A 288,358-nucleotide genomic window follows, 5' to 3' on the forward strand; every position below is an offset into this window, starting at 1 on the left:
TTTTTAACTCAAAGTCTAAAGGGTTTCTTTGCTGAGAATTTTGCTTTTCACTTTTTTCAGTTTTTCTGCTTTCTGTTTTGGAGCTTGGATTGGAAGAATTGGACTGGATTGATTCTCTCATATTTAAACTTTTTCCTCCATCATTGTAAGCTTTTTATACTTTATAGAAAATCTCGCTTTTTTTTTTTTTTCCTTCTAGGGCATATATTGACTTTAAATTTCAGCAGTAGAGCAGTCTTTATATATGGACTGTCTCGCTCATACTTGAATTCTGGAGATTTTTTTAAAAAGTTACCAGTTTCTTATAAGATGCATTGACTGTTAGTTCACTTTGGTTATTTGCTTGTTGTACTCCTGATTTTTCTCCAATATTTGGTAATTCTTTATTTGTATTTATGAAAGAAGGGTATTGGTGAAAGTAGTCTGGTGTTATTACTGGGCTTGTCCACTGAGATGGCTGACTCTAAGTTATGTGTGTGTAAGAACATAAGGACTAACAGGCTTTATTTTAGCTTCTTTGGGAGCAGCCGGGCAAGCAGGATACCCCTTCCAGTGCCAGAAAGAAGTGTCCAATTGCAGGAGTCCTGACTCCTCCCAGGCAGGTTATTCACTTGTGCAGGGGGGTAGACCCTGAAAGCAGCTTTACAACCCTCAGTCACTTAAATTTCTTCCACTCTTCCAAAGGTCTTGCCTTTTCCTTGCCACTCATCCCTCCCTTGAAAAATGGCTCCTGTTCCTTGTAGCCCTCAATTTTGTGAGTGCAAAATTGATATAAGCATCAGTTCTTCCATCTTTTGTGCCTGAATTAGTATAAAAAGTGCTAGATTTTAAATAAAACTGGCTTGTAAAATATCACAATATGGTGTACATTATCTTGGATTTATTAGAAGAAACCACCTTAAAATTCATGACACAGCTTATTTAAAACAAATTATCTAGGGAAAGTTTGAATAAATCTTACTTGAAAAGAGAACAGCACCTAGCATGCTAAAAGGGTACATAAGACATTTTGTGACTAAGGATGCAAAGTGGCATTCTTGACTGGGCAAAGCAGATTATTTTGAAATGCGTTTTTGGGAATAGTAAAATAGGCTTTGTTTTAGCATATAATTTCTAAACAATTAAGAAACCATTGAGCATTGTTTTGTTTCTTCCATTTATATTTGATACAGCTACCTTCATGTAAGCTGTTTTACTAGGTAATGAAACTACTACATTCCTTGTTTTGGTAGGGATCTCTCAAACCTACCTTTTCTAGATTTGATGTTCTGGGATTTGATGAGTCCATGTTAATCTACTGGTACAATATATTTTTACACTTTTGTCATATGCTATGTCTTGCTGATGAGAGAGTCTAAATCCTTTAAAATTTTACCACATAAAGGCAATTCAAACATCTTAGATCATTCTGGCTGTTCTTTTTTTTTTTTTAATTTTATTTATTTCTTTCTTTTCCCCCCAAAGCCCCAGTAGATAGTTGTATGTCATAGCTACACATCCTTCTAGTTGCTGTACGTGGGACACGGCCTCAGTGTGGCCGCAGAAGCGGTGCGTAGGTGCACGCCTGGGATCCGAACCCGGGCCGCCAGCAGCGGAGCACGTGCACTTAACCGCTAAGCCACGGGGCCGGCCCATTCTGGCTGTTCTTAAGGACTTTTTTTTAGGTATTAAAGCTTTGTGATATTAAATATTAATTAGCTGATATCAAGGGAGAAACTGACTTCCAAGGTTTTTGGTACCAAAAATCTTGGCTTATTTTTTATTTATTTATTTTTTTGTGAGGAAGATCAGCCCTGAGCTAACATTTGATGCCGATCCTCCTCTTCTTTGCCGAGAAAGATTGGCCCTGAGCTAACATCCGTGCCCATCTTCCTCTACTTTATATGGGATGCTGCCACAGTGTGGCTTGACAAGTGGTGCGTTGGTGCGCCCCCCAGATCCGAACCCGCGAACCCCGGGCCACCAAAGAAGAGCGTGCGCACTTAACCACTTGTGCCAGTGGGCCGGCCCCTTGGCTAATTTTTTAATGGTAATAGTATCTGAGGGCACACACACACACACACACACACCCGGAAACTAACGAGGAAAATAAAGCTTATTAAGTAGTATACCTAGACCCATTCAATTAAAATTGATGGACATAAGGCACAGCTAATCTCTTGTATTCATAGGGCTTTCCCACTTTAATAAGCCTGATGTAGCCTATATATATATATATGCACTTTTCATATAAATTTAAAATGCTCAAGTGAAATGTGTGCCTTAATACAGTCTCATAACTTTATTTCCCCAATAGTTCTAGGTGAAAAAAAAAAACTTATTCATTGAGGCACTTAATGAAAGGAACTTTGTGCAAACACAAATATAACCTCTGGTTCCAAGTTTCCTTGCCTGTAAAAAGAGATTATATTAAAATCTGATATTTTTCCAGCTCTCAACATTCTAAGAGATAAAGCTTGTGTTTTTGGTAAAATTCTGCCTAGAGGATTTTTTGCTTCATTTCATTCATACTTTTGTTGTGAAGGCTTAGTTTCACAAAATACAGGAAATGTTACATAGAAAGACTGTTCATTCACCCTGTGATACCTTACATGTTTGAACATTTCCTCGTACATTATTTTTGTGTTATTTGGAGAGCAGGACAAATATTTCTCTTACAGTTAAGGAAACATTGGAGCCTGTACATTCTGAGGAAGAAAACTGTATCAAGCCCTGTATAGGTCACAGAGCATTTTTCAAGTTATTCTTAAATTACTGTGTTAATACTGCGCTAGTTGGGAGTCAACCTGAATAATAGATGTCAACTAATATATGAGCAACATGGATCTACTTTTGTGGTAGTAACCATGTTTTTTAATCTTGAGAATGTGTTCATTTATCTCAAGTCTCTTTGTTCTTGAATTCTAGGCAAAACTCTCTTGGTATAATGCTAATATATTAATGAACCTGGTGAGGAAATAAAAGGCAGGCTAACTGCAAAACCAACTTCCTAAATTTGCTTTATTAATAATTCAAATATTTCTTAAAAATTATAGGGCCAGCATGTAATCCAAAATAACACCAAGCACCAGCAATCTTTCCCCGCTCCAGTAAACTGTCTTTAGGTTGTAACCCCACATATTTTGTTATCAAGATAAAGCATTTTATTGCACCTTTTCCTAGGCAGCTTGGTGGTTTAGGAATGATACCCCTTTTAAGTTGATTTTCCTCTTCCCCTCTCTTTTCAAGAGCAGTTCACAGGATACTAGTAACAGCCTGATAGGAAAATTATATATTTTTTAAAAATTTAACCTCTCTAAAGCATTTGTTACATTGAATCACTCTCCTTGAAAAGTTCCCTTGGCACTTTGCTGGTTCTGTAGTCTTCTCTGACCACCCCGTTCTCTGTCCTTACTTCCCTTTATTCCTCTGTACATTTCTCCTTGATCTTGTTTACATTCAGTTGCATATCACATCTATGTGCACTCCTCTAATGTCAGGGTTTGACTGATCTGTGTTATGTGCAGGTCTGCATTTCAGCTGTTTGCTGTAGGCTTTAGAGTGTTCTGCTCTGTCAGTGATTATGTCCTGTTAATTTCTCTTATCACATCCAGCTACATTTGATCATTTACTGTTACTGAATAGGCTTGAAATGTCCTCTATCCAAGTCCTACCCTACTCTTTAGGAAGTTCAGGTCTGGCTGAACTTCATATTTACAAATATCTTAAATGGTTCCTGAAGACCAAATTTATAAGTGGCTCATTTAATTATAAAGGCTCTCCATATATCTGTCTCTAAAGTCTACAACAGCATTGTCCAACAGAAATAAATTGTGAGCCACACGTGTGATTTAAAATTTTACAATTTGGCCCCAGCTTATGCTTCTAGCCTAGTCTTACCTTTCATTGATATTGTCTATAAAGAAACTGCTTGTCCTGTCTGTCTTTGGCTTACTTGACATTTCTGTTGTCTAAGAGTTCCCATCCCAAACCAACCTCTCAACCAAAAATCCTCTTCAGCCAAAATAGTAAAGTCTCTTTGCTGTAGGTGTATTAAAACCATCAACAGAGTATCCCTGAAGAACATGTACAATCAGGAGAACATCAAGATAAAAGTCCTAGCTGTGGCTTTCTAGGGTTTAAATACGGTTATTAGCTGATTTTTCTTCCTTTACTGCTTGTGCTATAGGTTTGTAACATAGCTATTTACATGAATCAAAACTCAAAATTTATCAACTGCTGCTTAAAGTTAACTTTAGGAGCAAAACCATGGTTTTTTTTTTGTGTGTGTGTGAGGAAGATCAGCCCTGAACTAACATCTGTGCTAATCCTCCTCTTGCTGAGGAAGACCGGCTCTGAGCTAACATCTATTGCCAATCCTCCTCCTTTTTTTCCCCCCAAAGCCCCAGTAGATAGTTGTATGTCATAGTTGCACATCCTTCTAGTTGCTGTATGTGGGACGCAGCCTCAGCATGGCCGGAGAAGCGGTGCGTGCCCGGGATCCGAACCCGGGCCGCCAGTAGTGGACTGCACACACTTAACTGCTAAGCCACGGGGCCGGGCCAAAACCATGGTTTTAAACCATCTGGCAACATTTGAAAATCTATTTCCATGCTTCTAACTGCAAGAATCTTAAGAATCATTTAAATTATCTTCATTATGGCTGCTACCCTTCAAATTCATTTTCTGTCAACAGTGTATGTGATAATTAGAATTTCCCATCTCCACCATGACCACTAATAGTTTCATATGCTGCTTTACACTGTGGGAAAAAAGTATGAAACTTGGCAGTTGCTGAATATGTAAATAGGCTTACACCAATTTAAGAATAATACATGACGTGTTATCAATGTTTGAAAAGCCAGTACATGAAAACGACTAGATAGGGATGTTTGTTGTTGGTCTCTTAACTCTGAAGCTCTACAAAAATTGCTCCAATCCTGCCATCAGTGTTTCTGTGAGCATTCTTGGAAAAGCTTTCTTCTTAGTCCAAGACATAACTGAAAGCTAATCTTTTAAATTACACGTTTTGTTTGTTTTTAACTGAAAATAGAATAGAACTGCTCTCAACATCTGGGATAAAATTAATTATATTGAATAAGGATATATCTTGAACTTTTCACAAAATTGAAGAGTATAGGCCATATGGCTTTCCGATAATGTGCAAAGTTCAGACTTAAAATCGTGTATTCATCTGATCTAAAGAAACCTAAATTTAAACACTGTCCTTCAATATATAGGGGAAATTTTCCAAAATTTATTCAATAAAAATTTCCAAAATTATTAAGATTTCTACTTGGATATACTGTATTCAGTTTATTTTCTTATAGCTGGAATCAGCTTACCAAAATAGAAAAAGTTTCTTTTTAGTGACGATAAAAATTGATTTTAGTTACTTGGTAGCAACCTTACTAGAATTGCAATTGAAGTACCAGTATTAGTGATTTTCACAATTCTGAACCAAGCCTAGTTGCCTGGTGCTTTGTAGGTACCATCTCAAAGTGCTTTGCTTTCATATTTTAGAAAATAGCTTCCCAAGAGGTAAGAGGAAGGATTGCAAAGCCTTTCCAAAATATTTTCAAAATTACTTAGGTTATTTGAAAGCTATATTGAAACATCTGAATATAGTTAGCATTTTTCTTTTTATGAAAGGAAGCCATTGTCTCTATAGTTAACATAAGAAATTGGGGCCGGCCCGCTACTGGCTGTCCGGGTTCGGATCCCGGGCGCGCACTGATGCACCGATTCTCTGGCCATGCTGAGGACCGATGCACTGCTTCTCTGGCCATGCTGAGGCTGCGTCCCACATACAGCAACTAGAAGGATGTGCAACTATGATGTACAACTATCTACTGGGGCTTTGGGGAGAAAAAGGGAAAAAAAGGAGGAGGATTGGCAATAGATTAGTTAGCTCAGGGCCGGTCCTTCTCAGCAAAAAGAGGATTGGCATGTTGTTAGCTCAGGGCTGATCTTCCTCACACAAAATAAATAAATAAATAAATATCTAATAAAAAAATGAGGCAGAATGTTTTACTTATTTAAAAGGTAGCTTTAAAAAGTAGACAAGAAAAACATGGGCCATCTTATACAGGATAATTGTGGTGGTAGATTATAAGTGGCTTTACCAATCTAATATTTATCAACAGTATATTCTCAGTTTCTCATTAGTTAGTAAATTACATTTTCTGAAGTTCTGACCAAACTACCTATTTCCACAAAAGTTAGGTTTGCGAGAATGGTTATTCCATCATATCTTAGAAATAAGATGACAAACATTAAATGCTTCATTTTTTGGTGCTAAGATAATGAGACCACCCAGAACATTGTCAAAACAGTTTTTACCCAGCGAGTATGTGTTTGAGCCACTAGTTCTATAAAGTTGTAGTTCTTCATATCTTCCTATTGAAGGTTTTACTTCATGGCCACAAAAAAAGGGGAGGTTAAACATGAAATAACTGCATTTTGAACATCTCAAATTCCCACCCATAAAACATCCCTTAATGCTCTTCTTTGAATTACATATTCTCCATTGTAATGAGTTCCTTTTTTGAAAACCAAGGAAAGGGAACATTTCTTGTAGTAAAGAAGGCAGTTTGATGGTTCTTTTATCCAGAGGTTGATACAAAGGGATAGGTTGTGAGAAGGAGAGGGTATTATGAAATGTAAAATTAAGACTAAAAATAACTACAGATGCCTCAAAAGGTAAAATAAGAATCTTGGAGCTTTGAGACATGGTGGGGGTGGGGGTGGGGGCCGGGGCAGGGAACTTGTGATAGGAGAGCATGCAGAGCATGCACCAAATTATAAGAGACATCTGTAAGAGGGAGGGACCGAAATGGCTCGTAGGGGTAGTCTGTATGTACACTTGTCCTTCGGTAGCCGCGGAGGATTGGTTCCAAGAATGCCCGCTGATACTGAAATCCGAGGAAGCTCAAGTTCCTTGTATAAAATGGCGTAGTACATTTGCAATGCATGCAGTGGGCCCTCTGTACCTGCGGATGCGGAACCCGAGGATTTGGAGGGCGGGCTGTATTCGTCTATCTTCCAGACATACTCGTGCCATACAAATAACAGCCCTCAACAGTTAAAATTTGGTGTATATTCTGGGTCATCAGAGTTAAGTAGGCCTAATTACTGGCATTCAGGTATTCAACACCATCTTTTCAAATTCCTGTACCAACATAAAAAGCAATTTGTGCAGTTTGCTGGTGGGGTAGGGGGAATCAGGTTTAATTCGGTAGAAGAAATACTTTACTTAACATTGCCTAGTGCTGCATGACTTCTGAAAATTAAGTGAAAGCAAAGAGATAAATCCTAGTCTTTGCTCAAATTGTCTTCCCTGGAGTCTTTCCAGATCCTCACCAGTTGAAAATTTCACTTTCCCATCACCTGTCACTTTTTAAAAACTCTCCCTGTATTATACATTATTTTTCATGTGTGACCTGTCTCCTTCACTAGATTGTAAGCCTTTGGAGGTCAGAAAAATGCATCTAAACCATTGTATCTGCCACCATATCTAGTACAGTGCCTTACACTTATTTGCTAATTCAATAAATATTCATTAAAATAATGGAGAGATTATCGGATTGTAGTTTGATGTTTATGAGCCCTTTAGATGAATGCACTATCAAGTATTTTTTACTTATTAAAGTTTGAAAATGTACCCCTAGCCCATGTGATAATTGTGGCATTTATCAAAAATTTACACATTTAATTGTACTGGCTCTCCACAGCTAACATTATCCTGGAGCAGGACTGTTTAGTAGAAATATAGTACAAGCCACATATGTAATTTTAAATTTTCTAGTAGCCACATTACAGAAGAAACATTAATAGTTTTAGCCCTTTATTTCTAAAATATCAATTAACATGTAATCACGTTTTAAAAATTGAGATTGTTTATATTCTCGTTTTCATGCTGTCTTCAAAATCTGATGTGTATTTTTACACTTACAAGTCTATTCAAACTAGCCACACTTCAAGTGCTCAGTAGCTAGATGATGGCTAGTGGCTACTGTATTGGACAGTGCAGGTCTAGAACTTTAGGGCAGGCAATAAACCTCTTTGGATCTCAGTTTCCTGTAAGGTATCATAGCTTTGATTTCATGTCATTATCATTTTAGGTTGTTATCCAAATAAAGCTAAGTGGTTTGGCTGGTTTTTGTCACGTTCATAAACTCATAAAATGAGAAAGCTTTTTGTATTAAGCATTGTACAAAGACATTCAATAGGCACTTTTCACCCAGTTTAATCTTCTCTAACTTACGAAGAAGGTTTAAAATCTCTGTTTTAGAGTTGAGGATGCAGGGGTGGAGATAGATCAAGTTAACCTTACTCAATGAAATATTGCTAGTAGAAGGTGGAGCTGGTTTCAGAACCAGGATTGATTGTGGATATCCTATATCCCTGCTAGGAAGTTCAAAACTGTTAATGAAAGTTTGGGAAAAAAATTTCAACCTCTCTGTGTCAGTGTTAAGGTGGATACTAGACCATAAGGTTAAAGAGAAAACATTTAATGAAATAAGTATTTCATTAGATGAGGTGTGTATCAACAGGAAAATTTCTTTTTCTTGCTTTAGGTGTGGGTTTTAAAGAATATTCTTGTGGCAGAAATTATTTTTACTTTTTTTCCTTTTTTGAGCCTAGGTGAAAATTTAAATTGCCTATTGTCTAATTAGCTTATTCTAATTGCCTCTGCTAAGAAGTCTTAGATGTTGTAAAGATGTCTAATTTGAACAGAACCAGAAACATTTTATCTTTAAAATGTACTGGCTCTCAGTGAAACTGTGAACAGTAATTTCAGAATAAGCCTTTAAAGAAGCAAAAGTTTTAAGCAGAAAAAAAGATTGGCAATATAACTTCTGGGAAAAGTTTAACTAAGTAACTTACCCAAATATAAAGTACTCAAGTCCACAGTGGGCACTTGATACATGTAGAGTAATTCAACATAGACCTTTTATTTATACTTCAGTATAGCCCTAGAGTGTTCACATAAACAAAGGTTATAGATAACTCAAAGACGCTAAAAAAACAAAAAGGCTGCAAAACTGAAATTTTTAAATGTGTACCTCAAGTCATTAAAAAAAACCACTAATCTTTCCCATGATGTTACACAGTAGTCTTTTAAATGGTTTCATCAGAAATGCTACCACATGAGTATATTTGTGATGTTAAACTAACATTGTTAATTGTTTAAACTAAACAATACCTAATGATGCGGATCAGTGAAACGGTACTTATATATACCACTGTAGAACTGGTAAACCATTCTAAGAGGAAATTTGACAGTATATATTATGTTCTTACCCTTTGATCCAGCAATTGCTTTAGATGTGGATCCTAAAGAAATGATTAGAAATGTATATAGATTTATTATCAAGGATGGTAATAATCATAATATCAATGAAATTAAATAGTATTAATAGAATAAAGGATGGCACATTCTGAAGGAAAATAATGCATCATCAAAGGTGATCCATGTATTCGGAATAATAACGTGGAAAAATATTCATGAAACTGTACATAAACCATGTTTTTTTTTAAAGTCATTTCTGAACATGTCTGTCTTCGCACTTTGGAGGCTAAGATCCTAGGGAAGAGAAATAACAGGCAGCACGACAGCGCTGGCTCTGGGGTCAGAAAGGCTTCAAATCCCGGTTTCGCTAGCTGTACATTCTGAGCAAGTTCCTCTCCGCCTCAGTAATCTAGCTGTAAAATCCGAGAAACCAGAGTACCGTACCCACATCAAGAAGTGAATGTGTGAAGGTTAAATGAAAGTGCTTAGCGCGCCGCCTAAAGAAATTTTACTTATTACAAGTAATGTCTTCCTGCATCTCTCAGAGTAGCGGAGAATACGGAAATTAAAATTCAGAAATGTGATTTAGTAAAGCGAAAGCCCCACGAAACTTGACAAGAGGCATAATCTAACCTGCCAACCCACCTTGTCCAACTACTTGGATCTGATTCGGCCCGCGGGGCTGTTGTGAACCGAGCTCTACCTTGCCTGTGAGCGCGTAACAGATGCTCTCTCTCTCGCAGGGGTGGCGGCGCGGTGGGTTTGACTCTTCAGTATTCCGGAGTTGGTATACTCACCGGTACCCCCCCGCCCCCGCGCGCAAAGTAAGGCGTCCCTCCCTCCTCCTCATTGGGCGTCGGGCAAAGCTCGGACCTGTTCCCACCCAGAGCTGAGCCTAGGCTGAGGAGGCGTGGAGTGCGGCTGGGGGCGCGACCACGCGCTCCACCCCCTCCCGGGCGCGCGTCACAAAGACTACAGTCCCCAGTGGGCCCCGCGAGTGGGGGTGTCCCGCCAGGCAGGGTGCGGCGGCTGCGGGCGGCTGTAGTTTCTCCTGTGCTCAGGCACCACCTTCTCTCTCCTCTCCGCAATACTGGCGGTTACTGGGTGCTGCAGCTTCCGTCCGATTTACTAAAAAACGCCTGTCGCGGGTGTAGTCTGGCTCCCGCTGGGAGGCTGGTGCACGGCTCTGGCCGCGACGGCGACGCGGCGGGACCCGAACGGCGTCGCGCGGGATGATGACCTAGTGTACGTCGTGCGGCCGTTCTCTTGGCCCGCGGTGGGTGGTGGCCGCGCACGCGCGCCGGGGACCTTGGGCGGGGCCTGATAACACTGCAGTCGGCTGACTGTCCGCCGGTCGGCTGCTGTGCGGGTCTGCCGCCGGGCCGGCGGGGCGGAGACGCTGGAGGTCCATGGGGGTCGCCTCGATCTCGGCCTCAGTCTGTAGCCTAGCTTCAGCCACGCCGGCGGAGATGGTGCCGTGGGTGCGGACGACGTGGGAGAAGCTGAAGCAGTGGCTGCGGCTGGACGTGGGACGCGAGATCTGCCGCCAGTACCCGCTGTTCTGCTTCCTGCTGCTCTGCCTCAGCGCCGCCTCCCTGCTCCTCAACAGGTAACGCCGTGGCGCCGGGCTGGCCGGCCGGCTGGCCGCTTCCCTCCGGAGCCGCGGACGCAGGCAGGCTTGCTTCACTGTGGGGCCGCCGGGGCTGCGCGGCTGCGGGACTTGGGGCCAGATGCCAGGCCTGTGGGAAGGGCGGCCTCGGGGGGCGGTGCCGAGCGCCGGGCCCGGAAGTGCGGGCGGAGGGCTGAGTTTAAGCGTCCCCTTTCCTAAGGCTTCGTCTCCTGAACCTCTGGCCCCCATTCTTACCTTCTTTTCACCCATTTCTTAAAGCCTGGTCCTCCATCATCGATGTTTTTCACAAGAGTGAAATCTGTACGTCTGGCTCAATTTGAGACCGTACAGGGGCGGTCCAGTCAGCTGACGCAGGATCGGTCAAGGTCCTGTCGCAGCCGCAATTTTAGGTCGACTGTCCTCCCTCTCACCACACCCACACCCCCACACCCCGTATAGCCGAAGCTTTCCTCCCTCTCGACACACACACACACAATCTTACAGCCGAAGCTTTCCTTGCAGTGTCGTTGGTTAAAACGGACGGTGACAAAGATTTGTTGAAACCAAGTCAGAAAGCAAAATAGTACGTTGTCTCAACATCGCTAGAATATTCCTAAAGGAAAGACTGAAAGTTAAAATTGGTAAATTCAGTTGACATTCTGAAATCGGAAGGTTCTGCCCCTGAAATAAACTTGTAGATTTCCTTCATTTTGCTCTTTCTAGAAATGGTAATTCTAGAAATAGGAAGTAGAGGAGAACTCCTTGAAGATTGTTTCCAGGTTTGCTTTTGGTCGAAAGACTTCTGAGACGCTTGTCCGCAACAGCATCTGCGTGGTGTTTTCTCTTGATGTTTTGAACACGCAGCCATCCTCACTCTTTATCTTGAGATAGTTGATCCCGAGGATAGGAATGGGGAAGCATTCGCAACGGATTTGGTACCTTAATTTTGCTCTAAGGTAACCGTTTCCTGTGACTGTGTTGAAGTTGGGTTGAGTTTCTTCCCTAGCCACTTTGCTTTCTTTTTTTTTTTTTTATAATTTTATTTGTTTATTTTTTCCCCCCAAAGCCCCAGCAGATAGTTGTATGTCACAGCTGAACGTCCCTCCAGCTGCTGTATGTGGTACGCGGCCTCAGCATGGCCGGAGAAGCAGTGTGTCCGTGCACGCCCGGGATCCGAACCGGGGCCGCCAGCAGCGGAGCGCGCGCACTTAACCGCTAAGCCATGGGGCCGGCCCAATCGCTTTGCTTTCTTGTTATTTGATTCTGGATTTATATATTAGGTTTAAGTAGTGATTGATATTTTACTGGAAAATGTGCTTTGATTGTGATAATAAGATGTTTGTAGGAGTATGGAAGAAGTGGAATCCTCAACAGAGTGGAAGCTAATTATTAAGTACTTGCTTTCTGTCATCTGGAAGGTATTGAAGCTAGACTAACAGCTTTAGTATGAAAGACATGTAAACTTTACACGATTATTAAGTTTTGTCCAGAGATTCTTAGCTATCTCCTTTGGAAGCTGGGTCAGTTTAGGTTTCCAAGGTAGGACAACCATGTAGGAGCAGGTTGAAATAGATTTCTGAAGTCTACTTAATTATAGCATCTAGTGCTCTATGTTGTTAAGAAGTTGTAGGATACCTTCTGATCTGTACCTGTATCTTTATTTGTATTGTGCAAAGAAGGAAGGAAATAACATAAATGTTATCTCTGATTGGTTGGCTTTATGAGTGAAGTTGTTTTTGCATACATTTTATGGCATTTTCTGTTTGTTACTGTTGTAATCAGCAGACGTGATTCTAAACATAACAGGACTGTCTTGACTAAAAGAATGGTTAGGTACCCTTTCTCCAGGAAAAGGCTTTTGGAAGGTGGAGAACAGTGTATATAGGGTACCTTTCAGTGTATTGTGTGATTTTCTTTAAAATATGCCTGTATATTCACATGTACATACGAACACGTATGCATGCTTATGTATGCTTAGATTGTCTCTGGAAGATTTTTATACAAGAAAATGTGGGGCCACCCTGTGGCTTAGCGGTTGAGTGCGCGTGCTCCGCTACTAGCGGCCTGGGTTCGGATCCCGGGTGTGCACCCATGCACCGGTTCTCTAGCCATGCTGAGGCTGCGTCCCACATACAGCAACTAGAAGGGTGTGCAACTATGACATACCACTATCTACTGGGGCTTTGGGGGAAAAAAAAAGGAGGAGGATTGGCAATAGATGTTGGCTCAGGGCCGGTCTTCCTCAACAAAAAAAGAGGAGGATTAGCACAGATGTTAGCTCAGGGCTGATCTTCCTCAAAAAAAAGAAAATGTGGTACCTTCTGGGAGAGGGGAGTACTAGGTACATATGTTCAGAAATTTAAAAAAAATTATATGTGTATAAAATATAGAAAACATTGGGGGCATAACAATGGAATTAGAAGAAGTGGGAAGATATGCTCAGTACATGCTTTCAATAAATGATTTCTACACAGGCATTTCACCACTTAATTTTTAGAAATAACTTTAAAAGAAATTTTCAGTTTGAAGTCTCCTCTGGTTAGTATGGAGATTTGAAGCTTTCTCTCTGTATGGTTAAACTTAGAATAATACTCTTTTTTGGAATTAATTTTTGTCTTATAATCTTGAAACTTGAACTCCTGAAGATCTTTCAAGGTGTTATTTAGCATATAAATTTTTCTTTTCAATATGAATTAAGATTATGAATCTTATCTATGGAAAAATAAATGAATATAACCTTTGGACCATTGTAAGTGATTTGTGGGAAGATAGAGTAACATACTTTATATATTTCAAATTGTTTATGATATCACCTTTACAGTATTCTTAGCATAAACTAGGAGCATAGATACAATTATATAGATTTATTTGCCAGTCATAGTATTGAGTATTTGAGTGTTACAATAAGGAATATTTTAAGTTAATCCTAATAACAACAATGGTAATAGTAATAATAGCTAACACTTTGTGAGTGCTTTATTTGGCCTAGGTATTGTGTTCAACAGTAAATGAAAGAGTTATCATTTATTGTTGAGGTAATTTATTGCTGTGGTTGAAAGTTTTGAATCTGAAGCTTGACTGTAAGAATCTGATTCTGACTCCTCCAAACCAGTTATGTGACTTTGGATACACTTATCCAAAGTCGTTTTTTTTTTTTTTTTTTTTTTTCTCGTGAGGAAGATTGTCCCTGAGCTAACATCTGTGCCAATCTTCCTCTATTTTGTATGTGGGATGCTGCCACAGTATGGCTTGACAAGCCGTGTGTAGGTCCACGCCTGGGATCTGAACCCTCGAACCCCAGGCCACGGAAGTGGAGTGTGCAAACTTAACCGCTTTGCCACTGGGCCGGCCCCAGCAATCTAACTTTTTTTTTTTTGGTGAGGGAGATTGGCCATAAGCTAACATCTGCTGTGAATCTTTCTTTTTTTTGTTTTTGGCTTGAGGAGGATTAGCCCTGAGCCGCCATCTGTGCCAGTCTTCCTCTGTTTTGTATGTGGGTTGCCACCACAGCATGGCTTGACAAGTGGTGTAGGTCCATGCCCGGGATCCGAACCCGTGAACCCGGACCGCCAAAGCAGAGTGCACTGGACTTAACCACTACACCACGGGGCTGGCCCCCCAGCAATCTAACTTTTATGTGTCGTAGTACCCTCATCTGTAAAATGGAGACAATACTAATACCTACACTGTATGATTATTTTGATGATTAAGTGGGTTAATACATGGAAAGTATTTAGAATGGTGCTCAGCACATAGAACGTGCTCTCATTAAATGTTAGCAGTTATTTTTGTCTCATTTATCCTCACAAGACTGTTTTTTTTTTGAGATATAACTTACAGAAAAGTGCGTAACACATAATTGTATATTTCTGAATTTTTAAATACAGCTCCCCATGTGACCACCACCTAGATCAAGATATAAAACATTTCTAGCACCCCAGTAAGCCCCTTGTCAATAACCTTCTCAGTCACCATGTATCAGTTTTGCTTGTTTTTGAATTTCATATATGGAAATGGAATCATATGGTCCTCTTGTATCTGGTTTCTTTCTCTCAGCTCTGCTTTTGAGATTTATCCATATTGTTGTATGTATCAGTAGTTCATTCTCTTTTGTTAATGTGTAGTAGTCCATTGGGAATATGCCATACTTTGTTCATCCACTATACTGTTGAAGAGTATTTGAGCTGTTTACAGTTTTTGGCTATTGTGAATAATGCTGCTCTGAATGTTCTTATTTATATTTCTTTTGATAGACATATGTGCTTATTTCTTTTGGGTATATGTCCATGAATGGAAATGCTTAGTCATAATGTATGTATTTGTTTAACTTAAGAAGATACTGCCAGACAATTTTCCGAAGTGGTTATACCAATTTATACTCCTGCCAGAAATCTTTGACAGTTCTGTCTGATATTGTCTGTAGGTTTAATTTAGCCATTTTAGTGAGTGTATAGTGGTAGCTCATTGTAGTTTTTTTTTTTTTTTCACAGAGAAAGATTTACCCTAAGCTAACATCTGTTGCAAGTCTTCCTCCTTTTTTCTTCCTTTTCCCCCGCCAAAGCCCCAGTAAATAGTTGTGTATAGTTGTAAGTTCTGGTTCTTCTGTGTGAGCCACCGCCACAGCATGGCTATTGACAGACAAGTGGTGTGGTTCTACGCTGGGGGAACTGAACCTGGGCTGCCGAGGAGTGCTCCTAACTGCTAGGCCATCAGGGCTGACTCAGCTCACTGTGGTTTTAATTTGCAATTCCTTGATGGTTATTAACTCCATTTTTTTTTTAATAATTTTATTTATTCATTTATTTTTTCCCCCAAAGCCCCAGTAGATAGTTGTATGTCATAGTTGCACATCCTTCTAGTTGCTGTATGTGGGACGCGGCCTCAGCATGGCTGGAGAAGTGGTGCGTCGGTGCGCACCCGGGATCTGAACCCGGGCCACCAGCAGTGGAGCGTGTGCACTTAACCGCTAAGCCACGGGGCCGGGCCGGCCCAACTCCATTTTACATATAGCAAACTGAAGCTAAGTGGTGGTAAATAACTTGCCCAGGCTTGTAGATAGTAAGTAGCAGAATGGGATTCTAAGGCAGGTCATTCTGATTCAGAAGCCCAAGCTTTTAAAAAATTACATTAAAAAGACATTATTAAGAATAATACTGATTATTAATAACTTTCTAAATAGCATTGATTTACATAAATTATAAAGAAGTCAGAAAATACAGACAAATATAAAGATGTTAAAAATCACTCATAAATTTATCTGTGATGACTACTGTTGTTAGCGTTCTAGTCACTTTTACCTGCGATTTATCATTTTTATTATATAAATGAAGATTGTTCTGTATTTATAGCCTTTTATATATGGAGCCTGCTTTTTTTTTTTAATAAATATTTTTCACATTTATTAGTCATCTGTGAATTGTCCTTGCTCACTTTTTTTTTTTTTTTTTTGTGAGGAAGATCAGCCTTGAGCTAACATCCATGCCTCTCCTCCTCTTTTTGCTGAGGAAAACTGGCCCTGGGCTAACATCCGTGCCCATTGAGTCCTCCACTTTATATGGGATGCTGCCACCGCATGGCCTGACAAGGTGCGCGCCCGGGATCGGAACCTGTGCTGCCAGCAGCGGAGCGTGTGCACTTAACTGCTACACCATGGGGCCGGCCCCCTGGAGCCTGCTTTTTAACGTGTTTCATTATTATTTTCTTTATTACTTTTTAAATTACCACAACTGGCTTACATACACTTAACTTAGTATGTGACAGGCTATTCTAAGCACTTTTATGAACTTATTTAATCATCATAACAACCCTGTGAGTTGGGTGTTACTGTTACCCCATTTTGTACAGGACCAAACAAGAGTCAGAGAGGTTAAGCAATTTGCATTGTATCGTAGCCAGAATTTGAACTCAGACAGTCAGACTCTAGAATGTCATATATTTTGTTCCCAAACTGCATGGGTGTTTTGCTGTATGTTCTCTTTCCTTTGTCTATTTTTCTCATCCTACAACAGTACTAGATTTTTTTTTTTAATGGTAATGTTACTGTTTTGTAGTATGTTTTTATATCTGCTAGGATGAATTCTCCCTCTTGGCCCTTCTTTTCCAAAGTTGGCACAGCTCTTTCTGAACGTTTATTTTCTTTATACATTTTAGAATGAATATGTTAAATTTCTCAAAAGATTGAGCAGGAATTTTGATTGTGGTTTCTATTTTGGTTATATATTGTCACATAAAAAACCATCCCCAAATTTAGTGGTTTAAGGCAACAACAACATTTAATTTGCTCACAGAACTGCAGTTTGGGCAGCAGTTGGTGGGTACGGCTAGTCTCTGTTCACTGTGCATCATCTGGGCACCATAAAGGTGGGGGGCTAGAATAATCTGTTAGCTGTTCATTCACAAGTGTGACAGTTGATGCTGGTTGTTGGCTGTGAGCTTAGCTAGGTTATAGGCTGGAACATGTACATATGGCCTTTACATGTGGCTTTTTCCCAACATGGTGCTGGGTTACAAAGGTGAGCATCCTGAGAAAGAGAGCCTGGTGGAAGCTATATCCTTTTTATGGCTTAGCCTTGGAAGTTAGGCAACTTCATTTCTGCCGCATTCTGTTGATTAGAAGTGAGTTATTAAAGCTAACACCTGTTCAAGGGGAAGGAAATTAGATTCCTGCTTTTGACATGAAGAACGTGAAAGAACTTGTAGTCATATTTAATACTACCACAGTTTTATTTAATTTGTAAATTAATCTGGGTAGAATTGATATCTTTACTATACTTAATGGTTTCATCCATGAACATAAATATCTCTCCATTCATTCAGATCTACTCTTATGTCCTTTTAATAGTTTTTTTTCCCGTTTAAAAATTTTATTATGGAAAATTCCAAACATATACAAAATAAAAATAGAATAATATAATGAAACCTGTAAGTACCTCTCACCCAGCTCAAAAATTATCAGCTCAAAGTCAAATATCCTCCACAATTATTTTGAAGCAAATCTGACATGACATATTTTATCTATAAACATTAAACACTTTAGTATATATTTCTAGTAGGTACAAGTTCTTTTTTTCCTTACGTAACCACAATACTGTTTCACATTAAAAAAAAAAAAAGCTCATTTCTTAACATCGTCAAATATCTATTCAGTGTTCAGATTTCTCTGAATTTGTTAGAACTTTCCCCCCAACGTTTTATGATGAAAAATTTTAAACATACAGCAATGTTGAAATTTACAGTAAATGACCAATTATGTACTGCCTAGATTTTACCATTAACATTTTACTGTATTTACACATACTTTATCATGTGGTATTACTCTGTTCATAATGAGTCTTCTTTATTAACAGTTTTTTATAGTTAATCAAATTAAGATCCAAATATGAGCTTTTAATCTGAAAGTTGACCCTCCTCCCCTTTTTTTCACCTTGCAGTTTATTTATTGAAGAAACTTGGCCGTTTGTTCTGTAGTTTTCCACAGTCTGGCTTTTGCTGATTGCATCCCTGTAGTGTTTTTGAACATATTCCTTTCCCTCTGTGTTCCCTGTAAACTAGTAATTATACAGTCAAGAGCTTCATTGTTTTGATTTTCTTTCTCTAGTCCATGATGGTGTAGATTTAAAGATATTGAACTACATAAAATATATACTGTACTTATGATGTAATATTCTTTATTTTATGATATACTTCTAGTTTTAATTAATATTTTACTTAGTACTTAATATCAATATTTATAAGTAAAATAGACCTAATGATTTTCTTATATTGTGTTTATCTGATTTGGGAATTAAAAGTAGATCAGTCAGGGACTGGCCTGGTTACATAGTGATTAAGTTCGCGAGCTCTGCTTTGGTGGCCTGGGGTTCGCTGGTTCGGATCCTGGGCGCGGACCTACACTGCTTATCAAGCCATGCTGTGGCAGTGTCCTACATATAAAGTAGAGGAAGATGGGAACGATGTTAGCCCAGGGCCAATCTTGCTCAGCAAAAAGAGGAGGATTGGCAACGGATGTTAGCTCAGGGGGCTAATCTTCCTCACACACACACACAAAATTATATCGGTCCTTTTAAATTGTCAGCTTTTTCTCATTTTTTCTTTCTTGAAGCAGTATGTATAAGGTAGGGATTGTCTGTTTCATGAAAGTTTGGGAAAACCATTTGGGTCAGGGGCCTTTTTTTGCAGCCAGGTCTCTGATTACTATTTTAATTCCTTTAATGATAATTGGTCTATTCAGGTTATCTAGTTCTTCACTTAACTAATTTCTAGCATTTTTGTCTTTTTCTAAAAATTTATATCATATAGGTTATCTAATTTATGAACATGTAGTTGTTCATAGTCTTACTCTTCATGTCATTTATAGCTATGATTATTTTTTTCATTCTATATTTTGTATATTTGTAGTCTCTCTTTTTTTTATTCTTTGATTTGTCTTGCTAAAACTTTGTCTTTTGTATTAACTTTTGATTTTGAAAATTTCCAAGCATACATGGAAAAAATAGAGTACAAGGAACCTCCAAGCACCCATCACTCAACTTCGACAACCATCAGTATTTTGCATATTTAAAAAAATCTAATCTTCTTCCTTTTTAAAAATCACTTCACAAAACCATAACCTTCTAAAATTAACAATAATTAATAAATATCATCTAATAACCAGTCTATAATCAAATTTGCCTAATTGTGTAAAAATTTGTAGTGCATTTGTTCTAATCAGGATCTAAAGTAGGCCCACTCATTGTATATGGTTGCTACATCACTTAAGCTTTTGTAAATCTGCAAACGTTTTCTGTAAAGTGTTGGGCGGTAAATATTTTAGGCTTTGTGGGCTACATCAGGTCTGTGTCCCGTATTCTTTTTTTTTTAAAGAACTCTTTTAATATGTAAAAATTTTACTTAGCTTGAGGGCTGTACCAAAGCAGCAAACATTTGGCCCACAAGCCATAGTTTGTCAATGCTGATCTAGAAGGTTCTTCCTCACCTGCTTGTTTTTTTTCCCTCCTTGTTGTTGACTTGTTGAAGAAACTAGGTCATTTGTTCACACTCTGGATTTTGCCTATGGTTTCCTCATGGTGTTTTGTTTTTTATCCTCACCTTCATATTTTTTGTAGACAGGGAGTTAGATTTATAGGCTCAATTAGATTTAGATTTTTTTCTTTTGGTGCAAAAATACTTCAGTGATACTGTGTACCTTCTATTACATAACATCAGAGGATAACTCCACATAAGTGGAGTTGCCTCACTATTCGTGGATGCAGGTGTTGATAGCTGATACCTTTCCCAACAAACTTTCTCTTTGAGTTTACCATTTATTTACTCCTTGAATCAGTTACTTCATTATAGGTTACAACATGATGATTTTCTCATTCTTTCATTTCTTCTATATTTTTTAATTTGAATTTTTTCTTTCTTTTTTTTTTTTTGTAGAATTGCTTTACTCCCTTCATTAGGTCTATTTAGTTACAATGAAGTACAGCTCAGAATGGAAAAGTAGGATAAATGCTTACTCTTTTCTCTTTTTTGTTGTTGAGGAAGATTTGCCCTGAGCTAACATCTGTTGCCAATCTTCCTCTTTTTTCTTTTTTTGCTTGAGGAAGATTAGCCGTGAGCTAACATCTGTGCCAGTCTTCCTTTATTTTGTATGTGGGTCGCCACCACAGCATGGCTGACAAGTGGTGTAGGTGTGTGCCTGGGATCTGAACCCATGAACCCAGGCTGCCGAAGTGGAGCGCGCTGAACTTATTCACTACACCGTGGGCCTGGCCCCCTCTTCTCTCTCTCTCTCTCTTTTTTTTTTTTTTTTGTGAGGAAGATCAGCCCTGAGCTAACTTCCATGCTAATCTTCCTCTTTTTGCTGAGGAAGACCGGCTCTGAGCTAACATCTATTGCCAATCCTCCTCTTTTTTTTTTTGCCCCCCAAAGCCCCAGTAGATAGTTGTATGTCACAGTTGCACATCCTTCTAGTTGCTGTATGTGTGGGACGCGGCCTCAGCATGGCGGGAGAAGCGGTGCGTCAGTGCGCGCCTGGGATCCGAACCCGGGCCGCCAGTAGCGGAGCGCGCGCACTTAACCGCTAAGCCACGGGGCCGGCCCCTCTTTTCTCTTAATTATTAGTTTTTACAGTAATAATTGGTGCCCTAGTAACCTCCATTAGTATTCAGTTAGAGGTTGCTTATTAATTTTTCCAAAGAACCAGCTTATATTTTATTTTCGTTTGTCTACTCTATTGGTTTCTGTTCTTCTCTTTTCTGTTTCTTTCCTTTTTATGCGTTTGGATTTGCTGTTTTTCCCCCAACTTTCTGAATGCTTAGCTTGTTGGTTTTCAGCATTTCTTTGTCTCTGATTAGTGCACGGTTTCTTCGCCTCAGCACCATTGATAACTTGGATCAGATAATTCCTTGTTGTTGGGGGCTGTCTTGTGCATTGTAGGGTATTTAGCAGCAGCCTTGGCCTCTAGCCACTTGATGTCAGTAGTGTACTCCCCTGTTCCCCTTCCCCACAGTTGTGACAATCAAAAATGCCTCCATATACTGCCAGATGTCCCCTGAGGGGCAAAATCACCCTTGGTTGAGAACCACAGGGTTAATGCATTTAAAGCTATAGATTTCCTTCTTAATGCCTTAGTTATTGCTTGCCTTAGTTACACCCCACACATATTGCATGTAGTGTTTATTGTCCTTCAGTCTAAGTACAGGTCTGCAATTCCTAATCTGTAATTCTGAAATCGAAAAGCTCTGAAGAAGTAACTTTTTCCCTAAGTTTAGCACCACTTACGTTTGATGATGAAATCTGACCTGAACAGACGTGAGACTATTACAGTATTTATTTCTGACTTACTTATTTCTTATTGTTCATATGTTTTGCTGCAGAAATATTAATATCTGATTATGGAGTACTGCATCAGACCTCGTTGGGGGAGTTAAGCTATATATGAAATATGTACTATATAACTATTCTAGAATCCTAAAAATTCTGAGTTCTGTGTCATATCTGTCTGGCTGAAAATGATTTTTGGTAAGCAGCTGTGGACATAAATTTCATAATTTCCTCTGTGAATACCTCTATAACCCGAGTTAGTTTCTAGACATAAGGGTTTTTTTAAAGCTTGGTGTCAAGTGTGCTATTTTGGTTAGAATGAAGCTTTGTATAAAGGAAGGGGAAGAGATAAGGGTAGAAAGGTGAATTGGGGCCGGATTGAAAGGGACCATAACAGTTTAAGGGGTTTGCATTTCATTCTGCAGGCAACATTAAGCCATAGTTTTTTCAGTGGGTGGTAACCATGTTTATGTTTTAAGTGCTGAGTGAGAGCATTTAATAATAGGTATGCAGTGGATGTCTCTCAAGTATAGATTTGCCCTGAGAGCCTGGAGACGAGGCAGTTTCATCTGGCTGGGTGGCTCAGCCTTTGTCTCACAGCTTTTGTACTTACTTGGTCGCTGTCTGTAATAGGTACATACCTCTAATCCATCTTCACCTCTTGTTACTACTTGGGTGCAGTATTCCCCAGTTCTGAACTCCCAGGTCTTCACAGTACCTTCTGTAGCCTTTTCTATTGCGTGCTGCACTTGGGAAATTGTCCCCAGTCAGAGAATTGGGATGGGAACTCACTTGTGTTCTCCCTTCTCTTAAAGATTAGAGTTCTGTACTGCCTGTTGTCCACTGCCTGGGAACAGCTGCTGGTTTTGTCCAGTTTTATAGTTGTTTATGGTGGGAAGGCAAGTCTGGTACCAGTTATTCTGTCAAGGAAGCAGAATTCTCTTACTCCTTTGAAACATGTGCCATTGGTCCGTTTTCTCACTGATAACGGTCTCCGGGTCATTTGTACTCATTTATAGAAGACTTTGGCTTCTGGCTTATAGACTTGATCTCCCCTTGAAATCCTGCCATCATTCCAGGTGACTTCAGTGCTTGTGTGAGTAACCTATCAAACATTGTAGTCTTTGTCGAGGTGACTCCTCCTCAATCTCCTAGTTGGATCACCATATGGTGGCCCTTGTTGTCACCAGACAGAGGTCTACCGCTGAAATCTTAAAAATCAGGTATCCCACTTGCTGACCAGTGTCTGCTTCTCTCATTCAATCAGTCACACTGTACCTGCTTCTTGACTTCTCAGCCTCCTGACTCCTCTGCTTTCTTTCTATCCGTGGTCCCTCTTCTGTTGTCACTTACTTTCCTGTGCAGTTTAGAGTCAGTCTAGCTTAGATTCCATGGTCCATCACTTCAACTACTCTGTTGTCATCAGTATCCTTAACTCGCTTCCCTTCTATTCCACTCTCCTGACAAAATCCAAATCTTGGATCAGTGATGCTGCTTGCTTCTTTAATATTTATGTCCTGGTTACTGAATGCTGGAGAGAAACTCCCACACTTGTAAGTTTAGCTCTTCAGCCTCAGTACTGCCCAGCATTTCCCTATGATACCCTTCTCCTTACTTTTCCGCCGCAGCTGCTTCAGAACTTCCCCAATCTTCTAGAACTTCACATCATGCCACCTTTGCCCTTTACTTTCAGTATCTCCTGTTACACTTAAAAGCCATTATATTGCTTTTAATTTTTGTTAATGAATCTACAGGTTTAGCTGCATTCTCATCCATCTACTCTTTCTCTCTGGTATTAGGGAAGAGATATCTCTTCTTTTTATAACTATTTCTTCCGTTTACGCTCTGAATCCCAACTACTCCTATCTTCTCTAGGACATTATTTACTCATTTATCTCCTCTCCTATCAACATTTAAATGTGATCAGGTTTTACTAAACTCTTTCCCTCATTGTTCTCTCCAGGCTTCTTTCTTTTCTTTTATTTATTTATTTATTTATTTTTTTAGGAAGATCAGCCCTGAGCTAACATCCATGCCAATCCTCCTTTTTTTTTTTGCTGAGGAAGACTGGCCTTGGGCTAACATCTGTGCCCATCTTCCTCCACTTTATATGAGACGCCACCACAGCATGGCCTGACAAGCGGTGTGTCGGTGTGCGCCCAGGATCTGAACCCGGGCCGCCAGCAGCGGAGCGTGCGCGCTTAACCACTACGCCACTGGGCCGGCCCCAAGGCTCCTTTCCTTTAAAGAGGGAATTATCCGCATTTACCAATTTCACTTCCTAACTTCCATCTCATTCTTCAATCCACTGTAGTCCTTTGTCATTCTACTAAAATTGCTTTTGCCTGGTTTATCAGTGCCTCTTTTGTTGCTAAAACTAATGGATGCTTCTCAATCTGCCTCTTTCTTTATTTTACAAATATTTGATCATGTTAACTACTTCAAACCTGTTGAAATGTTTTCTTCTTTTTACCTTGACAGCCTTTATGACTTGACTGTTGTTTTTTTCCCCACCTTTTCTAGTTATTGGATTGCTTTATAGGTTGTTCTTGCTGTGCTTATTTCTTAAACGTCTTATGCCTTCTTTTTTCACTCTGCAGCTTCTCCCTGGGTCATGTCATTTATTCCCATGACTTCAGTATCTTTATGCTGATAATTCTGAAACCTTTGTCCTTAGCCCGTATTCTCTGCAGAGATTGAACTACCCAATATTTAGCTGCTTATAGAACATTTCTGGTTGACATGTCTTAAGATACCTGAAATTTAGCATGTCCAAAGAGAACTGATTTTTTTTTAACACTTTTTTAATTGATGTCATAATAGTTTATAACATTGTGGGCTTCCAGTTGTACATTATTATTTGTCAGTCACCATATAAATGCACCCCTTCACCCCTTGTGCCCACCTCCCAACTCCCTTTCCTCTGGTAACCAAAGAGAACTGATTTTTAACCTCTCCCTTCTGCTCACATTTAATCAATCACTTAGTCCTCTTAATTCTTCCTCCTAGATGTCTCAAAACAATCAGGTTTTTCTCTCTAAGTGTCTTCCCCAGTACAGGCCATCCCTTGACTCTTCTAGAGTACTTCAGCAGCTTTCTGATTAGCCTGTGTGTTTCCGGTTTCAGCCGTTCTCCATGTTGCAGCCAGAGTGATCTTCTGATTATACAATCTAATGATACTACCATCTTTCTTAAACTCCATTGTCTCCTGGGTGTTAGTCAAGACTCTTGATGGTGGATAACAGAAACTCACCTTACACTAGGTTTGGCAAAGAGGGGAATCATTGAAAGGTTATGTAAATGCAGAAAGAATTGGAGTGTAGCTGGGCCTCAGAGGCATGTAGAACCAGGATTTAAAACACTGCCAATACTTTCTTCACCTCCGTTTTTCTCCTTCTCTCTGTGGACTGGCTTCTTTCTCTTCTCACTGCATAGTGATTTGTGGACTGAAGAGACAGCACCAAAGTTTGTACTTTATGCATTTACTCACAGTTTATAAACATCGTGTGGTAATTGGAATTTGAACTGTGCTGTTAGAGGGCCGGTGTTTCACAAAATTATGGCAACTGAAATTTGTGCATATCAGAACTGTGCAATATGACGACTGCCTGTGAGACACCTTAACATGACTTTGTATGACACTACATCATATGGCTTCTGCTTGTTTTTTTAGATTCCTCTCAAGGCCACTTCTTCCTTGGAACTATGCTCAGATCTTGGCCCAGGTAGTTCTCTCAAGTTTGAATTCCCCTGCCTCTTCCAGAGTCCCTCATTCCTCTACTGTATCCTCTTCTGTTGGTTTTCTCCTACCCACGTTTTGTTTTTGCACAGACATTGCTTTCTGTGAAAAAAGCTTTTCTGTCCTTTCGAGTTTGGGTTGTGTATTCTGCTTAAGGTGTTCTCATATCATGCGTACTTTCTCTGTCATAATATAGAACACATGATAACACTGTATTGGCCTCATTTACTTACCTGTTACACCTGCCAGACTGTATTTTCCATGTAAATAGAGACCATGGCAGTGCTGCTCCCTACTGTATCCCCCTCATCTCGTACTGTGTAGCACAAAATAGGCCCTCAGTAAAATTTTTTTTTGGTTTAATGAAAAATAATCAGAATTTTGGTGGGGTATGAATACTACAATATCATTAGAAGGTATTCTGGAAGAATGTAGTATAGGGTAGTTAAACATAGCAACTTAGGTTCCAAATTATGAAATATTGAAAATTTATACTCCCTTTTACTTGAAATGAAATGTGCATTTGATAGCATACATTCTGTGATTTCTTTAGTTAATAAATACATTACAGAAAATCATGATTGGAGAAATTGCTTCAGTCTGATATGGTAATAAATACTTGTTAAATCAATGAAGGGACAACTTAGTGTTATACGTTTTTTGGTTCTAATAATTATTTTTATTTATTTCTAAGGTATCTTCATGTTTTAATGATCTTCTGGTCATTTGTTGCTGGAGCTGTCACATTCTACTGCTCATTAGGACCCGATTCTCTCTTACCAAATATATTCTTCACAATAAAATATAAACCCAAGGTAAAATTTGTGTTCTTATTTTTAAAAGAGTCAATATGTATGACTCTATGCTGTTTTATTATTATGTTTTAATAATCAATATTATGTTTATTTATTATAGACACATATAATAAATTATTAGAATTCATTATGTTTTTATTATTATTGAAAGCATGTTAAAACAGTGATTTTTTAAAAATCCATCTGCTATTATTTAATAATGGAAGACAGAACATTTTTGAAGTGAAATTTACGTGTGTGTGTGTATATATATATATATATATATATATTTTTTTTTTTGTGAGGAAGATCAGCCCTGTGCTAACTTCTGCCAATCCTCCTCTTTTTTTGCTGAGGAAGACTGGCCCTGGGCTAACCTCCGTGCCCGTCTTCCTCCGCTTTATATGGGATGCCACCACAGCATGGCTTGACAAGCGGTGCGTCGGTTCGTGCCCAGGATCTGAACTGGCGAACCCCGGGCCGCCAGCGGGTTGCGCGCACTTAACCACTTGCGCCACCGGGCCAGCCCCACGTGTGTATATTTTTAAGGTATACACTTCTCCTAGGAGGAGCTATAAAAAGAAAATACAAAATTCTTAGAAAGTTGGGATCCACAATTTTAGAGTGTCCTCTATGTATTAACTATGAGGACAATAAATTAAAATGGAGGTTCCCAAAGTTGTCTGTACGGTAGAATCACCTGGGAAATCTTTAAAACTACAAATTTCCTGGGCCCTGTCACCAGATTTTGATTGAATAGTTCTGGGTTAGGGCCTTGTAATCAGTACTTGTTAAAAGCTTTCCAGGTGATTCTGAGGGACAGACACAATTAGGGAAATCTGGGTTAAATTATCTAACCCTGTTAATTTCCTAAATGTTTATTTGTTCTATAGAAACAAACAGAGAAATAATTCGGCAGTTGGCTTAACCAAATAATTTATATTTGTGAAATTTGATAAAGGTGGTAGTGTATGGAATCTGTCTCTGGCAGGCCAAGTCCCTAGTGTGTAGATCAGGATTTAGTGGGATATCTGGAATTCATACTTGATAATTCTTCAAGTTGGTACTGTCCCTCGTTTGTTGGTTTGTTATTATTTCTACTCAGAGGGAAAATAGCTGAAAGTGGTGCCCCTTATTTGGTCAGGAACCTTACTAGTTATCACATATTCTCTGTCATTGAATTCAAGGTTTTGGAGAAATAGAAAATAGTTTTTTTCTTATACTTTTGCAGTAGAGTATCATTTTCAAATATAGATTGGAATTTTTTTATAAGTGAACATAACAATTGACTTTAATTTTAATTTTGGAAATTTGACTTAGGTTTTGTAAAACATTTCATCAGGTATTTTTCCTCCATTAGTCGACAGTTTAGTAAACAGTATTTATTACAAAGAATGGTATCTGTTAAAGCAGACAATAATAATAAAAAAAAGTCCTCTGAATTAATACATTGATTAACAAGCTTTTGAAAAGTTGATTCTCTTTAGTATAGATACCTAAAGACAAATCTCCCCCCCATTTCCCTTTTTTTAGCAATTAGGACTTCAAGAATTATTTCCTCAAGGTCGTAGCTGTGCTGTTTGTGGTAAAGTGAAATGTAAACGACATAGGTAAGTTAAACATTTTTTATTTTTTCATCCCTCTAATTACCTTTTAGATTTCAAGCAATTTAATTGTATGATTTCCTTTAGGCCTGCCTTGGTACTTGAAAACTACCAGCCATGGCTAGACCTTAAAATTTCTTCCAAGGTTGATGCATCTCTGTCAGAGGTAACTGATTTAATTAGTATTGTCAAATATATCCGAGCAGAAAATATTAAATACCTATGGAAAATTTAATCATGGAGCACCTTAATATATGCCAGCTAATCAGTTCTTGGCTAGGTAGTTGATTATTATGAAATATGCAACTTAAATGGTAGGCTAGAAATGTTTTTAGACCTCCACGTCTAATTTAAATGGATATTTTAGCCAAAGAAAGCACTGTTTTACCGAATTATTGCTTAACTCTTATAAAAATAGTCATTTTTATGATAAGGCTGTTGGAAATAATCATTTTGTGATTTCAAAAGGAGACCTGAGCTACAAGGAGCAAATGTATATCTCACTCCAGTTTTGACACTAAGTGAAAGGTAGAGCAGAGAATGGGATACTTTTTACTCTTTCTGCATAATGTAGGAACTGTAAGCATGTTCTCTTATCTTTGCTCCAGTCATATTTTATATGTACCTTTTTGGTAACATATCATATGTTTTAGTTATTTCTTTTAGAGACTTGTCTTCTCCAGTGATCTGAGAAAGCAGTCAGTGCTTGAATGGGGTCTCATTTGTTCCCAGCAAGTGTAGGGCCAGACACATTGTTGGTAGTTGATAGACAAGTCCTGAATTAGTTGAGGAATAGCATTAGACATCTGAACCCTGCCTAATTGTCTTTTTTCTTAGTTTGTATCCTTCTTTGGTTAAAAGTATGCTGCATAAATGCCAAACTCTTGGCATTTTTCTTTTTCATTTTTTTCTGTAAGGCCTTTTTCATCCTCAGGATTCCCTGATTTAAGACTGTGCTGTCCAATATGGTAGCCACTAGCCACATGTGGCCATTAATAAACACTTGAAATGTGCTAGTCCAAATTGACATGGGCTGTATATGTAAAATATGTACTGGATTTTGAAGACTTAGCAAGTAAAAAGAAATGTAAAATATCCTATTATATATTTTATATTGATTACATGTTGAAATGATAATATTTTAGATACATTGGATTGGGCTGGCCCCGTGGCTTAGTGGTTAAGTGTGCGCGCTCTGCTTCTGGCGGCCCAGGTTTGAAACCCAGGCGCACACCGACGCACCGCTTCTCTGGCCATGCTGAGGCTGCATCCCACATACAGCAACTAGAAGGATGTGCAACTATGACATACAACTATCTACTGGGGCTTTGGGGAAAAAAAGGAGGAGGATTGGCAATAGATGTTAGCTCAGAGCCAGTCTTGCTCAGCAAAAAGAGGAGGATTGTCATGGATGTTAGCTCAGGGCTGATCTTCCTCACACACACACACACACACACAAAAAGATATATTGGATTAAATAAATATATCATAAAATTAATTTCACTCGTTTCTTTTTACTTTTAAAAAAATGTAGCTATGAAAATTTAAAATTACATTTGTGGCTCACATTATATTTCTATTGGAGGATGCTCATTTGAGGTCTGTTGAAGACAAGACCTCTAGCAAGATTTTTTTTGTCTTTGATTTTTTTTTAAATAATTTTATTTATTTATTTATTTTCCCCCCAAAGCCCCAGTAGATAGTTGTACGTCATAGCTGCACATCCTTCTAGTTGCTGTATGTGGGACGCGGCCTCAGCATGGCCGGAGAAGTGGTGCGTCGGTGCGCGCCCTGGATCCGAACCCGGGCCGCCAGCAGCGGAGCTCGCGCACTTAACCGCTAAGCCACGGGGCTGGCCTGTCTTTGATTCTTCATTCATTTTTTTAAAAAAATGAAAGAACTCAATGTAAAGCTCTTGTTCTAGTGCCTGGCACATGTTGGTGTTCAATAAATATTAGCTCCAACATTTAAAAACATTTTTTGAGATCTTGCTATAGGCAGGAACTGGATAAAAAAGAGAAATAGATATGATTCCTTTCTTCTAGGAACGTCAGTCTAGGAGGGGAGGTAGACATATAAACAGGTAATTACAATATAATGTAATGCAGGCAATAATGGAAGAAGCGTACAAGGTGTATTATTCATGCAGAGGAAGAGGTGCTCAGCTGTTGAGAGTGGCATTCAGGAAGTATGACTACAAGTTTGCCATACTGATAGTGTGGGAAAGGTATTTCAGGGTTTGAAAAGACCTTCTGGAAGGAAAAAGAAGCTTTGAAACAAGGTGGAGCTTGTTTACCCTTTACCCTTCTCTAAGCTGAAGGGTAAAATGTGAGGGATGATGTGGGCAATGAAGAGACAACGGTATTCTAGTAGCTAATAGTTATGGATCACTTACTTATATTGGGTACTGTGCTAATCACTGTACTTGCATTATTTCATGTAATCATACAACCTGTGAAGTAGGTGCTATTATTGATGATTTTACCAAAACTGGGGTTTAGAGAGTTTTAATAATTTTCTCAAGTTTCATAGGTGGTTGGTAGCAGAACTCAGTCTAAAACCCAGGTCTGGCTTAGTTCTTAACCAGTTTTTATATGGCTCTGTAGAAATCAGATCGTCAAAAGATTTAAAGAATTATGCTGAAGGAGTTTAATTGATCATGGAAGTCAGTGATTTTCAAATTGGGTCTGTAATTAGAGTTTTCAGATGTGACTCACAGGATGCAGTGGGAGATGAAAAGGAATAAACGGTTGCAGCTGCTGGCATGCAACTTTCTCCCGCCCCTTCAAAATCAGTGCAGCTCCCCTTTCTTACTTTGATATATTGTGGTTTGATATATTGAAGGTTTCATGCAAGGGAATGATGTGGTCAAATAGATGTTTTAGATCACTTTGGCAACTCTGTGGTTCTTGGTAATATTGTATATTACTTAGTAGTACAGTTTATTTTCCCAGAATTAGTTAATTAATTTGATTTTTCTTTAAAAAATAATTTTTATGCAGGTTCTTGAATTAGTGTTGGAAAACTTTGTTTATCCGTGGTACAGGTATGTTCTTTCTATAAGACCTTTTTTCTTTAGTATAGAGAATACCATAAAGTTAAGCATGCTAATGACGTTTTTTTCAGTGTAGGCCAGGATTTCTAAACTTTATCGCTCTTGACATTTTCTTTTAGGCCAAGTAATTCTTTGTTGTGGGGGGGCTGTACTGTACGTTTTAGAATATTTAGCAGCACCCCTGGTCTTTTCCCACTAGATGCTGGTAGCACACTCTCCTCCCCCTAGTTGTGACTACCAAAAATGTCCTCAGAGGTTGCCAAATGTTACCTGGGAGGCATAATTGGCCCCAGTTAAGAAACATTGATGTAGGTAATCAATTAACAGTTTAGTGATAGCAAAGAGGAAAAAAACCTAGGCTGCTTTTTGAAAGAAAAGTAACTTACAGAATTTCTCATTACTCCTAAATGTAGTGATTTAATATTTTGTATGCCCTTTTTGCATTTGAAATAATTGTACATTTAGAGGAAAAATTTATACCCAGATGTTTCACTGATTGAAAGGTAATTTCAGTAGAATTTTTCTTGAATATTAATATGTTTTTTTCCCAAGTAACTTTGTTTTTGGTATCTGCGGTGGATGCGTTAAGTGACCTATGCTTTGCAGGATGTAGAAAATACTCTAGATCTGAAAAAAAAATCTAGTTTGAGAATCAGAAATCCAAGTTATATCATTTAATAAATACATGTTTTCTTACATAGCATCATGTATTTAGTTATATTTTTGAACACTTAACACCTATCTGACTTACAGATGTAGTATTTAATGACATTTACCCTAATTTTATATTGATTCAATATATTTTGAATTTTCTAATTAAAAAATACTGGTAGTTAAGCTGATCTGTAGTGTATTAAAACAAATGTAATATCCAGTTTATAGTATGTCATTTTCCTGAAAATCCAAATAAATTAACTTTTTATGTTGGATTCTGTCTTAAATATGGGGCATTTGCCATTTAAGTAAAGCTGATATATAAAGTGAGGCCTTTCATAAAATGAATACTGTTGTAAAGACTCCCCCACCCCCACCCCACATTACGACTCTTCAGATGTAAAATCTGGCTGTATTTCTGAATGTTAAAGTACGTATTTTCTCTGAAGTATAGCTGTTGATCCTGTAATATCTCCTTCCCTGGGTTAATAGTGGGAAGCATGGATGATACAATTATCTTCCTTATTCTACCAAAGGACTTAACAGCACCATCTTCAAGTTCAGGATATCACCATTATACATACCTTTCTCTCTTGCTTTGATTGGGGAAGTGTCCTAATTCTTCTAGGGACTGCAAGACTTCAGGAAAATGAAAAGTAGCTCTTGAGAAGAATGTTGTCAAAATTTCTGTTTAAAAATGTTTGAGTTTAAGTTTATTTTCTTTTACAAATAGAATACACGTTTCTTTTTTACTTTTAGAATTAATTTAGGGACCGGCCTGGTGGCGCAAGTGGTTAAGTGCACGTGCTCCGCTTTGGCAGCCTGGGGTTCACAGGTTCGGATCCTGGGTGGGTGCCGACGCACTGCTTGTCAAGCCGTGCTGTGGTGGTGTCCCGTATAAAGTAGAGGAAGATGGTCACGGATGTTAGCTCAGGGCCAATCTACCTCAGCAAAAAAAAAAAAAAAAAAAAGAAGAGGATTGGCATCGGATTTTAGCTCAGGGCTGATCTTCCTCACACACACACACACACACACAAAAAGAATTGATTTAATTATTCATCTATAAATATTTTAAACTGATTTAAAATTTTGTATTAATTTAATTATGTTGCTTTTCCCAGATTATTCTTTGTTTTGTTTCTTAGAAATTTCTTTGATGATGCTTAGAAAATGATCTTAGTATTGTAAAAATATGACTGCATACATGGGGAAGTCTATAGGGAAATATATACTACAATTTAGTTAATAGTGATTATATCTTGGTACTAAAATTGTGGGAGAGATTTATTTTCTTATTTATACATGTCTGTGTATGATTCTATAATGTAATGCATGATTTGTTAAAAATGAAAAGAAAAATAGCATAAATAAATGGAAAAAAGGGGAAATTCTGGATTTCCCTTGGTTTCTGGAAGATGAAGCTGTGTATTTCTCTGAACTTCTAAATGCTTGCTTTTCTCCTCACTTGAAGGGATGTAACAGATGATGAGTCCTTTGTTGATGAACTGAGAATTACCTTACGGTTTTTTGCATCTGTCTTAATTCGAAGGATTCACAAGGTATATATTTATAAGAGAAATTTGGAAATTTGAGGCTTTATCGTTACTCAAGAGATTCTTTAAAATCTTATTTTCACCTTATTATATACTGTGTGTATTTGTTTTTTCCTTCACTTTTCATTTTTTAGATTAAAAGACGAACGGGTCACTTTTGATTCATTGTTCAGTTTTACTTTCTTTAATTTAATGCTTGGATATCTTGGTTTGTGACAATTAGGAATAAAAAGGCAACTATAGGAAAAAATGTCCTATTCTAGATAGATGAATTTACTGAGTAAATGGTAATGATTATGATCTACTTAAAAAAAATTTTTTTTAAGCCATGTTTTGTGTACATTTGAATCTTTGCCTATCTATACTTGCAGTGTGTTGGCTATAGACACATACTTGTCTATTGCCTTGTCAATGCAGTAAAATTGAACATATTGACAATAAATTGGTATATAATATCTCTGCCATTAGTAAATAAAATAAAAATAAATCTTAGTAAATGTTTCTTTACCTATTCAAGAAATGAACAATACAATCAACCACTGTAGAAAAGATATGCAAAAAATATGAATAAGTAGTTCACACAAGGAAAATATAAAATGACCAATGAATACTTGAAAATTATGTTCTTTCACATCAAATATATACAGTTTTTTGATGAGATGCAATTCTTTTGCTTATCAGATTGGGAAAGATGAAAAAAAGAATGATAATATCTATTAATGGTTATTGTGGGGAAATAGGCAAAGCAAGTACAAATCCAAATTGGTATAACTTTTACACTGGAAGGCAGTTTGGTAATATTTATTAACAGACTTAAAAACGTCTCTACTCCCAAATTTAATTCCATTTTCTTGTAATATATTTTAAAGAAATAATCAGAAATGTATGTTCAAAGATTCATTGCAGTATAATTTATAATAAGGAAAACTGAAAAGAAAAGCTGAGGGGTCGGCCTGGTGGTGTAGTGGTTAAGATGGTGCGCTCCACTTCGGTGGCCTGGGGTTCCCAGGTTCAGATCTCAGGCGCGAACCGACGCACTGCTTGTCAAGCCATGCTGTGGCAGCATCCCATATAAAGTAGAGGAAGATGGGCACGGGTGTTAGCCCGGGGCCAGTCTTTCTCAGCAAAAAGAGGAGGATTGGCATTGGATGTTAGCTCAGGGCTAATCTTCCTCAAAAAAAAAAAAAAAAAGAAAAGCTGATGTCTAGTGATAGGATTGTTGGTTGATTAAATGTAATACATGCTAACTACAGAATCCTATGTAGCCAAGAAAAGTCATTTTGTAGAATAGTAGTTATTTACATGGGAAATTATTTATCTTACATAGTTAAGTGGAAGAGGCTGGAAAATAATATATGTGGTATTTTTCCACTTTGAAAACAAAGCTCACATATTAAAGCTTGTTAATATGTATATTAAGGACATATATTTTTATCACTGTTAACTCTTATTACAGTGGGAGGTTGATGCTGGTTTTTGGTTCTTTGCATGCATTTCTTTCTGTTCACCATGTGTTGTTTGCATTGAGCATTTTCATTTTTGTAAATAGAAAAAAGTTGATAAATGTTAACCATATTGTTTAAAAAAAAGTTCTGAGGCATTATCTCATAGTAGACTTTTAAGTGGAATAAAAGATTTAGTAAGAAATATCAATTGTTTGATGATAAACTATTAAATTACAACTTAGCATAAGAAAATTAAAATAATTGACCAAATAGCTGACTCATTACAGTGAATTCATCTATAGGTATTAGTTAATACCTATGCTATCTATGTTAGGCTTTGAAATAGGCTAGTGGATTTTAAAATTATAGTACCTTATACTTGGAGTGTGCTATATATATATTTTTTGTTGTTAGCAGCTTTATTGAGATATACTTTACATACCATACAATTCACCTATTTAAAGTATACTATTCAGTGGTTTTTAGCATATTCTCAGAGTTGTGCAGCCATCACCACAATCAATTTTAGAACATTTTTATTATCCAAAATGAGACCTCATATTCTTCAGCCATAAACCCCTGTTCTCCCATCCCTTTAGACCTAGCCAACCACCAGTCTACTTTCTGTCTCCATAGATTTGTCTATTCTGGACATTTCATATAAATGGAATCATATAATATGTAGCATTTTGTGACTGGTTACTTAGCATAATGTTTACAAGTTTCATCCATGTTGTCATATTTTAGCATGTATCAGTACATTCTTTTTTATGTCTGAATAATATTCCATTATATGGATATGCCACATTTTGTTTATCCATCCATCAGTTGACAGACATTTGAATTGGTTTTCACTTTATGGCTATTATGAATAATACTGCTATAGCATTTGTGTACAAGTTTTTTTGGGGGGATATATGTTTTCATTTCTCTTGGGTATATACCTCGGAGTGTAATTACTGGGTCAAATGGTAACTCTGTGTTTACCCTTTTGGGGAACTACCAGACTGTTTTCCAAAGTGACTGCACCATTTTGCATTCCTACCAGCAGTGTATGAGGGTTCTGATTTCTCTACATCCTTGCCAGAACTAGTTGTTATCTCACTTTTTGATTCTAACCATGCAATAGGTGTGAAATGGTATCTCATTGTGGCTTTGATTTGCATTTCTCTGATGACTAATGATTTTGAATATCTTTTCATGTGCTTATTGGCCATTTGTATATCTTTCTTTTTTTTTTTGGAGAAATGTCTGTTTAAATCCTTTACCCATTTTTTAACTGGGTTATTTGTCTTTTTGTTGTTGAGTTACAAGAGTTCGTTATATATTCTGGATACAAGTCCATTATCAGATATATAATTTACAAATATTTTCTTCCATTTTCTGGATTGTTGTGCTGTATATTCTTTCCTTACATTTTATCTGCATCATTATCGTAGGAGATAAATGAGTCATTGTCATAACCATTTTATAAAAAATTAGTAACTTTGGCAAAGTGTCAGAGGTAGTTAATGGGCAAAGGATTAGGCCTGGGTCATCTTATTTCTAGTACAGTGTTCTATCCTTGTTACCATTGCCTGGATAATGTAAATTGGCAGTTTGGGGATAGTGAAAACAAAGAGTCATTTAAGGTCCACAGTGTTTTTTTTTTTTAAATCAGAGTTTAGTGACAAACCCATTATTTTAACATTTTGATTCTGACCTGAAGTCTGTAAAATGGAACTTACAAATGAAAATTTTCATGAGTATTCAGAGAAGATTTTTTAATGTTTGAAAACTAAAACATATTGTTTATTTGATAAATATGAGAGTAATTTATAATCATCAAGTACCAAGAGGCCAGAGATAAATGGAGAGTAATGTTATTTTGTAACACATACTACTAGCAAAAATATCCCCTCTTATTGAACATGTTTGATCTTATACAGTCAAAAGATATCTGTAAACTGCTCTGGTTTTACTAGTAAATCACTAAAAATTGGGGGCTTATGATCCATCACACTTAGATTTATCAGCCTGTGATTTTTTTTCTCTTAATATGGAATTTAAAAAGAATAGAAAAGTTAACACAGAACTTAACCCTATTATGATGCAATTTTCTTATGCTTTTGATAAGGGAAAACATAATGTGTTGATTTTAGTGGTGGAAGATAAGCCTGTTGAAGTCCAATAAACATGCTTTTTGGTGATTTATTTTATTTGCCATTTATTTTCAGTTTTATTTTTTCTCTCTTTTATGTGTGTACATATAAGCCCTCAACCCTCTCTCATTAACCTACGATTGTCACTACAGTTTCCAGCCTTTAAGTTGAAAAATATCTGTGGGGAATGATGAACTTAATATTATTCCAAAATAGAATGCTTCCATATATCTTAAAACAGGATTTGTCTTGTAAGTTGAATGAAAACGTTCATTTTCAAGTAACCTTAGTAAACACAGATTTACAGCCTCAAAGGGATGTGTTACTTGAGAATTTTTTTGAATGCATTTAAAACGAACATATTAAAGAAATAAGTCAAGAATAAAGGTATTATATGTGAGAAAAATTTAGTATTTAGGGTATGCATATTGAGATATATTTTCATTACTGTGGTAGAAAAACTGTTCAAGTTACAGTTAGTATGATCCAAGAATATAAAGTGCTTTTAAGTTATGTTTTTTGAAAGATTGCAAATAATACCTCTGATTTTTAAGATCATATGTTCCAGTATCTTAAATATAGTGTTCCTGCCATTGTAACTTAGTGGTAATTATTTTAAAAGTTTTATTTTAATGTTGAATTTTTCTAGGTGGATATTCCATCTATTATAACCAAGAAACTATTAAAAGCAGCAATGAAGCATATAGAAGTGATAGTTAAAGCCAGTCAGAAAGGTAATACAATTTTCTACTACAAAGTTTGAGTGATTTTGTTTTTATATACCAACTTTCACCTTAAATATCTAAGTATGAGTATTGGTACATTAGCTAATATATTCACAAATGCTATGAAAGTGTTCTCTTTCAACTGAAATTCTTTTCAGTAATTTGTTAACCATATAAGTGATTGTGAAAACTCAAGAATCTATGAAAACTAAAATATCGTTAGTTAATTAAGTATAATTAGATATTGATGACTCATCTTTTTTTTGAATGATAGTCTGTTGCTTTCATTGCTTCCTCTGAGGTATCTCTCACATCTCTTCCCTTTTTCCTTAACAATTTCAAGAGTTGTGACCTATTCTAGCCCATCTTATATACCGCTACCGTGTTAATTTCACAATACCACAATTCTCCTGTTACCTCCCCACTAAAAAAAAATGTAGTGACTCTGCTATAGTGTCTAAACTGTACATTTAAACACTTTCCTATCTAGTCAAATATTTTTATCTACACTGTCTTTTACTATGTATTATGCTTTAGCTAGGATGACCTATTTGCAGTTCCTTTTGTGTGTCCTGGTCTTTATACTGTCATGATTTGCACATACGTTCAGCAAATATTTTCTGATTGAATGAATGAAATTTTCATTTGGCACTTCTCTTGCTCTTAGATCAAGGTGAAATGTTCCTTTTTTTTTTTTTTGTGAGGAAGATTAGCCCTGAGCTAACATCCAATGCCAATCCTCCTCCTTTTTTCGCTGAGGAAGATTGGCCCTGGGCTAACATCTGTGCCCATCTTCCTCTATTTTGTATGGGATGCCGCCACAGCATGGCTTGACAAGCAGTGCATTGGTGCGCGCCTGGGATCCAAACCCGTGAACCCCTGGCCGCTGAAGCAGAGTATGAGCACTTAACCGCTACACCACTGGGCCGGCCCCCTGAAATGTTCCTTTTTAACAAAATTACTTCTATGCTCTGTACTTGGTTCTTTGCGAAACTGAGATTTTTCCTTGTGTTTACGTTTGATATTCTTCTTTGTCAAAGCTTTTGCAATTATGTTCTGCAGAATACTACTCTATGTAGATAAGCATGTACATAGAAGAAGTTTCATGGTCGTATTGTCTGGTAATTACTAGATATTGTATTCTCCTTCTGGAAATTCTAAGTAAGTGCCAGCATACCAAAATCTCTGAGTAGTCCTGCCGCAAACAAATAGCTTTAACTTTGTTTAAACCAGTACATCCCAAACTCATTTGAGCATGGAACCAATTTTCCCTCCCTCATAATATCAATTAATAGAATCAGAGTACATTTGGGGAAATTATGTTCTAGGTAGAGTTGAAGTTAAATCAAATTATCAGTTTATTTGTCCTTTGGTATGAATAATTCCTCAGGTGTGAGAAGCATTTCAAATTATATATTTAAAAAATTTTCTGTGTTCATCTTATTTATAATATTATAACAAGTAAAAATAGTTTTACCTTCAACATAGTTAAAAGTAGAAGAGTTTGAATATGTGTAATTTAATTGTTAAATAAAAAATTAACTTTTAAAATTATTATTCTGTCACTGGCAAAAACACGTTAGAACATAGTAACTGTTGTAGCCATTTTGTTAAGTCTACTTTACTGTCAGAAAAAAATACTGGAAAGGAGTTTTTTTCATTAGTAAATTTTACTTTTTAGAGCAGTTTTAAGTTTACAGAAAAAATTGAGCAGAGTATAGAGAGTTCCCCTATATCCCCCCTCCCCTATTATTAACATCTTGCATTAGTTGGTACCTTTGTTACAATTGATATACCAACGTTGATACATTATTATTAACTAAAGTCCACAGTTTTCATTAGGATTTATTCTTTGTGTTGTATAGTCAGTCTGTGGATTTTGACAAATGCACAATGCCATGTATCCACCATTACAATATCATACTGAATCGTTTCACCACCCTAAAAATCTGCTGTGTTTCACCTGTTTATTCCTCTTTCTTTCCTTTGTGAACCCCTGGCAACCACTGATCTTTTTACTGTCTCTACAGTTTTGCCTTTTCCAGAATGTCATATAGTTGGAATTATACTATAGCTTTTTCAGACTGGCTTCTTTCATTTAGAAATATGCATTTAAGGCTCTTTCATGTCTTTTCGTGGCTTGATAGTTCATTTCTTTTTATTTATTTTTTTTATTTAGTCATTTTTTTTGATGAGGAAGATTGGCCCTGAGCTAACATCTGTTGCCAGTCTTCCTCTTTTTTGCTGAGGAAGATTGGCCCTGAGCTAACATGTCTGCCCATCTTCCTCCATTTTATAAGTGGGTCGCTGCCACAGCATGGCATGATGAGCGGTGCATAGGTCTTCACCTGGGATTCCAACCTACAAACCCTGGGCTGCGGAAGCGGAGCGCATGAACTTAACCACATGCCACCGGGCTGGCCCCTCATTTCTTCTTATTGCTCAATTATATACCATTGTATAGACATACCACAGTTTATTTACCCATTCACCTCTTGAAGGACATCTTGGTCACTTCCAAGTTTTGGCAATCATGAATAAAACTGCCATAAACATTTGTGTGCAAGTTTTTATGTGGGAAAAGTATTTTTTAATATAGTCTTTATTTTGTTCTAAAAACAAACATTTTGAACTCAGACTGTGAGTAAGTGGAGTCATCTTTTATTTTAGTAGAATTGATTAGTTTAATAAAATCCCCAAATTATTTTCTCTCTATGAGAGTTATATATATAGACAGACCAGTTTGACTGAAATTTATTTTGAGTCTTTGCAAGAAAGGAGTTGCTAATTTGCTAGTAGTCATATAAAAAATGGTCTCAATGGCACCAACCCCTGGCCAAATGGTTAAAGTTCTGCGTGCTCTGCTTTGGCGGCCCGGGTTCATGGGTTTGGATCTCAGGCGTGGACCTACTCCACTCATCAGCCATCCTGTGGAGGCATCCCACATACAAAACAGAGGAAAGTTGTCATGGATGTTAGCTCAGGGTGAATCTTCCTTACCACAAACAAACAAAAAAATGATCCTCAATTGTAAATTATCATAAACTGCTAGATTGGATTCATTAATAACATTGTAATTAATGAAATCCATAGAATGAAAAGGCCAGAGAATTAGGAGGACTCTTATTTTATCTAAAAGTCCTGGTGTTCAAAATATTATGACAGTGAATTAGATAGACTTACTTAAAACGTTTTCAGATTTTTGATTTTTCATTTCTTTAATGCATGAATTTGTTTTCTAAATTTTTGGCCCCGCAATTGTGCATAACTCAGGAAATACTTAATCTTTTCATCTTTTCATCCATATTCATCCTTACACTCTCAGTGTTCTCTCCTTAATCTGCCTCTTGAGAAAAGAGATTATATAGATGTTTTCTGGCTTTGTAAGTACTTCCATAGCCCTTAGAAATGTTGAATATATATACCTTAGAAGCACTGGTTTAGTTTAAATTTGATAATAATTATGCAGAAAGACCTTACTCCAGTCTTTCATCCTAAAGATGTCTCTTTGTCATGGATTCTGGGGACCTTTCCTTTTGTGGTTTGAAAACTGCTGACTGATTAGACAGTAGATATACTGGTGATTAGTGGGGATTAATCCATGCCTTGTTTTCCAGCATCTATATTTTGCTTCTATTCCCAATTAAGGTTTCTTTCCCCCTATATTCTTTTTGTCTTTTGCCTGACCCTTTTATTTTCTCATTATCTAGGACTACAAAAATCTCTCACATCTGACAGATGTTAGGTAGATTCCAATCTAGTGATTTAATTTATATATTGTGTGAATGCTTAATCACAACAAATATTATAATTGTGCATTTTGCATGATGACTTTTCAGTGTTAATAACTATTTAATAATTGTTTACTGAAGTGGAAACTGAGGCTCAAAGGGATTATGTCATTTGTTCAAGATCATATTAGTAAAGAAGTAAAGCTGGGATTTAGCGTAGCTTAGGCTTCTTATTTTAAATCCTTGCTCATGATATGAATTTTTTTTTTTTTTTTAAAGATTTTATTTATTCATTTTTTTCCCCCCAAAGCTACCCCAGTAGATAGTTGTATGTCATAGGTTCACATCCTTCCAGTTGCCGTACGTGGGACTCGGCCTCGGGTTGGTCGGAGAAGCGGTGCCCTGGGGCGCGCCCGGGATCCGAACCCGGGCCACCAGCATCAAAGCGCGTGCACTTAACCGCTAAGCCACGGAGCCGGCCCTGATATGAATTTTTAAAAGACTTGTGCCCCAAATTCTTGGGGAAAAAATGCTTGGCAAATAATTGCATAATTATAAAATAAAATGCATTTCTTGTAAAAACTATCTCCTTCTTTGCCAATGCTGCTTTTTTTTTAAATTTCTTTAAAATTTATTTTATTTTACTTTTTGTGAGGAGGACCAGCCCTGAGCTAACATCCAGTGCCAATCCTCCTCTTTTTTGCTGAGGAAGACTGGCCCTGGGCTAACATCCGTGCCCATCTTCCTCTACTTTATATGGGACGCCGCCACAGCATGGCTTAACAAGCGGTGCGTCGGTGCCCGCCTGGGATCTGAACCGGCAAACCCCGGGCCGCCGCAGCGGAGCGCGCGCACTTAACCGCTTGCGCCACTGGTCCAGCCCCTGCCAATCCTGCTTTTGTACCTTAGGGGCAGATAGCCTTCATTTACCTTCTTAGTACTCACACCCTTAGAATGCATATGTTGGCTTGTTTTTTGGTAAACGTGCTTGCATTCTCTTTCAGTAAAAATAGAAATAAATAGTCAAAAATAAATGCCCTTAAATCAGGGTTAAGATTCCCTTCACAGACTACATGATTTTAAAACTTGATGCAGAATGCAGTTAGGGCAAAGCATGACTTACTTTTCTCCTAGTCTTTGGAGGTCTATAAAAAGGAGTGGCAATACTGTTACTTTTAAGTTCTAAAATATTAGTTTAGTGCTTGGTGTTTTAAGAAAACTTTCTGTTAATATAACTTTTATCATCAGTTGATATTTATTAAGTAATGTATCTATTCATGGACTTCCACCTTACATAGTTCTGTACCTCTTGTGTCCTATACTCTGGGCAGAAGATACAGAACTTCAAGGAAGCCAATACTATAATTGCTTTACAAGGTTACCTGAATGATTTTGATGTGAAAGCAGAGACAATAAAGAATTTTAAGAATGTTTTTTTTTGTATTTACAGAGGATGAACAAGATGTAACATCTGATAACAAAAGCTTTGTGTGTGCTTAGGTGTTTTCTATAGTTTTTTCTACTCTTTTTTTTTAAACATTTGGTTTTGTTTAATATAATTTGTAAAGTAGTGACATGAGTTTAAATTGTTGTTTGCCAAGGGGGAAAGGATTTTTTTTATCAATTTATTGCAAAATTTAAAAACTTCCAGCAAAGAGGAAAATTGTTCTTCTTATATTCTGTTTTTGAAAAATTTCCCAGTAGAATACATATTGGAAAGAAAGGAAGGCCAGAAAAGGAATGACTACTACTAACAAATGATTTTCTATTTGTTAGTGGAAATGGCTGAAGTGATTTAGTGTTGCTTAACTTCTTTAAATATTTATTTTTTGTCTATTTATAGTAGAAAATACAGAGTTTTTACAGCAAGCTGCTTTAGAAGAATATGGTCCAGAGCTTCATGTGGCTTTGAGGAGTCGAAGAGATGAATTACACTATTTAAGGAAACTTACCGAACTACTTTTTCCTTATATTTTGCCTCCTAAAGCAACAGACTGCAGGTATAAATAGACTGGAAAATGTCATAGCAGTATTTGCATACCATGCCATATGTATATTGCTATTCTTGATCGTAATAGGGGTACACTAAAACTTGAGGTTAGCCTATGATGTGAATAATTTTTCATTTAAGAAATATTATTTGTCAGGTCTTAAAGTGTCATTTTAGGTGCTAAGTATTCATGATGGGTTGTGTTGCTTAGGATCTTGGGAAATCAAAGATAAATATGAATAAAATTAATTTTCTTATTTGATATCATTATACTTTGTTACTTCCATGGTGTACCTTTTTAAAGACATGCATATTATGACTCACTGGCAGAAACGCTTTGAATAAACTATATAGACAAGTTTGAGTTTTAAGGTATCTACCTGGGAAGAATAATTAGAGGTCATCTAGTCCATCCTCCCTTGTTCTGGCAGGACAGTGTTTGGATTATTTCCTAAAGTTAACTCATTATTCTTACCCTCATAATCCTTAGAGGAGAAACCGTGGCTTATTTTTAGTGATGTACTTTAAATATTACTTTATTTTATTTAAAAATTTTAATATTTTAATTAAAATACTTTTATTTTAAACAAATTCATTTATAATATTAGTGTAAATATTATAATTACAAAATAAGTTATTATACTATTAAGCATATTAGCATTAGTATAATAAACAATAATTTATTATACTATTAAACATATAACATTTAAATGTTAATTTAAAAATACATTAAACATTTTAAATATTCTGAGATGGGAAGTGTTTTCTAATGCTCACTGGAGTCCCTCCTGCTAAGGAAATGGTTTTTTTCTCTTAAATAGTATTCTCTTTTAGCCAAAGGACTCTAGGCGTGGTCTGTGTACCAGTACCATGAGCATTGCTTGGGAGTTTGTTAGAAATGCAGAATCTTGGGGCACATCCCAGACCTACTGAATCATAGTCTGCATTTTAGCAAGATTCCCAGGGAAGAATTGATGTAAATTACTAAATATATAGAATGTTATTTCTTTTTCCAGATCCCTGACCCTGCTTTTAAGAGAGATCCTCTCTGGTTCGGTGTTCCTTCCTTCTTTGGATTTCCTAGCTGATCCAGTAAGACTTAAAAAATTTTTTTCTTTAATTGTGGTAAAATACATATAACATAAGATTTACCATTTTAAATGTTGTTATATGTACAGTTCAGTACTATTAAGTACATTCAGATTGTTGATCAACTATCACCACTACCCAATCTCCAGAACTCTTTTCATCTTACAAAACTGAAACTCTATACCCATTAAACAATAATTCTCGATTCCTCCTTCCTCCCTACTAGCCCCTGGCAGCCACCACTCAACTTCCTGTCTCTATGAATTTGACTACTCTAGGTACCTCTTATAAGTGGAATCATGTATTTGTCTTTTTGTGACTGGCTTGTTTCACTTAGAATAATGTCCTCAAGGTTCATCCTTGAGGATGTAGTATATATCAGAATTTCCTTCCTTTTCAAGGCCTGAGTAATACTCTATTGTAGGTATATACCACATTTCGCTTATTCATTCATCTATTGATGGACACTTGAGTTGCTTTTACTTTTAATCCAGTAAGATTTTGAAGAAACAGGAATAATTTATAAACATTTTAAATGCCCAAGTCAGAATAACTTTTCTTTGCCCGTTTTCACAAAAGGTGAGACCCTGCATTGTAGATTTTTAAAAATACCTCTGTATTACAAAAGTGCAGATGCTTTGCCACTGCTGCATTTGTTTCTTCATTTTTCCAGAAATTTTCATAATATGATAAAGGCTTTGAGAATTCTGTACAGAATACAGTAATTTAATTATTTTGACCTATGTTTATTATTTTCCATTAGGATACTGTGAATCATTTGCTTATCATCTTCATAGATGACAGTCCAGTGAGTATTGAACATATTAGAAAACACTTCAGATTGCATTGAATTTGGATTCATATCTGTCAAACCAAATGACAATTTTATTGAATTAATTAATTCTCTTTCTTCAAAGCCTGAAAAAGCAACGGAACCACCTTCCCCTTTGGTTCCATTCTTGCAGAAATTTGCAGAACCTAGAAATAAAAAGCCATCTGTAAGTATTTTAAGCAATAACTTACATTACTTTTGATATAGACAATTTTATCATGTATTTATATAGTCTTAACTTACTCTTCCTCTCCTATTGTGTCAAGGTGCTGAAGTTAGAATTGAAGCAAATAAGAGAGCAACAAGATCTCTTATTTCGTTTTATGAACTTCCTGAAACAAGAAGGAGCCGTGCACGTGTTGCAAATTTGTCTGACTGTGGGTGAGGTTTACCTATCTACTTCACCAAAATCATTTTAAACTTTTTAATATATTTGACTATTGAGATCACATCCAATGTTGTAGTTGTTATCTATCATTGGACTTGCATTTAGTAGATATTCTAAGAGCACCTATGGGTTGTCTCTCGAGTGTCCACTCCTTTCCACATTGGGACATAATCTATAACTGACTTCAACCAAATCCTATTAGCAGGAAAAAACTACTAAAACTTCAGTATAATGAAAATATATTAAAGATCCAATCATTAGCCCATATTAATAGCACTATGTCACAGTTTTTAAGGATTATTTTGATTAAATAATCAGATATAAAAATGTTTTATTTTGATTATAAGCTCTATAACATCTTGCATTATTGGATTTATGAGACACTTGATGGGCTTTCTGTGAAAAGATTAATTTTTTAATGCACCTAATTTCTTTATAAATTTTTAAAAATTCAGGAATAATTTATACAGTGAAACTCATAGAACTGAAATGTGCAGTTTGATCAGTTTTGACACATCTGTACATCTGTGTAACCTGCACCTTTATCAAGATACAGAACATTTCTGTCACCCCATAAAATTCTCTTAGGGCCCCTCCCAAATGATCCATCCCTGCTCCCTCTCCTGCCAAAGCAATCACTGGTCTCATTTCTCTCACCACAGGTTAGTTTTGCCTGTACAATTTCCTTATATAAATGGAATCACATAGTATGTACTCTTTTGTGCATGGCTTCGTTGATTCAGGATAGTGTATTTTAAGATTGATCCATGTTGTTGTATAGATGAGTAGTTTGCTCTTTTTTATTGCTAAGTAGTATTCTTTTGTATGAGTATACCATGGGTTCTTTATCCATTCTCCTTGTAGATCGATATCTGGACTATTTCCACTTTTGGGCTATTATGAATAAAGCTGCTATGAACATTCTTGTAGAAGACTTTCTATTGGGCATAATTTAATAACTGGAAGTAGACTTGCAGGGTCACAGGGTAGATATATGTTTAATTTTGTAAGAAACTGCCAAATTGTTTTCTAAACTGCTTGTAATATTTTACCCCCCTAGCAATGTGTGCGAGTTCTGGTTGCTCCACATCTTTACCAAAGTTTGATGGTGTTTATCTTTCTAATTTTAGTGGGTGTATGTTGGTATCTTGTTATGCTTTTAATTTGCATTTCTCTAATGACTAATGGTGTTGAACACTTCATCATATGCTTATTGGCCATTTGAATATCTTTCTATGAAAGTCTTTGTCTTTTAACACTTCTTTATTTTTTGTTGAATTGTTTTCCTTTTTGTCATTAAATTATAGGAGTTCTTTATATATTCTAGATACTAGTCTTTTGTCAGATATAACTATTAGGAATATTTTCTTCCAGACTATGGCTTGTCTTTTCATTTTTCTGAATAGTGTCTTTTGATGAGTAGAACTTTTTAGTTTTAATGAAATTCAGTATATCTATTTTTAATTTTATGGTTAGTCCTCTCTAAGACTTGCATAACAAATCTTTGCCTACCCTAAGTCAAGGTGATATTTGCCTGTTTTTCTCTAGATGCATTATACTTTCATATTTTACCTGTAGGTTTGTGATCTATCTTGAAATAATTTTTGTTTGGTTTAGGTAGGGGTAGAGGTTCATATTTTCCCATATATGTCCAGTTTTTCCAATACCCATTTTTTGAAGAGACATTTCTTTCCCATCTTTAATTACTTTGGCATCTTTGTCAAATCTTGGACCATGTATGTGTGGGTCTATTTCTGGATTCTCTTCTTTTCCATTGATAAGTACTGGCCATTTTTTTTGGCCAGTACTACAGTCTTATTACTTTGGTTATATAGTAACTTGAAATCAGGTGGTCTGAGGCCTCCTACTTCGTTCTTTTTCAAGATTGTTTTGGCTGTTCTAGGTTCTTTGCATTTCTGTATAATTCTTAGAATCAGATTGCCAATTTTCTCTCTCACACATATGCGCAAAGCCAGCTTGGATTTTTGATTGAGATCACATTGAATCTATAGATCAACTTGGGGAGTAATGACATTTCAATAGTATTTAGGTTTCCAATGCATGAACATGGTATATTTTTCCATTCATTTCAGTCTTATTTAATTTCTTTCCATAATATTTTGTAGTTTTCATGGTAGGTTTCTATGTCTTTGGATGTAATTGTATGTGGTATTTAAAATAATTTTTTAAATTATTTGTTGCTAATATTCAGAAATAGAATTGATTTCTTGACTTTGTACCTGTGACATTGCTAAATTCACTTATTAGTTCTAGTAGCTTTTTTGTAGATTTCCTTAGGATTTTCTATATACACAATCATGTCATCTGTGAATACACAGTTTTACTTTTTCCTTTATAATATTTATGCCTTTTATTTCTTTTTCTTCCCTATCGCAATAGGTAGGACCTTCACTACAAGAATTGAAGTGAGAGCTGAGATCCTTGCTTTGTTTCTGATCTTAGGGGGAAATCATTTAGTGTTGTACTATTAAGTGTATTAGTCTGGGATTTTTATAGATATCTCTTCCTAGTTTTCTGAGAGTTTTTATCGTGAAGGGATATTGAATTTTTTTGAATGCTTTTAGCGCATCTCAGTAACCTACTTTATTATACCAAGTTATTCCTCACCTTCTTTTATTATGGAGCTGTAGTGATGTCCTCTCTTTGTTCATAATTTGTACTTTCTTTTTTCTTAGTGTATAATACTTGGGGTTTATCAAATCTATTAATATTTTTGATTTGCTGATTTTCTGCTTTTATTTTTATTATTTCCTTTCTTCTACTTACCTTGACTTTAGTTTGCACTTCTTTTTCTGGTTTCTTAAGGTGAAAGCACGGATGATCAATTTGTATATTTGTCCTTTTTCTTAACATAGGCATTTAAAACTATAAATTTCTCTCTTATGAATTGCTATAGCTGAATTCCAAAATTTTTGATGGTATGTTTTTTATTGTCACTCAGTTTGAAATATTTTAAAATTTCTCTGTGGTTTATTCTCTGACCCTTGGGTTATTTCGAAGTGTATTATTAAATTTACAAATGTTTGGGGATTTTTGAGATATCTTATTGTGATTGATTTCTAATTTAATACTGTTCTGATCAGAGAACGTAATCTGTGTGATTTCAGTCCTTTGAAATTTATTGAAACTTGTTTTATGGCCCATCCATATAGTCTGTCTTAATAAATGTTCCATGTGCATGTTAGAAGAACGTCTGTTTTGCTGTGTTGGGTAGTGTTCTATAAATGTCAATTAGGTTAAATTGATGGATTGTGTTCAAATATTCTATACTCTTTCTCATTTTTTTAATGGATTTGCTTTTTCTCCCTTTAATTTTCTTAATTTTTTTCCATGTATTTTGAATTTTATTATTAGGTGCAGACACATTTAAAATTGCTGTCTTCTTAATGAATTTATCTTTTTATCATTCTAAAATGCTCTTCTTTATCTCTGATAATTCTCTGTCTTGAAGTCTGCTTTGTTTGATATTAATACAGCTACAGCATCTTTCTTTACACTTGGGTTTGCATTGTATATCTTTTTCCATTTGATTAAAGTGTTTAATGTATTTCTTATAAATAGCATATAGTTGAATCTTGCTTTTTAAGAAAATCTAGTTTGTTAATCTTTGCTTTCTCATTGGGGGGTGTAGTACCTTTATGCTTAATGTAATTATTGTAAGTTTATTGTTAGGTCTTGGTGTTTGTTTTGTATTTGTTCCATATATTCTTTGTTCTTCTTTTTCTCCTTTCTTGCCTTTCTTTGCACTGCTTGAATATTTTTTAGTATTGCATTTTTTGTCTCCTCTATTGACTTTTTATTTATGTGTCTTCTGTTTTCTTCTTTGTTTTTTTAGTGGTTGCTCAGAGATTACACCAAACGTCTTTTCATTTATCACAGTCTTCCTTTAAAAATACTTTACAGCTTCAAGAACAATGTTTACCTCAGATTTCTCCCTGCCTGCCTGTTATACTTGTTATCATATATTTTAATTCTTTGTAGGCTATAAACCCCACAGTACACTGTTATTTCTTCTTTAAATAGTCAACAGTCTCACACACACACACACACACACACATATAAATTTTGGCCCTTATAGTTATTGGCATATTTACCTTTCTGGTGCTCTTTATTCCTTTCTGCTGTCGTCATGACCAAGTTTCTGTTGTCATTTCCCTTCTGCTGATAGAAGTCATCTTCACATTTCTCATAGTACCAATCTGCTGGAGGTAAATTGTCTTAGCTTTTATCTCTCTGAAAAGATGTTTATTTTGTCTTCTTTTTTTTTGGTGAGGAAGATTGGCCCTGAGCTAACATCTGCGCCCATCTTCCTCTATTTTGTACGTGGGATGCCACCACAGCATAGCTTGATGAGTGGTGCGCATCTCTGCGCCTGGGATCTGAACCCATGAACCCTGGGCCGCCAAAGTGGAGCGTGGGGACCTAACCACTACACCACCTGGCCGGCCCCTTGTCTTAATTTTTGAAGGATATTTTCACTGTATATAGAATTTTAGGGTGATAGTTTTTTTCTTTCAGCACTTTAAAGTCATTCTTCCATTGTCTTTTGGACAATGCTGTTGTTTCTAATGAGATATTAACTTCCATTCTTATATTTGGTCCCCTGTATATAATATATTCCTTTTCTTCCTGACTGGTTTTACAATTTTCTCTTTATTTTTAGTTTCCAGTAATTTGACTATAATGTGTAGTTTTCTTTTTGTTTATTCTGCTTGGATTTTACTAAGAGTCTTGGATATGTGGGTTGTTGTCTTTCATCATTTTTGAGAATTCTTGGCTGTTATCTCTTCACATATTCTGCCTCATTTTCTTTCTCCTTTCCTTTTGAGACTCCAGTATATGAATTTGCTATCGTCCCAAAGATCTTATATGTTCTGTTCAAGTTTTTTTCTTTTTTAAACTCCTTCCTTTCCTCTTGGAAACATTTGGATAATTAAGAATTAAGAGGTAAACTCCATATTAACACCTCTTGTAATAAAAAAAAAGCAGTCAATATTTTGGCTCTCCTAAGTGCTATCATCTGTCATTTTAGAAAAATGGTTCATTTATTCAGACTCTCAGCTCCTTCACTGCTCTGTAGCAGTAGCCTCCATGATGGAAGGAAATATTGTTTAAAAACATTCACTGGAACTCAAAAAAGCCTTAATTTTCACTATTATTTAGTGAATCAGGTTTCAAAATATTAAAGATCCTTGGTATAAGAAATTAATCCAATATGTTCTTTAAAGAAAATTTTAGAAGTGTGTTTACTATTCTAAATGTCAGAAAATTTGTATTTACATATTTAATATTAGTATATAAAATATTTGGTTTACTGAATTTCTCCTTCACTGAGTAGTTATTTTACTCCCAATTAAATCTTTTTAAAAAGCTTGCAATGATGAATAGATTGTTTATACTTGCTCCTTTTAATATTGATTACAATTAAACTGGGAACATGAAGTTTTCATGAATGGTTTTGTATTAAAATAATTCATTTTTTTCTTACTCTTTACTAATTTTCCAGAGGAATTCAATGATAGAATTTTGCGACCAGAGCTGTCAAATGATGAAATGCTATCTCTTCATGAGGAGTTGCAGAAGATTTATAAAACATATTGTTTGGATGAAAGTATTGACAAAATTCGATTTGATCCCTTCATTGTAGAGGAGATTCAAAAAAGTAAGTCAGAGATGATGAGGAGAATGACTTCTGTAGCCCCTTTACAGTTTTCAGAATTTTCTCATGTATTTTCTGTTTATTATTGCAACAGCTATGTGAGATACACAGGCAGCCATTATCCTGTTTTACTAACATGATGAAAGGTTTGATGAAGAAACTTATTCACAATTCACATCACTAATACTTGCCACAACTGGACTTGGTGTTTGTAATTCCTATTTCTAGTGTGATTTCTATACCTTATAGTGTATTTTCTGCTAAACATAGTTTTAGGACTGTTCGTATGCTCTTTCACTGTCATGAATTTTAAACTAATATATAATGTGTTTATGATATTCACAACAATTTCTGCAATAATTTTTTTAATAGTTGCTGAAGGCCCATATATGGATGTTGTGAAACTTCAGACTATGAGATGTCTCTTCGAAGCATATGAACATGTACTTTCTCTCTTGGAGAATGTGTTTACTCCTATGTTCTGCCACAGTGATGAGGTAAGTCAAAGTATTAATCTTGTTTGAGGATTTTTCTTCAAAATTTAATAGTGGCTTTGATATAGTTAGATGAGTGATTCAAATAACAAAAGAAACAGAAAAATAAAACATAATTAATTAAGCAAGTGAATACTCCTTTCTACTACGTAACTTGATGAAGATTAGAAGTTGATTATAAAAACAACTCTCAATACCAAAACTATGTTTGTATATATGTGACTAGGTAGATTGTGACCAAATTGGTCTACCTGATTTGCCATATGCCTGAGTGGCTTTGTAGTACTGTGGTGATGCAGAAACCCCATTCTTCTTGTATATACTTTATTTACAGACCTGTGGAAATCAATTGGCCTGAATATCTCCATTTGCCATATCTCCAATATTTTAATCCTTACTCTCTTTGACTGTGGTTGTAGTCACTTGATTTAATAACATTTTCTTTAAACTGGGAAATAGTAAGGTAAAGTAGCCTGTTTCAATATCAAATATTAGTTTAATAAATCATAATTATTTTTGAAGTATTTCAGACAGCTTTTAAGAGGTGCAGAGTCACCAACACGCAATTCAAAATTCAACAGGTAAGTATATTCAATCATCTGTATGTTTTTTTTGTACTTGTTGATGCTAATCATTTTGTGATAGCATAACAATGCTATCTTTATTAGCTATTTTTCTGTGAATATATGGTTCCATTGCTACATAAGTAGATAAGACATTTTACTCAGGAATTGTAGAACTGTACTACCTATAGCAACCTGAAAATCCCTGAAATTCTTTTAGAAAAATTTACCAAGATATACAGCATTGCCTTTTTAATCTCAAAGTGAGTACATACCAGTGCTTGATCACCTGCTTTATTGGAGACTGTGGGCTGCGTGCGTAAATGATATCCACAGATGACTCAATTGTAGACAGTAATTTTTTTTTTCTGGAGAGTATTTTTTATTAGGGTACTTTTACTCTATTATTACTTTTTATTATTACTGATTACAAAAGTGGAGGGGTTTTTCTCCCTTTCCCTTCTGGCTCTCTAAATGACCTAAAGAACGGTAACAGAAAAGAGAAGCTTTATTCATTTATAAACTGGATAGTTAATGTCTTAATTTGTCCTTACATTGTTATATGTACAAAATTGACACAGGTATCAAATTTTTCAATCTATGGAATAGATATTCACGTTGCTCTCAATACCTTCCAGTTGGTCTGAGCAAGGATCTAATAAATATATAAATAAATTGGAGATGTGGTACAGAGAGAGAAGTAGATAGGTCAGAAAATGGAGTAGTTGTTTGGGTAGCTAGTACAAGGAAAAAGGTGAAAGCCTTAGTCATGGGGAGAATATATTGTGTTTTCTGACATAACCAAAAGTTGTAGAAATAGATTTGAATTTTTTTGAATGTTAAATATTAATTCTTACACAGTGCCTCAGTATAAGTTGTATGCAGGTAATAACTACTCTGAAAGGTGGAAAATATCTTTACGATTCGTTGTAAAAATATCACTCCTTTTTCCTAAGAATTTATATATTACAGCCATGAAACATTGACTTTATTTAACAAAAATCCCATCCATGCTATTTAAAATAGCATTCTTCACCCAATCTATGCACCTCTTCTCTCATTTGGATATTTTTTCAAGACTTTTATCAAATTTCCCAGCATCAGTTGAGAAACAGGTGGAATTTATCCCTGCTTATAGACTTAGGATGTTTGGAGTCTCATGCTAGGATATTGAGCTTAATGCAACTCCGATATAGGACCGTGTAAAGGTAAGCGGTTCTTTGATTTTATAAGCCTGCTGAGTAGCTAAATCTAAGTCAGGGTCATAACTTCAGAGATAGAAAGCTTTCTTTGCCACTTTGAAAACACCTAGTTGTCTTCAACATATTAAGGCGCTAATTTTGCTGGCTTTAAAATATAAAATAAACAGGAAGAAAATATGGGTTTTCATTCTGGGTATTGATTATGGTCTTTTAAAGTATATTTTTTTTTATATTGACCTGACTTTAATGTTAACTATCAATCTTGTCAGGACTCTGCTTCTATGATACTTAATGATTCATTTACCTATGTAAAATAAGTAAAAGACTTTCTTAACGTTCTTTCATTAAAAATTTAGAGTAGCATTGCTAATTTGCTGTTAAGTGACTTAAAATATGTAAAATATTTATTCATACATTTTATGTCTACATTCTATTTAATTGTATTTTAAAAATAAAATTTTATTGCTTATTAATTTTAATTTATTATTCTATTTTATTCCGTACTCAAAGCATAACTTAAAAAAATATTTAGGGATCGTTTGTTAACTTGCTTCTTAGTTTAAAACATGCTTTTTAAAATACTCAAACTAAAAATGTGTGAAGCACACATAATTATATCTTAATATGGACATGAATTCCATGCTGGAAAATACGAGTTTGTTTTCTGTGCCAAGTTTTTGGTGGCTTAGTCTCTGCATACTTTCCACTGTATCAAAAAAATGGTATGCTTAAAGGAGGGCAAAAAATACAGAATTATTTCCTGCCATACTGAGTTTTTAAGAATTTTTTATAATGATCTAGAATTCGTACTCCCAAACCCCCCAAAACAGTTATCCGTTGTGCTTTGTTTCCCTTTCCTCTATCATGTTATTCATAAGAATTCCTTCCCTTTGCAAAGATGAATGCTATCCACCTGTGTAACTTTTAAAACTTTTAAATTTTGTTTTGTGTTCTAAAGTGTAACTTGTTTAATATCTGGGCTTTTCTCTCTCTCCTTTTCTTACATAATTTCACATATCTGTTATTGCAGAGGTAGCCTAAGTTTGGATGATTTTCGGTAAGTCTTGAGACAGCATGTGGTTCTTTTCTGTATAAATTATCTGTTTAAGTCCAGAAAGTATACCCAAAACAACCTAAGTACAACTAAAAAGAAAAAAAATGAAACAATATGCTATTACTGCCTTTATATCACCTATTTGGGATATCCCTTTAAAATTAACCTCTACTTTGATTCTAGATATCTTCTTTTTGAAATAGCATGATACATGTCATCATAAAATAAAAATGTCAGTATAAAAATAAAAAGCTAGTATCTAGCTTTTCAAGGCTATTGAGTCATTGTTTTGTTGTTATTGATTTTGCTAAATTACTTTTAGAATTATTTATGTTTAAAGAACTTTTTTAAGGAAAAAGTACAATATTTCTGTATTTCTGAGTATAATCACAAGTGAGATATTTTTTAAAAATGTCAGATTTCAAAAAGCTCAATTGGGGTTGGCCCCGTTAAGTGCCAACTTAACTTAACAGTTAAGTGCGCGCGCTCCGCTACTGGAGGCCCGGGTTCAGATCCCGGGTGCGCACCGACGCACCGCTTCTCCGGCCATGCTGAGGCTGCGTCCCGCATACAGCAACTAGAAGGATGTGCAACTATGACATACAACTATCTACTGGGGCTTTGGGGGAAAAAAAAAGGGAGGAAGATTGGCAATAGATGTTAGCTCAGAGCCGGTCTTCCTCAGCAAAAAGAGGAGGATTAGCATGGATGTTAGCTCAGGGCTGATCTTCCTCACAAAAAAAAAGAAAAAGAAAAACAAAAAACAAACAAAAAAACAAAAAGCTCAATTGTTTTATAATCTATCTAGGTTGTAGAGACTAGAATAATCTATCTAGATTCTAGAGATTTTAATAATATTTTGTCAACACTTTCGTATTTGTTTTTGGAAACATTTCTTCTATCAGAAAGAATTGTGTTTGCAATTCTGGATTTTTAAAAAACACTCATTACATGCTTGTTTAAATAAAATAATCTAGTTTAAGTAGCCTTTTTAGTACTTATACTTATTATTAGAATTTTTCCAGTTTTAAAATAAATTTCATTTGCTCCTTGGACATGCATATAAAATGCACATGTCACTAATATACCTGGTGTATCTGAGACTTGATCAATTTACTTTGATTTCTGTAGTTGTTGCATTATTTCAGTAAATGAATTTGCCTGTAGGATTAATAGCTATCCATTAAGTTAAGCATTCAAAACAAACTTTCTTGGATTTTAAAATAGTCATTTTTATTTGAGTATCTGTTACAAGGGGAATATTACAGAATGAGCATGAGTTTTAAATTGGGTAAAAGTTATGTTTTTTTTTTGAAACATGGGGCGGTAGCTGTAATGGAAGAAATTTTTGCTGCTTTTTGGCTTTTTTGTTGTTTTCCAGCTTTTTCTGCGTTTAGGAATTAATTTTTGAAAAAAATTACAAAACCAGCATTTTGTGTATATGGCAGAGTAGGCTGCTTCCTCAGGCTACATTTGCTTTTGTCCCTATGCTCATTGCTAACCCTTCCCTTTGGCATTTTATATTTTCTTCTTATTACTTTGATGTTAAGTAAGATGTATTTTATACTTCGTTCTTCTTTTGAATATTCTTATGATTATAAAGTTGAATTTGGCTTAAAAATGTCATAGAGGACAGAAATTTTGTTAAGTTCTATCTAAAAATGAAGTACTGAGAAGGTCGTAGTTTTATATTTTTTTCTGTTACACTGTATTATTTTAGTGGTACAGTTCTAAATGGATATTCTGTTTTACCACGTTATCGATTTCAAAATACGTGTGGCAGTAAGAACTATGTACCACTAGGGGTCTCTCATCTTTCAGTTAATTCAGTTAATGTTTTAAAGTTAAATAGTAGGTAGATGTCAAATGTTAATAAATATTATCCTATTTATTCATCCCTCTAAACTTAAACTTTAAATGTTCTGTCGCATTTGGCTTCTGAGATGTTGAGACTTAATCTGTGACTGAGGAGTCCAAAAAGTTGTTAGCTATACCTTCAGTTTACCCTTTTCACAACTATTTTTATTACTGTTTACAGTAAAGTAGACTATCATGATAATTTGCTATGTTATTGATACATTTTTGTTTAATATTTAGGAGCACACAGAAAAGAGGAGAATCATTTGGAATCAGCAGAATAGGTAGCAAAATTAAAGGAGTATTCAAGAGCACCACAATGGAGGGAGCTATGTTGCCTAATTATGGTGTAGCTGAAGGTGAAGATGACTTTGTAAGTAAAAATTCTTCAATTTGATGTATGTATAACTTCAGACTTACAATGGCATAAAAAATTGGATGTGCTCACTTGTTATTTTCCCTCTCCTTTATCTTATTTCTTACTTCAGACTTCCTTTATATTCCCCATTCTTTCATTGCTTTTTATAGTTTCATGGTGCTAATCTAATTTTTAAAATTCCTGAGCACTAAAGTTACTGCTTACTAAGGCCAGAATGGTTTCTCTTAAGCTGAGATAACACTAATGGTCAAACAATCTATCATCTTTTGGTTAGGCTTTTACTTCGTAGCCTGATCTTATCTCTTTCCCACCATATGGTCCAGGCATAGGAAATTGTTAATAGGTGTTCTAACCCCTTGCTGCTCACTGTGATCTGTGGATCAACAGCATCAGCATTACCTGAGAGCTTATTATAAATACAGACTCTCATGCTTCATCCTAGACCGACTGAATCATAATATGCATTGTAATCAGATCCCCGGTTGATTTATATGCACGTTACACCCACCATGCTTTTTTATTTTTCTGTATCTTTGTATGTGCTGTCCTGCTTGAAATGCCTTTCCTTTGTTTACCAAGAAAATTCATACTTATCTTTCAAAATCCAGCTGCTCCCCATAAGCCCTTACCTGAGTCCCCAAGTAGAATTGAACATTTCCTCCTTTGTGCCCCTGTTAGATCATATGTTAAAGCATGTACCATATTGTATTTGAAACTGTATGTTTATGATTGTCTTCTCTACCAATTAGTGAGTTCCATAAAGGCAGATATTGTCTCATTTGTACTTTTCATTTGTTTAACAGATCTTTTTGGAACAGAGACCCTGGATTCTTATTTTGCTTTTTAATGACTCTGAGCACTGGGGTAAAAAGATGATTAAGATATAGACTTTGCCCTTAAGAAATACGCTAACCTGGATAAAAAGGGATGAATAGTAGTGATTGGCTTGGCATTGACCAAGAAGGAGGAGAGTGGAGAGAGAAGAGTAAATAAACCCATTTTTCCTCTTTACCTCTTCCTTTGACCTTTGTCCCATTGCACTGATGAATTAAGAAGATTTACTGCTTCTTCTTAACAATTTAAATGAAAGAAGATCTTATTTAATTATTTTTTTCCTTTTTAGATAATCCAAATATAGCATTTTTTTCTCTTTATGCCCCTGTTTTTCCTAAAAAGTGTGAGTAGAAGACAGTAGACCAGAGGAGGGAGTCTTTTTTTCAAAATAATGTTTACTTATGTTTTTTAACTTTAAGCGTATCATAGTCTCAGTTTTTTAATAATATAGGAAAGTGGAAAAAAATTAAAATACCACTCATATTCCTACCACCTAATAACCACTTCTACTAACATTTTAGTGATTTTCTTTTTTAAGAAAATCCTTTCCCTTCCCACCCTCATAGATTAAGCTATATTAAATATATAGTTTCCTATCCCACTCTCTCCTGACTTAATGTTATAATAAAAGCATTTACTCATGTTGTTTTGAAGTTTTCAAAACATAACTTTTGTGGGAGAAGATGTACTTTTTATTTTTTGTTCTCCCCAATTACTTGAAATGTGAGCTATATTCTTGCTTCAGGAATAGGAGGATATATATATATATATTTTTTTTTTGGTGAGGAAGATTCACGCTGAGTTAACATCTGTTGCCAGTCTTCTTCTCTTTTTTGCTTGAGGAAAATTAGCCCTGAGCTAACATCTGTGCCAGTCTTCCTCTGTTTTGTATGTGATGTGCCTCCGCAGCATGGCAGATGAGTGGAGTAGGCCCGCGCCTGGGATCTGAACCCGAGAACCCGGGCCACCAAGGTGGAATGCGCAGAACTTGAACCACTTGGCCACAGGGCTGGCCCCAGGAGGATATTTTTTAAAAGCTGAGAGAGTTTGTTCTGTTTTGTAGTGGCCCAAGGAAGAAGGAAATTTTTTTTTTTTAATTTTATTTATTTATTTTTTTTCCCCCCAAAGCCCCAGTAGATAGTTGTAAGTCATAGCTGCACAGCCTTCTAGTTGCTGTATGTGGGACACGGCCTCAGCATGGCTGGAGAAGCGGTGCATCGGTGCGCGCCCGGGATCCGAACCCCAGGCCACCAGCAGCGGAGCATGTGCACTTAACCACTAAGCCACGGGGCCAGCCCAGGAAATTCTTGACTGGAAGCAAAGATAGTAATAATGGAAAGTAGGAGAAGAAGGCAAACTAATCTCTAATACTCTGAAAAGAAAAGGCGGGGCAAACAGGGTTTTGACCCCGACCAAGATGGTGCCACTTAGGACTTAGAGAGCACTGTGCTAGTTCTAAGCTGTGGACCTTGGGAATCTTCTTTGTCTTGTTTAGGAAGTTTAGGGGAAAGAGAAGTAGAGGAAAGGGAAAGTGCCAATCTTACTGCCAGGGCTAAAGTGGCTTGTGATCCAAAAGTGGGACCTGGAAGACATTTTCTTTTAGAAACTTTGATGTGATCATTTGGTGGCAGTCCCTCCTTGCTATGTGACCTTGGGTAAATTGCTTAATTTTTCTGTGATTTCGTTTTCTCACATGTGCAACGGGGATAATAGTATCTAGCTTTTAGAGGGAGGGGTGTTGTGAGGATTAAACAAGATAATGTATGTGAAGCACTTAGAACAGTGCCTAGCACATAGTGAGCACAGTAAGCATTATACAGTATCATAATACCATCAATTCTCATGACTATATGAATGTAAATTATGGATAAATTGGCATATGTGTGCTGGCCTGGGAACCAAAGTCCACTATATAAGATTGGGTCTGTCTGAAAATACATTTCTGTCCAAGTTCAGAACTGATTTACAAATAAACTTCTGAAACGTAATATGCCCATTAGTATGTTGGCAGTTATCTCCATACGGGAAAAGATAATAATGAGGAGCATTAGTGTTTCTCAAGGAAATAGGGGGAACATCTCCTTGCCTTTTATCCTCTGCTTCCCTTACTCCCCATCCTCTTTGTAGAGGGAGCATCTGTTTGAAAATAAAAAAGTACTTGGTTTTCCTTTTTATAAAATTTTGGTTTATAATATTTACTTACTTTCAAAATTCTTAGAGAAATATTGCCCTAAAGATTTTTCATTAGACTTTTTTGATATAAATACCATTTAAATGGTAACAATAATAAATTATAATACTTTGTCCTTTGTCTTTCATTGATATTTTTGCGTTGCTAAGAATTTTGTTCTCCTGTTTTGTTTCTTAGATTGATTTTGTGGAACTTCTTTTTATTTCAGGATGTCCAATTTTTTGGCTTTTAGTCAGCTTGTTAAACAGATTGCCTTATCATTTTGTGATCCATTTTGCCCTCTTGTTTCAGAAACCAAATCCATTAACAAAAATACAGTTGTGATAACCATGGAAAATGCTACCCTGTACCTCAGATTCCAAGCAGTGGAGTGGGCGTTTCCCTCACACATGACTCTCTGCTTTTCTTCCCGGAGTGTAAGGAGAGAGCCTTGTCCCCAAAAAGCAAAAACTACCGCCTATCATTTTGTAGTTTTTAAGTTTAATTTTTTTAGGCCTTGAAGACTTTTTTATTTTCAACAGAGCGTTAAGAAGTCCTCCTAAGATCACTAACAGTCTTATTACGGAGTAAGGAAAGCCATTTTAGGACAAGAACAGGAAAAGGGGTAATTGCAAAGGGACTTGGTGGAGAAGGAAAAGAATTCACTTAAAAGAGGTAGCTACCAGGTGTGGGAAGAAGGGTACCAGAATTCTGGAAGGAAATTCCTCTCCACTACTGGTTTGCTCTGACTAGGCTATTCAGAAATCTAAGTGCTACAACCTTTGACTCATTGCCTTAAAAATGTGTGTTCAACTTAATATAGTGACTGATAAACATCAATGTACAACAACAATTTCACAATAAAAAAAAAAATGTGTGTTCAAGATGGGTGTGTTTTATGTGTAATATTTTGCCCCCTTTAACATGAATCAGAGATGTCTAGGTGACCAGGTGTTATAATGTGCCAATTCAGAGGTTCTCTTCCAATTTAATGAAGTAGAGACAGTTTTTTCTTTCTTTCTGTGTGTATATTTCTAGAACGTTTAAATTTTTTTTAAAATAGTTGTTCTTCAAGTAATATTTTTAAAAATATTTTTTATTTTAAACATTTATATTATTAAAATTTTAGAAGCCAGGAGATGAAAAAATGATCTTAATACTGTAGAGGTGGGTCCCTTTTTTCCACTTTTATATTATTTAATGCTGTGGTGAATATATTTGTACTTGTGCCTTTTTCACAGTTAAAGAAAAATATTTTGAATAAATACTTGCATTAGAATAAATTCCCAGAAATGGTATTACTTGGTCAAAACTGTTTTATGGCTCTTTATAAATACATATTGCCAAAACACTTTCCAGAAGGGTTGTGATGGTATATTTTGTAACCAGCAGTATAGCACAGATCCAGTTTATCTGTGCAATCTCCATTAATGGCTGTAAGATTTAAAAAATTTCATGTTCTTAAATGAAAAATTGTGCATTGTTTTACTTGTTACCAAAGTTAAATATTTTTCTTTATTTGTATATTTTTAATATCTTTTTCAGTAATCTCTGAAGTGTCTGTTTTCTGGTTTCTATTGAATTTTCATATATAGGCAATGTAACGAAACCTGGAATTGATGCTAGTAGCTTGTTAGTTTTAATTTTCCATGTTTACATTTTCAGAAGAAAATTTGATATCACCTAATTTGAAAAGTATTAACCAATTATAGAATTTATATGGACATATTACTTTATAGTTGTATCTCATATGCTATAATTCTAAAGGTCCTGGAAATATTAAGTTTTTCCTGATGATTTTTTTCCAGATTGAAGAAGGTATTGTTGTAATGGAAGATGATTCGCCAGTGGAAGCTGTGAGCACACCTAATACTCCTCGAAACCTTGCTGCATGGAAAATTAGCATTCCGTATGTAGACTTTTTTGAAGATCCCTCCTCTGAAAGGAAGGAGAAAAAGGAGAGAATACCTGTGTTTTGTATTGATGTTGAAAGAAATGATAGAAGAGCAGGTAGGAAGCTTTATGCATACCTTTATGAAAAGATGCCCATTAGTCTGTATTTATTAGGAATGATAAACATTTTGTTATTTCTAACTATTGAATAAGACTGCGTATCCAAAAGATCTGTCCAGAATAGAAAATTGAATGAAAGCTTAGGATTTTCTAGGTTATCTCTATTATTAGTTAACTGATTAATTTGTTCAACCAACACTTATTGAGTAGATGCCTGCCAGACACCTGACAGTCCAGCAAGGCATTTTATGTAATGTTCTTTTAATGGTTTTGCTGCCACCATCATTAGCCATTATACTTAACTGACTATTATTAATGCATATAGCACTATATCAGGTATTATACCAATTTAATTAAGACAGCATTTCTCCTCCTCCATTGTTGTGGACTAATTAGAATTGATAAAAATATGATCAAACACACCTTTACAAGTTTTCTTCATGTTTTGCTATCTTTTTTCTCTTGGTTGTTTCAGGTGTGGACTGTTATAAAGACAGGGGGTATATAGCATCCATAGCGAGATAAACAGTCACCACCCTGGGCTTTGTCCAAGGGATGGGCAGTTGGTGGAAGCAAAAGCACATCAGAGTTGTGCACATTTTGAAAATGATGAGCAGAAAAATAAAGTTGAGCTCATGAAGAGGGAGCTGTCTGTGAGGAAGGAAGGAAAAAAAGTGGCAGTGTTAGAAACTGGTTTCCAGAGAGGAGTGGCTAAGTGAGAGTGGGAAGGTCAGTGCTAATAATTCCCCTTATTTGTTTTTCAGAAAGTACTAGGTTTTTTTATTTTTCTCAGAAGCTGATACATACAGCATAGGAATGGGGAAGGGAGAATGCTCAGAGTAGCTAGCTGTGATTTTCCTATTGTAGCCGGGTACCAGACAGCGTCTTGTTCTGGCCAGTTCTGAGTCAGTGCTGTGTGATTTTGCTGTACTTGCTCATCAGTCCTACTAGTTGCTCTTCTATCTCAGCACTTTTAATAGGTGTACAAACTATTGTCGTCGATATCATAGTCTGATTTCAGTTTCAAACAGTTTGCATCTTTTGTCTGCTGTTTCTACGGATTGGCATTTTAAGTGTTGGAAAGAATTGAAAAGAAAGATCTTAGTTAGCTGCTGGTTTCAATTCCTTCCTGTGCCTAGTACTTAAAATCTGGCTCTTCTCACACTGTTTTTGTCTCTCAGGAAATTATTTAAAACTTCTGACTATTTGGATATAAATCCTTACCAAGATAAATAAATTTATGTGAGCATGTAGTAACTTTTGTCTTCTTTTGAAAGATTTATGTATGATATACTTTTAAATCTTTTGAGAATATACTTTTGTTTTTGCCTTTTGGACAACCATCTTTAATTTTTGTGCTTTATTTTAAAAAGTCTGACAATAATTTAACCATAAAATTAAAACCAAAAAATCTTAAAACTTGTGTTCTAAGGATAATTTTTGTCAGCAGCGCTGCAGACTTTTACTGTCAATGTAACATGCAATGTAATATGCTCTTAGGAAGCCATAGCCTATGAGGGAAAAAGAGTGTATCATTTAAATACTACATTGATTTTATATATGTAGCAAAATAGTGATTTCAGAATTTAAAAACCCAAACCAAATATAATGTAGAACTTTTAAGACCAATGTTGAAGAAGAAAAATAGAATTTGCTTTGTAGGTTGTGACTATATCAGGTTGGTTTTGTGTGAATACAGGTGTTGTTTTGGACTTGTTTTGGTTTTAGTTGACTTAATCCATTGCTTTCCAAATCTATGCTAGAATGAGATGCTAATAATAGCAGTTAACGTTTTTATGGTGCTTACTCTGTGCTATGCACTATACAAAAGTGCTTTAGGTGGATTATTTTATATAATAGGTAAAATTATTTTTATTCTAAGCAAACTAAAGCCCTGTGAGGTTAAGTTATTTTTTCAAGTCCACATAGTTAGTAGTGGGGGAACTGGGACTGGAGCAGGCAGTCTGACCCAACTCATTCTTTAGACCATGACTTTGTGCTGTCCATTTTGGTAGCCACTAGCCACATGTGGCGATTAAAATTAAATTATATTCAAATTTCAGTTCCTTATTTACACTAGTCACATTTCAAGTGATCAGTAGCAATATGTGGCTAATAGCTACCATATTAGTGCAGGTAATATAGAATGTTTTCAGAATTGCAGAAAGTTCTATTGGATAGCGAGCGCTATTCTATACTGTATTAGATCAGGATGATTGGTAAGTATTTGAGAGACCCAAAATTAATTACAGATTTTTATGATATACATCATTTTTGTGACATTTAAAAAATAACCATAATTGCATAGTTTTTTGGAGTTTCTGTCAGCTCCATAATTCTGTGGAATAATGTATAAATTATTGAGATAACTTCATAAATAGGTGAAGTTTATCAATCTAAGTAATTTAAAATTAAAATATGGAATAAAATATGTTAATAATGTGATGCCAAGAAGTAATCATTAAGACTGGAATAATTTCCAGCTTTGTATACTTAATATTTTAAATACTGCATCCTTTTAGAAGTTTGTAAAATTATTTATTACTCAGTATGTATTCATTTAATTTACAGTTGGGCATGAGCCTGAACATTGGTCTGTCTATAGAAGATATCTTGAATTCTATGTACTTGAATCAAAACTAACAGAATTTCATGGTATGTTGTCCTTTTTGTATAAAACATTACATTTCAGCATTAGCCTTCTTAAAAGCTATTGAACTAGATTACTTTTTTGATTTAGAGTATTGTACCAAGGAAATGTAACAGTGACACTTGTGTACCCTGCTATTGATAATAGAAACATACTCTTTTTATGTTATTTCTGCCTATTTATATTTTTTAAGTTTTTACAGTGCACATTTATTGCTTTTTAAATAATAATATTAAAATTTAAAAGATAGCTTTTCTTTAACTATATTTTAGAAAAGGTTCTCTTTCCAATTTAATTTTTGTTTTATCTTGACGAGGCAGAGAATTTAAACCAGGCATTTCAGAGTTGCTCTGTTGCTTTACTATCATCTTCCTTGGTAAATGCGTTTGCTATGCATCATGGTGAATGTTTTGATTTAGCTCTTAGATTTAAATATGGAAACAAAACTTGTGGTTGAATGTTTCTTTTGAGGGTAGGTCAATCAGAAAAGGGGAGCACTTTTCCTTTAAAGGTCTTCCTCTCACCTTTCAGTCTCTCTTATCTGTCCGTTTATTTTAGTTAATATCAAGGATATAGTTATAAAGTATTTCCAGTCATTTTATACATAGATTGGTGATTTTGATTTGTGTATTCTGAATCTTTTTATTTTTGAAAAGCTTTGTGGCATGTCCCCTGATCCAAATTCAGGTTGTTTCTGAATTGAGAAGGACAAGGAGGCTTCTTTACTCTGCCTATAAGAGCAAAGCCCATGATAAAAAGATTATAGGAAGATAAAAAATACAGGGTCCCACTCCATACTTTTTGCCTAGATTTTGAGTTTGTACTTGTCTTTAAATGATTTTCCCTTTGTCTCTGCCAGTGTGGTACAATGCCATCCTTGTCTTGTTCTTTCTCTGAGAACTTTTCCTTTCTGTTTAGAGTTGAAAGAAGATCATTATCTCCATACTTTAAAATCTTGTATCAACCAAAGTTGGCTGGATTCCCAACAACATTTTTTCTTTTTGGTGCTAAAATTTCTGAAGTCAACCCTATCTGAAAAAGCGTGTCCATGGTTTTTAAATTTTGCTTTTAAGCTTGTCTAGCATTGGCAAAATGCTGTCTTTTTTCCCACAAGAGAGTAGGTATTTCTTTAGTAAGATTTTGTCTAATAGAATCTCACCAATTTCAAAATAATCTCATGATAAATTTTTGAAGCTTTTTTTACCAGTATAGAAGTTTAAATAAATCTGTGTCAGTGAAGAGTGGTGATATTTAGATATCATTAGACTCAACTTCTTCGGTCTGGACTTCTGACTTGAAGCTCTTTGATTTTGTCAAGATTATTTAAAGGATAATGCTACATGTCTACAAGGCAGCATTGTGAATCTGAATTTGCCGTAGTAAATTATATATTAGATTTTTAAAATAGTAGCGGAATATAGTAATAACTCTCATATATATTAATTTCAGGCACATTTCCTGATGCCCAGCTTCCTTCTAAAAGGATCATTGGCCCCAAAAATTATGAATTCTTAAAGTCGAAGAGAGAAGAGTTTCAGGAATATCTACAGGTATAGCACCAACTTAATTTTAAAACATTGCTAATCATAGCATTCTCTAATTTGTCTTTTTCTCTTGTATGTATGTGATTTGCCTTACAAATACTCGTCAATGTGGATTTCTAAAATTCTTTTGTTTAACAATTTTTTTCCATGTGGAAATTGTTGTCAAGAATATACTTTTTTAAAATTGATAACCAATGAAATACCAGATATTTTCTTAGAGGAAAAAAAGTCTTGTGTTGGGCTAACCTAAGCCTAACTTTTGGTGTGGGAAGTTAAAGAAAGAAAAACTTTAGGTGTAAAAGATTAAATGCATTCTAAGAATACTAGATAGTTTTTGTTATTTTTGTCTTATTTTTTGTTTGATTTTATGTTTAACACTTTCTGACTTTTGGAATGTTCCTTCCTGTTTGCTCCTCAGTTCTTTTTTTTTTTCTTTCTTTCTTTCTTTCTTTTTTTTTTTTGGTGAGGGAGATTGGCCCTGAGCTAACATCTGTTGCCAATCTTCCTCTTTTTGCTTGAGGAAGATTGCCACCGAGCTAACATCTGTGCCAGTTGTCTTCCATTTTGTATGTGGGACGCCACCACAGCATGGCTTGATGAGCGGTATATTGGTCCCTGCCCGGGATCCAAACCAGCAAACCCTGGGCTGCCGAAGCAGAGCGTGTGAAGATGCCCCCAGGCCGGCCCCTCAGTCCTTTTTCTTTTGCAATTTTTAGATGTTTTTCCAATTTCTTGGGATCTCCTGACTCTCTGCCACTCGCCACATGGAATTGAATTCCATTTTTCTCAGCATGTGTGTGTTGTGTTGTGTAAACAATGTAATTAGTATATTATTTCCATTGTTGGTACAATCAGCTTAAAAGTTACTTATTTGAGACTTCTCTAAAATTAATGATCATCTTTCTTTAATCAAGTACTTAAGACCAAAGAGTGGATGCTTTTATTTAAAAAAAAAAATCTCTTTTATTTGGGCATGGAATTTTGTAGTTTTTATTAAGTGTTAATTCATTTAAATTTGGATGCCTTCTAGCCAAAAATAAGTACTTTTTAAATTAAATGTATTGAGCAGTGTAAAAAGGGTATTTACATTTTATTTCCTGTATTTTGAACTGTCTGTCGGATAATTCAACTCAAAGTATTTTTTATATAATTTTTTGGTGGTGTGAAAATTGAAACATGAAATAACTATTACCTACTGCAAGGATATTTGAACACAGAATATACTGGTGTTAACCTGTGTCTTTGTTGATGCATTAACCCATTATTAGAACCGACTAATTCTTTCTAAGAAGAGTACCTCATTCTAAAAGAAATATTTTCTGGTCACGTGGAGTTAGAGGTTGCAGTACTGGTATTTTGTTTATACAGATTTCTACTCATAAAGTTTTGTAACTGTTTCATAGTTACAAAACTGAATATTAGGTAAGACTAAGTTACTTTTGGCTTTAAAAAGTCAGTTTATCTTGTAAGAAAATAGTGTTGTAAGAAGAACAGACAGCAGATTGTCCATGTTATTTCACGTTTCCACATTTAGTTTTCTGCAGAACCCTTTATGCCAACTTTTTGTAATTATCAAGAAAGTTGTATGATATTATAATACTTGTTTTATAGTTGAGAAACTGAGAAATAATATTAGCTAATGTTTAATCTTCCTTCCTGTGTATCAGGTACTGTGCTAAATGCTTATTTGTATAACAACAGTATAAAGTAGGTAGTGTTATCTTCATTTTACACGTGAGGACACTGACTCTTAGGCAATTTGGAAACTTTCCTAGGGACACCTAGCTAGCAAGTGGAAGAGGCAGAATTCACGCCCATTCATGCCTGACTGCAGAGGCTGGTGTCTTACCTGTTATGCGATACTGTTCTTTCTGTGAATGTAGTTTTGTTATTCTGAATATAAAATAGCTTTTCAGGATTTAAAGTTGTTTTCTTGATTTAATACAGTTTTAATCACCCTTCTAGAGTTTTAAACTGTTTTTTCCTTTTTTCTTTTTTTGTGCATTCAAGAAACTTCTGCAGCATCCAGAACTGAGTAATAGTCAACTTCTGGCAGATTTTCTCTCCCCCAATGGTGGGGAAACACAATTTCTTGATAAGATACTACCAGATGTAAATCTTGGTAAGTCAATTTAAAGAATCATGTATAAAAGGGTAAACTGAAAAGAAAAGAATCAGCATTTTCAGATTAATTTAGAAAAATAGTTTATATAGTGAAGCCATGTGTCAAACTCTAAAGGACTTCTTGTACACGGTTAGTAGGAATATAAATTGGAAAACACTGGAGAAACAGTTTGGTATAAAACTGAATGACCCAGCAGTTCTTCTCTGAGATATATACTCTAGAGAATCTTGTATTCATATTTAAGAATGTTCATAGCAGCATTGTTTATAATAGCCAAAGCTGGAAATAATATAGATATTCATCAGCAATAGAATTGATAGATAAATTGGGGTAAATTCATAAGATGCATACCTATGGCAGTGAATACCTATAGCATATAGCTACTTGCAGCAATGTCGATAATCCTAAAAACACGATGTTAAATGAAAGAAGCAAGACGAAAGACTATGTATAGCATGATTCCTTTACATTTAATACAGACCAAGCTAAGCTGGAAAAATTTGAATAAAATTGTTAAAGATAATAATAGAAGAAAAGCAATATTTCTAAATATATTTTATATAAGGTAATTTTAAGTATATGTAGAACTGAATGAATGAAGTAAGTATTACAAGTGGACATTTGGTTTTCATCTGAATCTCTCCAAATTAATAGATTTAGTTGAGCCAAAATATTTGGTGTGTGTGGGGAGGTCTTCTTATCAGGGGAAAATGTGAGGGCACTTTATATTCAGTTATATATGGTGTTTAGGAGATAGAATTGGGTAGACTTGGTTACTGACTAGGACTGACTGACAGAGAAAAAATGATCAGAGATGACCCAGGTTTCTATCTAAACAACTGGATGAATGCTGTTACTTGCTGAGACAAGGGAATAAATTAAGAGTAGTTCTGAACTGAGTTTGTAGAATCTGGTTGAAGAAGTTTTACAAGGCAGCAGAGGCCAGGAGACAGGCAAGGAGTGGAGATTTGAGTGTTATTTGAAATCAGATTGAGCAAATAATTTGGCTCAGGAAGAGCATGTAGAAGAGAGAAAAGCACAGGATGAAACTCTGTAATCTAAGGAACCTGGGAAATTCTAAGGAGGGAGGAATAGTTTATGCGGGTACCAAAAGAGAAATAGCGTGGTGGAAGGGTTGGGTGGTTTGCATGTCATAAAACAATCTCTATTTTTATCTTTTATTCTTAATTCTCCTGCTACTTCTATGTCTACTTTTTTCTAAGTTGAACTGAAAGAAAGTTAAGTTATATTTATCGATTTTGACTAATTTTGCAGTCTTTTCTAAATACTTGAGAAAATCTCAGGATGTTTGATGTGTTATAATAAGGGAACCTAGAGATAAGATGAAGAAGAAATTTTGGCAAATATATTCTTAATCTAAAATTCAGAATGTAAACTAAAAAGTAGCCAACTTAAATGTTGTAGCAATTCTTAAAACTTTTTTTCTTTTGAGTAAATTTTGCATACTTTTAGATATCTTTGTATTTTCACCATTGTTTAAAAACATTTCTTATGGATAATTTCAAATATACACAAAAGTAGAGAAATTTGTGTAATGAACTTCTCACTCTCTTTTAACAGTTATCAACACTTGGCTTCTTTCATCACTTCCCCCACCTCCTACCCCACTAGATTATTTTAAAGTATATCCCCAATGTTGAATCTATAAATAGTTAAGAATACCATATATATTGTAAATTTCTGTTGTGTGAGATGGTCAATTATAAATATTGTTTACTATTTTACTTTTTACTTGGCTGTTTAGTATTTAAAATTACCTAATGGTGTATTAATATGAGCAATTATGAGGTATGTTATGCCTTCATAAAATTAATATTTTACTTTTAATTGCAGGGAAAATTATAAAGTCTGTTCCTGGAAAACTAATAAAAGAGGTGAATAACTGATTTATGTGTATTCTATAACATGATAGTTATAAGCATATTTAAATATCAATGAATTTTAATGGATTATATGATACTAAAAATCATAATCTTGATTTTCAATTTTCATACCATGGTCTGTCACAACAGAAAGGTCAACATTTGGAACCTTTCATCATGAATTTCATTAATTCTTGTGAATCTCCAAAGCCTAAGCCAAGTAAACCGGAACTGACCATTCTCAGCCCTACTTCAGAAAACAACAAGAAGGTACTGTGCATCCCTTTAAAGAGCCTTTAAGTTTGAAGTTGTCCTACTTGAGATGACTTTTCCATTATAGGGAGAATCCTATATTAATGAAATGGATGAGACTCTGTATTTCCTTTATATGGAAAGTGGTAGTACAGTGTAAAGAGGGTACTGTATCTAGTTGCTGGGTTTTTTACTTTAATGGGGTAAATGTTTCTTTAGATGTTGATTTGCAAACATCTACCATTTCTGCATTTGTGGATTTTTTTATGTGGTTTTAGGCTGTAAATCACCAACTTCCAATAATCAAGGAGTTAATTGCTATAATATATTTATGTTTATTTGATGGTATTACCTAATTTTAATGGCTAATAAAATGTTTCATCCATTCATTAAACAAGTATCTCATTGTATGCCTACCATTGAGTGCTAGGCACCGGGAATATAAAGATATGTTCCCTGTCTGCAAGAAGCTCAGTTTAGTGCCAGAGTAGTACCTAGCATGGGGAGCTGTGTGAGCTCAAAGGACAGCCCTCCCCCCACACCAAAAAAACCCTTCATTTTTGTAATTACTTTAAAAGGTGTTTTTAATATTTTTTTCACTTTATAACTTTATTATTGGTAAACAGAAATAATCTTGCTAGATTTGTATTAATTTGAGTAATGTATCTATTAATTCTTTTAGATTTATACACTTATCTGCAAATGATGGCAGGTTAGTTTTATTCATGGCTAGGACCTGCTATACAAAGGGAATGATTTCAGTGTTTCATCATTAAATAGTATAGTATTGCTTTTCTCATAGATATCCTTTATGAGGTTAAGGAAGTTTATATCCATGTTTATGGGTGGACCTGGCCTATAATTTTTTTCTCATTCTGTCCTTTTCAGGTTTTGGTATCAAGGTTATATTAACCTTTTTCTATTTGCTGGTAGAATTATAATAGGAATTATTCTTTAAATAATTGATAGAACTTGTTGGTAAAGTAATCTAGTCCTCGAGTTTTGTTTGTAGGAAGTTTTTTTTTTACAACCAATTTAATTTCTTTAATGATTATGATATTCTTCAGGTTTATTATTTCATGAGTCAGTTTTTGCTAGGTTATATTTTTCAAAAAATTTGCCACTATCTAAATTTGAAAAGTTTTTGGTCTGAAGTTTTCAGTAATACCCTCTTCTCTTTTCATTTTCTCTGACATCTGTAGTTATGTCCCCTTTTATTCCTGAATTGTAGCTTCTTTTTCTTTCTTTTTTTTTTCCTTTTCTTTTTTAATCTATCTTGCCAAAGGTTTTGTCCATTTTATCTTTTGGCGTTGTTGATCTTTTCTATCAGACTTTTTTTAGTTCCTTAATTTCTGCTATTTGATTATTATTATTGATAATTGACTCTTTTTGCATATTTTGGGGGTAAGTAGGTAACTAAAGAGATTTAGTTGCATTTCATCATTTTTACTATAAGTAGTACTTCGTATCTTGTTTTTTTTCACATTGATTAGGTCTTTCTTTGGATATTGTCTAAATAAACTTGGCTTAAAGCTAATGTTCACCTCTACAGACCCTTTAAATCATGTTAGTTTTAAAATTAGCTATCATTAATATATTTATATATCTTTATATGTTAATTTGCTCCTTTTGGTATAAAAAACAAAGGGGTTCTTTATGGATAATGAATTATGTATTATGTCTAAAATGAATGTGGACTTTTATGTAATTTTGAGAGAACATGTATTTTTTTAATTCAATTTTGGGTATAGATGTGGAATTTTGGAGGCAGATCTTAACCTATCTGATATTCTGTTTTGATTGGAAAAAGTTTAAGTGCCTTTACTCTGTGTCACTTTAGCCATAGTGATTATTATCAGCAGGTATAATAAACTATATATCTCTTTATTATTTCAACTTTTACCTTAGCTTTTCAATGATCTGTTTAAGAATAATGCAAACCGTGCTGAGAATACAGAAAGAAAGCAAAATCAGAATTATTTTATGGAGATGATGACTGTAGAAGGAGTCTATGATTACCTGATGTACGTAGGTAAGATCTACGTGGTTACTGTTAAAACCTATTTTCACTCATGTATCATATTTCTTCTGTGATGCCAATTAATGCTCTTGAATATTGCCCCATTGTAACTTTTTTTTAATTGAAGATACTTCTTTTATAAGAATTGAATACAATTGGTCTTGAATATGGTAAAGTTACTAGTGTTTACAAATAAAATATTGACCTTTTGTGTTTTTTATATTGAAAAATGTTCAAAATATCTATTTATCTGAATAATGAAATATCCATGTGATCCTTCTCAGGACGGGTGGTTTTCCAAGTTCCTGACTGGCTTCATCATCTCTTAATGGGAGCTCGAATCCTCTTTAAAAACACCCTGGAAATGTATACTGACTACTATCTTCATTGTAAGCTAGAACAGCTATTTCAGGAGCACCGTCTGGTGTCACTCATAACACTTCTCAGAGGTTTGTATTTTCTCATGTTTTATGTACTCTTAATGATTTTAATCAGATCTAAAAGAGTGAGAAGTCTTGTTTTTCTTTGGTTTATTAGTATTTCTACTATGAGGAAATATTTTGTGTATAATAGGTGAAAATTCCAGCAAATATTTCATTTTATCTCTTTTAGATGCTGTATTCTGTGAAAACTCTGAACCTCGTTCTGTCCAAGATAAGCAAAAACGAGCAAAACAGACCTTTGAAGAAATGATGAATTACATTCCAGGTGTAGTATTTAAGAGGTCGTTTAATATATATTAGCACTCCTTTGAGGTCACAATGTATAATAGTTACTGAGGTTAATTTTTACTGTGAATTTTCATTTTAGAAATAGTTATAAGGACCAATTAAAGTTAACTCATTAGTTAAATAAAATTTGGTTTTTATGATGTTAGCACTAAAAACTTTGACAAGGCTGTTTCTGCTCACACATTAGCCAAATTCTTTCAATGATAACTTACAATCAGACTGTGTTTATGGGACAACTGTAGGCCTGCTGCCCACTGTACCATGCGAAGAGCTTCACTAGTTTGTGTGAATAAAAGATCAGAATTCACTTATTCATTACAAATTGATTGAGCACCTTGCGTGTGCCGGGCAGTATGCAAAGTGCAAGGGATATAAAAAGTGTACTTGGGTAGCTCAGTGTAGCAGGAAGACAGACATACAGATAAAACATACATGTGATAATAGAGGCATGTTCAAGTTATAGAGTATCTCAAAGGAGGAGGATGACCCCCTCTCCTGTAAAGGATGGAGCGTTGGGTCCACTAAGTAAATGAATGGTAGTAACCTCTTACTGAGATGGGAAATACAAGGAAAAAGTGTCAAGAGGTCAAAGCAGAGAATACTTAGTTTGGGACACTTTGAGTGTGAAGGGCCTTTACATTATTCGGGAAGAAATGTCTAGTAAGCAATTAGACATCCAGGTTTGGAAATCGAAGGAACAGTGGTACAGAATAGAGATATGGGAGTCATGTGTGAGTGGATGATAATCCCCAGGGAGAAAATACAGTGTAAGAGTTGAAGAGGGCTTAGGACTGTACCTTAGGGAATTCTCATCGTTGAAAAATTAGTCTTAGAATAGTCTTACTGCTCCCTGTGAAGACAATTAAGTTAAATCCCTGGTCTGAATATAAAAGTGAACCAAAGCTATTTTTGAATAAGTCTTCTGTATGAAAATGATGAAATGATTTCTTACCTGTTTTGTAATATAGGATCCTAAGCATTCATAGTTTTAGCAGTCTTAGTTTTGTTCAGGAACAACGTGGAAAGCCAGTGAATGTAATAATTTGTTATTTTGCTGAGGCATGAATTTGAATCCCATCTACTTCAAGACTTGATTTGGGAAGGAGTAATTCAGCTAGTGAGTAAGCTTGGCAGCCTTTCTGTTGTCCTCTACTCCTCGTTTCTTCCTTAGTGTCTCCTGAAGGATCTGAAAGGATCACTTATTTTTGTCCATTATGCTTCACACATATTAATTGGGAAATTCTGAGTAGTATTGGTACATTAGAGGATTCACAAAGATCAATATTGAGCCACATATAGTGAAAATACCAAGGATCGATGAGACTTATTGTAAATTGAATTTGGCCTTTGCCTCTTAGGATTAGATTTACCTCATAGAAGCAAACATAAAGTGAGAATTTTCCATGAACAGCATTAAGAATTTCATTACGATTGGAGGGAAAGGACAAATATTTGAGTACCTTAAGAGTAATTTTTTTTCCTTCTTGGGGGAAAACATTCAGCAGAGATTTTAATAAGGACTGACTCTTTTTGGTAACAAGAGTGATACATGACAGCTATGCAGTCAAATATGAATCGGAACTTTTTGGACTCTAAATTAACGTTTAAACATTTCCCAAAAGGATTGTTCTGTGAGACGGTTAATAGTAATTATGCAAAAAGTACGGAAGTAAATTCAAGTGGTCATATTCATTGAGGAAAGTCTATGTTAAAAAATTAAGGAAACTTTTTTTTTCTGATATTAAGATATTCAAACATTATGAAAATATATAGAGTAAAAAGTAGAAGCCATCCTCTCCCCACTGTGCAGAAGTAGCCACATGGTCCAGGTTGGTGTTAATCCTCACAGACTTTTTTTTATGCATTTCTATACATGTATGTACAAATGTACATATGTAATTTTAGGGTTTTATTTTGTTTTACCCAAATGGGATAATACAATATCTATTATTTCCCAACTGTCTTTGATCACTTCATAGTGTAAGCAGATTCCTTTACTGCAGCATTCCTCAGATCTTGCAGAATGCTTTGTACATCATGAATCTCCAAAAGGAGGATACGATACTGCATTTCTCAACGTGACCACAGAACTCTTTTTTCCAGGAGCCTCTTACAGACGCACTGGTTTAGGAAATGCTGATTTATGGTTTTTGCATAATATCTGGAAAACAGGATGGAGATTTTGCTTTATGATCCAGTTAATGATGAGTTATTTTATAATATAAAAATGTTTCACATGTGGCTTTCTTTTTTAGATCTGATAGTCAAGTGTATTGGTGAAGAAGCCAAGTATGAAAGCATCAGACTTCTGTTTGATGGCTTGCAGCAACCAGTTCTCAACAAGCAGGTAAAATTCATTAAAGCAGGTTGACTGGTGTTCGCTAGATTTGGTGAATGACACCAAACCTATACATAGGTCATACATATACTATACACCAAGTCTATACATATTCTGTTGTGATCTTAATACAGTTACAATTTTGTATCCTGCTAAAGTTTTTTGTTACATATAAAATATTTAATATAAAGTGAATTATGAGGCATAATAATAAAATGTCTATGTGTGATGCTATTGAAGCTACTTTTGTGTTTGTTTCATATTGTCAGTTCTATTCCCTGCCTTCCTGTTTAGAGGTAACCACAGTCCTGAATTGTGTTTATCATTTTTATGTTTTTTTTGTATAATATCTTAAAACAAATTTTTTTTTTTTTTTTGGTGCTTTAGCTGACTTATGTTTTATTGGACATTGTGATACAAGAACTGTTTCCAGAGCTCAATAAGGTAACTGAAAAGCAGCAATTTTATTCTTTATGTTTTTAACGGTATGCTGACGCTTATTTTAATTAGGGACACAAAAATTAAGGAAACCCTTGTGACTGTGATCCTTTTAAAAATGAATAACCTTAACAAATGGCTCTTTATATTTTCTTTATTCAACGTGCTCAAACATAGAGTGGATTTTGAGGGGCAGGAACTGAGTAGCCTCTGCCTTGATTTCAGCCCTTCCCAATTATAAGCAGGCAGGGACGTTATACCCTGTAGTCTTTCCAGAGAAAGATATGGTTTAAGTCCTAGCACTAGAACGGGCCAGGCTCTTCAGGCTGTCATCTGGAGCACTGAGGGCTCTGTAAGTCAGGCTGGAGTAGTTTTGAAGCAGTTAAACTTATGTGAACCCAAGTGTACAAAATGAATTGGAATTGGAGGATGGTAATACTATTATATTGAGTCTTGAGGATTTTGAGTTTTGAGCAAAGATTTAAGTCATTTTTAACTCTTTATATTTTGGTCAGATGAAATAACTACTCTATAAGGTTGTGGTATAGCAATGAAATGTTAGTTTCATAGAGTAGAGAAAACCAGATTTGGACTATTTACCTATTAATTATAACCTTTCAAGTGATAGTAACATTAAAATGTATAATAAAACAAAGGGGCAGTTATGGACATTTTATGTTCAAGTTTCTTGGGAATCAGTACTAGGAAACCTTCAGCTCTCTATTGGAGACTTTATAACATCTGTATACCTTGCCATTTTTCTCATCTCTAAAATGTAAATATTATCTATGGCATATGCCAGCTAATTTCTTTTGGTTATATATTATATATCTTAGGTCAGAATTTTAATACACTGGAACTGTTAGGCAATTCACAAATGAACCTTATTTTATTGTCTTCTATTAAATAGATTAATTTATATATTTTTTTTGGTGAGGAAGATTGGCCCTGAGCTAACATCTGTTGCAAATCTTCCTCTTTTTGCTTGACGAAGATTGTCCCTGAGCTCACATCTGTGCCAGTCTTCCTCTGTTTTGTATGTGGGACACTGCCAGAGCATGGTGTGATGAGTGGTGCGTAGGTCTGCGCCCGGGATCCAAACCTGTGAACCCCAGGCCGCTGAAGTGGAGTGCGTAAACTTAACCACTACGCCACGGGGCTGGCGCCTAAATAGTTTTATTTTTACTTTAGGTACAAAAGGAAGTTACCTCTGTGACGTCTTGGATGTAAACATTTGGATTTGGGATAGAATAACCAGTTGAAATTTCTGCTGTGCTAGTGTAGTAGATAAGTACTTTTTTTTCTTTTACTTTTGTATATTCTTGTATATATCATGTAATTCAGTGTCTGAAATTATGATTTTTTTTGTTTTAATAAAGACTAACATACTTAATAATGACTAAAATTGATTGAGTTTCATAGCCTTTCATTTTATACCTGTTATCCAGATTTTATTAGAACATACATAACTTGTTATTGCTGTTTTTTATAGGGATAATTCATAATCCCCTTAGGTCAAACAGATAAGATCAATAACCTTTGTATTGTAATCACTTTGAAAGTAATTATGTTTGGTGTGGAAAAACAGGCGTAAGATCTGATTCGCTTTCTTATTTAGAGTTAGTACATGTTGTTAGATTTTTTTTCCCTGTTTAAAAATTGTCTACGTAGTTAACTGTCTATAAAGAAGACTTTTTTTTATGAGTTTTTAATAACAAACAAAGGCCTTCTCCTTACTCTTACTGGATGATTGATAGGTTATAGCCGTTTTGGGTGTGAAAACTGAGTACATACAGATGTTTGTGATTGTGTGATTGCAACGACATTTCACTGAATCTATGTAACTATATTCTAAAAGCTTATATAAACGATTTAGTCAAGTAGATTTTTGGTTTATGTTGTTTGTTGTCTCTCCAAAAGAAAAATATGGGATTAACTGTATTCCTTGAGGAAAGTTATTTAAATGATTATTTTTAAAGATTCAGTGTTTAGCATTCTACTTATAATTCCTTCCCATGCTATACGTTTCTCCTTGAAACAAATTTGTCTTTCAAAATTGAGCATTTTGTGTTTGGTTATTGGTTGTAGCATTCATTCAGAATATATTTATTGAGTTTCAACTATGCATTAGGCACTAACCTGGGTAATGTGGGAAGTCTAAAATATAATTTGGAAAACTAACCCATTTAATGATACCATTTCACTTATTTTTTCCAAGGTCTTTAAAAATGGTCATTAGGTGTAAATTTTTTAAAAGATTTTGTCAGTAGTTCCATTATGTTTTTAATAGCTTGAAAATTCTAGAATATCTATGAGTTTCTGTGAACCAATGCTTTAATACTAAGCCTTAAACATTTACTAATTTCTCAAGGACAGGTAGAAAATTAATCAGTCTAACTCTTCCCATTTAAATCCATAGCATTTTGAACACTATTATTTAAAATGTCATGGTGAACTTGGAAAATAAAATATTTTATAGCCCTTTTTATGCCATCCTCACCTATTCCTGTATGAATTGTGATATTCTGTTTATTCAGATGAGAAAAAAGTTGTTATGAGTGTATCAGTCTGCTTGGGATGCCATAACAAAATACCATAGACTGGGTGGTTTAAACAACAGAAATTTATTTCTCACAATTCTGGAGGCTGGGAAGTCCAAGATCAAGGTGCTGACAAGGTAGGTTTCATTCTGAGGCCTCTTCCTTTGGCTTGCAGACAGACAGCTTGCCTTCTCACTGTGTGCTCACATGACCTCTTTGCGTGAGTGTGTGGGAGGAGAGAGAGAAAAAACAATCTCTCTCTCTCTCTCTTCTTCTTCTTTTAAGGCCACCAGTCTTTTTTCATTAGGGGCCACTCTGATGACTTCATTTAACTTTAATTACCTCCTAAAGGCCCTTCTCCAAATACAGTCACATTGGGGTTTAAGGTGTCAACATGTGAAGGAGGACACAGTTCAATCCATAGCAGTGGGTAAGCTCTGTTTAAGGGAAATGTGATGTGTAAAAATCTACACGTACAAAATTAATCATTTACATTATAAAAGGGAAAGGAACTAGATGCAATCTCTATTGACCAGGCATTTTATATACATTATCACATTTCATCATCCATCACAGTAACTGTGAGATGGTATTATTCCTATTTTATAGGTGAGGATATGGAAGCCAGAGAGCGTCGTGAAGTTAGAATTCAAACTTAGATCTGTCTCTAGTCTTCGTGTTCTTGTCACTGTTTCCTCATGGAAGGAGCTTTTATTTCTAAAAGTAGTCACTCTCTGGATCCCTTTCAAAAGTATGTTCCCCTGGTGTATTTCAAATATTTCACTTTGTACACTCCTTTCTCTCCATCTTTATGTGTGTCCTCTAATGCGTAACCTTCACATTTTGAAATGTGTTTATAGAAAAAACTATCAATGTTTCTGGTTGTGGGCATAAAATGAAAGTAGATAGTTAGGAAGGCACTTTGAAATTTATCAAGGACATTATAAGATTGTGTTATAATCATTTAGTTAAAGGTATCAGAAGATTCTGAGAAATGGTTGATAGCAAGCACTTAAATTATCATTTATTGACTTACTAAAACATTATATTTTACAATAGAAATATAAACGGAAGTCTAATTTGCCAATGTTCTTTGTAACAGACTTTTGTGATATTCTGTTTATTTAGATGAGAAAAAAGTTGTTATGAATGTATCAGTCTGCTTGGGCTGCCATAACAAAATACCATAGACTGAGTGGTATGTTTTTTTTTTTTTTTTGTGAGGAAGACCAGCACTGAGCTAACATCCGATGCCAATCCTCTTTTTTGCTGAGGAAGATTGGCCCTGGGCAAACATCAATGCCCATCTTTCTCTACTTTATCTGGGATGCCGCACAGCATGGCTTAACAAGCGGTGCGTCAGTGCATGCCCCGGATCCGAACCGACGGACCCGGGGCCACTGCAGCAGAGCGCGTGCACTTAACCGCCTGCGCCACTGGGCAGGTCCCTAGACTGGGTGGTTTAAACAACAGCAATTTATTTCTCACATAACTTTGTAATGATATATACACAAGTTCTAGTTTCAGATATAGTCAGTATTAGAATAAAAATGACTGACTGAATGAATGAGCAAATGAATAGATCTTGCTAGTCCACTATATTTCAATTTCAAAGAATATGCTCTCTGTTATTATCCAGTAATCTCTTCAACTGTGCTAGAAACACAGAGGAGAAGTCTTTAACCTGAGGCCTATGGGCCCCTAGAAGATTGTTAAATCCAGTGAAAAATAGTTTTTTATTTCACGATTTTTTGTTAATTTGACATTTATGATTGTTTTCTATCAAATTATATTAAAGAATTAGTTCATTCCAGGTAATGGATGTGGCTGTATTCCAATAAAACCTTGTTTACAAAAAGCAGTGGCAGGCAGGATTTGGCTCTCAGGCTGTAGTTTGCTAATCCCTGATGCAGAAGAACAAAAGCGGGGAGGGAAAAGGGATACCATTCGATAAATGGTGATCACCTTCCCATTAGGGAGCAGGGAGAGGAGACCACAAATTTAATCTTTGGAGAAAGGCGGCTATCCTTCTTGGGGAAGACTTACTTGGCCTTTTGGTTGCAGAGGGGTTAGAATAACGAAGAGTCAAACTGTTCTGCATAATGAAAAGGATATTTTCTTTAGGTAGAGAAATGGTTTTCTTACTTGATTTATTTTCTCTGGAGGGATGATGCTGGAGAAAAGGGCTTTGTGGCTTTGGACTGAGTGAGGAGGGTGGCAGAGAGGTACAAGAGAAGGAATTATGCCTGATTTATTCAGTTTATTCGACAAGTGTGTATTGAACACTCACTATGTGCCAGGCAGTTTTAGATGGTAGGGATATATTTGTGCATTTATAAGCCTACATTCAAGCTCAGAGACATAGACAATAAAGAAAATAAATAAGGAAATAGTATAGTATGTTAGAAACTAATAAGTGCTCAGAAGAAAAATAAACTCGAGGGAAATAGAGTGGTATGAATGGAGGGTTGCAGTTTTAAATAATGTGGTCTGGGACGTTGAAGAAAAGACCCGCAGGAGGGGAGAAATCAGGCCGTGCATGTATTTGGGGGCCCACGTCCCAGTAGAGAAATAGCAAGTACAAAGGTTTGAGTGGGAATGTGCCCATCTCATGGGGAGAACAGCAAGGAGGTCAGTGTGGCTACAGCATGGGGAGTGAGGGAGATAATGTCAGAGCAGTCATGGGAAACCAGATCACAAAGAGCCCTGTCGGCCATGGTGATAACTGTCACTTTTACTTGGAGTATGATGGAAAGATTTTGAGCAGGTGATCAACATGCTCTTGCTTATAGTATCAAACTGGTATTACTATCACAATGGTTGCTATATTGAGAATGTTGAGAACGGACTAAAGTGGAGCAAAAGTAGAGACGAGCTCATTTAGGAAGCTGTTGAAGGAATTCAGGTGAAATGACAGTGATTTGAATCAGAGTAATACTTGTGGAGTTGTCAGGAAGTTGAAGACTTTTTCTTTTTAAGTTAGGCAAACAAGATTTACCAATGGACAGGTTGTAAGTCTGAGAAAAAGGGAGCAGCCAAGGATGACCTCAAGGTTCAGCCTGAGTGATAGAAAGGTTGAAGGGTCCATTAAATGAGATTTTGACCAGCACATGTTTTGAGGGAAAGATCAGGAATTCATTTTTGGACATGTAAAGTTTGTGATGCCTATTAACCATCCCAACTAGAGATGCTAAGTAGGCAGTTGTAGTTAATGAGTCTGGAGTTCAGGGGAGAGATCCAGGCTGGAGATAGAAATTTGTGAGTCACCAGCATCCAGATGCAAAGTAATGAAACTGGGGATGAGACCGTCAAGAGATTAAATGTAAATAGAAAAGAGAGGCAGTCCAAGGACTGTGCCCTGGGCTCTCCAGCGCTTAACAGGAAGGGAGCTGAGGAGGGACCCCAAAGGGGACTTCATGTGATGGGTTTGGCCAGTGCTTTTCAGGAGCATTGATATCACACATTGGGTTATAAGTTTTCTTTTTCATTGTAAGTCCCTCCAATTGATGCCCACTTAGTAAAGCTTTGTTTTTACACTACAACTTCATGCTAGCTGCTCTTGGGAGTGAAGGGAGTACTGTATCCATATTTTGGGACAATGGAAAGTGCAGAAAACTAGTACAGCATGGAGAGTGATAATGAGGTTACTTAAAGAAATTTCGGAAAAGCCTTGAGCAGCGTAGAGCAATATGCAGCAACTGGGACATGTAAGCAACTCCCAAGAACTCTTATAAATAGGGAGGGTGCTGCCTAGTTATTTTATTTGGAGACTTAATTTTTAAAAAGTGGCTCAAAAGTCTGAAAAAATGGGTGACATTGAAATTTCTTTGTAAGGAAATGTGTTTTAGGTAATTTTCTAAAGTTTTTAAGATCCATTTTAGTGGTACAAGAATGAAAACTGCATAATTTTGCCTGAGGGATTTTACCCCTGTTTACTTACTGTCTACAGTGTTCTTCCTATTTAACTCCTCTCCCTCCTCACCTCCACACACACACGTGCTCAGGGAAACTTGAAATTTTCTCCTAGTTTGGGCTGGTTTAAGCTTTTGATTGTGACAGAACTCAACTTTGCTTTAAAAAAAGAAGAGAGAAATAACGTATTTGTTCATGTAAACCAACTCTGGAAGGGCAGTAATGGAACTGTCCTCAGTGTGACGTACCCAGCACTTCAATAGTCTCAGGACTCTGTGGACACATGTCCACTTCTTGCCTCAGCTTCCACCTTGTTTGCTGTCACTCTTGCAGATGCCTGCACGTGGGGAGGACAGTTACAAGCCACAGTGGAATCACAGGAGGATACAGAGGGGCAAAAAAGGGAGCTTGTCTCTCTCCATCCACACACATGTAAAAGGTCTGGAACGATTCTTACTGTCTTGGCTTCCGTCACATGCCTGTCCCTGTGCCAGTAACTCAGACCAAGATGATCAGACGCTATAATTGTGAGGCCTAGGTCGTATGCTTCCAGGTAGGCTAGGCGATTGGTTCTGTAATTAGCTGTCCCACTAGAACTACCTGGAATAGGAGAGGTGCAGTGTCTCCCAAAGAGTGGGGGCTCTTTCCAGAAGTAGGAAGAGAGGCTGGATAGACAAATACAAGCATGCATTTCTGTTTTTAGATGTTAATTTTATCTGTCTCTTCCACTCAGCTGTGAAGAGTCTAAGTGCAGGGATGTGTCTTACTCATCCCTCTGTCACCCGTGCATAGCCCAGCAACAATTGGCACTAAGAAGGTGATTGATACAAAATGATTAGTTTGTGGGGGATGCTGAGGTGGAATGTCCATGGAGGGTGTTAAGAGGCAGGGATATGGCTGTGATCTAGGTCCCTCACCTTTTTATATGACTGTTGCCAGAGTGAAAAGTGTTGAAGAGACCAGGGCACATGCCTCTGTGCACGATCCTGAACCAGTGCTGCAGGCTGGGTGATCATGTCAGCTAACCTTAGGATACTGGTGATGCAGACTCAGACTCCCAGATTTCTGAATCAGGTAAGAACAGAGGTGTTTCCAGAGAAGGAGGAAGCAGAGAGGGATGTTGGAGAGGAAGGGAAGGGGATGTAGGAGGGGTGTAACCATTGAGAAGTTAGGATGGAGCACAAAGACTGAGGGTGTTTTTTTTTCAAATAACCACAAAAACAAGAAAAGTTATACTGAATGTGGCCAAAATATTGAATAATTAAAGGAAGTTAAGTGTATAGGAGATGCAGCTGTGTGGACACTGACAGATACCAGTAAGTTGGGGGTGGCAGTGAGCTGAGCTCCAGAGGACAGAGAACAGCCCTACGAAAGCACTGCAGCCTGCTGAATTGCACCACATGCTGAGAGTTACTCTGTTTTAATTTTCTATATTGATGAAAAGTTGTAAGATATTCATGTGGTCTTATAATAAATAGATTAATGATCTTTTGTAAATGATGTGGATTTGTGTTAATTTTTATAATTTATTAATATTTCTAATAGTTACACATTCTTCTCCCTCTGTGAGGTACCTCTGGCATTAAGATTATGGCTGCTGTTTAGTAGAGATTAGCAGTTGTCTCAGCTCTGGTGTTGAGCCCACTGGTGTCCCTTGATTAGTCTTTTTGAAGCAGATGACTAGTAATTACAGTGAATAAAATTTAAGTAGTGAAGTTTGTGTGTGATTTATTTTCTATTTATATTTTAAATGTGAATTATATTGGCTTCCATGTTAGCCCTGTAATGCTGCTCTCATTCACTTGCATTGTTGTGGCCTTTCCTGGATGGGAGAGGGAAGGGTAGAGTTAAGCAGTTGTCAGATATTCAAGGGGCCAGCAGCCTACCTGTTTGTGGTGTAGTTCCAGAGAGCAATAATTACTGAGGTTCCATTACTGGTTTGTTCATTATGACTTATTCTACAGTAGTGTCTGGGGTCTCTGATTTTATAGTTCCATCTTTTCTTTTCACTTTTACCCAAAGATAGTTATTCAATAAAGAATAAGGCAAGGCTACATGAAGAAAACTTGAGCAGAGTAATAATATATCTGTGTTGTGGAGGAGCAGGCATAATGCTATAATTATTTCTTAGGTAGGACACAAAAGTTATGATCACAAAATAGTTTCACGACGTGATAAGTTAGTGAAATTTTCAGGAACACTATTTGTGATAATGCTGATATATAAAGTCAATACATTGTGATTTTACCAGTAAAATAAAACTTATGTTTATTCTTAAAATGTATAGATTTCTTTACTTCATCTATAGAGTATAGGTCTGAAAAAAAACCCCATCAAATTAAAAACTTCAAGTTCAATTAGAAATTTGATTAGTCACATTTATTTTTCTTTATAAAATAATATCAACATATCTTAGAGGCTGATTTCATTACTAATATGCTTACAAATTATTTAGTGATTGTCTTACCAAAAAAAAGGTTGCAGTGTTGTTTACTTTTATGGCATTTTTGGCTTTCTTAAAAATCTGAATATCACACACGTGAATGTACATTGTTGATGAGCAAGTTAAGAACTCAGTATAATTTTCAAGACAAACTCAGAAGGTAATGTTTTTGTTTTTAACGTATCATTTCATACATATTGGTTGTACTTAAAAATTCTCAGTATTCATAGGAGCCATTTCTCATTTTTGATTGTGCAGAATTGAACATATTTATTTGGGGGAATTCCAAGGTAATTGGGAGAGGAGGCATCGATTTTCAGTATGGAAGCCAAAAGGCTGGAGTAAAATCCTCACTCAGCCGTCTATCTTGATGAAAGTTTGGGCCTGAACCAGGCTCAGCTCATTAGATGATCCATGTGAAGGGAGGCACAGGAAGTCAAAGGCCTTGTGGGTGGAGGTGAACCCAGCAGCACCAGTGCGGTGTCTGAGGAAGACTGCTCCTGTGGCAGTGCCTCACTTTCCTTGCTTGCTCTCCATTTTCTGGGCTTCACTCTCCATGCTTCTTGATGCTTCTGGGAGCTAGCTAATATCCTTCTGATATGTCTCTGCTTACAGACATTTTCTTGTTTTTTGCAACCAAGAATCCTCATGAATAATGAGTCTATAAATTTCCATTGTTGTTTATAATACGCCAGGCATCCTTGTCATGGATCAGAGTTAAACTGTTTTCATATCCTGACTAGCTTATTTGTTAACTGAATGTTTTCATAAAGTATTTCATTCAGGTTCATAGAGGCCTCAGTACTACTCACTAGTAATCTCCCAATTTGTTACAAAAGTTTAAAGCTCCTCCTTTTGACTGCATTAGGTAGGAAAACTGGTTCCTTTTGATTTGCTATAGTTGAACCAAATCAACTTCAAAAATGTATATGATTTTACCAGTACAAAAATAATATTAATTATAACCTTTCATTTGCAGAATATATCGGACACAGAAGCTGCTGGTTGCCTCTGGGCTGCCCAGCTGATCATGCCAGGGGACTGTTATGGGTTGAATTGTTTCCCCCAAAAAGATGCTGAGGTCCTGTGGCAGGACTTCAGTCCTAACCGCCAGTACCTGTGCATGTGACCTTACTTGGAAATAGGGTTTTTGTATATGATTAAAATAAAGTCATTAGTGGGCCTAATCCAGTATAACTGTTTCCTTACAAGCAGGGGAAATTTATACACAGAGACAGACGTGCACAGAGGGAAAAGGATGTAAAAACATGAGGAGAATACCATTTATAAGGCAAGGAATGCCTGAGGCTACCAGAAAGTAGGAGAGAGGCCTGGAACAGATTGTCCCTCACAGCCCTCAGAAGGAACCAACCCTGCCAACTTGATCTCAGACTTCTAGCCTCCAGAACTGTGAGATGGTAGATTTCTGATGTATAAAGCCACCCAATTTGTGCACTTTGTTGCAGCAGCCCCAGGAAACTAATCAGGGGCCTTCCCTAATTTTGGCAAGCCTAGACATGCATCCATGGGATCACACAGTCCCTGAGGGAGCAACTTCTTCTAATAGACAACTATTAGCAGCCTAAACTTTCTTCTGAGAAACCCAGCTTACTCTTTGTTGCAAACTGCTGAAGGCAGCTCTGCCACCAATGGACTTAAGGTGTGAGATTGACCAAGATGTAACAACTGGTCTGTTGTGTCAACAGTATGCTTGAGGAAGATTCTTAGATGCACAGCCAGTTCAGATAAATTAGTTAAAATCGCCAACACTATCTAGCGTGGACATTTTTTTTAGGAAACCACTACAGGCCTCAAAATGGTTTCTATATTAGATTCTGTACATGAAAGCCAGAAAATTTAGTTGTCTTGCTTAAAACACCCTTTATTTACTGTTCTACCTAAAAATTGCATGTATCGTTCTTCTCATTTTTTGGATGAGAAGGGGGATAGGGAGGGTTATAAGATGGCAAGGGGCTCATGGTCAAGGGAAACGATACCAGTGATAAACTGTCAAAGAGTTTTCCTTCACTCATAGTGTGTTGGGTTATAGGTGTTTTCTTGAGAGAAGAAATAACCACCAAAAACATGGAGCATATCTTTAATTTTACTGTTTGGAATCAACAGTTGCAAAGTGTTTTGAGGTCATTTCTTAAACCAGTGCACAATACATGCACACATATTTAGAAAACTTACAAAAATGTTTTTTAAAAATTTGTGCTCCAATAGAATTTATCCTATTTTACTGACCAAGCATAAAAAATATACCCCAAATACACCTTTCTCTAATTTTCCTCTTACAATCTTACTGACATTTGTTTATTTATAACTAATCGTATATGCATAGAACTGAGGGCATTATTTTACTGCAGCAACCTTTATAAAGAGGTTATGAAATTTAAAAGTATATTTTGTATCAAGAGAACTTAATATTTGTAACCATTAAGAAACAAACATATTCCTTCTCCAAACCTCTAGCTGCTGTTTGCTCACTGTTTTTTAAGGTGAAGGTTCCCATTTCTTGCTGAATTATTTATGCAGTGCTGAGCAGGCTCACATGGTATCACTACTACCTTAAGCAAGGATTTGATCTTTGGGCATAAATCATTTCATCAGTCTAGGTGTTCCCTGAGCACCCATTCTGAGGGGCCCACTCCCGGGCAGGAGATCTCATATCTGTACTTGAGATGGACTTAGAGTGATTGTTCGGACATGGCGGCAGAGCTGACGTCAAACTTCTTACGTATGCCACTTTCAAAAATCAACCCTTGTCTCCCCTCTGGGTTTTCCATAACCAGGATAGGAAGGGGAGAGAGTGTGTGTGTGTGACTAGGATAAGTACAGTGCTGGCATCTTGCTGGGGAGGAACAGGTGCAGGTTTAGAATTATACCTTGTCTTAGAAGGTTCTCTTCTCATGACATCTTCACGTTAGGAAGAAGGAAGGCAGGACTGATGGAATCTCATAAAATTATTAACAGCTAATACCATGTGTCAGGCTCTATGCTGCTCCTCAGCAAAAATCTATTTAACAAATCTAAATGCCCTTCAGCTCTTTCTCTTCTGTAATGTAAATCGGTCCTGAGTGGCCTGTTCTTCCCTTGTCTTCCTCCCTGCCCCTTGACTGCCTTTTGCAGTCTCTGGCCTTTCTCATTATCTGCGGCACCATTTGTTCCCTGATTCATCAAAGGCACATGGGTGCAAGACAGAATGCTGCCCTATGTTTAGTCCATTAAACTCGTTATAACAACAGGAGCTAAAAAGGAAAAAAATAGAGACCAGAAATAAAGCAGACTTGTCATCCATGAGCTTGTGGCTATCGATAGTTATGAATAGAGGAGACCATTGAGTATCATTCTGAACAGTGATTGATTGGATATAGTTGAAAGAGTGCTGGGCTTGAGGTTAGAAGACCTAGGTGCAGGTCTCGGATCTGTCACTTTTAGCTGTATGACTTGAACAAGTCAACTCTTTCTGAGCTCTAGTTTCCTCTTCTGTCAAATGGGAAAAACAGTACATGTCTTGCCTACCAAAGAAAGATATGGGCATTAAGTAAGATAATGTGCTGAAAACTCCCTTGTAAATGATGAAATTCTATGTAAACATAAGTTGTTTGGTGGATTAGAATGGATATAAAGGAGGAAAATGATTTCTATGGTTTAAAATTTTTAAAAAAGTTATTAAAATTTGTACATGTAAACTAAAGATGGTTGGCCTTCCCCTCTTAGGGCCCATTTTCATTTCTTTTCCTGTGTGCTTGCTAAGTTGCTGATCCTGAGTGATAATGTCAATGTCTTCATTTATGACCCTATAAGCTCAGCTTGTAGGAGCCTGCGAGGATGGTCTACACCATCACAAAGCCAGTTCCTAAAAGGCAGACTTGAATCTCACATGAGAAAAAATGCAGTTCCACACATTAATGGCAAGGAGAATTTTTGGCTATTGGTATAACACAATGATCACTGGCCAAAATGAAAGAAATATTAGAGAAAAGCTTCCATGACAATGACTTCCTGCAGAAAATTTGATCCGACCTTCAACTGCTGGATAAATTACTTTCATTTTTAAGATGTATCCAGAAACCACGTTGATATCTTGGTCACCTATAAAAATACATACATTATTTTAACTACAGAAAAAGTAATTATCAATTAACAAGAAGAGAGAAAACCAATGTATTTCTCTAAAGTCCTATGTATTTATAAGAGGGAAGATACTCCTTTCACAAGCAGGGATAAAGTGTCACAGAACACAAGAATAGTGGTGATCATAAGTGCAAAGAATTTGCTTTTTCATGTTCCAGATGTGAAATGTGCCCATTGTTCAATATTGAATAATTGGGGGAAATAGAGTTGTCTCAGCTCTGAGATGACTCAAGAAAAAGACCGTTGACATCCTTGCCTTTGAACCACTCCAGAACAGGGGCATTAGGGAACTGGGTCACGAGCAATTAGTTGAGACATAAAAGTGGCTTCCTTTTGCTTGCCTGCTCAAGAATCATTTTCACATAATTGATAGTGAGACAATGGAGGCTTCGTTTCCAAAAGAGAGGAGAGCTGATCAAGAAATACTAATTGCCTATAACTACATCAAACTCACTGGGACCCAAGAGAATTTTGTTTTAAAAATACCACTCAACAAATCATATATCTGATAAAGGGTTAATATCCAAAATACATAAAGAACCCATACAACTCAATAGCAAAACTTCCCCAACAATCCAATTAAAAAATGGGCAGGGGCTGGCCCGGTGGCGTAGCAGTTAAGTTGTCGCGTTCAGCTTCGGCGGCCCAGAGTTTGTAGGTTTGAATCCTGGGCATGGACCTACACACCGTTCATCAAGCCATGCTGAGGTGGTATCCCACATAAAAGAACTAGAAGGACCTACAACTAGGATATACAGCTATGTACTGGAGCTTTGGGGAGAAAAAAAGAAACAGAGGAAGAATGGCAACAGATGTTAACTCAGGGCCAATCTTCCTCAAAAAAAAAAAAATGGGCAGAGGATCTGAATAGATGTGTTTCCAAAGAAGATATACAGATGGCCAACAGCCAAATGCAAAGATGCTCACATCACTAACCATCAGGGAAATGCAAATCAAAACCACAATGAGGTATCACCTCACACCTGTTAGAAGGGCTATCATTGAAAAGACAGGGAATAGCAAGTATTGGCAGGATATGGAGAAAAGGGGACCCTTGTGCATTGTTGGTGGGAATGTAAATTGGTGCAGCCAATATGGAAAACAGTATGGAGGTTCCTCAAAAAATTAAAAGTAGAACTACCATATGATCCGGCTATTCCACATCTGGCTATTTATCCGAAGAAGACGAAAACACTAATTCAGAAAGATATATGCACCCCCATGTTCATTGCAGCATTATTTAAGCCAAGATATGGAAAGAACCTAAGTGTCCATCGATGGATGAATAGATAAAGAAGATCTGGCGTATATATACAGCGGAATACTCTTCAGCCATAAAAAAGATGCTGTCATGCCACTTGTGACAACACGGATGGACCTTGAGGGTGTTATGCTAAATGAAATAAGTCAGACAAAGACAAATACTGTATGATTTCACTCATATGTGGGATATAAACAAACACATCTATAAGGAGAGATAGATTGGTGGTTACCAGAGGGGAAGGGGAACGGGGTATGGAGAAGGCTAAAGGAGTAATGGAGCACATATGTATGGTGATGGATGGAGACTAGACTTTTGGTGGTGAACATGATGCAATTTGTACAGAAGCTGAAATATAATGATGTACACCTGAAATTTACACAATGTTATAAACCAATGTGACCTCAATAAAATAATTTTTAAAAATATGGTGTATATATGTGTGTGTGTGTGTGTATATATATATATATATATATATATATATATATATGCAATGGAATACTATTCAGCCTTAAAAAAGAATGAAATCTTGCTATTTGCATTTGCGACAATATGGATGGACCTCGAGAGCATTATGCTAAGTGAAGTAAGTCAGAGAAGATGAATACCGTATGATCTCACTTATATGTGGAATTAAAAAACAACAACAAAAACCAAGCTCATAGATAGAACAGATTGGTGTTTGCCGGAGGTAGGGGGTGGGAGGTGGGCAAAATGGGTGAAGGAGGTCAAAAGGTACAAACTTCCAGTTATAAAATAAATAAGTCCTGGGGATGTAATGTACAGCATGGTGACTACAGTTAATAATACTGGATTGCATATTTGAAAGTGTCTACGAGAGAGTAGATCTTAAAAGTTCTCATTACAAGAAAAAATTTTTTTATAACTATATTTTTATAACTTTTTTTATAACTGTGGTAACAGATGTTAACTAGACTTATTGTGATTATTTCACAGTATATACATATAGCAAATCATTCTGCTGTATACCTGAAACTAACATAATGTTGTATGTCAATTATACCTCAATTAAAAAATATATATATCACTCTAATACTTAAAAAAGAACTCTTTTCTCTGCAGTGGTTCTCACCCACGGGTATACGTTAGAATCACTGGAAGAGACTTTGCCCCAACCCAATTAAATTAGAATCTCTTAAAAGTTGGGGCCAAGGTATTGGTATTTAATTAAAAATGCTCCCCAAGTGATTGTACTGTATAGCCAGGGTTGAGAACCCTAAGGCTGAGGCTTCCTCAGCCTTCTGTGTGAGTTCTTTCTCTCCAACACCCATCAGTCTGGGCTCGGCTGATACACAGCCATCAGCCTCTTTGTCTCATGTGGGGCTCAAGAGGATACATTTTTTTTTTGTTTGTTTTGGTGAGGAAGATTAGCCCTGAGCTAACATCTGTTGCCAATCTTTTTGCTGAGGAAGATTGGCCCTGGGCTAACATCTGTGCCCATCTTCCTCTACTGTATATGTGGGACGCCTACCACAGCATGGCTTGATAAGCAGTGCATAGGTCCGCACCTGGGATCTGAGCATGTGAACCCTGCTCCGCTGAAGCAGAGCACGCGAACTTAACCACTACGCCACCAGGCTGGCCCCAAGAGGGCACGTTTTTAAGCCTGCTCTTCCATCTTCTATCGTGGAACGGACAGAAGTAGCCAGCATCTTTCTTCCCTGGAAGGGCTACCTCCTTTGCCCTGGCTCTGCCCTCTGCCCGCCTTGGAATAAGCAGCTAAGATGGCAGGTCCATTATGGTAAGGCTGAGGAGGAACCTGGCTGAGCTCCTTCCTGGAGATGCAGAGCAGCTATGCCTGTGTCTTGTAAGTAGCCTGGTTTCTGCTCTGCAGAAGAGGAAGGGGTAGTGTATTCTGTTAGTGGACTTTACGCCCATGAGGTGTTTCTCACTTGCACTTTTTTTGAGGCTGGGGTATAATGACCCTCAATCCTGCTGAAAATGTCAGCTGGGGTCAAGTGTGGTTCTTCCCATGATTTGCTCCTCCAACCCACTGTGCTGAAAGGGGGGGTGCATATCCCATCCACTCCTGCCTGACCTATTCACGCTAAAAGCTTCCTCAAGAAAGTTTAGATGATTTAATGTGATGGTTTTCCATGTCCAACCTAAAGTTCTAGAGGTGTGGTTCTTCTGTGAGTGCAAAACTCATTTATATTTCACAATTTAAATAGCTATTTATATGTACCTAGAGTTTTAAAACATTTTTATTTAAAACGGTTTTTGCCCTGGGCTTGGATGGAGGGCTATGTGTGCTAGGGAAGGGCAGGGCACATAGTTCCCAGTGCTGTGCTGCTGTTTTCCAGCAAACAAAGCAGGAGGGAGTTGGCAACCTAGCAGCAGGATCTGGTTTCTAGCTTTGCCCTGCTGGCATTGTGAGTAGCTCCCCTCCTCAGACCAGTTCTGTTGCTCTTGAGTTCCTTTCGGGCAGGGAGAGGAAGGGACACGTGTGCTTACCAGAGTCATGTTTTAACATTTCGTCCTTTATCATCTGGAATCCGTCTCCACCATTGACGAGGAAGTTCGGGAGGATCACCTTATAGACCTTATCCATTCTGAGAGGCTCGTAACTGGGCACTCTACACTGGGTGCAAAGAACATCTAACTTGACCACTCTGTCCCCGGGTTTTCGGGAAAGATCATACACCACATGAATTCCTAGAAAAGAAACGAGTCTATGTTTTCACTGGAATCCAAAGGGAAATTTCTGTTTTCTACGAAAGGGATGTTGTCCCGAATCTGGAATTGGGGCACTAGGCTTGGTTTTCTTTTAGTTTGAGCTTGAGTGAAATTTCAGCAAGAGAGTTGAGGTGACACTGCAACTACCCTTTCTTGGTTAGGTTTATCCTTGTGTCCTTCTGGGAGGTCTGAGAACCACTGGGGGGAGAACTGGCTCTGGCCCAGGATGGGCAAGGTGTGACTCTGCAGGGAGAAGCCACATCTTCTTAAAATCCTGAATGAGCTGGTCCAGCAACACTGCTCTGTGGGCTTTGGAAAATGAGAAATAGAGAAGAGGTGCAGCACATTTGTTAAAGCTTTGAAGACTACTAAATGGTAATAATTTGGGTTTGGGTGACTTTGACAAAACAGACAGCTACCCAGCATTGTGCTGGAGCATCAACACACTGCTGTTCCCTCCACTCTTCCCTGGAAAAATGCAGAATGCTTGGGTTACCCACAGGCAGCAGGCTGGGGCCCCACCACCTTCTGCAGTCCCTCATCCCCACAGTGGGGTGTTCTACAGAGGGAAGACTAGACAGCAATCACGCCCATCAAGTGGGGCCCATCATCCACAGTCAAAAAATGAGGCCAAAATATGGTGTCAGAGTCAAATAAGCTTATTAATATTAATTTAGAGATTAATTCATTGGACTGTGGAATTAATTATTGACAAAAGCATTTCCAAAGTCCTTGGCAATTTGTGAAGCATTTATTTTCATTCAATTTTCACTGGAATCTGTGAGATGAGCACAGCAGGTTTTCTCACAGCACTCAGAGAGGTTGAAAACTTGCCCCAGGTCACAGTGGAACCAGAACCAGGTGTTCCAATGCATCTATGCAGCAGGCTGCCCTTCCCAGAAATCATCCTTGTTAATACTGATTGGACACTGCACTCCTTTGAACCTCTGTACGGTTCCAGGCAATTATGACTAGAACAGAGGAGGGATTTTTTTTTTTTTTTTTTTTTTTACAAACAATACTGAATGTTTAAACTACTAAGATTTTAACAGAAACTAGACCTGAAGGCAGCTGACCTGCTTAGGGTTTGTAGGGCCAGTTTCTGCAGAGGGTCCATCTAATGTCCAAGTCAGACTTGGCAAATACTGCTCATTGCCAGGGCCTTGGGGCTTTGACCCTGACCTAATCTCAGTGGTCTGGGAGTCCCTGACCACTGGAAGACTATACACTGTTGTTGGGTGGGGGAAAACCCAACCAAGCCTGGCCAGGGAGGTCCTGGTGAGTGGGAAGCTGAGCCAACCAGCAGGACATCCCACCTCATCTTGGAGGGTGACTTACCGCCCACCTGCAGGAACTCTCCAGTGGACTGGCCGTAGCGGTGCACACTGTGCTCAAAGGCCTTCTTTAGGGTGGAGCCTTTTAGTTGGACCAGGTCAAAGGTGCCTCCAAAGGGCATCACAGCAGCCAGGTTCTCCCAGGTAATCGTGCCTGAGGGTAGTCACAGATGAGGCAAGAAAGAAAACAGCTTGAGAACAAGCTTACCCCAAGACCAGTTTCCCTTAGGACTGGCGGAGGAAGTCAGGAGACGAGGCCTTTGGGGGCTATAAGGACAGCATCAGCTGTGTCTAAGTGGTTCCTGACACTTAGGGAGGGAATGGATTCGCGAGCCCTTCAGCTGTGCCCTCCAGCACTGGGCAAGATGGTGGGACCTTCTAAATGGCTGTGGCTTCAAAGTTACCTGTGCTTTGCCCTGGATTTCCTGGCTTGAGGCTGAATTAAGCATTGCTCAGTTCCACCAGAGAGGCAGTGTGTCCCTGCCGCCTGTCCCGTTTGACGATGAGACGAGCTTGGGCGTACACTGAGACTGACTGGTATTGGCAATGTGTCAGCGGAGACCGTAAAAATGTCTTGATTATCTGTCTAGTTGGGTTGTTTTTCCATATGATATAATCCTGGATATCTATAAATGCACCAAAAGAATTCAATCCAGTGGAATGTTTTTTTCAGCACAGAAGATTGGCAATTTTGCCTTTCTCTTTCTAGATATCAAGGTGGCGGCTGTCAATATTTTGCATAAATCAGCAACGGTTTAGCTTTGTGAGTCAGATGTTTAGGTAAGCTTGGGTTCCACTAACCCTGGTGCTGCGCCTGTGTGTGCATACATACGAGAACACACCAGCGTGTGTGTGCCCTTCGGGGAGGCACTGATGTGAATGGCAGTTAACACATTGAAGGGACTGACATTGTGATATGTGGCTGGCAGTAGAGATCAGCTGAGGCTGCCCATGGTCAGAGAGAGAACACGCTGAGCCAAGGACGCTGAGCCCAGGAAACATACCATTGTTCCGCTCGTCAATGGGCGACCGAATGCCACCTCCGTTTAAAATGCACATGGACACATGGTTCCAGGACACTTCATCCGAGTGTCTAAGGTTGTTGTTAATCTGCAACAACAGATTAACCCAGATTAAATTGTAAACAGATTGAATTCAGTAGCATGAATTTACATTAGTTATGCTGAGTCTTCTTCCTTAGGATCACTTCCAGGAATCTGGTTAGCTCTACCGAGGAAATAAAGCTGCTCCCCCCTGCTCCTGTGTTCCCAGAGATTTCTCAAGTATAATTAGTCAGAATGAGTTTTATGCTCTGAGAAGCAAAAGTAAGATATTGTGACCAGTCCTATGTCAGACCCTTAGAAGCAAGGAGCTCTGAGGCCCCTCTCCTAAGACCACTGTACTCTCAGGCCAGTGGGCCTTAGCACAGCCAGCTCTTGTGGTGTCAGGACCGGGCCTCCGTGCAGACTGGCCTCCTCCAGGGCAAGCCCACACTTGCACCTCAGGGCAGGACCCAAAAGCCTGTCAACTCCAGACCTCAGGTCAACAAGAACCCTGGCCTCCACATCTGGATCCCAGGCCAGTTCCCAAGTTGGCAATTTTGGAGGTACAGAGACAACCTCCTAAAACTGGAGAGAATCAGTTTCATTCTTACTTTTCTTTTACAAAATATATATTTAGTTACAAGAAATAAAATGAATACATTCTCATTTGAAAAAAAAATAGTGCAAAAGCAAAAATTTTCTTACACTGGTCCCAGCCTCTAAACAGAGAGGTAAGCACTGCTAACAGCCTGGACTGTTTCCTTCCAGACGTTTCTCTAAACATTCACATACTAGCTTCTCTTTAGCTACTTCTCTTGCACTGACTGCGTGATGCTGAGGAGCCAGCATTGGTCTCACCTTGGAAAGCGTGGACGTTGTCATCTACCTGACAGACATTTGTTGAGTGTGCCTATATCCCAGGCACTGGGCACTGAGCACAAAGAAATGGCCCCTCTGGTGTGGGCTTTGAGCCCATGGGAGTGGTGGGTCTGACCTGGGAGACCTTGGCTCAGCATGGCTCCTGGGGGGCTGCCAGGGCCAGTCTGCCTGCAGACAGGTGGACAGAGGGGTGCTTTCCATGGGTGATCTTGCTGAGCCACAGGACTTATTATTGTCATTATAACTGCATGTTGTCACTCTCCGCTTGTGAAGGAGGTTCCAGTCACACAAGGCCTAGTTCTCTGGATCCAAGAGGACACATCAGTGAAACAATCAGGCCAAGTTAGGCCCAAGCAGACGTGTTTCATCTACTATGTCTATATCTTCAGAGTAGGAGAGTTTGTGTATTCAGATCATCTTACAAAAGGAAAGCAACACCCGAAATTCAGACATCCAAGATGAACACCTTAAAATAAAGGCTTAGTTCTTGTTAAGCAAAAAAGTGAAGGTCAGCTGGTCTGGTTCAGGCTCCTTCCCAAGGTAGTCAGTATGAATCCACGCCAAGCTTTTCTCTGGGCACTAATTTTCTAAAATCCTCAATTTTATATCAAGTTGTCCGTCCTTGCATCCTTCCTCCCTCTCCCCTTCTCCCTTTCCTCCCTCCCTAGGCATAGGCCGTGCATTGCTGAGGACCACTCACCACAGCATCACAAATCAGGTTGCCCATGTTGCACTCCTTAAAGCGGCATGATTGAGTGGTGCCGTCCAGATAGACAATTGTTCTCCCCAATTCCTGGGTAGAATAATTTTCTAATTTTATCCGCCATTGGTTAATGTCTGCTTTTATGCTTGGATCTAAAAGAAAGCCAAAAAAAAAAAAAAAAGAAAGGAAAAAAAGCCTGCAGTTAAGGCAGACCTCACATTGGCCTAAATTTTGGAGAAGAAATCAAACATCATTCAGCCTACCTGTTGTGAATATACATTTCTTCACCATATTTGTGTACATTTTGGTTTTGACTGTGAAATTTCCTTAGCAACCTCTATTCTGTTTCTTGGTGATAAGACCTGGAATGGATCTTAACTTAAAGGCATGCTGAGTATCCTAACATCATGACATCTGTACGAGTACCTCTGGCCCACCTGGGATAGCATTGGTGGTGGTGGTAGTGGGGAGATGAAAGGCCCAAGGACAGGCATAAAGGGCCTGCTGAGGTTCTCTGCCTGTGTGGTCCCTCCCTCTGGCTATTCAGAGGTCTGTGTTGTGACCACAGGCTCTCCAGGGCACTGTGGACCTCGCTGCCCATACTTCCCTGATCTGACCATGGTAAGCAGTAAAGGGCAGGTGAGAGAGAAGCGTAGACGTCTGTTCATGTTCATACTATATAAAAATCGATGACAAAAATGTATTTTTACTCTGAGTCCCAGAGAAAAAGGTAGGAAAGACACTCCCTCTGATAAATGAAGAAACTGAAGCCCACTGAGACTGGGCAACTTGCCCCAGGCGCACTGCTCCTGGTGGCGGGGCCAGGATGGAGCCCTGCTCCACCCAGTTTGAACCCCTTTGCTTCAGTCATGAACCCTCTGGACATGAGCTGAGGTGGCTTTCCCATGGCAGGGAAAAGCCTGAAAAGGCACAGGAGCAGTGACACAGTGTCTGATGCTGACAGGACTTGGAGAAGCAAATGGGGATTTGGGGCATTTGGATGTGTTTTAAATGTTATGCATGAAGAGGGTCAACTCAAGGAAGAAGCTCCGTTCTTCAGAAGTATTATAGGCTTGTCCTGAAACATTAACCGAAAAAAAAAAAAAAGATGGGGGGGGGGAATCCAGCCATCTAATTTTTGGATTGGTAGACCATTGCCCTGAATCTCACGTACCTTCAGGAATGCTGCTGTTGAGAAGAATGGGATTTCCATGTGAAGTGATGACATTTCCTTTTCCATCAAACTCAACCTTCAGATAGCCTAGGTATTTGCCAAAAGCATAGGCCTGGACCACAGGAACCTCTCGTCCATCATCGGAGATGACTATGAATGGGTATTTCCCAGCGGGCACCTCTTTGGAAGGTGGATTGCCTAAAATAAAAGAGCCGAAGCTGATCAAGTCAGCCCTTGTACATGGCTGGGTGCAGGCCACTGGCCACTGGCCAGATGACAGTGAGTTTGAATTGATGACTTGCCAGCTGCTGCTCTACATAGCTGGTCTTTCAGAGCCCCGCTTGGGCATCTGCCCATTTCCAAATGCCCTTTTGGCACATGAATCCTTCCATTCTCAAGTCAGCAGGCATTTGCTAAGCTCTTCCTAAATCCAGGGCCCTGTGCCTGGTGCCGTGGGGGACACGCAGATGCACTACTGCTAAGATTATCCTGCCTCCGTCCTGACCCTGGGTCCACTCTCACTAGCCAGGTGGAAGGGCCAAGCCACTTCACTTCACTGTACTTCAGTTTCCTCACCTGTAAAATGGGCGAAGTCACAATTCCTATTGCACAGGGCTGTTGAGAGGATCAGATGTCTAAACTCCCTAGTGTAGTGCCTGGCGCACAGTAGATACTCAGTAAATGTATATTTCTTTCCCTTATGAGGTGATGGTAACCTCTAGAAACTCGACACACACACTCCAGAGCTCAGAATCTTTAATGGAAGATGAGCAGAAATGACAAAGTGCTGTGCTCAGGTTTTGCTGCTCAATTCTCAGGTGCCTTTTGGAAGAGCCACATTCACCCTGGCGACCGACCAGCACGCACACTACCCGCCCCAGCCAGACCTCACACTGGCCAAGTCCTGTTGGCTTCTGTCTCACAGGGGACCCCTGGGGAGAGTGTGGGAGCCACTCACCCAGAGGCTGATAGGCCCACCCACCACCACCTCCTGGACACCCGCCTGCATGAGGGTGGCCAGCCCGGCCACACGCAGCATGGGCCCTGGCCTCCCACCACTCGGCACGCTTCAGATCTGTACCTGCTCCCCTCCTTCGGGTGCACTGCAGTTCATATCTTACCTCCAGAGATGATGACTTAGTGCGGGCTGTTTTGAATCAGAGACTGTAGAGCAGATACTCTTGACCCACTACTGTTTCTATCATCTCCCTCCCCACACTCATGACCAGTCCTTCCTATCAGACGTTTACAAAGGGCCTAGGGACTTCGGCACGTGCTGGCTACTCCCATGAACCGTCATGAGAGTCAGCCAAGAACCAGGCCCTGGGCTACATCTCGTTTAACCCTCCAAGCATCCTATGAGGCAGGTCCTATTATTATCCCCACTTTACAGACGAGAAGACTGATTGTCACAGGCAGTGTGCCTCAGGTCACACAGCTAGTATGTGCCAGAGAGTGGGTTGAAAAGCAGGGCTGTGAGACACTGGAGCTTATGTCCTCTCCACTACCCCACAGACCACAATGTGCTAGTCTCCTGAAGCTGCAAGAGCTGGTTGCCAAAGGCCACTTCCCAAATCAAATGGAAGCCCAGGGGCTGCTCCTTTGTGCCCCATGCTGTTTCTAATACAAGCTGGGGTGAATGTTCTGAAAAGCCCACTTCTGCTCTGCTCCTATGCCAAGAGCAGCCCCCTTCCAGCTCCATGACCACACAGCAGAAGTGTGCAAACACCAACACTTCACAAGCAGGAAAGAGCTGTTGCCAACCTTAACTTCCCATTTTCTTGCTCCCTCTGGGAAAAAAAGTCTTGGAACTTTATTTTTACAAAAGCACTGACTAGAGATCCAGTGCAGGCGTTGTCCTATCTTCATTTGCCGCGTACAGCCTCATAGGCGACGGGCGGATGTTGGCTATGACAGTCGCAGATGATCTGATGCATTGCAGAACAGCAGGGAAGGTTAATATTCTCATCATCCCCATTCCGTTCTGTGCTGGTCCTCGTTTGGGCAAGCCTGGAGACTGGTCTTTACTTCAGGGGACCAGGGAGTGTGGTAGCCCCCTCCCTCCTTCTCAGCTGGCGAAACGTAGGGAAGGTGGTTCCTCCTAGGAGCCAGGAGAAGCTGGGGAGGTGCAGTTCCCAATATGTCCATAAGGTGGCGCAGAGCAGCCCGTTCAGGAGGGAAAGGTATTAAATCTTTCAGAAAAGGCGGAGTCTGGCAGTTTTCCTGGAAACCCAAGAGACAGGAAAGCCTGACTTTTTTTAGCCTTTATTTTTCCACCTTCCATAGACATATCCAAACTTTGTAAACAGAATGTAAAAGTCAGGAATCCACCCATTCGGTCAAATGCCACATCAGATCAGCTTGCACTCTACAAACAGGAGCCACCCCCCAGCTCCCGTGACAGGGACACGCTCCAGTTCTGAAAGGCCTTGCTGTTCCTTCTGTTAGAACAAAAGACGTGTCATCTGCATCTTAAACGGACTTAGGAACAAGGAAGATGCTTCCCATGTGGCTGAGGCAATAGCTGGTCTAGTTTGAGTAATGTCCACCTCTCCACAGCTGAGTCCTCTCTGCTCCCCTCAACTCGGCAACCCCAGAAACCACTGGCAGAGAAAGCAATCCAGGCTTCACATTTTCCACACCAAATTCCATCTATTCAGCCAAAGATGCTCATGCCCAAAATATTCTCTCCACGCGGAGCCACACATTTGTCTTTAGAAACCCAACTTGTCATCTTGGCGAGAGAGCAATTATTCACCAGAACTCTATTCTAGCCTTCTAGCAAATAATCTGGGAACCAAACCTGGAGAAGCCGTGGAGCTGTGGGCTCACATTTAGAGTTGGTGAACGGGGCATTTCCTAACGCAGTGCCGGTGCCTCCGGAAACCTAACGGGTCCTGCCCTGGGAGCCCTGGCTGTGCAGGCCCTCGGGAATGTGATGGTTCCAGTGCGGCCTAGGCACTTGCCCTCCAGTGGCCAGAAGGGGCCGAGAGGGGGGATCACGTGGTGACAGAGGTGCCAGGGAGCAGGCCTTTGACCTGGTTTTCAGTTGGCTGAATGAGTTATAGAATGTTTTAAGGCAGTCCATGCTATGATTTTAATGTATATGGGAACCAGTATAAGAATTTCCCAACTTCCTACAAAAGGACTGGATAAAAATAATTGGTAATTAGCATATTGCACATCATTACTTCTAAGGGACTTGAGTCTCTCTTTTAAATTACTTGGAAGTGTTCGCTTCCACCAGACACTGCTTTTATCCGTCTACGTCAGGACAGGTCCTCAGGCAGGCAGTCTTGGTCACCGTGATCCAATCTCGTGCCTGGGCTACTGCGACTGCCTCCTAACTGGTCTCTGTACGTCTCTTCTTTGCCTCTTTCTAATCCAGTCTCCACACAGCAGCCTGAGTGATCTTTCTAGAACATAAATATGATCATGGACTCCCTGGTTTAAAATATTTCCTACTGGCCTTAGGAAAAACACTACGAGTTCTGACGTGACTCTCCTAACCCATCAGACCCACATGATGTGGCCCTTTCTTCTCTTGCCAGCTTCATCCATACCATCTGCCCTGCACCTCAGCAATCGTAGCCTCTCTCATCCCGAGACAACAGCCACCCCCAGAGCCTTCAAATGTGGGGTAAGACCTGGAGCCAGAGGCCTACATGCGAATCAGTTACATCTTTTAGCTTCAGTTTATTCATCTGTGAAAGGGAGACAATAACAATACCTGCCTCACAGGGTTGTTGAGAGGATTAAAGAAGTTAGTGCAGCAAGTGGAGCCAGTTCAGGAAAACGCTCAAGAAAGATCAGCCGTAAACAGTTACCAGGTGAACGCCTGGACGTCGGTCTGATCTCAGCCCGAGGTCGGTTCCGCAGGAGACCATCTCTGATGACGATGCCCCAGTCTTGGTTAGGTCCTCCTATATGTGCTCTCACAGCATCTTGTACTTCTCCGTTCATAACACACTTTGTAATTATATATAATATGATTGACTTATTTGCATACTTAAAAAAAATCAAGATCCCTTTCTAGACTGTAAGTTCTGTGCGAGCAAGGCTGCTGTCTCTCCAGGTCTGCCCAGCACATAGAAGGTACTCGATAAATGACTGTTGAATGACTAAGCTCAAGTAGTTTAGCCAGCACGTTTGCTTGGATCAGACAGGATTTTTGTGCTTTCCCTGTGGTGCAGTCCATATGCAGAGGGGAGCAATGCCTGGGTGCCCACCCCTTCCCCCAACTCCCCTCAATTCAATTTCCTCAACCGATGAGCTGGGTGGTGCTCGTAAAGCTAACCAGAGCTGGGAGTCAAGAGAATGGGGTTTGGGTGCTAGCTCAGTTTCAGTCTGGTTTCCTGACCTCAGGAGAGACATTTACCTCCTGGGGCCTAAATTTATTTCCTAAATTTGTAAAACAAGAGATTTGATTAGTGGTTTAAACCAGAAGAGGTTTAACTTTTCTTTTTAAAGCAATGAGCATCTTTTGCACACAGGAAATCAGGGCAGTGCGAGCCATAAAGCAGGCTGCTCAGGCAGTGCAGGTTGAGGTGGGCTGGGGCTGGAGTCCAGTTTTAGAGCCCCTGCCTCATCAGGGCACAGTGTGGAGACCACCGGCAGAGATGCCCTCCATGCCCAGGCAGTCACGCCAGTTGCCATGTCCCCTGCCTCTGGTACAGGAGCAGCCTGGACAGAGAGCTCTCTCCTGGCTTCACAGCACAGTCAAGAGGCAGTTCACGACCAAAGAGGCAAGTCACGGTCCCTCAGCCATCTCCGTACCCAACCGTGATGCACCAGCTGTCATGTCTCCTTTAGGGAACTCAAGGGGCCACGCAGTATTCTCCATATCCAGACTGTGTCCCTTTGTTTTGCACATGCTTTGATTTACTGCTCAAATTCTTGTTCTTGAACATTCAGTGATGACTGGGAGGTCCAAAAGAGATTATACATCTTCAAGTAGTTCCCAGAGTGGGTACAAAACCCTCATGAAATCCAATCCGGGCTGTCTGCCTGTATCCAGTCCTGACAGATTGGGCAAATAAGGGAGCCTTGTGGGGTGGGAGCAGGCTCACCACACATTCATTCACTCACTCAATAAACATTTTCAGAGCTCCAACAAGTGCCCAGTGTTCTGGATCTCCACTGGCCCACGGGGCTGGGCCTCAGTTCCTTGCTTCATCTTTATGAGGCCAGGAGAGGCTGCTCAATGGAGACAGAGCAGGGGAAGGAGTGATACCCCCAGCCGTCCGTCACCCTCTTCTCTCCACACAGGATCTGGCCATCCCCATGGCTAAGGATCCTTCCAGATACCAGACTTCCCATTCACTTTTTACATTATAGAACAGGGTTTTATATAACAACTGAGAAAAATGTCATAATCACACAGCCATCCTCGGGTTCTATCCCTACAGCCTATTAAAATGCAGAGTCCAGAGGAAAGGGATGGAGAGAGAGGTTGATTGTCACCTTAACATGCCCTGTAGTCCGATTTACTAACAGCGCTCCTTTCAGAAAGAATAACTTTATTTCTTGAGATTAAAAAGAGGTACACATGACCATAAATTGATGTAAACCTAATATATTTTTAGGGAAAATCAGCATTTAGGTGGAGAAGGCATTACCAGAGTGGTTACGTACACTGGAAATGCTGTGTGTTGTATTCAGTGGGGGCTCTTCATGGCTGATTCCCACAAATCATTCATTTCAATCTCGCTGGTGAGCAATGGACATGGAGCACACAATTTAAATAAACTTACTATCTAAGAGACCCTGGAGATCATCTGGCATGGAAGAACAAAGCTCCACTTCCAAACTGCAATGGAGCTGTCATGAATTCACAACCGTATGTGTTTCTAGGCCTGGGGGAAATTCATCAACTGAGGACAAGAGAACTGAGTGAGACACAGCCAGGCTGCTTGGGAGAAAGCACTGCATTCCTGGTTTCTTATCTTTAAACGTAAGAAGATACATTTGGTTATTTGTGTATTTAACTCAGATTCTCAAATTGAGTATTTATCTTTTTTTAATTAAGAAAAAAATATTTATAGGGGCCTGTGGCTTAGTGGTTAAGTTCGGTGCACGCCACTTCAGCGGCCTGGGTTCATGGGTTGGGATCCTGGGTGTGGACCTGCACTATTCGTCAGCCACCCTGTGGCAGTGACCCACATACAAAATAGAGAAAGATTGGCACAGATGTTAGCTCAGGGCTAATCTTCCTCAAGCAAAAAAAAAAAACGAGGAAGATTGCCAATGGATGTTAGCTCAGGGCAAATCTTCCTCAAACGAACAAAAAAAAAAAGAGGAAGATTGGCAACAGATGTTGGCTTGGGATGGATCTTCCTCAGCAAAAAAAAAAAAAAAAAAATATTTATAATAGTTCAAGTTGTTAAAGTAACCAGATTAGGCCCCAGATGGAGTCGCTCATGCTAAGCCCCATGTCAGCCAACCAAAACTTAACTATGTTTCTATGCTCGGCTCTCTCAGAAAAGGCAGGCCTCGGTCCGCCAGTGAGCACCTGCCTGCTCAGCTCGTTACCTGACCCGCCTCCAAGACTTCCCATTGCTCCAGAAGGAAAGTAAGCCTGCTTTAACCAACCAGCAATGCCCAGTGTAAACTCCTTATTCCTTCTCGCTTTGCTCTAGAAAACTTTCTGGCCTGTACAGCTCTTCAGAGGTCCTTTCTCTCTGAGAGATGGGATGCTGCCCGATGCATGAGGCACTGAATAAAAGCCTGCTAGACCAGTAAATTGTCTGTGGAGAAGTTGCTTTTAACAAAGTTTAGGATTAATGGTTAAGTTTATAAGGTTTAGAGAGTTTTAAAAAAAATTTTTAATAAAAGTACAACTAGCATGACAGAATATTTGGTGAATGACGAAGAAAAAGATTACTTGTAGTCCCACCACCCTATGGCAATGACCAATGTAATTTCTGTGAATTTAACAAATATATATGTATGGCTAGCAATGAGGGGGAAATGGGTGGCAGAATACATTTTAGGGAGAAACCACTTTCTGTTTCGTAAAACACCTTGGAGAGGACAAAGGTCCAAGAGGGCGAGGAGGAGAGCAGGCTCACCCTAATGTCAGTGAAGTGTCCCCGCTCCTTTCCTCTTCTCTGAGGTGAGGCGAGGCAGACCTGTCTGGGAGGATGGGCTCCCTGACACAGACTGGGGGTTGGGGGTGCAGGCCGACAGCGCTTAATTATTTAAATATAAAAATAGGAGAAATTCTGAGTTTCAGGGGTACTTGGGTGAAGCGGGTGGAGACAGGCGTAAAGAAAAGAACCTCAAAGTGGAAGATGGGCGGAGACTGGGAGGATGGGTGGGCTGAGAAGGAAAAGTCAACCAGTGAAACGTGCCCTGTGCCCCGGGGGTGGCCGTGGTGGAGGCCTTTGACGACAGGGGTTCACTCCAGGGTCCAGGCTGTACTGGGCAGTGGCGAGCTCCCCTGGGGTGACTCTGTGGCAAACTTGGAGGGAAACTGCCTTGTATGGATGGAGTTTGGGGAGATGAAGAAGGAAGGTCAGTTTTCCATATCTGGGTCTTTGTTGCATGGATAGAAAAGAATGGTTTGAAAGAGGCAAGACCAGAGGTGCCTGAGAATTCAACAGAAGTAAAAATTAGGATCAAGGGGACCAGGACAAATATAGATTCTCCAAGGAATTATCCGATTTTGGGAGGAGGGCTTGAGAAGAGCCTCAGTGTTCCCTGAATTTTGTGGGATAAAGAACCTTTTTATTTTTTAAAGGGAGGAGGGACCCATAAATTAGCTTGAGGATTTGTGACTCTCAGGTGATTACAGTGTGGATAATAAATTTTTATACAGTTGTAAAAAATTTTTTTTGTATCCTTCCCTTTTTCATTTAATATTATATGTGTTTTCCCATGTTGCAGAATATTAGAGAATTGACATATTTGTTTTGGACCTACTTTCTCTAAGGCCTAGTTCTCTGTTCATATATTACCTCATTTTTTAAATCCCTATGACACTCTCTGAGGTAGTCATATTACTGTAACCATTTTTAAAAATAAAAAGCTAAAGCCCAGAGAGATTAAGTAACTTGTCTCAGGTCAGACAGCCAGTAGTGACCAACCCCAGGAGGCAACTGGGTCTGTCAGAGTCCAAAGCCCTTTCCACAACCCCACGCTGCTTCCCAGTGAGGATGGGAGAGATGAGATCCTTCTCGGAAGACCATCAAGAAGCATAATTAAGGCAACATGAACTGTAGCCCCAGGAAGAGATGTCACCTTGTGGTGGGAGTGGGTTCAAGACTTCACAATGGTTGGCCATCAGCAACTCAACCTGCCAAGTGACCCTAACCGTATTTTACGGTTGTTCTTTTTAGATTTGGAGTTTGGATACTCCCACTTCATCTTGGAAAGCAGTTTCATGAGATGTAGCTAAAACTGATCAGTGTTATGTGGCTGCAAAGATTGCTAACCAGAAGGCTCTGGCTTTGCTCCGTGAAGGGAGCTGGTGCTGAGGCTGGGGTATGGCTAAAAGTTGACTGAAAGGTCCCCAGTGAGTGACCACTGGAACAAGTCTGTCCCTGTGCCAAGGATAGCATCTTTCAAGCTACTGGCCACACCTCTGCCCTTTGGCTGATTCTCTCAGCTCACGTAATAAACCATAGGCATCAGCTTCCTTACTGATGCCCAGGAGAATGGTTCTTTGTTGGAGTGTTTCCGTGTCCTGTGGATTTGGAAAATAATAAGACTGTTTTCTTGTTCTAAAAGGCAAGATTATCTAAACTACAAGAGTGAAAATTAATGCAGAGATGAACAATGATCACAAACAACAACAGTCTTTTGCCCTCCCTCCCACATTCTAGTCAAGCAGGGACGGTCCATCCCTTCACACTGCGCACCTGGCACTGGCTACAGCGTGAAGAATAACCTTTTCCAGTCTGTCTTATCTACAATGACATCGTGAACTCCATTTGTTTTGAGAATGAAATTCTGTAGCCATTAAAATCATTTATGTTCTCTAATATATGAAAGAATTTGAATTTCGAAGTCGTTTCTGCCTAAATCCAGAAGCAATGAAAATTAGGTATTTAAAAAAACTGACCAAATAAAGGAATCTTAATTTTAAAGGAGCTGCACCTGTTAATATTCATTCAACAATTCTGGGCACCTGCCTTCCATGTGTCAGCCACAGACTCCGTCAAGAGTCCCTAATGGACACTTCCAGGCTAACAAGGAGAGAGAAGTGAAGCCTGCTGGACTGGCAGGGAAAGAGGAGTTCACGAGACTGAGAGTTCAATAAGGTTGAAGGCCAGCTCTCAAAGGAATAAGGGATGAGAAGGCTTTAAGGCTAGGAGGCTGTGACGAGGGAGGTAGATATTGGGGTTTCAGAGATGGAGTAATTCTGGATGATGACACAGTCTCAGCCTGTGGCCCCAGAAGTGAAGTTGCTGAAATGGAGTGGAGGTGACAGTCATGAATTGAGAAGATCAAAGGACTCTGAACTTTGGGTATTGGATGAGCCATCCATGTGGACGCTCAGGAGCTGGATGAAAGCAGGAGCTGGAGTGGAGAGGAGGACAGGAAGTGGCACGCTCAGTTCTGGGTGATGTTGGGGAGTGGCTTGGAGGCCATTAGCCGACAGTGATAAGGAGGGGACAGGGTGGGATTGCCAGCAGGTATGAGCCTCAAAGAAGTTAGAGTATATTTAAACTCACTGCAGTAACCTAAGGAAGTTATAAGGTGTTCTATGCATGGATGACTTGCTAGGGAACAGGATATTAGAATGGAAGGGGTCAGAGACTTAACACTTTTAACCCCGTTACTCTGCAGATATAGAAACTGATGTTTACACTCACCCAAGGCCACAGCTAGCCAGACTGACTTGCACAATCCAAAATTCAGTTAAAATAGGGGGAGGCCAACAGAGAGACAGCATTCTAGGAGTCTGTCTGCCTACACGGGTCGCACAGAGGACGGAGCCCCCTGGCCTACCTGCTGCCACTTTCAACCTGCCCGCACTTGACTACTGTTTCTCCAAAGGTAACAGCGTGGACCAGTTCAAGACTCTAGGATTTAATTTCTTTAGAGAAGTCATTTGAAAACTAGCCCTCGTCTCTGCAGCTTTATCATTCTGTAAGCCTGGTCAGGGGGAAGTCCTCTCAGACTCTTCAGTCCGACGTGAGAACGGTCAGGCCTTACGAGGTTATCTGCGTGTGTGCATGGTAGTCAAAAGAACCTGGAATGATGTTTAACATCTGGAGAGGAGCAGTTCCTGTACTGTTTTTGTCACACCTCATTTAAAGCCAAGTTTTTAAAAATATGGGCCAGCTACAATACAATGAAATTAATAGGTGGTAACCAGCATTTAAAAAAATTAAATAATAGAACAGAAAATATCAGGTGCAATCCAGATGCTCTGTGACATTTTCTTTCAGGTGTGTGTGTGTGTGTGTGTGTGCGCTGAAATGATTCTCAGCAAGACTTAAAATTCCAAGGGATGCATTATTTTTAACTATATTTTTATTAACTAATAATATTTAACTTTAACTTAACTTTATGCTAATTCACTTCAAACAATTCAGTGGAGGTTTTTTTGTTTTTTTTTTTAAGGCTGGGAAAATTTATTTAAACAAGCAAATAAGCCTCATCCCCTATTATGTCCTGGAACTACCTTTGTTAAGCTCATTCCTCAAAATGATGAGTATCAGGATTAAATATTTTCATGAGAACAAGTTTAATCTTGGCAAGCAATCATGAAATGTGAAATAAAAGACTAAGACTTTACAGGCAGTTGTTTCAGACTGTAATTATCTACTTCAAGATTTATGGATAAGCAAATTATAATTTTTATCTCTACATCTTTCTTTCATCTAGTCATTCATCATTAACTAAATTCATGTGCTTAGCAAAAGGCACATACTGTTTTGCAGGAACAAAGCCACAGGAATGAAAGGACAGTTTGGCTGCAGAATTAATGGAAAGGTTGCAGAACAAGTGGGAAGCCAGGCATAGTCGCCGAAGCTTTTCAGGCCCCTCAGGGCACACTGATTGATGGCCACGCACCAAGGCTGTGGATGACCGACTGGTGCCTTAAGACGGCATCCATTAGAACGGTGTCAAGGCGAGCCATGAGGAGCACGGGACGGCGGCAGCACCCGAATGGAGGGGTGGGATGCTGGGATTGTTCATGCACTGTTCTGGTCATGCCTCCGCTAAAGCTGAGTTCTTCAAAATATGGGCGAACTACAATATGAGAAAATTATGTAACAGGTGGTAACTGGCACTTAAAAAAAATCAAACAGTAGAACGGAAAATATCAGGGTGCATTCCAAGTGTTTTGTGAAAGTTTTCTTTCAGTTTGTGTGTGTGTTTTTGAGTGTGTGTGGGTCCTCCTGTACAATGCCTTTCTTATTATGGAGCACAGTCAAAAAAGTGTGAAACCATTACTCTTAAGGATGAGGGGGTGGAGGTAGATATGTGCAGTTATAAAATGTTTCCACATACCCATCTGACCTAATCTTCACAACAATGTGACACTTGGAGCAGTATCATCCCCCCCTGAAGCGAAGCTAACAGGTTCAGAGAGGGTGAGTGACCTGCTCAAGGTCTTCCAAGTGAATCAGGAATGAGGACTTCTGACCCAATATTGCTTTTCTTTCTTTTCTTTTTATAATTTGTGTCGCTTTTTCTGATTGCAAAGGCAACATGCGTTCATTATTTGAAAATACTTGAAAGTGCTAAGAAGAAAGTAAAAGTTACCTGTGTGCTCTTCTTAGTGACAACCCCTTTTAACATTTTTGGGTATTTCTTACTGTTTGGGGTATGGTATTTTTTATTTTTGCTTTTATAAAGACAGGATCACCTTAGATAGCCCATACAGAGACGGGGGAAGCAGCAACCTCTTCAACGGGAGGGCTGTTCCCCACCAAAGCCTTCCTCCCCGCTGCTCACCAAGTCAGTTACTAGCCAGGCCCCCTCCTCTTCTTCCTTTTCCTGAAAATACTTCAAAGCTCCACACGGTAGTGGTGGGGGGCATGGTGGGACAGACTCACCGAGCCAGTCTCAAAAATTTGGGGACATTATAGGTTCAAAATACAAAAAAAAGGTTTTCTAACTAAAAATACTTAACACCAAGGAAAGAGAGAGAGAGAGAGGGAGGAAGGGAGGGAGGAATGGAGAGAAGGGGGAGGAGGTAGAGGGAAGGGGGAAGGAGGGAGGAGGGAGGGAGGGTGGGAGGGAGAGAGTGTTATCTAGACATCCTGGCTGGTCTAATCCTTTTGAACAGTCACCTGTATAGAGAAACGTGTTCGAGTGTCCTCCCACCACGACGTCCACGCCCCTCACTTTCTGAGCGATGAGTTTATCCATTTCAAAGCCAGAGTGTCCCAGTGCAATAATTTTGTTCACGTTTAGAGTTTTCAGCTTGTCTACTTCAGGCTGTAGTGCAGTGATTTCATCTTCAAATATTAAATTCCTTCCTGAGAAACAAAAATAAAATAGACATTTATTAACAATAACTTTTATTATATTGATTATTATACATACTAACATGCCAAGTAAAAACACCTTAATCTACTAAAGCTCTTAAAGTACTAAGACCAAAATATATTTATAAATTAAATATAAAATCCCTACAAAGCCCATAAAAACTCACATCAGTCTCCTCCGTCACATTCACTTAAGGTTGCATTAGTTTAAGGTTGTGGATGATATTATGTTGCTCAAATTCAATCTCAAACTGCGAGGAGGCTTCAGATCTGAAAGCCTATCTGTTTTCATATTTACCTCCATTATGCCAATGCAGAAAATGCCTGAGCACATAAGCGTGATGCGCTGTATGTACGTCATTATGCTGTACACCTCAAACTTACGCAGTGCTGTATGTCACTTATAGCTCAATACAAAAAAAATTAGTAACTCTAAGGCTTTGTTTGCAAGTTCAGGATAATCAGTGTTCAGACTTAAAACTCTGTCAGCAACTAGTCCTTGAACGCCCATCTTAACATGCCAGTTGACAACTCTGTCTTGTTCACTGGATAAGGCCAGCATTAGAGCATCCCTGAGCTCTGCAGTAGAGAGGGGTCTTACCCAGATATTGCTGGCACTGGCGTGTGCACATTCTGCACTGGCTGCTTATCCCCTACAGTGGTATCAGACGATGGCCCGTTGGTACAGGCTGGCTGCACAGCCTGGTGCTCTGTGTGCCGCAAGCACGTGCTACTCAGTGTGGCAAGAACACCAGACTCTCCCTGTCTCTGTGGCCAAACCTCAGCAAGCCTTGAGGTCCTATGGCTTTTACTGGCAGAGAGGTGACAGCAAACACAGGTGCTGCCCTGAAGTCATGTCCAGTATCTGTGACAAGGGCATCCTCCCGATGATCTAGACTCCTTTATGCTAAATTTCTAAGAACCATCGCTAAAATGAAAATCTCAAAACATGAATAACATCTCATAAAGAACTTTCAGCACCCAGGGGTCTGCCATCTCCAGTCTGAAAAGTATTCACCTCTCCAAAGAGCAAGAAGACGAACACATCCCTTGTGACACTGATGTTTAGGAGTCTCTCTGTGCTCCAGTGGGGAACTCTGGAGTCCTTAACACTAGTCAACTCAACGCGTGCAAATGAGCACAGAAGATAAACAGCATAGCTGCAGGCAGCGCCAGAGAGACCGCGGACTGACGGCCTGAGAATCAGCAGCTCACAGATGTGTGGGACTGGATGGCAGTGTTGTGAGTAAGTCACAGGCAGCATTTCAAAATCAGGAGTTGTAAACGGCTTTGCCACCGTTGTCTGCCATGAGAAGGTCAAGGATAGTCTGCTTCTTGCCAGTCACCCTGGTTACTGGCGCAGGGCTCCCGGTTACCCCTCACTGCATTGTCACCTTCTTTGTGGGCCTCTCCCTGAGCCTCCCTTTAGATTGACAAGGTGCGCCCTCTCCTATGCCACACTTGCCCCTCCCCCATCCTGCTTAATTTTTCTCCCCAGCACTTACCACCTTCTGACACAGCAAACATTTTACTCATTTATTTATTCTCCCACTAAACACGTAGGCTCAAGTGGGCAGGGATTGTTGTGGTCAGTATCCCTGGTGCCTAGAACAGTGCCTGACACATAGCAAGGTACTCAGGGGAATGAATGAATGAAGGAATGTGGAGACCTTGAAAGAATGCTACCATCTCCTGCTTTAGTTTGGCTGGCAAGAAGAACAAAAAGTTCAGAGAAACGCCTCTGAGGACAAAGGAATGTATTCTCCTAAGACATCAGGAAGCTCTCGGGATCAGTCGTCACACCTATAGAAAGCCTGGGGTGTATTTCATGGTATCTTGTGGGGAGTTATAGGAATTTCATTATCTAGCTAAAATAAATTAAATGTGCTAGAAATACAAATTATTCCTCTGGGCGCCCAGGCCACCAGGACTGGAGGAATGGGGCTGGATTAGGGGCCAGAGATCTGTAGGAAGAGCCCATGCCAGCTGCTGTCCTGTGGTCTTGGAAGAAGCAAGTGTCCCCAGAAACACCGCTCCATGCCCCCAGCTCCTGCACCAGTCCCTACACAATCCAGCCTTTCTCTCCTGGAGCCGCTGGGAAGAGCATCATCCCTTCAGATGCCTTTTCTGTTACAACCTGGTAAAGGACTAATACGGGGTGCTGTCAGAGGCCCAGCAAGGGCGGTCTGACTTCTGGAGCCCTGTGGCTCTCCACCAACACCAACACCCCCTTTCTTACTGATGACTATTAAAGAAGGGACAACACTTTTCTCCAAATCACGCCTGAACTCCTCAGGCAGGCATTCAAGAGGCCCTACAGTCCAGTCCTCACCCTACTTTCTAGCTTCCCCTACTTAGAACTCGTGTTCTAGGAAACTGAATTATCTGCTGTTTTGTGACTGTGACCCCCACACTTCCCTGCTCTCACGTATTCATTCCAGCAACATGTACTGAGAACTTCCCGTTTGCCAGGCACTGTGCGGAACACAGAGCAGTGGCTGAGACAGACAAGGTCCCTGCACTCAGGGAGCTTGTGTCCGACCTCTCTTCTGGAACGCCCTTTGCCCCAGGATGCTTTACACGGCCCTTGAGGGGGCCAGGGAGGACCTTCCTCAGGTCCATCTGACCCCCAAGCTGGCCATCACTCCTTTCACTCACCTCACCCAGCCCTTCCCCCATCCCTGACTTTGTGACTCTATTATGGCATTTAATTACATTCTATGTTAAATGAACTCAAAAACCAGTGGATGGAATATAAATTATGGAGACACATAATTATTCAATTATTCAACAAGTCTGCATCTTTATCCAAAGATCCCAAGCTGGCCTCTATCTGAGGAGGTCACTGAGAGGAGCCCAGGCTCTGTCCTCAGGCTGCTAAGGCCAGTGCAGGAAGCTGACAGGAAGGGACAAAGGCAATAAGGGGGACGTGCTCAGGGGGAGGGGACCCAGAGCAGGCACGTCCAACCCGATGGGGACCGGCGCCAAGGGGGCAGGCAGCGACTGGGCCAGTCACCCCAGCCCTACCCACGCTAGCAACTGGTGTGTCGGAAGTCAGGCAGCCTGGTTCACCCTGTGATCTCCGCCCTCTCCTCTTTGCAGACAAGCCCCAGGAGCCCCAGAAAACAGCAGTGTCCCCTTAGCACACTCTAATGGCATGCAGTCTGCAGAGGGAGGGAGAGAGGACCATGGGCAGGCTGGCTGGGGGGCAGAGCAGCCTGAGGCTGTCACTAGGGTCCCTCTGGTGTGAACACATCCCTCTTACTCAGAAGAGCACCTCCAAAATAATTCAAAAGCCCACTGGTCCATAACCCGCCCTGTTGTTCCAAAATGACCTCAACAGCAGCTACTGCCCAAGTGTCACACAGTGTGCAAAGGCTTGGTCACCCGTTGGACAGATGTCTACCTACGCCTGGAGTGCCTGACAACCGCCACCTCCCCTACCAGTGGAGACAGCGAAGCCCCACACCCCTGCCTCCACGTGGCTGCAGGACCCTCCCTGCTCAGGAGCCAAGCCCAGCTGCTCAGGGTCAAGTATAGGTGACCTTTCTGTTGTTTCCAATGGCCTGGACCTATTTTAATAAAAACAACAACAAATATATTATTTTTCTAATTGTTAAATAATTATATGTCTTTTATCAGTTAATTATTCAAGAAAACTCTTGTTTCTGGATAATGCTAGCTCCTCCTTTCCCTTTTATCTTCAAATATGGAAAGAAAATTAATTAATTGGATAATTTAGAGAAAATGTCATTTTTGTTCTCACTGCCAAAGTGTTTCAGTGAAAGCGTTCCTGTAAAAGTGGTTCAAAAATGTTTCTTGAATAGTCTTAAGATGATATATGGATGTATGTGTATATATATATCTATATATAGATATAGCAGACACATATCAAGATATATATCATAAGACCATTCAAGAATGTACATATTTCCCAGAAAGCCAGATACAACAAAGTCATTAAAACCACAAGAGATAAGTAACAAAAAGGGAGAAGGGAAAGTTAACTAGACATGTAAAAATCATAATAGAAACGGAAAGATAAGGTAAGTTGAAGAAAAACCCTCGCTCTGGGCCCCCTGGCTCCACAGGAAGAAGGGCAGTGAGTTATATGGCTCTCATTCTTGAGTAAATGACTCTGTACTGTTTAGCACTGGATATCAATCGCCTTCTTGTCCAATTTTGAATGCACTGATTTAAACAAAGATACTGTTTATGTCAACAAAGAAGTTCATTGAGCAAAAGGGCGAATGTCTTTAAGAAGTAGCTTAGAACAACATGGAAGCCACCAGACGGGCTTATCAATGTCATCCTAAGTTCACCATTTGCCCAATACCACATGTTGTTCCTCCTTTTACCCATAGTCCATAAAAGTAACGCCAAGCTCTGATTTAGTGCATCTATTTTCAAACAACGAATGCTGTAAAAGTAGAAAATACCTGGATTTGAGAGAAAAGGGGTTTCTCTTGAAGTGTATCCAACAATTCCCACAACTTCGGTGCCAACAGGAAGAATTTTATATGGCAAATAAAGTCCTGATATTTGGGATGCTAGCGGCCCCTCTGCTTTAACATTTGCACTCAGAATTGGAAATTTGGCCTCTTTGAGGAGTGGATCAATCAGTCCTTCTACACCATTATCAAATTCATGATTTCCCAGTGCCTAGTGGAAAGGGAAGAGAGAAAAAGAATTAGGTACCCTGGAATTTCTAATAAAAGCATACTTGAAGGAACGTTACGTTAGACCAGCATCTCCGAGACCTGGCACGGCTCTAGGGGGCCGCCTGCATGTGCTCTGTCCTCCTCACCCCCACATATTTTACTCAGTGGCCCTGGGGTTAGGCCCACGGACACCCAGATCATCAGGCTGGTTTAAGAATTGCTCTCAGGTCCCACCCCACCTACCGAAGGCAGCATCAATGTGCATGAGTCACCTGGACAGCTGGCTAGATGTCCGCCCTCCTGCCATCCCCAGACCTGGGGCAGGATCGAGAGTCTGCATTTACTAGGCTCTGCCCAGCCCTTTCAGCTTCCGTTTTCTTTCATAAGCCCATATTTCAATCCACCAACCCAACGGTTCCAACCACCATCTGCTGGGGGAACTGTTAAAATAAACAGGACTTGAGCAAGAGGCGACAGGAAAGGCATTGTTGATAGAGACACTAGAGGCCTCTCTTCCTCCTCACATGTCCGCATCTCCTCAGTCATTATTCCCTCATGTTCCCACAACTGTTTCTTCCCAAGAGGACTCTGTGGTCCTCTGACTCTTCTCCCCAAAGGCAGGCAGGAGATAGCATTCTCTGCATTTACAGGGTGGCACTGGTTTCTTGTCAGCTCTGGGCACCCTGTGTTCCATTCCCAGCAGTTTCCTGTCTGAGGAAGAACAGGATGGCGAAATGATCACACGATCTTCTGGGCGCTCTGGACCTGCTCTGGGCACAGGGCTCTGTGAGGGGCTGGCCTGGCTTCACACAACCCTTGCCTCCCTCCTCCTCTGTGCTCACCCATTCCTCACTGCTCTGGGTGCACAACCGCCACTTTGACATCTGGCAGCTTCCCCTGGAGTAACACTGACAAAACATGACACGCCAGCCACCTCCCCTGAAAAACCTTCCACTCCTTTCTCCCTTGGCTCCTGGAATGAGTGGATTTCCTCTAGGCACCTCCCACCCGCTCTGGCTCCCAAGGCTGTTTTGCCAACTTCATACTTAAACCAATGAGTCTCAAACTTTCTAAATACCACACCAGATTTTGCTTCACTTTGTGGGTCATCTTGGAACAGACCTGGATGTGCTGGCTGGCGACCCCTCAATCTATTTAGGGCCTATTCTCTCATAGCTCCCACTCTCTTTCTTCCTGGAATGTTCTACACTCTAATGGCATGTTCGTGGGGGCCTTGCCAGACTGGGTACTCCCTGGGCCCCTGTGTCCTGCAGCCCTGCTTGGCACTGTAGGCCCTCACCTGCCACGCAGGCACCCCCTGAGTATCTGCGGCTCAAAGGACTGTGTAGACTATGTCCTCACGTGTATATGTTTACACAGAGAAAGCAACACAATGTCTTCACATTCCCATGTATCTGTCTCCCCAATTAAACTCAGAATTTCTGAATTTGCCTTTTCCCCCAATCTCTGAGTATCTACTCATTTTTACTTCTTCCTCTTATCTAATTCTGTTGTTGTTAGTGCTGTGGAGTTGATTCCAACTCCTAGTGCCCCTGTGCACAGCAGAGCTGAACCCTGCCCAGTCTTTTTGCGGCACCCTCTCTCCTTCTGTTGTTGTATCAGACAATGCCCCACTACTATTCACAGAGTTTTCATGGCCAATTTTTTAGGAAGTGTGTGGCCAGGTCTTTCTTCCTAGTCTGTTTAGTCTGGAAGCTCCCCTGAAACCTGTCCACCGTGGGTGGCCCTGCTGGTATTTGAAATACGCGTGGCATAGCTTTCAGCATCACAGCAACAGGCAGCCACCACAGTATGACAACTGACAGATGGGTGGTGTGGTTTCTTGACTGGGAAATGAACCTGGGCTGAGGCAGTGAGAGCACCGAATCTTAACCGCTAGACCACCAGGCTGGCTTCTCACCTAATTACTTCCCTTTTGGAGGCTGACCTAGTCTTAAAGATTTCCTCAGTCTTGGGTAATTGTCTTTTTTCTCTTCTATTCTTAAAAAGCCATGGTTTCTTCCTATGGTGAAATAAGTCTCCCTTATGAGGTTACAACTACCTTGCTTAACTGTAAAGTTTTTTAAAATGAGTGTTTCTATAGTTCTTCATGAAAGATTATCCAGCCTTTACCTAACATTATATTGCTAGCATTTGGCAATAGTTGGAGTTGTCTTTTTCATTTATTTGTTACTTATTTAACGTCTCCTCCCCAGACTTGAGTGTAATGCCCTGAAAGTGGTGACATGGGCTGTCTTTTCACCTCCCTGCCCCTGTGGGGAGAGGAGCCTGATCTGGGTGCTCACTGCTGTGTGTGGACTGACTGAATGATCTCATTCGCACCCCTATCCTCAACTCCAAACTGAACACCTGCAGCCCTGACTTTTCTCCTGACCTCTAGAGCTGTATATCCAACAGCCACGTGGACATTTCCCCCAATGTCTCACAAGCACCCCAAGCTCACTGTGCTCAGAGCCTCTTCCTCTGGGATCCCCCATCTTGGGCCCAGGGGCCACCATTCACCCACTTGATAAAACCAGAAACCCTGGAGCAGCAGCATCCCTCCCGCTTGCTCCCTCTCCCTCTCCTCCTACCAGCATCCCTCCCCTTTGCCTCAATGCTCCGTTTGTCCATCCCATTGCTCCTACCTGCCCACAGTCCTGCCGTTCTCTCCCAGACTACTGCAGCAGCTTCCTAACTGGGCTTCCAGCCGCCGTCATTCCCTTCTCCAAACCATCCTATACTGCTGCCAAAGTAATCTTCCAAAGTGCAAATCGGATCTTGTAGTCTCCACCTTGAGGTCCTACAGAGGCTCTCCAGTGCCTTTGTGATAAAATTCAACCTCTTGAGCTCTTTGAGCCACAAGGCTCTTTGAGATCTGGTCTCACCTTCCCCTCCAGCCTCATGTCTGACACCCACCCCCTCATGTGCGAGGTGACCAGGCAGGGCTGGCTCCACCCTCGTGAGCAGTGACCTGGGCACGTTTCTAAACCGCAGCTTCCTCTGGAAGGGCAGTAAATGAATAAAAAGTTGTAATGAAAATGAGCCGCCATTTACTTGCCACACGCCAGCATCACGCCAAGTGATTTTATATAGAACACCTGGTTTTGCGCTGTGAGGTTGGTGTTATTACTATCCTCATTCGACAGATGAGAAAAACTCAGATCTAGAGACATTAAATGAACTCTTCAAAGTCACTCAATTAGTAAGTGGTGGAGCTGAGAGTAGAACCACTTCTGTTTGATTCCAACCTTCTTAACCTCTGTGCTTGGATGTAAAGGGCTTTGCAAAAGACCTAGTATATAGTGAGCACTCAAATAAAATCCTAACTACTTGTAGTTTTCTATGCTTTCGCTTATCTTTGTCCCTTTGCATATAGTAGATAAATGATGATTGATAGATCCATACATAGATAGGTAGATAGAATAGACTATTCCTTTTTCATGCCATGCCTTTATTCTCTTATTCAACTAATGGCTTTAGCTCCTGAAGTCTGATGATCCTTGAAGAGAGACTTCCCAAGAACACTTCATTGCACTCCCTGAGTTAGATGTCCTTGCTCTGCTCCGATGGTCACCTCTGTGCACCTAGCAGACCCAGCACCTGCCCACTGAGCCCCCTTAATGCCCAGTACAGTCCCTGGAGCAGAGCAGGGAAGCCCCATGGAATGACTACACGAACGAGCACAAGAATCTCTAACACATTTCTTTCTTCTACACACAGCTAACTTTTCCTACAAAAATTAATGCAGAAAAATTCCTTTGTAAATACTTATTTTCTTTAGAAACTCACATTTTCATTGTCCCACCTTGCCTTTCTCATACCCATGTCTCTTCCATTGCATATATTAGAACGTCATTATTCATAAGCTCTTCAGGAGGAGGAGCGCACCACTCTTCTGGGCACATGGCACTCCTACCACACTGCCGGCATGCAGCAGGCACTCAGGAAATGTGTTAAGTAGATTATTTATTCATTTCTATTAGTTTTATAAGTAACATGACAATACCTCAGGAAGAGTCTGCCCAACAGAAGTACTTAGAGCAATAAAAGACAACGTAACAGAGAGGATTATGTTCCCACCCCCTTTACATCTTATAGAGCATTTGTAGCACAAACCTAAGAGAATGAAAAACTCATGTTGTGGTATTATTCTGCCTTTTTTGGTCCTCTCCGAAAATTCCCATCCACCTTTCCTTCTGTGTGCTGGTCAATTTTTTGCTGCTCTGCCCACAGCCTCCCTCATGCCTTGAACACCTATCCCAAGCTGAGCCGAACTGTTCCTTGCACTTATTGCTATAACCCTCACGTCAGGAAAGTGATCTCTCTGACCCGGAATCATATTCTTATGCTCTCGCCCTCTCTCTCTTTTGTTTTTTGGCTTTCCAAACATTTCATTTCTAATATTGGGCTCATTCATTCGCTAATCCTATTCATTCACTAATTCTAGCCCTATGACAACCCTGTATATTTTTACTGCAAACACCAAATTTCACCGAATGCACTTTTCTGTAATTTAAGAGAGCTAAGCCTAGCAAATGACCTTCTGCAGTGTCTCCAACCCCAGAATCATAGAAATATAATGTGAGCATCTGGTCCACTCCAGCTCCTCACCCACACTGCTTTCTTCATGCAGGAGAAACATAAAACACTATTAAAACAAACAAAAAACCTGATGAAACTTTCCACACTCTCCATCTAGCCCAGCCCAGTATTTTCGGCCACCCAAACAGCTGAAATGTTGCCTGCCATTTAAAGCTAAAAACAAACGAAAATGTAAGCACAATAGGAGACTTGATTCTTCTGTGACTCAAAATCCTCTTGCTGTTAAATGAACTCTGAGGAATACAGTCTGATATTTTTTAACACCTTCGGCAGGTATTTGTTAATATTTACATAGATGTGGATAGCTAATGAAAGTCCGGTGGCTTTGGAGAAACTTTCTGTTGACTAAGTTTAAGGCCCAGAGGTGTTTCAGGTCATATGAATCAGCAATGGAAGAACGGTGATATTCTAAGACTTCTGACTCCAAGTTTCTTGTTTTGATTATTAAAAAAACACTGCAGTTAGAAGTGAGGGAAAGCTTGTGTCTAAACTTTGGGTTTATAATTCTCATGAATTCTGAGTACAGGCCAAAGTCTACCTTCCCTTTGGGGATCAGCAATTTCCTTACTTAGACACATTTTCAGGTAATTACGAGGTGATCACATCTTTATTCATTTATTTCCAATGCACTCTATGCTAAAAAGAATTTAAAATTCAAGTATCATGTCTGGGATACCAAATGAAATGGAATGTATGTAGTATCCACCCAAGCTGAAGTGCAAACAAATGCATGATGTCATAATGCCACTCTCCCCTACCTATTCCTCTGTCCATGGCAGATGACAATTAATTGATTGTCAGGCTTTCCCACTGAGTTTGGACTGAGCCTCAGAATCCTTCTTATCCTGGCTCTGCAGGGAGTTAGTCAATCAGCTAGAGATGGGATACTTGAGATGAAACTGCTTCTCATGCTTGCACTATGATAATAATTGTAAGTGTGGAATCTATTTATCAACTTCTAACAACAGTCAAGTATGTCTTCAGTGAGTAACAGATGGTAGAGACAATACTTTCAAGTAAAGAATCCTTTCTGACTTTTCTCTTTACCATATTTGTTCCACAGTGTGGATGGGATCTGCAACTGAACTCAGCAGGCACGCCGACAGTCGCACTGCCCTCTGAGGCTATGAGCCAACTTCCATATTTTGTTTTCCCAAAGCGATTCCTAGGAGGAGCTGCCATTTATTCATTTCCTCTTTTCATGCATAAACAAATGCTCTCATTGGTATCGAGTAAATGGATGGATAGAAGAAATAACGAGAACAGTTGTCAGGGTCAGAGTAAGAAAAATAGAGCACTTGGTGTGAGAGTGGGTCAGCGGTGGTGGCTGGAAGGGGGCCCAGGCCTGAGCCTTGACGCTGGTATTTACTCCTAGTCTGGGACATGGAAGTCAGAGGCCATCTGACGGCCTTCCAGGAAGGCCTCTCATTATTCTGGAATATTTTGTTTCTATGGAGAAATTTTCCACTTTCTGATTTCTCCAGTTACAGGTGATTAACAAAGCAATCTCACTCCCTATTATTAAACAATATGCATTAATTGGCCAATTCATTAAAAGTTACCTAACACAGAGGAAATACCTGGGAAATATTTACTGAGTGAACAAATAAATAATTGGTGCAGGGGAGGAAAAAAAGAGACAGCGAATTAGTTCCCAAGGCTAGAGTTACTGGTCCTGAGCCCCGGGCCCAGCTATCACCTAGAATTCTGTACCAGGGTCATCACGTCTACTTGTGCTATAACGGGAGAAGGGTGACAAGACAGTCTCTCAGGCCTCTGGTACCAAACTGGTCAAGAGCTCTGTTTCGGAGGCCTCTGACGACTGGACACGGCAGCCACAGAGTGGTAACCTCAGCAGGAAACTGGGCCACAAAACGCGGGCAAGCCGCAAAGCCCTGAAAACTGAAAGGCTGCACAGGCCGAGAACCCGCCCTCACCCAGGACAGAGGCCGGGTTCTGACCCAGGACACGTGCCCCAGATAAAGAAAGCCGTGAGGAGGTCACGGTGGCCCGGCTCTCGCGAGCTCCTGATGCAGCATCCTTGGTTCGCTGGCCTCGGCCTGCAGCAGAATTTTTATTCCAAGTGCTACCAGAAAATTTAGATTTTTCCCAAGTTTTGAAATGACCCCTCCCCGTCTCCATGTCAGGCCTGCCGGGCTGGAACCCAGAAGAAGTGGGTTACAGACACCGTGAAAACCCCCGGGCCTGGGAGGGGGCGATGCGGCAGAGGCCTAGATCACTCCCATTTCTCTCTCAGAGACACCATATGGAGCTGTCTGGGAGTGACCTGCTGGTCACTGCCCTTCTCCCCTTCCTCCCCACGGCTCCCCACTTCCCCATCTGCTGGCCACCAAGCGCTCTGCCCACCAGCAGAGAAGGACGCTGACCCCCAGTAACCCGTGAATGACACACTTGTGAGGATGCGTGTGGGCCCAGGTGTTGGGAAAGAGCCTCCAAACCACGGAGAAACACCTGGAGAAGCAGCGCGACACCAGGGCAGCACCCCCCCCCCCCACTCCCCGCATGGCCAACCAGCCATGGAGTCCTGTTGCTGCTTCTCCTGCACCCTCCCCTCAAGTGGTCTCCTCCTCCGCCACACTCCCACTGCCCCACTCTGCCTCATCACTTCCCACCCAGACCTTTCCAGAGTTTTCTAGCCGGTCTCCTGGCCGCCAAGCTCACACACCTCCCACCTGTTCACTACAGACGCCAGACTGCACTCATCCGAACACCCGCCTGACTGCTTCTAGCTTCCGCTGTAAGCCTCTCCGGGGCTTCCCGCCTCCCACCCAATCACAGCCCTGACTCCCGGATCCCAGGTGGACCCCCCATGATCTCCCCTCAGGGGCCTCATGTTTTCTGCCAAACGTCAGTCAAGTGCCCTCAGTTCCAGGAACACTAAACCACCCACACGCAATGAGCTGCCGGGCATGTGGCTCAAGTGTGACCTCCTTGAGAAGCCGTCGTGACGGCTTCACTGTGGACGCCCAGCCCCTCTGCTCGTGCGTCTGTCACGCCTTGCACGCACGTCTCGACAGCACTTGTCCTAGCTGCGGCTGTCTGTTCACACATCTTCCTCCCAGAGGCAGGAGTGGTGTTGACTGTCCCTGTATCCTCAGTGACACCAGGTGAGCACCTGGCACCAGTGCCCAGGAGACGTTTACTGAATGAATAATAAAACCACCCACTCCACCTGCTCCTTTTAAACGGGCCCCATTTTTCTCTACTATTTGGTATGTGGCGACGTTCAAACTTTTCAGAAGAAAGCAGGATATAAAAACAAACGGTAATTAATATCTTAGTTGTAAGGTGAGAGAAACCCAGTGGCTTGGAAGCAGGAGAAAAGCTTAGCCAACGCATCACAATTCACGGCTGACCCTCGGCAGCCCCTCTCACAGCGATCCGCCTGCCTCTCTCATTTTCCTTCTCTGCGTTTTTATTCATATTTCTACTAGTAGCTTATTGGCGCTGGTTTATGAATGGGACAGATTTTTAAAAATAGTCTGTTGACCTATTTGTTCTGTGTGTCTTCTGCATGAACATTACTGAGATTTCATGATGACAGGGAGAAAATTGAACTTTTTTTTTTGCAACTTTCTTTTACTCATTATATTGGTAAATATAACTATAACTCATTTATTTTAACTGCTGTGTAGCAGTCCATTGTAAGACTAACCCGTACCTTTTTAATCTACTCCTTTACCTTAAGGACAGGATGTTTCCACATTTTTTTTTTAAATTATTTTATTGAGATCATATTGGTTTATAACATTGTGTAATTTCAGGTGTACATTATTATATATCAGTTTCTGTAGAGACTGCATCGTGCTCACCACCAATAGTCTAGTTTTTATCCGTCACCATACATATATGCCCCTTTACCCCTTTTGCCCATCTCCCACTCCCTTCCCCTCTGGTAACCACTAATCTGTTCTCCTTATCTCTGTGTTTATTTTCCACATATGAGTGAAATCATACAGTATTTATCTTTCTCTGTCCCGCTTATTTCGCTTAACATAATACCCTCAATGTCCATCCATGTTGTTGCAAATGGGATGATTTTGTTGTTTTTTATAGCTGAGTAGTATTCTATTGTATACATCTACCACATCTTCATCCAATCATCAGTTGATGGACACCTGGCTTGCTTCCACATCTTGGCTATTGTGAATAATGCTGCGATGAACACAGGGGTGCATAAATCTCTTTGTATTGTTGATTTCATGTTCTTTGGATAAATACCCAGAAGTGGAATTGCTGGATCATATGGTATTTCTATTTTTAATTTTTTGAGAAATTTCCATACTGTTTTCCTTAGTGGCTGCACCAGTTTGGATTCCCACAAGCAGTATATGAGGGTTCCCTTTTCTCCACATCCTCTCCAACATTTTTTATTTTTTGTTTTGTAAATTATAGCCATTCTGACGGGTGTAAGGTGTTATCTCATTGTAGTATTGATTTTCATTTCCCCGATGATTAGTGATGTTGAACATCTTTTCATGTGCCTGTTGGCCACCTGTATACCTTCTTTGGAAAAATGTCTGGTCACATCCTCTGCCCATTGTTTTTTTTTTTTGGTGAGGAAGATTGGCCCTGAGCTAACATCTGTGCCCATCTTCCTCTATTTTGTATGTAGGACACCGCCACACTCTGGCTTGATGAGTGGTGGCCCAGGATCCAAACCTGCAAACCCCAGGCTGCTGAAGCGGAGCAAGCTAACTTAATCACTATGCCACTGGGCTGGCCCCACTTCTGCCCATTTTTTAATTGAGTTGTTTGGTTTTTTTTTGTTGTTGAGTTGTATGAGTTTCTTATATATTTTGGAAATTGACCCCTTGTCAGATATATGATTTGCAAATATTTTCTCCCAGTTGGTGCGTTGTCTTTTCATTTTGTTCATGGTTTCCTTTGCCTTGGAGAAGCTTTTTAGTCTGATCTAGTCCCATTTATTTATTTTTTCTTTTGTTTCCCTTGCCTGAGTAGACATGGTATTTGAAAAGATGCTGCTAAGATTGATGTCAAAGAGTGTACTGCCTATATTTTCCTCTAGGAGTTTTATAGTTTCAGGTCTTACATTCAAGTCTTTAATCTATTTTGAGTTAATTTTTGTGTATGGTGTAAGTAATGGCCTACTTTCATTCTTTTGCATGTGGCTGTCCAGTTTTCCCAACACCTTTTATGACTTTCCTTTCTCCATTGTATGTTCTTGGCTCTTTGTCAAAGGTCAGCTGTCCACAGATGTGTGGTTTTATTTCTGGGCTTTCAATCCTGTTCCATTGATCTGTGTGTCTGTTTTTCTGCCAGTACCATGCTGTTTTGATTACTATAGCTTTGTAGTCTATTTTGAAGTCAGGAATTGTGATGCCTCCAGCTTTGTTCTTTTTTCTCAGGATTGCTTTGGCTATTTGAGGTCTTTTGTTGTTCCACATAAATTTTAGGATTCTTTGTTCTATTTCCATGAAGAATGTCATTGGGATTCTGATAGGGATTGCACTGAATCTGTAGATTGCTTTAGGTAATATGGACATTTTAACTATGTTTATTCTTCCAATATATGAGCACGGAATATCTTTCCATTTCTTTATGCCTTCTTCGATATCTTTCAATAATGTCTTATAGTTTTCTGTGTATAGATCTTGTACCTACTTGGTTAAATTTATTCCTGGATATTTTATTCTTTGTGTTGCATTGTAAATGGGATTGTATTCTTGACTTCTCTTTCTTCTAATTCATTATTAGTGTATGGAAATGCAACTGATTTTGGTAGGTTTATTTTGTACTCTGCAACTTTGCTGTGGATGTCGATTATTTCCAGTAGTTTTCTGGTGGATTCTTTAGGGTTTTCTATATATAGAATCACAGCGTCTGCAAACAGGAAGAGTTTAACTTTTTCCTTTCCAATTTGGATCCTTTTTATTTCTTTTTCTTGCCTAATTGCTCTGGCCAAAACCTCCAGTACTATGTTGAAAAGGAGTGGCAAGAGTGGGCACTGTTGTCTTGCTCCTGTTCTCAGATGAACGGCTTTCAGTTTTTCTCCATTAAGTGTGATGTTGGCTGTGAATTTGTTATAAATGGCCTTTATTATGTTGAGGTACTTTCCTTCTATGCCTTTTTTTTTTTTTTTTTGGGGGGGGTGAGGAAGATTGTCATTGAGCTAATATCTGTGCCAATCTTCCTCTATTTTGTATGTGGGACGCTGCCACAGCATGGCTTGATGAATGGTGTGTGGTTCCACACCTGGGATCCGAACCCGTGAACCCCGGGCCACCGAAGTGGAGCACATGAACTTAACCACTATGTCACCAGGCTGGCCTCATTCTGTGCCCACTTTTATTGAGGGTTTTTATCATAAATGGATGTTGGATCTTGTCAAATGCTTTCTCTGAAGCTATTGAGATGATCATGTGATTTTCATTTCTCATTTTGTTAATGTAGTGGATCACACCGATTGATTTGTGAATGCTGAACCATCCCTGCGTTCTTGGTATAAATCCCACTTGGTCATGGTGTATGATCCTTTTAATGTATTGCTGTATTTGATTTGCCATTATTTTGTTGAGGATTTTGGGATCTGTTTTCATCAGCAATATTGGCCTGTAATTTTCCTTCTTTGTGCTGTCCTTATCTGGTTTTGGTATCAGGGTAATGCTGGCCTCATAGAATGAATCAGGAAGTGTTCCATCTTCCTCAATTTTTCAGAACAGTTTGAGAAGGATAGGTATTAACTCTTCTTTGAATGTTTGGTATAATTCTCCATAGAAGCCTTCTGGTCCTGGACTTTTGTTTTTTGGGAGGTTCTGATTGCTGTTTCTATCTCTTTACTTGTTATTGGTGTATTCAGATTTCTTCTTGATTCAGTTTTGGAAGGTTGTATAAGTCTAAGAATTTATCCATTTAGTCTAGGTTATCCAATTTGTTGTCTTATAGTTTTTCATAGTGTTCTCTTATAATTCTTTGTATTTCTGTGGTATCTCTTGTAATTTCTCCTCTTTCATTTTTAATTTTATTTATTTGTGCCTTCTCTCTTCTTTTCTTAGTGGGCCCGGCTAAGAGTTTGTCAATTTTGTTTACCTTCTCAAAGAACCAGCTCTTAGTTTCATTGATCCTTTCCATTGCTTTTTTAGTCTCTATTTCATTTATTTCTGCTCTAATATTTATTATTTCCCTCCTTCTGCTGATTTTGTGCTTTGTTTGTCCTTCTTTTTCTAGTTCTTTTAGGTGTAGTTTATGATTACTTATTTGAGATTTTTCTTGTTTGTTGAGGTAGGCCTGTGTTGCTATAAATTTCCCTCTTAGCACCACTTTTGCTGCATCCTGTAAGAGTTGGTATGTTGTGTTTTCATTTTCATTTGCCTCCAGGTATTATTTACTTTCTCCTTTGATTTCTTCATTGACCCAATGGTTATTCAGTAGCATGTTGTTTAATATCCACATATTTGTGACTTTCCCAGCTTTTTCTTGTAGTTGATTTCTAGTTTCATAGCATTGTGGTCAGAAAAGATGCTTGATATGATTTCAATTTTCTTAAATTTATTGAGGCTTGCCTTGTTTCCCAACATATGGTCTATCTTTGAGAATGGTCCATGTGCACTTGAGAAGAATGTGTATTCTGGTGCTTTTCAATGGAATGTTCTACATATATATATATATCTATTAAGTCCATCTGGTCTAGTGTTTCATTTAAGGCCACTGTTTCCTTGTTGACTTTTTGTCTGGATGATCTATCCATTGATGTAAGTAGGGTGTTGAGGTCTCCTGCTATTATTGTGTTGTTGTCAATTTCTCCCTTTAGGTCTGTTGGTAGTTGCTTTATATACTTTGGTGCTCCTGTGTTAGGTTCATATATATTCTTAAGTGTTATGTCCTCTTGGTGAAATGTCCTTTTTATCACTATATACTGCCCCTCTTTGTCTCTCATTGTCTTTTTTATCTTGAAGTCTGCTTTGTTTGATTTAAGTATGGCAACAACTGCTTTATTTTGTTTGCCATTTGCTTGGAGTATCGTCTTCCATCCCTTCACTCTGAGCTATGTTTGTCTTTAGAGCTGAGTTGTGTTTCCTGGAGGCAGCATATTGTTGGATCTTGTTTTTTAATCCATCCAGCCACTCTGTGTCTTTTGATTGGAGAATTCAATCCATTTACATTTAGAGTGATTATTGACATATGAGGGCTTAACACTGCCCTTTTATCTCGTTTCCTGGGTGTTCTATATTTCCATTGTTTCTTTTCCCTTGTATTTCTTTTTTTTTTTTTTTAATTTTTATTTATTTATTTTTCCCCCAAAGCCCCAGTAGATAGTTGTATGTCATAGTTGCACATCCCTCTAGTTGCTGTATGTGGGACGCGGCCTCAGCATGGCCGGAGAAGCGGTGCGTCGGTGCGAGCCTGGGATCCGAACCCGGGCTGCTAGCATCGGAGTGCACGCACTTAACCGCTAAGCCACGGGGCCGGCCCATCCCTTGTGTTTCTGACTGCCATTTCAGTTTGGTGGTTTTCTCTGATGGTCTTCTCAGTTTTCTCTCTATTTATGATTTGTGGCTCTGCTGTGATTTTTTGTTTAGTGGTTACTGTGAGGTTTGTATAAAAGATCTCATAGATGAAATAGTCCATTTTCTGATAGCCTCTTGTCTCTATTTACCAAAGCAGGTTACATCCCTTTCTTCTTCCCCTTCTGAGTTATCGTTGTCACAAATTGTTATTTTTTGTGTTGTGTTTGTGACTAAATTGAAGTGCTTATAGTTATTTTTGACACTTTCTTCCTTTTATCTTTTATGTTATAATTAACTGTTTGCTAACCTGTTCTTACAGAGAGCTGCAATTTTCTGATTTTGTCTGTCTATTTATGTCTTTGCTCAAAGCTTTGTAAACCTTGCCTTTTTGTTTCAGGTAGGAGGGCTTCCTTCATCATTTTTTGCAAGGGAGGTCTAGTGGCAATGAACTCCTTCAGCTTTTGTTTATCTGGGAAAGGTTTTATTTCTCCAATATATCTCAAGGATAGTTTTGCCAGATAGAGTATTCTTGGTTGAAAGTTTTTGTTGTCCAGTATTTTGAATATATCATTCCATTCTCTCCTAGCCTATAAGGTTTATGCTGAGAAGTCAGCTGAAAGCCTTATAGGGCTTCTTTTGTAGGTCATTTTCTTCTGCCTTGCTGCCCTGAATATTTTTTCTTTGTCATCGACTTTTGCCAGTTTTAATATTATGCGCCTTGGAGAAGGTCTTTTTGCATTGATGTAATTAGGAGTTCTACTGGCTTCATGCACATGTAAGTTCAGTTCCTTCCCCAGTTTTGGTGAGTTCCCAGCTATTATTTCTTTGAACAAGCTCTCTGCTCTTTTTTCTCTCTCTTCTCTCCCTGGAATACCCATAATCCTTTTATTGCTTTTCCTAATTGACTCAGATATTTCTCAAATAATTTCTTCATTTTTAAAAAAATCTTAGTTCTCTCTCTTCCTCTACCTGAAGCATTTCTATATTTCTGTCCTCTAATTCACTAATTCTGTCCTTTATTACATCAGCTCTATTTGTTACGGTTTGTAGATTACTTTTTATCTCATTAATTGTGTTCTTCATGTCCACCATTTCTGTTTGGTTTTTTTTTTTTAGAGTTTTCATCTCTTTGGTGAAGTATTCCTTCTGCTCATTAATTTTATTCCTGAGCTCAGTGAACTCTCTTTCTGAGTTTTCTTGTAACTCATTGAGTTTCTTTATGACTGCTATTTTGAATTCTCTTTCATTTAGATTGTAAATTTCTGTGACTTCAGGATTTGTTTCTGGAGACTTGTCATTTTCCTTCTGCTCTGAAGTGTTACTGTAGTTCTTCATGGTGTTTGATGAATTGATCCTTTGCTGGCACATTTGTGGTAGTATCAGTTTGCAGATTCCACCTGCCACTGCTGGGGGGAACAGGAGCTGTGTTTTTTGACCCCACCCCATCTGCTGGAAGTTGTGAGGGTAGGGCTGGTCTGCATTTGTGTTGGCTGATCGCAGCCACTCTGCAGGTTGTGCTCACATGGGCTGGGCCTCTGCCCTGGATGAGTGGGTTGCATACCATAGGCAGGGCATTTGTGCTTGGGACAGGTCATTCTTGCCCAGGTGGGGCTGCTGTGCTTGGCAGGGGACCAGCTGAGCTGGTGTGCTGGGCAGGAGGGACGCATATGTGGGGGCTGAGCTGCCACTTGGTGAGTCCTGTGGGCTGCTGTCCTCTGTAGGCAGGGTGCCTTCTCAGTGGGCGGGGTGCCTTCTTGACTGTGCTATGATCAGTGGGTGGGCACCTTTATGGGTGCTGAGCTGCTGCCCCTCGGTGTAGAGCCTTCCCACTGGCAGGGCCGCTGCAGAACAGTGGGTGCTCTTGCGGGCCAGGCTACAACTCCCACAGCGTTTGAGTGGGTCTGGCTGCCCCCACCTCCTCTTACAGTCACACCAGCCACTGTGTGAGAATCTGCAACCTGGCTCGCTGCCGCCAGGGAGGGTGTGGAAGTGCGCTCACCTAGTTTACTGCCTACCAAGCATCCAGCACCCACCTTCAGATGCATGGCTGTGTGGATCTCTCAGATGTCCTGTTGTGCTGTGCAGGGAATCTTCTGTTGGTTAATGGATGCCCATTTAGTTGTAACTTAGAGGGGCGAGACAAAGGAAACAACTCACTCTGCCATGATACTGATGTCACTGGTTGAAAATGGAACTTTTTGAATTTGCTTTCTATTGGAAATCTACTAAGGAGATCAACTATTTGATCTGTCAAAGGATACCTCTATCTGAATTAGAAAGGGGGTATTTCATAGCCTCAGCTTTGTTCATAGAGGACTGGAAAATTACCAGTGAACTTGACATAAGGGAATTTCAAGAAAGAGCAGATTTTTTTTTTAAAGACAAAAAACACAACAAAAAGAAATATTAATAGTTATGACTTTCATGCTACATGGCCAGGCCCTGTTAACATATTAACTCATTTAATTCTTACAATGCTATGAAGTAGGTGCTATTATTTGTCCTTTTCATAGATGAGGAAACTGAGGCACTAGCAAGTAGCAGAGCTGGGCTTGAACAAAGGTAGTGAGGCATCAGCATCCATGGCCTTAACCACTCTTCCAAACTGCCACTGATGTAAACACAGGAAGGGTATCATTCAACAACCCACTAGTTTCTTACAGGGCTCTAGAGTGCCAAGTAACAAGGCCCTGGTCATTCTCTTCAGAAAGCTGATAGGGCAGACAGGAAGCAAGCAAGACCTAAGCACATCCATCCATCCATGCATGCATGCATACATAAAACATGTGGGAAACACAGAGAGGGACATGTGTGAGATAGCCCAGCACAGACGCAGGCACACCCTGCTTATTAAGGACCAAGGGGGCTCAGAGAGTGAGGTTCACCTCCATGGTGTCGGTCAGGAGACGCTTACAGGCAAATGACATCAACTGTATAAACAGGTGAGGGAATGAAAACTTGAGGGCTGAGGTAGTCAAAATGTTCCAAGTGAAGACAAAAGGCTTAACCATGATGTTAAAAGAAAAACAAAGGAAAGAAGAATTGATTTAAGAGCACTGCAGTATGCATGATACAGAAGAAGAGAATTTTTGTTTTAATCCACAGAAATCAATTATAATAATGTCAAAAAGCCATGTGTCAGAAATTTGCAACACATGTATCTAGCTAGTCATTTACACACTAGCTCAACCCGTTAAGGTCAGGAAGTCACAGTACACCCTACAATCTACGGATGAGGGGAGAGCCTGGTCTATTATACAATGGGGCTCAGTGGCCTCACTCAGAGAGACTCAACAACAACCTTAAGAGGGAGGATTACAAATTATGTTTGGTTTGGCTGAGACATTTCTGGAGTTGTGGACCATTTCTGGTGTTGGGCTGTGCTCCACCCACCCAATCCTGGGACAAGGCATGTTGGCCCTGGCAGATAAATGTGGTGTCTGACTGAATGAGAGAAAAGATCCCCGGGGTCCAACGCAGCTCACCTGCACTTCAGTGTCTGTTGAATGAATGAGTACTGAACAGACAGCATTTCATATTTTCCCTATCAGATGGAAACATTTACAAACACTCCATACATGCAAAATACGCATATCAGTATTACATTTAGAATTACCTGCTCAACTAATTAGGGTCCAGGAGGGTTTAACTACATCTCTGAGGGGCTAGTGGGCTCCAGCTAATGTCTGGATTCTATAGAGAACCAATTATTCAAGTGAGGAAAGGAAGTGTCAAGAGAATTTTCAAATTCTAGTTATGTGGTTGAAGAAAATAGACATGGAGGGAGTTTACACAGCCTTCAGACGTATCTGTGAGTGAAGTCGGGAAAGCTATGAATTTGATGCGTGATTTGTTTGGTTCTTTCTAATTTTCATTAGAAAGATCATCTAACACAGATGCTAGGACAAGGACAAGACAAGAAGCTGCCTTGGCTTCCTCCCCTCTGTGCCTGAGGCCAGTTTCACCCAGCCCAGCTCTGGTGTGGACCTCGGCCTGGGAAAGAGGAAGCAGAAGGGCTGCGGCCACAGCCACAGGATGGGGTGGGAACTGTTCACATCCCTGAAGCTTGGGAACCACAACTCCCCAGACACTCGCAACTTCTGAGGCCTGAACTCTGGGAATAGCTACCAACATCCTTGGTCTTTTACAAAATATCATTGCCGTCAGGCTATCTTTTTCAAGCTTGCCAAAGTAGCATTGCTATCTGTCTTCCTTGAACACGGCTTTGTTATTGAAGATAAAGTAATTCTGAGAGTTTCTTTGATATGAGACTTTGTAAGCACCTGAATATAAGGTGACTTGTCTTTGTTAAGGGATTTTTTCTGGGGAGGAAAAGAAACCTGTGCACTGTAGATTTGGGCGTGTACGGTACATATGGGAACCTGACGTTGTGTCTTCTGCAGACCAGATCTTTAGCTCTAGAATCCCCATGCACAAGTGTTAGAATTTCGGTCATTTTTGCTTTGCTTATCCCCCCTCCTTTATGGGTCTTACCCAGTCTCTCCACACGGTTAAGAAGTGCTCAAATGGGCATCTCCCCCTCTATCTACTGAACAGTAAGTTTCCCCCTGCCAGGTCAGGTTCACCATCTGCAGCACTTAGCACAGAGCCTAGCACATGTGGGGCTTGGTGAATGTCTGTGGACTGAATGAATAAGTCAGCCACAGGTGGAAACTGGGCTCATCCCCCTCCCATTCCTTAGGCCATCATTTCTATTACTAAGAGAGGAACGCTCCATCCAAAATCCCGGGAACCTCTTGGTCTGGAAACAGTGGCCAATTGATGGTACCTGGGAGAAGACCCAAGCCACCTCTCCACAAGGAAATGGCTGCCATGAGAGGAACTGTGAGGGAGAAATAAGAGAGCTGTCAAGCAAACAGACTTCTGTGTAAAATTAAGTCCCGGGGCGAACCGAGTTATGTAGGCAGATTAGAGGTAAGACAGAGGGCTGGGCAGGGGCTGAGTGCTGAGAAGTGACATGCACAGACCACACTCTCCATTGCCCCCATCGTCTAGATGAGGAATCCGCCGCCTAAACTCACGTGGCTAATGAGTTGGAAGAGGCAAGCAGTAAAACCCGGGTGTCTTAACGCCCCACTTTCCACTGCCCCTGTCTGCCACAGCCCCACAGGGTCCAACCATGTCCTTTAACCCCAGGAAAAGCCTTTAGATTGCACTTCTGTGCTGCCAATAGCAGGCTTCAGCTGCCAGGGGGTAAGCTTAAGTAGGAGAACCCGCGCTCCTGTGTAGTGCTGGCAAACTCTGCTGACTGTCCTGGTGGCCCCGGGCTTGAACCCTTTTATGTCATCTTTGATCATACCCCCTCCTGAGCCACCCCTGCTGGCAGAAGGTGAGCACGGCCAGCACTTAATAACCCCTCACCGTGGGCCGGGACTGTGCTAAGCACTTTACAGGTGTTATGATCTCCTTTAAACCCCACAACAAGCCATGGGGGGAAGACTACCATCACACCCACCTTACACATGTGGAAACGGAGGCTTCACGAGATTAAACCATCTGCTCACAGTCCATAGATTCCAAGTGGCAGAGAGGGGACTTGATCCCAGACAGAGTCACACCCGAGTTCACCCTTTTAGCCCTACGCCAGACTGCCTGCCTACGGAAACTGGTTCCCATGGAGTCAGCCTTTCTATCCCCGTCACCACAGTTCAGTCCTTGGCATCTCACGCCTACTGCCCAGCCTCTTCTCCCAGCCTCTTCTCTGGCGTCTTCCCCCTCCCATTCATTTCTGCTCATCTTCCAAAACTGCGATTTCCCTATGTCGCTGAGAGGTTTTTTCTCACGTCAACCAACTCTCCAGCTCTCTGGGATTGCCAACCGCATGTCCAACAATTCAACTCAATTCTGACACTGTCTACCTGGAGTGAGATCCCACAAGTTAAGGGCTCAGTGCCACAAGGCTGCCCCCCACTTCAGACACCAGTTGCAAGTCCTGGGCCACCTGCACTTCTGACCGACCAGCTATAAATTGGGGGTTCCCACCGTGCCCTCCACAGGTTTGATAATTCGCTAGAACTACTCACAGAACTCGGGAAAGTGCTTTACTTAGAATCAATCATCTCATTAGCATACAAAAGACACTCATCATTCAGGAGATTCCAAGGGTTTTGGGAGCTGTGTGCTAGGAACTGGGGACAAAGACGAAATATTTACTTTTTTTTATACCACAGTTGCCCTCTACTCAGAAACCTCCAGTGACTCCCCACAAAAACAGAGAAGAGCCCAAACTTTTCAGGGTGGCCTTTAAGCCGTACACAACCTCATCTCCCATGATTCCTGCCACCTCACTCTGGTCCAGGCTGGCCCATCTTAAAGATTCCTGCCTCTGCACCTTTGCCCCATCCTCCTGCCCCTTCACTGAATTGAAACATTTCACTGAATCGAAATTGAATCAAAACATTTCTTAGGACAGCATTTGTTTAGGGACGTGAGGAACCTCAGAGATGAGCTGGTTCAAACTTCCTGTTTTACAGATGAGGAACTGGTGACCCAGAGAGGTGAATGGCACAGATTATAGATTTATTATCTCTCAGAAGGCAGAGAGAACAACGTCAATCTCTGAATTTCCGTGAGGAGTGCTGGGGAGGATAAGCTTCAAATTAATAAACTCTTATGTCTACTTTCAAAAGCACAAACCACAAGGCAAAAAAAAAAAGATTAATTTGATTATACAAAAATGAAGGATTTCTGTTCAATGAAAGACACTATGGACAAAGTTAATAAACATAACATAATCAGAAGATATTTGCATTATCTAAAATTGATTACAGATCGATACCTAGAACTCCTGAAAATCAAGAAAAATAGAGCAAACCCAATTTTAAAAAAAGAGCAAAGAATGGGAACATGCAGTTCGGGAAGAGGAAACCCAAAAAGTTAACAAAAGTATCAAACTCACTAGTTACTAGAAAAATCCAAGATCAAACAACCAGATGTCATTGTGCACCTACTGGCAAGCTAGACAATGCTGCAAGGCATGGGGAAGGACACAGGGGTTCACACTGCGTGGGGGAGTGCAGGAGCGAAGAGGCTCCAGTCACTCAGGAAAGCAACCGGGCAGTCCTTGTCACAGTAAGTGCCCGCATCCCTGTGACCAGCAGTTCTGCCCCTGGGGACGGATCGCAAAGACACCCTCACAGGTGGGACCTGCAGGGGCCTGTTCGGGGGCAGAACAGCCATGGAATTGCGGCATAATCTGTGCAACCCCCAAACCCACCCCAGGGGGAGCAGATGGTCAAGTCTGCGGAGACCTCCGTGGAGCACGATGCACAGTAGACATTCATGGCTGACACAGAGCGCCATGGACAAATTGTAAAAACACCAGTTTAGGATGAAAGTAAGACTCAGAATGAGCTGAGTGACAGGCGGTGTTACATAATTTAAAAATACAGGCCCTAAAACAATAATAAAGTTTCTGCAGTACACACAGAAACAAAACATCAACATCACACACATTAGCATTGTTGCCTGTGTGGGAGGTGGGGAATGTCCACAAAAGAGGACCTGACTAATGGGCACGGGGGGTTCAAGGCAGGGACCACGGTCCCTACCCCGGCCCCCAGCTCAGGCATCTGGGAGCTGTTTGCTAAGGCTAAGGCTGCGGACTTTTGGACAGAAAGTGGGCTCAGGGGCCAGGGCCTCACAAGCAGGCCTGGGGGACAGAGGGCCCCTTCTCTACCAAAGCTGTCTTCCTCACAGCCCACATCGATGGCGAGAATCCCACCTCTGGAGATGAATCCCCTTTGATTCTGTGCTTTGGGGGGATTTCCTAAGTCCACTCAATGAGTTAACATTAAGAATAGTTTCGGCAATGAGGCTGAGCAGTCAGAATCAGATAAACCGACAGCCGCAAAACCCTTCCTCACAACCTTTTCTTTTTCTTTGGCAGGGCACTCGGAACTAACCTTTACTGAGCACTTGCTACGAGCCAGCAGGGTGCTAGGGAATTTTACATTTACCTCATGTATTGCTCACAAAAATCCTACACGGTGCAGTCGGGGTGATCCCTCCTGTTTCACAATTAGGGAACAGGAGGCTCAGAGAAAGGAACCTGGCCAGGCTCACACGTGACGGCATCCATGCTGTCTTCCTCGTGCATCGGGGGACACTCACTAGACAGCTACACCAGCTGTATTTTGACATCCTCCCTCCAGAGTTTTCTGCCCTACAGCTGGGTCCAAGGGGTCTCCAGGCTTGCCCTGGGTCTCCAGAGCTCTCAGAACTCCTCTAGCAGCTCCCTGGGACATGCAGAGCTAGAAAGTCTACATCTCCTCAGAGGCTCTTGCTGTAGGGACTCCTGGAGTTAAGCTAGATTTTAGTAGCTTCCTCTTTGCCCTCCACACCCTCAAGCCCTTAGAGGTGTCTCCTCTAACCAGGTCCAGTTTCTAGAAAACTGGAGATGCCCCTCCACATCTGTTGTCCACCGTGATGTGACTCTCCAGTTTCCTGGGATTCAGGATGTGGTGGGTGGATGGGAGTGGTGGGGGAAGCTTTATAGCAGAACAGCAATCAATTTCCAGACAGGAGTCTAATATAAGCAAAATGACAGTGAACAATCTCTGTAAAACCGGAAGAGGGCAGAGCTCTAGCACATGCTAAAGCATTACAAGCACAATGATTTCATGCAGGTCAAATCATGTTTGTGAAACCCCAGAACTGCAGAGAGTAAGTCCTGGAGAGATGCTATCAGGAGCATGGCCATCAGCCTTACCATTGGCTCTCCGCCCTCTCTTTACTCCCTGCCCGCATTATATAAGTAGCCGATTTTTCCTCAGGCCTCAGTCCAATTATCTTAAGGAAAATTTAAAAGAATGCAATTCCATCCAACAAAAAGTCTCCTAAACATTCCTGGTGGTGATGGGCTCTAACTTGCAGCAGATTGCTCCAGCCTCCCCCGGAGTCCTGTCATAAACACTCGAGACGATGATTAAACGCCATGAGCTCAATATGAATTAAAGAAGAAAACATCATTATTAGGGAAAACTAGGAATTCTCCATATTTTTTTCACCAAAAGGAGTTTACACAACTGTGGATAAAAGGACGTCACAAAAAGAAAAGTTTACAAAGTTGTGGGGTACATGTAAAATCAAAACAAACTCATGTAATGTTTATTCTACCGTTCTGGGAAGAAACAGAGAAGTAGGCTAGTAACAATTCAATAAATATTTATTCTGTCGTTTCCACGTGCAAAACATCAGGCAGGTGGAGCTGTGGAGACGCCAATGCTAAGAGCCCACACAGAGTTCTTGAGACCCACGGTCCTTCTGTGGAGTCCAGGTGCCAGCGAGCCCTGCGGATGAACTCTGGGGTTTAGGGATCTGTCTGAATTGCTGCAGCTTCCAGCAGTCCTGATAACCTTAACACCAACAATCTGAAGGCAGAGGAGCTCTCTGCCCCTCTCCAATCTCTCTAAAATGAGCTTTCTTGTTGGGGAAAAAAACCAAACAATTCTGCTCTCTCATCATCTTTTCCTGTCCTCCTTTCTTCAAATTTCCTGGGGAAAAAAATACAGCATTGTGCTTTGCTGATGTACTCTCTTCCCATAACCAGTGCATTGTTGGCCCTCTGCATCCTGGCCTGGACCACATCTTTCCTTCCTTTCCACCCACGTGGACTACCCTGATTTCCCTGGACGGCTGCTCTGTTCTTCCTCCTCTAAAGCTCTTAGAATTTCTTGTCCCTAGTTTCTCTACAAAATCCCTTTACACTAGGATTTTACACAGGGTTAAACTTGGGTGGTGGTTTGCTTAAAAAAGCAAACAAACCATATATACGTTGTGGTCATACTTACTTATTACTGTGTAATGCCTCTTTGCTCCTTTATTAGCATTTAGTGCAACAAATAGGGCATCACCTTTAACAGAGCATTTGGAAGCTTGCAGTTAAACTCTTGCACATGTTTTAAGAGCCTCTCAACTCTTAAATTGGACTCTCCTCCTAAATCTCTGCTGCCAAATTGATTTTATTGAAATCCTTTGAAACTCCAGTGTTTCAGCATTTTGGTCCTCTCTGGAAGTTTCTTTTTTTAAACCTATACAGTAGTGTCTGGTAATAACAAGAACTCACATTTATAGAGGCCATACTATGTGCCAGGCAACGCTCTGAGTTAGATACAATTATTATCCCCACTTTACAGAGGCTGGAACTGAGGCAGAGAGAGAGGAAATAACTTGCACACAGAAGGTAGCTGAGCCTCCAGTCTAGCCCAAGGCTCTGAGCTCAATAAGCATGCTCCAGCTCCGGGGTCAAACGGATCTGGAGTCCATTCTTATCTTTGGGAGCTGGTGACCTGGATAATGTACTCAACCTCTTTGACCCTTGGGAGCTGGTGACCTGGATGATGTACTCAACCTCTTTGACCCGGAGTTTCCCTTCCCATAAACTCGAGATAAAGCATTCTTCTAAAAATGGAGCAGTAAATGAGAGAGACGTAACAGGTCTACTTCGGTCCTTGGCACTGGATAACTGCCAGTGCTCCCACGCACCCCAGCTGAAGCTGGGTCCCACTTCTCTAAATACCCCATCTCATAGTGGGGGCCCCACAACATCAGTCCGTTTAAGACAAACCATCCAAGGGACTTCTATGTCTGCACGCCCTGGCACACTGGCTGGAGTTTTGCTTCCCCCCTACATGGCTGTGCGCCCGGGTCCCAGGCTTGCCACCCCACGCCATGCCATCGACCGCTCCTCCACCCGGCTTCTCTCTCGGTTCGGGACTCTTACCCCGGGGGCTCCCGAGCCTCCCGACAGGCGCCGTCTTACCATGGCATCGTAGTGCAGGGCGTTCATGAAGTGCGCCACCTCTGCGCCCTTGTACACGGTGAACCAGATGGTGCCCTGGTACTGGTCGCCAGCGTCGAGCAGCAGCACGTTGGGCTCGGCTCGGCGGATCTGCTGCACCTTGGTGAAGAGCCGCGCCACGCCGCCCACGCAGCGGCTGGCGTTGACGCACTTGCCCGAGTCCTCGCTGGTCTGCTCCAGCCGGCTGTGCACGTCGTTGGTGTGCAGGATGGTGAGCTCCCAGGCGCCGGCCGCCGGGCACAGCAGCGCGCCCAGCGCGAGGAGCCGCAGCGCCGGCGCTCGGGCGGCTTGGGGACACATGGCGGCGCCGCGTGGAGTGGGCGCGAGTGCAGGCGAGCCGGGCGAGTGGCGGTCAGAGGCGATGAGTGCGGGCCAGCGTGGCGGGCGAGCGCGGCGGGCGCCCGGGATATGCGCCGTGGCGGGCGGGGCGGGGCCCGGGCCGGGGCCGGGGCCGGGGCGGGCCCTCCTTCTGGCCCGAGGCCTGCCCCACGGCCGGGCGCACGCCCGCGCGGTCACCCGATCTGACCCTGGCACCCGGGGCGGCGGGGGCGCGGTTGGCGGCTCGCACCCGCTCCCTGCAGGAACAGTGCGGAGGTTGTTCCCGGCGAGGAGCCGGCACCGGCCGCGATTTCGGCCCGACCACGGAGCCTGGGCGCCCGCCATCCCACTGCCGGGGGCTGCTCTTTCCGGGGTGCGAGAGGGGAGTCGGAGGGTCCACCCGCGTATAGGTCCTCGCTGCTTCTCGCCTCTTTTGAGGTTTGTGTTGGGCTTGTGGTTGCGCGAGCTCATCACGTGCAAGAGCGCAAGAGGGAAAAGAGAGGAGGTGGAAAGAAAGATGGGCAAGATGGTGGGGGAGAGAGAGACAGGAGAGAGGCACGCTTTGCTGTTTGGGCTGTGGGAGCCAAAAACGCGTGGTGAGATGTGACCGGCTGCTCTCTCCAGTTTGAGAACGCACCAAGTCTACGTTGTTTAGACGTAGAATCTCAGAAGCTAAGACATCATTCGAATGCCGTCCCGCGTTTACTCACGATTAAAACCTTAGCGACAAAACAGCAGCGGTGCGTGGACGGCTCTTGGAAGCTAAAACGTTTAGCTAAACCTAAACGCGGGGTAAAATCAGCAGCTGTGAGGACGTGATGATGCCTTCTGTTGCTTTTCTAGGCATTTTTTCTTTATGTCCTGTTTTTGAGGTTTTAATGTTTGAAGGATGGTGTGTGTGTGTGTGTATGTTTTAAGGCAAAGCTTTTGGCAAGGAAAGCAATAATTGGAATGTATAGTACGATAAACAAATCATCGTTATAATAGAATTTAAAATTGCTGCAGAATTTCCCTCTGTCTAACGGTTCATTCCTGACTAGGCGATCAGTCAGCAGCTTTGGGAAGGGAAGGAGAAGGGAATTAGTTTGGAGTCCCTACTAGGTGTCCCATGATTTAGTCTTCATGCTTCTCCAAAATGCATCAAGCCAGTCCTGTTTTTTTAAAAGCTTTTTTGGGATGAAATATACATAACAAAATTTACCATTTAACCATTTTTAAGTGTACAGTTTAGTGCATTAAGTACATTCCCATCACCACCATCCATCTCCAGAACTTTTTCATCTTCTCAAACTGAAACTCTGCAGCCATAAAGCAGTAACTTCCCATTCACCCTTCCCTCAGTCCTTGGCAACCACCATTCTACTCTCTGTCTCTATGAATTTGACTACTCTAGGTATTTCGTATGAGAGGAATCATACAATATTTGTCCTTTTGTGACTGACTTATTTCACTTAGTATAATGTCCTCAGGTTCATCTATGTTGTAGCATATGTCAGAATTTTCTTTCTTTTTAAAGGCTGAATAATATTTCATTGTATGTATAGGTCACATCTTGTTTATGCATTCATCCATTGATGGTCACTTGGGTTGTTTCCACCTTTGGGCTATTGTGAATAATGCTGCTATGAACATGGTGTACAAAACCTGTTCAATTCTCTGCTTTCAGTTCTTTTAGGTATATACTCAGAAGTGGAATTGCAGGATCATACAGTAGTTCTATGTTTAATTTTTTGAGGAACTGCCATACTTTTTTCTCTAACAGCTGCACCATTTTCCATTCCCACCAGCAATGCACAAGGGTTCCAATTTCTCCACATCCTTACCAATACTTATTTTCTGTTTTTTGACAATACCCATCCTAAGAGGTTTGGAGTGGTTTCTTGTTGTGGTTTAATTTGCATTTCCCTAATGATTAGTGATGTTGAGCATCTTTTCGTGTGCTCATTGGCTATTTGTATATCCTACTTAGAGAAATGTCTATTCAAGTCCTTTGCCTATGTTTTAATAGGATTATTTTGTTGTTGTTGTTGAGTTGTTGGAGTCTTTATATATTCTATATATTAATCCCTTATCAGATATATGATTTGCAAATATTTTTTCCCATTCTGTGGGTTTCATTTTCACTCTGTTGATAGTGCCCTTTGATGCAGAAACTTTTACGTTTTGATGAAATTTGATTTATCTATTTTTTCTTTTGTTGCTTGTGCTTTTAGTGTCATATCTGAGAAATCATTGCCAAATCTGATGTCATGTAGCTTTTTCTCTATGTTTTTTCTAAGAGTTTTATAAAGTCTTAGCTCTTAGGCTTTGGTCTTGGGTCCATTTCGAGTTAATTTTTGTATATGGTGTAAGGTAAGAGTGAAAATTCATTCTTTTGCATGTGGATATCCAGTTTTCCCAGCACCAGATGTAGAAAAGGCGGTCCTTGCCAGCCTTGTTTTTAAGATGTGGCATTTGAGGCTTAGATTGTGCATTAATCAGGATTCTCCAGAGAAACAGAACCAATAGGAGATCTATATCTATATCTATATCTATATCTATATCTATATCTATATCTATATCTATATCTATATCTATATCTATATGAGATTTATCATAAGGTGTTGGCTTATGTGACTATAGAGGCTAAGAAGTCCCACGATCTGCCATCTGCAAGCTGGAGATCCAGGAAAGCTGCTAGTGTAGTTTGAAGGCCTGAGAGCCAGAGCCAATGGTGTAGATTCCACTCTGGGTCTGATGGCCTGAGAACCAGGAGCACCAGGGACAGGAAAAGATCGATGTTACAGCCCAGCAGTCAGGCAGAGAGCGAATTCAACCTTCCTCTGCCTTTTTGTTCTGGTCAGGCAGTGAATAGTGGATTGGATGGTGCCTACCCACATTGGGAAGGGCCATCTGCTTTACTCAGTCCATCCTTTCAAATGCTAATCTCTTCCAGAAATACCCTCACAGACACACCTCAAAATACCATTTAACCACATCCTGTGGCCCAGTCAAGTTGACACATAAAATTAACCATCATAAAGGGGCCATCCTGGTGGCATAGTGATTAAGTTCACGCACTCCGCTTTGGTGGCCTGGGGTTTTCGGGTTCGGATCCCGGACTTGGACCTACACACTGCTCATCAAGCCATGCTGTGGCAGCATCTCATGTACAAAACAGAGGAAGATCAGCACAGATGTTAGCTCAGGGACAATCTTCCTCAAGCAAAAAGAGGAAAGTTGGCAAGGATGTTAGCTCAGGGACAATCTTCCTCACCAGAAAAAAAAAAAAATTAACCATCTTAGAGAGTGTGAATCACTTGCCCAGGAAAGGCCATACAGATTGGGAGCAGCAGAGCCTGGGCTCGTACAACACCCTTTCCCCTGAAACACCCTCTAATTCATACTTTGCCAGATTTTGTCCCACCCACCTTTCAGTACCCTGCTAGAAGCAGGTAGAGAAACTGGTAGGTTTCTTTCTTTCTTTCTTTCTTTCTTTCTTTTTTTTTTGGTGAGGAAGATCAGCCCTGAGCTAATATCTGTTGCCAATCCTCCTCTTTTTGCTGAGGAAGATTGGCCCTGGGCTAACATCTGTGCCCATATTCCTCTACTTTTTATATGTGGGACGCCTGCCACAGCATGGCTTGATAAGCAGTGTGTAGGTCTGCGCCCAGAATCTGAACTGTTCAAGTGTGTGAACTTAACCACTATGCCACTGGGCTGACTCAGTAGTTTTTTTTTTTTTTTAACTTAAGAAAATAATTTCAGACTTACAGAAGTGTTGAAAGGTAGTACAGAGAGTTCCCGCATACCCTTCACCCATCTTCCCCTAATGTTGACAGCTTATATAACCATCGAAGCTAAAAAATTAACACTGAATTGAAACTATTAACTATACTACTGATTTTGCTTGGATTCCACCAGTTATTCCACAAATACGCTTTTTCTGTTCCAGAATCCAGTACAGGTACCACACTGCATCTAGTTGTCGTGTGTCCTTAGTCTCCTCTAATCTGTGCCAGTTTCTCCATCTTTCTTTTGTCTTTCATGACCTTGACACTTTTGAAGAGAACTGATTTTTGTATACTGTCCCTCAATTTGGGTTTAATGTTTTCTCATGATTAGACCAAGGTTATGGATTTTTAGGGAGAATGTCACAGAGGTGAGATGCCTTCTCATCGTGCTGTATCTCGGGGTACATGGTGTCAACATGACTTATCACTGATCACTGAGGAACTGATATTTCTTGCTTTTTAAACAGGGACCACTGCAATAGCCTTCAAAATTCCTGTCCTGAGGATGCTACCAGACTTCTCCTTCGACATCATTCCTCTGTCATTCATTTGCATACAGATCTAAAATGGCTTTGTGTGTTTATTGTATCAAATTCAATCTTCCCAATATGGTCTTTTTAAACATTCACTTTATCTGGCCAACTTTACTTTCCACTGTACCTCCCACGTTGATGCTTCCTCTCTCCTTCCCTGCAAACCACCGTTCTTAGCCTGCCCTCAAGCCAAGGCCCAGGCTGCCTTTATGTTCCAGTTCATGTCTGACTACACCAGACAGCAGTGAGCTTTCTCTTCTCTAATCTGTTCCTACAGTCTCACTTTCATGTAGTTTTACTTTTTCCCCCAGGTATTTAATGTGTGTATCTTGTCTTCTCTCCAAGTGCTGGAAACAGAGTAGCTGCTTCAGTAGTGGGATTCAAGTAGCACTAACTTAAAAATCTACTTTAGGGACAGTGAGTGATAATGTAAAAGAAGAACCAAGAAGGATTTCAGCAGTCTTGGAGCTGATAATACTGTAGACAAGGCTGGGCTACAGGTCCAAAGAGCTGCGAAGCCACCAGGGTTGTGGATTTCCCATATCAATGAGAAAAGAAAGATAGACAATGAATTTCTCCTACAGAGCAGGTAGCTCCACATACAAATCAGGGCCTGATTTATTGTTTCATTAGTTAATTAGACTTAAGAAAGTAATAGAAAAAATGTTAATAATGCAGAATAAACTTAAAAGTGTCTGGTATCAGTAGCCGTTATACTGGGAATAGCACAAAAAATTGAGGAAATATTCCTCCAGTATTTGAAACTATCTAATTCAGCAAAGAGCTCTCTCACTGTTACCCAACCAGGTTTGTTTTGCCCGCTGCATGATTACGTCAATCACTGGGATGACGAGTTTGCAGCAGAGAAAGGGTTTACTCACAAGGCAGCCAAGAGAGGAGACAGGAGAACAAATCTCAAGTCGGCCTCCCCTGAAAAATAGGGATTAGGGATATTTATGAGATAAAGGGGTGGGATGGTCTGAAGTGTGGGAATAGATGATTGGAGGTAAGGAGAAGTGAGGTAATTGATGATCTGTGCAAGTGCAGTCAAGCTTCTTGGCTTTTCACAGGGTGCATGTTCACAAAATGGTGGTGTTACTATGATCTGAGGATGCAGTTTTCAGCTCCTTGATGTCAAAACATAGCCTATTTGTCATCCACACAGGCCTAGTTGATGAGTCGGTGGTCTTAACCAGCCTGAACTGGACAACAAGTCAACTCAGTTCCTGAAAAAACTCAAGCAGTCGTTACCATGTGACCCAAGTGTCAGAGATGTTATCTGTTGTGTGGGTTTTAGTTATCTAACTATTTTTGAAAACAGAAACTAACTGAGTATAGTTAAAGCAAGTTGGCCCCTGGTCACATCATTGACAAACAACTCATGTAGTGCTGAAGCTAAAAAAAATTTTAATTTAATGAGTATAGTTTGCAATAAGGTGAGAAATACTTTAACAGTAGATCACATGTCAGATTTAATAACAATAAATTTATTGAAAAATAAATTGAGAAGAGAGAGTGACATCAGCAGCATGGTGGAGTTGTTCCTTTTGTCTCTCCCCTCTAAGTTACAACTCAATGGACATTCATTAACCAACAGAGGATTCCCTGCATGGCACAACAGGATTCCTGAGAGATCCATGCAGCTGTGCATCTCAAGGTGGGTGTACTAGATCCCCAGGAGGCAGTGAAACTAGGTGAGCGCACCCTTCCCCCTCCCCTGTGGCAGCAGCAAGCCAGGTTGTGGATGCCCACACAGTGGCCGGCACAACAGTAAGAGGAGGCAAGGGCAACCCAGCCGATGTGAATGAATCCATTCAGAGATGTAACCTGGCCTGCAGGAGTGCCCACAGTGCTGCAGTGGCCCCCACAGTGGAAACACTCTACACCAAGTGGTGGTGGCTCAGCCCCCTCAAAGGCGAGAAGGCACCCTGCCCACTCAGAAGACTCCCCATTTGCAGAGCACAACAGCCTGTGGGACCCACCTAGTGGTGGATCAGCCCCCAAGTAGGTGCCCCTCCCAGCTAGCACAGCAGCTCAGCCAGCCCCTGCCAAGTGCAGAGGCCCTGCCAGTGTGAGAGTGACCAGTCTGCTGAGCACAGAGGCCCAGCCTACAGTGCATAACTCACCAGCCCAGGGCAGAGGCCCTGCCCATGTGAACGCAACCTGCAGAGTGGCTGCAGCCAACCTGCGCAAATGCAGAGCAGCCCTACCTTCACAACCTCCAGCAGAAGGGGTGGGATCAGAAAACACAGCTCCTGCTCCCCACCACTGGTGCCAGGTGGAATCTGCGATCAGATGCTACCACAAGTGCACTGGCAAAGGATCAATTCATCAAACACCATGAGGAACTACAGTAACACTTCAGAGCAGAAGGAAAATGACAAGTCTGCAGAAACCAATCCTAAGTCACAGAAATTTACAATCTAAATGACAGAAATTCAGCCAGCCCCTGTGGCCTAGTGGTTAGATACAGCATGCTTCACTTTGGCGGCCTGGGTTTGGTTCCTGGGTGTGGACCTAAACCACTCATCTGTCAGTGGGTGTACTGTGACATTGGCTCACATACAATAAGAGGAAGATTGGCAGTGGATGTTAGCTCAGGGTGAGTCTTCCTCAGCAAAAAAAAAAAAAAAAAAAAAAGTCAAAATAGTTGTCATAAAGAAACTCAATGAGTTACAAGAAAACTCAGAAAGACAGTTCAATGAGCTCAGGAATAAAATTAATGAGCAGAAGGAATATTTCACCAAAGAGATTGAAACGCTAAAAAACACACAAATTCTGGATATGAAGAACACAATGAGATAAAAAGTAATCTAGAAACCATAAAAAATAGAGCTGATGTTATGGAGGACAGAATTAGTGAATTAGAGGACAGAAATATAGAGATGCTTTAGGTAGAGAAGGAGACAGAACAAAGATTTTAAAAAAATGAAGAAATTCTTTAAAAAACATCCAACTCAATTAGGAAAAGCAGTATAAGGATTATAGGTATTGCAGAGGGAGAAGAGAGGGAGAAAGGAACAGAGAGATGGTTCAAAGAAATAATAGTTCAGAACTTCCCAAAACTGGGGAAGGAAATAGACTTACAAGTACATGAAGCCAATAGAACTCCTTATTGCATCAATGCAAAAAGATGTTCTCCAAGGCATATAATATTAAAAATGGCAAAAGTCAATGACAAAGAAAAAATACTAGGGACAGCAAGGCAGAAGAAAATAACATACAAAGGAACCTCTATCAGGCTTTCAGTGGATTTCTCAGCATAAACCTTACAGGTTAGGAGAGAATGGAATGATATATTCAAAATATTGAAAGAGAAAAACTGACAGCCAAGAATACTCCATCCAGTGAAACTATCCTTCAGATATAAGGGAGAAATAAAAGCTTTCCCAGATAAACAAAAGCTGAGGGAGTTCATCACCACTACACCTCCTGTATGAGAAATGATAAAGGAAGCCCTCCTGCGAGTAACAAAAAAGAAAAGGTTTACAAAGCTTTGAGCAAAGAGATAAATAGACAAAATCAGAAAATTAGGCTCTCTATCAGAACAGGTTAGCAAACACTTAATTATAGCATAAAAGTCAAAGGGAAGGAAAGCATCAAAAATAACTATAAATACTTCAATTTAGTCACAAACTCACAACAAAAAATAACAATTTGTGACAATAATAACTCAGAAAGGGAAGAGCAAAGGGATGGAACCTGCTAGGGCTAAAGATGATAAGAGGCTATCCAAAAATGAGATCTTCTATACAAACCTCATGGTAACCACTAAACAAAAAATCAGAGCAGAGCCACAAATCATAAATAAAGAGAAAACAATCACAGAAAACCACCAAACTGAAATGGCAGTCAGAAATATAAGGGAAAAGAAATGGTGGAAATATAGAACACCTGGAAAAGAAGAGATAAAGTGGCAATATTAAGCCCTCATGTATCAGTAATCACTCTAAATGTAAATGGATTGAATTCTCCAATCAAAAGACACGAAGTGGCTGTGTGGATTAAAAAACAAGACCCAAAATGCTGCCTCCAGGAAAAACATCTCAGCTCTAAAGACAAACTTAGGCTCAGAGTGAAGGGATGTAAAATGATACTCCAAGCAAATGACAAGCACAAAAAAGCAGGTGTTGCCATACTAATATCAGACAAAGCAGACTTCGAGATAAAAAAGACAATGAGACAAAGAGGGGCAGTACATAGTGATAAAAGAGACACTCCACCAAGAGAACATAACACTTAAGAATACATATGAACCTAACACAGGAGCACCAAAGTATATAAAGCAACTACTAACAGACCTAAAGGGAGAAATTGACAGCAACACAATAATAGTAGGGGACCTCAGTACCCTACTTACGTCAATGGGTAGATCATCCAGACTGAATGTCAACAAGGAAATAGTGGCCTTAAACGAAACACTGGACCAGATGGACTTAATAGATATATAAAGAATATTCCATCTAAAAGCACCAGAATACACATTCTTCTGAAGTGCACATGGACCATTCTCAAAGATAGACCATATGTTGGGAAACAAGGCAAGCCTCAATAAATTTAAGAAGATTGAAATCATATCAAGCATTTTTTCTGAAGACGATGCTATGAAACTAGAAATCAGCTACAAGAAAACAGCTGGGAAATTCACAAATATGTGGATATTAAACAACATGCTACTGAACAACTATTGGATCAATGAAGAAATCAAAGGAGAAACCAAAAAATACCTAGAGACAAATGAAAATTAAAACACAACATGCCAACTCTTATGGGATGCAGCAAAAGTGGTGCTAAGAGGGAAGTTTATAGCAATACAGGCCCACCCCAACAAACAAGAAAAAATTCAAATAAGTAATCTTAAACTACACCTAACAGAACTAGAAAAAGAAGAAAAAACAAAGCCTAAAGTCAACAGAAGGAGGAAATAATAAAATTTAGAGCAGACATAAATGAAATAGAGACTAAAAAGACAATGGAAAGGATCAATAAAACTAAGAGATGGTTCTTGGAGAAGATAAACAAAGTGACAAGTCCTTAGCCAGAATCACTAAGAAAAGAAGAGAGAAGGTGCAAATAAATAAAAATTAAAAATGAAAGAGGAGAAATTACAAGAGATACCACAGAAATACAAAGGGTTATAAGAGAATACTATGAAAAACTATAAGCCAACAAATTGGATAACCTAGACTAAATGGGTAAATTCTTAGACTTATACTACCTCCAAAGACTGAATCAAGAAGAAATAGAGAATGTATGTAGACCAAGCACAAGTAAAGAGATAGGAACAGCAATCAAAAACCTCCCAAAAAACAAAAGTCCAGGACCAGTAGGCTTCTGTGGAGAAGAGTTAATACCTATCCTTCTCAAACTATTCCAAAAAATTGAAGAAGACAGAGTGCTCCCTGACTCATTGTATGAGGCCAAACATTACCCTGATATCAAAACCAGACAAGGACAACACAAAGAAGGAAAATTATAGGCCAGTATCACTGATGAACATAGATGCAAAAATCCTCAATAAGATATTGGCAAATCAAATACAGCAATACATTAAAAGGATCATACACCATGACCAATTTGGATTTAGCCCAGGGACACAGGGATGGTTCAACATCCACAAATCAATCAATGTGAGACACCACATTAACAAAATGAGGAATAAAAATCACATGCAGAGAAAGCATTTGACAAGATCCAACATCTATTTATGATAAAAACCTTCAATAAAATGGACATAGAAGGAAAGTACCTCAACATAATAAAGGCCATATATGACAAACCCACCACCAATATCATACTTAATGGTGAAAAACTGAAAGCCTCTGAGAACAGGAACAAACCAAGGGTGCGCACTCTCGCCTCTTGCTCAACATAGTACTGGAGGTTTTAGCCGGAGCAATTAGGCAAGAAAAAGCAATAAAAGGTATCCAACGTGGAAAAGAAGAAGTAAAAGTCTCGCTGATTGTGGATACATGATTCTATATGTAGAAAACCCTAAAGAATCCACCAGAAAATTATTAGAAATAACCAACAACTAGAGCAAAGTTGCAGGGTACAAAATCAACTTAGAAAAATCAGTTGTATTTCCATAACTAATAATGAACTAACAGAAAGAGAACTCAAGAATACAATCCCATTTACAATCTCGACAAAATGAATAAAATATCTAGGAATAAATTTAATGAAGGAGGTGCAAGACCTATACACTGAAAACCATAAGACATTAGTGAAAGAAATCAAAGAAGGCATAGAGAAATGGAAAGATTTTCCATGCTTATGGATTGGAAGAAAAGACATAGTTAAAATGTCCATTTTACTTAAAGCAATCTACAGATTCAATGCAATCCCAATCAGAATCTCAATGACATTCTTCATAGAAATAGAACAAAGAATCCTAAAATTTATATAGAACAACAAAATACCCCAAATAGCCAAAGCAATCCTGACAAAAAGAACAAACCTGGAGGTATCACAATTCCTGACTTCAAAATAGACTACAAAGCTATAGTAATCAAAACAGCATGGTACTGGCACACAAACAGACCCATGGATCAATGGAACAGAATTGAAAGCTGAGAAATAAAACCACACATCTATGGATAACTGATCTTTGACAAAGGAGCCAAGAACATACAATGGAGAAAGGAAAGTCTCTTGAATAAATGGTGTTCGGGGGCCAACCCTGTGGCGTAGTGGTTAAGTTTGGTGTGTTCTGCTTTGGTGGCCTGGGTTGGCAGGTTCAGATCCTGGGCATGGACCTACACCACTTCTCAGCCACACTGTGGCAGCAACCCACATATAAAAAATAGTGGAAGACTGGCACAGATGTTAGCTCAGGGCTAATCTTCCTCAAAAAATAAAATAAAATAAAAATAAATGGTTTTGAGAAAACTGGACAGCCACATGCAAAAGGATGAAAGTAGACCATTATCTTACATCATACACAAAAATTAACTCAAAATGGATTAAAGACTTGAATGTAAGACCTGAAACCATAAAACTCTTAGAAGAAAATATAGTTATTACACTCTTTGACATGGGTCTTAGCAGCATCTTTTCAAATACCATGTCTACTCAGGCAAGGGAAACAAAAGAAAAAATAAACAAATGGGTCTACGTCAGACTAAAAAGCTTCTGCATGGCAAAGGAAACAATGAACAAAATGAAAAGACAACACACCAACTGGGAGAAATTATTTGAAAATCATATATCTGACAAGGGGTTAATTTCCAAAATATGTAAAGAACTAGTACAACTCAACAAGAAGAAAATAAACAACCTGATCAAAAAATGGGCATAGGATGTGAGCAGTTTCCCAAAGACAATACACAAATGGCCAACAGACACATGAAAAGATAATCAACATCACCAAACATCAGGGAAATGAAAATCAAAACTACACTGAGATATCACCTTACACCTGTCAGAATGGCTATAATTACCAAGACAAAAAATAACAAATGTTGGAGAGGACGTGGAGAAAAGGGAACCTTCATACTCTGCTGGTGGGAATGCCCTCTGGTGCAGCCACTATGGAAAACACTATGGAGATTTCTCAAAAACTAAAAAATAGAAATACCATATGACCCAGATATGCTACTACTGGGTATTTATCCAAAGAACATAAAATCAACAATACAAAGAGACCTATGCACCCCTATGTTCATCACATTGTTTACAACCGCCAAGATGTGGAAGCAACCCAGGTGCCCACTGACTGATGACTGGATAAAGAAGATGTGGTATATATATACAATGGAATACTACTAAGCCATAAAAAAGACAAAATCATCCCATTTGCAGCAATATGGATGGACCTTGATGGTATTATGTTAAGTGAAATAAGCCAGACAGAGAAAGACAAATACCTCAGATTTCACTCATATGTGGAAGATAAACAAACATGTTTATTTGATGATAAAGAGAACAGATTAGTGGTTACCAGAGTGGAACAGGGTTGGGGGATGGGCTAAAGGGTAAAGGGGCACATATGTATGGTGACGGACAAAAACTAGACTATTGGTGGGGAGCACAATGTAGTCTGTACACAAACTGATATATAATAATGTACACCTGAAATTGCACAATGTTATAAACCAGTATGATCCAATAAAATAATTAAAAAAATAAATAAATTGAGATACAACTCCATTTGTCAAACCACCATTGAATTGGAACCATAGGTTAGCTATGGATGCAAAAGTTTTGCAAGAATCAATGAAAGCATTCTGTGAGAACCAATTAGTTGTATGACACGTGCAATAAAGAGTATTACATATTTTATTACTATTTGCAAATTGTGTGCTACAATCCTTCATATCAGTAAAATTTATAATAAATATGTATGTGTGTATATATGCATGCTGGTTTTTTGGAGCGTCAGCTGTTGTACATTTACTACACAACACTGGAGTATCTAATGGGTAATTTGTTTAAGTTTCTTTTGTGATGTGAACCTGTTTTATATCTTATCACAAAGTCTTCAATAAAAATATCCATTTCCTTTAAATGTGCTGAGACATTACATTTATTTAGGTGAACTGAATGAAACATCTGAGACTTGCTTTGAGAGGAAAGCAGGGGGGTCTTTTTGCCCGTGGGCCTCCTGTCACACTTGGGTTACACTGTTAAAGGGCTGATATTAATACTTTGGTTTTACTGGTGAGAAAATTTAATGGGGTTTTTAACCTGGCTAAATAATTTGTCCAAGATCATTCCACTAGTAGGTGGCAGACAGATGTTGAATACAATTGAATTCCAACACTCAGGTTACATTGTTAAGTCCTCACAAAAGTGTTAAAGGGTAGACATGTAAAATTGGGGTTCTACATATTAAATTAATTGCCCAAGTTTCCACAGGTGGACATGTATTTTATCTTTTTATTTATCTAACTGTATTTCACACAAGTTCTGTGTCCACTCACAATGTTCTTATCCTGCTATCCCCCATCTTGGCGTTTCTGACACCCGGGGAGTGGTTCTTGGTCTTGGGATTTCTGAGGAGGCTCAAGAAGCTCGAGATCATCTCTTGCAGCTTTTGCCGTGGTCTCTTTGTGGCCCCGGCAGGACGGTCAGTGTGTACCTGCCCTTTTCATAAATTACAAGGAGTAGAGTGGGTTGGGTCTGAGTCAACCCGGGACACATAGAATGTACATGTTCATGGGCCATGACATGTACAGGGCATAAGGAGACACCCACTCTGGTACCTCAGCTAAGAGCTGCCTCCTTCTCCAGCACCGTGGAGGCAGACAGAAGTTCGATCTGCAGCCTCTTTGCCGCAGTTCACTCAACCCCCTACAGCAGGAGTAGCAGCAATATCTTCCCCCTTCCCATTGGACCCTGCCGCTTCACACACTGGAGTTCCTTCCTGCCCTCAGCCTCCATCAGAAGCGACATGGAGTTTGGGTCTCTCTCCCTCCAGGTGGGATCGTAATGTTTCTCCCACAGGCAGAATGATCTGTGGCACTCCTGGGATAGAATACTCTCTGCCCCTGAGTGGACAGTTCTGAATATTACGGTTCCTTCTAAGCCCCCTTCTGCTATTACATTATTTAGTGCCACGTTGCTCAATTCTAAGTCTAACGAATCAAATACATCATTCTATTAGATCTCACCAAATCAACAGGAAGAAAAAGAATAGTGCACAGAAAAATGTAAGTCTACTCCATTTTATACTGGAGAATCAATTTGAGAGCTACTATAATTCTTCAAGGGAAAGCTCTGGAAGCCTTGTTCTCTGGTTAGCAGGGTACAACTTAAGAACTGCTTTTGCTCAGCAGTTTCTGTTTACCTTGAGCCCTAGATATTTATTTCCTAGCTCTTCAGAAAAACTTCTAAGGTGTTTACTCTACTTTCATCTGAAATCATATGTGCTGGGGTAAAAACTAACTTTTGTTCCAAATTCTTGTAACGTACATTGGTGTCTGTTTCCCAGTATGCAGACACTCACTTTAGGATTAGGTAGAATTCCCAACAGAATTGTTAAGATCATTGAGTAACAAATAAAATTGTATTCAGTACTTTCCCTGTAATATATACATAGTTCATCTTTTCTTTGATTTGAGAAAAGGCCAAAGGAATTGGAATTCTCACTTGTTCATTTATTCAGCAAATATTTACTGAAGACTTGCAATGTGACAGGCATTCAGTAAGTCTCGGGGGCTAAAATGGGTAATAGGACAGACCTGTCCTTAAAGCTCTTACTGTTCAGAGGAGGCCAAAGTATTATGGGTTGAATTGTGCCCCACCAACAACATATGCTGAAGTCCTACCTGCCAGTAACTCAGAATGTGACCTCATTTGGTAATAGGGTCTTTATAGAGGTAATCAAGAAAAAATGAAGGCTTTTCTTGAGAAAAGAATGAAAAAAATTAAACCAGGCTCTAATCCATGTGACTAGTGTACTTCTAAAGGGAAATTTGGACACAGACAGACACAAGTGGAAGGAACACAATGTGAAGACTATTAAAAACAAGACCGCTAAGCTCCTTGTAACCAGACTGAGACTTAACTTCATTACAGTTTCGGCTCCCAGAAATGGAATCTTACAGCAGTCAATCAGGAATCACCTGATCAGCATTAGTTAGATAATCTGCCTTGATAGACCCCTGCCATCCTCTATAAAGAAAGTAACCTTGCAATAAACAATTTGCTTTTGTGCCTGGTACAACTTTTTTATTTTCTTAAAAATTATTTTATTGAGATCATATTGGTTTATAACAGTGTGCAAATTTCAGGTTTACATTATTATATTTCAGTTTCTGTATAGGCTGCATCGTATTCACCACCAATAGTCTGGTTTTTATCCATCACTGTACAAATGTGCCTCTTTCCCCCTTTTCCCTCCCCCAACTCCCTTCCCCTCTGGTAACCACTAATCGGATAACCTCCTTATCCATGTGTTTGTGTATCTTTCACATATAAGTGAAATCATACAGTGTTTTTGTTTCTCTGTCTGGCTTATTTCACTTAACATAATACCCTTATGGTCCATCCATGTTGTCAAAAATGGCACAATTTTGTCTGTTTCTTATGGCTGAGTAGTATTCCATTGTATATATATATATACCATATTTCCTTTATCCATTCATCTGTTCATGGGCGCTTGTGTTGCTTCCATGTCTTGGTTATTGTGAATAATGCTGTGATAAACATAGGGATACATAAATATCTTTGAATTGTTGATTTCATGTTCTTTGGATAAATACCCAGTAGTGGGATAGCTGGATCATAAAACTTAGTTGAATTTTGTTTTTCAACAAGACACACACATGTAAACTTGAAGCCAGATATCAGGGTGATGCCAAGGAACCCCAAAAGTTGCCAGCCAACCACCAGATGGTAGGAGAGAGGCATGGAGCAGATTCTTCCATTCCAGCCCTCAGAAGAAACCAACTCTGCTGACACCTTGATCCCAGTCTTCTGGCCTCCAGAACTGTGAGCCAATAAATTTCAGTTGTTTAAGCCACCCCGTTTGTGGCATTTTATTATGGCAGGCCTAAGAAGGCAAAATGAAGCACTCACAAAACTGCGTGACACGCTATGTGGGGCATGTATGTGATGCTTCAGGGGTGAGCAGAGCGACGTCATACAGGGCCTTATGAGCCAATGTAAGGAGTTTAGCTTTGCCCCTGGGTCAAAGGAGGGAAGATACTAGACACACAAGACAGGAGTGTTGTCAGAAGGCACAGAGGGCTTCTTACTTTTATTTTTTTAAACATAGAAGAGGATATATTCCTCCCTTCCCCAACTCTTGCTTCTGACAGGATACAGATTTTTCTCAACAGGAAGCAGCTTAGAGCTGGAGCAAAGGCCCAGGATTCTTGGCAGCAGAGGGAATGTGAAGAGGATGTGAAAGCTGTCTTGAGGGGTCTTTGCCTGAGCACGCGGCCTCCTCCAGCCGCCTACCCGTCGTGTTGCCCCAGATGCTGCCCAGGCCACGCCCCACCGCGCGGGAAGTAGGCCACAGACGGGGCCGTTTCCGTTTCCTTTACTTGCTGATGTTTAACCAGAAAGTCTATGAATGAAATTGTAAAAATTATTTGAATTAAACTGTTTTTAAGCCAATAACCTCCCCCCACCCCCAGCAGAGTTTAAAGCTCAAGAGGAGAATTTATGTTTGGGCTGATAAGAAGCAGAAAAGGAATTGATAAGAAGCTTGGGTTGGAGGCCATGGCTTAAAATCTTCCAAAGCAAAAAAGTCTAGATTTTGAAAGGGAGCAAAGAGTGTGAACCAGCCCTTTCTTTAGTAATATATTCATTTTTAAGTGATATTTCTTTTTGTGCCAAAAATATTTTTTCCAAATATGGGGATTTTGTATTAAATCACTTTTCAATTTCAAAAGATGATTTTTAAAAGTTTCAAAAGATGAATTTGGATTTCTGCATTAAAATCAAAATAGCTAAAGCCTATGCAAATGTGATAAAACATGAGATTTCAGTTGCAATTAAAATATATTATAATGGGAAAAAATGATATCTTTTAAGAAGTAGTTCTAGCAGGACTCAGTTAATCTGGAATTATGTGAATCTATAAAAGATTTCCTCTTGAACATTCTGGGTAAGATTCATTTTCCAGTCTTTTTTTTTTTTTTGTCCCTTTTCATATACTCTGGTTATATGTTATAATATTTTAAATTGGTCTGTGGAAATTTGAATTCTTATAATATTAAAGTAATAGATATTTGTATTTATTTATCCAATAATTTCTGAGAATTTGCAGTTCTATACTATCTGTAATTAAAATAAGGATCCTAATAATCTGAAATTTACCAAGGAGTCAAGAATCTTTCAAACAAAACCTCAAAAGCCTGTATTGCCTCTATTGATTTTGCTAATTGGTGGAATTATGAAGTACTAGGTCCTTCCTTGATCTTACTGCAGGGAAATTAAGAACTTTGACCAGCATTGGTCAAAATAATACTAATTAGGAGAGTCATTTGGATGTATATGCTGCAAACTTTAGAATAACAATCTCTTATATTTTGAGTTTATAAGAGAATGTTGCACAATTAAAATGACAAGAGCTCACAGATATGAAAAGGGTGCAAAAATTTAAAATGAGGCCAAGATTTAACAAAGTTTAAAATATATATACTTGAATATAAGGATTCTGATGTCATTATAAATTAAACAGTAGGAGCCAGAGTTGGCTTAATTAGCTAGAAATCATTTAAGAGTCTTGTATTTATAACTATCCATTAAGTCACTATAGATGGACCAGAGGGTGATGACAAATAAACTATTGTATGGAAACAGATCTGCTAGGGTTTTCCCATTATCTCAAAAGAGAGGAGATCTTTTTTATTAGTTGCTAAAAACAACTACTGTCTAAAACCAAAAGGAATTACTAGAAAGTTTTGAACTATATTCGGAATTGATATTTGTATTGATATTGTGTTATTTTTAACTGAAATTCTGGGATAAAGTAAATAAATAATTATATTAATTTTATGGGGAAAGGGATCAATATCAGGTACTATTTCGAGGGGAAATCCAGAATTTTAGTAGAAGAACTGACTTGTTACAACTGAGTTAGAAATATCAATATGAAATCATTCCTTTACAAGAAAAACCTGTTAAGCTCTCCCACTGAAAGAGCCAAGGAGCAATCTGACCCCATGACACACTCTATTGTCCAGTACTATGGTGTCTAATACTATTTTCCACTAAAAGGAACTAACGATCCTTGGAGAAATAGCTGACTCCATGTCTGGGATCAAAAGGTAGAAGTAAACATAAGAATTAGGCAATGCACATAACATGAATCCAAGGAAGTGGCCAAGATGATCACTCTCCTCTTGAAAGTATGGAATCATTGATACAATAACTGTAAATAGGGTTCCGGGCATCCTATCAGAGTCAAATAGACGAATCCAGGTAGCTTCCTGGCCTAAATCACTGCTAATAGATTAGGTCATTGGCATTAAAACAAGAAAGAAGTGGTCTTCCAATTGCTATAATGAGAAATTCAGATCATAAGCAATCTCCTGAGGAGGAGAAGGAGATTGGAGGGCATATCGCTGTCATCAAAGACAGTTCTATTCCAACTTCCTTTTCAGAAAAACTACGAGCTTCCAGGCTACTCTTTTTTCCACACCTTTTCCAGTTTAGATGTTCTTAAGGTTTTCTGTGCAATGGACCTCTTGCCAGTCTGGGGAAGACTATGGACTCTTCTCAGAACAATGTTTTTAAATGCATAAAATAAAATAAATTGGGTTACAAAGGAAACTAGAAAGTGAAATACAGTTATCAAAATATATCCTTTATTAACACATTAAATAACAAAAATCATTTAAAATATTAGCAAAGTAAGTTAAATTTTATTTTTTAAAGACATTAACGTGAAGGCAGTAGTTGCTTAGCTTAAGAGACTTAAACTATGGGGTGGCCTTTGACAAGGCAACAAGCATAAAATGTTGGATATCCAATCGACTTTTATCTTTTGTTTGGGTGGTCACAGGTGTTGAAAATCCCGGTTCTCGGGGCTGGCCCCGTGGCTTAGTGGTTAAGTGCGCGTGCTCCGCTACTGGTGGCCCAGGTTCGGATCCTGGGCGCACACTGACCCACCGCTCGTCTGGCCATGCTGAGGCCGCGTCCCATATACAGCAACTAGAAGGATGTGCAATTATGACATACAACTATCTACTGGGGCTTTGGGGAGAAAAAGGGAAAAAAAAAGGAGGAGGGTTGGCAATAGATGTTAGCTCAGGCCCAGTCTTCCTCAGCAAAAAGAGGAGGATTGTCATGGATATTAGCTCAGGGCTGATCTTCCTAAAAAAAAAAAAAGAAAATCCCAGCTCTCAAAATATATTGCTTTGAATGGAATTAAAACTTCCATTGCTCTCTTTACAAGGCCAAGAAAGCAGGCTTCTTCCAAACAACACCACAATTTTTTAGATAAATGCCAGTTGTAGTCAAATTTTTGTCCAAATATCAATGAGTTCATCTTTGGCTAGGTCGTTATTTTCGATGTAGTTTCACAATATTTCTTTTATATTTAGCACTTTTTGTGTCCTGTAGATGACCTGGAATAGCTACTGGGATAGGAAATATTTTTTCAACAGAAGATCTCCAGTACAATATTGAATAGAAATGATGATAATAGGCATGTTTATGTTGTTCCCAAACTTAGATGGAAAGCATTCACTATTTTCACCATAAAGTATGATGTTATTGAGGGTTTTTTAATGTACTTTTATCAGATTAAGGAAGCTCCTTTCTATTTTCAGTTTGCTGAGAGGTTTTGATCATGTTAATTTCTTTGAAAAGAGAAATCTGAGAAGCCCCAGAAAATTTCAAAGATCTATCAAAGGTTATATCTGTCTAGATGACATTAAAGTTGAACCATGGATTCACGATCCTTTCTTTTCTGATATAACCTGTAACCTTCAGCATTTAAAAGTTAAAAGGATCAAAAAAATATTAGCAAATCAAATCTAACAATACATAAAAAGAATTATACACTATGACCAAGTGGGATTTATCCCAGGTACACATGGCTGGTTCAACATTAAAAATCGATTAATGGGGGCCAGCCCCGTGGCTTAGTGGTTAAGTGCACGGGCTCCGCTGCTGGCGGCCCAGGTTTGGATCCCGGGCGTGCACTGATGCACTGCTTGTCCAACCATGCTGAGGCTGCATCCCACATACAGCAACTAGAAGGATGTGCAACTATGACATACAACTATCTACTGGGGCCTTTGGGAGAAAAAGGGAAAAAAAGGAGGAGGATTGGCAATAGATGTTAGCTCAGGGCCAGTCTTCCTCAGCAAAAAGAGGAGGATTGGCATGGATGTTAGCTCTGGGCTGATCTTCCTCACACACACACACACAAAATCAATTAATGTAATTCATCGCAGCAACAGGCTAAAGAAGAAAAATCACATGATCCTATCAATAGGTGCAGGAAAAGCATGTGACCAAATCCAACACTCATTTATGATAGAAACTCTCAGTAAACTAGGAGGAGAGGAGAACTTCCTCAACTTGATATAGAACATCTACAAAAACCCTAATGCTAACATCATACTTAATGATGAAAAACTTGAAGCTTTCCTACTAAGATCAAGAATAAGGCAAGGATGTCCCCTCTCACAATTGCTTTTCAGCATTAAACTCAAAGTCATAGCTACTGCGATAAGGCAAGAAAAGGAAATAAAGAGTATACAGCTTAGGAAGGAAGAAATAAAACCATCTTTGTCCACAGATAACATGATTGTCTATGTAGAAAATCTGAAAGAACTGACAAAAACACAAATATCCAATTATAGCAAGGTTGCAGGATACAAGGTTAATATCCAAGAGTCAATTGCTTTCTTATATACCAGCAATGAACTAGTGGAATTTGAAATTCAAAACACAATGCTATTTACATTAGCACCTCCATAAATGAAATACTCAGGTATAAATCTAATAAAATATGTACAAGATCTATATAAGGAAGATGACACAACTCTGATGAAAGAAATCAAAGAAGAACTAAATAAACGGAGAGATATGCATGTTCATGGAAAGGAAAACTCAATATTGTTCAGATGTCAGTTCTTCACAGCTTGATCTATGGATGCAATGCAATCTCAATCAAAATCCCAGCAAGTTATTTTGTGGATATTGACAAACTGATTCTAGAGAATATGTGGAGAGGCAAAGACCTAGAACAGCCAACACGATATTGAAGGAGAAGAAGAAAGTCAGAGGACTGACAGTACCCAACTTCAAGACTTACTGTAAAGCTACAGTAATTAAGACAGTGTGGTCTTAATGAAAGAATGGACACATAGATCAATGAAAGAGAAAATAGAGCCCAGAAAGAGACCCACATATAAATAGTCAACTGATCATTGACAAAAGAGCAAAGACACTACAATGGAGGAAAAAAAAAGGTAGTGTTTTCAACAAATTGTGGTGGAACAACTGGACAGCCACATAAAAAAAAAATCTAGACACAGACCTTGCTCCCTTCACAAAAATTACCTCACAATGAGTCATAGACACAACTGTAAAACACAAAACTACAAAACTCCCAGAAGATGACACAGGAGAAAAATCTAGATGACTTTGGGTATGGTGATGCCTTTTTTAGATACAATGCCAAAGACATGATTTATGAGAAAAATAATTTATAAGCTCGACTTCATTAAAATTAAAAATTTCTACTCTGTGAAACACTCTCAAGAGAATAAGTAGACACACTATAGACTTGGAGAAAATATTTGCAAAAGACATATCTGATAAAGGACTGTTATCCAAAATATATAAAGAACTCTTAAAATTCAACAGTAAGAAAACAACTTGATTAAAAAATGGGCAAAAGAGGGCTGGCCCCGTGGCTTAGCGGTTAAGTGTGCACGCTCCGCTGCTGGCGGCCCAGGTTCGGATCCCCGGCGCACACCGACGCACCGCTTCTCTGGCCATGCTGAGGCCGTGTCCCAGATACAGCAACTAGAAGGATGTGCAACTATGACATGCAACTATCTACTGGGGCTTTGGGGAAAAAAATGAGGAAGATTGGCAATAGATGTTAGCTCAGAGCCGGTCTTCCTCAGCAAAAAGAGGAGGATTAGCACGGATGTTAGCCCAGGGCTGATCTTCCTCAAAAAAAAAAAAAACCAGCCTTGGTATAAAAAAAAAAAGGGCAAAAGATCTGAAGAGATACCTCACTAAAAAAGACACACAGATAGCAAATAAGCTTATGAAATGATGCTCCACATAATATGTCACTAGGGAAATGCAAATTAAAACGACAATGAGATGCCATACACAGCTATTAGAATGGCCAAAATCCAGAACTCTGACAACAGCAAATGCTGATGAGGATGTGTAGCAACAGGAACTCTCATTCACTGCTAGTGAGGATGTAAAATGGTAAAGTCACTTTGGAAGACAGGGAGTTTCCTACAAAAGTAAACATACTTTTACCATACAATCCAACAATTTTGTTACTTGGTATTTACCCAAACAAGCTGAAAACCTATGTCCACACAAAACCCTGCACATGAATGTTTATAGCAGTTTTATTCATGATTGCCAAAACTTGGAAGCAACTAAGATGTCCTTTGGTACATGAATTGTTAAATAAATTGTGGTACATTCAGACAATGGAATATTATTCAGTGCTAAAAAGAAATGAGCTATGAAACCATGAAAAGACATGGAGGGAAATTTAATGCATCTTACAAAGTGAAAGAAGCTAATCTGAAAAGGCGACACACTGTATGATTCCAACTATATGACTTTCTGGAAAAGGCGAAACTATGGAGACAGTAAAAGGATCAGTGGTTGCGACGGTTGAGTGGGGAGGGAGGAATGAATAGGTGGAGACAGAGGATTATTTTTTTTTGGGAGGATGATCAGCCCTGAGCTAACATCTACCAATTCTCCTCTTTTTTTTTTTTGTGCTGAGGAAGACTGGCCCTGGGCAACATCTATGCCCATCTTCCTCTACTTTATATGGGATGCAGCCACAGCATGGCTCGACAAGCAGTGCGTCAGTGTGTGCCCGGGATCCAAACCTGCGAACCCTGGGCCCCTGCAGTGGAGCGCACGGCACTTAACCACTTGTGCCACGGGGCCTGCCCGAAGACAGAGGATTTTTAGGGCAGTGAAACTACTCTGTATGATACTATAACAGTGGACATATGTTATTATACATTTGTCAAAATCCATAGAATGTACAACCCCAAGAGTGAACCCTAATAGAGAGTATGGACTTTGGGTGATAACGATGTGTCAATGTAGGTTTTTTTTTTTTTTCAATTTCTTTTTTTTTTTCAATTTAATCATATATTTTATTTAACACAATATATCTAACATATTATCATTTAATAACATGTAATTGATATTTTAAAACAGTTAATGAGATATTTTACAACTTTTTTCGTTTTTTTCTTCTTTTTTTTTTTTAATTTTTTGTTTATTGCAGTAACATTGGTTTATAACATTGTAAAAATTTCAGGTGTACATCATTGTACTTCTACTTCTGCATGGACTACATCATGTTCACCACCAAAATACTAATTACAACCCATCACCACACACATGTGCCAGATTATCCCTTTCACCCTCCTGCCTCCCCCCTTCCCCTATGGTAACCACCAATCCAATCTCTGTCCCTATGTGTTTGTTTATTGTTGTTATTATCTACTACTTAATGAAGGAAATCATACGGTATTTGACCTTCTCCCTCTGACTTATTTCACTTTGCATTATACCCTCAATGTCCATCCATGTTGTCACAAATGCCTGCATTTCATCGTTTCTTATGGCTGAGTAGTATTCCATTGTGTATATATACCACATCTTCTTCATCCATTCGTCCCTTGATGGGCACTTAGGTTGCTTCCAAGTCTTGGCTATTGTGAATAACGCTGCAATGAACATAGGGGTGCATGTACCTTTGCAAATTGGTGTTTTCAAGTTCTTTGGATAAATACCCAGCAGTGGAATAGCTGGATCATATGGTAGTTCTATCCTTGATTTTTTGAGGAATCTCCATACTGTTTTCCATAGTGGCTGCACCAGTTTGCCCTCCCACCAGCAGTGTATGAGAGTTCCCTTTTCTCCACATCCTCTCCAACACATATTGTTTCCTGTCTTGTTAATTATAGCCATTCTGACGGGCGTGAGGTGATATCTCATTGTAGTTTTGATTTGCATTTCCCTGATAGTTAGTGATTTTGAACATCTTTTCGTGTGTCTGTTGGCCATCTGTATATCTTCTTTGGAGAAATGTCTGTTCAGGTCTTTTGCCCATTTTTTAATTGGGTTGGTAGTTTTTTTGTTGTTGAGATGCATGAGTTCTTTATATATTTTGGAGAATAAGCCCTTATCAGATGTATGGTTTGCAAATATCTTCTCCCAATTGTTAGGTTGTCTTTTCGTTTTGTTGATGGTTTCCTTTGCTGTGCAGAAGCTTTTTAGTTTGATGTAGTCCCATTTGTTTATTTTTTCTATTGTTTCTCTTGCCCGGTCAGATGTGGTGTTTGAAAAGATGTTGCTAAGACCGATGTGGAAGAGCGTACTGCCTATGTTTTCTTCGAGAAGTTTCATAGTTTCAGGTCTTACATTCAAGTCTTTAATCCATTTGGAGTTAATTTTTGTGCATGGTGTAAGGTAAGGGTCTACTTTCATTTTTTTGCCTGTGGCAATCCAGTTTTCCCAACACCATTTGTTGAAGAGACTTTCTTTTCTCCATTGTATGTTCTTGGCTCCTTTGTCAAAGATTAGCTGTCCATAGATGTGTGGGTTTATTTCTGGGCTTTCGATTCTATTCCATTGATCTGTATGTCTGTTTTTGTGCCAGTACCATGCTGTTTTGGTTACTATAGCTTTGTAGTATATTTTGAAATCAGGGAGTGTGATACCTCCAGCTTTGTTCTTTTTTCTCAGGATTCCTTTAGCTATTTGGGGTCTTTTGTTGTTCCATATAAATTTTATGATTCTTTGTTCTATTTCTGTGAAAAATGTTGTTGGAACTTTGATAGGGATTGCATTGAATCTATAGATTGCTTTAGGAAGTATGGACATCTTAACTATGTTAATTCTTCCAATCCAAGAGCACAGAATATCTTTCCATTTCTGTGTGTCTTCTTCAATTTCTTTCAGCAATGTTTTATAGTTTTCGGTGTACAGATCTTTCACCTCTTTGGTTAAGTTTATTCCTAGGTATTTTATTCTTTTTGTTGCAATCGTAAATGGGATGGTATTCTTAATTTCTCTTTCTGCTACTTCGTTGTTAGTGTACAGAAATGCAACTGATTTTTGTATGTTGATTTTGTATCCTGCAACTTTACCGTATTCGTTTATTACTTCTAAAAGTTTTCTGGTGGATTCTTTAGGGTTTTCTATATATAAAATCATCTCATCTGCAAATAGTGACAGTTTCACTTCTTCCTTTCCAATTTGGATCCCTTTTATTTCTTTCTCTTGCCTGATTGCTCTGGCTAGGACTTCCAATACTATGTTAAATAGGAGTGGTGACAGTGGGCACCCTTGTCTGGTTCCTGTTCTTAGAGGGATAGCTTTCAGTTTTTCACCATTGAGGATGATATTAGCTGTGGGTTTCTCATATATGGTCTTTATTATGTTGAGGTACTTTCCTTCTATACCCATTTTATTCAGAGTTTTTATCATAAATGGATGCTGTATCTTGTCAAATGCTTTCTCTGCATCTATTGAGATGATCATGTGATTTTTGTTCTTCATTTTATTAATGTGGTGTATTACGTTGATTGATTTGTGAATGTTGAACCATCCCTGCATACCTGGAATAAATCCCACTTGATCATGGTGTATAATCTTTTTAATGTATTGTTGTATGCGATTTGCTAGTATTTTGTTGAGGATTTTCGCATCGATGTTCATCAGTGATATTGGCCTGTAATTTTCTTTTTTTGTGTTGTCCTTGTCTGGTTTTGGTATCAGGGTAATGTCAGCTTCGTAGAATGAGTTAGGGAGCTTCCCCCCCTCCTCAATTTTTTGGAAGAGTTTGAGGAGGATAGGTATTAAGTCTTCTTTGAACATTTGGTTATAGCTAGTGTACCACTCTCATATGTGATGTTAATAGTGGGGGAGACTGTGCACGTGTGGAGGCAAGGGCGTATGGAAAATCTCTGTATCTTCTGCTCAATTTTGCTGTGAACCTAAAACTGCTTGAAAAAATGAAGCCTGTTTTTTTAAAAAAAAGTTAGGAGGATGCCAGTCCTGTTCTCTATTCTCATCTTGGCAGCTTAGCCAAGAAGAAAGCATGTTACTTTTCAGTAGTATCCACAGTGGCACCTGTAGGGTTTTTAATAGACAGATTTATTTTATCCATGTAAGTATGCATAACTGGCAGGTAATACAATAAAAGGATATATATATTTTTTCCAAAGTAAACCAAGAATGAGTTTTTTTTTCTCTTAGAAGAAGTGAAACTTCTGCTCATAGTTCCAAGTGCTTTTAAAGGTTTCCCTCTTCTGAGTGGTAGAGAAGTGCTCTCCATGATGTTCCCATATCTTGACTAAATCATGTAAAAATGCCATGATTCAGAGATCTGCTTCTGAAAGGGGCGTTGCCTCTATGGCTGTAGAAAAACTCCTTCAGGGAAACAGGAGGAGTGTCTGTTATTAATGCCTGTCTGTGTGGTGAGCAATGAGTGCTGATGACCCAAGAGGTTCCTTTTTCAGGAAAGTAGCAGGACAAGATGTACAACTAAGCATGGCAGGAGTTCCTCTGTGCAAAGAACATGAAGTGTTTCTTTTCTGACAGAGTTTTACTTGGCAATTTTTCTTCTTTTTCTTTTCTTTCCTTTAAAAAAAAAATCATTTCCAAACATTCATGATCTTTGTAATTTCTAAAAAGAACTAAAAAAAAAAAAAAAAGGAATTTTTCTTTGATGGCACCAGCAAGCACATAGTGAACAGAACAAGGAGATGGCTCTCTTAAGGAGATGGCCTGGAGTTTCCACTGGTCACATGCTGAAGGGGAACCTCAAGGTTACTAATTCTTCAATGATATGCTTCAAGATGTCAAAAAGAAATGTCATTTCTCAAACATCACATATTTGACAGAACTGTTTCTAGCCTTTTCCTCAGTAGAAATAGAAAGATTTCAGAAACCTTATATCACTGTGTTGGGACGTCGTATGAGAGCTTTAGAGGCCACTCACAGTGTGCTCTCCTATCCCAAGGATAGGTATGTGGGCCACGCTGCCCAGCAAATGTAAAACTCTTTGTAACAGACTCAAACAATTATTTGAAAATAAATTTACAAGTTAAGCTGCCCCAAAGCCATGGTGGAAAAACTATGATTCCATTTGTTCTGGAGATAGTCATCAGGGATCCAGTGCTCCAAGGATAGGCCAGGCCACCTCCTGGCTCAGCACCCGCTCCTACACCTTGGGATTCCCACACCAATGTGGACCAAATGCTGTTGCATTTTTGCTATTACCTTTGGGTCACTCCCTTGCTTTCCACCAGGGTGAGTTTCCTGGGGATTTTGTCAGACTGAAGGTTGTCTTCACGACACCTCTGCAGTTTTTATCATGTTATTATGTTAATAATTATGAATATTCCAACTCACATGTCTAAGTGAAGTTGGCTTTTACTCTGTAATGCCCTTTTTTCATCAGAAAACCTGAAATTTTGAAAAGTATAACCGTTTGTTTGAAAAACATAGCTATATATTTGTAGCTATGTTTTAAAGAAAAAAAGACAAATAATACATAGTTGTTAAACCATAGGAAAAATGAGGGGAGGTAAGCATTTAGGGAAGGCCTCTACGTGGCAAGCCCTGTGGTTGACTGACACTTTATCTTTGCTATTTTATTGAATTCTCACAGCAGCCGTTTCAAAGCTGAGGATAATAATGCATAGAGAGATGGAACAATTTGTTTAGTTCAGCATAGCCGGGTCTATCTGGCTATCTAGCCTTGTTGACTCAAAAGTGAACACATTTTTATCTCTTTTGAATGGGAGGCAGCATGGTTTGAAAAGAGCACATTATCTGAGAACTTGGGCAAGACTCTTGGTTCCCCTGTGGTATAATTTCTCATTTTATGTAAGAAGAAAATGATGTAATAATCCACTCTTCAAAGCTTGCAAAGCAGATTCCAGAGAGATTGCCATATTGTGATACTGTGGTGGGTGATGCAGGCCTGGGAGCAGGACTTCCTTGCAGGACAGTGGGAGAGCTGGGCAGCCAACACTCTACCCCTAGAATGATTGACAGTGAGGTGGTAGAGGAAGTGGTAGGCAGTAACTGAAACTCAAGGGACATTTCTGTGGGGAGCTGAGGCCTGAGCACTCCCATTAAAGGGCACCAGGCTGCTATGTAGGGAAGACTGACATTAGCATGCCTGAGCTCCCCCTTCCCTTTGCAGAATAATTAATAAGATATTTGAGGGCAGCCAGCAGCAGCCGATGCCCAAAAAATCCTTTCTATGTGCCGGGCATTGTATACCTACCTCTTAAATCTCGTTTAATTATCACAATAATCCTACAAAGTAAATACTTCGTTGTCTCTGTTTTACAGAATGGGCAACTGAGGATTTGAGAGTGTCAGTGTCTTGCTTAAGATCCCAGAGCTAGTAGGTAAAGACATAAACCTGCCTTTAATTACTAACTCCTTTATACAACTTCCACAGGCTTTTGTGTGTTTTTATAAAATTGTGAATCCTTGAGCTGAGAGGCTTTCCGGTTGAGAAGCTTTAAAATAGGTCAGGAATTCTCTGAGGAACTTAATCCCATTTTCATCAGAGTTACTAATACAGGATTAACCTGGATTAACATTTTATTGTCTTAGTCCTTTAACCGCTCCTCTGTTCCAGAACCAGTCTCCAGAGAGGTAAATTTCCATTGTGCCTGTCAACTCAGGCCTTAAAAAGAGTGTGATAAATCCCACATGGTGATGGCATATAATTCTTTTTGAATTCTGTTTGATGGTATTTTGTTGAGAATTTTTGTGTCTGTATTCATAAGGGATATTGGTTTGTAGTTTTGTCTTGTCATGTCTTTGGTTGAGTTATTAGGGTATTATTGGCCTTTTAGATTGAATTGGGAAGTTTTCTTCCCTCTTCTATTTTTTAGAAGAGTTTGTGAAAGATTGGTGTTAATTTCTCTTTAAACATTTGGGATAATTCACCAGTGAAGCCATCGGGGTCTGGGTTTTTCTTTGTGGGAAGATTTTTGATTATTAATTCAATCTCTTCACTTCTAATAGGTCTATTTAGATTTTCTATTTTTTTCTTAAGTTAGTTTCAGTAGTTTGTGCCTTTCTAGGAATTTGTCATTTCATCTAGGTTATCTAATTTGTTAGCATACAATTGTCATAGTATTCTTTTATAATTCTTTTATTTTTATAAGGTGGGTAGTAATGTCCTCTCTTTCATTCTAGATTTAAGTAATTAATTTGAGTCTTCTTTTTTTTCCTTGGTCAGTCTGGATAATGGTTTGTTAATTTTGTGGATCTTGTAGAAGAATCAAGAAAAAAATTGTTTTTCTATTCTCTATTTCATTTATTTCTACTCTACCCTTCATTATTTTCTTCTTTATGCTTTCTTTAGGCTTAGTTTGCTATTTTTTTCTAGTTAAGTTAAAATATTAGGTTATTATTATTATTATTTTTAATAATTTTATTTACTTATTTATTTTTTCCCCCAAAGCCCCAGTAGATAGTTGTATGTCATAGCTGCACATCCTTCTAGTTGCTGTATGTGGGACGCGGCCTCAGCATGGCCGGAGAAGCAGTGCATCGGTGCGCGCCCGGGATCCGAACCCGGGCCCCCAGCAGCGGAGCACGCACACTTAATTGCTAAGCTACAGGGCCAGCCCCAAAATATTAGGTTATTGATTTGAGATCTTTCTACATTTTTGATACAGGAATTTATAGCTTAAATTTCCCTTTAAACACTGCCTTCACTGCATCCCATTTTTGGTATATTTCATTTTCATTCATCTCAGAGTACTTTCTAATTTCTCTTGAAATTTATTCTTCGACCCATTGGTTATACAGGACTTAATTTTGACATATTTGTGAATTTCCCAAATTTCCTTCATTTATTTATTTCTAACTTTATTCTATTATGGTTGGAGGACATCCTTTGTATGATTTAGATCTTCGTTAATTTATGAAGGCTTGTTTTATGGCTTAGCTTATGGTCTATCCTGGAGAATGTCTTGTGTACACTTGAAAAGAATGTGTATTCTGTTGTTGTTGGATGGAGTGTTATTTAGATGTCTTTTATGTCTAGTTGGTTTATAGTGTGTTCAGGTCTTCTATTTCCTTTTGATCTTCTACCTAGTTGTTCTACCCATTATTTAAAGTGAAGTATAGAAGTCTCTAATTGTTATTGTTGAAGTGACCATTTTTCCTTACAATTCTGTCAGTTTTTAGTTCGTGAATTTTTAGGTTTTGTTGTTATGTGCATGCATGTTTATAATTTCTTTCTGAAATTATAAAAAGAAAGTCATTTCTTTCTGATAGATTTACCTTTTTATCATTATAAAATGTTCTTTTGTCTTCAAGTCTGTTTTGTCTGATATTAGTACAGCCACTCCAGCTCTTTTGGTTACTCTATGCATTACATCTCTTTTCTCATTTTTTAATTTTCAAATTATTTTTATCTTTGAATCTAAAGTATGTCTCTTGTAAATAGCATATAGTTGGATCACACTTTTTTAAAATCCATTCTTCAATCTATGCCTTTTAATTGGAATGTTTAATCCATTTACATTTATAATAAATGAAATGGTAGGATTCATATCTGCCATTTTGCTCTTTGTTTTATATATTTATTATGTCTTTGTTCTTCCTCTATCCCTCCATAACTACCTTCTTTTTTGTTAAGTAGATATTTTCTAGTGTACCATTTTAATCTCCCCTTTTTCTATAACTACACTTTTTGAGTTATTTTCTTAGTGGTTGCTACGGGAATTATGGTGAAGAACTTATAACAATCTGTTTGGATTAATACAATTTAATTTCAATAGTATGCAAAAACTTTGCTCTTATATAAGTTTGTTCCAGCACCTATCTTTTATGCTATTATTATCATACAATTACATCTTTATACATTATAGGCCAATCTAAGTATTGCTTTATGCAGTTGTCTTTTACAAACCAAAAATATATTTATACTATCTTTTATGTTTGTCTATGTAGTTACTTCTTCTGGTTCTCTTTATTTCTTTATGTGGATTTTAATTACTGTTTAGTGTCCTTTTATTTCAGCCTGAAGGACTGTCTTCAGTATTTCTTATAGGACAGTCTGCTAGTGACATAGTCTCTCAGTTTTTGTTTATCTGGGGATGCCTTAACTTCTTTATTTTTGAAAGATAGAGTGTTGAATATAAAATCCTTGGTTGAAAGTCTTTTTCCTTCAACACTTTGAATATGTTATCCCACTGTCTTCTGGCCTCCATGTTTTCTGATGAGGAGTCAGCTGTTAATCTTATTGTAGCTCCCTTGTATGTGATGAATCATTCCTTTTGTGCTTTTAAGACTCTCTCTTTGTTTTTGTCTTTTGATAGTTTGGCTATAATAGTTTGTGGATCTCTTTGAGTTTTCCTACTTGGAGTTCATTGAGCTTCTTGGATGTGTAGATTTTTGGTTTTCATCAAATTTGGGAAGTTTTTGGCCATTGCTTCTACAAATATTCTTTCTTTTCTTTCTGGGGCTCCTATTGTGCAAATGTTGTTACACTTAACCATGTCTCACAGGTCTTTGAGGAACAGTTAATTTTTCTTCATTCTTTTTTCTTTCTGTTCCTCAGACTGGATAATCTCTCTTAAACTATCTTCAAGTTTGTTGATTCTTTGTTTAACCAGCTCAAATCTGTTGTTGAGCCCCTCTATTGATTTTTCATTTCAGTTATTGTCCTTTTCGACTTCAGGATTTCTATTGGTTCTTTTTTTTTTGGCTGAGGAAAATTCACCCTGAGCTAACATCTATTGCCAATCTTCCTCTTTTTGCTTGAGGAAGATTGGCCCTGAGCTAACATCTGTTGCCAATCTTCCTCTATTTTGTATGTGGGTCGCTGCCATGGCATGGCTGCTGACGAGTGGTTAGGTCTGTGCCTAGGAACTGAACCTGGGCCGCCAAAGTGGAGTGTGCTGAACTTAACCACTAGGCCACTGGACTGGTCCCTCTATTTGGTTCTTTTATTTACTTATTTTAAATAATTTCTCTTTACTGGTATTATTTATCTGATGGGACATTGTTTTCATATGTTCCTTTAACTTCTTAGACATAATTTCCTTTGCTTCTATGAATGTATTTCCAATAGCTGATTTGAAGTCTTTATCTAATAAGTTCAACATTGGATCCCCCTCAGGGGCAGTTTCCATGAACTGTTTTTTATCCTCTGGGTATGAATCATACTTTCCTGTTTCTTTGCACATCTTATAATTTTTTAGTTAAATGCTACTTTTAAAATAGTATGATGTTGGAACTCTGAAAATCAGACCACCCTCTCCCACCAGGGTTTGTTGTTGTTGCTGTTTGTGATTGTGTTACTCATTGTTGCTGTTTATTTGCTTAGTGACTTTCCTGAACTAATTCTATAAAGTCAATATTCTTTGTTGTGTATGGCCACTGAAGTCTTTGTTCAGTTAACTTACTGATCAGCTAATGATTGGAAAGACATGTCCTTAAATGCCTTGAGCCAGTTTGTCTCCTAGCCTTTGCCAAGGGGATTCTCTGTGCATGTTGGGACATAATTTCAATGCTTTGACAGGCAGTTTACAACTCTACCTTAGCCTTCACTTTCTGCTTGTGCAGAATCTCAAGGATAGCCAGAAGTAAAAAATTAGGACCTTCTCAGATCTTTCCCAGGCATACTCATAGCCCTATACATGCATGCGGCCTTTTAAATTCCCAGGAGTATGTTGAGCTTTTCAAAGCCTCTTATGGGCTTTTTATTCATCAACTTTTCCTTTTAAATATTTTTGGTCCGCCTCTTGTTTTCCCACTGTTATTGCTCTCTTAGGCAGTTGTAATGTTAAATAATTGCCACGGCTTGTTTTTGACAAGCACTGTGGAAAAAGCTAGTAAGTGCTGCGTTAGGTCAAATAAAGACAAGCCCTGTGAGCGGAAGTTTCTGGGGAGCTACCAGAGAGATCAAATAACAATTGTTAGGGATTGCCAAAACTGTTCTGCCACTGCCGGTGACTTCTAGGCTGCTGGTATTAATAGGTGATGTGATTGCAAGACCATTGGGTTTCAAGGCTACCATGGGGATGGGAATAGGGCAAATTAAAATTCCACAATGCTTTCTTTTCTTACAGAAATTCAGCCATTTTTTCTTGAGGAAACAAGTAATTGGATTGTTGCAAGCCTTTGTTTAACTTCCAGAATTCTGAAAAAGTTTATTTTGACAATTTTTGCCAGTGGTCTTATTATTTTTATGGAGAAGTGGATTTGGGAGATCATTTTCTGCCGTTTTGGAAGTGCTTTTCCAGATCTATTTTTTGCAGTAAAAAATCAATTATACTGAAATTTGTCAAGCAGAGAAACAGAAATTCTCTACTTCCTATTCATCTCCCTGCCCACCATGTCTGTTGTTCAATTTTGATCACAATAACTGTCTTTGAAAGGAGTCGCATGGTTTTCTGATCCTCCATTGAATCACTTAACTCTTAAAGAGAAAGGAGTTTCAGTGTAAATGTCCCCTTAGGTTTGATAATTAAGGATTTTAATAAATTTTCCATGACTTCAGTTTCGATTTTAGAGAATTATTGTGTATCATTAATTTTTGATAAAACTTTTAAATTTAACTCCTCCTTCCTAAGTTTATTAATATGTAACCATTGCACAGAACAAGTTAATACACTTATCACTTGCTTTGATGAATAGGTGTCTTACAGCAGAGTGGACCAAGGGAGGAACTTTCAGCATAATGAATTCTTTGTTCTTTACTTCTTTTTAACCATTAGATTTATGTTTTAATTGAAAAAAAAATCTGAATTGAAAACTCACGGTGAAGGAGCAGTCAAGATGTTGACCAAGTCTGTGTTAGACCAAGCATTAGAGTATTGTTAAGTTCTTTTATACTCTTATTTACTATGTTGGCATTTTTCAGCTCTGAGCCTTCCTCTGAATTCATTCCTTTCTCTTTTCTTCCCTTTCTCCCCAGCCTGTCCTAGACTATAGAAATTGTCCAAGATTTGGAGAACTTCCCTAAATTACACACCCAGATCTGACAGCATAACCTCTGGGTGTTGTCTTACTCTTCTCTGTCTTCTCCACTGCACTAAGCATGTTTCTTGGAGAATGTGAAATTGTTGTAAAATATGGGGGAGTTAGAGTAGAAAGTATCTGACAATGATACATAGGAAATGTCCTAGAGCTGATGACTCCTGGATTATGAGTCTTGCTCAAACTATATTCAGTCTGGAAATTGTTTTCTTCTAACCCAAACCAAAATCCCAAAACTTAAGAGCTATTAGAAAAAATTCTCCTTCCAGTTGAAAGAGACAATGAACACACACAGCATACACAGTCAGAAAACAATTCTGGGGCAACAAGAAGTTTGCCATGGTTTCAAAAAGAGGGACCCTTACATTTCAAAATTGCATGCATATAGGTAACAGGATGGTTAAAGACAGAAACTGGAACTGGATGGAGGATTCACCTGTCCTCTAAAGCCAAGAGTGATCAGACCCAATGAACAGAGGGCCAACATGAATGAATCAGGAGGTATTGACTTCACAGGACTATGTTAGGTGTGAAGTTCAGAAACATATAACACAGATGATGAAATGTACCCTGTCATCCCACCTCTTGGAGATAACCACTGTTAGCATTTTCGTGTATACTCCTCTTGACTTTCTCCATATATAATATATATATCATACATCAGATTACATTTTTGACTTAACTTGTATCCTGATCCTCTTTCCATATAAATACATAGAGATTCTAGCTTCATAAAAAAACCAAAACAGCTGTTTAGCATTCCATAGTATAAAAGCATCTTAATTTACTTCTCTTAATAGATCCTTGGGCTGTTTACAATTTTTCACTTTTGCAAACAATGTTTCCATCAACCTAAACAACCTGCACATGCATATCTATGCATCTGGGTTAAAACGGATTCTGTTTTTTAGTTTACTCCAAGTCCCAGCCTCCCACACCATTTTATATCAATTTACACTATTACTGACTGTGTGAGAGAGAAACTGTACTTCCCTGTCTTAGCCAAATGCTAGGAAATCTTTTCCGACTTTCTAATGAGAAAACAATATCTCATGTGGTTAGTTTATATTTCTTTCAGTTGTGGGGATGGGGCCTCTGCCGTCGGTTTGTTGGTGTCCGGCATCTCCTGTGAGCCGGCTGTTTGTGCACTTATCTAGTATTACTTGTCTATTAAAGAATGTGTGTTGAAAATAGTTTTTACATGTTTGTTCTTATCTTTTGACTTTGTTTCTGGTGATTTTAGGCACACAAAAGTTTTATATTTTCACATAGTCAAGTTTACCTCTTTTTCCATTTTGCTCTCTGGGTTTCATGTTATACTTAGAAAAAAAATCAAGTTTTTCTCCTGTACTTTCTTCCAGAGTCTTTATAGTTTCATTGTTAATAATTGACCTAACTAGAATTTATTTTGGTCTAAGGAGGGAGGTAGGAATTCACTTTTATTGTTTTCCCAAATGATTTGCCAGGCAACTCAATTCTATCATTGAATAGTTTCATCTTTTCCCCAATCTATAAATAATGCAACTTTTTATCAAAAGACATTTCTATATGTAGTCTTGGTTATGTTTCATTTATCAGCCTGTCTATTTTGATAGAGGTGTCAATTACCGTTGCTGGTAAAATCTAGTGGAACCATCAGTTCACTACCAAGGTGAATCCAGGTTTTGTGTGACCTGAAGCTGATATAGTTTTAAGAAAAAGAATACAAAGTTGTGAAAACAAAATTAGTACAAAAGGGACTATTGTTTTAGAAAGAGAAAAAAACCATCACAAATTACAGAGTTTTAAAGGTGATTAAATATTGCAAACATCATAATATCTGGGAAAAATCAACATATTTATTTATTGCCTCTCACCTCTCTATAAAAATTTCCCCTATTTTTTTGGCTGTGCACTCTTTGGTTGTCTCTTCATATAAAACAATTTTATAATATAATTTTCTATAGAGAGAAGGGAAAAATAATTCAGCGTTTTTTCTATTATGGTTTGTTGAAATTTATTTATAATTGAAACATTTTTATAATTGAAGTTTATAATTTTGAGAAAATTTCTCTCAGCTTCACAGCTTGTCATTGATAATATCTAAATTAGGGAAAAAGTCCAGTTTGGCCTCTCAACCTCTATAAATTTCTATGAAGTTTCTTTAATATATAAGCTGTAAGATCTCAGGGCATTTTAAGTTTTTTTCTTTTTTTTCAGTGACTAATCCTATATATTCTTTGAAATGGTGGCACTCATTAACAAATTTGTTGTGGATATCACCATCATAGTCATCTTGTACCTTCATATCCTGAATCTGAGGGAGTTGGCATAATAGACAGTAGCAATATTTTTAGCAGCCATTCCTGTACTGGGATGGCTAACATATACATTAACTATACATTGGAGTGACTGAATACCACATAACTATATACAGCTAAATCTAAACTAAATGAATCTTCAAGTCAACTTCCCCTTAGCTGGTTCCCAACATGCCATGGCCACTCGAATGCCACTCATCACAAGGGAAAGTGTGATGAAGAGGAAGTTGGAATGAAAAGAGTCAAAGGTCTTAACCAATTGTGGTTAAGACACCTTACATGTGAAAGTTTTACGAAAACAAATGACCACATGAGCACATTGGTAGACCCCTCCCAGGGCCTTGAAAGTGGTCCATGCAAGTGTGGGGCCCTGAAGCTTAAGCTTTGTTAGCTTCATAGCAAATCTATCTCTGTACATTACTCTCCTTTTCCATAAATCTCTAAGCTGTTCTCATTTGTTTATTGCTTCAGGAGAGCTTAAGAATAATTTTATCCAATTCACAAAAATCTTATTTGTTATTTTGATTAGTGTATCAGTCAAAGGAGAGAAACCACACAGTAATTTGAACAGGGAAAGTTTAATATAAATGATTATTAACTACAATAGAGGATTAGAACAACAAAGCGTTGGCTAGTAAGACGTAAACGGAACTCTAAGGAATATAGGAATAGCAGACATAAGGAGTGGCCGCTATTCCTATGGCTAAGATAGATGCCCAAGGAAGAACCTCCAGGCTAGGATCCAGACCTTGGTAGGGACCACTGGCTCACTGGATGGCAGAGAAGTTGCTTTGATGCTGAGCTGGTGGAACTTGCTGGAAATATGCACTGATGGGTGCCAACGAAAACTGTTCATTGGGAGGTGAACCAGAGACTCCTGAGAGGGGTGGTACTGGGGAAAGTTTTGCCTGTGGTGCACTGCAGGATCCAAGTTTTGGAGAAGCTGTACATATTGCAGGAGTCTGGAGAGTAAGCAACATGGGAACCAGGAAGCAAGAACTCTTTTCCTCACACAGTATCTCTTTGGCAAAGTGCCCTCTACTGATAAGCTTAAACACAGTAATAGCCGGCAAAGAAAAAATATTTAAAAAGCCCAGATCCATTTTTGATGAGCAGTCAATGAAGAATGAATTTGGACCTGAGAGATAATTAATCGCTATCTGACATAATTGGTAATGATTGGATTATAGTTAAAAAAAAAAACTTATATTTTCCCAAGTATTATTTTCATTTTTTTGTTGCTAATGGGAATGGGATATTTTTCCATTATATATGCATATTTTTTTTTAGTGAGAAAGGTTAGCCCTGAGCTAACATCTGTTGCCAATCCTCCTCTTTTTGCTGAGGAAGACTGGCCCTGAGCTAACATCTGTGCCCATCTTCCTCTACTTTATAGGTGGGATGCCTGCTGCAGCATGGCTTGATAAGCAGTGCATATGTCTGTGCCTGGGATCTGAACCTGTGTACCCTGGGCCGCCGAAGCGAAGCACTCGAACTTAACCACTACGCCACCAGGCAGGCCCCCTGTTATATATATATATAGTTTTTTTGTGAAGAAGACCAGCCCTGAGCTAACATCTGATGCCAATCCTCCTCTTTTTTTTTTTGCTGAAGGAAGACTGGCCCTGGGCTAACATCCATGCCCATCTTCCTCTAGTTTATATGGGATGCCACCACAGCATGGCTTAACAAGCAGTGCGTCGGTGCATGCCCGGGATCCGAACTGGTGAACCCCGGGCCACCACAGTGGAGTGCACGCACTCAACCACTTGCACCACCGGGCCAGGCCCCCCCATTATATTTTTTGATTGTTGTTCAAGCTATTGATGTTTGTATCTTAGTTTTGCACTGACAATCTTATGGTAAATCTTAGTATTCCTAATGTTTTTTTTTTTTCCCGGTTGATTCTCTTGGTTTTCCATACATAAAATCTTAATATCTGAAACTAATGAAATTTTGTCCCCTCCTTTCCAATATTACTAATCATATTTAATAATATTAGTAATCAATTTGTCTAATTAAATTGGTTAATATTCTTGAGGAATGTTAAATAATAATGGTGATAAGCATCATTGCTTCAACGTAAATCCTCCTAGAATGTCGGTCTCATGCATGGTGTTACCTTCTTTTGAAGAAGGTATTTGCTTATGTTAAGAAATCCTTTTATTTTTACTTTTCTAATTAAAAAACCCCACAATCAATGTTGGATTTTACAAATATTTTTTCATCATTTATTGAGGCAATTAACTGTTTTTCTCTTTTGACCTTTAAACATGATGATTTGCTGATATTGAACCAACTTTGCATTCCCAGACTGAACTGCCCTGGATCATGAGGTTGTGGTCTTTTAAAATCTTGTTTGATTTTATTTTCTAATATTTTATTTAGCATTTTTGTATCAATATTTACAAGAGAGATTAGGATATAGTTTTATGTTAAATTTTGGAATCAATGTTACATAGCTTTGTACAAAAAATTGGAAAGCTTTACATTTTTTCCTCTGGAAAATTTAACAAACATTTAAATATTTATTCCCTGAAGATTGGAAAGACTTCATCTTTAAAACTCTCTAGTTTTTGTGTTTTGGGGGAAATTTAGTCCTTGGCAACTTTAAAAATATTTTCCAGGGTTATGTAAGTTTCTTTAGCTTGTCTCTTGAGTTATTTTTGGTAATTTGTATCTTTCACAAAAGTCGTGAATTTCTTCTGGATTTTCAAACTTATTAACAAGGAATTTAAATTGCCTCACTCCTGGTAGTTATTTTCACTTTCTCCTTCTTAATTGTGTGTATTTGTGCTTTTAGTTTACAATTTTGTTACATTGATATTAGAGAATGTTATCTGTACTGTTTCTACTTTTGGAACTTATTGAACTTTTATCTGTGGCCATTATAGGACTGATTTTTGTAAATATTTCAGGAGCAAATGATTTAAACTCTTTGCTGAAGGATATTCCTTTTTGGCATTAAATGCTAAATGCTTTTGGGAGCAGGCCATGTTCTTTTAAGTCTATACTCTTTCTTAACCAATGTAGTCTAGAGTCTTGCAGTCTTGCTTCAAAGTGTGGTTTCCAAGACCAGCAGCACCGTCCTGGCAAGGAAGCTCATCAGAACTGCAGAATCCCAGCCCCATCCCAGACTGACTGAAGCAGAATCTGCATTTTAACAAGATCCACTGGTCATCCATGTGCACATTGAAATTCTAGAGAATTTCATACTTTAAATTATAACATTTAGTTTAGTTATGATCATTCTCCAAATCCTATGTTATTTATTAATGTTTCCCTTTTTAAGTCAATTGAATCTTTTATGAAAATCTAACAAAAAGTAAGTTTTATAAGACACTGAATATGGTGTAAAATTGCTGCCACTTTTCTGAGGATATGATTATAGCTGGGGTTGGCTTCTGATATCATCCTTTCTTCCTTACCCCCTTCCTCCCTCATCCTCCCTCCTACTGCTCCGAAACTGATTAGAACACAAGGATTTTGGCTCTGCAGACCTGGGAGACACAGTCATACTCCCACTGGACTGCAAAATCAAGTGTAATAACAATATTTTTTTCTGCATGTTTTTCTGTGAAGCTCAGGATTGAGCTCAAGCCACCAGGCAGCAGTGCCAGACGTCGTGCAGAGCAACGACGGAAAGAAACAAGCCGTACATTCTTTCTCTCTTGCAGCCCAGTGATCCCAGGAAAACCTTAGGAAGTGGAGGGCTGCCAGCAACCTGGTAGCCACTGAGGAGCTCACAGGGTGAGGACTGGGCACAAGTCAAGCCAGCAGTGTACTAGGCATCTTAGGAATTAGGGCTTTTCAGATGTGATTCATCAGAATTTGTTACACTCTCATCACGGCAGGCCACAAGGACCTTTCTTAAGGGAATTGCCTAACATTTAAAAACCTGGCAAGTATTCTAGGTTTCCTAGCTGTTGCGTTTCCTTTTTGTATAACTAACAACTTTGGGGATATCTCTGGCAGTGGAGAATTTCAAGCCAAGCAGGGAGTGGATGGACCACAGCAGCCTGCCCATTCTTGCAGGGCCTGTCAAGTTACCTGATCAGGCAGCTTAATCATGTACAGATCAGGAGCACTTCAGCAAAGGTGTAAACCTCGCCTATCTCAGGGAAAAAAAATGCTGATTCTTGGTCTAATGGCTAGTGTAGATGAGCCTGAATTCTCATATTGATAAATCTTGGCATGAAAAATCTACTTGATTGGCATGTATTTGAGAAATTGGCAATGCCTTGTTCCATAGACATCTGAAAAGTTCCGAGAACAGGTTTTGACTAATTTAACTCCTTTAAGTTCTTATCAACTAGATAAGTGTTTCTTGGGTTGTTTTACAGTCATACCTTCCTGGAATCAGGGGATTGCCTTGGACTGGATTAAGCCTCCTGTACCATTGATGTCACTAAACGGATGCCTGAGACAGCATTCCGGATATTACATCAGGCCCTGCCACATACAGCTTTCCTCCTCCTCTCTCCCCTTTTCTTTCTTCTTTCCCTCTCTTGTCTTCCACCTCTTGTTGTACTTTTTATTCCTCCTTGGCCTATGCTGTGGAGCCCCAGTAGCATTAATCAATCACTTATCCAAAGACAGCTACTATGCACCAGGCATGATGCTAGGCACTGTGGAGAATACAAAGATGAACATATATCTGTCCTTGATGAACTTGCACCTTGGCTAGAGAAACAAGCATATACACACATAAAGATGATCTCACACATACTATGCTACAAATATATATACTATAGAATAAATTCAGAATACGGAGAGATCACCATTGTCTGGATGGTCAGGGGAAAAGACTTTCCAGGGTAGGTGAAACTTGAAGAATAATGAGGAATCAATAGATAAGATAGCCCTGTTGATGTCTCTTAAAGAAAAACAGAAATGTTGTTGAGCCCTGGACTAGTTCTTCCTGGATCTATACTTTTTTAAAGGTCTTCACAGTCCAAAGTGAAATATTGGATTTCTGGAACAGATTTTGATTATGTTTAGAATTTTTATGAACATACTGTCTACAGGATAAATATTCTTGAAAATGCTATCTATAAGCATTAGTAATTTTCATGGCAAATTGAGTATCTAACTTAAATTTCAAGCATATGTTAATTCGCTTGAATTTCTCACATTGGCCCACGTTGGAAGCATCCTCTCTAAAGTCCAAGTTAGTTGTGTAATTGACCCTACTGTTCCCTCTTATCTAAATCTAAACAAAATGTCTTGAAGTTGTGAGTACTTGGTTATATTAAATTAAAATATTGGAAATGATTATGTACCTAATCTTCCTATTAGGACTTGGACCTACTGTCAAATCAGAGCAGTTTTGTTCTCCTGTAAGAACCCCCCAGAAACAAGGGTAAATATTGTGTGCGTGTGTGTGGGGGGGGGCTCCACTGCAATTATCTCATTATCACCAGGGCTGTGAAGAGTTTTCCCCAAAGTCAATGATCAGCTTTTGCCTTTCTGTGTAAGTGTTGGCATGGCCTCTGTATCTCAGAAGTTGGAGTCAAATTTGAAAGCCTTTCTTCTCCTTGCCCTTTCTTCTTCTGACCCTGGATTCTATGGCTTTCTCTTTAACAACTGATTTTCTTCCTCAGGTATGAACCTCACTTCACTTTCCTGAAAGGAAGAGAAGAAGGCTAGACGGTCAAAGACTCCCATTTTTCATCATGGGGTCATAGCTGTTTTTCCTACACTTGTCATCTCCAGGTTGTCTAATTACTGACCCACACAACTACCGGCACCATTGAAGTTGTGCAGGTTACTCTCTGTTAAGGTAGTCACCCTAACTACACATTTTGATATCTGCACTTGGTATTATCCTGTCTCTGAGGTCATCAAGAAAAACAAACATCTCTTGTAGCCGTCATTTCATTTTTCTTATCATGCTAGCATCGTAATTAAATCAAGAAATCCTTTCTGGTGACAAGTTCTGTTGGAGATAAATCTTAGATCCCTGTGAATAGATGGTGTGATGGAGAGTCACAAAAGATAAATATTAAATTTCTCACCTCTGGGCAGTTTTTGAGCTCTCTGTGTGGATTTGCATTCTGTGTTGACCCGGTGGTTGGAAATCCCCACATGGAATTTTCAGCAATTTTCTACCTCGAGGTCAAATAGATCATTCTCTGTTTAGTTAACCTCATCTCTCACTGGGTGTGGATTTTAAATTGTCCAAGGGTGAGTAACAAAGTAAAACTCCTTATTAATTTGAATTGGGAAACATGATTAAATTTGTCTCTTGAAGCCAACGTTCTTATTCCGTTTGGTCCCTCCGTGCTGCTTTTTTCTGGCAGCTGCTGATGAAGGGGTAACTTGTTAATGTTGGTCAGTGTAGACTCTGCTGACTGAGGTGATTTCAGGGCCCAAGGACTTGGAAAGTTTTCTAGATAGCCTGGGAGGGACAGCCCTGTTCTCTGAACCTCTGTGTTCCTCCTCGCGTATCTTGCCCATGTTACTTTTTCCCGTTTTGAGTTCTCCTGAATAATACTATCACTGTCTTTATTGTTCTTCTCCCGGCTCTGACCAGTTTCTTCCCTGTTTGTTGAATAATGTTTCACATTTTCCTGAGGTCAATGCCTGGCTGACTGGCCAGAAACCTCAGCAGCAGAACAGTCTTTTCATTAAAAGTCCTCAAAACGGAACCTGAGGGGATCGAGGTTTTAAAGCTGAGTGCCCACACAGGCTGACCACAAATTCTTGTTCCCACAGATGTGGAGCTTCACTTGTTTTTCTGATTTTATGTGTGTGTGTGTGTGTGTGTGTGAGAGAGAGAGAGAGAGAGAGAGAGAGAGAGAGAGAGAAAGAGAGAGAGTCTGTATGTGACCGTGTGTAGGGTCTGGCTTTTATGAACTATTTGCATTCATTCATTCATTCATTCGTTCTCACTCGCTCTCTTTTACATGGTTTCAATATTTTTTTTCTATTACTGCTGCCATTAAAACACAACCAGAACTGGTTGGGTGGTCCACAGTGTCATGGCTGTGATTGTTATCAAAGATGGACATACTTCTCTACCCAATGGCAAGCAACAGTTGCTACAAACCCCACCTGAGTGCTCCTCTGCTGCCAACTGAGCCCCTAGGCCTCCCCACAATCCAGTTACTGGAGGGTCCATACCTGGCATAGCTTGGGGAGTCCTCTGGGATCCTGCTTCAGCGAACCCCTGCCTGCACCCACTCTGTCTCGTTGGTGTCTTCTGTGCTGTACCAGTTATTACATATTGGTTATCACCTCCTGAAAATAACGGTGCTTAACCCAGGAGTACATGGCTATTCAGCCAATCTTAGTTCTGGAATTCAGACAAGATTTGTAAAGGAAGCGCAAGAAATCCCTGAGCAGTGAGCATAGAGTCCACAAAGTCCAGGCACTGATGATCACACACTTTCCTCATAAGGAAGAACTTTGTGACAGCCTAGATGGTCACTATACAGACCCAGCTATCTTGTTGCAATCCTGTCACTAGAAGCAACTTGAACAACCTCCAAGGCCCCTTCCAAGCAACTTATATTTAAAAAATAGTGAACATTGCAAACTCTTCCACAAAGTGCATACCTAGTATGTTACCTGAGCTTCATAAGAGCGAAGCGGGTAAAGAGCCAGGTGCTACCGTAAGGCCTCTGTTTGCCTGTCCTGGGTTTTGACATGTGGTGACTGCAAGAGTCAACTGAACACCGAGCAAGCCTGTAATTATGGGACTCCATCCCGGAGCACTGCTCCCCCAAGGCAACCACAACAACGTGGGATGAAATGACAAGCACATGTGTGGGATATCAGGATGTTTGGGAGGGAAGTGGCTTGATTTCGGGAATAAGCAGTTGAGCTTCGTAAGTAGAATGACAACAATGAAGGGAGGATTTTGCTGGGACTAAACTGAAATGGGAGGAATTCCTAGTCTCCTGAAACGATGAGGCTGCCATTGCTATGGGTCACTCCAGACGTAAACTTCCTAGCTCTTCTGGCCCTCCAGAAATTGGAGTTCAAGTGCAGTGGCTCCAGTAGCCCAAGGTTAATCTTTTGAACAAGGTTGCAGGTGAGAGCTGTTGGGAGTGAAAGAAACAGAGCTAGGAGTCGGGGACATAGAAGTGGCAAAGAGACGCCAGGGGTCTGGGTACAACAGCAGTGTGGCTGCTGCAGCTACTTCTTGCAAGTTAGCTGACTTGAATGTGCTTCAGTTTTCTCATGTGTAAAGTGGGAATTATAATATTTCCCCCTATACCTTTTCTTAGCAATTGTAAGTTATATGTTTGGCCATGACAAGTGTCAGTAATGATTTCTGCTAGGAGTCTGGGAAGCAAAGTGGCCCCTGGCAAAGGGAAACATCCTGGGGGCCTGCAGCCGTGAGACCCCCTGCAACTCCACATGCTCTCTGATCAAATTTGGTTAGGTTGTATACCTTCCTTAAATTAAAAAAGTTTCAAATCCCAGAAAAATGGAAAGAACAGAATAATTAACAAACACCCATACATGGCCCTCGTAGATTTACCAGCTATTAGCATCTTGCCACACACACACACACCTTCCTTTTGTAAGCCATCCGAAAGTAGTACGCAGGCATTGTGATGCTTCCTTCCTATATGATTCTAAATAGTGCATTTCCCATAAACAAAGACACTTTCACTTTCCTATTCAATAATCATAATATCATTTCCATATCTAAGGAAAAATTAATTCAATAATATCCAACACAGTCAATAATCCAATTTCCTAAATTGTTTCCAGAGTGTCATTAGAGTCAAGGTTAATGCATTGCATTTGCCTGCTATGTTTCTTTAGTAGACTTCAGACCAGAGCCACCTCCCCTGCTTCCTCTGTTCTTTCTTATTGAATCTTTGAAGTGTCCAGGCCAGATGTCCTGCAAAGCACTCCATGGGGTCCTGGCACTTTTCCCCTGTTGGGTTGTATTTCTGAGCCAGCCCTTCTAGGCCTGGTCTTATGAGTCATGGGGTTAGCTTTGATGTTGTAGCCTGAGGGCCTTGCTAGATGTTTGGGGTAAGCATTTACAGAACTAGAGTAAATCTTTGTAAACATTTGAAGGTCTAACCTCATTAAAATGCCTCTGAAGGACTCCAGGTTCATTCAATCCCTACTCATCACCACCTTAACCTATGTTTATCACAAAATCAGTCATTCTCACTATACCATGACCTCTGGAGTCATTTCTAAAATGTGAAGCAGAAAAGGGCCAAGGGTGTTTTAATTTTCCTCTGCAGTGATGATGTGGGCTCACTCTCAAGGCAGCAGAAGTAAAGTGGAGCTTGAAGGCAGATTTGGAAGAAGAAGATTTGTTGTTTTCGTCTTGGGTATTTGCGAAGAAATCTTCTCTCTCTCCAGCTTGCCCATAACAGACTGACATACTGTAGGCTGTAAACTGGGCTAAGACTTTGTGTTGTGAAATGTCAGGTAGGTGGAGTGGATGGAAAAATGGGTTATCTCTGCCACAAGCCACTCCAGCATTCATGCAGCTCCTCTCATTTGCCTAGTCATGGAGGCATGAAGGATCATTTTGCAGATGAGGCAACGGAGACCCAGAGAGATAAAAGTGATTTGCCCAGTGCTTCTCAGCTTGCTGGTGGGCAGATCTGGGATTAAAACCTGTCTCCTAAGTCCAGCTCTGTGCTTTGTCTGCCATCCACAGTGATTGAGTTATTAGATTTTGTGTTTAGATGCCTGAGGAAACAGTCCTGAAATGGCAAGTGCTAGGGAAGAAGAGAACATGATTAATTCAGCAGACACGAGAGACTCGCGTAGTAGTTAAAATCAGATCAGTGTTCTGCTGCCGTATCCTTGAATCTTGAAACATGGCAAATGTGGCGTTCTCTGTGAAAGGGCAGAGTGCTTTGCTTCTTGAAAACTTGTTCCGTTCTGGTCTGCCAAAATTGTAGTTTTTTGACCTGCAGAGTTTGAGTCAAGATACTACATGTGTGGCAGTAAGTAACTTTCTTTTGGGTTGTCCTAATGGATTGTTTGTCTTTTAAATTGCAAACTGAATCACTTTTGGAACTGTGTCTTTTTTTACAGGCATTTTCCTTCTGAAGTAATTTTGCAAAAATCTCTCTCTTCCTCCTCCACAGTCACATAAATACCCTTTGCAATTTCCAGGTGTCTGTCTTCACCTGTCTATTACAGAGGTAGTTTTCAGAAATTCCAATTATATACCAGATTTCAGATCATGGCCTAGATTGTACTTTGATCTTAAAAATAGAATGTAAGGTAATTTTTCTCAACCAAGTTGCAAATATTGCTGTTGTTTTATTTTTTGTATGTAAAATATATTTTTTCAACTATGTCTCCTTTTTTCATTTTTTAAAAGAATGTATCTTCAGTTCTCTATAGGAAGGAAGGAAGGAAGGAAGGAGGGGAGGAAGGTAGGAGGGAAGGAAGGAAGGAAAAGAAAACTCACCATCAGTCACCTGCATTCAGTTACAGTTCCATTCTTTGGTCAATTGTCTAGGTTGCGGATTTTTTAAGCTTTTTTCAATGTTTATGAAAATCTCCTCCAGAAGCAGTAAAGAAAGGAGAGTCAGTAAGATGTACCTCTATCAGTTAAATGTTTTGGCTGCAAGTAGCAGAAACAAACAACCAAAAAATAAACCTTCGGACTGCTTTAAATAATAAAATTTATTGGCTCATATAATGAAAAATCTAAAAATGGGGTGGCCTTCAGGGTGCATTGATCTTGTGACTCAATGATGTCATTAGGGGCTCAGGTTCTTTCCCTCTCACCATTCTGCTAATCACAGTATAAACTTTGTTCTAAGGCTGAATGTTTTTGTTTTTTTTAAATTTTTTGTTTATTTCAGTAACATTGGTTTATAACATTGTATAAATTTCAGGTGTACATCATTATACTTCTATTTCTGCATAGACTTCATCATGTTTACCACCCAAATACTAATTACAACCCATCACCACACACATGTGCCTAATTATCCCTTTTGCCCTGCTCTTTCCCCCCTTCCCCTCCGGTAACCACCAATCCAATCTCTGTCTCTATGTGTTTGTTTGTTGTTGTTATTATCTACTACTTAATGAGTGAGATCATACGGTATTTGACCTTCTCCCTCTGACTTATTTCGCTTTGCATAGTACCCTCAATGTCCATCCATGTTGTCACAAATGGCTGGATTTCATCGTTTCTTATGGCTGAGTAGTGTTCCATTGTGTATATATACCACATCTTCCTTATCCATTCATCCCTTGATGGGCACTTAGGTTGCTTCCAAGTCTTGGCTATTGTGAATAACGCTGCAATAAACACAGGGGTGCATGTATCTTTACGCATTGTTGTTTTCAAGTTCTTTGGATAAATACCCAGCAGTGGAATAGCTGGATCATATGGTGGTTCTATCCTTAATTTTTTGAGGAGTCTCCATACTGTTTTCCATAGTGGTTGCACCAGTTTGCACTCCCACCAGCAGTGTATGAGAGTTCCCTTCTCTCCACATCCTCTCCAACACTTGTTGTTTCCTGTCTTGTTAATTACAGCCATTTTGACGGGCGTGAGGTGATATCTCATTGTAGTTTTGATTTGCATTTCCCTGATAGTTAATGATTTTGAACATCTTTTCGTGTGTCTGTTGGCCATCTGTATATCTTCTTTGGAGAAATGTCTGTTCAGGTCTTTTGCCCATTTTTTAATTGGGTTGGTAGTTTTTTTGTTGTTGAGATGCATGAGTTCTTTATATATTTTGGAGATTAACCCCTTATCAGATGTATGGTTTGAAAACATCTCCCAATTGTTAGGTTGTCTTTTCGTTTTGTTGATGGTTTCCTTTGCTGTGCAGAAGCTTTTTAGTTTGATGTAGTCCCATTTGTTTATTTTTTCTATTGTTTCTCTTGCCCGGTCAGACATGGTGCTTGAAAATATGTTGCTAAGACCGATGTTGAAGAGCGTACTGCCTATGTTTTCTTCTAGAAGTTTCATAGTTTCAGGTCTTACATTCAAGTCTTTAATCCATTTTGAGTTAATTTTTGTGGATGGTGTAAGGTAAGGGTCTACTTTCATTTTTTCGCAGGTGACTATCCAGTTTTCCCAACACCATTTATTGAGGAGACTTTCTTTTCTCCATTGTATGCTCTTGGCTCCTTTGTCGAAGATTAGCTGTCCATAGATGTGTGGCTGTATTTCTGGGCTTTCGATTCTATTCCATAGATCTGTGTGTCTGTTTTTGTGCTAGTACCATGCTTTTTTGGTTACTATAGCTTTGTAGTATATTTTGAAATCAGGGAGTGTGATACCTCCAGCTTTGTTCTTTTTTCTCAGGATTCCTTTAGCTATTTGGGGTCTTTTGTTGTTCCGTATAAATTTTATGATTCTTTGTTCTATTTCTGTGAAAAATGTTGTTGGAACTTTGATAGGGATTGCATTGAATCTATAGATGGCTTTAGGAAGTATGGACATCTTAACTATGTTAATTCTTCCAATCCAAGAGCACGGAATATCTTTCCATTTCTGTGTGTCTTCTTCAATTTCTTTCAGCAATGTTTTATAGTTTTCGGTGTACAGATCTTTCACCTCTTTGGTTAAGTTTATTCCTAGGTATTTTATTCTTTTTGTTGCAAATGTAAATGGGACTGTATTCTTAATTTCTCTTTCTGCTACTTCATTGTTAGTGTCTAGAAATGCAACTGATTTTTGTATGTTGATTTTGTATCCTGCAACTTTACCGCATTTGTTTATTACTTCTAAAAGTTTTTTGGTGGATTCTTTAGGGTTTCCTATGTATAAAATCATGTCATCTGCAAATAGTGAGAGTTTCACTTCTTCCTTTCCAGTTTGGATCCCTTTTATTTCTTTTTCTTGCCTGATTGCTCTGGCTAGGACTTCCAGTACTATGTTAAATAGGAGTCGTGTGAGTGGGCATCCTTGTCTGCTTCCCGTTCTTAGAGGGATAGCTTTTGGTTTTCACCATTGAGGATGATATTAGCTGTGCGTTTGTCATATATGGCCTTTATTATGTTGAGGTACTTTCCTTCTATACCCATTTTATTCAGAGTTTTTATCATAAATGGATGCTGTATCTTGTCAAATGCTTTCTCTGCATCTATTGAGATGATCATGTGATTTTTATTCTTCATTTTATTAATGTGGTGTATCACGTTGATTGATTTGCGAATGTTGAACCATCCCTGCATACCTGGAATAAATCCCACTTGATCATGGTGTATAATCTTTTTAATGTATTGTTGTATGTGATTTGCTAGTATTTTGTTGAAAAGGCTGAATGTTCTTGGGATCAAAATATGCTTGTCAGTAGCAATTGGAGCCATACAAGTCCTTGTTCAGGTTTAGTTCTACAGAGAGATCATCTTTTCCTATGGTTCTCTCTAGTGCTGGGAAAATTTCCCAGAAGATCCCAGAGCAAATCCCCTCACATCACATTAACTTGATCTGAGTCATGTGCCCATTTCTGAACCAATTCCTGTCACAAGAAGAGCATCATGCTTAGACCTGGTATCTTAGGTTTCCCCAGAAGCAAACTTGGAGACAATTTGTGTACAAGAGCTTTATTGGAGAGTGCCCCCCGTCAACCCTTGAAGTAGGATTGGGCAAAGGAAGGAGTCAAAAAACTGTCCATACCGTGGGGACCTCTCCAGCTGAGATGGCCCTTCAGTGCTGTCTTCCTTGCATTAAGCCTGCCTCAGCTTTATACTTTCGCCTTGACCCATCACTGGGTGTGAGCTGACTCCAGGAATATTGTGTGGCCTTGGGTAGGGTGGATTTCTTTGGCTTGTCTTTTCAGGGAAATTCCTAGAGAGGAATGCAGCTGAGACCATAAATTTCCAACAGTCCTAGCAAGTGGGGCAGGGGTGTTTCAGTCCTGCAGTGGGGGGGTTTGGCCACACACCGCAGCATTACATTTCATTACGTTTCATCTCTTGGACCATGTGGATCCACTCTCTTTGTATGATATGTTCCGGGAATAGCTCCTCCAGGATTCTGATTGGTCTGTGTTCCTGGGAATCTTCCGAAATAAAGGTTACCTGTCAGGATGATTCGCTGCTCCTTTGAGGGTTGAAGGGGTTGAATAAAGTCACTTTGCCAACAAGTGGCTGGTTAGTCTCTTCAAAGGACGGCACTACTGCCCTTCACATCCACCTGCAGTAGTAGGCAGATTGGGAAAGGACATCAGAACTTGAAGGACCACCAAACTAGCAGTGAGTTTGCCATATTTTTTTCCTCTGGTATCTCCAGCCTGATGTCCACAAAGTCAAAATTCAGAAGTAAGCATTATGGAACAGACAGAGACCCAAGCAAATCCCTTTAATTCTGGCTTGAAGAGCAGAAAAGGGAACTCCCTTTGTTTTTTTGAGGAAGATTAGCCTTGAGCTAACATCTGTGAGCAATCCTCCTCTTTTTTGCTGAGGAAGATTGGCCCTAAGCTAACATCTGTGCCAGTCTTCCTCTGAGAAAAGAGAATTCTTAAAGGTCAGAGATTGAGGGAATCACAACTGTTTTGTTTTTTTTATCTTCTCCTTTTTCTCCATTCACTTTCGCCCCAGACTCTAGGCAATATTAGAGGAAGGGGAGTGGTGGCAGCAGCAAAACAGCCAGTGTGGAAAACTCAGGAGCCAAAATTCTGAGGGAGGGAGACTTCATTTTCCATTCATGGAGCTTCAGTTCCAAGAGGCAGGGTCAAACCCAGGCTTCCTTTTGTAAGTCCCCGGCAACACAGACCAATCAGAATCCTGGAGGAGCTATGCCCAGAACATATTTATTTTTTTTAACCTTTCTCTGTCCTATTACCATTTGGACCCCAGATGTGACTCAATCACAGAAGTGAGTGATTCTTGGAAAATGGACTGAAAAATGGAGGCTCAAAGAGCCAGAAAGTACTGAGGAGATAGCAGGGAAGGAAGAGCTCAGGAAATGGATCCCATAAAACTGTGAATACCTGGGCTGATCTCCAACCTGTGCATGTGGATCTGCTCCTAATTAGCATTCCAGAGGCTATGAGAACTTAGCTAAGAGATAGACCTCTTCCCAGGTCCCTGATTAATCACTGGGTGACACACTCACAGGATAGATCTGAATAGCACTTAAAGCCTTTGAAACTTGAACTGACATTGTAACCACAGCATGCAGAGGGTGGCTGGAACTTATGATTTGAACCTAACAAGGTTAAGTGTCTGCTCCCAGGGCCAATCTTCCTCGGCAAAAGGAGGAGGATTGGCATTGGATGTTAGCTCAGGGCTGGTCTTCCTCACCGAAAAAGAAAGAAAAAAAAAAAAAAGGTTAAGTGCCTGCTCAAGCAAAAACTTCAACATTCTCTCATAGGATTTAAACAAGACCCAGTGTCTCATAAAGTAATATTTAAAATGTCCAGGATACAATCTAAAATTACTTGGCATATGAAGAACTATGAAATTCTCAATTTGCTTGGGAAAAGACAATCAACAGATGTCAGTGATTCCATGACACAGATATCAGAATTATTTGACAAAGACTTTAAAACAGATGTTATAAAAATTCTCAAAGGAGAAATTATGAACACTTTTAAAACAAAGCAAAAATAGAAAGTTAGAATAGAAATAGAAGATATAAAGAAGAACCAAGTGGAAATTTTAAAACTGAAAAACACAGTACCAAAATTAAAAAATTCACTGGAAGGACTTAATAGTAGAATGAAGATGATAGAGGAAAAAAATAGTGAACTTGATGCCAGATCAATAGAAATTATCCAATCTGAACAATAGAGAGAAAAAAGATTGAAAAAAATATAGATCAGAACCTTGGGGTCCTGTGAGACAAGGACGAAAGATCTAATATTTGTGTCATCAGACTCCCAGAAGGAGAGAAGAGAGAATGTGGTGCTGAAAAAAGGTTTGAAGAAATAATGGCTGAAAACTTCACATGTTTGGAGAAAGACACATACCTACAAATTTAAGAAGCGGAGCAAACCCAAATAGGATAAAATCAAAGAAATCCACACCAAACAAATCATATGCAAATTTCTGAAACATCAAAGACAAAGAAAAATTCTTGAAACAGCTAGAGAGAAACAATCCTTCATCTACAGGAGAACCATGATTCGATGACAATGATTCTCTCATCAGAAACCACAGAGGTCAAGAGGAAATGGCACAACATTTTTCAAGTGCTGAAGGAAAAGAATGGTCAGCCCAGAATTCTGGGTACAGCAAAACTATCCTTCAGGAGTGAAAGTAATATAAAGGCATCCTCAGATGAAGAAAAACTAAGAGAATTTGTACCCAGAAGACCTGCTTTAAAAGAATTGCTAAAGGGAATTCTACAGATGGAAGGGAAACAATATCAGAAAGAAACCTGAAACATCAAGAATGAGTAAGAGCAATAGAATTGGTAAATATTTGGGTAAATATAATACACTATTCTTCTCCTCTTGAGTTCTTTAGAATATGTTTTATGGTTGAAAGCAAAAGTATGACATTGAGGAAGTTTTCAGTATATGTAGACGTGATATTTAAGACAGCACCTTTAACATAAGGAGGGGCAGGGTAAGGGAAACTTTATGGCATTAAGGCTTCTATATTTCAAGTGAAGTGATGAAATATTGATTCTAAATAGATTGTAAAAAGTTAAGTATGTATTTGTAATCCCTAGAGAAACTATTAAAAAAATTATAAAAAGAGATACTGTCAAAATCATAACAGATAAATTAGAATAGAATAAAACGTGCTCAAATATACCCCACCTCCCAAATAAAAGGCAAGAAAGGGGAAACAGAGAAATGAGAAAGAGAAAACAAACAGAAAACAATAATAAAATGGTAAACATAAATCTAAACATATCAATAATTTCACTAAATGTAAGTCCTTTCAATATACCAATTAATAAACAGAGATTGTTAGAATGGATAAAAAAGTCTTAAGTATATGGCGTAGGTAAGAAATTTACTTCAAATATAATGATATGGGTAGGTTAAAAGTTAAAGGATGGGAAAAGACATACCATGCAAAAACTAATAAAAAGGAAGCTGGAATGGTTATATTAATGTCAAAGTATACTTCAGAGGAAAGAAAATTACCAGGGATGAAAAGGCACATTACATATTGATTACATAAGGATAAAAAGGCCAATTCACCGGGAAGACATAGAAGTTCTAAATGTGTATGTGCCTTACAACAGAGCTTCAGAATACTTGAAGCAAAAACTGATAGAACTAAAAAGAGAAACAGACAAATAAAAAATTATGGTTGGAGAGATCAACACTCCTCTCTCGGTAATAGGTAGAACCAATAGACAAAAAATCAGCGAGTATGTAGAGCTGAACATCATTTACCAATGGAGTCTAACTGACATTTATAGAACACTCCATCCAACCACAGAACACACATTCTTTTTAAGTGCACACAGAATATTCTTCAAGAGAGACCATATCCTGGGTCATAAATCAAACCTTAACAATTTTAAAAGAATTAAAATTCTAGGTATGTTCTCTTAAAAAAAAAAAAAGGAAGACACATAACGTGTTCATAAATTGGAAGACTCAACATAGTAAAGATTTTAATTCTCTCCAAATTGACCTATAGGTATTTCACTAAAGAAAATATAAGGATAGAATTAAGCACATGAAAGATGTTCAACCTCATTAGCCATTGGGAAATGCAAATTAAGCTATGACAGATACCACTATACACCCCTTATAATGGCTAAAATAAAAAGTACTGATATATCAAGTACTGACAAAGATGTGGAGCAACTGGAACTCTTATACAGCGAGGGCAGAAACTGGGTTTGGCCATTTCTCATAAAGTTGAACATACACTTATGACCCAATAATCCTCCTCTTGGGTATTTAGTCTAGGGAGAAGTAATTGTACACAAATATGTATAGCAGCTCTATTTATAATTGCCCAAATCTGGAAACAACTCCAGTGCCCTTCAATGGGTGAATGGATAAACTGTAGTATGTACATATACTGGAATACTACTCAGCAATACTAAGTAACGAACTATTGATACATGTAACAATTTGGATGGGTCTGAAAGGCATTATGTTGAACTAAAGATGATAGTCTTAAAAGATTACATGTCAGATGACTTCATTTATATGACATTCTTGAAAAGACAAAACTACAGTGTGGAGAACAGATCAGTGATTATTAGAGGGTAAACGTTGGGGGAGGGTGTGACTATAAAAAGATAGCACGAGGGAGTTTTGGTTAGTGATGGAACTGTCCTGTATACTAGTTGAGATGGTGGTAACATGAATCTATTTGGGATAGGGAAGGGAAGGATAGGTGATTTTTTTTTTCTTTGGTGAGGAAGATTGGCCCTGAGCTAACATCTGTGCCAATCCTCTTCTATTTTGTATGTGGGATGCTGCCACAGCATGGCTTGATGAGTGGTGTAGGTCCACCTCCGGGGAACCCAACCAGTGAACCCCAGGGCCGCTGAAGTGAAGCACAAGAACTTAACCACTATGCCACTGGGCTGGCCCCAGTAAAATGGTTTTTATTGCTGTTGTTATAATATTTTTTTCTTTTTTACTTATAAAGTCAGTTTATTAAGTTCAATAATGAAAGTCATCAGAAGAATATTCTCCTGAAAATTATTTATTCTTAGGAAAAAAGAAAAGAAAACGAAAATTGTCTCAGCATAGCCACAGCTGCTGAGGCTTTCAACCCTGCCTTCAGATGGAGACGTGAGCCTGAGGACACCACCAGTCAAGTTGCTGTCTGGGTCTCTCTGGATCATCCTCTTCGTTCTCAGCTTCAAGCCATTCAGTTCCTGAAGCAAAGATTCATCTGTGTCTCCACCATCCTCTAAGATTAGGATTTTAGGTGTGTCAAGAATTGGATATCAGTTGTTTCCAGATTTTGGCAATTATCTGCTTCAAATAGCTTCCCCCTGACTAATTTATTTTTTCCCAGTTGTTCTTCTTTGTTTGTCTATTTCTTCTTAATTCCCAAGAGTTCTGTAGCAAACTTTGCCTTCCAACTTAAGAAATTCTCAGTAGTAACAGAAATGCCACGGATTAGTCATTCTTTGACTTCTTTTGCTTTCCTTCCTTTCTTTTTTCTTTTTTTCTCTGTTACAGTTTTTATTTGTTCTATTTCATTTACTTTGTCTTGCACAGCCAACACTTCAGCAAAGATCATTATCATATCAAGGATTTCCTCTACTTGTAACACTAATAATTTAAAAATGTCTGAGAAATCTTATTTTTTCTGGAATAATACTTCATATGTGGGAAATTTTTTACTGGATGTAAACTTGAGCATCACTGGACAGTTTGCCATTTTCTCTAGCCTTAGATGTTAAAGAATGGTGAAACTGATCAGATCTTCTGATAATACTTAGCAAGATCTTGTCGTGTGAGGCATCACTGAAAGAGAATGTGGAATCAGGAAAGTCCGTTTATGTTTTGGAAGGCTAGTTGTTAGAAGGGAGGGATCACTGTGGAATCAAGCCGTAAAAAAGTAGGAGAGGATGGACTCCAGAGTTTCCAGCAGGTTGCACTGCTCCTTGGAATAAGTTGTCATCATGGCCCTTGCCGAGACCCATGGCTTGCCCAGACACGGACTCTGAGGGCTGGAGCTGGGCATATGGCCACATCATGCTATAGCTTCTAGTCTTGCTTTTAATTTTTAACTTTGTGTGTGTAACAGTTTGATATGTTATAAATGCCATTGGTCAGTTTGGGCTGCGGTAACAGACCACCATAAACTGGGTGGCTTAAACAACATACATTTATTTCTCACAGTTCTGGAGGCTGGGAGGTCCGAGATCAGGGTGTCAGCATGGTTAGGTTGTGGTGAGAGCCCTCTTCCTGTTTTGCAGTGCCTTCTTGCTCTATCCTCACACAGTGGAGAGAGGGAGAGGAGGAAAGCTTTCTTCTTATAAGGGTGCTAGTCCCATCAGGAGGGCTCTACCCTCATGTCCTAATTACCTCCCAAAGGCCCCATCTCTAAATATCATCACATTGGAGATTAGGGTTTGAATATACAAATTTGGGGAGGACATAAATATTCAGTCCACAGCACCATGTAAGAAATAGACCTTTCTGCTCTGATAAAAGAGGGTTTTGTTTTTGTTTTTGTTTTTCGATTCTCTGTTGCCTGTTTTCAATTCTCAGCGTTTTTTTCCCAGGCACTTTTATAACTCATTGAATGGTAGGTATGGAAACACAACTTTATCCCCATCCTCTGTTATCGTGAACATTCTGGATATGCCTAATTTCACTTCAGAAGCAACAACATTCTCCATTTCTTGGGACTGACCCTTTCTAACCTTGCCACACAAGCTTTATTGCTTGGTTTATTTGCAGTTGCTTGTATGTTGGTTTGCATACATATTTGTACATTGCCTCCAGAGAGTGACTTGCCTTGACGATTAGATTAGTTTATTGAGACATAAGCTCTGCCTGCCATTTTCTGGTGTTCCCCTAAACGTTCAGAAGTATGTTAGATAAATGGTGACAAGACGAAGAGTTGCAGAGATGCAGATGTAATTCCTCTGCCTGGACTCTGCCCAGTAACCCTCCAGTCTCCTAAGCTGGGGCTGCTTCTACCCCAGGCATATGGACGTGGTGGGGGGCGGAAGGAGGGAGTGGTATTTTAAGACACTCAATGTCAGTAGCTAAGGTGAAGTAAAACTCATTCTCAGTAAATTTGATTAGGTTAAAGAGTCATGTCAAAATATTAGAGGGAAAGGCCAGATGGTATGATCCCAAGGGGTGTCAGAGGGATAGAGTCCCTGGGGTTCAGATCTGTTCCTCAACGTAGCAGATGCAGAACCTAGATATTTTTAAATAGACTATTTTTTCAGAGCAGTTTTAGGTTCACAGCAAAATTAAGCAGAAAGCGCAGAGATTTCCCGTATACCCCCTGTCCCCACACATGCTTAACTCTCCCCCGCTAGAGTGGTACGTTTGCTACATTGACACATTTTTATCACCCAAAGTCCATAGTTTACATTGGGGTTCACTCTTGGTGTTGTACATTCTTTGGGCTTGGATAAATGAATAATGATATTTATCCATCATTATAGTGTCATATAGAGTAGTTTCACTGTCCTAAAATCCCTCTGTGCTCTGCCTGTTCATCCCTGCCTTCCTCCCTGCAACCCCTGGCAACAACTGATCTTTTTACTGTCTCCATAGTTTTGCCTTTTCCAGAATGTCATATAGTTAGAATCATAAAGTATGTAACCTTTTTTAGATTGGCTTCTTCACTTGATAACATCCTTCATGTCTTTTAATAGCTTGATAACCTCATTTCTTTTCAGTGCTGAATAATGTTCCATTGTCTGGATGTACCACAGTTTATTTATCTATTCAGCTACTGAAGGACATTTTGGTTGCTTCCTAGTTTTGGCAACTATGAATAAAGCTACTGTAAACATCTGTGTGCAGGTGTTTGTGTGGACATAAGTTTTCAAGTCATTTGGGTAAATACTAAGGAGTGTGATTGCTTGATTGTATGGTGAGTGTATGTTTAATTTTGTAAGAAGTCACTAAACTATCTTCCACAGTGGCTGTACCATTTTACATTCCCACCAACAGTGGATGAAAGTACCTGTTGCTTTACATCCTCACCAACATTTGCTGTTGTCAGGGTTCTGGATTTTGGCCATTTTGATAGGTATGTACTGGTATCTCCTTGCTGTTTTAATTTGCATTTCCCTAATAATATATAATATGGAGCAACTTTTCGTGTGCTTATTTGCCATCTGTATATCTGGTGTGGTGCCCATTAAGATCTTTAGCCCATTTTTAAATCAAGTTGTTTGTTTTCTTATTGTTGAGTTTTAAGAGTTCTTTGTATATTTTGGATAACAGTCCTTTATCAGATATGTCTTTTGCAAATATTTTCTTTCAGTCTGTGGCTCCCTTTTTTTTCTTTTTTTTTTTGGTGAGGAAGATTGGCCCTGAGCTAACACCTGTTGCCAATCTTCCTTTTTTTATTTCTTTAGAAAGAGTGGCCCTGAGCTAACATCCATGCCCATCCTCCTCTACTTTGTATGTGGGTCACTGTCACAGCATGGCTTGATGAGTGGTGTAGGTCCACGCCCGGGATCCAAACCCAAATCTGGGCTGCCAAAGTGGAGCATGCCAAACTTAACCATGCCACCAAGCTCGCCCCGGCTCATTTTTTTAATTCTCCTTGCAAGTGTCTTTCACAGAGCAGAAAATTTTAATTTTCATGAAGTCCAGCTTATTAACTATTTCTTTCATGGATCTTGCCTTTGGCTTTGTATCTACAAAGTCATCGCCAAACCCTACATCATTGAGTTTTCTCCTGTCTTATCTTCTCAGCGTTTTATAGTTTTATGTTTTACATTTAGGTCTGTGATCCATTTTGAGTTAATTTTTGTGAAGAGTGTAAGGTCTGTGTCTAGATTCCTTTTTTTGCATGTGGATGTCCAGTTGTTTCAGAACCATTTATTGAAAAGACTGTCTTTTCTCCATTGTGTTGCATTTGCTCCTTTGTCAAAGATCAATTATGTGGGTCTATTTCTGGGCTCTCTATTCTGTTCCAGTGATATATATGTCTATTTCATCAACACCTCACTTTCTTGATTACTGTTGCTTTACAGTAAGTCTTGAAGTTGGGTAATATCAGTCCTTTGACTTTCTTCTTCTCCTTCAATATTGTGTTGGCTGTTCTAGGTCTTTGCCTCTCCGTATATACTGTAGAATCAGTTAGTCAATATCCACAGTATAACCTGTTAGGATTTTGATTGGGATTGCATTGCATCATAGATTAAGTTGGGAAGAACTGACATCTGAACAATATTGAGTTTTCCTTTCCATGAACATGCAATATCTCTCCACTTATTTAGCTCTTCTTTGATTTCTTTCATCAGAGTGTTGTCATTTTCCTCACATAGATCTTGTACATATTTTGTTAGATTTGTACCAGAGTATTTCATTTATGGAGGTGCTAATGTAAATGGTATTGTGTTCTGAATTTCAAATTCCAATTGTTCATTGCTGGTATATTGGAATGCAACTGACTTTTCAATATTAACTTTGTATCCTGCAACCTTGCTATAATTGCATATTAGTTCCAGGAGTGTTTTTGTCAATTCTTTCAGATTTTCTACATAGACAATCATGCCATCTGTGAACAAAGTTAGTTTTATTTCTTCTTTCCCAATATGTATACTATTCATTTCCTTTTCTTGTCTTATTGCAGTAGCTATGACTTTGAGTTTAATGCTCAAAGGCAGTGGTGAGAGGCGACATCCTTGCCTTGTTCCTGATCTTAGTGGGAAAGCTTCAAGTTTCTCATCATTAAGTATGATGTTAGCTTTAGGGTTTTTGTTGATATTCTTTATCAAGTAGAGGAAGTTTCCCTCTATTCCTAGTTTACTAGGTGTTTCTCTTGTGCATGGGTGTTGGATTTTGTCAAATGCTTTTTCTGCATCTATTGATAGGATCATGTGATTTTTCTTCTTTAGCCTGGTGATGTGATGCATTACATTAATTGATTTTCTAGTGTTGAACCAATCTTGCATACCTGGGATAAGTCCCACTTCGTTGTGGTGTATAATTCTTTTTATACGTTGTTGGATTTGATTTGCTAATATTTTGTTGAGAATTTTTGCATCTATGTTCATGAGAGATATCAGTATGTAGTTTTCTTTTCTTGTAATGTCTTTGGTTTTGGTATTAGGGTAATGCTGGTCTCACAGATTGGGTTAGGAAGTATTCCCTCTGATTCTATTTTCTAAAAGAGATTATAGAGAATGGGTATAATTTCTTCCTTAAATATTTGGTAGAATTCACCAGTGAACCCATCTGGGTCTGGTGCTTTCTGTTTTGGAATATTATTAATTATTGATTCAATTTCTTTAACAGATATAGGTCTATTCAGATCATCTATTTCTTGTTGTGTGAGTTTTGGCAGATTGTGTCCTTCAAAGAAATGTTCAATTTCATCTAGGTTGTCAAATTTGTTGGCATAGAATTGTTCATGGTATTCCTTTATTGTCCTTTCAATGTTCATGAGATCTGTAGTGATGTCCCTTCTTTCATTTCTGATATTAGTAATTTGTGTCCTCTTTTTTTTTCCTAGTTAGCCTGGCTAGAGGCTTACTGATTTTGTTGACCTTTCAAAAAACTGACTTTTGGTTTCATTGATTTTTATATATTGATTTCCTGTTTTCAATTTGACTGATTTCTGCTGTAATTTTTATTATTTATTTTCTTCTGTTTACTTTAGATTTAATTTGCTCTTCTTTTTCCAGTTTCCTAAGGTGGAAGCTTACATGATTGATTTTGGATCTTTCTTCTTTTCTAATATACGCACTTAATACTATAAATTTCCCTCTAAGCGCTGTTTTCACTGCATCTCACAAATTTTGATAAGTTGTATTTTCATTTAGTTAAAAATATTTTTAAATTTCTCTTAAGATTTCTTATTTGGCCTATGTGTTATTTAGAAGTGTATTGTTAATCTTCAAGTATTTTGGGATTTTCCAGCTATCTTTCTGTTTTTGATTTCTGGTTTAATTCCATTGTGATTTGAGAACATATTTATATTCTTTTAAATTTGGTAAGGTATGTTTTATGGCTCAGAATATGGTCTATCTTGGTGAATGTTAGTGAATTCAGACTTGATCTTGAGCTGAGTCACCCTGATCAGATACAAGAGAGACTATCTGTAAATCAGAAAGCCACTTTATCTATTTACAGTATGGTATAATTTTTTTTTACATGAATATTTATATCTGCGATCCAGGCCTCCTCCCAGTCCTGGTATTTTCTGGTATCAGCATTAATTAAAAGGTTGCTTGATGAGTTTGGATGTCAGAGCAAAGAAAAGTTCATGGTCTTATGGGATAGAGACAACTTTCAGGAGCAAGCCCATCTCTTGGCTGAGCTGATGAGTCTAGGTGCTGTCATGTTCAACTTGACCAGTTCCATGATTGTAAACCATGGTGCAGGAAGCTATGAGGCTTGGCTAGATGCTTGACTTTGACACCAGAGAGTGGTTTCACCACTTACATGTTGAGGGACCTAAGAGAGGTTATGAAACTCAGGTCCTGAAACTTCTCTGTGGCTCAGCTTCCTCATCTATAAAGTAAGAACAATAATAGTCCCCACTTCATAGCATCATTGTGAAGATTAAATTAACTGAAATACATAAAGTGTTTTGCAAAGAGTGTGTCATATAAGTGCTCAATAAATGTTAACAGTGAAGATAAAACCAACCCTGCTATTGAGATCTCTTTGACCACTTGCACTGGGATTCCACCTTTCCTCAGTGATTAAGGCTACCTTATTTTTCATATGTGAATCCCTACTCTTACAACCTACCCAGTTGTTTAAGTTTCCCAGACATGTCCCAAGGCCTGGGGCATGTTCCCGAATCTGATGGGGCTGGGGTGAGAAGGGAGAATTGATAGGAGACATAAGAGCTGAGTAAATATTCAAAGGACAAGTAGATCTCAGATTGATGAAGAGAATGGGGAAATGTGCAGAGGGGACAGTGTGAGCAGAGGCATGGAGGGAGGGACATCATGATGTGTGGGGAAAGCAACAAGCTCCTAATTGCTTATGAAGGGTAAAATATGACAGCAGGAATGGTGAAAGATGAGATCAGCATGCAAGTAGGGGCCAGATCAAAGACACTTCACCCCTGCCATGATAAGAGGTTGAATTTTATAGCATTTATACCATACCCAATTAGAAGCAAAGAAGCATTTGAAAATTCTGAGAAGCAAAGTGACATAGGCAAATTTGAGCTTTAGCTATGTAACCCAAATTTCCCTTGCCTTTCTGACCTGGAGTCATACGTGACTTAGTGATTATAAGAAGGGTTAGGAGGCTTTCTTCCTGCCTTCATTTAGATAATATTTATTGAACTATTAAGTTCCTGGAAATGTTCTAGGTGCTGTAAATAATTAAATGACAGACAAAATCCCTGCTCTAGTGGGGAAAGCCAATGATAAGTAAGCAAACAAATACATAAAGGATTTTCAGGTAGAGTGGCTGCCATAGTACATAGCAAGTGATGGTGGGCTTATGAACCAGGGCAATGAGAGTAGGAATGTAGCACAGGCAACAGAGATCACTTGTCCTCTATCCCTGGGAATATGCCATGTCAGCCTGTGCCAGCTCAGAGGCAGAACCCTGGACCCATCACAATTATTCCTGGAATACTCTGTGCTCACAGAAGCATATTAGACAAGGTAGTGATCTGTAAGAGAGGGTTTCATTAATCATCTTACTGCAAAAACATGAAATCTCCGCTGTATATTTTGTTTCTTCTCAGTTCTTCCTCAGCTTCACCCACCAGGGTGAGGAGGTGATGACAGACTGGAATTCTGTGGTTACACTGAGGCAGGAAGAGGAAAAAACATCCTTAGTTGGAAAATACAACATGAGCCAAAGTATCCGAGGCCAAAGAGATCATGTGATGTTTAAAGAAGGGGAAATAGTTCAGGATTGTTACACCTTGCTAAGATTTTGGGGATTGGCATGAGCAGAGGTAATTTTAGAAACATCCCCCTAATGGCAAGGTGGAGAATGATTTGAATGACAGAGACACTAAAAGCAGGGATTCCAGTTAGCAACTTGGGGCAATAGTAAGGAAGGCAGGGGATCCAAGAGGCAAAAGATGAATGGAAGCAAATGGAAGGTTAAAGTCCTAGATATCTCTATGAGGTGGAAGAGAAGACCCTATGGGAATGAGAATATTAGCCAGCTGAAAGTTAGGGGTTTGTTAGAGAGTAGGATATTGGGGTACCTTATGTAAAACTTGAGAGGAAGAAGAGTCCTCGATGATGGAAGATTGGAGATGTGGTTCTGAAGATGAGAAAACAAAGTCTAATGGCAGCTAAGAGATGATGATGATGATAATGATGATGATGATGATGTTGATGAGTGACTTACCTTTAGTTTCGTGACCGGAGAATATAGGAGTAAAAGACATGCTTGCAAGTGAAATCATCTCTTAGAACACAAACTGGCAAATACAGGCACTCAATTAATAAATGAGGGGCCGGCCCAGTGGCGTAGCAGTTAAGTGAGGGTGCTCTGCTTTGGTGGCCCGGGGTTCGCAGGTTTGGATCCTGAGCACACACTGACACACCGCTTGTCAAGCCATGCTGTGGTGGTGTCCCATAGAAAGCAGAGGAAGATGGGCACAGATGTTAGCCCAGTGCCAATCTTCCTCAACAAAAAGAAGAGGATTGGCATTGGATGTTAGCTTAGGGCTAATCTTCCTCACACACACACACAAAATAAATAAAAAATAAATGAATGAGGTGCTGGGTCTCATATGCCTCCCCTTGACATGAGTTGCTTTGGAACCAGAACAAGCTTTGAGTTGCAGGCAGTGTCTGGCATAGTTTGATATAGGTGGGGAGGCTCTCTGATCCAGGTGAGGGCTATCTCACCCCAATAAAATCCTCCCCGTGCTCAGGGATCTGTCCTGAGTGGGTCCTGCTCACGTGTGTTGTAGAACACTTTTTCCCCATCTGCACAGCACATATCATGGGCTGAAACAATTTATTACTTGTTTTGCCAGTTTTCCCCCTTCTCTTTCATGATAGGGACCTTAAGGACCTGAAAAAGCAAAATGGTCTATGAAACCTGGGGCTGGCTCTACTTGTAGGTGCATTACACAGCCCCATTGTAGTTAAAGGAGCATTTGTCATCCCTGCTATATAAGTCAAGGCCCCAGAAGGAAACAGAATAGGATAACTTAAGAAGGTTTTAGTTAAGGGACTATTTACAAAGCTGTGGGCAGGGTTTGGTGGAACTACTGGGGAATTCAGTATGGGGCTAGAAATAGCCTATGCCTGAAGGGGCCAGGGAGGAAGAGAGGGTACCAGGGGAGAGAGTCATATGGAGAAGCTGCATTGAGAGGAGCTGGGACCTGAGGAGCTTTGCTCTTTGATGGAGGCCACTTTGCAGGAAGGAAGCCAGGGAAATAAATACCTGTACTTCCCTGTCCTCCTCTTTCTGATCTCTTGCCATCCCCATTCACCAAGTCCTCTAATAGCTAGAGGGAAAGGTGGCCCTTTGATATGGCCCATCACCTAGCCTCCTGGGAAGAGAAGGAGAAGAGAAGGGAGAGGGGATTTGGAGGTGCTGACAGGTGGTCTCAGCACACTGCCTTCCTCATTGGCCTGTCAGGGCAAGTGACAATCTCCCGACTTGTCTGGAAAATTTAGTCATCTCCAAAAGAGCCTATTAAACTATGTCTCGGGGTGTTACCACACAAAGGGCATGATCTGCTCGCTGCAAGACAAAAGCCAATCTGTCAAAAGGCAAGATGGTGGCAGAGAAAGGACTTTTATTAAATGATGAACTAGCTGATCAGAAGGCAGTGGACTAGCATCCTAAAGAACCATCTTAAAGGGGTACAGAATCTTGAAGCAGGTATGTAGGACTAGCGGACTATAGAGGAGGGGGTCAGGAATCATGACCCCCTGGTGTTACAGACTGGGAGTCACAACACCAGGCCTTTCAGCTCTCATTGATGATAGACACCAGTGTAGAATCTCTGTCTGGGCGTCATTACATTCCTAAGGAACTCAAAAGAAAAAAGTTATCCTCTTATCACAGCTGGGAGGTACATATGCAAGCAAGGGTCATAAAATCTACAGAGCATGTGTATTTCCTGGATGGTACACATTCAGCTGGGTTAGTTAATCAGAGGTCATTCAAAGTTACAATATGGCTTCCTTTCTATAATATAGCTTCCTTATGTCAACCTTGTGTTGAGCTGGTATCAGGGGTAGAGAGGGGATAAGCCCATTTTGTTTGTTTATACACACCTTGTCTTTTCCCACAATGGCTAAGAACCCAAACCACACAAGCAATAATGGGTACTACATAAGTGAACATATCACAATCAGGCCCAATGGGACATTTAAGGTACTTCTGATGCCGGCCCTGATATCAGTTCCCCTACATTAAACCCAGCATATATGGGGTTAAAGCCTAAAACACTCATCCCCTTTCCCTGCTTCTCTAAGTTGCATTCATACGTAAATATTGTTTTTTTAAAACCTTTGTATCATTGAACTTCACAAAGCAAATAGAAGTTACAAATTGTTAAAAGCCCAGGTGGCCTTGCACTGGGCTTACACTGAAGTTTTGGCTAGTTATGGGTCTTTTGAAGTTTTATTACAGGGAAACTGATATCCAGAGAATACCAAGAAGCTAAAGCTTCCCAGACGCCAACTCCTTGGCTTCCTGGTGCCAGACTCCACCATCCACCATGGAGGCAGACAACCAAGGACACCCACCTGTGGATTCCCTTATCTCACCATCACCCTCCCTTCAAGCAGCCTCACGAGGCCAAATGCAGACTGGTGGGAAAGCGCCCACCAGCAAGGCCACAGGCTCCCCCTCCCTACAAGCAGCTGCGTTCCTCACAACATTTAAAACACCTTGCCTCCCAACTTTTGGGGATATGAGGCAAATTTGAGGGCTCGCTCTTGTCTTCTGGCTCACATCACCTGAAATAAAAACCCTTTCCCTGCCATAAGCCTGGCATTCCAGTTTTTACTTGGCCTTTCTTGTCCGGCAGGTAAAGAACCTGTGTTTGTATCTGGTAACAATTTGGTGAGCCAGCCAGCAGGCTCTTTGTGTGTGGCTCTGTAGCCCTGGGCTGACTAGGATTTCCTGGGAAACAGTCCATCAGCTGCCTAGGTGATTTAACCTAGGGACTGTCCCCAACACTTTCTGTATGACCTGGCATTGCTGGCCCTAGGCACATTTTCTTATGGCAAGGAAACAGGCTCTAGATTTGTTTGTTTGTTTGTTTTTTCTTCTGGTGACTCAATCTGGAATAGGGTAAATCACCTCGAGGATGCTTGTGAACTCCCTTCCCCTCCATCTGGGGTCCTTTCCACTTGCAGAGGGGCCATCTGGGCACACATTCAGAGTAAGAACAGTTGCAGGACTTTCTACCCTAAATCTGGGAACCAGTTCACCGGTGTCTGGTTTTTCTGTGTCTGGATCTGTGTGTCTGTCCATCTCTGTGTATTGGAATGGGGAATGTGCTGTCTGTCCCTAAGCAGAGCCCATTGGGGCTGATTCTGAGTAGATGGTCTAATTATAGTTATTAAACCAATGTCTAAAATGGGATGATTTTCTTTTGTAACACCACATGGCCACAATATTCTTTAGACTCCAGAGAAAAAAATGGCCAAAAAGTGGATCCTTAAGTTGGAAAAGTCTTAGAGAACTCTCATCATAAATAGCTGTTTTATTGGTACCTGTGAAAAGATTAAATTAAAAGGAAAATATAATGACTGGTCTTAAATACTTAATTAAACTTGGGGTTTCAGCTTTCTTTCATGGTCTTACAGATGCTAATGAAGGCATTGAGTTAACAGAGGAGTGAAAGGGAGCTGGGAGAGAAAAAAGGGACTCCTCTCAACAAGGTGGAAATTTTTAGAGGAGTTAAAAAGTAATAATAAGGTAAATAAGACAGTGGATTAAATAAGACAAATATTGAAGGGGGAAAAACAAAGAAAAGTCAGAAGGGGAGGAGTCACAGGACTCATCTCAGCAGAATGGAGATCTTTAGGTATTAAAAAGAAAAATGGGATGAATGGAACAGACACAAATGAAGTTAAAACAAAGGTTTTAATAAAACACTGCCTAAGGTTGGGTGGGCTAAAGGGACCCCCTACTGCTCCCCGCCTTAAAAGACCTCAGACAAGCCTGTTCTATTCACTCCAGCTTGAAAAATTTAAAAAGCCAGAAGGCAGAGATCATAATGAGAAATCTGACCAACAATTGTTTGGGGCAACAGTTAGGCTGCTCAGGTTGATAAGACTATAAAGATTAAAATGTTCAAGGTAATATTATATGAAGATGTTATATCAACTTTGCCTGAATGTTTTTTTTTGGAAATGGATGTTATGTCTGGCTGGGAATGCTTCCCCTACACAGTATTGTAAAAGCAAAACTCGTTAATGGAATTCTAATATAAGATGTAACTAGAGGTATGAAGGTTGATAAAATTAAGATAAAGTTTTGTAAAAATTAGTATATTTAAATGGGCTTTAACAAAAATGATTGCATCTCCTTTTTCTGATTGGATTATAGATTATGTTATGGGAATAAACATTATGTCTCACTGTGGAACGTTTCCCTGCCCGATATTGTAAAAGCATATAAATCCACCCTTCAGGCAATATTAATTAAACATGCTAAAGGAGATTTTAAAGTAGCCAAAATGGGGCAATTTCAGTTTACCTAAACTGGTGTTCTTACATATACAATTGGAAAAAGCCAGCTACAAAGTTGAACAACCATCAGAAACCTTATTTTAATCTTTTGAGCCTTCTAAATGAAATCAAGAATACTTTACTGCCTCTTTAAAAGAAAATAATTAAATAATTAAACATTCTAGCCGCTGAGCCAAATCTGCTGCTCGTTTCTCCCTCTCTTGCTGAGCTTCCCCACTTCAACTCCCCTGAAGGTCCTGATCTAAAATTAAGCAAGTAAAAATAAGTAAACTTTTGAGATAATTTGGAATTGTAATGGCCATTCTGGGGAACTTCTGTTTCAGATGAGTCCACATTAAGGGTCACCCTTAAAAGAGAGGATTCAAAACCTCTCAGGATGGAATGCAGTCTTTGATTAATATGCAGAAACTTCTAAAAGACAAAGTTATTTAACATGGTATAAAATGATCTTTGGTAAATGAAAGCCTGTTTAAGTTTGTTGGTTTAGTTAAAATAAATGTTTTCAGAGTTATCAACATTGGCTATGATGCAGACGTGTTATCTCTGTTACAAAGTTTGTTGGCAAAAATAATAACTTAAAATAATAGCTGATTTCAGGGGCCGGCCCGGTGGCGCAAGCGGTTAAGTGCGCGCGCTCCGCTGCGGCGGCCCGGGGTTCGCTGGTTCGGATCCCGGGCGCGCACCGACGCACTGCTTGGTAAGCCATGCTGTGGCGGCGTCCCATATAAAGTGGAGGAAGATGGGCACAGATGTTAGCCCAGGGCCGTCTTCCTCAGCAAAAAAAGAGGAGGATTGGCGGGTGTTAGCTCAGGGCTGATCTCCTCACAAAAAAAAAAAATAAAAAAAATAATAGCTGATTTTGTTTGATGTCTCATGAGGTTTTTGTAGATGACTTAAATATAATTATTGAGGACAAGTAAACTAAATAAATGTAAAAAAGATAAAGGTTCTTGGAGAACTTTTTAACAATAATTGTGTGTTATGGTGTATGTACTTAAAACAACTTAAGATGATGGCTACTGCTTTAATGTCACACAAAGTTTTTGAGAGTAACCTAAACATAATTTCTGAAAACAAATAATTTAGATAAATAAAAATGAGTAAGAATTTTTGGGTGCAATATTATGTTTTATGGTATATAAAACTTAAAAAATAACTTTCAAAATCTTTTTGGTAACTTAAAACTTTAGAGTTTTGCTAACTTAAGTTAAATGATAGAAATTTATTGAGTATGTAGGTCATTTACCAAGTAAGATATAATATTAAAAATTAATTATTGGGCATAATTTGTCTGCCCTTGACTGTTACTGTTGTCACTTTGATTGGATGGATAACTAAGCATTATTTCGTAGAGACCTATGATATTATATGGTTAAATGTTATTGATATAAATGTTTTAAAATTATATAATATTCCTAAAATTCTGATCTGACCTGGTTATCAGTCATAATTCTAGTTATTATCTCAAAGTGTTGTATGTTACCAAAATGGCCAAATTTCTTTGTCAATTGCCATTTTAAAGTCTTTTACTATTTGCAGACAGTTTTTTTTTTTGTGTGTGTGAGGAAGATCAGCCCTGAGCTAACATCCATGCCAATCTTCCTCCACTTTACGTGGGACGCCGCCACAGCATGGCCTGACAAGGTGTGTCGGTGAGTGCCTGGAATCCGAACCTGGGCCCCCAGCAACAGAGCGTGCATACTTAACTGGCTATGCCATGGGGCCAGCCCCCCAGACAGTTGTTTTATTATGATGTTTTTGCAAATATATTTCATCTTCAGAGAGATTCAGGGAAAGAACTCTGACACTTACTCTAGAATACAGGTTTCTGATAAACTTTCAGATTATGAAATTGAGCTGGATAAGAAATTATACCACTATAACTGAAAAACTGATGGCCTCACGAAACTGCTAACAGAAGATCAAGAGTTAGTTACATGAAACTAAGTAAACTGACAAGAATGATTATAATTTTTATGACTTTTTGTTTGAAATATTGCTGATTTTTTTGGTGTTTTTTTTTCAGATTTAAGAAAACCTTTTTCTCTTTTATCTTAAACTAATTATGACTTAATAACAATTTGGTAAATTATACATTTGTAAGCAGAATTGAAACATTTATTTTTTTCTCTCTACCTGATCCCTCCGGAATTTGGAAACTCTTAGTAAGTAAATCTATTTCATGGCAATATGCTTATTTACATAAGTTCGATAAGAATCTGTTCTCCTTATAACAGGACACAGTTGGAAACATTGGTTATATTACCAAAGCTTTGACTGGAATATATTTGAGAAAAACGTACATAGACTCAGATACGACCAGACATCTTTTGAGAGACAAAGATTGGACTTTATGGAACAAAGCCACTTAGAAATATTGGCTTGGTACCTTGTTTACAGCATTCTGAACAGCAACCTTACTGGGTAAGTAAGGAAAGTCACTTATCTGACAGGTGCCTGGAACCTCAATATTTTGGGGAACCTCAAAAAAAGAGAAGAATTCATCTAAATCTGTAGGTATGATAGGCAAGTCTGATGACAAAGTCCTTGGCTTGGCTTTCCTGGCCTTGAGAGCCCTTTAAAGTTCAATCTAAAATTCCTTATAAAAAGTTCCAGCAAAGCAGATTTAAAAGAGCCTATATGATCAGTTGTTATTCTTGCTGTACTTATGTAAATAATTGAGCCAAGTTTATTAAAACTAGACTTATTTTACAAACTAGTTAGTCTTAATTTGGATATCTTTAGTGAAAATGAGGATAATTTTAGAGAAAAAAATTATGTTTCAATAGAAACTATAATACACGTTTGTGGATGTTGAATTCTGGTTCTGTTAATTGTCTTGAGGTTTTTGTTAACTGGACTAGATCACAAATTCTTCTAGTCTCCTGAAATATCTGGCTACAAATCTCCAAAATAACGTTTTCCATCATTTTCTTTTTTTTTTATAATTTTTTATTTTTATTTATTTATTTTTCCCCCAAAGCTCCAGTAGATAGTTGTATGTCATAGCTGCACATCCTTCTAGTTGCTGTATGTGGGACATGGCCTCAGCATGGCCAGAGAAGCAGTGCATCGGTGCTCCCCCGGGATCTGAACCTGGGCCGCCAGTAGCAGAGCACACGCACTTAACCGCTAAGCCACGGGGCCGGCCCTCCATCATTTTCATTTGGAATCAATGAAAACTGAGATTACCCTTTTTCCTAAAGCCCTGCAAGCTGAAGCTGGACATCTTGATATGTACTTAAGAAAGATTCATGCCTGTTGCTGTGTAAGCCATTCAGAAAGATACCTGAACACCCAATAACACCATCAGAGACATTTCAAACTGCAAAAGATGCTGTGACCATGACTTCTAGAAATCTTGCTTGGCTGCCCCCTGGGCTCAGGAACTGGTTTATAATTTGCTCCAATCATTAACCTTGTTTATCTTTTTGTTTCTCTAGAAATACTTATTAAATACCTGGTTACTTGCTTACAAAATATAGGCCTAACTTTGGGAGCCCACCTGCCTCACCGCCTTACTAAGAGACTGGTTCAATGAGATAGATCAACCTATGCCCCTTTCAGCTGGTATCCCCAGAGTTACCAGGTCCAGACTGGTTTTCAGGACTGTTTTCTTGGATTCCTCAAGGGATAAAGTCTAGTTTTCAGGGACTATTAAAATTTGGGTTGTCTATACTTATCATTCTGGTCAGATACTTCCTGTGCCTTTAGATGTTCCAAAACTGTTGAACAAGGTACAAAAATTCTAATAATACAAAATGTCAACCTAAAGCCAGGAACAAGAAATTATTTCCAAATAAGTGCGAAGTGGTCTCGTTTCTTTAACCCAGATCTATGCTCCGATTCAGCAGGAAGTAGCTAAATCAGTTGTTGCCCTGAATCCCTCAAGATTGAGGAAAGAACATAAAAATGAGGGGGAATTGATGCCAGCCCTGATATCATTTCCCCTACATTAAACCCAGCATATATAGGGTTAAAACCAAAAACACTCATCCCCTTTCCCTGCTTTTCTAAGTTGCATTCATATGTAAATATTGTTTTTTAAAAAACTTTTGTATCCCTGAACTTCACAAGGCAAATAGAAGTTACAAATTGTTAAAAGCCTGGGTAGCCTCACACTGGGCTTACACTGAAGTTTTGACTAGTTATGGGTCTTTTGAAGTTTTATTACAGAGAAACTGATATCCAGAGAATACCAAGAAGCTAAAGCTTCCCAGACGCCAACTCCTTGGCTTCCTGGTGCCAGACTCCACCATCCACCATGGAGGCAGACAACCAAGGACACTCACCTGTGGATTCCCTTATCTCACCATCACCCGCCCTTCAAGCAGCCTCACGAGGCCAAATGCAGACTGGTGGGAAGGCGCTGACCAGCAAGGCCACAGGCTCCCCCTCCCTTCAAGCAGCTGCAGTCCTCACAACCTTTAAAACCACTTGCCTCCCATCTTTTGGGGAGACAAGACAAATTTGAGGGCTCACTCTCATCTCCCGGCTGATGTCACCCCAAGTAAAAACCCTTTCCCTACCATAAGCCTGGCATTCCAGTTTTTATTTGGCCCCTCTTGTGTGGCAGGTAAAGAACCTGTGTTTGTATGCAGTAATGCTTCCAGAGGGGGTCGACCAAGGTGGCAATATAGGAGGCTCCTGAACTCCTCTCCTTCCATGGACACACTGAATATACACCTACACAGGGAGCAACTATCTCTGGAAGAAATGTAGAAATTAGCTGAGTGACTCCTACACATCAGGCAAATGAGAAAATATCCACAGTGAAACAGGTAGGAGAGGCTGAACATACTCTTGCCATAAACCACACCACCAGCATAGCACCATACAATGGGGTGGAAATTCACAACTCACAGCTTCTCCTTGAGTGTGAAGGGTTTGGATCCAACATCGAGTGCCCCAGCTTTTAAGACTTCCACCCAAGGGATGGGCCCCCAAAACACCTAGCTCTGAAAGCAAAAGAGGCTTGCATCCGGGAGATCCACAAGACTATAGCAAACAAAGAAGCAGTTTTTAACTGGCACATGATCACTCACGGCAGCTATCTCCCGAGAGCTCAGCACAGAGAGAGCAGGCAAAAAACAGCCACCTCCCAATATTTCCTTGAAAGGGGTCCATCTTCATACTTTGAAAGCTGCTGCCTGTGGGTCAGGTTTCTAATTTAGCACATGCCTACTGGCTGCCTGCAATCCTTCCTGGGGACCTAGGAAACTAGCAGACACCTCCCCTGCCTTCTCCTTCTAGCCCACTCTAAGTTGCCAGTATCTCCCTGGAAGGAGCTTGTACACACATATGTGCCCCAGTTTTTGCATAGCCACCTGAGGGACAGGTACCCAGATCACCTGGCTCTGATAGTCAGTGGGGTTTCCATTCATGAGTCCCAAAGACTGAAGCAAACAGTTCTTAACCAGATATCCTCTGAAGGATTCAAAGCTGTGGGAGCAGACAAATATGCCCACCTTCGTCTTTCCCTGAAAGGGGTCCATCTTCATACTTTGAAAGCTTCTGCCTGATGGTCAGGCTTCTAATTTAGAACACATCTAGCTGCTGGCTGTGATCCTCTGCAGAGACTGGGAAACTGGCAGACACCTCCTCTGCCTTCTCCCTCTCGCCTGCTCCAACTTGCCAGTATCCCCCTGGAAGGAGCTTGTACACACATCTGGCACCACAGCTTTGGCACGCCAGATCACCTGGCTCTGATAGCCAACAGGGCTTGTATTCACAAGTCCTACAGGGCTGTAGCAAACAAAACAGTAGTTCTTAATAGTTACAAGAGCACTCTCCTGTGCCTATAAACCCAGATCCAGCACAAAGGGAGCAGGCAAAAACACTTATCTCCCAGTTTCTTTCTGAAAGGGGCTTAACTACATAGTATCCCAGCTGCTGCCTGAGGGTCCAGCTTCCAATCAGCCTGCATCTAGGTGCTGAATGCCATCCTCCCCTTCAGGACACTGATGGGTCTTGGCACACCCTCAACCACTGGGAGCCTCTAAGAACAAAGAAGGTGGCTTGGACAGTCACAAAGGTTTGAGACACAATCAGGAGCTCAAACAGGACTGATTGATGAGGTTCACCTCCTACACGAGCCCACACTGTCAAGACTAGGGGAGGCGGCTGTTTTATCTAATGTGCAGAAACCAACACAGAGAGTTACGGAAAATCAAGAAACAAAGCAATATGTTCCAAACAAATGAACAAGGTAAATCTCAAGAGACAGATTTTAATGAAACAGAGATAAGTGATTTACTTGATAGAGAGTTCAAAATAACAGTTATAAAGATGTTCACTGAGGTCAGGAGAGCAATGCATGAACAAAGTGAGAATTTCAGCAAAGAGATAGAAAATATTAAAAATTACAAAATGGAAATCACAGAGCTAAAGAATATAATAACTGAACAGAAAAATTCAATAGAGGGGTCTAAATCAAGTGTAAGAAAGGATCAATGAACTTGAAGGCATGGCAGAGAAATTCATCCAATCAGAGGAACAAAAAGAAAAAAGAACGAAAAAGGGAAAAGATAGCTTAAGGGACTTATGGGACACCATTAAACAGATCAGTACATGCATTATAAGGGTCCCAGAGAGAAAGAGCCAGAAAGTTTTTCAAAGAAATAATGGCTGAAAACTTCCCTAACTTGGGGAAAGAAACAGACATTAAGATCCAGGAAGCCCAGAGAGTATCAAATAAGATGAACCAAAGAGATTCACACTGAGACACATTATAATTAAATTATCAAAAGTGAAAGACAGTGAGAGAATCTTAAAGTGGTAAGAAAAAAGCAATTTTTGTTACATACAAGGGAACCCTCATAAGGCTATCATCAGAATTTTCAGCAGAAACCTTGCAGGCCAGAAGCTAATGGGATGATATATTCAAAGTACTGAAAGAAAAAAAATGGCCAACCAAAAATACTCTACCTGGCAAAGTTGTCCTTCAGAATTGAAGGAGAGATAAGGAATTTTCCAGACAAACAAAAGCTGAAGGAGTTCATCACCACTAGACTGGCCTTACAAGAAATGTTCAAGGGATTTCTTTAAACTGAAATGAAAGGACACTAATTATTAACAGGAAAACATGAAAATATAAAACTCACTGGTAACAGTCAATACATAGTTAAATTCAGAATATTCTAATATTGTAATGGTGGTAGGTAAATGACATAACTCTAGTATGAAGATTAAAATACAAAAGTATTACAAATAACTATAATAATTTGTTAATGGGTACATGTGTAAAAAGATACAAACTGTGACATCAAAAGCATAAAATATGGGGAGGGGTGTAAAAATGTAGAGCTTACAACTTTATTTGTCAATTATACTTCAATAAAGCTGAAAGAAAATAAAAGGTACTTCCATGCAAGGGAATATTATGCATCCATTACCATGTTTCAAAAAAATTTTTAATGGCATAGGAAAACAAGTATGATTTATTCTGCAAAAAAAGCCCAAAATTTCTTTTCAATAATTTGCAGAAAATAAAAAAAGAGTAGAATTGGTTCTTGTACTTTCTACAATAAACAGATATTGCTTTAAAATTGTAAACAAACCACACAAAAAACAATGTCTGAGAAAGGAGAGCCCTGATTAAGGCTTTCTTCTTAGCCACTTTCAATGAGCATTCTAAAACTGATGAGGTTAGGAAATTGTCACCTGAGGCTCTTTGGAAGTGACAAAGCTCCTGATGATCTGGGACACGGCTTAAGGTGGTTCCCACAGTGGTTGTGAGTTAGAGCTGAGGAGGAGCATGCGGACAGCACCATGGGGCGTGTATCTGTGCTAGCCTGTGCCCCTCCGGGGGCGAGGGGAGCACTGCATGGCTTTCCAAGGGGCTGCCCCCTGCCCCTCAGAGGTGCCATCTGCCAGTCGGGCTGTGAGGTACGTTTTCATATCTCACACAAGGGGAAAAGGCTGATGGTTTTCCTGTAAGGGAGCATCTTGTTGAAGAGAGAACAGGTGGATAAAGGAGCATTAGAGTGGGTGGTTCAAATGGAGAAAGACCAGAAAACAGGAGGGATGTTGGGGGTTGTCTCGAAAGAGCAGGGTCCACCCAGGTCACAGATTTTCCCAAGTCAGAGTCAAGGCTGACTTGATTTGGTTAGAGCTGGGGCAGCCATCCACTCTGGACTTTGCACAGGCTTATCAGGTATTAATTTACTAAGACGACCATGGCTGCCCTTAGAAAGATGAAGTTTTCACATTTTACACCACTTGGCTTTTAGTCCCATCCTTCCTCTGGTTTGAGTCAAAAATGTGTGTTGTTTTTCCCTTAACAATAACAACTGGCTCTCTTTTTTCTGTGCAAAACTGTGTGGCTTTCAAAATCAGCAGTTTTTTTTGAGTTTCTAGCCACAGCTTGAACTAGACTAAAAGGATATGGATTGGAATGAAATTTAGGGGAGTGTGGTCTGGAGGGATGTATTGTTTTAGCTTAGAGAAAGAAATTTTCTCTTGTAACTTCGCATGAGGGTTTTCTGTGCCCAGTAAGGACTGACACCTGTGATTCCCTTCCATTCATTAGGGGGCGCTAAGGAGCTCTCACCTGTGTTCTGTTGCCTGCCACCCCTTCACTCACGTTTGCAGTCAGATCTCTTTTGGCTGTGACAAACAAAAGACCGGAGGAAGTAACTGGGTTTAGGTCATCTGCCTCAGATCTTACTGTGACTACACTTCGCTGCCCATCATTTTTAGATCTAAGAGTTCATTCAAATTTTGGGAAATAAACGAAAATGCCACTTGTGTCTGGGAGTATTATTTATTTGCATAGCACAGACAGGCCTCACTCAATTTCCTGAACTGTCACCAGCTTGACTCATCTCCCCCAGTAATGCCCATTTACTCTATCAAGGCTGGATTACAGGGGTAAATTGTGCGGACATAAAGGATTGTATTGTTCTTTCTTTCAGAGTTATCTCTGGACTCAGAATCTAAATCTCTTTAATTTTTCTGGTGCATTGATAAAAGATGCTCTAAAGATACACAGCCTCTCTTTGGTAGCTCCCTAATATCATTCTTTTGAAGGGAAAATGGTTTAAGGGTAGCTTTAGCCATGCTCTCCCTGAAGCTGGATTCCCCGACTGCTTCGGCTTGCTTCATTTACTCAGGTAAACGCGTAACCCCACTGAGTACGGGCTCTAAGTTAAGCCGGCCTGCCTTTTGCCTGGACAAAGACCTGGCACCAACGTGACCCATCTCGAGTTGCTAACAGAGCATACGTGTTTCAGGGCTTCAAGTATTTGGCTACAGCTGCATCAACCCAGTGAGTCAACCAAACCAGCTTCATTTCTTAAGACATTCTGGAATCCTGATTTACTCAACTGGTTGTATTTCCTGAGGTTGTGATTCATTCATACCCAGGAGAGAGGGAAAGAATAGCGTTTGAAAGCACACTTAAGGAGGGGTGGATAAAACACTCTTCTTTCTGGTAAACCTGTCTTTTACAGCATGATGTGGATGATCCCGGCATTTCTCTCTGGGGCACGAGTTGGAGATGACATTTTTAAGTCTGCAGATGGGGGTGAGGACAGTTTGCTCCTGCGCAGCCCGGGGCCCTGAGAAAAGAGGGATTTTCTGTTTGGTGAAGATAGGTCCCCTTTCTGGAGTTGGGGACATATGTGTCCTGACAGTGAGGGTTAACAGCTAATGCTGCATTTCTGTGCCTTGCTCCAAGGCTAGTGAAACAGGGAAGGGGGCCTACTCCGTGACAGGAATCCAGTCTTTTCGTTGTCTCCTTTCTTGTAACAGGCGTAGTGCTCTGGTCTTCTTTATCAAGGAATCTTCCCTGGCTCCTGGCTCCAGCTTTGCTTTTCCTTCTCAGGCAGGATATCTATATTCTTCTGTTCAGAAAGCATTCTAGTCCGCAGGTCACCTCTGTGCCATATAGGCTTTTATTTCCTCTGATCAGGAAGTTTGATGGGAGACAGATGCCTTGTCCATTTTGATGTGTTCTTCAAGAATGCTTGATTCTACCTCAACCTGGAATTCAGCTTAATTTAGAGTCACACATGACAAGATTTCCTTCCTTCATTTATTTGTTCACTCCCTCCATATGCCACCAATATTTATTAAGTGTCAGCTATGTGACAAATGCTCACTCAATTATTCATTTATGTAGATACATTTTATTGACTGGGATTTTGGGAGGGACTGGGAATGACAGGGGTTGGCCTCCAGGAGAGAAGCAGGCAGAGGAGGACAGGGCTGGACTGGACTTCCCAGAGCTCAGTATGCAGGTGGCAGGATGGAGGCTGGAGCCAGGGCTTCTGGAGACCAGGGCATGGGCATGGGTTGGCTATTGAGAAAGAGAGGAGGTGGGGCTGGGTCTCTGTTGTACTATGACAAGTACCTCCACTCCTAGGGTTCCACTAATCTTCAACCCAACAGTCATAATTCCGATATGCTCAGTGTGACTGGGTTTCTTTTTGGGAAAAATGAAAGGCATGGATTTTGCTTCTAGATTGGCCTAGGGGTGGAACTACCTATACAGAGGTAGGAGCAGAGCCAAGGATGTTTCAAGGAAACAGCGTCAGATGTCACAGCTCTCATGGGGAGGACATGAGACTCATTCAAGATGGTGCAATTGGGAGGCTTGAGTCAGGTTCATCTGGTTTTTCTGGGGGCAAAGAAATCCTTAAGGGACATCTTCCGAGTTTCAACAAGTTTTGATACAAGTTATAGCCCCATACCATCATGAACTTTCACACTCTAACTGGATAGAAAGGCACATAAACGAAAAAGCTTAATGTTACATACTATTTGTTATGAAAATACTACAACTCCCAAGGAGAAGCAGCTAAATATCTGAAGGGCTCTGAGAAGGGCTCATGGAGAAGGTGGCATCTGAGTTGGGGGATAAATTGCTAAGACACCTGACAGGTGGTAAAGAGAGGGAAACTGCTGTTCCAGGTGGAGGTAACAGCAAGTACAAAAACAGAGCCTTTTGATAAAATTCAGTAGGGCTATGAGTGCAAATTTAAGGAGTAAGGCCACAACCAGCTGTGAAATGCAACCTCACAAAGATTCCTGGAGTGAGAATCCATGTGGGAAACTCATGGGTAAGTTTTGTGGATTTCCTCTGTGGTAGCCATGAAGACATACCACTCAGATCTCTTTTCAAGAGAGAAGCTGCTAGAAGAAGTGCACTTAGCTGACAGTCTCCAGTTGCAGTGCTTGTGGGATCCACTGCTGTTTGAAGCCATGCTCTCTCTGAGAAGCTCCCACCAATGACTAGCACAGTGGAAGTACCAGGGCCTGGTGATTTTTGCCCAACAGGGACTCCTCTAACAGGCAATCTTTGTTCCAGAGCCAGTCTCATCACTGGACTGGCCAAGACTCTCCTGCAGCTGCCCCTCAGTCTCAGGCTCTTTGTACACAATTCTTCCTTCCTTCTTCCTCTCCTTTCACAAGTGTCAGACCTGCGTTGTGGTCAGAGGCCTTTCCTGACTACTCCTGCTCCTGCTCCTCTTTATAGGCTTTTAGGCTTCACTCCCAACAAATGTCTTGTCTCTCCAGCTCTGTCTTGCAGCTGCTTGCCAGAGGGCCTGAATTGACATAGTTGGTACCAGTAACAGTCTGAGAAATCTGGTAGCAAGATGGGTTTGGAGACTGAATCATTCAACTGACCAGAAGGACCCTATCCTGAGTGGTATGTGGGGTACAGGTGATTTCTGGCCCAAGGAGGCGGCCTGTTTTGACTTGGAAAAACATCTGGGTGGAGAAAAATGCCCTTGAAATACCATGATTCAGCATTTGACAGGTATGGGGGAAACAAGACGCACAAGAACAGTGGAATTGGTGAGTTATTACTAAGTTGTATTGATGCTCTACATCGGGGTAATAAGAAACCAAGACTAGTCAAAAGACAGTTAAAAACTAAGTATGAGAGCCAGAGGGTCTCCTTGGTAGCTTACAAAGAAATCCTTATCTCCCGCAGGGAGGGAGTTGACATAGCTGAGGAGCAAACTCAGACCATTGAATGCTCAGCCAAGGCAGGTCTGTTGTTATATTAAGATCAGGGCCTGAGAGGGGAAAACCTGAGACCCTGGGGCATGGAATGAGGACATTTGGTTGGTCACCCTGAGAATTGTGACTCTGTACCTTCCTATTAGGACCAAGCACTTTCCCCATGTGGAAGACGTTGCTGAGGCCTCTCCCCAGCAAGCACACAGGTGCTTCCTCAGGAGCTGCCCCCTGCCCCGCTCCTGGCTCCAAAGCCAATAAGTAGGGTTAATACCAGCATAGCCCAACTGGCATTTGCTGGCCCTTCTAAGGGAGGAGATTACACTCTAGAGGAGCTTTAGGAATTAGCATGCACCAATAAGTAGCAGGGGAGTACTCATTGGATTGGATTTTGGGGGCACTTGATCAAGGAGTTGGTATGTAAAACTTGATAAGCAAGAGTTCGTTGACTTGGGGGGCACTCTCTCAGGACAAGTGATTTAACATCCTTGTGAGGCCCCCTGGGGATGGGGCAAGCTCACTTCTAGAGTAGTTCTAGAGGCCTGAGGAAAGCAATGGTCTATGTTGAGTGAAGTTGAAATGCTTGAGTTGCTATGGCAGTTAGTAAAGAAAGGGATCAGAAGGTGAGGAAAGTGGGCACGCTGAAATGGATATGTTATATGAGGCCTGAAGATCCACACCGGTTCTATGGGAGGGCCCACAGGACATCCATTCTGGAAGGTCATCAGAGAACGTGCTGGTGAGAGGGGCACCCACTTCCCTGGAATTTCAGTAGTTGTCTCCTCTGCAGTCTGGCGCTGACTAGGAGAGGTGGTCACAGAGCCGGGCTCACTAGTGGCAATGAGGGTGATGGGGTCCTGAAGCAAGAGAGACCCATGGCAGCAATTAACCACCAGACACAAGGGGCCACCACCAAGGTGGGAGGACCGGCCAAGGAGGCATGGCTGCGTTCACTGTAACCTGAAGGGACACAGGCAGCAACCTGGCCCAAAATATAGCTCCCAGAGTTTGGGCAGAAGTACATCACAGGTGTTAGGTTCCATTTTTCATCATTAAGATCTAAGAGGTCACAAACTGTCAACTCACAATACAACTGGGATGTGCAGAGATTTAATTTCTTTGACTATAAGTGATCTTCTTTTCTGCCCATGCCCTACCCACTAGATAGTGGGGAAAAACTTAACCAAATGTCAATTCAGTTTGGAGTCTGATATGATCGTTTGAATCAAGTTTCTAGTGGAGTTCATTCTCTGAGGCAGCCCACCGTCCTCTGGCTTCTTTTCTTTAAGCTGGTATCCCTTTATATTGGGGTAAGAGTTTGGCTCATGAAGCTTATGAGTTCCATATTATTATTAACTGCTTCACAGAGGAAAAAAAATCCATAAGCTTAAAATGCCAGCTGATTATATGACTCTTAATCCAACTCAGGGCACGCTTTTGCCCCAGGACTCTAGTTGATAAGTATACACTCCTTTGCCTTCTGGTTTGTTGTTGCTTTTCACTTACCATTCTTTTGTATATGTAATAAAAGTCCTTGTATTTATTTTAATGGCCACATATTTTTCTATTGTGATGGTCACTTGAGTCTTTGGAGATCAGCCCAAATGCCATTTTGAACTCCCATTTAAAGAAAGCTTCGAATTTTACCAAACCTAAATTCCATCTGCCAACTCAGAGTTGGGGAAGTATTTGGACTTAAAATTATTGGGATTTGATACTTCTTGTCCCAAGAAACGTTAGAAAAACATCAATGTAGAGGGCATTTTTTTTTTTCAGAAAGTTTCTTCATATCCAAGTATTTTGTTGAGGCCGCACAGGGCCGCTTGTGGTGGGACCTCAGTCTGCTCCTTGCATCTCCGTTAAGTGTCTTAAAATCAGTTACAACCTAAGTCCAATGGTGTGTGCAGCAGCTTCAAGCAAGCCCCCAGGCAGTAGCTACACCTAAGACCCTCCTGGTTAGAAATTCCGAAGCTTTCCTTCGACATAAGGACCAGTGCTCCTTGGCGGGATACCTCCCCAGTTCAGCATTACAGACGGGTGGCTGAAATAGCTGTTCCCTGAGTGTCCACTCTGCTCTCCTCTCCCTGTGCTTATGTTCCTACCCTCTCTGCCCCTGCTCTGTCTTTTTAGATTCTTGTCATCTTTAAATGTTTTCTCAAATCCCGCTAGGGTGGGAACTCCTTAAGGACAATGTTTCTGAGTCCTAGATTGCCTCATATTTCCCTGGATGCCAAGCAGAGTAGCTTGCATGTAGTAAATGCTAATGTTTGATGGGATGAATAAATAAAATTGGGCCAATGGTGGGAGCAATAGAGAGGGATGAGGTAAAAATGCTACATAGTCCATACCTTTGGAGTGAAATCATTTGGAGGATCCATCGTCATAAAGATGAGGAGTGGGTGGCCAAGGCCCTGTGCTCACAAGGAGGAAGGGAGCGGGATGTTGGGAATGGCTCTAGCAAGTCCCAGCATGGCTCAGATACCTGATGGAGGCTTCTGGGGGGGTCAGGGGAGGGTTAGCGGGGTTGACAGAATTCTCGGGGCTGGTGTTGCTTTTGAGGAAGAAGTAGAATAGAAATGGGAGGAGACGTGTAGAGACAACTTAGGGCACTGGGCAGTCCTAGGGTTTTGTTATTCCAACATTTAGAGGCTGGAGATCCATCACCCACACCGTGTAAAGAGCCTGAGTTTGGAGATCCTGCTGAGGGTTTGGAAGACAAAGTGGGAAATTGATAGGCCTGAACATTTTTACCTCAATTATGAGAGATATAACAACATCATAGGAATCATTTTTATACTTGGGTCAAGTGGTTCATATTGGCTGTGTATCTTTCTGCCCTGAGAGACAGAAGTTTTTAGTAAGTACCCATGTACTCCTAGTGTTTCATAGCTCTGGATTATCATCAAGGATTAGTTAGACAAGTTCTCTTCTCTCTCAGTACATCCTTGAGATAGACGAATACTGCAGACAGATGTAAACAGCCAGGTGTATATCAGATATTCGGACTGAACTGTACTACTAAGGTACATGGCTTAATTAATCCTCAACAGAAATGATGGTTTTTTGGGAAATCTTTGGTTAAGGCAGCAGAACTTCCATCCTGCTCATCCCTTCTCTCAGGCAGGCCCCTCCTCTTCTCATGTGGCTGAATACAAACCATTTCTCAAGGCTTAGTTCAAATCCTATGCCTTTTATGACCTTCCTGGACCCCCAGCCCCCTCTGGGATCCCACCCTCCTCTGAACCCCAGAGTATTTTCTCATCAAACCAAGTGGCTGCTAGTTTTTGTGCTAATTAAAAGAAGGTGCCTTCCCAGGGCAGAGGAATTAGAATTTTGTTTTGAGGTTTCCACAGCAATTTATTGTTCACTATTTTTACAACTTTTTCATGAAGATAATTCACATATTTGAAACACCCTCAAACATTTATAAGGCATTATCACTGACATTTTGCTAGCAAAGTTATGAGCATCTACATCACTGAAATTCTCTCTTCTTACTTTTCAAAAAAATAACATTGATGAACTAGTGGAAGCAATTTCCCTTCTTTGTGAAGCCTATGAGAAGGTGCCTTCTCAGGGCAGAGGAATTAGAGCAAGTTTCCCCCTGCAGGCAGCATAGCCCCTTGGACAACGGGCTTCTCTCCCAGAAGCTCCTTCAAGCAAAGAAAAATAAGGCTGCTCTTGTAATCACAGAGCCAGAATCTTGTCTCGGGAGTGGTGTGGGGCCCACATAATGCAAACCCCCTCCACTTGCTGGTGACTGATCTGAGCACATGTTGCTTATTTCATCAGTCTGCTTCCTATCCCACTGGTGGACACTAGCTATACATGGGGTGACTTCCAAATGTCTGCTTGTTTGTCTGCCAACCATGAGTAACGTTGGCTTCATCGGGAACTCGGCTTCAGAGTCTCAAAGAATGTTATCTGTGGTGTGCATAGCCCGATGGTAAATAATAAACTTCTGTTTAATTCATGGAGTATTTAGTATCTGTTGACAAGAGTAGGAAAGTGCATTTCAGTTCCAAGGTGGGACTTCCAAGACATTGTCCTACCCTCCAGGAAGCTCTTTTTCTAGAAGACATTACTTAATAATAATAATAATAATAATAATAAAAGTAGCTATTTATTTAGTACTTACACTGCACTATCAGCTTTATAAAACAAACGTCTCATGAGACACTAGGTTCCTCACTGTAAGGAAATGGAAGCTCGGAGAAGGTAAATGATAAATAAGCGGCAGCCAGTCTTCCCCCAGAGGTTGGAAAAAGTCTCGTGGGCAGCTGACCCTCCCCTTGGCCCCAGGCTACCTTCAGTCTGGAAGTTCAGCAGGTGGAATTGCTTGGAGGTGTTCATTTTCTCTTTCTGAATGTATCAATCAAGTCGCCAGCCAGGCTAGAACTGCTTTGAGAGCAAGAACAGGAGCTTCAACTTCTTTGCCTCCCCAGATACTAGCTTGGTGTTTTGAAAAGAGGCGGTGGGTGGGTGGTTGAATTATTGATTTCTAAATAGGCAGTACTGGGTGTTGGTACGGTCAGGAGGAAACAGAGAGAGATGCCATGGGGTAGAAGTCTACATGTGTAAGTGTTAGAGTGTATTCAATGCAATATTTGCTATTTGCTCCCCTCAGTGGCTATGAACACATTGCTTACTAGTGGCCACAACTTCTATTTTTAAGCACTTCGAAAGATCCTCATGGTTGCTGAGGATCAATCTATATTCCTGATTTAATCACACTCGGGTCTTCCTGAGTCTGCCCCTGGTACATAGACAATTTTTTGTTTTTGTTTTTCTTCTTTCATGCTCTCAGGTCCCTCCCTTTCTCTTCTGTTTCTTAAAAATGTAGCCAGGGAAAAGGTGCAGTTAGAAAGCTCTTTGCCCAAGGCTTCCTGGTTTTCATGTGACTTTGAAAATTCTGTTCTTTGACGGTAGTTGTAAAACATAGGTACTGAGACTATTTGGCATTAATTAGGCAGTTTTATATTTGTGAATAAAACTGGTAGGAGAGCACAGCTTATCTGAATAAAATGACCTCCTCTTAGCTCAGCACCATAATAAAGTTAAAAAATAATAAAGAAAGAAATAGCTCAAACAGGAATAATTTAAAAGTTAAATCCTGAAGAAACTTTTCACATTTCTATTTTGCCACAGAATGGTAGCTCATAAAGATGGTCATCTTTGGTAAGGAGCTCAGTTTTGAGGATATACACAATTTTCCGAGTTGCTTATATTTATTCAAGGCCTTATTCTGAGCAAGTGTCTGTGCTAAGCTCTGGTCAAGTTTTAATGCATCTTCGAAGACTCTGAGCCTGATCTGAGAATCTTTGCTCTGACTTAAGGTATCAAATCGGAGATACTACAAAACAAGAGGACTGGAATAGGTAAAAATTAATAAGCAACTCTAGGTTTTATACTGCTTTTACATTTATTTATTAGTTGATTTTGGCATACTTATCATTATTAATGTGGAAAAACGTAAGATGTAAAGGTTGATATTTCTCCAAGGAATTCCTGTGTGAATCGTGCAGCCTGATTAAACACGTTGGCTCTAAAATTATGAGCCTCTGCTTTTACCACCCACAGTATTTGGGGAAAGTAGTGAGGGAAAAAGAGAAGCTATTGAGAATCATGGAGTTGTTTGTACTATCCTGTGGTCTTCCTGGAACAGTGGCTCTGTGGAAACATAAAGTCATGGTATTTGTAGGAGGAAAGAAAATACGACGGAAACATGAATGGAATGGTTAGCTAGGTGGAGAGTCAAGGATGTGGGTTGGGTGGGTGGATAATTACTTGTCTCATTTGATTGGGCTTTTGGAAAACTTGAGAAATTCCAAGTTGTTTTTCTAGCCTGAGAGCTGACTTACTGTTTGGATCTGGACAAGTCACTGTACATTTCATAAAGAATATTTGAGAAATGGTTGAGAAAGTTTCTTGATAGCCATTAGCTCCCACATTCCTCTTTGTCTTTTATAATCCTCGGGGACTTTGACAGTTCCCCAAGCAGAATCAGAGCAAAATACCCATGATCTCTATTCTAGAACACTCCAGAATTAGAAATTAGAACATTATATGTTAAATGGGTTAAATAGAGTAGTGGATTAAAAAAATAGGTGTAACTTTTCTAGATAGATGACTTTATATTAAGATATAGGCAATGTTTATGCAATATTTATTTTTCCATTCATTCAATACCAGCTAGATTTTTGTTGAGCACTATAGCAGATGGTGTGGATGTCCCATCTCTGACCTCACCTGCAGCCACAGTGAACAGCTCCTGTGCACACTGGAAACTTCCTACCTTAAGCATCCGTGTCTCTTTGCTTCTCTTCTTGCAACCAAAAGAGTTTGTTCAGCTCATGTGCAAGGCTGCTAGAAGTGCTGAAAATTAATGCTCCAGGGTCAACTTGTAAGCAATGAGGGATGAGAGTCAGTGAATAAATACTCTGCTTTGCCACCCATTGGTGGGATAATTCTGAAGGATGCTTCTCAGAGGGTCCTCAGCAGGACAGAGCTCTAGCTTCCCACAGTGGCAATCAGCTCACTGATGCACACTTTATTGGCACTCCTCCCTCCCCTGCCTTGCTTCTCCCACTTTCGTTTCTTGGGATCATGTTTCCAATAAACTGCCTAACCCAGGATTGCCTGAGGGTTTCCTTTCAAAGGAATCCAGAGGTAGACAAGCACATGTTGTGACTAAGGTGACTAAGGCACCATGTTAGAACAGAGACACTCTCAAAGATCTGGTAATAGAGACAGAGAAAGGACTAAGCAAAAATGCTTCACCAGCAGAATGTGCCTACGTACTATGAATGGTACAAAAGTAACAGCCACAGAGGAAGTCAGAGAAGGAGAGAGAGTTTCAGTGTGGGATAAACAGGACTGTAGAGGAAGCAGGATAAAGTTAGGACTTGAAGAATGAGTCAGAATTAAATTATTTTCCTACAGGTTTGGGAGTGTGGCATTGAACCTGTGGTCTGGGCCTGACAAATAGACCTTTTGACCAGAGGGTCAGGAAAGGGAAGGGAACTAACATTTATTGAGTGTAGGCTATGAGTCACAGGCTAAAGGGGCACAGTGATTAGGAACACAGATTTTACATACACTATCGCATTTATTCCCTGAAATAACCATATGACGAAGATATCTGTTGTAGTCAACTTGGGCTGCTATAACAAAGTACTGTAGACCAGATGGCTTATAAACAACACAAATTTATTCTCACAGTTCTAGAGGTTGAAAGCCAGAGATCAGGGTGCCAGCATGGTTGGGTTCCGGTGAGGTTCTCTTCTGGGTTGCAGACTGCTGACTACTTGTATCCTAACACAGCAGAGAGAGAGCTAGCTCTCTGGTCTCTTCTTATAAGGGCACTAATCCCATTCATGAGGACCCACCTTCATGACCTCATTATGACCTCCTGACCAGAGGCCCCACCTCCAAATATCATCACTCCAGGATTAGGGTTTCAACATACTTATTTTGAGGGGACACAAACATTCAGTCCATTGCAGTATCATTATCCATAGTTTATAAAACAGAAATTTGAGGCTGAGAGAGTTTAATTGGTTGGCTCAAGGCGACACAGACAGTAAACAGAAGATATAGAATCCAAATCTATATGGCACCAGTCTTGGAAGGTAGATGCCAACACAGCTGGTTGAAAAGTGAAAGATTAAATTAAACAGTGTTCCATTGGACTATAGTGCCAAAAATGATATTCACTATTTACCCTGTCCCCCATTTTCTGGCTTATTATTTGACCAAATCAAACTTGATAGGCAATTTTAGTCATGATTACTCAACAGATGAAAAGTCTAAGACTTGGGAGTTAACACTACCAGTTCCAGGACACTACGTTATTTTTTAGATGGAGAGACAGTTAATTCCCATCTCAATAGACAGTACAAAAGGCATTAGGGCTTTGATTTTTATTTAGTTTCAGTTAGAATAAATGGCTTGCATCTAGTCAGTTAATGTAGATATTTAAAAATATTCTTCACTTAATACTCTAGTTTATTGGTAGACTTGATTAGGGTTGTTTATTTAACTAAACTTTGCCTCCAGATCCGATCTTAACCTAGTAATAGAAGAGAATTATGACTGTTACCTATTTGAAGAGCACTTAGCAGTAATTCTCCTGCTGGAGATATAGTTGGCTCTGTTAAAAGTGATGTAAATTGTTAAATAGGTATTAAATAGGCATGAAAGGCTAAGTTTTTCTCTTTTAATTCAGAAACTGCCAAGAAAAGAAAAAGATAAAGAGGGAAGGCAATAAGTATTAAATAAGGACGAAAGCCAGAGGCCTTCTCTCTACTGCAATTTGGAATTTTGTGCTTCTTTAGGTTTTCAAATTATTTCCATTTGCTTTTAAATGGGTTTAATCTGGATAATTATTTATCTAGAGATAATGCAATTCAAACAGTTCTACCTAATTAAAAATGAAAGAAACAACTTGAAAGAGTGGTGGAATATGATATAACACTCTTTCTCCAATCCCCAATGGCAGAAGGGAGATGAAGATGAAGAGAGAAGTAGAAGATAAAGACAAAGGAGTGATATAGGAGGTTTGCTTTAGCACCTTGGAAACACCAGTGAGAATTAAAAAAGTAATAGCTAACATCTATTACATTCTTATACAGGCTAGCCACTCTTCTCATTACTTTACTTACAGGGAAACTGAGGAACAAGATAAGTGATTTTGCCTAAAGTGGAACTGGGATGAAAGCCAGGCATTCAGGTTCAGATTGCATGCTCTAAACTTCTACACTCTCTGGCTTCAATAATAGTAATACGAGTAGTTAATAATGTTACCGCCCAAGGTGAGGTCGTCTGCCTGCCGCAAGACATGCCAAGAGTCAAGAGGCATGGTGATAGGAAAGAAAGGACTTTTTATTGCAGCTGGCTAGCAAGGGAGGAGATGGCCGACTAATGTCCGAGAGAACCATTTTGCAGAACAAAGACTACAGGCCATTTATATAGAGGGCTGGTCTCCAGGTTGGGGAGGCAGCCGGTCTTTGGATGAAGGCATTCATCTGACCTCCGAGTGGGAACAGACATCTGGTCTTAGTTGCTGGTAGTCTTTTGTTTTACTGGATATTCATCAGAGACCAGAGCAAGGCCCTATACCCTGATCTTTCAGTTGTCATTGATGGCTATCAGCATAGACTCTCTGCCTAGGGGGTGATCACATTCCTAAGGAACTCAAAAGAACAAAGTTATCAACTTATAGCAGCTGAGAGGGGCCATAAAATCTACAGAGCATGTCTGGGTTAGTTAATTAGAGGTCATTCAAAGTTACAACAGGGTTTCTTTTCTACAATATGGCTTCCCTTACATCAACCTTGTGTTGATCCGGTATCAATAACTCTTCTTATGTGCTCTCTGTGAAAGGTATTGTCTCCATTTTGCAGACAAGGATATTGAGTTTTGGAAAAATTAATTGATCAATTAGCTCAAGATCAGGCAACATAGATGATGGCACATGGATTTTAGCGTAAGTCTGTTTAATTTCAAAATCTGGGCTTTAAGTACTATGCTACATAATGTTCAAGGTCAAAAGATGTTACCAAGTAGTTTTTCAGATAGTGGTTTCACCTTTCTGTCTTTTTCTTTTGGTGAGGAAGATTAGCCCTGAGCTAACATCTGTTGCCAATCCTTCTCTACTTTTTATATGTGGGATGCCTGCCACAGCGTGGACCGAGGAGTGGTGTGCCAGTCCATGCCTGGGATCCGAACCCGTGAACCCTGGGCCACCAAAACGAAGCATATGAACTTAACCACCACACCACTGAGCTGACTCCTCACCTTTCCGTCTTAAGAGTTGGCCTTAGGCTGCAGTTCCATGGCCTGGTTAACAGAACACCTGCAATCCCAGGGACTGCTCCGTGTGCTCATGGGCAGGCCAGTCCAAAGGACACTCTGATGGGCATGGGCTTCTGGGAGGACTGAGTCGCCTTGTTACTACAAGTTCAAATGCCAAATAAACCTCTTGCCAGTCTTACAGCTCAGGAATGTTCCCTCATGGGCCTGAGAGCCCATGTCTTTGAAATGTAATCATCAAAGAAGATAAGGCCTTATCTCCTAGTTTCCTGGGAGAAGGTGGGCCTAATTTCAACTGTCTCCTGACTCTAAATGACAAACCCTGCCTCCAGTCATAAAGATATGATAGAATTAGCAATTTTATGTTGAAAACATGAAGGGAATGGACTGTATCCACCTAGCTATATGAGAGATTTTCTTCTGTCTTTGCAATCTCTTTAGCTAATTGCCTGTAATGAGCATCACATTCTGGTTTAATGTTTATTCAATAATAAAATTGTTTTCTTTCTCTTTTACCTTGTGCAGAGGTTTTCTAGGTTGGGAGAAGGTTTTGTTTTTAATTACATTTCCCCAACACTACCTTATGTGTCCTCTTCTGGGACATTTCAGTAAGGCAAAACTGCTTCTGGAAAGAATCTAGGGCCCTGGAGAGGGAGGAGGTGTACCAGACTCACTAGGAGAGCTCTTGGGACTGATAGAATTGATTGTTTGGGCCATTAATTAATTCAATGAATATTTATTGAACACCTACTATGTGCCTGGCCCTGTGCTAGAGTAAGGATATCAGAGAAGTGCAGTTCCCGATCACAGCCCAAAGAGGGCACAGGGATTGGAAACATACCCATTCCCTGGGTACCTATATGACAGGAATTAGCTGTGGATTCCCTGCCTAGGAACCTGGGAACTCTACAAAGAGCTACAGAACTGAAGAACCTAAGATCTCTTAAAGGAGATTTAAGCATGTCTTCTTGGGATTGGACCTTGAAGAAGGCCTAGAACTCTTTTTTCTGGACTGGCATTCTTAGATGGGACAGCCCCTGTATTAATCATCTTTGCATAGCCAGACTATTGGAATGTCTAACACATAGTAGGTAGACTATAAATGGTTGTTGACTACATGAATGAAAGAAATTAAGGATTTTCCCTCTAGACAGGAAAGACTTAGAGACAAAATTCACTATACCCTTTCAAGGTGCTTATGGGCATGCATTTTCATTGTTTCCTTCCTGCGAAAAGTTGGTTCCTAATAATGTCATTGTATTATAGCTCATTCCTTAAGGCTTAAGGGTTATAGTTTTCTTTTTTTTTGAGATCAGCCCTGTGCTAACATCTGCCAATCCTCCTCTTTTTTTGCTGAGGAAGACGGCCCTGCGCTAACATCTGTGCCCATCTTCCTCCACTTTATATGGGACGCCGCCACAGCATGGCTTGCCAAGCAGTGCCTCGGTGCACGCCCGGGATCCGAACCAGCGAACCCCGGGCCGCCGCAGCGGAGCGCGCACACTTAACCGCTTGCGCCACCGGGCCGGCCCCGGGTTATAGTTTTCATTTTCCTGAATGTCCCTCCTTTCTCCCACTTTACCAACTCTTTGTTATTCCCTTTCTCTTTCAGACTCTTTTCTCTCCTCCTTTCTTTCTATTCTCCCTCAGCAACTTCTCTCCCTATTGAAGTTGAGCAGAACAGAAACTTAACAATTAATTAGCCATTGTAGTGGGGCTATATTTCTTTTGAAATATAATGTCATGTCTCTTCATTACATGACACCCTTTACAATGTCTTCTTGCCATTCAGATATGTCAGCTGGCAAATTAACAGTGGAAGGTACGGTTATTAATTAGTTGCTAGGGCTGCCAGTCCTCTGTTGCTGGGTGGTTTAACCAACAAAAATTTATTTTCTCACAGTTCTGGAGGCTAGAAGTCCAAGATCATTTTGTTGGCAGGGTTGGTCTTTTCCGAGGCCTCTGTCCTTGGCTTGTGGATGGCTATCTTCTCCCTGGGTCTTCACATGATCTTCCCTCTGTACCTCTCTGTGTTGTAATTTCCTCTTCTTCAATAGGACACCAGTTATATTAGATTAGGGCCCACCCTAACGATCTCATTTTAAATTAATTGCCTCTTTAACGACTCTATCTCCAAATACAGTCACATTCTGAAGTACTGGGGTTAGGACTTCAACATATGAATTCTGGGAGAACACAGTTCAGCCCATAACAGTATACACCTTTAAGTTGGTCTTTTTCCTTTTTTTTTTAAAATCACTGGTCTAAAGCAATGATTGCTAAGAGTGTCCGATCATGAGACAGATTGAAAAATACAGACTCCCGAGCCCTCCCCAGAAGATTCTCACTCAGTGGGTCTGAAATGGGAATGGGAATCTGTACACTTAAAAAACACCCCGGTAATTCATATAATTAGCTAGGTTTGAGAACCCCCATTTTAACTAATTCCTGGCATGTTTATTATTGTGCTAGGAAAGATAAGTCAAATGAAAGAAGACAAGTTGCTCAGGAGAACCACAGAAAGATTACCCCTGGTGAGTATCCTTTGAAATTCGGCTGTTTTCATTCATTTGGTTCCATATTTTTTTCCTGTCTTCCTCATTTCTTTTCATTTCTGCATATACTCGTTAATGTAAGATCTTATAGCACTCAGCTAATTCTAGTCTAAGTTTTACGACTTAATTAGCTGTGTCTATTGGATTTAGATTCCAAATACTTTCTGACTCCTACACTCCTATCTCAACTACATGTATTAATTAGGTATTAATTTACTCTGTGTGCCAACTGTGTTTGATAATAATGAAAGCTGTAGTAAGGTCTGCCCTCAAGAAGTTCAGGGACTTTCTTTGTTAGATTAGCAAAGACATTGTCTCCTAATGCTACCATATTATTACTTTAAACAAAATCATATCATTGGAGATTTATTGTGTTTTTCATTGTTTTGACTGGGTTCTTTGATTACCCCAGCTCTGGTAATAAACATTCACTGATCAGGCTATGACTAAACCAGGGATTGGTTGCCTAGCTTCTGTGCCTTGTGGTTGCCACCGTGAGAGATTGACATGAGTTCCCCTGCTGCCTTTCCCCCATCAAAGCTGCAGCAAAGGTGGTAGAACCACAACTTAGCACATTTCAGAGGTTCCCTAAGCACAATCCTCCCTAGAGATGCTTTTGTACCTGATTAAAATCAGCCTGGCCAGAATGCTTTCTGGATTCCAGTGAATTCCATTTCAATTGAAGTAAACCCAACAGCTATTGTCAAAATAGGCAATAACATTGCTGTGTGGACTGTGAAGAGGTAATTTAGGCGTTTAAACATGTAATGTAATCCCTCGGTTAGAAAAAAAAGATCATGCAAAGTCAAGAAGAGATCTTTCTTTTTATAGAAAGTCATTATCTATAATCCCTTGAGGGTAACATGAAAACATTAATTACAGATTTTTAAATTTGCTTCAGGTCTCTTAGAGGAAGAAAGAGTGAAGGAGGCAGAAACAAAGGGGAATGGGTTCTGTTGTTTTCAGAGTTAGAGGTCAACTTGCACTGTGGGCTTCAAAATGTTAGTGCAAGTTATCTACAGCTCTTGGACCTCTTATCTATTTGTTCCTTCTCTCACTTGTCAAAATTGTCTATCGTGGAGCCATTTTAAGTGGAGCCAGAGCTGCCTTTCCAGAGAAACTGGCTTGCTGCTTGAACTTCGGACTGGGCCAAAATGGCAATTGTTTTACAAGCAATTGTTTGAGATGTCAGCAGGAGAACAGACGTCCTGATCACAAAGACTGAGGATTCTGGACTTTCTGAAGATAGAATCAATAATCAGTGTTTAGCCAAGACTAGCTCTCTGCCTCCAACTCCAATTAAAATTCTTTGTAATACAGCCTCCTTTCTTTGCCTTTAAAAGCCCCTGACTTTTACTACTTAGCAGGACACTATTTAGGTTTCTACATGAATCTGTGCTCCTCTAATTACAATTCTTTGATCCCAGATAAATGCTTTGCCTCTTAAACTGGTTTCTCTTTTTGTAGGTTGACATATGGTGGCAGAAAGCAGGACTTGAAATGATCTCACCTTCATGGACTGGCGTCCCCTGGAAATGGGTTCGATACCAACATGAGCCCCCTTTTGTGCTCATCACTTCCCTGGACAGCCGACTTCTCTGATTGTGGGACCTCTCAGGCTCAAACCTCCCTCCCTTTTAGTTAAGGTCTTTGTCTTGCTTTGGGATTCTGGGGGCAATAGTCCATTCTGGGGTTGATGGACCAGGAGACAATTGTCTCCAAGATGAGTCATGGCTTTTGCTGTCTGGAAGAGTGTCTCTGTTTGGGACATCTTACAGTGGTTCACGGCTATTGCCATCTGGAAGGGTTTCTCTGAGCCAGCTATAGCTGTTGCCGTCCGAGGTTGTATTTCCTGTCTGATGAGTGCTCAAATTCTGTCTTTTGTGTTGTTTGTCCAGATGGCTGTAGGCAGTGGGTCAGAAGCACAGGTAATAATCTGGGGCTTGCAACCAGTGTCTCTTTGTCTCTTTGTCCGGTTGTGCTTTAACATGGAAATTTTATCTTCTAAAAGTTCCTAAGAAGGTCGTCCCTTGGGTTTAAACTCCAGCTGGGTTTATATTTAAGAACCATGGTCCTTTCTAGTAAATTTTTGTCCCAAAGGACTGAAAATACTAAAGATAGTTTAAAATTACAGTGGCCACTTTGGGGCTCCTTTGAGCTTCCAAAACTTGTCTTCCTGTGCACTGGATTTGAGAACCCCAGACCAGGCAAATTGTATCCAATATTTAATTTCTAAAGAATCAAGCGTGCCACCTTCTGACACACCTGTTTAAAAACTATGGTCCTGGAAGCTGTAGATATTTACAAAGAACAGCAGAATCTTATTAAGCTTGTTTTGTGTCCTGAAAGCTTGGCTTGGCAACTGTCAGATTGGGGGCCCAAAATATGTTCAGAAAGAAATATGGGTTGTGTCCCATTTGCAGCTAGGGTCCTACCAAACTGCTGCCAGCCCTCAAGACAACTACGTTGACCATTAGAAGGAAAGTTCCAATTAAATAGGATCATTTAAGAAGTGCACTTAAAATCAAAGGCTTCAAAATTCCAAAATAGCCTTATTGAAAGTTTCATTGCAAAAAAACTAATGAAAAACTAAGGTGTAAGACATACCTAAAAGAAAAGACTATACAAAAGTCCATTAAATTAATGCCTTTATAGATACTCCCATATCTACTTTAGAAAGAGGACCTGATATGGGCCCTTCCCAGAGTTAATGAGACTCTGAGAGGTTTTCTAGGAAACTGCTACATTATTCCCTTAAACAATCAAGGGGAAACTAAAATTAAAAATTAATGGAGTTTAATACTGCCAGAAATATTTACTGTTTGTCTTGGCTGAAACCTAACAAGATATTTGAAATGATTTAATAATTTGTGATCAGAAATTTGGCCAAATTGGAAGCTGATAGTCAGAGCCCGATAGGAACTTTTTTTTCTAGGCTTTCTCCCTAAGCTAAAACTTTGTACCCAGAGGGAAAGAAATAAATTAAGGATAATGTAATTGGATGAGTTTGTCAGTCCTTTGATGAGCAACTAACCACCCCTGTTTATCTCAAAAAGCTTGTAACCTCCCTGGGAGCTATTATCTAGACCATCCCCGATTTCTCAGACTGAAGGAGAAAAAGGCGAAAAGAAGGTTTTGGAGATGTGGACTGCTATGGAAGCACCCTTGCTCAAAAATTTAAGGAAAAATTAAAAAAACGGAGGCTATAAGATCTTTGTTTGCATCTGTCTGTGCGTTTATGTGTGTGTCTATGTATGTATGTTATAAATATGTGATATTTTTCTACCTCCAGAGGGTATTAACAAGACTAGTTTATAAGACAGCTATTTAATTGGCTTAAAAGCAAACAAGCACTATATAAATTGAGTATACTCTGAAAAGAAATATAACAGAAACTAACCCAAAAGTTTTTCAAGTTAATGTGATATAGAATAATCTTTGGTAAATAAAACCTTATTTAAGTTTGTTGGTTTGATTGAAATAAGCATGTCCTCAGAGTTATCAGCATCAGATATGATGCAGACAAGCACCCTTTATTCTACCTGGGTTTATTATTCAAATAAGCTCATATTATCTCTGTTACAAAATTTGTCAGCTATAAAAATAATAACTTAGAATGATAGCTGATTTTGTCTAAGGTCTCATGAAGTTTTTGTAGGTAATCTAAACATAATTATTGGGAATAAGTAAACTAAATAGATGTAAATAAGATAAAAGGCTTTAGGTGAGCTTTTTATATGTTATAGTACACGTGCTTAAAAATAACTTCAAAATCTTTTGGTAAATTGAAACCTTAGAGTTTTGCTACATTAAGTAAAATGATAAAAGTTTATTGAGTATCTAGATCATTTCCAAATAAAATAAAATATTAGACATTAATTACTAAACATACGTTTACCTACTTTTGGCTTCTTATTACAGAAAAAGTTAAAAATATTTGTGTGTATTAATAAACATGTTTTGTGCCATGCTGAGGAATTTTCTATGAGAAAGCACATTTCTGGAAACTATTGATAAGTCTGCCAATCCACAGAATGCTAATGTAAAAGACAGTTCATAATCACTTACTTCTTAGTTTTCACTAAAAATTAAGGTTTCTAAGTGTTAAGAATTCTGGTTAATGTATGTAAATTAAAGCTACTAAAAATTAATAAGGGGAACATCTCTGTATACAGGGAAAATAAAATGTATGTTTTCAGTAAAGAAGGTATAAGGAATGGAGATATTTTTGTTCATTTCTTTTGTTAAGAAGTACATTTGTCCTAAAATAAAGCTGGTTATGGGAATAGGGAGGTAATTTTTGTCCTAAGGAGAGGCTAGGATGGAGGGAAGACATGGGACAAATTCTGAATGTAAAAAAGAAAGTTATAGAAGGTTTGTGGAAGAGGAACCTCGAGAAACGAGTTGTGTGCATCGTCAAGTTGGCTAAGACTGGAATGAATTTAATTAAGTAAGTGAATTTTAATATCAAAAGTAAGCTGGTGCAAAATTAGGATTTGGTTTTCTCTCTCTCAAAAGGACAGTTTTCTTGAGCTTTTAGTGTGCTCTTGATAAAGAGATTATGAAAGGTTTTTCTTTATCTTTAGGTAAGTCCACCTAAAAGGCAGAAAAATCTATGTTTTGTCAAAATAATTTCCTATGTTCGAAAAGCTGAGGACTCTCTATTAAGACAGCTAAAGTTTTTATTATTATTTTTTTAACTGTTTAACTCTCTATGTTTTCCTTTAACATCTTCTGTTGTTACTTTGGTTAAATGGATAACTAAGCGTTGTTTCACACTGACCTATGATCCTATTTGATCAAGTATTTTAAAACCTTTTTTTTTGGGATATAGTTAACAAACTTCCCCCAAATTCAAATCCTAATAAGGTATTTTTTTTTTTTAGACCTGAAAGTAACTGAGAATTTCCAGTGGGTCCCTGGTACTTCTCAAAGAATTTGTTCTTTTTTATTATAAAAAGGGAAATATTACACCAAGTAGGCTTATTTGGTATGTTAAATTGCATGAGAAGCATTGTCAAATAAGTGATGCTAAACCTCCTTTATGGATATCCTTGTAGGATTAATATAAATGTTCTAAAAATTATATGAAATTCCTAGAAATCTGATATGTTCTGGTATAATGTTATCTGTAATAATTCTAGTTATTATCTTAAAATGTTATATGTCACAGAAGTAACCAAATTTCCTTGTCAATTACATTGTAATCAGATCTTTAACCATGACACTAAGTCTTTTGTCAATTACAGTTATTGTTTTACTCTCATGCTTTTCCAAATATATTTCATCTTCAGAGAGATTCATGGAAAGTTCTCTGATATTCATTCTAGAACACAGATTTCTGATAAGCTTTCTGGGCAAGAAATCACAGAACTCTAATGGAGAGACTGATGGCTTCATAAAGCTGCTAATGAAAAATCAAGAACAAATATTAATTACATGGGACTACATGAACTGAGGAGGATGCTCTAATGTTTTATTTTTCCGGATTTGAAGAAATGTTTTCTCTTAAGCTACCAACAATTTAGTAAGATATACCTTTGTGAACAAAGATGAAAAATTTACTTTTTCTTTCTTCCTGATCACTCCAGAATTCAGAAACTCTCAGTGAGTATTCTTATTTTCATCTAATCAGGCCAAGTTTTTAATATAAACAGATTAGTTTTACTGAGATTATCTTTGGGAAAAAAAATTGAGGGTAATTGTGGAGAGAAAAATTATGTTTGCACCTTGGTAGATATTAGATTCTAGTCTTACGCTGATATGACCAGCTACTGTAAGTCTCTAATATCTTATACTCAAGCTTATCATCAACAGATTAAAGAAGTTTTCTTGGATTCCAATGTAAAGGATCCTGTTGGTCACAGTCTAGAGCCCGGTGACTGGGTATTCTGTAAGCATCATCAGAGAAAGAGTGCCCTCAAGCCCCATTGGAAAGGGCCTTACCCAGTGCTCCCAACCACTGACACTATTGCAGAACTAGAAGGCATTTAACCTTGGAGATACATTTCACAGCTAAAGAGGCTCCACCTGACATCTGGTCCTATACAAACGCTGGAGGCTTCTAAATCAAATTGACTAGGAAGAGAAGCAATTGACACCTGAGGCAGACAGCTTTCTCCTGATGGCTGGGCCACACCTGTACACTTTTTCCTCGCTGTTGCTTTTTACCTTATTTTCTCCCTCTCTTTCTTGGAAAGGCAATACTCTTATCTGCAGCTCTCAATCTATTACAAAAGGGGTAAATCTTTCTGACTGTTGGGTTTGTCATCAGAAATCTCATTCTGTACATGAATCTAGAGATCTTTTAGTACACTTAATTACCAATCTCTCTGCCATCCCTCCCCTAATTCCTTAAGCTAAGTGTCTAGAACTCCTTGCCTAAACAATCAAGTCCTTGGTTTAGTCAATTTCATTATAATGACTCCATTATTTGTGCTCCTTTAGGGTATATTTTCATTTGTACTTGGCAGGAATACCTATGAGGAACACAACTGTTTAAATCCCTATCAAACTAGAGGTTATTATGCAATTGGATTATTGGTTACACCTATTTCGTTATATGATCAATCAGAAACTCAGCATTGGGCATCACCTTTGAATCTACTTCACAGACTAAAATGTGAAACTATTTGCACGCATAGTCAAGAATGTTGAATGCCTGGTGGTATCAACCCCAGTGAAGCTACCAGATTTAGAAAAATACTTTTTCCTTGGGTAGGCATGGCTGTGAATGAATATATGATCAGAAACTTATCTAAAACCCTGGGGGATATTGCTAAATCTGTCACTAAAGCAATAGCTGCCCAAGATAAATCTTTGGATTTCCTTGCACGATTTGTATTAGATAATAGAATTGCTCTCAATTACCTCCTAGGTGAACAAGATGGAGTTTGTCCTGCGATAAACACCTTTTATTGTACTTGGGTAAACACCTCTGGTGAAGCAAAAACTGAAGTAGACAAAATCTGAACACAGGCCAAATGGATAAATGCAGTGCCCACTAACACCCTATGGTTCTTTGATCTTTTTAGCTGGCTACCCTCAGGAACTGCCTCCTGTGTCAGATCTATTCTCCAATTTGGACTTAGCATTTTGATTATTATTATATGAATTCTCACTGTTGTAAAACTTTGTCTCTGTTGCATAACTCAATGTTATAAAAATACCATTTGGATAATGGTTGGTTAGTGCTTTGAAATGATTGCTAAGGTTTATGAGACTTCACCTGAGAAAGTACAGACAATGTTTATCCTTAAAGGAACTTGACGGTAAGGATTTTCTCTGCTGTGGCACACTTGTTGCTCAAATGTGGCCTAAGGCTCCTAAGGAAACCACTTTCCGTCCTACATGGAACATGACATAGCAGGAATGAGCCTTCTTGGAGACAAGGGACCAATGATGCTTTGACAGCTAATCAGCAATACTTTCCAATAGTCAATCAGCAATGCTGTCAAATGGTTGATCAGAGATGTTTTCAAAGAAAGACCTCGATCAAAATGGGGAAATGTCAAAATTGACTATGGTAGAGCCATTTTAAATGGAGTCAGAGCTGCCTTTCCAGAGAAACTGGCTTGCTGATTTGAACCTTGGACTGGGCCAAAATGGCAATTGTTTTACAAGCAATTGTTGGAGAAGTCAGCAGGAGAACAGACTTCCTGATCACAAAGAATGAGGATTCTGGACTTTCTGAAGATAGAATTAATAGTCAATCAATGTTTAGCCAAGACTAGCTCTCTGCCTCCAACTCCAATTAAAATTCTTTGTAATACAAACTCTCTTCTTTGTCTTTAAAAGCTCCTGACTTTTACTCCCTAGTGGGACCCTACTTGGGTTTCTACCTTAATCTGTGCTCCTCAAATTACAGTTCTTTGATCCCAAATAAACGCTTTGCCTCTTAAACTTGTTTCTGTTTTTGTAGGTTGACACACTCATTTCTTATCTCATTTATCAATAATTTATTGAGTATTTGCCCAGAGTTGTAGAGATAAGTAAGAAACTCTGTTCTCAGCAAGCTCAAAGTCCTGGAAGAGACGGACATGTAAACCAACTGTACAGTAGGTGTGATGAGTGTATAAATGAGCTATGCCCAGGGTAATGAAGAGCCTGGAAAATGAATGACTAACCACCTGGCTGGGTTAGGGTGTGATTTCAGAGGAGGAAAGGCTGGGATGAGCAGAAAAGAGGAGAAAGGGATTTCATTCAGAAGGAATAGCATATGCAAATACAAATGCACAACAACCCCCCAAAGCAAGTCTTGCTCATAACTTTTCACCTGAAAGGCAGGGTAGCTAAAGCACTCCCTTTGGGTGGATGTAATTCTTGAGGCTGCAACAGTAAGCATAGTAAGGAGCATTCTGTACCTCCAGATCTAATGAAACCTGGGCTGGGTGAGGTCAGGCATGGGGGAGGAGGTACACACCTTTCCATGTCATCTTTATTTCCAGGGACTATGTTTCTGGCGCTAAAGAGGCAGTAAACACATATCTGTTGAATTTGATTGAATTGATTGGATAGTTTTTTTCTTATGAAGAGAGTAATAAAGCAAATGGAGAACAATACATATCTTATTTGCATTAATCTTCATTACCCTGGTTGAATCTATGGTAATCAAATCTCACCTGTGGTATTTCTCTTATAGAAATGTAACCATCATTATAAAGGTGTTATGGGGTTAACATTCTATGTCAGTATGTTTTATATCCACAGAGCAAAGGGAAATAACAATCTCACTGCAAACCAAAGAAAAAAATACCCACTCCCCCAGTGGTGTGCACCAGAATTTTTACTCAACAGTGACTCAGCTGATTCTCCACCAGTAAGACATCTAATCTGTATCACTGTTACTTTCTCCTAGGAGAGGGAAGGACCCAGAAGCCTTTGCAACTAAGGACATACATCCTTTAGACAAGTGTTTACTGGGTGCCTGATTCATGTTGGGCTAGAGATGCTGCCTGTGATGAATGTGGTTGCATGTTTACAAAGCTGATTACAAAATACCTCCCATTCCCTCTCTCACTCCCCCTTGCAATGGGACTCTGCCACTCCTTCTGTCCATTAGTGGAGTCTGTTTCTCCTCCTCTTGAATCTGGGCTGGGCTCCTGGTTTGCTTGATGGATAGAATGCAAGGGAATGATGTGCAACATTCAACATTCAGGGCTATGCCTCAAGAGGCTCTGCAAACGAGTTTACACCCCCTCACCATCCAGGAATGCTGCTGCCAAATGAATAAGCATTGATTAGCCTCTTGGGAACACACGGACTGTCCAGCAGACAATACCAACTTTTACTTATGTGACTTATGCTATCTTATACTGTCCAGCTCAAGTGAGCTCTTAGATGACTGCAGCGGTGTGAGTGACTCCAGGCAAGACCAGCTGATGGAACTTCTAGCTAAATCTAGGCCAAATGTAGACTCATGGAATTGTGAGCAAATAAGATGATTGTTGTCTTAAGACACTAACTTTTGGGGTTTGATGCACTGATGGTTTTTCTCTGTGCAAACCTCAATGTCTTATTCTGGAATCAAACTAGAGTCTATAATCTTGCCTTCTCAGTGCTTTGCCACAACCCAGTGGGGTGAATAGGCGGCAGCTGCTCATTTATTTTCACTCTCATGTTTATTATTTGCATTTGGACTGAAAGGAGCCCTGTTCTCCAGGATGGAAGTACTCTAAAGCTCTTCAAGAACAGAAATAGGAGTCTATCACACACAGCCAAATGGAACTGCATCCTAAATAGAGGCATGCAGACTGCGAGCTGAGACACCTGGGAACTCTGTCATTTTGCATTCAGATCAGAGATGAACTAGCTTGCTGGAGTTCTCACGGCTTGTTAGTGACACAGCCAGGACAAGGACGATAATCTCCTGACTACTAGTCTAAAATGCTTTGAACATACAAGTTGAACATACTAATTTGAACATTTAAACTTGAATGGCTTTTTGAATAATGGGAGAGGCTAATCACTTTAAGGTATGGTTTTGGGGTGATCAGAAAGGCCTTCAAATACAAAAATGCCTCTGGTCCCCAGGTTCTGGTAACCTGGAGAAGATGGGCCTGACATCAGCTGTCCCCTGACTCCAAATGGCAAACCTTATTTCCAATCATAAAGATATGATAAACTTCACAATTTTATCTTGAAAACATGAATATAATGGTTGTATGTACTTAGATATATAAAAAAGTAAGATTTTCTTCTGTCTTTGCTATCTCTAGTGAATTACCTGTGATTAGCATCACATTATGGTTTAATGCTTATTCAATAATAAATTTTTTTTCATTCTCTTTAATTATTGTGGAGAGATTTTTCTGGGTTGGGAGGAGATTGTGTTTTTAATTATATTTCCTCAACAATTTATAACACATTATGTATGTATGTATGCATGATTTTTTTTTTGTTCACCTTGGCTTTGTGTAGCCTACTCATTTACTTTTTGTTGAAGCGTATCCTTCAGTAGGTTTTTCAGTCAGGGTCTCTTGAAAGTTACATCCTTATCTTTGTATGCCTGAAAATGCTTTTATTTCCTCCAAATTCTTGGAGTGTAGTTAAGCTGGATATAGAATTCTAGATTGACGTTTATTTTTCCTCATCGTTTTATGGATATTCAGCCATTGTCTCTGGCATATATGGTTGCTGACAAAGCATTCTGTCAGTCTTATTGTTGGTCCCTTTCAGGTAACCTATCTTCTCTCTCTGGGAGTTTCCAAGATTTTCTGTTTATTCTTGATGGTTCAGCAGTTTTAGTTTCACAATGAGGGGTATAGATAAGCCTTTGCTTTTATTTATTTTCTTCAATTTTGTGTATTTTCATCTGACATCTCATGACTTTATTGAAATCTAGAAAATCCTCTACTATTACCTCAAGGTTTCCTCTTCCTTATGCTCTTTAGTCTTTTATTTTAGAACATCTGTGAAACACATGTTGGAGCTTTTCATTCTAGCTGCCATATTTCTAACGTCTCTTTCATGTTTCCACCTCTTTACCTAATCTCTGTTCTGGTGATTTCCTCAGATCCATATTCCAATTCATGAATTATTTCCTCATCTGAGTCTCATCTATTGTTTAGCCTGTTTATTGCATCTTTCTATTTTGACTACTATATCTTTCACTTTTAGAAGTTTCTAGTTGGTTCATTTTCAAATCAACCTATTCTTATTTCTTCTGTTCCTATTTAAAGGTTAGATTCTACATTTCCTTTTCTCTGTTTGTACAGTTAAAATACTCATTTAAAAATATATTTAACAATACTCATTATTAAGAATAAATTCTCCTAACTTAGGGTCTTTTGACTTTCCATTTTTGCTTTGTATTTTTTCATGTGTTTTATAATTTATGTCTACAAGTTCATTTTCAGGAGGAGTTATATTTGGGGGCAGTCCCGTCCATGCTTTTGGTTGTAGAGGCCTCTTAATGACAGAAGTTCACCATTGCCATTGCCCACGTCCTACTGAGTTCACTGCTTCCAAACCAGCTTTCATGCTAGGTTCCCAGCTCCAGATGCCCTTCTTGCACTGGTAGTGGAAAGGTGGTTGGTTCTGCTCCGGTACATGGTACAGGCTCAAGCTTCAAACCTCTCAGTGTGTGTGTGAGTGGCTGTTGAAACCTCTGTTATTGAGAGCCTGAGAAAGTTGGCTCACTTTTTCCTGCAGCCCTGAGTATGCTGGAGGAGATTTTTAGGTAATTTTTTGAGATTTTCAGCTCATTTTTTGAAATCAGTGCCAAGCAGAATGCCCATTTTTACTCTTGGATGCATGTAGGGTGTGAGGCTTAAATTCTTTCTCACAAAGGTATGAATGTGCCAGCCCTTAAGATATATAACTGGTCCACTTTTTCCCAAGGACTGTGTGGTTTTAAAAACTGCTTATCTTCATAGTTATGTGTTCCCTCTTCATTTCTGGCTTATGAAGATGTCCATTTCTTTTGAGCTCAGCTCTGTCTTTAACATGGAACAATGACTATATATATTTCCTTTGTATTTTGAAAGAGAGTGGCGATTCCTGCATCTAATCAACTGCCATCTTGAAGAAGTGCCACAGAACTTTTCATTATGTTGTTTACTTTCCCTGAAATGTCCTTCTTGTCCCTTCCATATACCCCTTCCCCATCCCCCAGTTACTTCCTCCTCTCCTTGAGATTACAGTTCAAGCATAACTGACTCCAAGCTCCAGAAGATCAGGGACATGTCTGTTGTTGCTCACCATAGTATCCTCCACTAGCACAATGCCTAACACACAGTTGGCACTCAATAAATGTTTGTTGAATGAATGAATGGACAAATGAATAGTTTGCTTTTGCAATCAGAAGAAAATGTATATTAGGAAAAAAATCAGGTCTCGTTTATCACAGTTCTACCTACCCCCACTTATCATTCCTAGGAAAAGAAATATTCTAAATGTCAAGGGCTAAGATAAATGAATAAAACTCAATGTCAGTAAATCTAAGCCCACATTTAGAATTTCTGTTTTTAAATCTTTGACAATTGTGAAAGAACTAGGCAATGTTTATGACATTGTATTATCAACATATTTTATAAGTAGGTTTAATTGTAGTGCTTAAGAGAATTACGTGTAATTCAAATCTAACAGCCTCCAGCTCCCCAACACCTGAAATGAGGAGTGGCTAACTTATTGTAGGTTGAAGTTAGCTGCCCTCTCAGAGATAGAAAGGAGTGAGGGTAGAGGGATTAGTTCAGATCTAGCTCACAAATAAAAACATGGACAAGTCTGAGCATATCATTATGTAGCTCCACAAGCCTTTGAAAAAATAAAGCCACAGATTCAACAGGCCTAGATTAACCCCTGGTAGAACTCATGAGTTGAATTTAGATTCAGAGCTGCACAAAAGCAGCTCCTGAGTTGAGGAACATGTTGGAAATTAGGTCATAAGAAGTTATTTTAGCTTTGTAGCAAGGAAAGATGCTACAACAGTCTCATAGAGTATATTTAAATAGCCCAATTAAATTGTTAAGTCCCCATTGCTCCAATTAAGCAATTATTGCTGAGGTAATTGTGTAGAGTGCTTCCCAAGGACTGCTAGTCCCACCTTCTCCTCTCGAGTCTCCTTTCACCTCCTTTGCAGTTTCTTCCAGTGAGTGTTGATTGAGCTGCTACTGGGATCAGGGTATCTACTTAGTGCTATGGGAGGGAGCAGGGATTAGAGCACAGTTCCAGCCCTCAAAGAGTTTTAAGAGAGTCTGGAGACAAGCCACAGGCATAAGAAAAGCGGGAAGATACACCACATTTAGATGACAAGCCTAGGGAGACAATACAACGACAGGTTGCCCATGGTTGAGTGAGCTGAGTGTTATAGATAGTGTGCATGGGGACTACGGATTCCGGCTCCTTTAGGAGTCATGATGTCCTTCCCTCTTGAAATGAGAAACCATTTTCTTTTCTAGGTTGCATAGCACCAAGTTTATTGCCCCTTCCTAACAGGATATATTTTTCATTCCTTTTAATTCTCTACTGAGAGATTAAATGAGATAATATGTGGCAGTGCATGGCCTAATGCCTGACACATAATAAATCCTTAATACATATTTGTTTATGCATCTGGAACCTCCTTTCTCCACATTCTTTCAAAACTGAGGTCACTACAACTGGGTAGCCCATAGCAAAGCTTTCCCTGGGTAGGTGAGTTGAACTGATGTCAAGAGAGACATCTCTCTAAGAGGGAAAGTTGAGGAATCCAGAAAGGAGAGGTGATGGAACTGAGGGAAAAGTAACAGCAGGAAATTCTGTGTGAGTTTGGCATCCAAGTAATTAACTGGCAAACTGATCAGTAAACTAGTGTCAACTTAAAAACACTAATCGCAGGAGAACTGTGGCATGGTTTAAGGACAGTGAATTAAATTAGTGGGTAGATTATATGTGAAGCGGGCAGGAATGCGTTCAGACTACAGGTTTGTGACTGAGAGTGAACCAATCAAAATAAAATCTTACCTTTAAATAAGTCTGTTGACTGAGTTGGTAAATTGGGGCTTGGAGGCTTAAACATAGAGAATTCATTTACTGGTATTTCAGAATCAAGCCAAAAACAATGGTAATGTTGCTGTTTTAATTTTTCCTTTGATGTCAGTTCTTACTTGCATTTAAAAATTTTTTAGGTAGGCTAGAGCTTGAGGTCTCACGAATGTCTACCTCTGGTGAGTTTCTTCTTTCTTGCCTATCTTTTATTCTACATTCAGACAAAGAAAAATTATTTTTTCAACATGTTTTTAATTTCTCAAGTACTAGTTATTGTGGATTCTTTGAAGCAACCTAAGAATAAGTGAATAAACCCAGTAAAATATAGGAAGTACAAAAGTAAGTTACTTTGGGAAATTTGCTTTGTCTTTCTGGGCCTCGATTCAAACATTGATTAAAAAAGGGGAGCTGGATTAGATGATCCCCAAGTCTCTTCCAGCTTTAATCTTCTGCTTCAAAGAATATTTGCAGTCCATACGATATTTTGAGCAACAACATCTGTCATTCTTAAAGTGACAGTCATAAATTGCAGTGGCTCTTGGAATCCGTGATGCAGGCTGGTCCCATCTGTCAGCATAATAAGCAACAAGGGTATGCTTCCCAAGAGCTTTGAAAACTCTACCAAAAATATCTGTGGTGCCTGAAATTTCCACCATTGACCTTGCCTTTATTAAGAAAGATGAGAGGGGCCGACCCGGTGGCGCAAGCGGTTAAGTGCGCGCGCTCCGCTGCGGCGGCCCGGGGTTCGCTGGTTCGGATCCCGGGCGCGCACCAACGCACTGCTTGGTAAGCCATGCTGTGGCGGCGTCCCATATAAAGTGGAGGAAGATGGGCACCGATGTTAGCCCAGGGCCATCTTCCTCAGCAAAAAAAAAGAGGAGGATTGGCGGATGTTAGCTCAGGGCTGATCTCCTCACAAAAAAAAAAAAAAAAAAAAAAAAAAGATGAGAAAACTCAAATGGACTTCCCAGCTCAGGAGGGAAATGTGAACAGAGGAGAGTCGGGAGTGGGGTGGGGATGGATCTGGGTAAACAGAGGAGAGCAATGTCCTTTTCAAAGGAGGGAACTGTTGCTCACCCCCAGCCAGTTTTTGTTATGCTGGAATGTGGGTTTAAGGTTACCGGATTGTCTAAGTTTTCAAGAAGTGCTGAATATTCTGATTTTCTGTGTCATCAGATGTTTGGATCAGCATTATTTGGGTCAAACAAATATGTCTTTGACCTAAGCGGCCTTGTGGGCTGTCAGTTTGCAAAGTCTGTTTAGGAACAACCAGCTAAGAGACTCAAGCCCTTGAAAGAGACCACATGTTGAGGTCATTTTACCAGTCTCAGTATTATGAGATGAGGAAATAGTTGATCCCACCTGTATGCGGACAGGACAGCTTGGGAATGGGGGTGTGGATGGGGCTTTAGAGGAGCACGCAGGGGGTGGTAGCCAGTGGAGGGCCTGGGCTCTGGGGCTGAGAGGACCGGTAGTTGGGGGCATTAGAGGCACTGGGTTTATCTCTCCTTGGCCCCAGGTGGTATTCTGAGCTTCTCTGGGTTGGGGTGTAGGTCTCTCTGTCATTAGCTTGGCAGAGGTTGTGGTCCTGGGGCCGAGGTGGGCAGAGTCCAATCATATAACATTTCCATCCATAGGAGAGCCTGACAGACGCCAAGCCTATTCCTATGAATACTGAATCACATGGATAAACCACCAGGGTGCAGGGTTGCTGAGACACCAGTGTGGAATTCCCATTGCAAAAGAGGCTCGAAAGCGGCTCAGTTTGTTCTTCTAGTTGCAGAAAAATAAATAGAAAAATCTGTGTATATCTGGTATTTAACGTGTTGTTAATGTTTAAGAGAATTCAGTGTATTAGCATTCTATCAGATTAGCTTTCTAATTCCAATTTAAAGCATGTACTTGATTTTTGATTTATAATTTTTTGTTAATTTTACTAAGTTTACAAACAGCATGGCAGTGTTTAAAAGAACGTAAGATGAATTATATTCATACATTCATGTTTATTAGATTTTACTAAAATTGTTTCAGTACTTGGGAAGCATTTGCTTAGTAAACATTTGAAGAGCTTAAAAATTTGAATATATTACTTTTGTAAATTCAGTTTAAAATATTTGAGTGTTAATAAATTATGTTTATGAATGGGACCAAGCATGAATCAAAGTTCCCCTTAGTTAATATTAAAATTTACCAAATTATAAGTAGAACAATAGGATTTTGAAATTGAATACAAAAGCTTAAGAAAAAACTGTTTTTTGAATTTGTAGTTTTAATAAATTTAATGTTAATTTTTAAGAAGGACAGAGTAACCAGGCTATAAAAAACCTTTTATGTGCTCAAAAGCTGTCCTCATGGATGTGAAAGCTCATACCAATTTGTATCCTCAAAGCCTGGAACAGTCTCAGGCTCTCAGAGGTCAGGTAATTCATATTTGCTGAACAAGTTGAGAATTGAGGTTGGTATTTAAAATGGGAGAGAGTGATGCCCAAAGTGGGGTTGGGAAGATGACTTAGACCCTGATTGCTTTAGAGCGGTGGCCGTGCTGTCTGAGGAGCTCTTAACTAGCCAGAGGAATCAGATGTAAAATGAAGGACTCATCAGTCATTTGGTCAATGAAAGTGATTTATACTTTAAGGGAGTTATTTCAAGCATGAGCAGTTTTCCTTGCTTTCTAGAAAAGGGAAGAGATGTGTGTGCTGCAGAAATGAGGTGAATAAAATTTGTAATTCTAGCAACTACTAATAGTGCCAAGGAGATTAAAAAAAAAAAAGTTTCCCAAAAGCGGTTTCCAAAAATGATATAGCTTTCTTTGGCATTTTGTTTTTTAGCTCAGAATTAAAACATAATGAGTCTTGCAGGAAAATATCCACATTCAACAGTTGTTTTCCAGGAAAAATAACTTTGCCTGGGAATTAAAACCCTTTAAAATATCTTTATTGTAACATCAGTCGTCAAATGGAAACTCCAAAAGAAGTCTTGCAGGAGTTACTAAATGATTTATGATGGTATACAGGAAGTATCCTTGTGTCCCCAAGCTTAAGTCTAGGAAGCACAATCAAGGATGGGGTCACAGTCACAGGACATCAGATAACACTTACGTCTGAACTCACAGGAATTGGTGAGGTCACAACCCATCTCTGGTCCACTGGTAGGCTTCCAAGGCGGCCTCACTCTGGGCAGCTGCTAATGTTTTCCTGCCTCATGTTAACTGTTTCACACTGTGGCCCAAATGGTCTGTTGCTACTTCTGCTTGTGCTGCTGCACTCAGCATTCCCCTCACAAATGCAGAACTCACCAGTTTTTAATGCCTCATATAAAGGTATCTTGATACTTCTTTTAGCTTTCTCCCCTAGGATCTTGAAGTCAGGGCATAGTTGAATGGCATGCATTAGGGTAAACTCACAATAATGTCTCCCCACCAGCCACCAGCAGCGTCCAGGTTCCCCACACCAGGGAATTCCTTCCTTGAAGTCAGTGACTCACTTCACTGTCTCGCCTGCTTCTTCCACACACCCCATCCTGAGAGTGAGCATGCTCAGTAGTTTGACACACAAGACCCTTGGCGACCTGTGTTCTGGCCTCTTTGGCCTCATATCCCAAAGCAATTGCACATGCTAGCACCCACCCTTTGCCCCAGCTCCAGTCAACCCTCCCTATTCGTGGATTCCATATTTGCAAATTTGCCTACTGGATAATATTAATTGTTAGCCCCCAAATCAATACTTGCTGTGCTTTGGTGGTCGGTGCAGACATGCACATGTGCAGAGCACTGAAAAATCTGAATTGCTCCACGTGCTTGTTCCCAGCTGAGGGCCAACAAGGTGACCCTCTGCCTTCTTGTTTCAGTGCTTGTATTGTAAACAAGTGTCCATTTCATGGGTTATTTGGTGCCATGTTTTCTGCATTTCTGCACTTTTTGTTGATTTCACTGTTTAAAACAGCACCCAGGTGTAAGAAGAAGGTGTTCCTAAGTGCAAGAAGTGCCTTATGGAGAAAATACACGTGTTAGATAAGCTTCGTTCAGGTGTGAGTTATAGTGCTGTTGGCTGTGAGTTCAACACTTCTGAATCAATAATGAATATTAAATAAAGTGTCTTTAAAGAGAAACACAGATAAAAGAAACTTAAGGTCCACAAGCTCGCAGGAACCTACCCCTGGATTTTCTCCTAGGAGCAATGGTTTTGTATCTGCTAATTCAGTGTTCTCAGAGACTTCACAGAGCACAACTGCTGCAAATAACGAGAATTGACTGTGTGTGAAGTACATGAAATTCTTTAAATACGCCAAGTGCCAGCTTGTATCTGCCTGTGGCTATCCTCTTTCATCTGTCCGTCTGGCAGCTTTCTTTCAGGTCCTCAATCTGCCAGTCCCTTTTCATCTTTCAAGGCATAATTCATTAACTCATTCCTCCCTTCACTGAGAGTGTGCCTCACCCACAACTCGTTGTCAATATTCACATGAATTATTTTCATAGGAAGTTGAAGGATAATTTCAAGGGGAAACATAATCTCAGACGTGTGGGTGGAGCTAATGTGGGGGGAGGGGCAATCTTATGGCTTTGCTGTGGCGGAGAGGCAGGTCTCCTGGGGAGGAGAGGGACAGGTTGACAAGGGAGCCTTCTTCTCCTCTTCTTCCTTTTTGGATAAATTCCCACACACTCCTGTAGTTTCTTCTGCCTCTTTTGGGAATAGGGTGGTTTGGGAAATTTGAATGATTTAGGATGGAAAATACTTGAGGACAAAATATATTACTATAAATAGATATAGAAAAACTAACAGCAGCAAATAATTGGCTGAATGTTTCCAGGGGAGAGGAAGAGGGAAGGATGCCTCAAGAACACAGGCATAAGTGGGTTCACAGAAAGTGGCCCCATGCCCACCCTCTGGCCTGAGTCCCAGGGGACAACAAAGCCCTCAGTTTGAACTGTAGGATTCAAGAACATGGGGCGGAGGCTGTACCTCATTCTCCTACTAGAGCCTATGGAGGCCTCATGACTTCAGAGCAGAAATGACCACATTGACCGTTGAGCCTGGAGGGGCCTTAGCAGCCTCACAGAGTCACCTGCACTGCACTGTGGGGGGAGGAGTGGCAGAATGACGTCACTAGATAGAGGGACAGAACAAGCCATGCATCGTCCCTGAAGGGACCATGAGGCTGGAATGAAGGATGTGTCTTCAACAAGCAGATGGCTGATGGGATCCCATGTTAATTGTCGCTGGTGCGTCAGATGCCGTCAACGACCAGACTGTTCCTCTCCCTCCAAAGGTGCCTCCCCCCTCCCTAGGCTTATGTACAACCCTAGAGAACCACAACTTCACTGAGAGAAAGTTTCTGCCACCCCAGCAGAATGGAGGATTTACACAGAAAAATAACAAAACCCTAGCACATTTGTTACACATGGAGTCACTGAGATTTGTATCTACTAGAAGATTGAAAAACAATCAAAATAATCACCCAGCAGACCTGTGTCTAGGGAGATGCAGCGAAATGTCATAGTGAGCCAAGTCACTCGGGAACCACTTGCAGGTTAGATATACTGAGACCCTTAAGTAAACATGTGAATCTGTGGCTTATTTGGCATAGATTTTTATATTATTTCACAAAATCTCCCATTTATACTTCTACACAGATCCTCCATATTCTGGGCCAGTATTGTCCAACCTCATCTTCTGTCCCTTCCTGCCCTCTGGCTCGATGCCTGACATCCAACAAAGAGTCAACAAATAATTCTTGAACTAAGGAATGGGTACAAAGAACACATACCTATTCATGAAATCCTGGAAAACTAACATCAGAGGACACCCCTGGGGCCTAAGCCATACTACAGTTGGGAGACTCCGCTAGTCGTCTACCTAATATTCATTCCCCTCTTCCTGGGACCAGGGTGCCCAGCCCTAGCTGACAACCATTACTGGCTAAGCCAACCAGGACAATGCTGTTTTCCTGCTTCCTCAGCCTGTCTCAGAGCTCTGGGAGGTGTAGGACCCAGGGCTGTTTATTCCCAGACACCAGTAAGGTAAGGGTTTATATTTTCTGGGAAATCTTGGACTTTCCTGATAAAAGGGACAGATGTCTTGGGTGCAACACCCATTCCCACTTCTTTTTCCTTAAATGTGTCAGCAGCCATCTTACAACCAAGAGAGAAAGTTCAAGAGCATGGTAGAGACACTGGTTCTGACACTGGCGAATTGCTGCACCAGTGCCAGAAACTGTCTGCTTCCAGACTGCTTGTTACGTGAAAAAATAAACTCTGATTGCTTAAGCCACTGTTAGGTACTCTGTTACCTGCAGCCAAGGTATTCCTGAATGACACACTGATACAAACGTATCAGTGCTAAATATAAGACAAAGAAACGGGGAGCCACTGTACATGCTTTCCCTGTGTCTTCCTCAGAAGAGCTTTTGAGTGGTGGTCTTTCTGAAGGAAGTGTTGTGGGAAAGTTAAGCAGGATAAGATCGTTGATGCTGAAGTCACAAAGAAAGCCCAACATCCCAGTTCCTTACACTGGGGATAAAGCCAGGGTCAGTGAACGACTTCCCTCAGGCCTACCTGTCCCACAGCCGGTTTCTGTAAATAACACACTCCCAGCACTGCGGGAAGGCAAGAGATTGATTAATGCCGTTAGACTATTAGCCCCTCAAACTCCTGGCCACATGTGGCTGTTTCAATTTCAATTAATTGAAATTAAAATAAAAAATTCTGTTCTTCACTTGCTGTCCACTACGAGAACCACTAGTTACATTTCTTCCAAGTGCTCAATAGTCACAGGTGGTTGGTGGCTACTATACGGACAGCACAGAGATAGAGCATTTTCATCATCATAGGAAGTTTTATTGGTCAGCATTGCTTTATGGGAAGGGTCGGCAGATGTTTCTTATAAAAGACCAAGTAGTATATATTTTAGGCTTTGCAGGCTAGAGGGCAAACTGAAGATGTCATGTGTCTCTGTGATAACTACTCAATGCTCTAAAGCAGCCACAGATGACATGTAAACAAACATGCATGGCTGTCTTCCAAGAAAACTATTTATGAAAATAGGCTCTGGGCCTGTTTGCTGAGCCCAGCTTTATAAGGTTAGCTCCTGCCGTGTGGGTTTCTTGTGACTCCAGCATAAACTGTCCTAATCTGACTAATGCTCTATCCCAACTGGGAGGTCAGTAGAATGTTCCTTAGATATCATTCTAAAAGTTTCACGTGAAACATTATCAACATGTGCTTAGAACAAATGTAATGAATGAGAGCCTAAAGTTTCTTTTTTGGGTTAAAAATACCCCTGCTTCTGCATGTTTTTATAATTTTACCAGTTTGCAAATTCTTCATCTCTGGTCCTTTCCTCAAGCCCTAATATCTTGATGATGAGTGCCCCATTGAACACGATGAGAGCTTGAAACTGGCGCGAGGGATCATAAGAAATTCAATAAAAAGTACAAATACCATCCGTGATCTGATTTGGACTATTCTGATTTCTTGTGTCTGCTGAATCGTTTGCAGGGCTAACAGACATTCCAGTGGTGGGCTGGAAAGCAGAAGTAGCTTAACCAGCTTTGTGACCTTGGCAAATAATTCACATGCTCAGGCTTGTGTTTTCTAATTTTACCTTCTCGTTCGTAGACGTTCTGTTAGAGGCCTAGGGCTAATTATCCAGATTAATTATCCACAGCAGCCACGCTGGCGCGCGCTCTTTTTGTTAGATGATATCGCCCTCTCCTGGACGCCTTTGTATCTGCACTGTAATTTCTTGCCTCTCCCAGTACGCGCGCGTTGCTGTGCTTCATTTAATTAGCAGCCTCTTGCTCAGGCCGAGCTCCTCCGTCTTATCATGTCATGAACTGCAGTATTTCATTCATGATCAATGAGACATAAGCGTAGAGAAGGAATTTAAAAAGTCTCTTCACTTCTATTTCATTAAAATACAAAAGCCAAATTTTTATACTATAAAAATATAGTTACAAGGGACCTTAGAGAGCATGCCAAAAATTTCAAATAATTACAACTTACTGTTTTCAAATACATAATTACATTGTAAGAATATAAAAACACAGGCAGGAAGGACACACCCCAACTTCAGGATCGAGGTTGCTCCCGGGAAGAGAGGGAGGTAGGTAAATGGTATTGGAAAGGGGGGACTCTGTACCTATAAAGTTTTATTTATTAAAAGAAAGGATCTGAGGACAATATGGCAAAATATTTATTTAACATCTGGGCTTGGTGGGGTAGATATCACAAAATAATTTTATGTTCTCACGCCACTTTTTTTACATGTGCCTGTGGAAATCTCCCTTACCCAACCCTGGATGATATTTTGGGCAGATTCCAGAGCTTTTGCTGTCACTTTTAGGTGCATAGTCTCCTTTAAAAGTTCCTAAAAAGCCCAGTCTGTTCTAAACAAAGGCTTTATTCTCTCCTTCAAGCATACGCCACTGTACCTGGTCCCTGGACCTTGTGGTGTCAGCCTCTTCTCTTCCTTACTCTCTCCCTCCATCACAGGGACGGCACAGACTGCTGCGCGCGCGCGCGCGCGCGCACACGCACACACACACACACACACACACACACACACACACACACACACACACACACACGAAGCAGGAAGCAGGGGCAGGGGCAGGAAGAAGAGGTCAGAGCAGAAAAACCGGACCCGCCGGGCTCAGTCTGCGCTCTGGGTTGGTGCCCTCTGGTTGTGGCAGATGCCGGTATGATGTGGGGGCACTTTCTGGGCTGTTTGGAGACTTCTCTTCCGTGAGGGAACCTCCCCCTGTACCTTTCTCTGGCCCTGTCCTCGCTCGTGCACCTGCACAGAGCCTTTCTGTTGGGGTCACCCAGCCAGGCGGACAGATCTCTTGGATGGGTGGTTTCCAGACGCCGAAAGTCTTGCTATCTTCCGCAAGGTCCCTCCCGCTACAGGAAACATACCTCCCTATTGTCACCTCCTTCTGCCTCATGGAGTTTCTCTCTCCTCCCTCGACCTCAGGGGCAGCACAGACACCCTGTCGCCTTACCAGTCTGCATATCCTCTAGACTTCAGGGGCTCGTGCCAAGCTGTCTGTGGAAGCTGAACCTGCCGGCTCTGGGGGCGGGGGGACACCTAGCACCCATGGCTAGAGGAGGAAGCTCAGCCCTCCCACATCTCTTTCCACAGGGATCCTCTCTACCAATCTGAAGGAATTTTTAGCTCTTTCTCTTATCACCTGGAGGTTGATGGGATTAAGGTGGCAGAACATGTTTTGGGACACTCTTAGTAAGCCTTGTCTCTATGACCCTGTACTTCTGCTTAGAATGGGTGGGCACCTAATACTCTGTTCTCAGCCGAAATTCACGCTCCCATTTGAACAACCGCTTAGTCACGTCTTGGCTAGGTGTCTGTGCCATTTCAAAAACCTAATTGCAAGTGGCAGACCTCTGTCTAGAATCCTGTATCTGTAATTGCCAGCCCTCAGCCTGTGCATCTTTGCTCCTCAGGGCTGGTTTCACCCCTGGGCCTTCTGTTATAAGTCTGGGCCTTTTTCAGTGAGCCCAGTTCACAGGGCTACCAATACATTTGTGAAGCTTGGTTTCTTAGGTACATGATTATTATATTACTTTTTATTTCACTGTATAGAAATATTTCTTAATATAATTTAAGAAGTTGTTCTATGCTACCACACTGTATTCTACTAGTGAGGAGACTAAGATCCAGATAGACTAAAGCCATTTGCCCAAAATCACAGGCCCAGAGTCAGGACCAAACCCCCAGGGCCCAACCTTGGCTTTGTGATCTTGAAATCTGTTATCCCATTTACCTAAAGCACAGAAAGTGTAGTTCTCAGCGTCTTTTTGAGTTTACGTGAGTGTGAGGTTAAAAATATTCTAAGCTTAGTTAATAGCGAGGGAACCAGCTATCGAAATATTCTTAGGGGGCATCAAGTTAGAGGTAACTTTCTGCAATTTGGGAACATCCTGGATCTTAATCACCTTCTAAGGAATAGTAATATACTTACAAATAGATCTAGGTCCTGAGTCCACACACACACAGTGACTTGTTGAAATGGAAGACATATTGTTCCAATTAGCTGATGATTTTAGTAATTAATAGCTTTAAGCCTATTCTAATTTTATAAAAAGTAAACATGTGTAAGTCATTGTCCAACGCAGAGCTCATTAACCACTTTATTATGTCACTGAAAGTTTAAACAACCTTCCTCTGTCTTCCTGGGATTGTTTACACAAGTCCCTCCATCCCTTTGTCCTTCCATTCATCCAACAAACATTTATTTAGTGCCTAGTATGTCAATCTCCCTCCTGCCCCTGGAGCTGACAACCTTTTTGCTGAAACACATCCCACCCAGACATCAGCTTACTTGATCAAACTAACCACTAATGGTGAGTTTGTCCCTGCTGTTACTCTGCCTGATGGAGACGGCTTCAAGGGGCTGGGGCCTGTTTTACAGTCAGTGATGAGAATGGATTTAGTTTGTGATGATAGGTGAGAACACTCTTTGGAAATACAGTAGTGCACCCAAATGCAATGGACTTTTGCTAAGTAGTGGCAGGCTTTGACCATGTTTCACTCCTGCCCCATTCCTATTGCTCTGTTCTTGCAACCTGGCTTCGTTGGTTTCTGTTCTGATGCACTGTTTGTGTCTTCCTGCTTGTAAACAGGTGTGCCTGGCAGTGGGGAGGTGGGTGTGGAACCAGGCCAGGAGTGTATGGCATGTGTGCATGCATGCGTGTGAGTGCACATGTGTATGTGTGCAAGAAGCCCAGAGTTCCAACTTTTACATGAGCTACATATAGAAATCTCTTTGACCTTTAATGAATCTTCAGAGAGGTGGAAGTTCAGAATGCTTCAGAGTGTACCCACATTATCAAATGCCATGTTTAGGATTTTTTTTTTTTGCAGGGAAAGATTTGCCCTGAACTAACATCTGTTGCCAATCTTCTTTTTTTTTCCCCTCCAGTGCATGATTGTAAATCCTAGTTGTAAGTCGTTCTAGTTCTATGTGAGCTGCTGCCACAGCATCGCAACTGACAGATGGGTGGTGTGGTTCCGTGACTGGGAAATGGACCCAGGCTGCCGAAGCAGTGAGAGTGCTGAACTTTGACCTCTAGGCCATTAGGGCTGGCTCAGGATTTTTAAGTTATTTAAGAAGTTCATTGTGTGATTTGAAGTATACTCTGCAATTTAATTATATATTAGGATGAAGAATGTTCTCTTACTTAGGAGAACAGCTGCTCCCTCCAGTTCACTGATGGAGAGAGACTAAACACTTCGATATTTTCAATCCGTCATTAAGAGTGTGTAAACATGTGGAATGTGTGCACACTTTGCAGGAGTAGAGGGCTACAGAAAGAGGGTGGGGTTGGAGACAGACAGTGCAGCTCCCAAACCACTGCCCTGTGGTGAGTCACATGGGACAAAGACAGGTCCTTAGCTTTGCTCACACAAATGAAATTTTGTGAGCGTTGAGCACAAAACTCTGTGTATGTGTGTGTTGTGTGCGTGTACAATGTTAATTCTATTAACATCCCACGGAATTAGTTTTTTGTGAAAATCAGTTTGAGAAATTGTGGTCTAGGTAACTAATAATGGTAGTTGTAATCAGAATATTCTCTTTCTTAGACGGTACCAAAAGTACCAGAATCTCCCTTCTCTGCTCTCCTTGAGCATCTCTATCTTTCTGTTTCTTCAAGTCTAAATGATAAAAATAATTGATATTCTGCAGCTTACGTTGTGGTTTCCTTGCTGAGATTTGGAAGCTATTCTTCTCCCTCTGTGAGATGTGGGAAGCATCTCATTCCCAGTGGTATTAATGGGGTTCTCCTGTAGATGACTCATTTTGTTTTTATGTTCACATTTACTGGCTTCACATTTGGAGGGACTAGTGAGTTAAATAGCGTCTCCCCAAAATTCATGTCCATCTGGAACCTCAGAATGTGACGTTATTTGGAAATAGGGTCTTGGCAGAAAAAATAAGTTAAGGATCTGGAGATGAAATCTTTCTGGATTTAGGGTGGGCCCTAAATCCAATAATTGGTGTCTTTATAGAAGAAAGAAGAGGGGGATATGGACAGAGGAGAGACACAGAGAAGACGGCCATGTGAAGACGGAGGCAGAGCTTGGAGCCATGCAGCTACAAGGCAAAGAACACCAAGGAGTGCCGGCAGCCACCCGAAGCTGGAAGAGGCAAGGAACGATTCTTCCTTAGAGCCTTCAGAGGGCGTGTGGCACTGCTGACACCTCGATTTCAGACTTCTGGCCTTCAGATTGAGGGAATAAATTTTTGTCATTTTAAGCCACCAAGTTTGTAGTAATTTGTTGGAGCAGCCAGCAGTGAGTTTTTCTGTGGAAACTCACACAGAGGGTGATATGTCTTGGTATTTCTCCCTAAATTTTTCTTTAGCTCACAACTCATTGACTTCATTCAATACAGGGGGTCTTCTATTGAACAAATTGGCTACATTTTCCAATAGATTACTAATGAAAATATAGTGACTACATTCTTAAGGTAGTCATTCATTCACTTATTTATTCATTTAAAATACACACGCGTGCATGGTATTCCTAAAGTTTGTGAGTCAAGAAATATTTTCACAAGGGCTTATTTAACTCGTAACACAGCACACCTCACAGCAGTGCCCTGGGTTCTGGATTAGTTCTTTGGTGCAGAACAGAGGAAAAGAGAAGTTATTTCCCCTTTCTAGGACACAGAACCAACTAGGCCAATTTTTTTTTTAAATAGATAAAGATTGTTCAACATCCTCCTCCCTCTTGTTGACTAGTCTACTTGGCACACGGTTTCCTCATGTGCCTAACCCCTAACCCTACCCTACTCCGGAGAGGACCCTATGCTCTAAAATTGCTACTATCAGCAACACTCCCCCCCCCAAACAAAGTCTATTCCCTGTGCAGTTTATCTTTTCTAGGATGTGGTTAATCAGATTACTTCTAATTTATATTAATAGATGAATGCTTGACTTTCTCATAACCCAGGAACATTGGCATTTTAAGAGAATAGTTTTAATTTGTTACCTGCCTTATTTCCAGCCCCTGAAAGGTTGGAATGATCCTTAATGCTTCATCTTTAAAAACCGAGGAGTTTCATCAGAATGCTGCAGTATGTTTGATGTGCTTGGGTTGGTCTACTGGAGAGCCAGAGTTGCACTGGCCTTGAGATGGGGTGTCAGTCAATGCCCTGAGGTAAAGGTAAAGAGGAGCAGGGTCCAGTTTTAAGGAATTGAGGCAGGTGGAGGAGAGTGGGCACTGGGTCCAGCTGTACTGACTGGGAGGTGAATCTCACGGTCAGAGAGCTGGTCTGACGCTGAGGACTCAGAGTGAAGGTGAGGAGAGCTACATTGGGCCAGTCACTCAACGTCAGTTGTATCAGGAGAGGAATAAAAAGGAATGACCAATATGTCTTTCACTTTTTTTCTTTATGCGGATTTACAGTGTTTCACGTACTTCTGAGATCTAAAAAATTAGTCATCCATGTCTTTTTAAAAAAGTCTGGATTAACTTTTTAGATCTCAGAAATAATGAAACACTGTAAATCTGCATAAACAAAAAGTGAAGAATATTTCCCTGTTCTCTCCTTTCTCACCCCCTCAAGATAACTAACCAATCAACAGCTGGTGAATATCCTTCCACATCTCACATAAACATATATACACATTTGGGTTTTTTTTTTACTGATGATATCTTTTGGTTTGTTTTTACAACAATAGAGTATACTATACACATTTCATGAAACTTACTTTTGCTTACTCAATCTTACATCATGGACATCTCTCCAGGCAACATGGACGTGGATCTCATTCACTCTGTTCAAGAGTTACGTAACATCCCATTGTATGGACTTATTGAACTTTATGCAATCACTTCCTTATGAATAGACACTTGTTTCCCCTCCAAATTTTTGAGACTAAAAATATCCTTGTACCTACATCTGTACATATTGATGTCCTTAGCTTTTGTAGCATAAGATTTCCCAAAGTGGGATCCCTGGGCAGAAGGGTATGTGTGTTTTAATGGATATTTCCAGTTTACTTTCTAAAACCATGACTGCGTTTCTCACTCCTATCCACAGTGCAAGAATGTCTGTTTCTGACAACCTTGCCAGCACTGGATGATACCACTCTTTTTAATTTTTGCCAATAGAGGGATGAATGATGTTTTCTCCTTGCTAATTTCATTTGTTTTTCTCATTTGTGGGCCTAAAGAACTTTCCTGGGCTTTAGAAAGAAAGAATCTCCTGGGCTCTAGTTCCAAGCACAGCCTTTGGAATGTGATAGACCTGGTTTAGATCCTGGCTCTGCCAATTCCTAGCTGTGTGGTCTTGGGAAAGTTAGTTCACTTTTCTAGTTTTCAGTTTTGCAATTTGTAAAATTGTTGCAGTTATTAAATAAAATAATACACCTAAAGCTCACATCATAATCTCTAACAGTGACAGGAACTCAATACACGGTAGCCATTATTATTATTAAAAATAATGATATAACCGGCTGGAGATAGAATTGCAGATTGTATATCACGTTATTGCTCTTGGTTGCCAATGTGATCACAATTTACAAATTAAGTTTAAACGAATTACCAATGGATGTAAATTCTATATATTTGATTTTATCTTGTAGGGATAGTTTGTTATTATTCATTAATTTACTAATTCCATTAGTCATTCCTTTTACAGACATTTTTTCAAGTAATTGCCATATCATAAGCACTGTCCTAAGCATCAGGGATTTATCAGTCTGGATGGGTAAGGCTAAGCTGTGGTAACAAACAATTGTAAAATTGTGGTAGCCTAAAACAACAGAAGTTTATTTCTTGGTCTCAATCTATGTCTTCACTCAGGGACCCATGGTAATGGAGTGGCCACAATCTGGCAAAGGGGAAAGAAGAGTACGTGGCAAATGCATATTGATTAACTGGCCAAAGAAATTCACAATTGGGAAGTGCCATCCTACCATGTGCCAGGAATGAGAGAGTCACACTCTCTGTGAACCGTCCTAATGACAACCACACAAGATGAAGATGAAAAGGGCACGGTCTTGACTTGAAGGAGTGCCCAGTCTGGAGGGAGGAATGGCATTGAGACAAATCATTTTAAGTGGGTACTAAGTGCAGTAGGAGCTCAGAGGAAGAGGACTAATTCTGTTGGTGCTGGGAGGTGGGGAAAGTTTTCAGAGATGCTGATGCTTGAGATTTAAAAATTTTTATTATTTTTAAATTTTCTGATTTTTAAATTTTTAGAAAAGTTGTGGTAAAATACACATAACATAAACATAACACAACACCTTAACAACTTCACCATTTTTAAGCGTACAGCGGCACTAAGTACATTCACATTATTGTGCTACCTCACCACCATCCATCCACAGAACTCTTTTCATCTTGCAAAAGTGAACCTCTGTACCCATTAAACAAGATCTCCCCATTCCCTCTTCCACTCAGCCCCTAACCACCACTCTACTTTCTGTCTCTGAATTTGACTCCTCTAGATATCTCATGTAATTGGAATCATACCGTATTTGATTTTTTGCAATTGGCTCATTTCACTTAGCATAATGTCCTCAATGTTTATCCAGGTTGTAGCATATGTCAGAATTTCCTTCCTTTTTAAGGCTGAATAATATTCCATTGGATGTATATCCCACATTTGGTTTACCCATTCATCTGTTGATGGACACTTGGATTGCTTCCACCTTTTGATTATTGTGAATAATATTGCTATGAAAAAGGGTGTACTTATATCTCTTCCAGTCCATGCTTTCAGTTCTTTTGGTTATATAGTCAGAAGTGGAATTGCTGGATCTGATGCTTGTGTTTTAAGGGATAAGAAGGTCAGGCAGACCAGATGGGAGGGGTGTGACAAGCAGGGAGAAGGGTGGATGCCAAGGCTGGGGAAGTGAGAGGGTACTGAGCCCTGGGGAGCAGCAGCCAGGTGGTTGTGGTTGGAAGACCAAATGGTGGAGGAGTGTTTGGAGCCCGCCGGGGCCAGAGGGTGGAGGCAGGGCTTTACGCGCCTGCTTGGGGTCTTGGCTTTGACTCCATAGCTATTGGGGGATGGTCTTTTTTTTATTTTTATTTTTGTTTATTGCAGTAACATTAGTTTATAACATTGTATAAATTTCAGGTGTACATCGTTATACTTCTATTTCTGCATAGATTACATCATGTTCACCACTCAAATACCAATTACAACCCATCACCACACACATGTGCCAGATTATCCCTTTCGCCCTCCTCCCTCCCGTCCCCTCTGGTAACCACCAATCCAATCTCTGTCTCTATGTGTTCGTTCATTGTTGTTATTATCTACTACTTAATGAAGGAAATCATACGGTATTTGACCTTCTCCCTCTGACTTATTTCACTTTGCATAATACCCTCAATGTCCATCCATGTTGTCACAAATGGCTGGATTTCATAATTTCTTATGGCTGAGTAGTATTCCATCGTGTATATATACCACATCTTCTTTATCCATTTGTCCCTTGATGGGCACTTAGGTTGCTTCCAAGTCTTGGCTATTGTGAATAACGCTGCAATGATCACAGGGGTGCATGTATCTTTACGCATTGGTGTTTTCACCTTCTTTGGATAAATACCCAGCAGTGGAATAGCTGGATCATATGGTAGTTCTATCCTTGATTTTTTGAGGAATCTCCATACCGTTTTCCACAGTGGCTGCATCAGTTTGCACTCCCACCAGCAGTGTATGAGAGTTCCCTTCTCTCCACATCCTCTCCAACACATATTGTTTCCTGTCTTGTTAATTATAGCCATTCTGACGGGCGTGAGGTGATATCTCATTGTAGTTTTGATTTGCATTTCCTGATAGTTAATGATTTTGAACATCTTTTCATGTGTCTGTTGGCCATCTGTATATCTTCTTTGGAGAAATGTCTGTTCAGGTCTTTTGCCCATTTTTTAATTGGGTTGGTAGTTTTTTTGTTGTTGAGATGCATGAGTTCTTTATATATTTTGGAGATTAAGCCCTTATCAAATGTATGGTTTGCAAATATCTTCTCCCAATTGTTAGGTTGTATTTTCGTTTTGTTGATGGTTTCCTTTGCTGTGCAGAAGATTTTAGTTTGATGTAGTCCCATTTGTTTATTTTTTCTATTGTTTCTCTTGCCCGGTCACACATGGTGCTTGAAAATATGTTGCTAAGACTGATGTCAAAGAGTGTACTGCCTATGTTTTCTTCTAGAAGTTTCATAGTTTCAGGTCTTACATTCAAGTCTTTAACCCATTTTGAGTTAATTTTTGTGTAAGGGTTTACTTTCATTTTTTTGCACGTGGCTATCCAGTTTTCCCAACACCATTTGTTGAAGAGACTTTCTTTTCTCCATTGTGTGTTCTTGGCTCCTTTGTCAAAGATTAGCTGTCCATAGATGTGTGGGTTTATTTCTGGGCTTTCAATTCTATTCCATTGATCTGTGTGTCTGTTTTTGTGCCAGTACCATGCTGTTTTGGTTACTACAGCTTTGTAGTATATTTTGAAATCAGGGAGTGTGATACGTCCAGCTTTGTTCTTTTTTCTCAGGATTCCTTTAGCTATTTGGGGTCTTTTGTTGTTCCATATAAATTTTAGGATTCTTTGTTCTATTTCTGTGAAAAATGTTGTTGGAACTTTGATAGGGATTGCATTGAATCTATAGATGGCTTTAGGAAGTATGGACATCTTAACTATGTTAATTCTTCCAATCCAAGAGCATGGACTATCTTTCCATTTCTTTGTGTCTTCTTCAATTTCTTTCAGCAATGCTTTATAGTTTTCGGTGTACAGATCTTTCACCTCTTTGGTTAAGTTTATTCCTAGGTATTTTATTCTTTTCGTTGCAATTGTAAATGGGGTTGTAGTCTTAATTTCTCTTTCTGCTACTTCGTTGTTAGTGTATAGAAATGCAACTGAATTTTGTATGTTGATTTTGTATCCTGCAACTTTACCGTATTCGTTTATTACTTCTAAAAGTTTTTTGGATGATTATTTAGGGTTTTCTATATATAAAATCATGTCATCTGCAAATAGTGACAGTTTCACTTCTTCCTTTCCAATTTGGATCCCTTTTATTTCTTTCTCTTGCCTGATTGCTCTGGCTAGGACTTCCAGTACTATGTTAAATAGGAGTGGTGACAGTGGGCATCCTTGTCTGGTTCCTGTTCTTAGCGGGATAGGTTTCAGTTTTTCACCATTGAGGATGATATTAGCTATGGGTTTGTCACATATGGCCTTTATTATGTTGAGGTACTTTCCTTCTATACCCATTTTATTCAGAGTTTTTATCATAAATGGATTCTGTATCTTGTCAAATGCTTTCTCTGCATCTGTTGAGATGATCATGTGATTTTTACTCTTCATTTTATTAATGTGGTGTATTACGTTGATTGATTTACGAATGTTGAACCATCTCTGCATACCTGGAATAAATCCCACTTGATCGTGGTGTATAATCTTTTTAACGTATTGTTGTATGCAATTTGCTAGTATTTTGTTGAGGATTTTTGCATCGATGTTCATCAGTGATATTGGCCTAGAATTTTCTTTTGTTGTGTTGTCCTTGTCTGGTTTTGGTATCAGGGTAACGTCAGCTTCGTAGAATGAGTTAGGGAGCTTCCCCCCCTCCTCAATTTTTTGGAAGAGTTTGAGAAGAATAGGTATTAAGTCTTCTTTGAATGTTTGGTAGAATTCAGCAGGGAAGCCGTCTGGTCCTGGACTTTTATTTTTGGGGAGGTTTTTGATTACTGTTTTGATCTCCTTACTGGTGATTGGTCTATTCAAATTCACTACTTCTTCTTGATCCAGTTTTGGAAGGTCGTATGATTCTAAGAATTTATCCATTTCTTCCAGATTGTCGAATTTGTTGGCATATAGCTTTTCATAGTATTCTCTTATAATCTTTTGTATTTCTGAAGTGTCTGATGTAAGTTCTCCTCTTTCATTTCTGATTTTACTTATTTGTGCCTTCTCTCTTTTTTTCTTGGTGAGTCTAACTAAAAGTTTGTCAATTTTGTTTATCTTTTCAAAGAACCAGCTCTTGGTTTTATTAATTTTTTCTACTGTTTTTTTAGTCTCTATTTCATTTATTTCTGCTCTGATTTTTATTATTTTCCTTCTTCTACTGATTTTAGGCTTTGTTTGTTCTTTTTCCAGTTCCTTTAGGTGCATTGTTAGATTGTTTATTTGAGAGTTTTCTTGTTTGTTAAGATAGGCCTGTATTGCTATAAACTTCCCTCTCAGAACTGCTTTCGCTGTATCCCATAAATTCTGGCATGTTGCATTTTCATTTTCATTTGTCTCCAGGTATTTTTTGATTTCTTCTTTGATTTCTTCGTTGACCCAGTCGTTGTTCAGTAGCATTTTGTTTAATCTCCGGGTATTTGTGGCTTTTCTGATTTTCTTCCTATAGTTGATTTCCAGTTTCATACCGTTGTGGTCAGAAAAGATGCTTGGTATTATTTCAACCTTCTTAAATTTATGGAGACTTGTTTTGTGGCCTAATATGTGATCAATCCTGGAGAATGTTCGATGTGCATTTGAAAACAACATGTATTCTTCGGTTTTTGGATGGAACGCTCTCTATATATCTACTAGGTCCATCTGTTCTAGTGTGTCATTTAAGGCCAATGTTTCCTTATTGATCTTCTGTTTGGATGATCTATCCGTTGGTGTAAGTGGAGTGTTAAAGTCCCCTGTTATTATTGTGTTACTCTCTATTTCTCTTTTTATATCTGTTAATAATTGCTTTATATATTTAGGTGCACCTACATTGGGTGTGTAGATATTTACAAGTGTTATATCCTCTTGTTGGATTGTTCCCTTGATCATTATGTAATGCCCTTCTTTGTCTCTTTTTACAGTTTTTGTTTTAAAGTCTATTTTGTCTGATCTGAGTACTGCTACCCCAGCTTTCTTTTCATTGCCATTTGCGTGTAGTATCTTTTTCCATCCCTTCATTTTCAGTTTGTGAGTGTCTTTAGGTCTGAAGTGTGTCTCTTGTATGCAGCATATATATCCAATATATGGATATATATGGATATGGATATGGATAACAATATAAAATATTGTTTTATCCAATCAGCCACCCTATGCCTTTTAATTGGAGCATTTAGTCCATTGACGTTTAAAGTAGCTATTGATAACTATGTACTTATTGCCATTTTTTAACTTTTTTTTTCTCAGTGTTTCAGTAGTCCTTCTCTGTTCCTTTCTCCTTCTATACAGAATTGATGGTCTCTTTAGTTTGACCTCTGTCTGAAAGCTCCAGTCTTTAACTCCCCTCCTCCCTCATTTTATGTTTTTGATATCATATCTAACCTCTTTTTGTGCATTTGTATCCATTACCCTCTTATCATGGAAATAGACAATTTTTCCTATTTGTGGTCTTCACTTTTCCCCTTAAATCAATCCCTTTAACATTTCTTGTAGCACTGGTTTCTTGGTGACAAACTCCTTTAATTTTTGCTTGTCTGGGAAATTTTTGATCTCTCCTTCCATTTTGAATGATAACCTTGCTGGGTAGAGTATTCTTGGCTGTAAGTTTTTTCCTTTTAGCACTTTAAATATATCGTGCCACTCTCTTCTAGCCTGTAAACTTTCTGCTGAGAAGTCAGCTGATAGCCTTATGGGGCTTCATTTATATGTAACTTGTCTTTCTCTTGCGGCTTTTAGGATTCTCTCTTCATCTTTAATTTTGGACATTTTGATTATGATGTGTCTTGGTGTGGGCCTCTTTGGGTTTATCTTGTTTGGGGCTCTCTGTGCTTCTTGTACCTGGATGTCTGTTTCCTTCCTTAGGTTAGGGAAGTTTTCATCTATTATTTCTTGAAATAGATTCTCTCCCCTTTGTCTCACTCTTCTCCTTCCAGGACACCTATAACATGGATGTTAGTGTGCTTGATGTTGTCCCAGAGGTCCCTTAGACTGTCCTCACTCTTTTTAATTCTTTTCTCTTTTACCTGTTCAGCTTGGGTAATTTCTTCTAGTCTTTCATCCAGCTCACAGATCCATTCTTCTGTACCCTCTACTCTGCTTTTGAGTCCCTCTAGTGAATTTTTCATTTCCAGTATCGTATTCTTCATTTCTGATTGGTTCTTTTTTATATCTTTCATTTCTTTGTTGACATTCTCACTGAGTTCATCTATTCTTCTCCCCAGATCAGTGAGCATCCTTAATACTCTTAGTTTGAACTCGCTGTCAGGTAGGTTGCTCATTTCTGTTTCACTTAGTTCCTTTTCTGGGGTTTTGTCCTGTTCCCTTACTTGGAATGTATTCCTTTACCTCCTCATGTTGCCTCTTTCCCTGTGCTTGTGTCTACGTATTAGGTAGGTCAGTTACGTCTCCTGCTCTTGGAAGGTGACCTTATGTAAGTGATGGCTTAGGAGGCCTGCCATGTGCTTCCCTCAGTTCTCAATGATCCGGGTGTGACCCCTATGTGGGCTACCTGTGTCCTTCTGTTGTGGCCTGTTTGCTCTCCCTGTAGGCACCCAGGGAGGCCGAGTTATGCTCCTGGCCAGCTGTTGTAATGCTAAGCTGTTTGTAGTTGTTGTGGGCCCTTCAGTCTCTTTATCAAGTGTGGGGAGCCCCAGCACAGTTGGCTGCAAGTTCTAATACCACATTTGTGTTACAGTATTTCTTTTAAGTGAGTAGGCCCCCAGCGTGGGAGGTTGCCTGGGCTTACAATTGCTATAAGCCTCCAGCCTTTAGGACTCTTGTCAGCTCTCTGAGGATTGCAGCTGGGTGGGGCTGGCCTCAGGCCGGGAGCACCCAATTGTTTCAGGCTTTGGAAGGTGGGGCAAACTGCCTATGTGGGTCTTTGAGAAGCACAAGTCTTCTGCAGCTGACAAGCCCTGCCACCCACACACACAGTCAACACAGTCCTGACCCATGTGCGTGCCCCAAACACCTGAAGTGGACCCAGTCTCCCCACGGCGGGAGCCCCACACACTCCACCACTGCCCCACACTCTCCACCTACTCCTTGTGCACACCCTGCCCCACTGAAGTTGGCTCAGTTGCCAGGCTGCAGAGAATCCAGTCACCAATCTATGCAGGCCCACAAGTTGCCTGAGGGCTTGTTGTTGGGTGGGGCCAGTCTCTAGGGTGGGCTGCCTGCCCTGGCTGAGCTGGATTAAATCGGTGCTCTAGTGGGTGGGGCAGACCTGGGCTAGCAGGCCCCAGGGAGAACTCCAATGGCTTCTGTGTCAGCACGCCCACACCGGGCCACAACAATGGCCGCCGCCAATGTCCCAGTCCCTGGAGAGGTCTCACCTCTCACCGAGATGCACTCAGGGCCTATCAGGTGAGTCTCTTTTCACCAAAGCACTATGCACCTTTCTTTCTGGTCATTTTCGGTTGCTTTCTGAGATGGGTGAGTTTGCGCGCGGGCCCTTTAAGAGCCGGTTTTTAATTTCTTTGTGAACCAGCTTTTCTGGGAGTACTCCCCAATGTTTTAGTAGCAGGCAAAGTCAGATATTATGCCGCTGGTCTCGATTGTGCTGGGTCCACAAAATGCCCACAGCAGGGGCGCTCCCCGGCTCAGTGCCCCGCTCCTCCAGGGAGGGCTGCATACCTGTGAGCTGCTCTCCGGCGGCTGTGAAGCTGGTGGCGTGTGAAGGCGGCGTTTTTTCTCTCCAGAAGGGCATTTCTGCCTCTTTCACCTCAATTAGGGTTGTCCGTTGTTGCAGGAGTTCCTCTTATCCAGTTTTCAGTTCTGTCTCAGGGGTAATTTTTCCACGAGTAGTTGTAAATTGGCTGTGTCCGCAGGAGGAGGTGAGTTCAGAGTCTGCTTACGCCGCCATCTTGACTTCCACCTCTACTGGGGGATGGTCTTAATGACAGCGTCTCCCTGTCAGCTGAACACATGCTCTGGAAGGTCAATGAGGAGCCTTTCCAAGAGAGTTTAAATGATTTTTTTCTTAATCAGTACATTTCAAATAACTTAAAAAGTGTCTAGTACGTTGTTGACACTCAATAAATTACTTAATAATGGTAATTTTATTAGAAGAAAATAGAGGAGAAAATTCCTATGATCTCCAAACTCTGAGTTTCTTTAATGCGCCACAGACTTCCTGCATCCTTTTCCAATTAAATAGAATGCAGTATCAGACAGCTGTTGTCACAAATGGTCAAATTGCTTTTCTTAAGTGGCCACTTTTATATCCTCTTCTGCTGCCAGACAGAACTTTAATGGCATTAAGTACACTCAAACAGAAGAAGAAAAGTAAACAAAAATTTCCAAAATCTGTTAACTTTGCATATCTAGCATGTCACAGCCCCATGCCAGCTCCGTGTACTCAGAGGTTCTTGGGACTCATATCAGAGAAAAAGTTATTAAAATCCTTATAAAGGCAAAAATGTGCCATGGAAATCTAAATGTGCCATTACTTTATTAAGAACCAAATAACTTGTGTCAAACGCATACATTCAAGGTGCTTGTAAAAACCACTTGCTGGAGGGTGAGATCTGGTCATGGTCCAGAAACTGTTCTTTGAAATGGTGCAGCATTCCCTGTGGGCCTTCTTCAAGTCAAGAATTTGTTGGATCTACCAAAACTGTCCTTTTCAGGGCCTTACAGTATTTATGGACAAAGTATGGATTTTCCTCAAACAGCCTTGGGGGAAAGGCGGGTGGCAGAGTCCGTGTTTCAGATGAAACCACAGAGATGTGTTAAAATGATTTCACCCCAAACACCCAACACAAATGAACGGGCCCAGAATCATCTTTGAGGGGGGCTGGACCTTGGGGAAAATCACAGTTTCTCCCCAAATTCCCAACACCCTAGTGGAGGCGAAATCAAGTGTAACAGCAGGAAAGCGAGGTTGATGGAGAGGAAGCACCAAAAGCATGACTTGACTTAGAACGTGTGCTGTGTGGTGGCGGGATTTCACGGACCGTGTGTGCTGGTGCTTATGTTTCTGTTCTCATATATTTTTCTCTCAGTGAAAAGAAGAACAATCTTCTTTTTCTAAGCCAATGTGATGCTGTTTGGGGAGAAAATTTTGGTCCTTTGGTTGGAACACTTGAGTCTGCCTTCATAGGTCAGGCTTTACTACAAAGATTAGGATCCTCTCTCTTTACAATGGAGTGTCATCTTTGTCATCTATTTGATGGGGATGGGGGTAGGGAATGCGGATATGTGACTCTCGGCAGTTAGTATAGACATATTGGCACTTCAGGTGCCGATCAGAGGTCAACCTTGTGTTAGCATAACCCAGCATCTACCAAAAGCACTGTCAAAATGCTGACACATGAGAAATAGAGTCGTTGTTTTGTTTTCTGTTGTTTGCTGCTTACACGTTAAGCATGAAGTTGTCCAGGATGTCTAAGCCCCAGCCCCACATTGAGTGAGATGTTGCTTGGGAGATCAGGACTCCAGTCAGTTCCATCGCTGACCCGTGTGCCTGGGATCTGTTTTCACACCTGTATAATGGGAATACTGGGTGCCTGCTGGGCTCACCTCACAATGTAGTTGTGCATGTCACATAGGTGTGAAATATGAAATCCCATGCAAATACAAAAGACTTGTTAAAGAATTACTGCTATTACTGTTTTATAAAAATGAATATATGGGCTTGGGGGAAGTGTGGCTCAGACGGGCTTACTGGGTGTCACTCAACAGCAGTGAGGAAGGCTGGAAGGATGCGTTTCCTGAATTGGTGTGGAGCCTCGCTCTTGCCCCTTAAGCCGGGGGGGTTAGCCACATTCTGGGAATCCAGATGTGCCCCAGAACTCTTTGAGGTGACTGCTTGGGCCTGTCTTTGCTTGAAGTCAGCTTCTCTGGCTTTGGTCTTCTCTTGGCCGAATTTGAGCTCGTGGCTCCTCGCTGCTGCTCTGGTTCTGCCCCTGGACTTGGTGTTTGTGCTTGGTTGCCCCGAGGTTTGACTTTTCACTGTCCCTGTTGAATTTAGCTTGGACCACACCTGGACATCACCACAGCCCTCTTGGCTGACAACTGGTCTAGTTCAGCCATTGCCCAACTGTGAGTGGGGAACTGGGCAGTTTGAGCGTCAAATGCTGGACCCAGCCTTCCTGTGGGATAAGCCAATAAACATGAATTGGTCCTATAAATTAATGTGACTGTAAGCCTTGATTTTCTGGGATTTTCTTCATCTCAAATATTCCCAGTTCCCTTGTGAGTCTACTCAATGCCAGCAGAGTTGGGTCCTTATTATGGAGAGCAGATGCGCATGGGAGCCATCTGGCCTGAGGTGTAGCTTAAAATGCCAGACAAGGGCAGTCAGGTTTTTTCTTGTAGACCAACTTTTTACAGTTTCAGCTGCAAATTTCGTCTTAGTTATGAGTGTCTGTATAGATGTTCCCTGGTTCTTGGCCTCTGTTTTGTGATCACTCACGTTGTTATTCTGTCTTCTTGCCTCTGCCTTAAACTCTGTTTCAACTTAATCCAATTCACTTGGCATTGTTTTTGAGCATCTCCTCTGTGCCAGGCACTGTGCAGAGATGGGTGACTCCTTGTAGTGGCTGGTGGGTGGCTAAGTCAGTCTGGTGGGCATTTGCTTCCTGTTTTCTCTACAGTTGACCAGCCATTGAGTGTATAAGACTTCCATGTACAGCTGAGTCAGGGAGAATGGGGAGAATTTGGGAGAATTTGGGAGCCTACGCTTCCATTTTGTGTGGTGCCCATGGCTGGGCAGGAACACTTTTGTTAACCCTTGCTCGCTTGGCTCCAGCCGCACTGGCCTCCCTGCATTCTCCCAAACAAAGCGGGTCTGCTCCTGCCTCAGTGCCTTTGCCTTGCTACTCCTTCTGTCTGGATTGCTCTTCCTCCATTCATCTGCATGAACACCTTGCTGCCTGACCACCTCTTACAGTTGCCATCTCCCCCAGAACACTCCATCCCCTGTCCCAGTTTTACTTTCTACCATCTAACACAGCATTTATTTCACCTAGTAGTTTTGTTTATTTGTTTTCTGTCTCCCTCCCCTAGAATGTAAGCACCATGAAGGCTGGGATTTTTTTCTATTTTATACACTGTTTTATCCCTGTGGTGCTTAGCCCTATTCCTGGCGTGGAGGAGCTCCTCAGTAAATAGCTGTTGAGTGAATGAATGAATGAAGGTAAAGACCCAGGGGCCAAACCCAGTCCGGCTGACTTTGAGGCCCGTTTTCTGTCTACATTGCATAAGCCCAGTGGATTCTGAATCGTTATACAGATTGATGGAGAAGTAAGTTGGCATTACTGGTGGAAATAGGAACTTACCATCACGATGTTCCTTCAAAATAGGTTGAATTCCTTTGGCTGTATTACTTGAGAATTTAGAATTCATATAACTTGACATTCAGAGCCTTAATAGCTCATACACCGCCTTTATGCAAAATAGAAAAAAGGACCTAATGTCTGCCTGGTGGGTACAGCCTCATGCCGGGGCTTATGGCTTAGTGAGCACCTCTTCTCCCCTCCACATCCCTCCCTTGGGCAAGGTTCAATCTGTACAACTGTACACAGAGGCCCTGTTGTGATTCCAACAGGCAAAACACAGTCATGTGTGCTGATGTGGGTCTCAGGGTCTGTGGGCTATTGAGTTTGGGGGGCAGAGGGGGTCACCTTGCTTTTCTCTTTGCAGTGTGCTCATTGTGGTCACCAGGGCTGCCAGGCATGTTTTTGTGGGTAAGAAAGAGAGAATGGAGCATATTACAGAGATGAGGAGTCTCCTGCCTCAGAAGTGTGGGGAGCAAGGCAACCGTGGAGCAGTGTCCTGGAGGATGTGAGTGGTGATCTGAGAGGCTCTCCTGAGGGCCCTCCATCTGTCCGTGCTCCCTCCTCTGGAGGAAGCTAGGGAACTAGATTTCTGAGTAAGAGCAGTGGATGCCAGGGAGCAGATGCAGTAATAATCCATTATTAATCTGGGAACTCAAGGCTGAGTGTACAAAACCACGTGGTGCAATATGATATGTGCTTTGGGACCCTTGGCGGGGGTCCTGTGGGCTTGGCTGTGTGTCTGGGGCTGGTGATCTGGGGAGAATGGTTCCAGGGCTGGCGGTATTTGCTGTGGGGGAATGCAACTTCTTGTGTTCTCAGGTCACGTTCTTTAACGAATTCTCTCTTTCCTCACGTGAAGTTGACTGACTGGAAACAAGTTGCCAAAACATTAGGCAAAGTGTCCACTATGTCATCTGGCCTCCAGAGGGTGGGTCTCATCCAGAGCTGCAGACTTAGAAGACTGACTGAGGAAAAGAGAAGAGTTAGCGCTCAGTAGCTCTTAGTGCTCAGTAGCTCAGGGTCACTGTGGGGAGGTCACATAAGGGTCACCCCAGGGGTCATGGACTGATCAGAAGCTGGCCCAAGGGTTGGATTAATCCTAGTTCTGATAAGACCTTTCCTGCCCCTTTCTTCCTAGAAAGTCCTCAGAACTGGAGCTACCTCACAGTGGCCCAAGAACAGAGGGGCAGGGAAGAGAGAGGAATTAGCAATTCTTGAGATCCTACAAGTGCCTGGTATCTTCTCAGGTAATCTAAATAGAATTTTCTTTTCAGTTGCTCCACAACCCTATAAACTATGCTTTCTCCTTTTTTGCTGATGAAGGAACTAGACTCAGACTAGCAAGAAACTTTCCTGAGTCACACAGCTCATAAGGGGTGGAGTTGGATTGTAAACCCGAAGCTGGCTTCCTTTTGGGACACACATGGTGCCCTCCTGATGGGGATAAATGGAATCAGATTAACACTGCCTGAAGCTTTCTGAGACTGGGCCTGAGCTCCTGGGACATGTGTTCCAATCCTGTGGTTGAGATCCAGCTGACTGGAGCAAGTCTGGTCACTGGTCTTCATGGCACAGAGAGGCAAAGAGAGCCGTGCCCCTAGAGCTCTGTTTACACACAGCATGGGATTCTAATTAATAAACACTTGGGGATTCATGATATTTTTTGTATCTGTTCCCTCTCTATTTCCATTTGCCCTTTTCTTGCTAGGACCCAGAATGAGCCATTGAAGGAGACTAGATTCAAAGATGGCAAGGGTTTGTGTTCAGGCTCAGAAGCAGGTGATTGAAGCTGCGTGTAGGGAGATTGTGGGGACAATGATGCAATGGTAACTAAAGCCTGACTAAGAGAGCAGTTCTCCATCCTGGAGCATCACCTGGTGAGGTTTTAAATAACATTGTTACCTAGGTCCCACCCTCAGAATTTTTGATTTATTTAAATGCTTGGGGCAAGGCCTGGGCACTGGTATTTAAAAAAACCTTTGTATTGGGGCTGGCACCGTGGCCGAGTGGTTGAAGTTCCACACGCTCCACTTCCGTGGCCCAGGTTCGCGGGTTAGGATCCCAAGCGCGGACCTGCTCCACTCGTCAGCCGTGCTGTGGAGGTGTCCCACATACAGAGGAAAGGAGGATTGGCACAGACGTTAGCTCAGGGCCAGTCTTCCTCACCAAAAAACCCACAGCAACGACAACTTTGTATTAGGGAAATTTTAATCATGTGTACAAAAGTAGAGGGAATATTACAATAAATTCATGAGTACCCACCACTCAGTTATCACCTCAAGCTGTCTTCTATACTTGCACCTACTTCCCTTCACCCTTCTGCATTATTTTGAATCAAACCTCAAATATTATACCATTTCCTATGTAAATATTTCAGAATATACTCTTAAAAAACAGATTATTCTAGTGGGGTGTGCTGCAGTTGCCCTCCTAGACAGGTGGTCAGGGAGTCCACGAAGGGGTAAAGAGGGTGGGGGGGGGGGATGCAGAGCTCCAGGACAGCTCAGCTCCTCCAGGTTCAGCTCAGGTCATTTTCCCAGGGCTGCCTAGTTCACTAGATTCAGAACAAGATTTCTCTCCTGAGCTCTGGGTCCACATATCCAATTAACCACAGAAGTCTCCACCTGGATAGTCCATCTCAATCTCTCCCCTCGTATTCTCTATCTTGCAGTTGGCACTACTGTCTTTAAATTCCTCTAGGCCAGAAATCAGGAAGTCACCTTGGGATTCTTCCCTGTCCTCGCTCACACCTCCACCATCTAATGAGTGACCAAGCTGCCAAGAGATTTTCTATAGTGAGAGACTCCCTCCCACCTCTGTCCCCCAGAGGCTATCAGAGTTATCAGTTTGTTGTGTATCCTACCAGGACACACCAGCATATGCAAGCAAAAACACGTATCTCCCCTACGTGACTGTACATATACGTAACTGTAGCATATTAGAGACAAGTCCTGCTTCTTGCTTCTTTCACTAAGTGAAAGTGTCTTGAAAATCAGTCGTTATCAATATGTAAAGAACTTCTTTCTTTTTTATGAGTGTATAAGTGTTTCACTGGAAGGCTATAATAAGGCTCCTACTGATGGATAATTAAGTTGTTTATAATCTGTTGCAAAGACTATTGTTAATATGCTGTTTTGTACATTTAAAAATATATCTGGGGGCTGGCCCAGTGGTGTAGTGGTTAAGTTTGTGCACTCCGCTTCGGCAGCCTGGAGTTTGCAGGTTCGTATTCCAGGCGCAGACCTACGCTCCGCTCATCAAGCCATGCTGTGGCAGGCATCCCACATACAAAGTAGAGGGAGATGGGCACAGATGTTAGCCCAGGGCCAATCTTCCTCAGCAAAAACAAAAACAAAAACAACAAAAAAACTGTAGGATACATTTCTGGAAATGAAGTTGCTGGGTCAAAGGGAATGTACTTTTAGAATTTTGATAGATATTGCTAAATTATTGTTCTCTGTATACTTCTTAAAAAGAAGAGTATAATAATGACACTCATATAGATATAAAATGAACGTGTCAGAGATTTTATTCAATTCCTTAATTAATGAAGAACCAGTAAGATGTTATGACCAGTTCAAAGGAGAATTCAAAGTACCATAGATACATAGACAAATGATGAATACTGAACTGAATTTACAAATTTACAAATAGATATAAAACAAGTCAATAATCAATTACCTTCCACTGGACACAACTAATTTTCATTTCAATGGACAAAAATAATTTGCCTTGTTGTCAATTTTCTACAACTTACAGCGTTGTAGGATAGCTCAGACAATGAAGATGGTGAAGATGACCTAGAGGGAGCATTACACTGAACACTAAGTAATCTTTTTCTTGGCCCTTCAAAAGTCTTTCACAGTTTTGCTTGACATTGCCCCTCCATAAACGTTTTATCAACTTATAACTTCCACCCACTATGTGTAAGAGACAGAATCCTCTTTTTTTTTCTTGTTGGGGAAGAGTGGCCCTGAGCTAACATATCTGTGCCAGTCTTCCTCTATTTTGTATGTGGGTCACCCCCACAGCATGGTTGATGGGTGGTATAGGTCCACACCTGGGATCCAAACCTGTGAACGCAGGCCACGGAAGCGGAGTGTGCCGATCTTAACCACTATGCCGTGGGGCCAGCCTCGGAATCCTCTTTTTAAAATACAAGTCTGATCAATGAATTTCCCTTCTTAAAACCTTTCCATGACTCTCCTTTGCCTTCAAGGTGAATGCCTCACACCTTAACAGGCTTACAATGTCCCTGAGAATCGGGGCCTTGCTTACTTCTCCAGCCTCCTCTCCTCTGGTCAGTCTGAAACATCTGTCATTCTGGAAAGCTCCATGCTGCGTCATCCTTCTGGATCCTTGCTTACTAGGCTTTCTCTGCCTGGGATGCCCTTTCCAACCTGATCTGTTCCAATGAATGTATCTCTCACATTTCTTCTTAACTTGGTTATTGTTTTTGAGAATCATTCTTGATCTTCCAGTAGAATCTGCCCTTCATTCCTTCAAATCCCTCACTAAACACACTATGAGCTCCTAACTTCTCAGTGAGGAAGACAGGATGAGGCTGCTAGCCCTGTCTTCTGAGACCATACGCCTAATGGACATAATTGTTTAAAATAACATGCTCAATTTCACAAAATCCCCAATTTTTATCTGACATTCCTACAAACACACACTATTCTCCAAATGATTTGAGGTGTAAAAAGATGAATTTCATAATATCCATTTGGGGGACCATCATTTGGTGCCCAGTGGCCTCCTCAGGACTGTTAGCTTGGAGGGATGAAGAGAGAATTGATCTCCTACAATCATACTCCTGGCAACTGTAAAGAGGGATATTTAACCCAGCTATGGAAATCAGAGTTTGAAAACTACTGGTCAATACTGCATATAAATACAATGATATTGAAGGATATGAACAAATCGACCATCAGATCCACCCGAAGCTAAGGGCAATTGACTATGACTTATTTCTGTTGCCCTTGACTAGACTTTGATCGCCCTATCTGGGTGGTGTTGGTTGGTAGGCAGCATGGACTTGTTGAGTAGCAGTAGCAGGGTGAGTAGGGAAGGGCTCTTAACAACAATATTCGATTACATTTGTTTGTTTACATGTCCGTCTCTTCCTTTCAGCCTACTTAACCAGGATTCCAGGAGAGATTTTACCCCTAATGCCTAAGGAACTCTTTGTATGTAATGAATTAACTTCTCTCCTATGCATCCATGGGAATGCATGGATGAGCCATGCCTCATCCTTGGGAAAATTGATAAAATAGCCACTCAAATCATTTTCTGTAGCACATGTGTGGGACCCTGGTTGAGAAAGGCTGTAAACTGCTGGGGGGCAGAGATTATGTCTGCCTTTTTCTATCACTGGCACTAAGAAAAATGTCTGGCAGGGATGGATGCTCAGTGAATGTTTGTTAATTAACTGAATGAATAAGTGAATGAATGAACATGAGACATCGACTCCAACTATGCTGATCTGTTCCTTTCCCTCTCTTTTAAAAAATAATCTCTGCTCTGCCGTTCCCATTTGTGGACTGTCCTTCTTCTTTCTTTCCAAAGCTCTTGAGAGATTGAATGTACTAACAGACAATAGCCAGATCATATATAAAAATAGAACTCTGACTCACAATCCGTAGTGACCAGCCCAGGAAGCCAACCTACTATCTGCTATTCAGACTTGTAGGAAGTCAGACCACTGTCTCTAGCAGCCAGTCTAGGAATCCCAACAGTAACCACTGTGACCAATGGACCCAGACAGCCGGGACTTGATTTATAACAGACAGTTCCTCTAATTTTGTTCCCATTTCCAATTTAGGACCAGATGGAAAAAGCCAAATATGCACCCCTAACCAATCACATAGGATGCCCCAATTTTAGTTAGCTCACCTGCAGCATCTCCATGCCAATAGCCTCCAGTTAGGGCATACCTGAAGACTTCTGTTTTCTCTGCTATGAAGCTTTCCCACTCCTCTGCCTGCTTTTGAGTCTCTGACAAATGCAAGTGATCGTGGCTGACTCCTTTGCTATAGCAAGCTTGGAATAAAAATCCTTTGCTTGTTCTCATTTGGGTGGTCTTCATTTATTTCCACACTCTTCTCAAGTACGATTTCCTGCATGAAGTTTTCCAAGTCTTCTAGCCCTCAGTGATGTAATTAGTTCCTTTGATATTGATCTTTTTGGTGTTTGTGTGTCTTATCTCCACAAGAAAATGCTAAGCTTTTTGAGGGAAGGTCCTCAGATATTTTCCCGTACTTCTTCTCAAAGACCAGTATAGTACTATGCACTTTTTAATACTTATCAACATGCAGTTGATGGATTTATTTTATTTCCACGGAAACTGATAGTTTCTGTGGCAGAGTCAAGCTAGATGTTCACCAATTCATCACCTTTTCCTGGGCATCCAAGAAAATTATATTTCCCAGCCTCCATGAGGTGAGGTTGGGCACACTGGACTGAGTTCCGATCAAAGAGAATACGAGGAAAGATAATATGACACCTCTGGTCTGATGCAACTAAAAGAGGTTGGACTTTCTCTACTCTCTTCCTTGTGACTGGAAGCGAAGAACTCCAAAATGGTGGAGGTGTAGATGGAAGACCCCTGGGCTGCTTGGAGAAAAGCCTCACAGGATTGCTGCCCAACCAGCCTCTGAACTTCTGAAATCTAGCACCCCATTCCCCAATAAAAACTATTAGCATAACCTTGACTAATAATACAATTTCTTCCTTTCGTAGGTCACTGTAGACGTCTGTCAATTGTGCCTTGCACTCTCCACTAAAACTTTTAGCAAAGTAAACAATTTAATGATATTTTCATCATTACGAAGTGTGTATTTGGTATGATTACTTCAAACACGCTGTACTCAAGGTTGATTTCACGGGCATGCAAGCTGTGCAGTTGCACAGGGCCCTGCGCTTAGAAAGGCCTTACACTTGATTTAATGCTCTGACGTTGCTGTCTTTAAAATTCTTAATAAGTTTTGAACAAAGGGACTCACATTTTCATTTTACACCAGGCCCTGCATATTATGTAGCCAATTCTGACTGGGTGACGTAAGCATGGGATTAGAAATGAACAAGGATCAGCTGTGATGAAGATGGGGTAGATTATTCTTTCAACAAGTGACAAGACGCACCATTTAAATCCTAGACCTTAATGAACTTGAGAATAAAATACCCATGTTAAAACTTTTTCATGGCCCTCCATGATATAAAATTCATCCTAACCTCAGAAAACTATGACCCGGAAGAAACAAAGGAAGTTGTCCTGCTTCTTTGTTCTCCTCCAGGGGGTTGGTGCTCACCACCATGAGAAGCATCTTTTCTGGAAGGTCTGTGAGCATGGGAAAAGCTGGCCAATATAGTCTCTAAATTTACTTTTCACATTAACACATATGTATGGCTATCTTAAATCCTTCCTAAAGTAAGGTAAGTTATAAAAACTACATGGTATGTGTTATGGGATGAATTGTGCCTCCCCCTCCAAAAAAAAAGTTATGTTGGAGTCCTAACCTCCAGTACCTCAGAATGTGATCTTATTTGGAGATAGGATCTTTATAGAGGTAAAGTTAAAAGGAGGTCATTATGGTGGCCCTAATCCAATATGACTGAGGTCCTTATAAAAAGGGGAAATTTGGATACAGAGACAGACATGCATAGAGGAAAGAGGACATGAAGAGACAGAGAGAAAAGATAGCCATCTACAAGCCAAGGAGAAAGGCCTGGAGCAGATCCTTTCCTTATAGCCTTTGAGGGAACCAACCTTGCCAACACCTTGATCTTGGTCTTACAGCCTCAAGAATTGCAAGATGATAAACGTCTGTTTTTCAAGCCACCTAGTCTATGGCATTTTGTTATGGCAGTCCTAGCAAACTAATACAGTATGTATATGTAAAAAATAATAACATAATAATAATTTTACCATTGCATATTTATCCAAGTTATCCAAGATGGATATACTAAAGAAATCTAACTAAGTTTACAAGGCAAAAATGAAAATTAGTTTCATTGTTTATAATCATTCTATCTAAAGAAAGAGCTCTGGATCCATGCCATGAAACACACTTACTTTCAAATGTCTGAATTGTGCCATGAAGGAACCACAGTATTTTTACCTTTATACTTTTATGAGTGCTTGAAGACATTTATTTTGTGACTAAAATTCATGAGTTGGCTGTGCTCCCAGAGTCTCAAGATGAATTTGGGTGTTGCATCTCCCTTGAACTCTTCCATTTCTTCTTCCAGTTTTGGTCAGTATTTGTAAGTCGATTTTGGCATTCATCGAATTGGAAAGAGCAGTTTGGATTGGTTTCAGCTCAGACTTTAAAGTATCGTGAAAGGTGATACAGCAGTTACGAGACAATTGTTGCCATCTCATTGTACCTGGGCACCTTGCTTATCATATTTCTTTGGTCAATTGATCTTAATTGTGCAAACTGACTAAAGATTATTTATAGAGACAAGAGAGAAGGAGGAACCTCAAAAGCAGTGGGCATCCTGAAGGAGAGGAAGAAAATTTCTAGTCATAAAGTTAAGTGATCCAACAGTTATAGCAAAATCCATCCAAGCAAAATCTAGTTATTGGAAAACAATCTTCATTAGGGTAGGAATGTTTGGCTCTGAGGTGGATGGTAAATTCAGGAGCTGAGATTTTGGATGTTGTGTTGTTTGGTTTTGCTTTAAAGACCTCTAGATGTAGAGCCGGATGAACAATTCTAGGTACTTAAGAATTCTGAAACTCAAATTCAAATAAGAAGTAAAATCTCAATTGAGATGATCGGGTCCAAACTAAATTCCGGTGGGAGAAGTCTATAGATCACAGTGCCAGGACCTGGAACCCAGGGACGCCAGCCATAGGCTGTGGTTGGAGACTTCAAGCCAATGTCAGGACTGTGGCCACAAGACAGGAAGCAAGACTAGGAAACCAAACAGGGTGCAGGCATTCCTACCGGAGGGGCTGCTGGGCCTGTAAGCCAGGAGTGAGACAGCGAAGAGCGCCAGGGCAGCATGCAGACAGGACTCTGGTCAAGCAGAGACAGAGGCAGAATCGGTGCCTTGGAAAACCAGAAGAAGGGACTGCTCCAACGATCCTCAGAGCTTGTGCCTCGTCTGTCACACAGCAGCCCAAGGAGATGCTGAGTGGGCGAAGGTAGCCTGAGGAAGCGAGCCTGGGTTGTCCCTGGTCAAGAGGACCAAGAACATGTAGGAGACTAGGTAACCCTGAAATACCCTCTTTCAAGGCATATCAAAGGTCACCAGCTCTTTAATATGGACCTATACAGATTATGTGACTAATCTCATAATTATATATTACATAATATATATTATTTATATATATTATGTAATATATAATAATCCTATATGGATTACTAACCTAAACTAGATAAAGGCAAAGTCTCATTTAGATACCTTGAAATACTTGTTAACGGTAGGAAGAGGAGCTGAGGGTTTTTTCATTCAATAAACAATTAAGTGTCTTCTATGAACTCAGTACTGTACAAGGCAGTGTGGGTACAAAGATGAAAAAGATTCAGAGCTCACAGACTAGAAAAGCAGGTAGAGAGTAGGCAAGCAATCGCAGAGCGGCAGGCCAGGCCGGCGGGAGCTACGTGCGCAGTTGTGGCTCAGAGTACAAGAGGGGCTTAAGGGCAGCAGTCTCATCGGGGGTTGGTGGCGGCTACAGAGGACTTGTCTCAAAGCTGTGTTTGCTTTCATTTTTTTTGCACGTGGCTGTCCAGTTTTCCCAACACCATTTGTTGAAGAGACTTTCTTTTCTCCATTGTATGTTCTTGGCTCCTTTGTCAAAGATTAGCTGTCCATAGACGTGTGGGTTTATTTCTGGGCTTTTGATTCTATTCCATTGATCTGTGTGTCTGTTTTTGTGCCAGTACCATGCTGTTTTGGTTACTATAGCTTTGTAGTATATTTTGAAATCAGAGAGTGTGATACCTCCAGCTTTGTTCTTTTTTCTCAGGATTCCTTTAGCTATTCGGGGTCTTTTGTTGTTCCATATAAATTTTAGGATTCTTTGTTCTATTTCTGTGAAAAGTGTTGTTGGAACTTTGATAGGGAGTGCACCATACACAAAAATTAACTCAAAATGGATTAAAGACTTGAATGTAAGAACTGAAACTATGAAACTTCTAGAAGAAAATATAGGCAGTACGCTCTTCAACGTCGGTCTTAGCAACATATTTTCAAGCACCATGTCTGACCAGGCAAGAGAAACAATAGAAAAAATATACAAATGGGACTACATCAAGCTGAAAAGCTTCTGCACAGCAAAGGAAACCATCAACAAAATGAAAAGACAACCTAACAATTGGGAGAAGATATTTGCAAACCATACATCTGTTAAGGGCTTAATCTCCAAAATATATAAAGAACTGATGCATCTCAACAACAAAAAAACTACCAACCCAATTAAAAAATGGGCAAAAGACCTGAACAGACATTTCTCCAAAGAAGATATACAGATGGCCAACAGGCACATGAAAAGATGTTCAAAATCATTAACTATCAGGGAAATGCAAATCAAAACTACAATGAGATATCACCTCACGCCCGTCAGAATGGCTATAATTAACAAGACAGGAAACAGCATGTGTTGGAGAGGATGTGGAGAGAAGGGAACTCTCATACACTGCTGGTGGGAGTGCAAACTGGTGCAACCACTGTGCAAAACAGTATGGAGATTCCTCAAGAAATCAAGGATAGAACTACCATATGATCCAGCTATTCCACTGCTGGGCATTTATCCAAAGAACTTGAAAATACCAATTTGTAAAGGTACATGCACTCCTGTGTTCATTGCAGCGTTATTCACAATAGCCAAGACTTGGAAGGAACCTAAGTGTCCATCAAGGGACGAATGGATAAAGAAGCTGTGGTATATATACACAATGGAATACTACTCAGCCATAAGAAACTATGAAATCCAGGCATTTGTGACAACATGGATGGACACTTCAGGTTTTATGCAAAGCGAAATAAGTCAGAAGGAGAAGGTCAAATACCGTATGATTTCCCTCATTAAGTAGTAGATAATAACAACAATGAACGAACACATAGAGACAGAGATTGGATTGGTGGTTACCAGAGGGGAAGGGGGGAGGGGGGAGGGCGAAAGGGATAATTCGGTACATGTGTGTGGTGATGGGTTGTAATTAGTATATGGGTGTTGAACATGATGTAATCTATGCAGAAATAGAAGTATAATGATGTACACCTGAAATTTATACAATGTTATAAATCAATGTTACTGCAATAAATAAAAAATTTAAAAAAAAAAGAAGCTGTGTTTGCAACAAGCGTATTATTTCTTCCTCTGGCTATTTGCTTCTTTGGGGTAGTATATGGTACCACCAGAGCTGGGCCTAGGATAAGATGTGTGAGCCACTTGCCTTGAGCGCAAAATATAAGGGAGCACCAAAAAAATCAGTAATCAAAATTTTAACGCAACATTTTAAAAAATCAAAAGTAACGCAAAACAATCCACGATGAATGAAATATCAAAATTCTCAATAAAGATAGGGTCAGTGTAGAGCCACATTGGAGCCTGAGGCAAAAAGTAAAATAGTGATACTGATCCTGTCTTTATCTAAAGTTTTGGTCTTTTGTTCACCTTAGGCTTTTGCACTGATTTTGATGACTAAAAAGTTGCTTTTAAATATTATGTATCTTCATTATGCTGGGTGAAATAAGCCACTCACAAAAAAGACAAACTGTACGATTCCACTTTTATGAAGTACCTAGAGTAGGCAAATTCCTAGAGACAGAAAATAGAATGGTGCTTACCAGGGGCTGGAGGGAGGAGAATGTGGAGTTAGTGTTTGATGGGCACAGAGGTTCTGTTGGGAAGATGAAAATTCTAGAAAAGGATAGTAGTGATGTTTGTACAACATTGTGAATATACTTAATGCCATTGAATTGTATACTTAAAAATGGTTAAAATAGTAAATTTTATGTTATGTATATTTTCCCACAATAAAAAATAATATTTATTGCAATGACTGAATGTTTTGGCACCCCCTTAAATTTGCCCCTGCATTAAGTGCCTCATTCTCCTCACCCAAGTCCCCACCCTGGTACCAACGCCTTATGCCCAAGGTTTGGAGGCAGCACAAAGAAAAGAAAGATCCTGTGGGTAGAGAGGCGAATGCAGAGTGTCAGAGGAGACCTGGCAAGGGAAGTGTTGCCTGAGGGAGAGGAGGATGGGAAGATGTTCCTAGCAGGAGCACCAGCATATGGACAGCATGGCTGTGATAGAGCGCGGACCCCTGGAGGAAAGGCAGCGGGCCAGTGATGCTGGAGAAGCGAGTTTGAACTGGGCATGAAGGTAGGGTGGAGATCTGGGAAAAGAGAAGGCAAAAGTAGACTGGGACCAACTCACTGAGGAGACAGTGTCAGGGTTGACTTCAATCTGCAGGCAGTGGTGGGATAGTGAAGGTTATAAACAGAGCAAACATTTGTTTCTAGAGTGCTGTGACATGATGTGGAGTATAGATGAGAAGGTGGGAGACTTGGAGCCTGGAAAGCAGTTAGGATGGTGGGCACTGCAGTGGTCACCCCGGAGGTGATGGGACTGGGCTGGTACAAACACCGATGAGAGGGAGACGAGAAGAAGGATTTGAGATACATTTAGGAGGTAGAACTGATGGGATTCTACCCTTCTGAGACATAGACTTTACAACCAGATGAAAAAGGGCTCTTGGTTGACTCTTTAATTTTGCTAAGAGGAGGCTGCCTGGAGTAATGGTTTTGAGCTTGGTTTCTGGAAGCCAAATTGTGGCTCCGCCACTTACTGGCTGAGTGACTTCCGGAAAGATTCTTAGCCTCAGTTTCTCTATTGGTAACATGCGGATAACGTTAGTAACTACCTTGTAGGATTATCCTGAGGATTAAATGAGTTATTGTTTGTGAAGCACTTAGAACTCACAGGGCCCATAGTAAATTCTAAATGAATGTTTGTTAAAGTAGCAGAAATATATCAATAAAATAGTGTTGCAAATAATCTTTCTGAGGCATTACCAAAGAAGACCAGGGTAAAATTTTGGGACTTTTTAGTGTGGAGTCACTCTTAAGTTCAGGAAGACTGCCTGGTGTCTGAGAGGTTGAGAGACCTGGGTAGGCAGATGGTACCCATATAAGGGAAAACTCCGACACTGTGCAAGGCGCCACAGTATGCAGAGACAAAGCAAAGAGCTCAGTGGGATCCAGAACGCCCAGCAGGTGGACTTTAAAACCAGAAGCATGCCCGTTTTGTAGCGCGCTTGGCCATTGTTCTCTCATTTCCTGAGACAGAATCTGATGACTCAATTTGCTGCGTGAATTTAGTCAATTGCTCGGAAGGTTTATTGGCTTTTATAACTCTTTTTGGAGTCAGTTTTACAGAAATAATGTCACAAAGACATGGATACCCATGGCAGGTACACATCCAATGACCTGGTCCTCTCTGCCTGGCAGTTAGCTGCTCATTGCTCTGCCAGATGCTCACCCTCAACCCTCAGTACCTCCCACTCGTCCTCTTGGTCTCAGTTCTAATGTCACTTCCTCAGGGAAACTCTCCACTCCCCTAGACTTGGTAGGCCCCCATGGCACTATGTGCTTTTCCTTTATGTCCTTTGTCACAGTTTGTAATATGTTCAGTTTTGAGATTATTTGTGTGTTGCCTATTTTCTCCCCTAGACAACAAGCTCCATTAAGGGCAGGTTTTGGTTTTTGTTCACCATTGCATCCTTGATGCCTACCCAGTGCCAGGACAATGTAAGCATTCACCAAATATTTGTTGAAGACAATGATACTTTTGTTGAATAATGAATGACTGCATTGAGACCATGCTGTGGTTTTCTGAATCCATGGGGATTCCTTTGGTGGGAAACGGCTGGGGTGTCTGAACTTGCAGCTGCTTTCAGATCAGGACTGGTAATCTATTATACGTCTGATGATCAGGGATTTCTACTACAGACTCAGGCTCCTAGTTGGTCTCTGGAGTAGCAAGCCGAGTGGCATGGAATCAGGGTCCGTCATCGAAGTGGGCTGTCCTCACTCAACTACGGTTGTTGAGGGACCACCTCAAAGATTGCCAGTGGTGCTAGTCTGTTGTCCGGGAGTGGGAGTATTACAGAGAGTGGGAAGAGTTGAACCACCTCATGGTTTTGTCTCACACCGTTAGTAATGGGGAAAAATGCCATCGAGATGTCATCAGTTCTAATGTGGCTGGCTATATTAAATGCTAGAAATAATAATAGAAGAAATGTGAGCCTCTCTTTGCTGCAGTGTGCGTTGCTGAGGAAATGAAGAACGTGGCATTCAAAACCTCATTTCCCCTCTTAATTACAAGGGATTTCAGCATCAAAGGAGTTCCTACCCAGACTTCCACCTTGCAAAAACTCAGCCTGCAAAGCAAACCAGCAGGGGGCGCTGCCTCCCTTCCTGAGAACCATTTGGTTCTAACTGGAAGACAGTGACATCTGGATTATGAACCAAAGATGATCAAGCCTGATATTTATGACACTCCAGATACAAATCTGAAAAGAGAAAGGTTTATGATGGTATAATTTATATGCTTTCTTTAAAAGTCACATAAAGCTAGTTTGTGTAAGCAATCTGTTTGCCACGTAAAAATGTCCTCATTTAGTCTGGGAAAATCACCTTGCAAAAGAAATGACAACCTGAGCTCTGGGAACATTGATTTAACATGATCCAAATTCACACGTCAGTTTAAGGTCATCTGAGCTCTGAGGGGTCATAGGAACTTGGATGTGATTTCTCAGTGAATGTGGAAACAAGTAAGGGAGATTGAAAGATGATTATGGCAAATGAAGGGGGGGATTTCATAGTTATTACACTAAATATCAAAATCTGATTTTTGCTCAAGTGAGGCCTTCAGAGAGCATACAATAAGCAGAAAGTCAGAGGGAAGCAAGTGGCTTTATCTGCAGGAGAGTAGCCGGTTTCTCCAGCTCTCTGGGGTACAGTCCTGGTTTGAGGGGTCTGGGCTTGTGAAAAGCTGTGCCACCTGAGAAGGGTTTGATGCTGGGGCCTCCCCATTTCCACCTGGATCTTGGGTTTCTCTCAGGGTTATGCCATTGTAGACTGGAGTGGGTGGTCACACCAGTAACCCCAGTCCCCTTCTCTTTATACAGCTCAAGGCCTCTCTGCTTCTTTGGCTGAAACTGAGGCAGACGATCAATCAGGACTCAGCCTCTGAGAGCCGGGTGGTGGCCCTGCGCCATCTCCAGTGTGGCCTGCTGAGGGCGGGAGGGGTGCAGCGATGGCCCCATTCTTCTTACGTGATCCACGCAGCTTTCGTGGACGCTCCTGATAACCCCACACTTTTCTCTCAGGCCATTTGACGACCAACATGGCGGAATACTTAAAACACTCAGGGGAAACGGAGGAAAAGACATCTGCAGGAGCCCGGCTGCCGTGGAACCATCACCGTGGCCGGGAAAGCGGACATCCCCGGCCAGCGTGTATTGTGCCTGATTTCTCACGCGGGTTTCTGCCGCAAACACTCCCTGGGCAACATCATTGTTAGTACCTGTTTCTTTTGTCCTGGGGCTATTTCTAGCACCTCAATTTCTTTCATATTAATGAGGAAAAAAAAGTTGACTCCCCTGCTGTTGCAAGCCCGCAGAGTGGGAATTTCGTTTAGCAATTGGCCCTGCAGATCTTGAGGCTTGATTGGGAGCTTGATTTGGAGAAGCTAAATAATCATCTCCCACTGTTAAAAAAAAAAACAACAGGGCAAATATTTCATATCAGGTGTCACACGCAGCTTCCCTAATAGACGATCTGTGAATCTTTTTTCCTTGCGAAGAATAAAACACTCCAAAGTTCCGAGTGTTTAGGAATTTGCCTCCCCTTAGCTGGCCTCGCAGAGGCGGAAAGGCTGCCAGCGGCCGTCGGGGGATGACCGGAGGGGCTCCGGCCGCCTGAGACCCGCACCTGTGCCTTGACCCCGACGCAGAGTAGAACAGGACTCTGCTGGCTTGGGGGGTGAAGTTGGTGACACCGTGCATACAAGCATCGGCAGATGTTGGGATGTTTAGAGAAGAGGCGCAGGGTCTGCTCCTGCTTGCTGGGGTGGGATTAATTAATGGGGGTGGGGCCAATGCAAATTCAAAAAGCCAAGTAGACTGCTGGCAGGAGAGCTGCTGTTTGAACGCTTTTGTAAAGACTTCGTGGAGGTCTTTAAAAGCAGGGTAAGTCCCCATGTGTCTGGAGGTTTGGTGGGAGGTCTTCTCATAAGCTTGGGTGTGGATTCCATGAACCCTCCAAGTCTTTTCAGCGTTCTCATTCTGTGGTCAAGATTAGACAGACTCATGTGGTGGCAAAAGAAATAAAACAGGGATCTAATGGAAAGTTTTATGTTCTGTATCTTTAGTTCTTGCCCATTTCCAAATGGAAGATGATCTGCTGTATGCTGCGAGACCGATCCTGTCCTGTCTCTGTTTCAAAAGCTCAATGGAACTGATTCTCTTCATCTTGGCCTTAGCATTCTACTTTAACGTAGAGACATTTATTCCAAATCCTTTTTCAAAACCCGAAGCAAAAGGACTGAGAAAATGTACTGTTCCAGGACATTACAGATGTACTTATTTGAAGTCATTCATTTAAGCCCCCCGCCCCCAATTTACCAATATAATTTGTTTTTTCTGTTAACATTTAAAGTTCATCCAGAAAGAAATAACAACTGTCCAAAACAAACCAAAAATCCACTGTCTTATAGAAACTGTCTTTTTGTTTATAGGTGCTTCTTGCCTGAAACAAGAGGATCTTGTGGTTTGATAAAATATGTTTTGAATACCCAAGGAAGGCCTCCTTTTGAGGGCTTATACACTGCAATCTCTCTCAAGATTTGAATTTACTCAGAGAAGAAAGGTGAACTGCATTTGTTCCAAGTAAAATATACATCTGTATTATTCACCATTGCACCCCTATTCCATGATAAACAAATACTGACCTTGTTCTTCTGATGTGAAGCCAGAGGGGGTGTGAAATACAGCAAGGAGAGCAGTCTGATGCAGAAATATGAACGGTCCAGGCCACAGAAACACAGTATTTAAAAGGAGTGGAGAAGGTCCCTAGCTGATCTTTCTAATTCCTATTCTGCTGCTGGCCTTGGGGAGAGTAATGCAATAGTTATCAGTCAGTTTGGGAAAGTTGCCTTTGTTATTTCACATTGCCAGTTGGATTTTTTTCCCCCCTAGGATCTATTTCTTAGAAGTCCCTCTGTTTCTTTCTTTTGGCCTTAAGAACTTCTTTTGAGAACTTCTTT

At 39.9% G+C, this 288,358-nt stretch overlaps 2 protein-coding genes and 1 long non-coding RNA gene across 8 annotated transcripts; 2 read left to right on the forward strand and 1 right to left on the reverse strand.

Moving 5' to 3' along the window:
- The first annotated feature begins 10,607 nt into the window (after positions 1-10,607).
- SNX14 (sorting nexin 14) lies at positions 10,608-77,068 on the forward strand. Of its 6 annotated transcripts, none has more exons than XM_058566680.1 (29): positions 10,608-10,883; positions 26,126-26,246; positions 27,759-27,835; positions 27,917-27,995; positions 30,832-30,875; positions 33,010-33,097; positions 37,327-37,411; positions 42,977-43,133; positions 44,140-44,215; positions 44,976-45,020; positions 45,130-45,210; positions 45,311-45,425; positions 50,960-51,115; positions 51,485-51,609; positions 52,129-52,187; positions 54,402-54,428; positions 56,523-56,655; positions 61,474-61,675; positions 64,250-64,333; positions 65,778-65,878; positions 67,883-67,994; positions 69,852-69,892; positions 70,031-70,150; positions 72,062-72,164; positions 72,437-72,601; positions 72,765-72,860; positions 75,139-75,230; positions 75,609-75,665; positions 76,851-77,068. In XM_058566680.1, exons 1-29 carry the CDS (start codon positions 10,684-10,686, stop codon positions 76,887-76,889), a joined length of 2,880 nt encoding a protein of 959 aa, XP_058422663.1. In that variant the 5' UTR covers positions 10,608-10,683; the 3' UTR covers positions 76,890-77,068. The 6 variants fall into 6 exon arrangements, with proteins under 6 accessions (XP_058422663.1, XP_058422662.1, XP_058422665.1 ...); XM_058566679.1 differs by having other exon boundaries at positions 10,609-10,883; positions 42,980-43,133; positions 72,041-72,164; XM_058566677.1 differs by having other exon boundaries at positions 10,610-10,883; positions 72,041-72,164.
- A 7,400-nt stretch (positions 77,069-84,468) lies between these two features.
- NT5E (5'-nucleotidase ecto) lies at positions 84,469-139,618 on the reverse strand. Its single transcript, XM_058566684.1, has 9 exons — positions 138,773-139,618; positions 114,674-114,896; positions 110,037-110,225; positions 97,786-97,983; positions 96,609-96,763; positions 94,991-95,096; positions 93,991-94,140; positions 92,431-92,631; positions 84,469-88,652 (listed from the first exon to the last, which is right to left on the reverse strand). The coding sequence occupies exons 1-9, from the start codon at positions 139,598-139,600 to the stop codon at positions 88,489-88,491; spliced, it is 2,214 nt and encodes a 737-aa protein (XP_058422667.1). The 5' UTR covers positions 139,601-139,618; the 3' UTR covers positions 84,469-88,488.
- Positions 139,619-253,497: 113,879 nt separating this feature from the next.
- LOC131420689 (uncharacterized) lies at positions 253,498-257,147 on the forward strand. The gene is made up of 2 exons (XR_009223616.1): positions 253,498-253,564; positions 256,897-257,147. It is a non-coding gene; the product is annotated as an uncharacterized LOC131420689 (long non-coding RNA).
- Positions 257,148-288,358: the final 31,211 nt, after the last annotated feature.

The sequence above is a fragment of the Diceros bicornis genome, chromosome 23 (assembly GCF_020826845.1).
Source record: "Diceros bicornis minor isolate mBicDic1 chromosome 23, mDicBic1.mat.cur, whole genome shotgun sequence".
Lineage (NCBI taxonomy): Eukaryota > Metazoa > Chordata > Mammalia > Perissodactyla > Rhinocerotidae > Diceros > Diceros bicornis.

Bases quoted from the DNA above. Each gene is read 5' to 3' on its own strand.
- SNX14 (XM_058566677.1), top strand. From the start codon at position 10,684: ATGGGGGTCGCCTCGATCTCGGCCTCAGTCTGTAGCCTAGCTTCAGCC. The intron at 45,211-45,310 runs GTAAGTATTTTA...TATTGTGTCAAG, and splicing joins CTAGAAATAAAAAGCCATCT to GTGCTGAAGTTAGAATTGAA. The intron at 72,165-72,436 runs GTAAGATCTACG...GATCCTTCTCAG, and splicing joins TGATTACCTGATGTACGTAG to GACGGGTGGTTTTCCAAGTT.
- NT5E (XM_058566684.1), bottom strand. From the start codon at position 139,600: ATGAGCTCGCGCAACCACAAGCCCAACACAAACCTCAAAAGAGGCGAG. The intron at 95,097-96,608 runs GTGAGTGGTCCT...CTGTTGTTGCAG, and splicing joins ACCTGATTTGTGATGCTGTG to ATTAACAACAACCTTAGACA. The intron at 92,632-93,990 runs GTAAGTCACCCT...TTTCTTTTCTAG, and splicing joins AGAGTTCCTGCAGGTGGGCG to GAATTCATGTGGTGTATGAT.